We start from the raw sequence: 288358 nt of genomic DNA, 5'->3' as shown, positions 1-288358 counted from the left end.
ACAAACAGCTGAGAAATATTTTTTTTAATGTTCAACACTTTAGCCTCCAGGAAAACACAAATTAAAACTATTTTGAGATTTCATCTTACCCCACTCATAGGTTTAAGATTTAAAAAAAAATAATGACAACAAATTCTGGCACAGATGTGGAGAAAGGGAAACATTCATTGTTTGTGGGAGTGCAAACTGGTCCAGCCACTATCGAAATTAGTGTAGAGTTTCCTCAAAAAGCTATACATAGTTCTACCCTTTTATCCATTTATACTACCTCTGGCACATTCCCCAAGGACTCCATATTCCTACCACAGAGATATTTGTTTGTCTATGTTCATTCCTGCTCTATTCACCATTACCAGGAATTAGATGGCCTTGACTAGAAAATGAAAATATGGTACATATACACAATGGAACATTATTCAGCTGTAAAGAAAAATGAAATAATACAGGTAAATGGATTGAGGTGAAATAATCATTCTGAATGAGGCAGCTTGGAACCATAAGGCAGGAAACTACTAAGATGTCATGGGTGGGGAACTTAGAGGAAAGAGGGCTAGAATACAGGTGGTATGAAGGGAGAAAGGGCAAAACTGGAACAGGGGTGATGTGGGGGATGGGAGAGCAGAGTAGAGAAGAGAGCATGTGGAAGGAAAACTAATGTCACAAAGACCTCTGAAAATACCATGTAGAGCTGGGCTCCGGTGGCACAAGCCTTTAATGCCAGCGCTCAGGAAGCAGGGCCAGGTGGATCTCCGTGAGTTCGAGGCCAGCATGGTCTACAGAGCGAGATCCAGGATAGGCACCAAAACTACACAGAGAAACCCTGTCTTGAAAAACCAAAAAAGAAAATACCATGTAGAAACCTACTACTGTAGAAGCTTCCTAAAATGTACACACATATAAAATGAATTTAAATTTTGTTACCATATAAGAAGGGGATATCCTTCAGACACCATAGACTATCAAATAAAAAGCCCAATACCAAGTATAGGTTATCACTTTTTGAATTCTTGATCCATATGGTCTCATAGACCTCCCTCCTTAAATATAGCATAGGCTATTGTAATTGCTCTTGGTTATCCTTCAGAACTTGAAGGTAAGATCCCATCACTGAAGACAACATGTACTTGAGTTATAGGAAGGACATGGAGAAATCAAGCTGGTACCAACCAGGAAGCTTCATCCCTACTGGATAGCTTTTATAGTGCTATAAGGTTCTATGCACACTATTGGGGGGATAAAAGTAATAATAGGCTTATCCAGTATGAACTCTAAACTATAGTATGTAACTGTAATAACTGGCCTGGTTAGATATGCCTTATTGGAATAAATGTTATGGGAGTAACCAACCACTTTCTGAGTGGATTTAATGTCTATTTCACAAGACAAAACTCATGCCTGGTATCATTAACTTGGCCAAAACCCCATGATTGGTTATGCCAAGGGCCCTGGGGGGAACCCAATTTGATTATTCTGCTAAATGGACATAGTAATAAAGTACCCCCTAAGCTCTATTTTTAAGTCCATAGATTAGTTCATCTCTCAGTCTTCATCAGAGAAGCTTCTTTTTGCCGTAGATGGCAGTGAATACTGAGACCCGTGACTAGTCAACATGCAGAGAATAAAAGACTTTCGGATGACCAACTACAAATAGGACATCTACATCACATCCTTCCTCCAAGGGCTCAGCACTCACCCTGGAAGGGGAGGCAGAAAGATTGTAAGAGCCAGAGGATGTGGGTGTCTTCAACAAAATGGAGTCATTGCACACATGAACTCAAAGTGACTGTGACACCATGTGCAAGACTTGCGCAAGATGAGGTCAGCCAGAATCCCACATGGACAGGAAAGGACTCATGAAGTCCTATTTTTATTAATTAATTAATTAATTAATTAATTGTAGCTAGAGTTTTCCTGCCTTGCCCACAGTCAGGACAAATCTTTGTCACCCGCCAGTCCCACAGCTTCTCAGACCCAACCAAGTAAACACAGAGACTTATATTGTTTAAACTGTTTGGCCATGACAGGCTTCATGCTAACTGTTCTTATATCTTAAGTTAATCCATTTCTATAAATCTATACTTTGCCACGTGGCTTGTGGCTTACCGGCATCCTCACATGCTGTTTGTCATGGTGGCGGCTGGCATTGATTCCCTCTGCCTTCCTGTTCTTTCTTTTCTCCTCTCTGTTAGTCCCGCCTATACTTCCTGCCTAGCCACTGGCCAATCAGTGTTTTATTTATTAACCAATCAGAGTAATTTGACATACAGACCATCCCACAGCAATTTATCTATCTATCTATCTATCTATCTATCTATCTATCTATCTATCTATCTATCTATCTATCTATCTATCTATCTATCTATCTTTTTGTTTTTCGAGACAGGGTTTCTCCGTATAGCTTTGGTGCCTGTCCTGCATCTTATTCTGTAGCCCAGGCTGGCCTCAAACTCACAGAGATCCTCCCGGCTCTGCCTCCCAAGTGCTGGGATTAAAGGCGTGCACCACCACCACCCAGCGTTGTGAAGTCCTATTTATAGCTGAGGAGCTATTGGCAATTAATGGCTATTCCGAGAGGGAAAGTCAGTTTTCTTCAAAAATGTGGCCCCTGCGAGGCTGTTCATGCCCAGTAGATCGTCCTATTTCACTGCATGTACAGGCAGTACTAAGTAGACTCAGTGGCTTTGAAAAAAAGCACACAAAGTTTGCAATGAAAAGTGATGGTAGTATATAGAGGGATTTGAGGGGAGAGAATAGGAGGTGGATTTCATCAAAACATTATATGTGTGTATGAAATTCTCCAACAACAATTTTTTTATTCTTTATTTTCTTGAGACAGACCTCATTATGTAGCCCCACCTGTCCTGAAATCTACTATGTAGACCAGGCAGGCCTTGAACTCACAGAGACTCACCTATCTTCCCCCTAACCCCCAACCCCGTGTGCCACTATGCCCAGCTTCAAAAATTAAAAAAAATTTACCAACAGTTAAAAGTGTCTGTAGAACACTTTTATTTTAAATTATTAAAATGAGAATTTGAAGATATTTAGCTGATGAAAACCCTTTTAAGACCATCTTGTCATTGTCTTAATTAGGAGTTTTATTGCTGTGAAGAGTCACCATAACCACAGCAACTCTTATATTAAAGAAAATATTTCATTGGGGTGGCTTGCTTACAGTTTTAGAGGTTCAGTTCATTATCATCATGGTGGGGAGCATGGCAGCATGCAGGCAGACATGATACTGGAGAGGAAGCTGAGAGTCCTACACCTTGCAGACAATAGGAAGTTGACTGAGACACTGGGTGATAGCCTGAGCACAGGAAATCTAAAAACCTGCCCTCACAGTGACACACTTCCTCCAACAAAGCCATACCCACTCCAATAAAGCACACGACCTAATAGTGCCACTCCCTATCAGATTATGGGGGCCAATTACATTCAAACTATCTATTTATTTCAGGGTAGTAATAGTCATCTATTTCAGGGTAACTTCAAACTCATTGTGTAGCTGAGGATAACCTTAAATTTAGATCCTCTTTTCTCTACCATCCAAGTACTATGTTTACAGATGTGAGTTGGAAGGCTTTTGTTAATCAATGAGCCAGCTTTACACCTGGCTGAGATCCTGTTACCCAATGACTTGTAGCTTGGCTACCTAGGATGTTGCCCACAAACCAGGACCACTGGATCCTCTTGGAGCCTATTAGAAATGCAAAATTTCCTTTTGTCTCCTAGCACCTAGAAGAATGCTTCTCTGATAGCAGGTGTTCATTAAACACTCAATGAACTAAAGAATTAACATGTTCCAGAAATCAGTACTTCTGCCAGCCAATCTCTCAATACCCCCATGTCTACTCCTGTAGCAGTCTGATGAAAATCCATTTACAGGTAGACATAAGGACAACTGTTATCTCCTAAGATGTCTCTCTCCTTTCTCTGTTCTAGTAATGTCCCAACAATGCCCTTATTTGCTAGTCTTCCCTTCCTTTTCCCTTGTTTGCTTGCCTATGTGTGTACCAGGAAATGAGTCATCTTTCCTAATGAAATCAAATCTCTACTCTTTGGGGTTGGCAGTGGGATAACGGAAACCATCATTGAGATAGGAAGAAAAGTACCCTCCTAAAGTTCCAAGTATGAGATTGAAGTAACCTGTCTTCAGTCTACAGCTCCTCACAAAGCATCCTGTACTGGACAAAGCCATACCCTCCCCATTAAACATAGTTTCTGGAACTCTTCAGTCAAAAGAAAAGTTATCAGCTTTCCAGTTTCTGCTTCTATTTCTGTACAAAAATCACTCACATGATCATGCCCAGATGATTGATGCTGGAAGTTATGTTCCTTTCCTCATATTTTTGTTTCTGTACATGCCATTACATGATTTCACTCTCTAGCTCAACAAGATGGCTTGATCAGAAACTTGCACAACGTTTTAGTTCTATTACTCACAGCTGTGACATAACAGGCAAATGTAACTAAAAGAAGGAAGGCTTTATTTTGGATCACAGTTTGAGATGGGTTAGTGCATCGTGTTGAGGACAGTGTGATAGTGAAAGGCTCTCCAGCTGTGGTGGCTGGAGCATGAGAACGCTGCTCATATTACATCTGAGCCAGGGAGCAGAAAGATGAACTGGGCCAATCAGCTCATGCATCTTTCATTTCCTTCAGTCCAGGATCCCAGCCCACAATCAGTTCTTCCCTCTGCAGCTAAACCTCTTTAGCGGCTATCCTCACAGACATCCCCAGAAACATGTCTTTCAGATGAGTCTAAATCCTGTCAAGTTGGCCATGGAGATCAAACATCACACATAATACATGAAACGTCTTCTTTTCTATATCCAACCTAGATAGGTAGCTCTTCCCAAACACAAGAATGTATTCATGTTTGTAACCCAGTTTTAGGTTCAGTGTCTGATACATAAGTTGATACTTAGCGGGTGATTTTTTTTTTAAACATTCATGACTCATCCCACAAAAATATAAGGTCCTAAAACAGCCATAAGTTTGACCTAAATTTGCAAAGGATAATGAGTATATACTTTCACTTTTCCGTCCTGAGGATTCATCTTTTGTTTTCAGTCCCCAGGCTTCAATCCTGCAAGTCAAGTGCTCTATCAGCTGAGCTCTGTCCCCAGCCCTCAGCGCACTCTTGAGAGTGCTAGAATGTAAACTTAGAACACTGGGGCAACCTATGTGCTGGGTCTGCCTTGGGCCAATTGGAATGTAGGTTATTCTAGGCATAAAAATCTAGGTGTATCGGTCTCTAATACAAAACTCCCACTGAGATGATAAGCAAAGGTGCAGAGGGGTCCCTTGGGCTGACTTAAGTGCTTCTTGATGGGGTCTTGCTAACCCCCTCTCCCTTGTTTGTCTCCTATTCATTGAGCCATTGGTAATCCCAAACTATCTTTTGTTTAAAAGTCCAGATATTAGCCGGTTGTGGTAGCACACGCCTTTAATCCCAGCACTCTGGAGGCAGGAGCAGGAGGATCTCTATGAGTTGGAGGCCAGCCTGGTCTACAGAATGAGTTTTAGGACAGCCAGAGTACACAGAGAAACCCTATCTTGAAAAACAAAACAAAACAATCAAACAAAATCCAACTATTGTGTGGATTCCAGTCAACCTCTTGGTTCTCTAATTACTGGCTCTTCTATCTTAGGCTAAACCATCTTACCTTTATCAGCACTTCCCGCTACTCTGTTTGTTTGCTTGAAGACAGGGTCTCACTATTCAGCAGTGGCTAGCCTGTAGCTCACTATGTAGACTAGGCTAGGCTCCACTCACTAGTGCTTGGATTAAAGGTGTGCATCTCAATGCCTGGCCTCATTGTAAACTTTAATTAATAAAACCCACATCACCCTCTATCATTCTTCATTTCTTCCTTTTCCCTTCTGTCTTATTTAGTCTGTTTGGTCTTTGGCTCTTTGTGTATCTCTCCTCTTCTGGGAAACTATGAGTTCAAAGCTGTTAGTTATCTACTGTTCTGTTTCTCCTTGTTGAATACGTCACCCTTTATGAATTAAACTTGACAAAGTCCCTTGATTAACAAAGGAAATGCACATGTCACAGTAAAACATGACACATAGCACAGATACGACTGGGGACATGTCTGCTCATTGTTCTGCTTTTATGAAAGGCTCACAAGAAATGCAGCAGGACTGGAAGTGTTGACTTCCTATACAGAACAAGGGCAAACATCTCTCACGAGAAACACAGGTCATTAAGTGACATTTCTGAGGATTGACATTGTCGACTCTAGATCCAGGCAATCCTCAGAGAATTCTCGATAGAATGAGAATGATTGCAGATGTCAGAAGAAGCTAGAGTTGTTTGGTTACAAAGGGAAGAGTGCCTAGACCAACGGTCTCCTAGGGTTGAGGGAACTTATTTCTCCCTAACTACTCCAGAAAAATGTATGCATTATGTAGGTTAGAGTAGCAGGCTCATTCAGGAAAAACTATGAGAAAAAGTATTAAAATTGAGCTTCTTGAAGTTGTTTCATTGTTTAATTTGATACAATAGACTAAAACATCTACAAGATAATCATAAATGATAGCAAATTAAGAGAGAGAAAACGGTCTAACAGTTTAAATCTGATCTAACTTTTCTCTTTATATTGAACCATTTAGGAGTCAAGATAACATTCTGAAGTTTGGGGTAGGGAAGCTATACAAGACATCATCTCCCATTTGGGGAAAATGAAAAGCAGTTAAGAATGTGGTTATTTTAATGCTTAATATTCAGGCATGGATGCATTTCCTGTTAAAGGAGACGAAATGGAAGTGTTGGAAATATCAGTACCACCCTTCCTAGAAATGTTCCTCTGTGTTTTCCAGAGGTGAGAAAATTGTTCTTATTGTGAAAATCCTGAAGGAGTTTGAGTTCAGCAAAGCAAACAGGAAATAAAGTTCTGTTTGTGGAAAGCTCAGGAAACAAAAGCAAATCCCTAAAAAATGTGCCTCATGTTCAAGATTCTCAGATAATGGGAATGTGGTGTGCCAGTGCACTGACCAAATTTCTAGATGTAAAATATTTTCCCCCACAAGTTCTACAGGCTTTCATGCTCTGTAAAATAGATCCAGAATCTAGTGCATGGAAATTTCTAGAAGCTGCATCTCTGGATTCTTTTAGAGCATAGGGCAACTTCTCTGTGGAGCTGACTTATAACCCAAGTTATGATGGCAATGTGTGTGTGCTTTTACCCAAAGAAAAGTCCTCAAGCTGAGATCTGGATATTCTGGCAAAGCACTGGGTTCACGGTGTCACACTTTCCTTGCCATTCCTGAACGAAACACTTTGGAGGGTACTACAAAGCAACGACACACTTATTCCTCTCCAAGCTCATTCTCTGGTCAGGAGCAGGTCTTTACCAACTCTGCAGCCCACAGCACATGTTAGCTATTGCATGTGTATTAGCTACTTGGGTAAGCGCCATGGCACAATGTCAGAAGCATCTTCAGAGGACGCTTTGGTTCATGCTTTAGGATGGAATAATTCATCATCACAGTGAATGTAGAGTGAGTTCATGCTGGTGGGGTATGTGGTGAGGATTCCTTATATCTTACAGATTAGGAAGCAGAGTGAAGAATGCTGGCACTAACCCAGCTTTTCTCTCTCTCTCTCTCTCTTTTCTCCTTTAATTCACTCTGGGACCACAATGCATGAGGTAGTGCCACCCACATTCAAGGTGAGTGCTCCCTTCTTGATTAATTCTCTCACGAAACATCCTCACAGACATGCCCAGAGGAGTGTTTCCCGGGGGAGTCCAAATCCACTTGACAGTGAAGATTAATACTGACAGCATGGGGCATGGGAAAGTCGTGGTTCCTGGTGAGCACAGAGACAGCCTCCAGTGCTCGGTTTCCAAATCCCAGACAAAAGGCCCGTTTAAGATAGAAGGTCTGGGCTCTGGAATGGTGGAAGAAATGACAAATTGACAGAACACATGTGGGACAGATAGTGTAGAAACATATTCATGAGATGTGCTCTTCTGTACTTTTAGCAACCCACAAGACCAAGTTTCTAAAAACGAAGAATGGGGCGGTAAGTAACGAGTGGGGGTGGATCAGAGTGGATGTGTGACAGGATTCGTCCTAGAGCTTAGATTTCCCTTCAAATTCTGGACAAGAGTGAGCAGGACTTCCTATCCAACTGGGAAAGCATGGCAGCTAAACATTACAAGAAGTCTCAGAGGGAGAGGGGCCAAAAGGACTTCTCAGCAGTTAGGAGTGCTTGCTGCTTGCAGATTTAACCAACCGTCTTATTAAATATGAAACACAGAACCAATGTAAAAGAGAAAGCCAAGAGGTCAGAGCTCAGAGCTAAAATCTCACCCTTCCTCCTGTGGTGGTCCTAGCTCTCCAAAAGAGACCTATTTCCTGTGTGTATGTCTTTTCATAGTCTTTTTGTTCTGCCTTCTCATTGGTTGTAAACCCAAACACATGACTGCCTTGTCACTGCCTGTATGTACAGCCCCCCAGGTCTTAAAGGCATATGTCTCCAATGCTGGCTGTATCCCTGAACACACAGAGATCTACCTAGCTCTTCTACCAAGTGCTGGGATTAAAAGCATGCGCCACCACTGCCCGGCTCTTGCTATGGCTCTAATAGCTCTGAATAGCTCTAATAGCTCTAAACAATGTCTAGTCCATTTGTATTTGACAAATCAGAGAAAAAAATTCCATTATCTATCCTATTTTGGTAATTCCAAAATGTATCTAATTCATTTTCTATCCTAGTTAATCTTCAACTATAACTAACTAATCTTCAACTCTCTCAGAGACCCAAGAAGGAAATAATATTAGCTAACAAAAATAAAAACAGGAAGTACATGCAAGCAACTTCCAAAAAATTTGTGAGTTGACAGAAACAGCCAGCTGCCTGGACAGTCACCTGAGGTTTCTCTGCAGTGTTGGGGCATCATCTTCAGCCTATAGGCTTAGCGTATCTAACAGACTCATTTGTGAAGTAGGATGTACACAAGGTCAACAGTTCAACCTCACATTGGGTGAGAGCAGTCCATGTACCAGAAACACCTGAATTCCACTAGTGTCATGTCATGATTCAGGATTTTAAATTCTGGAAATTGTTGATGGTTTTTTAATTCAGCTGTCCATTCTTCTTGGCTGTGTATATATGGCTTCATCTCAGCATCCCCTTCTTCTCCACATCCCTCTATTAAATGCCAGTCTACTATTGAGAAGCGTGAGCTTTCAGCTGCTGTTCCATTGCACAACAGAAGCCATTGGCCTACTGCCTGTTCAGCTGCCTTCGAAGAAAAGGGCACTGTACCTTTTCCGGATTGCGAAGGCCACTTCAGGGATGGTGCCATATTGTCCTGGCCTCAGAAGATGCCTTTTGATAAAGCCATAACCACACTTGTTTTGGCAACAATCAGCAGTCCTTTGTTTCGTGTCCTACCTGAGTTGGGTTCCCAGCACCCATGTAGGGCCATTCATAACTGCTTGTAACTCCAGCTCCAGGGTATCTGATGTCTTCTTTTGGACTCCCACTCCATGGGTACTACACTCACATGTGTAACACACACACACACACACACACACACACACACACAAACTTAAACAATACAAATAAAATCTAAAAATAAGTTCTTAAGGAGTTTTTTACTCATACACAGGAAGTGTAATTGGTCCATGATACCTAACATTCACTTACTTTTACAGGGCCACTATCACAAGCCCTGTTTGACTGATAGGGAAATGTGTTTTTAGGCATATGTGTGTGTGTGTGTGTGTGTGTGTGTGTGTGTGTGTGTGTGTGTTCAATTAACAGCCACTGACTGTACATATTAGTGGGCTTTTATGTGCTATGGAAAATTGATATTGGAGTATAAAACTCACTGCTTGAACATATATGCCTTCTTAAATGATTAAACAATTTATTCCATAAATCTTTCTAGGCATCATTCTCTTGGACTAGATTTATAATCAAACTTCCTACCTCAAATCTCCTTTGTAGCCAGCTGTCATGGGCAAATGCATCTCCCTTGAGTTGTTAGCCCAGAATAATCTTTAATGATTGTATTTAGTATCTAGTTCCCAGTATAGAATTTCATTTCTGTTATCATCTACTTTTGGTGGGTTCTCTTTCCAAGGTCTGACATTATGTCTTGAGCATCTGCTGCTTCTAGAAAGGCCTCATAGAAGATCCTCTCACCAAGAGTTTAATTTACCTGCATAATTGAGGTACTTATTTGCCTCAAAAACTTTTTTCAAAATTTTTTTTCTGAGATAGAGTTTCTCTGTGTAGTTTTGGTGCCTATCCTGGATCTCACTCTGTAGACCAGGCTGGGCTCGAACTCAGAGATCCACCTGGCTCTGCCTCCCGAGTGCTGGGATTAAAGGTGTGCACCACCACCACTGCCTGGCCCTTTCTTTTTTGAGGAGCTTACAGAGCAGAATCTGAAGTTGTTCTTCCCTTTTTGTCCTCCAACCAAGGTCCCAGAGTCTCATACTTGGCTTACAGGGGTGAGAGTCAACTTTCAGTACTGTTCCTTCTATTGCCATCCTTACATTTGTTGTTGTTGTTCAAGTTCCGGGGATGGAACATAATAGGGTCCCCTGCATGCTAGCAAGTGCTCTACCACCACGCTGCATCCCCAGCCACTTTCACATACTGTATTGGATTCTTGTGTGTTCATCTTAATGTAAATTCAGCTGTCCAGCATGCTAATGCTTTACACAATGCAAATCAATAAAAACGTCTTCCTAGTTACATAGGCCTTCAACCAAACACTTACATCCAGTATTACTCAGGGATGAAGTAGTCCTTAATAATCTAGCCAGGCACTTCATGTGAACAAGGAACTAACAAAGTCTGCAGAGAGATTCACAAGCTTGGTAGGAAATGGGAACATTCCCTGGGGAACACCTTTATGGAATGTTAGAGATGGTAGAAAGGTCAACTGAATGAAGGTGGAGAAAGAACTTTCATACAAAGTGATTCAAGAGCTCATCAATTTCTCAGGCAAACTTGCTGTTTTACATGGAAAACACAAGGCTGCTACTTTACTTGGCTTATTATTTTAATAAGCAGAACCATACAAACAACATAATTATAGAAAAAATAATAATAAAAAAGAAATTAAACAGTCATAAGTTCTGGGTTATTCTGTTTATTCCATTAGACCACCCAGTGCATATTAACTGGGGTATTTAAAAGTCATTTCAATCAGGAACCTCTTGAGACCTTCATCAATTATTTCAAGTGTTTTAGTCTCAAATACATCCCTTTCTTCTACAAACTTCTGGAAGAGATGAACACCACCACCAACACCAAAATAATGTGCTTTGCTGGCCAGAAGCACCCGGCCATTCCTACTCAACAGACTGAGGAACGTTTCATGCAAAGTGCCGTAATAATCTGGATTATAAATGGTTTCTGAAGTGAGAATGAGGTCATATTTCACAAACAGTTTTTCACTTAATACAAGCTTACAAAACTCAGCCCACTCCCCAGAGAAAAACCGACATTTACTTATTGCTTGGGCTACTTTTGACTCTCTTTGTCTTTTCCTATCTGGCTCATTTACATCATTACCCTCATCTTGCAAAGGGAAGTTAGCAACTACATTAGGTAAGGTCACTTCATCCATCACCAAACTGTTATAATCTTGAAAATGAACTTCTCTAGCTCCTCCTTTGGATGCAGCTATTCCAAGTAATCCTGATCCACAGCCAAGATCCAGAACTTTTTGCCCCGCAAATTTCACTTTGGCCTTTGTGAAATACGTCAAGAGATCAAAAGTACATTCCCAGATTTTTAAGCCTCCTTCATAAACACCTGGAATCAGATCAGAATGAGAAGAAAAGCTTTTTGAAACTATGTTTTCTCCAGGGAATTTTTCTTTCAACAAGATGGTTTTCACTACTGCTATGTTAACATGCTGGGTACTTGGCAACATTTCCATAACTTTATTTTCTAAGACCTGATTTAAATCTTTAGGTATAGCATGTTCTTTAGCAACTCTCAAGAAGGGCTGTTTTTCACATGCTTCCGGGTCACCTGACCAGTCAGCTGCACCAAGTGGGTGGTCAGTGTCTTCAGAGGCAGCTGTATTTTCCACACCATCTGGAAGCAACTCTGACAGTTCCGCAGAACGCTTTTTGTCCTGGTTTCCTTTTTGACTTTTTGAGATTGATGGTTCCTTTGATGAATCCAGGGTCAAAGTTCCATCTCCAAGGGGTGTTAATTTATTTTCCAGATCTTCTTCTATACTGAAGTTGAATTGAAAGGCCATCCTCTTATTATATGCACACAATCTTTACCAAAGGATGATGCTTCAACTACGAAATGGGATTTAATAGCTTAACTGATTCACACAATTAGTTCTGTTGGGATCAATGTCCATTAGCTGCTTATCCACCACTGGATATATTTAGAGAGGCTTCCAAAGACTGTTCAGAGGCCTTTGTTCCTTGTTCCTCTTTCAATTCAGCCCTGCAAGTGGGGGAAAAGGAGAGATAGAGAGATAGAGATAGAGATAGAGATAGATAGATAGATAGATAGATAGATAGAGAGAAAATGATATTATTAAAAAAAAAAAAAAAGAAAAAAGAAAAAGCTCTGAGGCCTGGCAGTGGTGGCGCACGCCTTTAATCCCAGCACTCAGGAGGCAGAGCCAGGCGGATCTCTGTGAGTTCAAGGCCAGCCTGGGCTACCAAGTAAGTTCCAGGAAAGGCGCAAAGCTACACAAAGAAACCCTGTCTCGAAAAACCAATAAATAAATAAATTAATTAATTAAAAAATAAAAATAAAAATAAAAAAGCTCTCTCTCTCTCTCTCTCTCTCTGTGTGTGTGTAGGGGGTGTTTTAGGAAAATACAGACTCCTTAAGCATTCATAAGTAGAAGATAAAATATAAAAACAAACAAAAGACAGCTATAAGAGCGACTACTTTACCAAAACAAAATATAAAGCCCAAGATTTTTAGACAGGTCAGACTAGCTAGCTACTCGGGATGTCTTTCAGCTGCCTTGTGCCCCCTAAATTTCCAATACATCTTCATCTCTGTCTGTTAATCTGCCTCCAAAAACAGTTTAAGGTCTTACTTGGGTAAGTAAGGAGGACACCTATTTTCAAACACGTACAGGTGTGATCTGGTGTTTGTAAATTCATCCAAACGGTTGGATATTTAATCCAGATCCGTAATTTTAAACGGCAACGTGACAGGAGGAATGAATAAAGGCTAGGACTGTAGGAAGTAAAATCAGTTGTATAGGAACATTTTCAGCAACGCGCGAGACTTTTATAACACCTGTTTTCATGTGCACATTTCAGGAAGGTAGGCTCTTGGTTCACTGGGCAGGAGCTGGAGAGACAGAAGTGGCACCGCTAAAATCATTCCTACTTCCCACCCCTCTGCACTGCGGGGCGGAGAGTCATCCCCGGTTACAGGTCCAGCTCACCCTTGACCCCACGCGCAGAGTCTCAAAGCCCCGGGCACTGAGGGCAACACACCTGAGGACTTCTGGTCTCAGCACTCCAATGACGGATGCCAGGGTGAATGAAGTACGCGGGGGTCCGAAACTCGTGGCGAAGCTCGGCATCAGCGCACCGTGCACACCAGCGAGACGAGTCCTCCGGCGGCTAGAGAAGACTCCGGCGCGCGGGGGCGAGGGGCCTCCTCTCTATGGTTTGGGGTGGGCGGAGCGCTCCCAAAGCCTGCCGGGACGGCGTCACCTCCGTTCTAACTTGTGGCGGGAGTTGGACTCACGGCTCCGCGGCTGACGCCGAAAGAATGTCCCAGGACGACGATGCAGAGGCGAACCGGGTCGTGCTGGAGACATTCAGCAGCTGGTCTCGGGAGGACTGCCGCCGGGAACTGCCTTCGGCGCTGCCCCGGCTCCTCATATCCTTGGAGGACGCTGCGGGGCGGGGGGCGGGCCGCGGCAAGCCTTCCCCTGCCTTCCCCAGGCGGGCGGCGTGTGGCCGGGCTCGAACCCTATTCCTTTACGGGGTGGCGGTGGAGGGAGCGAGGCCAACAGTGGGTGCAGGCCCGAGGTCCGTCTGGGATGGTCGGACGATTGCGACCGGAACCTCTGAAGATGACTGGCGTTCTTCATGCCTTAGTTTGTTTGTCCCTTCGTTTTCCCATGGGCCGTGCTGGCTGCCGAGTAGGGGAGGATGCCAGGCCTGAGCTCCACGGCCCCGCGCTGGCGCTCGGTAGTCTGAAGTGTGAGAAGTGAAGGGTGTAGTTGTAGTTAGTCTGTGGGGCCGTATCTTTAAAGGATGTTCTGTAAGACAAACATGCTTTCCCCTTTCCAACCCCTGTTTCCTTTTTTTAGTGAGAAAGCGTTGCCTCAGGTTTTGGCTTTCATCGCGATGGAATTGCGTGCTGTCAGGAGCAAATGATAATTAGGGTCATGCTTTGTGTTTGTAATTGTAACTGGAAATCGACCCCCTTCATGTTAAACGGTGATTTTATTATTATGTCTTTGATTCCACCTTATATATAAAAGTACAACCCCCTCCTCTCACACACACACCCCTCCAAAACCAAAAGACCATCACTTTCTCTAGAGTGCAAACCCTGCACTAATGGTGTTTCACAATCAATATAACTTAAGTATGCCTAGCACGTTGCAGTCATTCATTAGAGCTTAGGAAAAATCCAGTGTGGTACCAGTGTCTGTTTTTTTATACTCCTTGTGCAGATACGGAGTTATTTTGCTTTTTAGGTAAGGTCTTGCTATGTAGCCCTGGCTAGTCTGGTACTAGCTATCTATACAAAACAGGTTTGTCTTGAGTTTGCAATGATCCTGTGTCTGCTGCGTTGGAATTATGTGTGTGCCAGCCTGGAAGGAATTTGGAATTTCCTCCTGGAAACGGTTGTTTTCCTACTCAAAGACATTTATTTATGTAATGTGTGTCTGGTATAATGCTAGGCTTAGAGTGAATGATGATACAGTGTTTTTCTCCCCTCAATCTTATAGGCACCTTCACTCAATTCAAAGCACCATTTCTACCTTACCTTGCTACCTACTAAGAACTCAGATCTCATTTCCAGGTTTTCTTCTGTAAGTAAACCTTGAATACTACTTTGTAACCAGCAAATTGTTGTTTCTGATTCTAAATTACTTCTTGAATCCACCTGTCTCCATTGCTACCACTGTGATTCCAATCTTTACAATCTGGACTAGTGATATTCTCCTTGTTTCTACACAGCTCTTCTATAATCCATTCTTACAGTTTAGAGTGAAAAACAATTCACTTTATTTCTTCTTCATCATACCTATGTGGCTTAATTTTAAGAATACAGTCAGAACTTGTCTTCAAGGTTCCCCATAATTTGAGCCTGGTCCTTCCTTCATACCTAGCCAGCTACACTTAGTCCACAAGGTGACTTGCTTGAGAATCTTTGTTCTCAGCCTAATTTGTTTTCTAGCCTTTTCAACATCTCATTCTGGCCTTCCTCAGAGTTACTTCCTTAGAGGAGCCTTTTCACAGTCCTCAATCTTATGTAGCTCCCTGAAACCTGTCTTAGGGTTTCAATTGCTGTGGTAAAATACCATGACCAAAATCATTTTGGTGGAGAAAAGGGTTTATTTCATCTTGCAGCTCCATATCACAGCTCATCATCAAAGGAAGTCAAGACAGGAACTCAAGCAGAGCAGGGACCTAGGGAGGAGAGTTGTTTACTGGCTTGCTCCTTGTGGCTTGTTCAGTGCACTTTCTTATAGCACCCAAGACCACCAGCCCGGGGAAGTACTGGCCAAAGTGAGCTGGGCTTTTCTACATCAATCATCAGTTAAGAAAATGCACTACAAATCAATTGAGCAAAGCTCGTATGAACTCACAGACTGAAACAGCAAGCACAAGGCCTGCATGGGTCTGTGTCAGATTCTCTGCATATATGTTAGAGCTTTTCTTTTAGCTTAGTATCTTTATGGGACTCCTGAATGTGTGAATGAATGGGTCTCATTCTTGTGCTTTCTCTTGGGGTTTTTTCCCTTCTGTTGGTTTGTCTTATCCAACTCTGATGTGATGGTTTTTGTTTTATCTGTTATAATTTATTTTGTTATTTCTTAGAAGCCTGTTCTTTTCAAATGAGAGACAGAGTGGATCCTGAGGGGAGAGGAGGGAAGGAGGAACTTGAAGGAGTAGAGGGAGGGGGAACTAATCAAGATATATCATATGAGAAATGAATCTATTTCCAATAAAGTGGCGGGGTGGGGTGGGTGTACTACTATAGGTCTACAGGCAACTCTTGTGGAGGCATTTTCTCAATCTAGAGTCCCTTCCAAATGACTCTAGCTTGTGTCAGTTTGACATAAAGCTAGCCACACCACCTTGTTACATTTATGGTGTTGTTTATGGTTTTCTGGAGACCATTTGATCCTTAACTTCTTTGCACCTTCCTCATTTTTTTCCCTAACTGCATTGTCAAGTATAGAGGCAGACATTTGGTTTTGCTCATTGTTTTAGCCTCACCACTGAGAATAGTGACTGGCACATATGTGTCCAATAAAAATGCCTAGATGTCTCAAGTAGTTTTTCAAATGTTGGTATTTTACTTTCTTCCTGTACAACAAATGGAAGAAAAGTGCAGTAGATCACAATCTTATCACCTACTAAAACTAGCTTCATATTTTTTACTTTGTTTATTGTCCAGTCATTATCTGAATATTTGCCTACTCATAACTTAATATTATGGAGTAGCAGGCTTTTTGAATTTAAACTGGAATTGTTCCAGTTGGCAGATTCTGCCCTCCTGAACTGAAAAGTTTTAGGTTACCTCATTTTAATTGCAGTTATAAAATATTCAAAGTTAAAGTTCAGAAGAGGGATTTTTGTGATAGTAGTGGGTAACTTTTTTTTTGACATTGTACAAGGATTCTTATTGCTTTTACAATAAAATATTAGTACTTATTCTTAGTGATGTACAAGTATAGTTTATACCGTGTTTATTGTTAACTCATATTATAATTAAGTTGCAACAATTTGCAAACTCCTGCTACCAGCAGAAGATTTTCAGTCTAGTAAGATAGGTAGGTAAGTAACGTGCAAAATTAAGCCAGATACAAAGGGCAGAAGTGCTAAGGAGAGTTTCTGTCCTATCATAGAAGCAGGAATTCAGGATTACTGCAATACTGTCTTCTATCAGTCATAAGTATCTCATGACTGCACTTAGTTTGAAAGTTTCTTAGCCCTAAGTAGTTTTGAAACTTAAAATTTTCATAAAACGTTTGTTTATTTGATAAATGTTAAGTTTTGAAAGGCAAAAGAAATCAGGGATTTGGGTATAATTTTAGTCTCTGAGGGATTATTGGTAAATTTTAAGGGTCCCTTTTGAATTTATTCCTTAATTATTTTATATTTACTCTATGTATCAGCATTCTGAGAGTTGGATTGAACATATACGTAAGTAAAATTTTTTTGTGTGTATGTGTATACGAATGTCATTAGATAAGATTTTAATCTTTATTGTAGCTTTGGTAACTTCCTGTTATATAAAAAGGAGATAATTCCTTCCAATCATAGTGTTTTTAAGTTTTAAATTCCATTTTTGATGATGTATTAGCACATTGAAATTTTTATGCTCTGATAGGACCAAGATAAAACACCATTTCAGTCTGTTATAACTTTCAGCCTCTTAACATATTTAGTGTCATTTAGAAAATACTCTGAGTTAGAAAAAGCTTACTGTGTAGACTCTAGATGATGACAAATTTGTCATTTGGAAAATTTTTAGTCTCCATCTGTTTTTATGACTTTTTATAAGAAATCTGTTTTCTGATGTCCATGCATGCTATGGCATGTGTGTACATGAACGTACACATGCAAACATGTATACAGAATTTACTTTTAGAGAAAAGATTATGATGGGGACTGTGTCATCTCATTCCTTACATTTCTGTCAGCCCAGCTATGTACCTGTTTATATAATTGTTAAAATTTGAATTTTCACCATTTTGGAAACACATCTTTCAAAAATGTATTTTAATGGTAGTAGATCCTGTTGAGTACAGGTATCCATACCCATTTAACTTATTTTTGCTTTATAGGAATTTTGAAAATCATTACTGATAAGTTTTTGCCTCATGTGAATCACCTGACACTGGAACAGAGTGTCTTTTCCCAAATTTTACCAAAGGTACAGTTTTATTAATTTACATACTATAGAAGTTACTAAAATTTGGTCTTAACTTTGTATAATCTGTTCCTAATTTTCTTAATTCTCTTATTTTTCTAATATATCAAACATTTGAGTGCAAATAAGTAGTAAAAATAGTTCACCATTTGTAGTAATTCGAGATAGCCCTCATAGACTAGGGGTATAATACAACTAAGCTTTTTGTGTATAAAGCTGCTCTGTAGTGTAACATTTCATGGGGACTAGATAACTGTTCACGTAGCTGCATAAATCTAGTTGCATGATGTTTCTATTTGTGAGTTTATTACTGTTAAGTGATTTTTATATTTAAAAAGGTGAACTAGTCAAAATACAATGCCTGGCGGGATGGTGCATACCTTTGATCCTAGCATTTGGGCAGTAGAGGCAGGCAAATTTCTGAATCGAGACTAGCCTGGTCTACACAGAGTTCGAGGACAGCCAGGGCTATATAGAGAGACCCTGTCTCACAAAACAAAAACAAAATATATAAATGGGTTCTAAATATAAGACTTCAGTATGAATTCATAACCAATATCAAGAAATGCCCTTGTAAAGCTCCAGGAGTTTTGTTTGATTAAGGTCATTGTCTTTTATTGTATAGAGTAGTATTGCGCTTGTCAGACGCCCAAATGAACTTTGAATGAGTTCTTTTTCAATTACTAAATACATTGACACCACAGAAATGAAAAGCAAAGCAAGCCTGAAGCTTTGTTTAGCGGCTCTCTAATAAAGGTCCTTTTAAATTAGGAACAGTGGTTAACTGTGAAGTGCGTAGATGTTACTAGTGAATAATCAGACCATTTTGTTGTCTTCATTTTTCCTTCAAAGATAGGTCTTTTTTTCTAGTGATTTCTATTCCTGTTTATAAGTTGATTTGTTTTCACAGACTATAAGATTGTTTGATGGAATGATATATGAATTAACCACTCAAGCCACAGAACTCTCAAGCCAAAATTTAGAAATCCAGATCACCCTAAGAAATATTTTACAAGTAAGTGTATTAGAAAGAGAACCGAGCTGGGTGTCATGACATACCTAAGGCAGGAGATGACTGACTTTAAGGGCAGATGGGGTTATATAGTGAGATCCTGTCTCAAAAAAAAAAAAAGTTTTTTGTAGCAGGGGTGGTGCCTCATGCCTCCCTGTTGTATTAGGGAGGTTGAAATCAGAAGATTACTGAGTTGAGGCCAGTCAGGGTTAGAGAGTGAAATCTCGTCTTCAATTAAAAAAAAAAAAAAAAAAAAAAGGACAAACCATTTATTCTTTATGAAATGGCATGATTCTAGAATTAAATTTATGGACTTAAATAAGTATTGAAAAACAATTTCTGAATTTTTATATGATGTTATGTTAAGTATCTTAGAAGACAGATCAAGATAGCACCTTGAATTCGTTCATGATTCTAAGTGGTGTGAAGGTCACTGAAAAGAGAGAGACAGAATGTTTTGTCACTGCTATAGGTCCAACACTCAGAATGCTGCCTAATTTCTTTGTCACTTACATAAAAGTATATCTTGAACCAACCTTTCCTTATTTCCAGACAATGGCGCAGATCTTAGGAGGCCTTACAGGATTTGTTCATCATGTATGTACCACACAGGAATCCGTCATTCTAGAATATATTCATAGTCTTCCCTCATCCATCCTGCATATAATTAAAAAGACATTTGTACATTGTAAGGTAAGTAATGGGTCTGTGTAGAGTTTAAATAGCCTGGAGCAGAAGTACTGAATAAGTGTTTATGCATAAGATTTTACATTTTAGTTGATATTACTGGGATAGCCTTTTCTGAGGAGCGAAGATAGACACAGTTGTTTCACAAGTGAATAAAAAGTGGTTTTGGAATTGAATTTTTATATAGAGAGACCCTTCCTAAAGAAAAATGGTTATGTTTAACCACAGGAATCTTGGGAAATTGTTAGATTTGGACAAAGGGGCTTACTTAACTCATCTTAACATTACTGAAGCAGCTTTAAAGCACAAAAGATGGCTTAGAATTTGTAGGGCACAGTCAGTTTCATTATGGATGTTTTGCTGGGTAAATGACAAATTGCTCATTAACTAGACTTGTACATGGTGATGGAGTGCTAAAATGCACCATTTAAATTTTTTTTTTTTAATTTTATGTCCATTAGTGTCTTGTTTACATGTATGTCTGTGTGAGGGTATGGGGTCCCCTGGAACTGGAGTTAACAGACAGTTGTGAGGTGCCATGTGGGTGCTGGGTATTGAACCCTGGTCCTCTGGAAGAGCAGTGAGTTCTATTAACTGCTGAGCCATCTCTCCAGCCCTAAAATGCATTTTTTACATTCTTGGATATATCAAAGTAGATTTAATAAAGTGTGATTCTGTCAGAACATTACATTTATGATCTCAGTCTCTGATCGTATGGGCTAAGATAAATTTGAATTTTGAGCTGTTTGTGATCTGTTTCTCTCCTTTTTTATATTTTGTGATTAGAATAGTGAGTCTCTGTATTCTGGGCGCTTACACCTACTGTCAGACCTTCTCCAGGGTCTTTTCAGGGAGGCCTATTCTCTCCAGAAGAAGCTGATGGAACTGCTGGACATGGCCTGCATGGGCCCTTCAGTAGATGAAAATAACATTTTGTTGATGGTGGAAGGTGAGCAAAGAATCATTGATTAGAATAGGGTAAAAATGGCTATAGTTTACTAATCAACTAAGTTATCAGACTAGTGTTTCTGTTGATGCATGCTCTCTTGGTTATGTATAAAAAATAATCTAAATCTTCCTAGATAAATTTTTCGTCTTTTACATCTGTAAATTTAGTTTTTATACTTTATTATAGTCTTGAATATCGAGGTAAAATATATAGTAGCTAATTTCCACACAAAAGATTTAACAAATAAGGATGTATCTAACTTTTTACCCTTTAAGCTACTCTACATTCTGAGAAAGCAGCCTTTAGAGTTTCTTTTCTCCTTAACTCGTAACAAAAAGGGAAGAGGGGAGGGAGTTGAAATTCTTTTCTGGAATTCTGTGGGGGTGGGCGTGGGGGGTAGGGGGCTTATGAATATATAAGATACTTTTATTATAATGAAAATAATATTCATTTTACATTTATTACTTTATTATTTCTTTGTTTTTCTTTGCTGGGAATTAAGCCCAAGGCCTTGTACGTACTATTTCATTCTACAGACTTGCTAATTATCAGCCAGGTGTGATGGCACAGGCCTGCACAGCACTTGGGAAGATGAAGCAGGAGGGCTTAGAAGTTCTAGGGTAAGCCCGAGCCACATAGTAAAGCCCTGTCTCACGAACACAGCACAAAACAGAGTTGCTGATTGAAATCTGTGTCATTGATTTTATCACTCATTAATGTGTTATGATCTAGAGTTTAAAAATAATACACTAATATAGGAAAGCAAAGGTTATATTCCTAACTTTAGTGTTAAGAGAATAGGTTGATTTGGGGACACTTACTAGGTACCTTTTGCCCTCTAAGTAATCAGCCTGAAAATCTGTTGTTTAAAATGTTTTATTCACAATTCCATGTGCCTGCAACTTAGACTGGCATTATCTGCAGTAATTTTCTGTGCAGCTGGCTCATCTGTGCATTTACAGCTAAGAACTTCACTCACCTCTGGCTGTTTGCTGAGGCAGAAGTGGTGAGAAAGTCATGTACATTTTAACACAGGCTCAATCATCATTGTGGCTTGGGTTTCCAAGAATAGCAAGGAAGGACAAGTCCCAGCACACCAGATCTTGGTTTGCTTTGCTTTGATTATTGTTCCTTTTATCAAACCAAGTTATTGATCTATGCCCGAAGATAGTATTTTGGCTTCAGGAGGGCCAGTTGGGGCCAGTTATCTAGCACAACCAGAATAAAACACTTTCATGAATGTAATTTAGTGTAAATTAGTTGTTCTTGTTAAGTTTTCTCAGCAGTGTCGTTTTTTTTTTTTTTTTTAATTAGAATTGTATCTATAGAATATTTCAACTACAATAGGAAATAACTTTTATTCCACTGAACGTTTTTGGTTTTAATTGTCATTTGGTAGCTATAAACTGCAAAATCAATATTTCTTTAGTTTTGAAACCTTAAAAATATAACATTTATTTTCAGTAATTATTTGACCTGGTTCTTTTCTTTTTCTTTTTTCTTTTTTTTTAATTTTTCAAGACAGGGTTTCTCTGTGTAGCTCTGGCTGTCCTGGATCTCACTTGTAGACCAGGCTGACCTGGAACTCACAGAGATCCTCCTGCTTCTGCCTTCCAAGTGCTGGGATTAAAGGTGTGCACCACTGCTGCCCAGCTGACCTTGTTATTTTCAAACTAGTACATACTTTAATTCAGTCAAGTATGAAGGTGTCCACTTGATCCATTTAAATATGAAAGAATATCATCCCATATAACATTTGATTATCCTGAGAGGCTTGTTATCTTTCTTTTTAGTTATTCATTCCTTATTGGATGTCTGCTCTGTTATCTCCGGTATGGACCAAGCATTTCATGCCAATACATGGAAGTTTATAATTAAGTAAGTTTGTTAGATTTCCTTTTCTATACTGTAATTTCTATATCTCAAATTCTAAATAGTTCATGGTTTTTAGATTACATTTGAAAAATTTTATGTGGTTGTATGAATACTCATTGGCTCTGCTGCATAATAATTCAGATATTGTACAGGTAGCTTCTAAACCAAACTGAACTCCTCTATACTGCTATCTTAAAAAAATAAAAATAAAAAAAATAAAAAAACCCTACAGTTGTAGTTAGTTAGCTGGTAGCTCTGAAATAATGGACTATGAGTCAAAGTATGCCTGAATCATGTGCTTGCTACTACCATTGTTAGGTAATTATCAATATCAAATATGGCATGTGTAAGTCAGAAATTAGTAACTATATTTGGAGTTGACAGTAATCTTTACTATATACAGTTGACTTGTTCAACCCTAATTCTACTTTTCAATATACAGTTGACTTGTTCAACCCTAATTCTACTTTTCAAAGACTTTGAACTTAAACTGAAGCCTTATAAGGGCTAATAGGGAGAGTACCTATAGTAGTTATTAGATGCTGAGGGGTGAGAAGAGGCATCCTCTACTGCAGGAATAATTAAGCTACTTTGTTATTCATGGATAATGTATGAAAAGTTGGTGTAACTCCTTTTAGGTACCTTTCTTGTTCCCTCAGAATGTTAACTTGCAAAAAAGTGATAGGAGTGTCACTTGTTCGCCATAATATGTGTACCTGAGTCCTTTTGAGTTTTTGGACAATTTGGTTAGTTTTTCTGAACCTTAGTTTGTTCATCTTAAAATAGGATAATGATAGCACTGCTTTGATAGCATTGCATTGAACATTGAGTTCACCATTGTGAATCGCTGAAACTTCATCCGACACCCTGTGAATGCTCAGTGAATTAACCACATGACTGTCCTCACCCCACCAAGTCAGCATTGCTGTCATCTGTCCTTCATTCTTGCTCCTTTCCAGTGCTCTGTTTTCAGAGTCATATATTTAAAACTTAAATTGGATCATATCACCCAGCTTGTTAAAGTCTCCCACCATACAGAGCAACAGCTTAAGCTTTTCTGGACACTTTTCCTTTACCAGCCCCTCTGCTGCTGCCTGCTCTCTGCTGTCAGTTCTTCAGATGCAGGAAGTTCCCCTGTCCCAGGCCTTCCACAGCTTGCCCTCTGCAGAGGCTGTTCCTCTCTCCTGCTCTGTACTGTAAGCTTCTGCTTTTCTTTAGTTCCCTGGTGCAGCGTTAACATTCTAGTCATTGTTTCATAGCACATAGGGCTTTCTCAGCTTAGCATTTACCACAACTAATTATTCTGTTCTCACGTTTATTTAACATTCTTATATTAGGCCATATTATTCCATATAGATAGGGCAAAAATGATGTCCATTTGATTTATTTCTAATCCTCAAGACCCAGCAGATTGCTTAACAAATAGAAATTCAATTAATATTTTACAAGGACAAAAATTTAGCCACTAGCTTCGAAGGTAAAGCTGCCACATCTTAAATGTACCGTGTTTAATATATAATACATTGTGTTGATGAAAATACTCTATAAAGTAGGTGTTCTTTGGGTCTGAGTTGATTGATGTGATCACATGTCACTTCTCGTGATTTTATTCTTCTCTTTTTATCCATTTAGGCAGAGCCTTAAACATCAGTCGGTTATAAAGAGCCAGTTGAAACACAAGGAAATTATTTCTAGCTTGTGTGAAGACATTGTTTTCTCCTTCCATTCCTGTTTACAGTTAGCTGAGCAGATGGTACAGCCGGTTGCACAGGTAAAATGTAATCTAACAACACTACAAAGGGGAGTTAGTATTTGGGCAGTTACTAAATCTTATTTGAACACAGAGTATGGTCTAGGGTTTTAATTATTTTCTCTTAAAGAATCTGTAGAATTATTTACAACTCATAATTACTTTTTACCTAGAACATTGTATTACATTCACTTCTTTCATTTCCTATAGCATTTATCTGCCCATCGTTTATACATACTTGGTTGGTCAGAACTTTTCTCTGTTTACATTTATTTAAGGTCTTCCCAATGTAGAGATTGTCAACCTTTCTGTCACTAATACATTACAACCTTTAACAGTATATGTGTGTGTGTGTGTGTGTGTGTGTGTGTGTGTGTGTGTGTGTGTGTGTGTTTATTCTTCTTTCAAAATTGATAGATACATTTCTTTTGATTTCAGGAAGTTACAGTGTTGAATTGGCATTACCTCTATGAAATAAGACTGTTCTAAGCATGTGGAATAGGGTTGTTGGAGATTACAGTTCATCTTCATATAAGTATTATAGAAGCACAGTAACTTTTGATTTAGACTAATTATAAGTTTTTTAAACATCCCTTGATTTACAGAATTGATGGACCCAGGAACTAATAAGTAGTTTTTATGGGAAGATGACTGTTTCTTCCCCAAATGGCAGTAATATGGCTCCTCTTGTAGACCTACAGCTGATAGAAGGTTCCTTTGTGTATGTGTTCTTCCCTACCAAACAGCCTTGGGGATCGAAGGGTAGAAGTTTTATCAAAGTTCCCAGACTGGTGGCAGCTACTGCTGCACCAGGGATAATCTGGAAGGACAGAACCCAAAGGAACATAGGAATCTGGAAAGGAGTTCTGAAACATACAGAAGTGAAGGATTGTTGTAGGAAGAGGTTTGCATTTTTTTTCCTTGTTCATCTTTTTTTTTCCTTTCTCTTTTCAGATGCATTCATTCCCCCTTTTTGTTTTCTCAGTTCCTGGTTCCCTTTCTGGTTCTCAAGACCTTGCTGATAGGAGAACTTACTTTTGTATCTTGTCAATGTTAGAAAACTTGTCCCCCTTTTCACCTGATATAGACCAGAAGTTCAGAACCTGTGGGCGGTCAAATGACCCTTTCACTGGGGTCGCCTAAGACCATTGGAAAACACAGATATTTACATTATGATTCATAACAGTGGCAAAATTACAGCTATGAAATTGCAATGAAAATAATTTTATAGTTGGGGGTCACCACAACATGGGGAACTGTATTAAGGGGTTGAAGCATTAGGAAGGTTGAGAACCACTGATACAGACCTATCTTCAGTCTCAGCCTTCTTTTCAGTTTCCTTTTTGCTTGATGCTGCAGACTCACCAATTAGTAGTTCTTAGCCAGGAGATAGGGAAAACCCAAAAAATAGTATAGCCTGTAGTGGCAAGCTGAAAGAAAGTCTGGGAGGTTCCTAGATTAGATTAGATCAGAGTGGCTAATTATGTAAATATATATTATCTTAAATAAATTGGCTATATGAAAACAGAATTAAATTGAAACTTTCTCAACCAGATTATCATTTTTTGACTTAGTTGTGCAAATTTTGGCCTGATAAATGTGACCAACTCCATTCACGGACTGAAAGGGAGTTCTGGGGTAGCTTATATGTCTCTAGCCTTTTCACTCACTATAGTTTTAGTATGCTGTTCACTGTTGATATTAAGGATGTCTTCCCAAGCAGTAATCATCTATAGTAGTCTATTGTTCCTTTAACAACAGAATACCTAAAATGAAGTCATTTGGAGACAGCAGCAATCTAGTTCTATAGTTCTAAAGTCAGGGAAGGCCTAGGTCAAGTCACAAGCAGAGATAAGGTGAGGACATGCTCTCAGCTCAGTCTGTAGAACCCATCTTTATGGAAGATGTCACATGTACTTTACAAAGAGTTTCAGTGTGGTCATTTTGGCTCTTTCTTAAGCTTACTTTGTTCCTCAAGGAGACTTGTGTATACTTATTGTGTACATGGGATTGAGTTAAATATCACCAGGAACATTTTTGCCAAATTGTGCTTTGCTTCAATATACCTAAGATAAACTACTCAGGGTCAGACTACCAAAATTTGAATCAACACTAGCTACTTAATTGTGTTGATCCAAACTGTCCTTTTGCCTCCCACAGTTGCAGAGACTCTCACAGGAGAGAACTGGGTGAGAGTGTGTTCTATTTCACTCTTCTTGACAGTGTCAAGTTGCTAAGAGAGTCTGTGCTGATACAAGTTAACATTAGAGTGGATTCATCTTTAATCTCTGTTCTTAAAAAAAATTACTTAGGGGAGTGGGGCATGCTTCATGCTGTGTGTGTGTGTACTTGGAAAGCACTGTATAATAGAGTTCATGTCGATCATATAAAAGAAATGTGAATTTCTGTTCATACAGTTTTTACTGCAGAAAACCATTTCTAATTATTTGTAATGAAAGTCAGATGTAAGTAGATTATTCCATTAATGGATAACTCAGATTTTGATTAGATTAAATTAGGATTTTGCCATAATGGGAAAAGAACTAAACATAGTTAACATTAATGTTAAGATAGATTATTTTCATGTGAAATAATTCTCAAAGTTAAAGATAATTCATTTGATTTAACTTTATGGTGCTAATTTAAAACTCTTTTATCCGTGCTTGAGATTTTTGTGTCATGACAGTATGTTTGCCCTGTTCTTCATACTATATGGGATTATCGTAGATGAGTATGTCTAGTATTTTTAATCACTCTGTGTGATGGATGCTTGGCTCCCTTCAGTTCAAAAACATTGCATTACATACTTGGTGCAGTATTTTCGTACTGTGTAGATCCAGAAACAAAGTTGCTAGTCAAAGAATTTTAACAGCTTAACTCCTGATATAAGTGAACAGTATTCTTTTATGCTTCCACTAGCAATTAGAGAAAGTCCTTATTAACCTCCTTTCTCCCCAGCTCACGAATACCATGTATCATGTCTTTTTTAGCTTTGCTAGTCAAATAGTCTTCAGTTCTTCTTTTTCCCAAAAGATACATAATTAGGTTGAAATTTTTTCAGTATTACTCATCGGCTGTTTGTATTCTCTTTTCTCCCCATTGCCTTTTCTTTTACCTTTTACATATCATTCACCTCCTTTTGATTAATTTGATCCCCATTTAGCAAATAAATTATTTAAATTTCACTTTCAAATCAGTAAGATAAGTTACAAGTTCATTTTTAGTAATGCAGAATTCATAAAGTATCCTATTAACTGGTGGGAATAAAATAATACAGAGAATAATTGCATTTTCATGAAAATTTCTATAATCACTTTGTTTGCTAAGTCACTCTAGAAAATTTTTTCTCATTTACAGGTTTAGCTAATTTTATGTTATTATACTTATTTCCTTATGGAACAGGATAATGCTGACTACAGAATATTTCAGAAAACACTCAAGTTGTGTCGTTTCTTTGCTAATTCCCTTTTGCACTACACTAAGGTAAGGTTTATTTTTATAATACATAACTGTAAAACAAACAGAAATTTTAAATTGTCCTTTTGTGTATGGCAGGGTAGGCTTGCATGAGTGTACACATGTGGAGGGCAGCAGTCGACATGGAGTGTGTCTTGTGTTCCTCTCCACCTTGTTTTATGAGGCAAGGTCTCTCCCTGAACCTATACCTTTTGTGTAGACTTGGTAGTGAGCTCCGGGAGTTTGTCTAGTTCTGTCTCCCAATGAGGGGTTATAGAATGCTGTGCCATGACTGGCTTTGATAAGTCCTTTTGCTTTCCTGGCATGTATTCTTGCCTAGTGAACCATCTCCCTACTCCTCAGCTGGCCCAAACCAGTCTTTTGAGTGTATTTTTGAAGTTAATTTTGAAGATCTTATGGTTTAATACTATTTATTATTAAATATTGAGCATCTATAATATTACATATTGTTAGCATCATCATTGATATTTTTATTTAATTTTCTGAAAATTAATTCGTAAGTTAATCATTTTCTATAGGCATAAATCAGTTTGAAGCAAATGACATAGTTTATATTTAAATACTATTTATAAAGCCTGTCGATGGTGGCTCAGAGGCCTTTAATCCCAGCACTCAGAAGGCAGAGGCAGGTGGATCTCTGAGTTCAAAGCCAGTCTGGTCTACAGAGTTTCAGGACAGCCAGGGCTGTTAAATTGAAAAACCCTGGCTCGTAAAACCAAAAAGGGGGAAAAAAAAGAATAAATAAGTTCTCCAAGAGTGTGTGGAAGAAAAATTTAATTTTGTTTTAGTTCTTTGATGGTTGTTTCATACACATATATAATGCATTTTGGTCATTTTCACTCGCCATTAATTTTTCTCATCCTCCTCTCCTGCAGAACTTCTTCCCAAATCCCCTCCTACTTTGATGTCTTTTTTTTTTTTTTTTTTTTTTTTTAAGGTTTTTGAAAATTTTTTTGTTTTTTTTCTCCTCTGGCATCTCCTCCCAGATACCCCCTACCTCCATGCCACCCAACTTTATATTCTTTCTCTTTCTTTAAAAAAATAAAATAAAATAAAAAATAACAACCCCCCTCCAACAAAATTTAAAAAAACAAGCAAAAGGAAAAACAAACAAAACAAGAAATGCCAAAACTGAACAGCAGAGATGGTCCTCAGTAAGTGAGAGCTGCTAATTGTGGTTGACGGTGGCTCTAGCCGCCAAGGAGTTTGGGTGCTTAGCCTCATCCATGCTCCATTTTCATGTAAGCTTTTTTTTGTATTTGAATGTGGCATCTCCAAGTTTTTATTCTGTATGTTATGGGGGAGGATATGAGTTAGAAAGTCATGTGATATACAAAGAATGAATAGAATTTTTTTATTTTAGGAATTTCTTCCTTTACTGTCTGATTCTTGCTGTATTTTGCACCAGCTTTATCTTCAGATATACAGGTAAAAAGGTGTGCTTTAAGGTTACTAAAGTGTAACAGTGCTACTCGTTTCATGTAAACATACATACTTACCTAACTAAAACATTAGAATGATTTTTCTTAATGTTTCAGTAAAGTTTTACCTACTTGCATAAAATACTGGGAGGTAGAAGCGTTTGAAGGATACAGTCCATGTGATAAATACCAAAGCATTTATATATGCTTGTATTTTTTATATATTATATATATGTATATGTGTATGTATGTACACATATATACATGCACACATACAGATACTAACACATACACTCATGTATATATACAGATTATCATATATAATGTATATTCACATTTTATACCAGCATAGTTCTGTTTTGGTAGATCTGGAAATTCACTGAGGATTATAACGTTAAGTTAGAGGGTTTAGCAGCAAATGGAGCACAGTAGACAGGAGGAGTGGCAAAGGCTGAACAGGTTATTAAGGGCCTGTATGAGAATGTGAAATAGCCTGACACGCATATCTGTAGATTCAGAAGAAGAGACGATGGATGTTTTTAGAAAATGGACATAATGCCTAATGTTTTATAACTTAAAAAGGTTTTTTTTATTTGTTTGTTTTGTTTTGTATAGGTTAATGCCATGAAGTGACATTTTTTTATTTGTGGAGTTTATCTTAGCAATGAGTAAGACTCATGTGTAAGATGTGGTATTTTAAACTTGATCCACTAGTGTCTTATTAGGAACATTGCTGAGGAAGGAATGCAAAAGCAGAGAGGGTGCTGAGAGTCAGGAAGGTTATTAGAAGGGCATGAGATAGTGGGAGACCCTTTCCTCGGGATGTTTAAGTTCATTTTATGTGCTTGTATGGCTTTGGACCCAGGTGCAGGGGCCTTCATCCACTAAGCCACCTTGCCTTCCATAAAGTTTCGTTTACCTTCAGTATGAAACTAAGCATAGTTCTGTATAAATTGAAGAACATCTTCAGCTGTCAGTTTTCTCATCTGGAAATTGAGGTAATAATAGTTCCTACTTCAGGGGTTTTGTTTTGATTATGGTAATTTGTATGAAGTGTCTGATGTGTGTGGTACAGTCAGTTTCTTGCCTCATTGCCAGTGTTGGAACCTAGAAGAATTGCCTGTATGAAGGCACCGAGAAGCCATATCCACACAAGTTCCTTATTTTTCATTCAGCTAGTTTTAGGAAGCTAGAACATTCAAGGAGTAAGAGTACTAGTCAGCCTTTCATATTGTCCAAGTATGTTGTCATAATTTTGTCTTTACTAGTTTTTATTATACTTTTATGGGGTTTAAATTAGGTTTGTAAACCATCTCAAAAGGTCTTCTTTAGTTAGGGGTTAATCACATTGGCAGTTATCTTTTTTTTTTTTTTTTAAAGATTTATTTATTTATTATGTATGACTGCAGGCCAGAAGAGGGCACCAGATCTCATTACGGATGGTAGTGAGCTACCATGTGGTTGCTGGGAATTGAACTCAGGACCTCTTTCTTAACCTCTGAGCCATCTCTCTAGCCTGGTAGTTATCTTAGTAGAGCTCAAATTTAATATTGAAACCTGACATCTGTCATTTCATTTGTCTAAAAGTCCTGAACTTCTATCCCCAACATTTTTTGTTCCTCGATGTTAATTAATAGTTAATTCTTTTTATCACTGAGAATAATGGAAGCAATCAGAAGAGAGCTTATATATACTCTCTCCTTGTACCTGTATTTAGGCCTGTACAGTAATTCCCTCACTGCCCTGAATTAATTCTACATGTGCCTAAGGCTAACCTCTTTGTATTCTGGATGTAATTCTCTTATATGCTCAGGCAATTCCTACAGGTAGCTCTTTTCTCTTTTGTAACACCAACCTGCCCTCTCTACTGGATCATTTTCATGAGTATTTCCCCCATTTCAGTATAAAACAATCCCTCAATTGTATATCCTTTTCCAGATCTGCTCTCATTTTCACTACATTTCAGTCCTCAAATGACTTCCTCATAGACCTTCCTGTTCATTTTCCTTGATTTTTTTTTTCTGTATAACAATTAATATCTGGTATTATAGTAGGCCCACAATTCATGAAGAATATATTTAAAAAAATCTACTGTTGTTGCCTGAAAGGCAAATGGTACTGAATTCTTTGTTATGCTTTCTCATGCATATGTAAATACATATCTATAATAGCATTTATCTGTAATAAGAGAACCAGTATAGTAATAGTGTATTGTAAGAATTATGTGAATTGGTCTGTCTCTCCAAAAATATTTAGCTTTACACTAGTGACTTTTTGCTGTGAGATGATTGAATGTCTCATGGATCAGTGAAGTGAGGTGAATGACACAGTTAATGTGACATGGCATTAGGGCAACTCTGTAAAAGTTACTTGAAAACGAGTATGCCATACCTCAGCAGTGGAGCTGATGAACAAGAAGCTGCCTAGTGAACCATGGTGGCTAATGTATACAGCAAAGCTGTACCGTAAAGGGATGATTCACATCACAGGTGGGATAGAGCAGGATGGTGTGAAATTTCAGCATGCCACTAAGAACAGCACACAACTAAAAACATGTTTTTCTGCATTTTTTCAATTAGTATTTTTCAGACATTACTTCAAGAAACAAGTCATAGATGAGAGGAGACTGTTATAAAAGTTTACCTTTTTACTTAACTGTCTCCTCTCATTAAAATATAAACCATGTAGAGGGAAGTGTTTTCTTTATTCTTTTTAGCACTACAATAGAACCTCCTCCTCGAACAATGCATCCTGCTACATATACATTTCGACATTTATGAATCAGTGTACAAATACATATTTGAAAAATAAAGTATTTAGATGTTTAGTGGTTGTCTCCGGAATTTCATTACTTGTATTTTATTTTATTCATTATTTATTTATTTTATTTTTCTTAACAATTAAACATCTTGTTAACTGTGTCACAGAGGAAGGAATACAGAATTAAGGAGGTCAGATAAGTGAACAAAGTGATGTAGGTAATTGACTATATGTGAAGTAGTGCTTTTTTTTTTGTCACACTTCGAAAGACTTCAAGTATTTGTTAGGTGCATCCTTTTAAATGTTAGATTACACATTAGACAGTTTGCTTATAATTGTCACACTTACCATAATTAAATATCAAGTAACTGAAAAATATTGAGTACATATCTCATTTCATAAAGGTTTTAATTGAAGCTTAAATCCATTACTGAGACATTTCTCTGAAAATCTTTTTAATCCCCTGTAGTGTTTTTATATTATTTCTTAAAAAGCTTAGCTTTTAAGAAACAAAATTTATAGTAAATTCAGCATTGACCCTTTTGTTTGTTTGTTTTGTTTTGTTTTTCTCTGTGTAACAGTCCTGGCTGTCCTGTAACTCAATTTTTAGACCAAACTGGCCTCAATCCACCTGCCTCTGCCTCTCCAAGTGCTGGGATTAAAGGCGTGCACCACTACTGCCCAGCGAATTTACCTATCTTAAAACAACTATTTTATCTTATTTTTAGTTTAACTTATTTATTTTTGTTTGTTTGAGATAGGGTCTGAACTCTGGCCTCAAACCCAGTGTAGTCTTCCTGTCTTGGCCTCCTGAATATTGAAGTTACAGATAAGCTATTTAACAACTTTCAATAGAAGTAACTAAGCCAGAATATATCAGACCTATCTTTTTACATAGATTTTACTAGTTGATTTAATATTTGTCTTTACTTTTTTTAAGGACACTGTCATCAAATGGTATTACAATGCCTCAAAATAGTACTGGATTTCTCCAGAAAATGTTTTCTTTATAGAATTAAAGCTATGTTATTTAGTTTCTAGGTCTTCATAGCTTTCTGCTACCAATTCAGTATTTTGAGCTTTTTTCCTATAAAATGTGTACTTTTTTTGCTTTTTCACTACTGGGACATGAGCTTGTAATACATTTGTTTAAATCCAGAAGCTAGCTATTAAATGCATGAGGTTTTTCATTGCAGCAAGTTTCCCCCAAACCTATGTGCTGCCAGGATTTCCAAAGCACAGCAGGAGGAAATAGCAGGCACTTTCCTTGTGGTACTGGACCCACTCATCAGTCAGCTGCTCACATTCCAGCCTTTTGTGCAGGCAGTTTTGGATAGTAAACTAGGTAAGCTTCAAAACAGATTTAAATCATTGCCTTAATAATGGCATGTCAGATATAGTTGTTTCCCTTTAAGCAGTTACTATTTTGAAATTTTAAAATTTCATTTAAAATTTATTGTACTTTTATTGAAATATTTCCTATTAAGTCATACTTCTATTTTCTTTGTATTAAACTATTAAATTTCTGCTGAAAATATTTTAGAAATGTTTACCAATTTGTTCTAATATATGACTTTATTTCTGAAAAGACCTGCCCTGTGAACTGCAGCTCCCACAAGTCCTACTCCTGATTGTTGTTGCGGATAAACTGCCCTCTCGGCCTAAGGATGTACAGACCCTGTGGTGTACAGAAGCTATGGCGAGGTAACATTTTGTTTATATGTAATCATGTTACCAGTGGCTTAGGGGGCCCTATTTGAAATGGCCTTGAATTTTGTTTAAGCCAGACATGGTGTGGGATGATATGTTATTTGTGCACCCCAATAAAGCTGATCTGGGGATTAGAGGAAAAAGCCAGCCACTATATTAAATAAGGCAGTGATAGCACAGGCCTTTAATCCAACCATAGAGGTCTGGAGGTCTGGACAGACAAACAGGAAGTGATGGAGCTGGGCAGAAAGAGGAAGTAATGAAGCTGGGCGGAGAAAGGAAGGAAGATGGCAGAGCACAGAAAGGTACATAGGCGTGAGTATACAGGAAATAGCTGTCTCTTGGGATGAGGATTTCCTAGCGGTAAGAACTTGTGGCTTGGCTTGTTCTATTCCTCTGATCTCTCAGTTTTCACTCCAGTATCTGCCTCCGGGTTTTTTATTAATAAGACCTGTAGCTAGAGTTTCTCCAGTTCTGCCTGGCCCACGGTCAGGACAAATCTCTCTCACCTGCTAGTTCCACAGCCACTCAGACCCAACCGAGTAACACAGAGACTTATATTGCTTATAAACTGTATGTCCGTGGCAGGCTTCTCGCTGTCTAGTTCTTACATCTTAAATTAACCCATTTCTATATATCTATACCTTGCCACATGGCTCGTGGCTTACCATTACCTTACATGTTGGTACTCATGGTGGCGGCTGGCAGTGTCTTCTGACTCAGCCTTCCTGTTCCCAGAATTCTCTTCTCTGCTTGTCCTGCCTATATTTCTTGCCTGGCTACTGGCCAATCAGCATTTTATTTATATAGAGTGATATCCACAGGAAAGACCATTTGGCAATTCATGTTATAATGGTGTGTTTTTATAATCCCTCCTCTGCAGGATACTGAGACAGAGAAGCACTTGAACCTAGCATTTTGAAATCAGTTTGTCATAGTCTGCTTAATAGCTATTATGTAGAAAAACTGCCATGTCAAAGATATAAAATATTTATAACAGATGCTAAAAATATTTTAATTTTATTCACTGATTATTACCCATTGGTTGGCAGTAAAAACATTGACTATAATGGAGATAGATGCAAATAATAGCCTGTAAAAATGAGCTAAAATAGAAGCTAGAGAGGTGGCATATCTTTTAAGAGAGCTTGCTGCTCAGTCATGAGGACCAAAGTTTGGATCCTAATGCCTGTGTCTAGTAGCTTACAAATAACCTGTGACTCAAGCCTCAGGGAATCTGACACCTTTGAGTTTCCTTGGTTGCACATGTACACACAGGCATATGCATAAATAAAACTAAACCTTTTTTTTTTAAAAAAAGCTGTGATACTGTACAGTGTCTCCCAGGAAACGTCACTTGTCTTCACCGTCTTTAACACTACTGTAGTCCAGGTGCTAGTTTGTTACCAACTGGATTATTGCTATGCTCCTAATTTTTTCATTCCACAGTCTGAGATTCAAACTGGTATGCTCTAAAGTGAAGTAATGTTTTAACTTTGAAATTTCGCAACTCGTTCTGTTATTGTTGACTTTAATACCTGATTCCTTCATATAAAATATATATAAAATATTTTTATTATTTGAGAATTTCATACATGCATGCAATGTATTTTGATCATATTCACCCACTCATTTCACCCTAAAATTTCCCTGACTTCCCATTCATTCCCAATTTTGTGTCCTCATGTGTTTCCATATACCCATGGGTCTGTGACTATTAAGTGGACTGTGGTTGACCAACCAGGGGCCATACCCTTGAACGGACTGTCAGAAGCCATCTACTGTCAGGAGCAGGGACTGTTGAAACACTTGTCTCCTCCATCCCCATGTGAGGATGTTGATTAACTTGATCTTGTACAGGTCTTGTGTAGGCAACCACAGCTTCAGTGAGTTTACAAGTGCACAATCCTGTTCTTTCCAGAAGGCACTGTTAGATCCCTTTTCTCCCATGCTCCGGCTTTTATTTTTAACTCCTCTTTTATTTTTAACATAGCATGAACTCAATCATATCAGATTAATTTGTCTCTTACAGGCTTTCATATTTTGTTTATTTTTAATTTGTTACTTGAAACCTTCATGAAAATTTCAACTATTTCTATCTTAAAATGATCCTTCCATGTATGTTTAAAAATAATAATTTAGCTCAGCTCCTTAAAAAACTTTGAGTTTGATTTTATGTAACTTGGCATTATTGTAAATGATGGGGCTGTTTTTATTTATTTATTTTATTGGGTTTGTTTGTTTATCTGTTTAAGATGGGGTCTTGCTGTGTAGCCCTGGCTGTCTTGGGACTCTTGGCAGTCCTCCTGTCTCTTTTTTCCTAAGATTACATGCCCATTTTGAAAAGGTTTGTTCAGGAAAATTCTTTAAAGACTTTTTTTTCTGGCAGTAAATTTATTTTTTTATGTGTCTATATTTATATGCATTTTCAATTACTATTGATTTTTTTAATCACCTGATGTTTTGATACTCTGAAGTAGCCCTGTATATGACATTATTTTACTTGGTATTTGTTAACTTCTAATAATGCTTGGCTCAATGTTCTTAATTTTCCTGCAGGGTGTCCCTAATCAAAGCCATTTTCTACAGTTTTGAGCGGTGTTCTGGTGAACTCTCTCTGACTGCTCCTTTACAGGGAGTAAAGGATAACGGGCAAGCTGAGGTGTCGGTCACTTTGTATCAGCACGCTTGTGTTCATCTGTGTGCATTTGTGGCTTCTTTTCATCCCTCACTGTTTCCGGAGCTGGTAAGTGTACTACACACTTGAGAAGTGGAGCTCACACTTTGCTTTCTTTTCATTGAAGTTGTATTTGATTTGTAGAAGAATAAAATGAGAATTAATGACTATAGTAAACCTCAGTCACCTCATCTTGCACATTTTGTCCTTTGGTTCATTTGTGTCCTAAGAAATGGCAGTCCTTGCTCTCCTTGCTCATACAATACTAGATGGCTAAAACACTTGATAAAACATTTTGTGTTTTGTGTGGGGAGGTATAAGAAAATCCCATGAGAAGTGGAAAACATAAGAAGGGGATGTCACCTAATGTACTAGTCATGTTTCTGTTGCTATGATAAAAAGCAACTTAAAAAAGGAAGAGTTTGTTTTGGTTTAAAGTTCCATAAAACAAGTTCACTTAATGCCTGGGGATGCATGGCATTTGGTGGCCAGAGCAGGAAGCTGAGAAATGATATCTCAACCACACACAGGAAATAAAGCTCTTTGGAAGTGGAGCAAGTCTATAAACTCTCAATGTTTGCCCTCAGTGATGTACTTTCCCAGCAAGGATGGGGACCAAATGTTCAAATACCTGAGCCTCTGGGGGATATTTTTCATTCAAATCACTGTACTCTTTCATAAAACGTAAATAGTAATATGTAATACTTGGTCAATTATAGATGATTTTAGTTTTAATAAATTAGATTGTTAAAAAGGTTGAAAATATTTTAGAAAAAACTGTCATATTGCTTGGAAGTTTTCAGAGAATGGTCTTTGTGGCTCACAAGGGCTGAGTTAGCACACTTAAGATTGGCTTCTGTTCCCCCTCAGCTCAACACAATGAGGAACATATAGTAGTTCCTCAACAGATAAAGGAATGGCAGTAGAATTCTTTTAGATACTAACATGCAGAGATATCCCACTGAGGAGCTCTATTTTGATTCTGATGTTGCTTTCTGATTTAGTGTGAGAAATGTAATATTAATATTTCATGAGCATCTGCCTAGTAATAAATTGACATTTCTGTTTTTTCATAGGATGCTGCTCTGTTGAATGCTGTGCTTAGTACTAATATGACCACCTCATTGTTAGCGATGGATGTGTGGTGTTTCCTTGCTCGGTAAAAAATGCCATTTCTGTGTTTGGATGGAGTCCTAGTAGTGACCAGCAGTAAATGGTTTAAAGTTAATAGAGAAGCTCTGCTTCTGTAATCTTTTCATGGTTAGATTTCATGTCACTATACTAAGTTTGGAAACAGGTGTCTGTTTTGGTTTTTTAATGTTTAAGCTAGTAGGTGAATGTTTAGGCAAATCTATATATTTTGATGTTCCTTGGTGATGGGCATCTAGTTTGAACATGCCTAATTTGAAATCCAAAATGTCTAAAATCCCAAACTTTGAGCACTGATGATACCAACAGTGAAAAGTTACATTCGTTGAAACAGTTTAATGCTCAAGATTACCAGAAATAGTAAATAAAAATTAAGTTATGTATATAGCCATTTATGAAAGGTAAATGAGTTTAATGTTTAGATTTGGATTCATCCCCAAATCTCATTACATATATGTAAATATTCTGAAATCTGATAAAATCTAAAATCTGAAACACTTCTGGTATAAGACATTTTAGATAAAGGGTGTTCAGCTTGTAATAGATCACATGTCCTCACAAGGGTCTGGCTTCTTGCTCTTCTAACTGGAAACTCAGTGACTCTTTTAATGTCATAGATATGGAACAGCTGAACTTTGTATGCATCATGTCACCTTAATGGCTCATCTGGTAAGTAGAATGAAACAGTCTAAAACACCCACTTTCTATGTTTTCTTTGGAGGTAAGATTTTTTGTTTGTTTGTTTTGAGACAGGGTTTCTCTGTGTAATAGCCCAGGCTAGCCTAGAACTTGCTTTGTAGACCAGATTGGCCTGGAACTCACAGAGATCTGCCTGCCTCTGCCTCCCAAGTGCTAGAAAGAGATATGATATTTTTTGGATGTTAATAAAAATGGGAGCAATAATAGCTAAAAAAATTTTTTTTAAAGATTTACAGAGGGCGCCGGATCTCATTACAGATGGTTGGGAGCCTCCATGTGGTTGCTGGGAATTGAACTCAGGACCTCTTAAAGAGTAGCCAGTACCCTTAACCACTGAGCCATGTCTCTAGCCCCAATAATAGCTAAATTTAATGCTAATTGTTTTTAATTGCTAATTTAATGCTAATGCTACTACAAAAAAATGTAGTTAAAAAACCCACCATATAAAGTGGAGAATTTTGTCATTTTCAGAATTTTAGAATTCAGTGGAATTTTAGAGTTTGTTGTGGGGGTGGGGAAGTCTCGGTCAGTTGACAATGTCTTTAAAATTGAATGTAAAGTGAAAGTGAAATTGTGACATTGGCTAAGTGCCCATCTCCTCTTTAATATAACTTGAGGTCTCCTATGATTTTGTGTATTTTAGTCAGGATGGTGTGCAAGGGATTCTGTGATTGTGATCATTGTTCTTAGGAAAAAAAGTCGGTTTGTTACTGAGTACCAGCATAAATGGCCTTAATGGTTTCTTTATCTTTAATGGTGATTTTTAATTATGAGATGTGTTCCATATGAAGTGCTTATGACCTTTTTGTTGCTATTTTTATCCATAGCCTTTGATAATGATAATGTCTGAACCTGTCTGCCCTTTGCTTCTTAGCAGTTACTGTGTCATGTATTTCTGTCATTTAGTGACTGTACGTTCCAGTGATGAGGAGCATAACCTGAACAGCTGATGTTTATACCTCTGTAGCTCACAGCAGGGTACTTACTAGTGGAAGGCTTGGCACACACATGCTGCACAAGAGAGAGTGATTCCTTACATTCTTACAGCTTCAGTCTTTGCTATTCACTTTTTAAAATAAAAACATTATTTTCTTAGATTATGTGTGCCTCTGTATGTAAATGCATGTTTCCACAGAGGCCAGAGGTGTCAGATCTCTGGGAGCTGGAGTTACAAGGTGGTTTGTAAGTGGCCTAATCTGGATGCTGGGACCAAGTTTGGGTCCTCTGCAGGTTCTTAATGCTGTGCCATCTCCAGTCTCTCTTAATTTTTTTTTTTTTTTTTTTTTAAGTCTAGGCTGGCCTGAACTCATGTGTCCTTGCCTCAGCCTCCTAGGGCTAGGATTACCTTATAAATGCTAACTCAGCTTCACTGAACATTAGTGTGCTTAGATCTTTAAAATTACATAAATTATCTTGCATAGCAACATTAACATACCAAGTTATTGTCAAAGTGGTAACTATTGTGTTTTTAAATACAACGTAAGAGTTCCTTTTTCATTATTAAAGCAACCAAATTTCTTTGAAGCAAAGAAATTAACAGCCCTAAATTAAAAATTAAAATTAGCTATAGTCTTATCACTCAGAAAGAGTCATTAGTATTTTGGCATGTAATGTGTCTTAGAAATTGACTCTTGACTCTTGGGCTGGAGCGATGGCTCAGAGGTTAAGAGCTCTTCCAGAGGTCCTGAGTTCAATTCCTAGCACCCACATGGTGGCTCACAACCATCTGTAATGAGATCTGGCACCCTCTTCTGTATACATAATAAATAAATAAATCTTTAAAAGAAAGAAAGAAGCCGGGCGGTGGTGGCGCACGCCTTTAATCCCAGCACTCGGGAGGCAGAGCCAGGCGGATCTCTGTGAGTTCGAGGCCGGCCTGGGCTACCAAGTGAGCTCCAGGAAAGGCGCAAAGCTACACAGAGAAACCCTGTCTCGAAAAACCAAAAAAAAAAAAAGAAAAGAAAAAAAAAAGAAAGAGAGAGAGAGAGAAGAAAGAAAGAAAGAAAGAAAGAAAGAAAGAAAGAAAGAAAGAAAGAAAGAAAGAAAGAAAGAAAGAAAGAGAAAAAGAAAAAGACTCTCTGGTTTTAACTCATTCTCTTCTTTCTTTCCTGACTTTCCAGATAAAATCTTGCCCTGGAGAGTGTATTCAGCTTACCAACCTGACATTACTGTTGAGGCGTCTCTTTTTCTTCATGACCCAACCCCATCAGGCAAGAATATTGTCTGTGTCAGTGTCTTCAATCACTTGTGACAATGGAGTTCAGATCCCTCCCCGTTTAAATGTAGTGTGACTGGAACATAAATTAACATTGATGCTTTGGTAATTGATTTTAGGTCTATGGAGATTTTGATGTCCCTGTTTCAGCTTAACAGATAAAATCTGATTCAGTTTTCCTGTAATACCTCTTTTTCCTTTTTTTGTTTCCCTATGTCTTTAAGATATTTGTGGGCAATGAGATAGCTCTGTACCTTTATTCCATTTATTAATTCTATTATGCCTTATTGATGCATCTTAGTTTTAAGGAAAAGTTACAAGTATGATAAGCTTCAGTTGCTTGCTGTTGTGAAGTCAACAAGATTTGCCACGATTGAGGACATTCCTGTCTCCGGGGCTTGAGTAGCCTTGTGCAGCCTGGTAGATGGATACCATTGGAACTCCCATAGCAGGGTTTTTGTTTGTGTTTCAAAACAAGTGTCTGGACTCTGACCTATAAATGCAGTGGTGGGTGTGAATACGGCTCAGCAATTTGCTTTTGTTGTTAAGCACTTAACGTGATTCTGACAAGGAGTTGAGCTTGGGATCCACTAGATACACAAAAGAAATTTTCCCATAAAGCCTTTGGCTTTGGCTTGAATCCTGAGTTATATCAGTGATGCAGCATTAACACACATCAGAATGGAGATGTTTTACTAAAAGCTGACACATGCTAAGATGTGTTTCTGTTTCCATGGGAATAACAGTTGAATATGTATTATAACTCAGTACTCTTATTTTAGTTGTTACCTGATTGAAGGAAAAGAAATGTACCTTATTTAAACATACTAATAATTGTGTGTAATAGTTTCACTTCTGTTGCTGTGATAAAACACTGACAGAAAGCAACTTTAAGGAAGAGAGTGTTGATTTGGCTGAAATTCCAGGTAAATTCCTCCCTCGTTGCAGGGAGGTCAAGGCAGGAAGAACAAAGAGAAACGAATGCATCCATGCTCTCTTGCTCGTGCCTAGCGTAGTTTCTCCACTCTTCTCACAGTTCAGGACTCCCTGCTTAGGGAATGGTGCCTTTCACAGTAGGCTGGGTCTTCCCATATCAGTAACTTAATTACGACAACTTCCACAGGCAAACCCAATGTAAACAATTCCATATTGAGACTCTCTGCCTAGCTAATTCTAGATTGTGTTAAGTTGCAATTAAAGGTAACCATCACATTGTGCTACTATTTTTATATAAGGTAAAAATTACTACATTTTCATTTTAAGCCCACAGGTATATTTCCCTTCTTAGTGGAATCTATATTTTCTACAGTTTCCTTACACTCCACTCTTCTCAAACTGTCAGCCCTTTAAATCTTTAAATCTTTTAGTTTTGAATCTTTAAAGTGATGTTTTAACCTCAGGATAGAGTCTGGAACTCTGAAGTGATCAGTTTTGGTAACACCTTTTTAAAAAAAAATTTTTACTGCATAGGACATTATTATATGTTATTTATTTTTTGAAAGGGGACCCATTTGTTGATTTATTCAACCTTATTATAAGGAAGAATGGTTTCTCCAGTCAACCAAATCATGGCTTTCTTGATGCACTTTAGTTTTCAGCTGAAGTTGCTTATTATAATTGACACTAAGCTCTTGAAGAATCCTTTTTCTTGTGGGCTCTGTCACAGCAGATGACCACAGTCTCTCGCTTGTTTTGTCAGCTACATTTACAAATAGATAATAGGAAGGTCTGGCACTATCAAGTGTCATGTTGTATTGCTTTGGGCTTAGAAGGGATTTTTGTTTAGCTTTTGATGTATGACAATTTTTCCTATATTTAGTGAAGTTTAAGTATTACAAATTGAGTTGTCTCATTTGTTTAAAAATATACTAGTATTCTTAGGTTCTACAAATTTAGCAATTAAATACACTATTATTTTTCTAATCTAACATTTGAGAACTAGTGTTTGAAATTTTAGTTCCTATTTTTGAGTCTTCTTGACATCTGCATTTTAACAGAACAGTATTGTGTTTCTGTTAATGCAATAAGCATTTTTGTGTTCCCCAAAATACTGTGCATTCTAATAAATTTATCTGGGGTCAGAGGACAGAACAACCAGTAGATAGACATAAAGACCAGAAAATGGTGGCACACACGCCTTTAATCCTATCACTTGGGAGGCAGTGATCCATGTGGATCTCTGTGAGTTTAAAGCCACACTGGAAACAGCCAGGCATGGTGACTCACGCCTTTAATTCCAGGAAGTGAGCCTTTAATCCCAGGGAGTGATGGCAGAAAGCAGAAAGGTATATAAGGCTGAGGACCAGGAACTAGAGCTGGTTAAGCTTTTAGGTTTTTGAGCAGCACAGTTCAGCTGAGAGGCATCCAATCTGAGGAAACAGGATCAGCTGAGGAATTGGTAAGGTGAGGTGGCTGTGGCTTGTTCTGTCTCTCTGATCATTCAGTGTTCACCCCAATACCTGGCTCTGAGTTTGTTTTTATTAATAAGACTCTTTAAGATTCATGCTACACTTTGGATTATATTTCAGGGAAGAATGGATTTAACAATCATATCATTGTTTTGTTTCGTTCTGTAGCTTCCTTTTGGAAGACTAATTTAGTATGTCCTCTAAGGCAGAGCAGAGCCAGCTAATCATTTGAAAACTGGACCTATGATCTTGGCTTCATGTTCTCAAATGCAGTAAGCTAAGCTAACAGCCGGGAGAGTGGTGAATTAACCTTGCCGTATCTGGACTATTGGTTTGACTTAACTGTATAAGGTGATGAGTACTTGGAAGATAGCAGATCTACTGGATAGAAAGAAGATAAAATATCTGATGTGAATAATAATGGAATACATTATTTAACACTCCTTAGTGCATTTTGTATCATGCTTCATTTAAGCATGGTTTTTCATTTTGGAGACAAATACAGTAGCAACAAAAATAATCATGTTCATTTATGTTATGTTGGTCTGGTACCCAGTACTGTGCATTTATGAAGCAGATTTTAAAAATTTTTGTTGGTTGAAATAAGATCTCAGTATGTGACCCTGGCTGCCCTGGGTCACTATGTAGACTCGGGTGACCTCAAACTTGTAGAGATACTTATACCTCTGTCTCCTGAATGTTGGAGTTGTATAGACCACTACACCTGGCATAAGTGTTGAAGTTAATACTCATTTCTTGTATATCCAGTCATCCATTAGTCTGAAGTTGCTCATTTCATTCTCAACTTATTTCAGGTGGAATTTATCCAGAGATTTTCTCCAAAAGAAGCTGACAACTTGCCTCTGTGGCAGTGTATTTCCTTCCAGTCATTGTCTGCTGATCTTAGGAAAGAAGCTGCGTGTGAAGTGATCAAAGTATGCACAGCACAGTGCATAAAATGGTTGAGCAGCAGTCATACTTTGGCAGAACTTGACTATCTGGTGAGATAGTTTTGATTAATTCAGCAGTTTACTTAGCACTGTTTCAGCTGATAGCTACAGTCTCTGAGATGTGCTCTTTCAAAACATAGCAATATGTACATTATAAAAGGACCTTTGAGAAAATTTTAATCGATTAATTAAACAAAGCAGGAAGGTTTCCTCTTGGGTAAGACCCATTTGGAAAACATGACAGCACTTCATTTACTATTTCTGTTAGCGCCTATCTGGATGAAGCAGATATGATTCACTTCCTCCCCCTTAGATAGGATCTTATTACTGCATAGACCAGGATAGCTTTGAACTCAGGATCTTAGCTTCCTTAGTGCTAGATGACAGGTGTGTACCATTATGGCCAGCTTAGACATGATTCTTTTATTTGACAAAATACAACAGGCATTTTATAGAAAACTGCTCTGAGCCTTTATGTAGCGTTCTATTTAATTGTTTCCTCATAAAACAGACAGAAAGTTCATCTGTAAGTAGAAGATACATGATTTTTAAAGATGGACTAGATACAGTACCTGCAGTTGAATTTTCCACTTCAGTCTTCATTTGCTTGTTCATTTACTCACCAAATAAACTTTGAGTGTTCTTATGTAATACGTTTTGTTTTAGTCATTGGGGTATAGATATAACAAGAAGCAAAATTAAGAAACCTCCTAGTCTTAATAGATGTATATTCTAGCTAAACAGTACACAGTATAATAAATACCTCTATGGTAAGTATATAAAAACTTAGCAGGGATAAAGTATACGTTCAAGCACTTGGAAGCTTTCTTTTAATTTTTGATTAGAAGTTGCTCAAGGCATATGTTTCCATACTAAGTTGTTCTTCTGTACTCTTATAAAGTGGCAGTTGACCATAATTATTAAGGTAGTTTAAAACATTTATATAAAATCAAAGAAGGCTTTTGTGGCTTTATTTTATTTATTATAGCTAATCATGGATGGGTTAAGTTTGTCATTTGTATTTAATATGTACTAGTTTCTAATTGTTCAGCAATTTAGTAGACTTCTCAATATGCATTACACTTTTTATAATGAAAATATTTTGGGTGTATTAGGTAGAAGCACTAATTTTCTAAAATTAACTCCTTAAGCTATGTGCAAAAGTTGCTGAATGTATTTATTTGTAAAGGGAAGTAGATTAATTTTGAAAGAGATGGTGTAAGGCAATTCCAACATGGCTGTAGATATTGAAGTATAGGATTCAAGTCAGTGTTACTGATCATTAGATTCTAGTATGGCCTTCTTTCTATACACACCACCCCCAGATTTTAGTACAAGCCAGAAAAAGATCTGAGTTTTTGTATGTAAAATCGAGAATGAATCCAGAAAAGGTTGTTTTCTGTTTCAAATTCTAGATGGTATATTTCTTAAATACTTTGTGTATAAAATGTAATGTTTTCTGTAGCATCTCATGGTAAAACACCAAAAATAATTAAAAATCTAGTAAACTATGCAGATTGCTGTGTGTACAGATGAAAAAAAATACAGCTTTCTTTTGATAAATATTTTAAATTAGGCCAACTTTGCTTACCATGTGTTAGGTTTTTATTGTTGTGACAAACACAGTGACCATAAGCAACTTGGGGAAGAAAGGGTTTATTTCAGCTTAGAGTCCATTATGAAGGGGCATCAGGGGAGGAACTCAAGGCAGGAACTGAAGTAGAAGCTATGGGGAGCACCACTTACTGGCTTGCTCCTCATCACTTACTCAGCCTGTTCTCATCCACAGTCAGGATCACCTGTTCATGGGGTGTCATAAAACCCCAGTTGGCTGAGCCCTCCCACACCAGTAACCAATCAAGAAAATGCCCTACACACTTGCTTACAGGTAATCTGATGGAGGCATTCTCTTAATTGAGGTTCCTCTTCCCAGATAATTCTAGCTTTTGTCAAGCTGACCAAAACAGAAAAAAAAGAGAAAAACAGGACAAAAGCCTAGTAAAAGTCAATGCTGTTGCTATTTTAAATGAAAAATTCAATCTAAAAGGAGAACATGCTTTTATGTGCAAGGAAAACTGATCTTAATAATCGTATTAAAATTTTCATATATATTTGTTTTAAAAAGCTGAAAAAGATGGCTTTATCTCTTAGTCATATGGATTGTTATGAACAGTTGTAACTCATGCATTGTTTACAATTGGGCCCCTGGTCCTTTAGATTTGTAAACTGAAACTTTCTCTTTTTCCCCCTTTAGAACACAGCACTCTCTGCTTTGCTTACTGTATGTAATTCTGCTGGTGATGCTTTGGATATTAGACAGCAAACTACAGTTACTGAAGTTGTGAGTCAGCTTTGGGCTTTTATAAACATTCAACAAGTAAGGAAGCTACTCATCATTTCTTTGAAAACTATAGCATATTGATGAGAGAATATTGCAATCTCCCTATAGATTAAAATTTCTAATTTCTTGAGGCGTTAGATCAAAGCTGTGATTAGAATTCACCTAATTGTGTTCTCTCTCAGACATTTGTTATATATGTGTGTGGGGATAAAGGAGTGTATGCATTTTTTTGGGTGTGTGTGCGTGTGTATCTACGTCTGCTACCCCTTTCCTCCCAAAGTGCTATGGTTACAGATGAGCCCTGCCACTCATTTTTTGTGTGGCTCCTGGGGCTTAGGTCCTCATGCTGGCACATCAGGCATTTTACTGACTGAGCAATGTCCTTAGGCCCTTTCCGGCAGATTTTTTGTGTTGTTGTTTGCTTTGTTTTTCTCTAGTGTGTGATATTAATCTTAGACCCTTCCATAGTGGCAACCACAGTTTTTTTAAATAATTGAGGTAACAAGATAGTCAGTTGACTTTAAAGTGAAAGGGACTAGTGAGAGGATGTAGCCAATTTGTGTTCCTCTTCCCCAGCAAAGCCAGGAAATCAAGTGGTTATTAGGCTAAAATTAGAACAAATCCCCTACATATAGTTGTAAACTTAAGTTTCTTAAAGATTTAAATATTTCAAGTACAATGTTTGTTTTCTCTAACTGAGATGTGACCTCTGGCAACCAGTGGAAGCTGAGAGAAAAACACAAACTCTGGGGAAGTAATAGAAATTATTTTGCAGATAGTGGCTCTTAGACATTCAGGTTTCCTGGAAGTCAAACCCCAGGGCTTCTTCCTGTGTGCTCTACCACTGAGCTACATCCTAGCCCTGGAGAAAGACTAGGTTTCATGATCCATTTTTATGGTCAGGTTTTCAAGAGGCTGCCACTGATGTTTACATGGCACTTAGTGCCATTCAGCATCCCTGTCCTGGGATGTGCCTCATATCAGTATGACGTAAACACTATGAAGAGGTAGAATTTGACCAACACCAATGGATATACAAGTTTTTCAGTGGCCAACAGTGGTAATTAGACCCTTTAAATCATCTTTTTGAATGATGCTCCTTTGTTCCTAGCCATGTGATCTTGAGCAAATAACTTTCTTCACCCTGTTCTGTTATTATTACAATGGACACCAAAAAACAAAAATAAAATGGGTATGGTATTATCTACCACTTCGTTGTTATAAAGCTTATAGGTGAGGTAGTAATTATAAATCACAGATTGACTGGTATATAATAAATGCCTAGTAAAATACTATTGTAGCTCTTCTCATGTATCTTAGTTAGGCTTGCTGTTGTGATAAAACACCATGACCAAAGCAACTTGAGGAGAATAGGGTTTATTTTATCTTACATCCAGGAGAGTCAGGGTCAAGAACTAATGTAGACCCCATGGAGGAGTGTTGTTTACTGATGTGCTCCTATGGCTTGCTCAGCCTGTTTTCTTAGAACACCCAGAACCACCTGCCCAGGGGTGGCACTGCCCACATGGAGCTGGGCCCTCGCATATCAATAATTAATCAAGAAAATGCCCTACAGTTTGTCTACAGGCAGTTTGATAGAGGTGTTTTTTAAATTGAGGTTCTTCCCAAATAACTCTAGCTTGTGTCATGCTGATGAAAAACTAACTCTTAACATCACATAATTGAAAATTCTTACCAAAATTACTTTGTTTCTTTTCAAGGTAATCAGTCAACCCTATGTTCAACAGGCATTTAGCCTTTTACTTCAACTACTGGCATTTTTCATCCAAACTGTAGATCCACAGCTGATAAGTCAGGTAATAACAGCGACCAAGTTGGTTCTTTGCTTGTTTGTGAATCTGCAGTGATTTATTTGGCTTACTTGTAACTCCTTTAATCCTTTGTCCCTCTTCCTTCCTTCTGCCCGTCTGTCCTCCTTTCCTTCCGTCTGTCTTATGGAGCCCAGACTGGCCTCCGACTCATTATGTAGCAGAGGATGCCCTTCAACTTCTTGTCCTTTATCTTTAGAAGCATGTGGTACCACACCAAGTTTGGATGCAGTGCCAGGAATTGAATCTAGGGCTTTGTGCATGCCTGGCGTGCACTCTATCAACTGAGCTCCATCTCCAGCCTTTGTAATCCTTTCCTTGCCAACTGAATGTGTCAGCTTGTGTTCATCAAAGTTGTCACCTAGTGTCTTTCTGGCTTCTGTTAGTGTTCTTGTTGTTGATTCAGCCTCCATCTGTTCTCTGTCACCTTTAGGCTTTATGCCTTGCTACTACGTAGTCAGAATTTTGTGTGGCACAACCCAGGAAATAACCAAATTAGGAGTCCTGGTGTTGTGCTGAACTCTGCATTTATTGCACTTGCAAAGGTACTGTCAACAGCTAGCTTCGAGATTATGCAACATTGCCATGTCTTTGTTTCCTTTAAAGAGTTAAATTGTTTCCAAAAAACTGGTTCTGCTGTATTTCTTCTTTGCCCCCCCCCCCCCCCCCCCCCCCCGCCCCAACCCCCACCCCTTACCTGGCTGGGCATAGGCAGCTTTACTGTCTGGAGTGTCTCTAAGGTGGTACTTCTGAGGCAACAAAACATGGGAGTGCCTTCCTTTTATCTGAAGTGGCTGAGAGCTTTGGAATGAGTCCATATTGGACAGGGTCAGGAAGCAGAAAAAAACAAAAAAACAAAAAACAGTAGAAATAACTTCTTATTTAGGGTATGAAAGAGGTAGAATCTGTCATCATATATGATGGACTGGAACAAAATAAACTAAAAGTAGTGGTAAAGCTTGGTTTCAGGCAACTCTTGTTAACTGTATATATAAAGAAATTAGCTTAGCAAGCAAATACTAATTATGTGTAATGTGGACTATTGTAAAGAAAGAATGTGGTAAAACAAATACTGAATGCAGTAATGCTTGAATTTGCTGACTGAAATTTCTAAGGTTCTTGTTGAAAAATTAAATAGAATAATTTTAAGAAGTGCTTAATTTTTAAAAGCTTTAAGCAACTAAAGTCTACACTTGGAATATAACTGTTCAAATAGGGCTTGTGTCCTTTGTAGGTTTCACTTTTGTCCCTTTCCATTATCAGGAACTGACTAAGCTCTCCTGATTTAATTCACTTTACTATTTTTACCTAAGAGCAATGAATAACTTTTTACATTTTTAAAGATTGTTAAATATATGTTAGTTTTATATGGTATTTGTCATATGTAATATCCATAACTATATTTATATGCAACACACAATGTGTTGTCTATAAAGCCTAAATTTACTGTTTGGATTTTTTATAGAACAAGTTTGCAAATCATTGCTTTAAATAATGAACTTCTTTCAGTAGAATTGAAAATGCAAAATGCTTAGTTGGCACACATTTTTGGTACACAGATGGTAATATAAATTTGTCTTTATGCTCAGTCAGATAAGCTGGGGTCCAAAGAAGGAATTCAGCAGTACCAGTCTTTGAAAACAGTCTTATTTTTTTCAAGGAAACAGAGGATCACCCTTAAGTTCATGGTGGCAGTGTTCTGTAACCTCATTGCTAGCTGCTGACAGTGCCTTTTAAAGTACTGTATGAATGCAGAAGTTCAGCACACCACCAGGACTCCTAACTTTGGCTATTTCCTGGGCAGTTAACCAACACACAAAATTCTGATTGCTTATTAGCGAAGCACATGAGTTGGAGGTAAGAGACTATGGTGAGAAGAAATACTAACTCTTTTACCTGATGTTCTTCCTCAGCTTCCACAGTTGAGGCTTTGTAGACAGGCTGTTTGAATTTTGTCTTCTTTCCCTTCCCCACACAACTACACCTTGCTAGCAGCTCTTCTTACAACTGCTCTCTGTTTTTTACCTCATCAGGTAGTAACTTTACTGACCTCATTACTTAAATTAGAGCCTCCCGACCATGTCTCTCTGGCAGCGCTGGATTTCATATCTTCTCTGGGCAGAGTTTTTATACCTCAGGCTATCCAGGTAATACACTCTTTGTATTTAACAAAAATACAAAATCTAAAAGCGATCTCTATTAACTAGGGAAATTTTAAGCTTTTGATTTTTGTTTGGTTGTTTTTGAGACAGAGTCTCACACTCTAGCCTAGCCTGGCATAGACCTGAGGCAGGTTCCTTGCTTCAGCCTCCTTAAGTGCTGGAACTGTGGTGTGAACCACACTGAGTATAGGTTTTTGATTTCTAAAATCTTGTGCATTTACTAACAAAGTTGTGGAAAAGAAATACTTGCTGATAAGGAAGGGTCGTTGTCAAAATAGAGTACATTTTAAGTCATTTTCTTTAAAAAAAAAAATATGAGTTGGCATTTAAATAATTTATTAAGTTGCCTACTGTGTTCTGAGATAGTCTGTTGTGTCCCAGTATCTGAAGGAAGAAAGCATTCATGTCTTATAGGCAATAGTGTCCAGTGAGGAAATTGGTAATTAGTTATTATGCAGGTAGATTCATGAAACAGCATTGATTTTTTAGAGACAGTATTTTAACAATATTGTAAAATATGTGTAGCTGACAAGTGCGTATTTTGCTTCCAGAATTATATTCTGGTGGCCTGGGGAAAGACTACTACCAAATTTTAAGACCTTCTGACAAAATTAGATTCTCTTAAACTAGGAGCTTTGTCTTACTATTGTAATAAAATCCCAGTGTTTCTAGATTCTTGGCTTTGTTTTACCTTCAAAGAGATTATAAAATGCTCTCTGGTGAGAACCTTTTCAAGGTGCAAGATGGACTGTATTTCAGTACATATTGATAAAAATCCTTGAAACAAAGTTGAATTCCACAAATTTTCTTTTACTTCTTCACAAGAAAATGACACAAATTCATCTGTTTCCATCATGTAAACTTGTGTTTCATGAGATAAATATAGATGGTAGCAGCTTTTCTCTTTTTTGACAGAAATACCAACTTACATTTGAGCTGTCATCCTTTTTTTGGAAATGGCCTCAATATGTAGGCCAGGGTAGTTTCAAATTTGCAATCCTGTTTTAGCCTCCAGAATGCTGAGATTACAGACATGTACTCTTTATTATAAAATAAGTTTATTCTAGAGTGCTGTTTTGGTCCTGCAGGTCTAGGTGCTGCTTGGCTGCAGAACCCATACATCAAATGCTTTGTTGTCAGCATAGCAGTACTTTATAGACCTGGCCGGGTAAGGGCAGGTCCTGAAGAGATGGGAGATTCATGAACATATGCAGCACTCATAGCTGTAAGACAGGTTCAAATAAGTACGTGCTGGGGGTATAATAACTTAACCGCAGTCTCAGTTCGCTGAAGCAGTTAACAAAGTCGTGATATATGTAGTGTAGTAAGTGGTGGTGAGTGCTATGGGAGAAAGTAAAGCAGAAAGGTGGGGGGGGGCACAATATGAGGGGTAGTTCTGAATGGGGACAAGAAAAGTACGCCCTTACTAGGGTGACAGGTAAGTATAAATCTGAAAGGGAAGGAGAAAGCTATGTTGTTTCTCTGGAAGACTTCTGAGCAGGGTATAGAGAACAAGTGCAAAGCCTCATAGACAGGAACATGTCTGATTACTCAGGGCGTCTAGTATAGCATTGGGTGGTGATGCTTTGCTGATCTTGTAAACATCTGGTTTTATGCTGGAGGAAATTGGAAGTTATTAGAAGGATTTGAGCAAGGAATAGAGAACGTAATGTGTCCCAGAAGTTGACAGTAGCCTGTATTGAAGATGTTTTTTCTCCAACAAGGTTTGTTTCTTTTTGTAGGACAAAGTGCTGCCCAACCTGTCTTGTATTTTTGCTTTACTGCTAGCCAACAAGAATTGGCTGCTAGAGCAACATACGTTGGAGGCATTTACTCAGTTTGCTGAGGTAAGCCCAGTTTATCATATTGATCTCTGTGCATTTTAATATTTCTAATATTCTAAAACATTTAAAAAATATTGAGCTAGTTATGTATCTCAGTTGTAAAATTTTCTGCTGAGGAGATATTAATCATATGTTTACAAAGCCTCATTATAAGGTCTAAAGAAATGAGGTGCCTTTTCCCAAGGTTCTCTGATTAGCAAGGATTAAGCATTTGGAGTCTGTAGCAGGATTCTTGAAAGTTCTTATTAATAAAATCAAACCCGAGGCCAGTTATTGGGGTCAATGCTGGTAGATCAGAGAGACAGAACAAGCCACAGCTATCTCACCTCGCCGGATCCTCAGCTGGTCTTGTCTCCTCAGACTCGAGGCCTCTTAGTCCTCATCCGGAATGGGTCTCAGCTGAATTACTGCTCAAAAGCCTGAATGCTTAACCAGCCAAAATCTTCTAGTTTCTGGTCCTCACGCCTTATATATCTTTCTGCCTTCTACCACCACTCCCTGGGATTAAAGGCTGGCTTTCTGGGATTAAAGGCGTGTGTCACCATGCTTGGCTTTTTCCAATGTGGCCTTGAACTCACAGAGATCCAGAGGGATTTCTATCTCTGGAATGCTAGGATTAAAGGTGTGTGTGCGCCACCATTTTCTAGCCTTTATATCTAGTGGCTGTCTGTTCTCTGACCCCAGATAAATTTATTAGAGTACACAATATTTTGGGGAACACAATACCACCTCAGGAGTCAACTGCCTGCCTAAGACACTGCCTTCAGCAGTACTGGGGGAACTTCTCCTTTGGAAGTGCTTCTGCTCTGACCCATTTCTGTACAGTCATGCCTTTGGTTCAAGAGTGACTCAAGTAATTAAACCTTGCAGCACCCTGTGTAGAGAAGCCACAATTACATAAGGCTCTGCAGAACTCTGAGAACCTTGGGTACTACTTTCTTTTAAAATGAGTTTTCAGTTAAGGTAGTTTAAAAACTCCTTGGCTCCACAGGTAGCTGAACTATAAGTGATCTGTCTTGTTTACTGATATTTTAATAGGGAACAAATCACGAGGAGATAGTGCCACAGTGTCTCAATTCTGAAGAAATCAAGAACAAAGTTGTAGCCTTTTTGGAGAAGGTATTTATTACTTATGTATCAAGTCCATGTTTTATTCTTTATCATATATTTTTGAATTGTCTACTTATATTATACTTATTACCTTATACTTATTATACTTATTACCTTAGCTTCAATATTTTCTTCTTAGTACTGGGGTTTGAACCAGGGCCTTGCATGTGCTAGACAAGTGCTTTACTCTGCTGAGCTACAACCCCAGCCTTAAACTATTTAGTGTTCTGCACAGTGCTAATACAAATAGGGTAAGTAAGCATACCTAATCCAGAGTACTCCAAAATCTGAAACTTTTTGAGCCACCAACATGAGGAAAAAAACAGAAAATACCTTGCAGTGAATCCTTATTTCATGCATAAAATTACCAGAAATATTATATAAAATTACCTCAGGGATGGTATATGATCATACTTGGTGCCTGTCCCCACAGTATCTGATTGTTTATGAAAGAAATCTGAAGCATTTTTGTATAAATTTAAAGGGAACCAACCACAATTTGTATGAATCAGTTAAGAGTGTATATCAGAGAAGTAAATGACTTTAAGTCACTGTACCCATAAGATATAATAGCATAAATAACATTGGCAACAAGATGAAAAAGTATGGATCTCTAACATTGCTGATTATAATTGAATACACATGATTACAAGTCCTAGCATTATGGTTTTTACCATGTTTTAGTATGATTTCAGAATTGTTTCTAATATACAGAGACAGACTTTATTTTTGTACATAGGATCTCACTGTGTAGCCCTGGCTGGCTTTGATCTCAGAGATCCTCCTGCCTCTGCCTCCTGAGTGCTAGAATTAAGGGTATGTAAAGTGGTGTTTCTACAGTTGAGTACAGTCAAAAGCTTTTAAGTATAGGGATCCAATATATACTCTGGTATTATGATGTAAGGGGGTAATTGATATACTAATAAGCATACCTGTCAAACCAGAGACTCAGAATACTAGGAAATGTAAATTATACTCAAGCACATATTTAACTGGGTTCTGTATTTTATAAATTACTTACTTGAGTTGTTACTAAACATTATAAATATGTATATGTGTTACAATTAGTACATGCGTAAAAGTAACTCTTTTACTAGCATCACAGCCTATATATTAAGTTGAATGTTAGCATACTTTAGTTGGAGAGACAACTCCCAATTCTTCTGTAGTGAAGAACCTTCTAAGGCACTCTAACAACACTCTGGTTCTTAACCTGTGGGTCAAAACCCTCCCAACACAGGGTTATGTATCATATATCCTGCATATCAGATATTTACATTGTGATTCATAACAGTAGCAAAATTATAGTTAATGAAGTAGCAATGAAATAATTTTATGGTTGGGGGGGGTCACCACAACATGAGGCACTGTATTAAAGTTGGCAGCATTAGGAAGGGTGGGAACATTGTTCTAAGGGGACTGTGTTCAGGTTATACTAAAAGTTAAGTCTACCTAACCTAGAATTTGCCTGGTCACAGGTTTAGCCAGAATGAACACTCAGCACTTATAGACATGTACATAAAGTAGTCAGTTTCTTCTTCTAAATCTCACTAGATACCAAGTGGTATGAGAATGCTAATGTGTCAGTGGTTTTTGATGATCTTTGACAGACAGGACTTGTAGATGAAACTGAAGCTGCCATAGTGGACCGTGTGAAACAGGAGAAAGGCACTTTCGGGGAACCCGCTGCTAAGGTGACTGTAGGAGAAGCAAATGGGTTGGCTCTACAGGTATGGGCTGCTTTTCAGTGTGGTTAGTGGTCAAACAATGCAACGTCTGCCTCATTACTGTTTGATTCTTGTCTTCATGCTGAATATCAAGGACAATCTAGACACATAAAATTCCCATTTGTATGGTAGTTGCACATCAAAAACAAAACCATACATTTTTCCTCAAGTGTTACCAACACAGGCAAGAACTACAAAAAAAATAGTTGTAAACATTATACCAAATATATTCTTTATTATTGGAAGTTACATATTGTACCAATGATGACATAAATGCATTTTCTGACTCACAGATATCAATCAGCACGTTTAGTTCATCTCTTGTCTCCTCATCAAGCCAGCCTCATAATTACCTTTCTCTATTATTACATGTATCTATTGAATGGTAGAAATTTGACACTACTACATAATTCAAAATTGTGTTTTTAACACAAGTATAATATAATTTGGAATTTCAGGCAATAGTAATTTGGTTTTTTGTTTGTTTGTTTGTTTTTTCTTTTAAGATGTAGCTGTAAGCCTGAAATATTTAAAGTTCAATATAAATCAGTTATGTTCATAAGCCCTGTGAATTTAAATTGTGACACTCCTTTGGAAAACTGATTATTAGATATGTCTGGGTCTCAGTCCCTCTTGCTCCTCCCTGTGCAAGATGTCTTGAGCCTTAGTTTTCCTCAGCTGGCCCCAAAAGCATGTTGAAAACTAGTTCTCATCATTTACAAACTTAATATTAGAAAATTCACATTTTATTTCTCTTAATGGTGTTTTTAAAGAATACTCATTGATAGTTGTTGGGCAAGACAGCATTTGTCACTGGGGACCTAGCATAGGAGAGTTCTCCTGGACTGCCACACACAATTAGGATTAGGTATTACGATGGGGAGGGCACCCTTTGTGATGCCAGGATTACAATTTCTCTTGAATTATTTCTAGAATGAGTATTATGGCATTACTGGTTTCATGCTTTCCTTATTTTCCAGCCTTGTACAAAAAGAGCCCGGCAGGAGTTGCCCTTCGAAGAAGAGTATAGGTTAGCATTTCAGGCAGCAGCAGGGGCTTTGGAGACAACGGAGATGTTACTCCAGCAGGCCCCCGCTCCAGACTGGCTGGTAGTGGAACTGGAGGCACTGCAAGAAAAGATTGAGAAGCTAAAATGCTGTGTACCTGAGGGTATATGAACGGACTCTCTTAGTCGACAGAACTGGGTTTGACTGAGTCTTCATCAGCTGCCTTGCCTGGCTGTTTTGTAAATGAAATTACGAATGTAAATTATGTTTGTACATTTTCATTGCACATATAAAACTTTTATAAATGTGAAAATAATCTTTATTTGACATAGAGAACAAGATGGGGGGTATTTCTCATTGAGAACTTTGGTACAGTGTAATACAGGTAAAACAGTAACTGCCCAGGTCCAAAGGAGGGACCTTCTTTTACTCAGATGATCAACTGTAAACAAATAAATAAGCTGCTTAAAGAACCTTAGCAGTTTGAAGTTATAATTTACAGCTAGAATCTTTTTTCAGTAAGTTATTATTTCACAATAGAGCTTTTTACTCTTTTACTTTTAAAGAAATGGCACAAAATTAAGCTCACCAGCTTGAATTTTTTATTTTCTTTACTTCCAGAACTGTCCTGGAAAAAGCACTTCTTAGCTACTTTGCATGGGAACTGGCCTCGGTCAAGTGCACACAGGCTCTTCTTCCTAGAATCCGGCACTGAGCTTTCTGCCACCTAGGGCTTAGTCAGCAACTGGAGGTTGGTCTCAGCTTGAGTTGGCACAGACTGCAAAAAGAGCTTCTGGTACGGGGAACACAAGCTGCTTTGGGGTTTACATCCATGCAGCTTGCTCTGAGGTATTACTTCTTTTCTTTAGAATTATTCCTGAAGTTTAAGCTCTTCCTCATAGTCACCAGTTGTTATCTTCCCAGCTCAGCTCTTCTCCTTCTTCCCAGCCTTTTGCCTCTCCCTGCAACAGAACACACCAGCTAGCTGAGGCAAATTATATACACCAAGTATTCAAAAATAACCCATTTGTTTATAATGTCAGAAGAGACTGCTTCACAATAAGATAAAACCAAAGTTAAAGCGAGATTGCGTTGGTTGTAATGTTACACCCCATATCCAGTGGAAAGTAACTGCAGTCCAGTAAAATCGGTCAGATTCTTTTCCCAAGTCAAGGAGTTACTCATGCGCAGGCCAGGCATGGCCAAGGACAGCCATACACAAGGCACAACACAAAAGATTTAAAATGAGATTTCTTTTAAAGATTTATTTTTATTTGATGTGTATGTATTTCTATGCACCACTTGTGTGCCTGGTGCCTGTAGAGGTCAGAGAGTGAACCTCCTGAAACAGGAGTGGCAGACAGTTATGAAGCATCATGAGGGTGCTGGGAATCAAACCTGGGTACTCTAGAAGAATAGCCAGTACTGTTAACCACAGAGTCATCTCTCCAACCCCAAGATTTTAGTTTGGTAATTTGATTTTTTGAATAGTTTTGAACTAGGAACTTTGTAGATGACAATACTGTGTCATGTCAATAGGTTGGACATGCCTGAGGGCTTAGTCCTGTTTGTTCTTTTTTTTTTTTTTTTTAGCACCATGAAAATAAACCATTTCTAGGAACTGGCATTGTTGATTCTAGGTTTAATTTGATCATTTTAACCAGCTGTGTATAATACCTTCATGAGAAAACTACTTGTTTATTGTTAACTAGGACATGCAAGGAAACCCTGACTAGCACATTTGGTACAAAGAATAAACTCACCTCAGTCATTTCTGTTGCAGCAAATTTTGAGGAAAACTGCATCACTGGTGAGATGTTATCCTTGTCGGGGACCATCACTTCTGTCCTCAGTTCAGGGAAAATAAGCAAAGTACCCGAAGGCTTAATTTCTGGGATCATATCTGCAAACCAGTCCAACTCAGGATCTTGTACTGGCTTCTTTTTGACTTGTATGGTAAACTCTTCTCCTAAACCAAGTTCTGACCGAACCTTAAGTGGTCGTTCTTGGGCTCCATCTAGTGGTTTGACTTCCCCACGCTGTATATGACTGGTCTTTGAGGAAGGACTAGATTTCAAAGGCTTAGACTCCTGAGTGAGAGGAAGCAAAGCTGCAGTAGGCTTCTGCTCCCCTGAGGTAACAGACATGGCAGCAGAGGTTCCAGCCACTGTGTTTACTTCAGTACCAAAGCTAGACTCACAGTCGTCCCAGGACTCCTCTGTGTTCAGATTCGTGTGCCGGGACTCTGCTACATCACAAGGTTCTTGGGGCCGTATCTGAATAGTGGCAGTTTGGTGCTCAGGCTCCTCAGGCTCACTCCAGTCAGGCCACTCCTCGGGCTTACTACTAGAACCTGCTGGGAAGTTTCCATTGTCCTCTGAAGTGTTTTTCACATCTGAGATTCCATTCATAGGGAGTTTAATAGAATGAGAAAACTGATCACCTATGGGCATATGCAAGAATTAGTCTCATAAAATGTTAAGAGCAAGCAAATAAATAGAGGTCTAATTATTTAGAAATATCCATGCACACTAGCAAAAGTTAGGCAAACAAAGATGCCATATAAAATCTCCAAATACATGTAACTTGAAACGTAGCATGTCACAAATAACTAATCGTTAGACCTTTGACTAAATATCCAAACACTCATTGGCATAAGTCTCTGTAAATAAGTACAGATGCAGTCTTACCCTTGAAGTTGTAATTACATTTAAAAATGTGTGCTCAAGTAAGTTTTAAAAAATTATTCACTGTGGGGGTCGGTCCCCCCCACACACACACACTCTGGGTGCATGAATGCCATAGTGCAGGTATGGAGGCAAAGGACAATCATGCATTTGGTTCTACTTCATGTGGGTTCCTGAAATTGAACTTGATTATTAGCTTTTCACAAGTGCTTTTACTTCCTGAGCCATCTTCCCAGCCCATTTTATTTTTTTCAAAGATTCATTGTTAAATATGTGTTTGTCTGTGTGGGGGTATACTCTGAGTGCAGTGCCCACAGAGGCCAGAAGCATTGGATGTCCTGGAGCTGGAGTTAGAGGCCAGTGTTGGGAACCAAACTTGTGTCTCTTGCAAGAGTAATTTGTCCTTTGAACTGCTGAGCCATCTTTCCGGCCCCCAAATAAGTCTGAAACAGATTTTCTCAAATGTCATCAAAGTGCTAAGAAATCTAGGCTTACTCTGCTAACACTTCCCCAAACTTATTTACACAACATTTTTCACTATATCTTCAGAACTCATTTTTGGTACATTATGATGCAGAAGACATAAAAATACCGAAGTATCTGATAAAAAATGAATTCAAGTAATGTTAACTCATGTGGAAAGGTTAGGTATATAACCAATAGTTTGGAGAGGTAAAAAGAGAAGCATACAGGAACTCCAAATTGCACTTGATTTTCAAAATTTAAGCTTAATATTCTCAGGAACAGATCGGAGCAACGGGAAACTCAGTTAAAATTCTTACCTGTTTGTAAAAGAGTACTGTAACACTCTTCCTGTATGTGCTTCTTGCTGTTGATGGGCATGTTGCCAGAAAACAGCCATTTAGGGAATGCGTTAGAAGAGGGGTTCTCCAAGACTTGTGAGATCTGACTCTGCTGGCTGCACACAACATGCATGGGAGAACCTGAAGAAAGGGAAGGAAGCCGATAAGCTTACTGATCTAGCACTTGATTGGTGAACAGCAGTCAAGGGAAATGGGTCTCTGTAGCACTGATAAAAGAACATCAAATATTTGACCAAAACCTATTATTAAATGGGTGGCCTGTCTCTGAAGGTTTAAGACAGGTTGTATTGAGAGCCACTGGTAGCAAAAGGCCGTGGGAGTATACAGCAGATGACAACTAATGTTCAGAAGGTCAACCTATCAGAACCAAGGGAAACCACCCAGGGCATTTTGGAGTTACTGCCTTTTGAATGAATTGGCTGTTTCTTGTTGTAAACTTCTTGTGCAATAATAGCTTCCCATTACCCATGCATTTCACAAAATGTATATGTGTAATCTCATAATTACATCTCTGTCATATGGGCACATATATCTGTGGATGATCAGGAAGATGGCTTTTCATTTAGCTGTCTAATTTTGATATATGGAAAATACACTAGGATATGCTTCATAGCCAGATCCATTGTCCCATGAAACTGTAGACCCTTAAAGCTTGCTTTGTTCCTTCTGCTCGGACTAACACAGAAAATAATAATTGCTCTGCAGTCTAACACAAACTGCATGCATTTAGCTCATTTTTACATCAGAGCAAGTTCAAACTATACTAAAGGCCTTTGTAAATACATCATAAGTTTAAAACTTTACAAGGTCAGAGTTGCAGGTGTCTCACCAAGGATACTAACAAAAACACCCTAAGAAAAGCCTGCCAATTCTTCACTTGCCAAGTCTGCTGATAAAAAGCTATGTCTCAGAGTTTGTTGCATTGGGCATTGCGCCCCCTCCTGAGACCTTGGAACCTTGCATTACCATGGTAATGGCTCTGCTCCTCATCTATTCTAGGAATGTGCTATGACCTTGAGGGTTTTGAAACTTCTCAGGATTGCAAGGAGTCTCCTGTTAGGGAAGGGAAGGATGAGAGGGGAAAAGACACTGTAGACTTAGACAACAAAGAGAGAACAGCAAAGAGATCAGAGAATTAACTTAGAACAATAAAGTGAATGGACTGAAAGAGCGTGGTGTATGCAGATTCATTTGATATCCTTCAGATTAGAATCCCCGCTGCTTTTAAGCATCTTCCCGACTCTAGGAGAAATCTCCTCAGGGCAGGTACCCAGGGGGCATTTGATAAGACTGGGTCCACTGAATTTGTGGTGATAGGACAGAACTATGAAGCATTACATAGATAAAATCTTTAGGAAACCTTGGTAAGTTACAGTCCTTAAAATCTAAGACCTAGATTCTAACTTCCTTTTAAGAATAAAAGACTAGTAAGAGTACAAGTCGAACAAACAATATTAATGACTTAATACCACAAAACTACATATTGAAAATAATTAAAATAACTTATGCTATGGATATTTGACCTTGAGTGAGGAAAGTAGCTGTCTTTAACAGTTTACCAGAAAGCTTATATTCAAGACTGGATATTGATCAGAAAGATTTAGTAAAATTACAGCTGAATATTTCCCCTACCTTAAAGCTAGGGTAAGGGGAGTCAACTGTCATTATAAGGCTTCAGCTCTCTATAGCACCTCTCTCTTCTTCACCCTCAGCCCTCAGGGCCTAGCACTACAAGCCAAAGAACTGCATGAGAGAGACCAGAATTTTGTAATGAAATCATGGTCATATTCAAGGTCATACAAAGTAGCAAAAAGGCAATGACATTGTTGATACAAAATTCTCGTTCTACCTCCCACATAGAGTACAGTGGGAACAAACCAAAATCAGAGATTTCCTGAAGTACGCAAAAACAGCTTTTACCCAAAGTCCAACAAAGTCAAAAGAACTTAAGTATTAAAAAGAACAACAGGGCTGGAGGGATGGCTCAGAAGTTAAGAGCACTGGCTGCTCTCCCAGAGGTCCTGAGTTCAATTCCTAGCAACCACATGGTGGCTCACAACCATCTGTAGTGAGATCTGGTGCCCTCTTCTGGCCTGCAGCGATACATGCAGGCAGAGCACTGTACATAATAAATAAATTTAAAAAGAACAACAGTCTTTAATAGTCCCGACTAAAATTCAAATATACCCTCTGACCCACATAGTCTCCTGAGACTATCTTATAGCAGTGGAACCCCACATAAGAAAGATGCATGTGTAAGGGTATTTATGGTACTACAGTTTATACACTGGTCAAAAATCTAGCAGTGGATACAACAGCTATGACTATAAATAATTGAATTGGATTCAGGGAAATATTAGGTGTAAAAGTGAGGTAGGTTTTTATGTATTGGCCTGGAAACACATCTTTAATATGCAATACATGAAAATAAGCTTTAGACTTGTGCACAGCATCATTAAATATAATCTTATAAAAAACACATATGTTAAGTATGTAAAAAAAAATCTGTGTCCCTTTGTGGGCTTACAAAAAAAGGATTCTTACTGAACCATTAAAGGTCACTTTGTACCCACTATGAGGAATTTGAAAAGGGAAACATAACTTTCCTCGTGTTTCTTGACCTCAACATAAAACCTGTATCATCATCATAAAAACCTAATAAAATAATGTTTAATCTTACCTTCAGGGGAAAGGTCACTAGTTTTGGTAAAACTTGGAGCAGTGCGCTTAAAGATCTTGGTTCTTTCTCCTCCCACAACCACTTCTGGTCCAAGCAGAGATACCAGCACCGCCAGGCTACGAAGAGTAATTGCCACAATGGAATTGCTGGTATCACGAAGGCCCAGTAATACCTAGGAGCAGAACTGGTGATGAGTATAGAGAACCACTATCTTTCTTTCCTGGAAAGGAGCAACTGGTCTGCAGCCATAATACTTCTTTAAATGAATGATATTTTCCAGAACATTTCTAAGTCAGCAGTTTTCCAACTAACTATGGGAAAGAAATAATACTTTGCCCTCCCAATATATCATGGCTTGCCACCCCTACCTCCCGACTTCTAAATAGCCAAATTATGAACCAGCCCCAGAGCAAAGGCTCCATGAAAATGGGTGTGGACTGCCTGAAACAGCTGCCCAACAACATACACTGAGTACTGCTTCTGGGAGTTTCAAGGCTTGTATGCAGGCCCTTGGAAGCAGCTGCACCTAGACTTCACACTTTAGGTCTCCAGAGCTCCTGATAAATTTTTGTTATTTTGATCCATGCCACTGTGATAATTTCTTTTGAGATGGTTTCTCTGTGTAACAGCCATAGCTGTCCTGGAACTTGGTCTGTACACTAGGCTAGCCTTGAACTCTGAGATCTGCATGCCACTGCCTCCTGAGTGCTGGGATTAAAGGTGTGCACTACCACACCCAGCTCTGATAATTTATGGCATAAAAAATGATTACAAACCTTGGTTGAGCAAATCCTAACATTTCCTATGGTGGGTAAACAGGTTGAAAATCACTGATAACAATCTCATGTTCTCTCCTTGGCGATTACCATAATGTAATTTTCATTCCACAAACGCTAGTGAAGGGCCATGGGTCTGCTTAGGCTTGTTTTTTGTCTTGTCATTCATCTATCTCCAAGATGAGTAAACAGGATCATAGTTGCTCACAGATTAAGACTAAACATCTATGTTAGTTAATTTGCCAAGAAGACTGGAGTGAAAATACAATTTCACCCCTTTATATTCTAGCAACTTTGAAACTCAGCTGCTGTCTCAAAGCTTTGTGAGCGTTATCTGAAAACCTTGTCCCTCCTTCATTCCCTGAAGTGGCAGTACTCTGTGCACTCTCATCCTCCCACTGCCAGCTTGGTCCTGACCTGTGGCAAGATGACTTTCTTCAGCTGTTCCTGGGTGAAGTGCTCCACGTAGGCTTCGATGTGGGACAGTAACACCATCCTCACATGCTCCTCATGGACCTCGAACAGCTGGAGAAGCACAGGGATCACCCGTGACTGGAACAGTGCTGGCGAGAGCAAGCAAGGAGTCTCTCCTGCATTCTCTACCCCAAATCAGAGGGCACAGACAACAGTCATTCAGTGAAAAGGGTGAAGAACATAATTTGTCAGCTGAGTCCAGATTTTTACACACATCTTATGGATTTGTCTACAATTGTAAGCCCCGAGCTAAAGAAATGTGGATTCAAAATGACTTGAAGGCTTTACTGTCTCAAGTGCTCTCTGCATCCTGTCTGTCCCTGGTTAGTGGGTCAAGTATGATCTTTAAAGAGCACTGAGGTGATTCATGGGTTCTCCCTCAAATCCACAGTGAGGATGGAAAACTATAAGGGAAACTTCAAAACTAAAGTAAATATATTCAATCCAGAGATAAAGTGCAAGTCTAAACTGAAATAACTACCCATAGTATCCGTTAGAATGGCACCATTTAAGAAAATGAACTCTGGGGGCGGGTAGAAGAGATGGCTCTTTGGTTAAGAACAATGGCGATTGCAGAGGACCCAGGTTCAGGTCCCAGGACTCATGGTGGCTTATCAACCATTCCTAACTGCAGTTTCAGGGGATCCAGTGCCCTCTTGTGTCTTCCATGGGGACCAGGCATGCATGTAAGGCACATGCATACATGTATGTAAAACACTCATACACATAAAACTAAATTTAAAAAAATTAATTAAGAAAATGAATTCTTGGGGCTGGAGAGATGGCTCAGCGGTTAAGAGCACTGGCTGTTGTTCTGCCAGAGGTCCTGAGTTCAATTCCCAGCAACCACATGGTGGCTCACAACCATCTGTAATGAGATCTGGTGCCCTCTTCTGGCCTGTAAGCATGCATGTAGGCAGAACACTGTAGACATAATAAATAAATAAATAAATCTTTAAAAAAGAAAATGAATTCTTAAAGCAGGACCCAGCCTAACTCTAAATTCTTTAGTATATTAAAAATACATTCTCTAATCTGATGTGTTACCATCTAAAGACTATCATCTTATAAATCTTATAATGTTTCAAAAACCCACAGTTCCAAGAAATAAAGTGACCTTGGAGATTTTTAACCTTTTTACTAAAAATACAACATGGGTTGCTTTCAGTAACTTAGGAAGCACAGGCCTAAGGATCACTGAAAAGATAACCTGAAAACCTATGCCTTAACCCATTAAAAGTTCATATATGCACCACACTGCATTTGTGTGTGTGTGTGTGTGTGTGTGTGTGTGCAGTAAATATGACTCCAGGAAGATGTAAAATGTTCCATATTTACCCATGGGCTTTAGTACCTGAGTTGGAATTCAAGCTGTCATATTAGGGAGGAGTAGCTGTTCTGTGCCAACATTAACTTTAGAATACTGCAATGTTACCCCACTCAAAAAATGGACTAATAATTGCCAAACTCCTTAATAACAAATAACACTAGAAAAAATTCACCTTTTTTAGGGCCAAGGAGATAGGGAAGGAAACTCTTAACCGCCACTGGCTCAGCAAACACCAACTGGTTAAGCAAGAGAGGCACCAATCTTGAAGCTATTAATTCTTCTGACAAGCAGCTCACTCTGTCCAGCAGAAATCTGAGGACAGACGAAGAAGAGATGCTGTTGGCCTCCAATCTGGTGACGTGTCCTCTGTTCTCTGCTAGATGTGCTAATCACCTGACTTGATGGTGTTCTGCTAGCCATCTGCTGCTTCTGTCTAACTGCTACCAGCGGTTTGCTCTTTGACTTTTGCCTGTTACATGCTTAGTGTTAATACATGGCCTTCCGTGGCCACTGCTCTACCATCCTCCTCCTCCTCTCCCACCCACTTGCTCAGTCTCCAGCTTTCCTGCAATTGTAAGTGCTCCCTCCACTCCCTACAGGTTCTTTCCTCAGCCTATAAACCTCCCAGCTTTATCTTTTATATCTTTCTTATCTCGGTGTCTCCTTCACTGGTCTATCAATGCTCTTACATCACCTTCTTACCTGTTGACGAACCACTATATACTAACCAACACAAGCCTCATGTGACCTAAGTCTGCCTCCAAACAGAATGATCAGTAAAGAGAGCTCTAGCTATCCCATGGTTAGGTTACCTTCACTCCCTCCGTGGCTTCAAGGCAAGAAGTCCACTACCTACAATACTCTGCCTTGCTATTTGAGGGCCACCTCTTACCTGTCCTTGTTTTGGAGTCTGCCCTCCAGCAAGATTCCAGTGCTTGCCACTTGCTACACCAATCACAGCGGGTCTTACCTTTGTGTGTTCACTCCTGCTGTTTCTCTAACGACCTCCCTCCCAGCAAAGCAAGATTCCCACCCATCTTTACATTTCAGTTACCAGTCTAGCTATGGCTGCATTACCAGTTCAGTCCATCCCAGGCACAGTGGAAAATATGACATGTAGGAAAGTTTAATAACCACTGTGAAGTCAGAAGTCTGTCATCCCTGGATCACTGACATGCTCACATAGGTTTAATTCAAGTTAGTGAAGTTTTTTTTCTGAACTTACTTGAAAAATTCAGTTTTTTCATCTTCACTCTTTAATGTCAAGCTTCTCAAGAAATTCACAACTTCTAGAAAATCATTTCTAAATGCAATGCAATAAAATAAAATGGCAGGACAATAGATTAAAGGCATGTTAAGTACTGAAGCCATTATCTCAGACCATAGCACCATTTTCAATGAAGAAATGTTCTCTGTGTCATACGCCACACTCAAAGTAGCTTATGAGATAAATACAATGGGACAAACCTATAAGAGCCTAATATCTTAATAATTCCGAAAACACCTGCCAGAGGATATAAATGGAAATGCACATGCTAGTGTACTTTAGGCTTCAATAGTGACCATACTTTTCCAAATTTTTCACTTAACAGGACACTGGTAAATGGATTATCCTGGAAGAAACAGGGTAGCCATTTCAAAGAAGCTGCTGATTCCCAAGTCTCTCCCTTGGTGAAGTGAAAACACCTAGGAAATGGAATTTCTGTAGGAGTCATAGGTATTTTCTTATTTTTCTGAGTTTTGCACTCAGGCAAGGTCAGTTTCTGAGGAGTCCACAGACAGTCCCAAACCTGTAAACTGTTCTGTTCCAAGAGAGCATGGCTCACATCCTACCATGTGGAAGGTACTGCATGGCAGTTAAGCACACAAGCTTGGCAGCCTTCATGGCATGCACAGGTACCACTCTATTCCTATGTTAATACCTCCATGTGACCCTTGGACAACTCATTAGGGCACTGACTTCCATGACATCCTCTGTATAAAAATCCACGTGACTATTAACTGCGCCAAAATTTAATTTCCATTAGCCTTGTGTTGACCAATAGCTTTAATGAAAACTATCTGTTAACACAAACTTTTCCATGGTGCATGAAGTAAAACACAGTGGAAAATACACAAGAAACTCAAAAAAACCACTTTGTACTACATAAGCTATTTTTCTGCTTTTTTAGAATGTTTTGTATCACATGCTGTTTCAGGATGGTACCCAATGCTATAGCATACCAGCAAGATGTGCTCCAATGAGTTTTTCTGCAATTATGGTATAATACTACATCTTTACATCTGTTTACATTCACTGCATGAATGATAGCATATATGGTCTATAAATGTATGAGTATGTGTTCATAAACTTTAACTTCTTATAAGGGACTTGTGTACTTGTCATGGACCCAAATGATAAATAGAGTATCTACATTTATATGTTCATCACACGTGTTTCTTCCTTTGATATTTCTAGGCTATGAAATTTGTCTGTTTCAGTTTTCTAAACCTTAAAGATCCATGTCAAATCTGAGTGGATCTGTGCCCTCCAACCCCATGTCATTCAGGAGTCAGCAGTCTCTTTCCACTCCTCTGCTACAGAGCACAGGGACAAGTGTCTTGCATCGAATGGAACTGCCTCAGCTGCCTCAGTGATGGATGCTGGCCTGCTTCATCCTGTTGCCACTGGCACATTTACTCCTCATGCCACAGTGTGATGTGTGAGTGTGGGTTGGAGTACTCTTTGATTTTTTTTCTTCCCTCTATACTATTTCACATTTCTTAAAGAACTTGTATTACACACAGCGGTAACAATTTACTACAATGAATTATCTTTGTAGAGATTTTTATATCATGAGAAATATAGTATTTCTAAGCATCATCTACAAACACAAGAAAATACATGTTTATAATAATAATTGTAAGATTTGTAAATGTAAATGTATACAATTATATTTTCAATTTAAGAAATAAATGGAGGGTGAACTGCTACACTGGAAAAGTTCAAAATATTTTCTCAGAAACATAAATGGCAACTCTACTCCTGAGAACTATAGGCAGGCACAAATTCAATGTCAACCCCAACATGGGCCTCTCCAGAGGTGGCTTGTCGTGTGGAGCACAACCATCCTTTGCTGGGCTTCCCTCCAAGCTCTCGAAGTACAAACACAGAAAGATAGTTTGTCTACGAAACATCAGGTGAGCTCTGCTAATGAAGTTCACAAACATGGAACTACCGTGGGCACAAGGTGTGTGGTCACAGAAATGAAGGACATAGAATTAAAATTAACCTTGAAGGTTTAATACCATCTGTGAACCCAGGGAAGTATTTCCACTGTGCCCTGCCTTCCTTCTAACTGACCTCTCCATGTTCTGGAACAGAGGAAAGTCTACTGCCAGAAGTAACACAAATGTGCCCCTTCCCAACACACACCACTAATGCAGTGACAGCACACGGGGAGGCCATGTTTATCTACAACTGGAAACTACTTCACACAGATTCATTTCTTTAGAATCAAAATCCCTATGAATCTGGATGTAATTCCTTCATGACAACTAAGAATTCCTAAAACTTTCTGTGATAGGAACCTGAGAGGCAACCAATTTTTCTCTCTCCAGCACGTCACATGATGCCCTCACCTGAAGAAATCATGGGACAGTAAGGTACTGAGCGCTGGCCGACACTTTGGCATGGGATTCAGCAGAGCTGAGTGCAAGGTCTGTAGGAAGCTGGAGAGAACATCCGCTGAAACTGAAATCCAGAGCTACAGTTAGTTCCAGTGCCTTCTCCCTCTTTCCGGGCCTCTCTAGCTGGAGTCTGATGAGAGCAAAAACCAACCTGTAAAAGCCCAAGCACACAAAGCCCCGGCTGTTGCTACATGACTTCTGTCGTGTAGGCCAGACTCCTGGGCAGGTATACAGCAGCACTGTCCTGCCGGCAGGGTCAACACTGCCTCAGGTGCCTCCCTTCTACTGCCTCCCGTTTCCTGAATCCACCTCTGATCCAAAGAGATGTTTCAAAAGGGTTTGGAGGTCTTTCCTGGGTAGGTCCTTCTCAACAGAGCCGACCGAATGCCTATATTTTCAATTCTTCTACACACCTGCCACCATTATAGGCGCATGGGAGAGTAGTTAGTTCAAAACAGACCAACAATGCCGTAGAACCTTCGGCTTTAATTCTCTAACATTTGGGATCCTGGTAGAAGCTACACTGGCACTGCTGAAGTGTCAGCAGAGTAAGACAGGCCACTGAAGGATCTAATGTGGCACACACCTCAGTAACCTTCACGGGTGCAGAACTAATGTCCCAGAGTCCATCCCAGAAGAGTGACACAGGCTGCCAAGCATGCAATTAGAGAACACAGAAGGGAGCAGAGAGCTGTCTTTACATAGCCTGGGCTTTAAGAGGGTATGCAAGAAAAATACTAAGTAAATAAATTATAGTAGGAAAAAAAGTAATGACGTTGGAAGAATAAAGAAAGTTTAAGCCTAGTTTTGGAATGAATTTAACAGCAACACTGGAGTCTTACTCTACTATTCAGGCTATTACATCTCAGTTACTAAGGGCATTTATTTCCACAAGCTAACTCAATAATGAACTCAGAAGAGAATCACACATGACGGGGACAGCCACTGTTCAAAGTGCTTCCTACTTCAAATTCCTTTTTATTAACCCCAAGCTTTCCCTCTTCCTGCTGCTCCTATTTGTCCTATGTAAACTGTGCTAAGCAGCAGGTTCCCCACCATACTAAAGGTAGTCCTTGGATTTCCACAGAGCGGGTGGGGATGCCTTTCCTACTTAATCTGTGCATGCGGCAGTACAGCTCCAACTCACCCTGCTCATTCAAGATGGGGAGCAAGCTGTCCACCAAAGTTCCGAAGGAATAGGCATCCCGGGCATGTCCATGGGACTCTGGAAGGGCTTCAAATTCTGGAGACTAAATGCAGTAAGACTATTAGAATGAGAGGATCTACTTTCTAAGCTGTCTCCAATGCTCTCCCATGTTTGCATTTATTATACTCAAATCTAACTTCATGGTACCATACTCCACAGGCTTTAAGTATGTGACAAATTGTCAAATACTTAAATTAAGTATGTGACAAATTGGTACAACTGTATGTCAATTAAAAAGGTAGATCTCTCTCAAAAATGGAAAAATTCTGAACTATTATGAAATAATAGGTCTCTCTCAAATATGGAAAAACTTTGAAATATTAGTTGATGGAACTTATCAAAGATTTAAAAATATCATATATGAACAAAAAGAAAATGCTTATCTCTGGCTTTCTGAAATGTGTCTGACTATAACCCAGAGTAAAAAATACTAAATATAATCCAATAGGTATACACATACAATGAAAACAAAAGTTCATAAAACAGTCTTGTTTTCTTATAATCTGGCATGCCCAGTGATATTTTCAACTTTTTCAAAATGCTGATCAACTGACTTAAAATCCATAAATCATCAGTTTTAAAGACCCCTAGTCTACGCATATAAAACAGATTTGGCTAACTCTAAGATTGCAAATTTAGGTCTCTTAAGCTTACAGTCAGGCTTTGCATTTCCCTTAGAACCCATTAACAATGTCTCTGGAGGTTAGTGCTTAATTTAGGGCTTGTAAAAAATTGTGTAAGGAGCTCATCTTTCTAGATTTACTAGTAAATGGCCCTTTCCTTCCCATGATCTTAACTATCACTCTTCTACATGCCTAGCTAGTGACTAGCTAGGAAAGGATGAAATCACTGCTTCCTCCATAATCAAAGTATCCAGCAAAGGACAGTGACTTAATGAAATAAATACGATGCTCTTGCCACACTGGGGTATTTCCATCTTTATACAAACAAAAACCATAAGCTGTGATATTCCTAACTGATAGTAAAATTAAGCTCGGGCATTTTCAAGGTCAGAAGCATCGTGAGGCATCCATAGTTTAGTGAAGACAGGGCAGAGGAAATGGCAGGGGTTTGTTTTATGCTCTGTTGCACAGCAGAGTCTGAGTTCGAGTCGCACAAAGGGGCCTTTACTCACCATCTCCTCAGGAGGAATAGATGCTGGGTCTCTTACTGCCTGGATACTTCGGAGAAACTAGACAGAAACCAAGAAAAAGAACTCATAACGTATTTGGTAAATTAATCTTAGTTCAACCTAAAAAAGAAATAAGCAGTGGAAGCAGGAGCCATGAAACCTTTAAATCAATGCCACACATCCGATACACAGACTTAAAACCTTCCTGATTCAATGTGAATATGGCCCCAGCACAGCATGAGGCTTAGGAAGAATAAACGCCAGCTGCTCTTCTGGTGTCAGAAGCGCCTGGAACTACCTATTTCCCGCAGACAGAGTAACTGAAAGGTGTTTTGGTGAGATGTGGCTCAAGCCTGTAGTGCCTACTAGTAAGGAAGCTGAAGCAGGAAGGTTACTTCAGCCTGTAAGTTCAAGACCTGCCTGGATGACATAGATAGAGGCTGTTAAAAAAAAAAAAAAAAAAAAAAAAAAAAAAGAGCAAGCAAGCTACCATCAGCACATGACAAAAATTTACCACATATCACTAATAATGGGACTCTTAAGTTTTGCTGTCACAAGACATAAAAGCTGAGGCTCCTATGGGCTGTACAGATAAAAACAACACCCACCGAATAGGCATACCTATTCACCTATTCAAAGATTATTTATGAAAAGTTTACATATCCAAAATGCCATTTAAGGCATAAGGACTATGAAATGACGCAATAGATCTCCTGTCTCAAACCAGTGCTTACAGCCTGGAGAGAAGCTAACAGCTCTAACAGCTGAGTGCCATGAAGCCCACAGGAGCGATTAATTCTCTCGAGAGGGAAGGCTTCAGAGATGGACTTAGGTTCGACCTGAAGTGTTTCCATTTTCCAGGAGGCCAATGAGAAGGCAGAAGGTGGTCCAGCAGCAGAACCACAGCGGAGAAGACAGGGAAGCAGCAGGCCTGCTCGTGTAAGCAGCAGCTCAGGAGCAGGGACTGTGGGTGCTAACGGAGCTGAGAAAGGGTGGACAGGTATTGTGAAGAGCTGTGTATGCCATGGCAAGGAATTTATGCTGTGGACTGCACAGAAGAAAGTATGCAACAGAGACAGAAATAATGAGAGAATATTTACAGAACTGGCAGCATCAGAACAGAGTACCATTCATGAAGGTCTAAGTGTAGAAACAGCCCAAGAAGACAGACAGAACCAACTCATCAAAGAGAGAGCAGTTAAGGGTGCTTCCCTGATCTTCCAGGGGACCTGAGGCCAGTTCCCAGCACTCATTAAGTGACTCACAACTGCTATAATTTCAGGTACAGGGGATCTGACAGCCTCTTCTGGCCTTCCTGGGCTTGTGCACAGATGTAGAACGAACACAAATACACATGCACACGCACGCACACACCCTACCTTGAAAAAAAAGCCAATACGCCGGGCATTGGTGGCACATGCCTTTAATCCCAGCACTCGGGAGGCAGAACCAGGCGGATCTCTGTGAGTTGGAAGCCAGCCTGGACCACAGAGTGAGTTCCAGGGAAGGCGCAAAGCTACACAGAGAAACCCTGTCTCAAGAAAAAAAAAAAAGGCCAATACTTCAACAGAGACATTATGACATTATTTTCGAAAAAGTGAGTCAGAAACAACATGCAAAAGGTGAAAAGAAACCAAACAGTGAGAAGAGCAGTTTGTCAAACAGGAGGGAAATGTACAGGAAGTTCCACAGCAGCAACAACTCGGCCCACAATTCCAGACAATCCAGTGTTCTGACACTGGGCAACTGAGACAATGTGCAGTGAGGACTTCTGGCCTCCTAACAACAGACAGGTGCTATTCCAGGAGACAGAAAGAGTACGTCACTCAACTGCTGGGATAGAAGAGACATATGAAGCTGACCTCAGCATTGAGCATAAGTCTAAGGAAGCGCAAAGTACTTATAGGGAACGGAGAGGCGGGCAACTGGCTTCAATGTTGAATAAACCGTTTACCTCCATCTCAGGCTCCTTACCTACTGAATGAGAAGGGACTACATGAACCTCAGAACTTCTTTGAGGAATAAACACTACAATTTTCTGAACATGAGCATTAACAGAAAGTTCAAGTCTTCAAATCTAGACTCCTAACAGTGAAGGAGAGTGCCCAGGTAATATAATCCCATCTCACGCCACCATTATATCCTCTGTGAGGAAGAGGGCTGCCAGTTCGCTCACCTCTGGTGTGGCCTGAGCAACTTTGCACACTGTTTCCATGCCTCCAAGCTTCCAGTGCCCATCTTCACTCACAAAAACAGATGATAAGCAGACATTGTTGTGTGTCAGATGTCCCTGGGAAAGAGACAAACGGAACAGGAAGAAGACTGACACCCCAAACCTGAAGGTTTTAAACAATTAAATACTAGTCACCACATGCAGGTCAATGGGGTCTTTGGCACCTGCAGCCTAACGAATGGAGCTGGGCTTAAATGAACAAACCAGATGCAGCTGGAGGGAAGGCCCCGGCTAGCTCCCTGGCCGGCAGGAAGGTCAGGAAGACAGGAAAGACAGCGCACAGACAGCGCACAGACAGCAGTACTCCCATTCTTGGGAGTCAGGAGCCTCACGTGTCCTTAAACACACACAAGTCTCCACGGCCTGGATCACTTGCTTCCAATTCCTTAAACAAAGAGCGATGGCCCCTGCAGGTTCTGTCACTTCCCCCCAAAGTCTTTCTTGCTTATCGTCTGTCAGGAACCCAGACTGCTTCACCTGGAAGCTGGGCAGTCAGTACATTAACAAAATTCCTCCAGAAGAGGAGGAAATGGAAAGACAAGGACGACCAGAAAAATTCCCAATCACAGAAGAATCAAGTTTAAAACTATATATATATATATATATATATATATATATATATATATATATATATATAAAATAGTATAACTTCAATAAAAATGAGGAAGGGAGAAAATGAGAACAGGGCTTGAGTAGTTAAATTTCTTTTCCAAACCAGGAATCATTCATTCCAGGACACAAAAAATACACTAAATATTCCAATCACATGATCCAATGTGTATGCATTTTATACAGAAGACTCATATATAGTAAAGGAAGATTTTTAACAGAATGTATGATATGCTTCCATTGGGGGGAAATAAGAGAATAAACATAGAATATATGCTTGATACACACACAAAATTTCTCTAGAATAAAGCACTGAGCACCACAGCTGCCTCTGGAGGACGATTAGATCCGAAGATGAGACAGAGGTTTAACTTGCCCTCTCATCCTGTTGCTTTCCTATTACTGATAAATTTTCTTCAACAAAAAAGACTCCTCCCCAATGAAGCAGTAAGAATTCTTGCTGCCATGTGAACCTCAACAGCCTTTGAAATTCTAAGAAATTCTAAACTGCACATGGCATTGGAAAGCCTGTCTCCCCCTGACAGCAAGAGCTTTAGACACTAAGATGAGCCTGGTGCTGAGTGTAGCTTGTGTTGCTGCTGTCCCATCTCTGCAGACTGCCAAAGACCTACGCTTCAGAATGTAAACACCACAAACAGCAGCTCAGAGCAGTGACAACAGACAGACATAAGGAGGCGCAGAACCAACATCCCAACCAGACATCACCAAAGGCAAGCTTACTGGCTACAACACCTTCTTTACAGGGCTGTCTCTTTATTGGATTCACCCACCCAAATGGAAACACCATTTCTTCCTAAGAAGCGGTTCTTTCTTTCTCTGAAATCTAAAGTGGAGTAGAACTTCTGGAAACCAACAGGAGCCTTGGTCTACAGCAACACTACTGGCAGACCTTTCTCTTACCCAATGCTGACTGCAGCTCTATTTAGATAAAGACTTACCTAAAACAAGAGGAAGACAGCCAACTGAAAGGAAACTGTATAAACAACTGCTGAGGGACAGAGAACCAGTGGCTGATCCCACAAACTCTCTGTAGGATCTCTTGTTCCTTCCACTTTCTGTCTCAGTTTCTCTCTGACCCGGTCTCTAAGGACCACCACTCAGGGGGTCACTTCAGTCCCCCTCAATCCTGTGAGGGAGACTCTCAAACCACTTACTCTGTCATGAAGGAAGATAAGAGCCAGCAATATGTCATAGATTCCAGCACAGACTTCTGCAGGAGACAGGGTTTCCAACGCCACTTCCAAAGGCTGCACTCTCTCAGTGACGAGATGAATGCCATCTGCTTCCACAGTACAAGATAAAAACCTTAGCAAGCAAGGGTGACGAAGGGTCTTTAAGTGCTTTAAAATACAAATAGAAGAGTTGATGAAGTTAATGACTCGAACTAGATTAATTAGTTTCACACACACTGTAATAAAAGGCATGCTTTTATTGACAGTTCCTTCTACCTCCCCATGTTCCCCCAAAATTCAAGGACAAAAAAAGGATCTATAACCTGTTCTACCTTATCAACTTACCAATATTTAAGTAACTACAGAGACTTCCTATTCCCTTTTAAGTCTCCCGAGCTCTCACGCCTTCCAACTATCATTGCCATGAATTTGGAATGAAAGCCAGAAGCGACCCAAGAACTCTGCAGGCATCAGATTAGGGAGCAGTGAAAGCAACACCGAGGATGAAGCGGTCCCTCTTCTTAGGACGAACTACACATCAACAGCAGGCCTCAGCTGGGAAGCAGTGGAGTAAGGGTACCAAAACTTCACCCCAAATCTTGTAATCTTTCAGGCTAGAATCGGAAAGGAGCCTAGGAAGGGCAGAGTATGAGGACGCTGTCCCAGAGGGTAGCGAGCTGGGGAAGGAAAGGCCTAATTTTCTGTGAAGCCACAAATCCTCAAACTCTAGAATCAGTAAGCAGGCATAGCGAAAGACCTAAGCAGGAGGTCAAAGGTTCAAGGAGGAAAGGAAGTTTGAACTGCTATTCCTGGGAATTTGAGGTCTGAACCTAAGGAAGATTAACTGCCTCCGAAATCGAGCCTGAAGAGAGCTTTGTTAGAGAGCTGGTGGCAGAATTGATGATCTCTGCCACACAACATTAAAATATCCAAAAGGGAATCCAAAATCTATTCAGCCTGAGAATGTGTCCAATTTTAATGGGAAATTACTGGAAATTAAAAACTCAAAGTATGGATTCATTAACTGTATGAATATGATGTGAAGCTATTAACCAATTCAAGGAATAGAACGTTTGTTTGTTTTAATGATCAGCACCAGAGGAACCTGTGAAATGATAACAAAAGGTCCAATGCAGGTAATGAAGTTCCCCAAAAGGGGAAATAGGGGCATAAAGAAAGCATAATTACTAAAAATACAAACTGGGCCCAAATCTCCAAAACACAAATTTAAGAACTTTAGTTAACACAGAATGGGATCAACATTTTAGGTTTAAAGGACATATGGCTTCTGGGGCCAGATTTTAAAAGTCCCTTTAAATACATAAAACATTCTTAGCTTATCCTGGCCTGAACATTTGCTGACCCTGTCACTGGGATATATCTTCTTATTAAACATTTTCTTTTCTTAACTTTTTACCTATTTATCAAATATCAAATCCTTTTAAAATATTTCAACATTTTAAAAACTTTTATTATCTGAAAAGTGATTGCCATGCTTTTTTTCAGTTACATGTTTCAACAACAAAAATGCCTATAGTTATATGTGCACCTACATTTAACACATATCAAGTATAGAAAACAACATCCAGGCATGGTGGCACATGCCTTTAATCAGCACTCGGGAGGCCACCTGGTCTACATAGTGAATCACAGGGCAGCCAGGGTTACACACTAAACACCAAAATATTAAAAGATAAGAATGAGTTTAAGTAGCCAGTCCCACTTTTCCCGCTTAAACAAAATGAATTATGATGGAGAAGCCTCTGGTTTCATGTTTAGAAACCCCCAATATAAAATATCCCCCTTCGCCCTCATTGTCCTTAGCAACAGACAATATACATGAATGGATGACAAGTATAAGTCCATTTTGCTTGAATTTGTTAAAATTACAGTGGTTCTTCCCTTTTTGGTTTTGAAAAACGAACTGAGATTGGAACTAGCACTCAGAGGCAGACGAGAGGAAAGCAACTGGAAACTTGAGTCCAAATAAGGAGGATGACTGCTTGCTAACTGAGTGTTATGACAACCACTACCGCTGGGTCTGTTCTAGCCGTATTAGCTCTGGATTTTCTATTCCTAGTACATGCTTCATATGATGGAAAGTTTAACTTGACTCTGCTGGCTGAGTATGGTGGTACACTATAACCCAGCACTGTGGAGGCAGACAGACAGACAGGGTCAGTGTATGGTGGTACACTATAACCCAGCACTGTGGAGACAGACAGACAGACAGGGTCAGTGTATGGTGGTACACTATAACCCAGCACTGTGGGTTGTTGTTGTTTGTTTGTTTGTTTTTTGAGACAGGGTTTCTCTGTGTAGCTTTGTGCCTTTCCTGGAAATCACTTGGTAGCCCAGGCTGGCCTTGAACTCACAGAGATTCTCCTGGCTCTGCCTCTCGAGTGCTGGGATTAAAGGCGCGTGCCACCACCACCCGGCTAAAGTTAACATGTTATATGCCATATATTTCTTAAGTACCATGACCAGTTCTTCAGACTCCAAGACTCCCTGATAATTCCAACTCCTTAGCCTTTTGTTGTCGTCTCAACTTCTTACTGTGGGGCTGAAGAAACAAGTGAGGACTACCTGCAAGGTCTCAGCCAGGGGATCTGAAGGTTGGGAAAACTCTTTATCTAAGCTTTAAAATTCTTAACAACACAAAAATCTTCATCACCAAGAGAAGATCTTTGATATTTTTTCTTATAAAAAATTTATGAGCTGTGTTATTTTTACTTCGGGGTCCATATGCTACAAAAGGTAGGAATTAAAAACTCTTAATAGTCTCAAGAACAGGAGGAACTAGAAAGATTATAAGCGTAGTGCCTCACTGGTTATAGTCACTCTAAGTTATAAAACACAACACACACACAGTCTAACAGATGAAAGTAAATGAAAACGTTAAATGCATGTAAGAGTAAAGTATGATGTCCCATCTTTTGCAAAATCACAATAGGAATTATTAACAATATCTAGATGGGGCGGAAAAGAGACAAAAATACGATTTTTACCCAGCATGTACCACTCCCAGAGCACAAGTTTGAGTGCGCGCGCACACTCACGCACTCACGCGCACGCGCGCACGCACATACACACATACACACACACACACACACACTAAAAAATGTACTGAGTAGATTGTTTCACATGTCCTTTTCCTTAGGAACCATTTAAGTGTCAATTTTGTGTTTAATCAAAGATATGACATCAAGTAACTAATTAGTGTGAGCAATGAAATATCAATATTACTAACATAATCTTTTATAGCCATTAAAGAAATAAACCATTTAAAGAGCTTGTGAAATGTTCTACACCTATTGACTTTTGAAAAGGAATTCTTAGTGATACAGACTATGATTCAAACAAAACAGCTATCAGTTCAAACTTAAAACTTCCCATTTCCACTACAGAAACACTGAAGAGTTAGTTCATGAACACAACTGTAGTATTCTCTCTAGAAACTCCTTGAAGATGCTCTGAATTAAAAAAATATGCAAAAGTTAGTTATCCATAGAACTACCAGCACACGGTGCTGCTTTTCTTTAAGAAAAGTGGTTATTTTACTGAATACTGTTCCAAGATGGGATCATTCTTTCTTTTTCTGTGGTATTTTTCCTTTTCTCTTTTACTATTTATTTATTTATTTATTTATTTATTTATTTATTTATTTATTTATTTATTTATTTTTGGTGTGTGTGTGTGTGTGTGTGTGCTGAGGCTAGATCCATATGCTAACCATGTCATGGAAGTACTACATGACTGAGCTATACCACCAGCCTGAGCATCATTTCTTATGTCAGTGTCCCCTGACACTGAGTCAATAGCAAACTGACTGCAATGATGCTCTCAACCAAGGGTGGCAGTGACCAGGGGCCAAAAGGGACTTTCTTACTGGGGCAAAAATGGACGCCTCCAGAAGTCTACGACCCTGTAAGGTCTCTCACCAAGAACCAAAGGCAGGATAAACATTCTTTCTGTGGCATCCGATCTAACACACAAATTAAAAATGTTGGGACAAGGGCTGGAGAGATGGCTAGCGGTTATGAGCACTTGGCTGCTCTTGCAGAGGACTCAGGTGTGATTCCCAGACCTCACCTGACACCTAGCCCTAACCCTAACAGTTCCAAGGGATCTGATGCCCTCTTCTGACCTCCCTGGCTACCCAGTGAATGCACATGGCCCATAGACATACATGCAGACAAATCGTTCATATACAAAAAATAAAAATAAAATATTTTGTAAAATGCTGTGACAGTACAGTGTTTCAGGGCAAGAAAGATAATATAAAATTCCTAAAGTGCTTTATTTTCAAGCACATCAGCACACTAATTAAAATACCAATGATCAGCATTTTTGTTAAACTAGATGAATCCCATCTCTTTGATCGGCCATATGAAATCACCTGCCTACCTTTCTCATTAAAAGCATTGTGATAGAAACCATCACAATGAGTTTGGTGAAGCTCTTTGGCTGTAGGGACGGTATGTTAGAAACAGAACAACTGTTTTTATGAAACACTGAGTAATAAAGTACCACCGCTTGGGACCGTATCTCCCTGGACCTTTATGAAGTTCATCTGAGAGGAGGAAACCGGGACTTAGAAAGCCCTGTGAAGACAACCCATCACAGTACCTTGGCGGCTTTGTTAACCTTGTCTTCGTTCTCTCTCTTATATACGAACACTGAGGCGCATTTTCCATCTTGCAGTATGGCGGGATAAACAGCAAGTCCAGAGGGCAAGGTAAATGGCGATTCTCTCAGTGTATAGCTCTTTAAAGCACTGTTCTCTGATCCCATCCCTCTTGCAGTGAATCAGTACTGAAGTTCCTCCTCAAATCAAACAGATCTAAAACAAGCAGAAAACAAGTTAAAACATCCCACATCTATCTGCAATATAAGCAGGCTGGCTATCCGCTTAGCCCCAAGTGTCCATTCAAACTTACTCATTCCTGCAGTGCTAACAACTGCATCTGATGACACAAACGGTCAATGAAAAGCAAGTTATCAGGAGTGCTTGTTAATTAACAACTAACAACGCCAGAGAAAATGTGTGCTGCCAAATAGTCACACGTACTTCCTTCCCGAACCCAATCACACACAAATTTCTATAAAGGCTTGTAAAACTTTTTATTAAAAATAAGTAGGCTTAGACAGTGGTGGTGGCTCACACCTTTAATCTCAATATTGAGAGGCAGAGTCATGTGGGTATCTGAGTTCAAGGCCAGCCTGGTCTACAAAGTCAGTTCTAGGACAGCCAGGGCTACACAGAGAGAGAGACCCTGTCTCGAACCTCCCACCCCCCAAAAAGTAGTGTTTATATAAATATAAACCTAATAATCATGACACAAATCTCTCAAATTTTCCTTCCATGTGGATGAAGAGCCACAGAATAATTTTGTTATTCTATGTAACGATGCTTAAAATACAAGCTTATTATAGAATTTAAAATGTGTACAGATGCACACAAAATGTACTAGCACAAAAAGCTACAGAAAATTAGCTTTTCAGAATCTCAGAATGTCTGCAGGTAAGAACTAATTTTGCTCTTCAGCTCTTAAGATGCACTGAGCTCTTTCATACATACTTTATCTTTCTTAGGCCCAGGGATTATTGAGGAAGAGAGGGTTTGTAAAAGCCAGAGGAACAGGAAGTTTGCTGTGAGATTGTATCTCCTAGAAAGTCAAAGAGACGATTCCATCCAGTCTCCTTAACATGGCTGCCTAAGTAAGAACCAAACAATGAGGACACCAATGGACATACTAACACGGAAGAGTGAAAGCTCACACAACCTCAATGCTAGCCAAAGATCTACAGGCAACTGGGGAATGCTGAGAACCAGAGACTCGTTCTTCCAAAGGGAAGGGTTCCCAACTGGTTATCCAATACCACCTGGTCAACCTGAGATCATATATATACAGGTAACATTGTACAGACTGAGCAGGTTGTAGTTACGTACTTATTTATTTATTACAATGTGTACACACTGTAACAAATAAAGAGACCATGAATTTGAGAGAACAATGGGGACTGGAATGATTGGGAAGGGTTGGAGGGAGGAAAGGGAAAGAGGAGAATGATATAATTAAGGTATAATTTCAAAATATAAAAATAAAAATAGAACAGAAGTGACACTAAAAACAATACTAAAATATCCAACAGCCTCAATTATAAGAAACACCCACTTTTTTTGGTTTTTCGAGACAGGGTTTCTCTGTAGTTTTGGTGCCTGTCCTGGATCTCACTCTGTAGCCCAGGCTGGCCTCAAACTCACAGAAATCCGCCTGGCTCTGCCTTCCGAGTGCTGGGATTAAAGGTGTGCTCCACCACTGCCTGACTAAGAAGCACCCACTTTTTACTGGGACAACAGATGAAAACAATTCATTCGGGGAAATGGAGAAATGCAGCTCTACTCATCGGGGATGCAGTAGTGCCTGCTCAGAGAGAGAGCCTTCCTCCTGCTTCCTGGCCAGTTAATGGCTTGTTTCAGGTCAAAGAGCAGTCAACTCACAGACTACCTTCAGTATCCGGAACCGGCACGGGGGCAGACCACTGTCTCCTCCATGAATTTGAACTAGGCAAGGCTTTTCTCTATCACTAGTAGCACATCTGAAGCGGGGCATCAGGAGGTGGAACTGGGACACCAGGAGGTGGAGCTGGTGCTATGGTAAGGCCACTGGGAGCAAAAACTTGGTGGGCACCAGAAGTCAGCGGTCAGTGGGATAACAAGCTCAGGTTGGGGAATGGCTTTTTTATGGGAGCATACCAGCATCCCCACCTCAGACCTGTCTCAGGCCTGGAGGATGGACAGCTAGTTTCCAATGCAGCTTTTTCACTGACTAACCCTCTGAGAGTGTGCAGCTTTCCTGACTGGCTCGAATGGGACCACGTTCTTTGAAACCAACTGACATTTCTCCTCTAAGCCCTGCTTAAAACAGCGGGGAGACCATAGGCATCAGTTAAGGAAGGGTTACTATGAAAAGCATGTGAAGCTGGCCTGCATTCTTGGTTCACTACAAAATAAAACTTTTCAGTATCAACAAACAATAAAGGAAAAACAGAACAATGAACGACAAGCAGATGAGTATCTTCCTGCCAGGAAACTACTGAGTTTCACCGTTAGTCCTGAAGGGATACTATGCTCACCAAGATTCATGAGCTGTGCTATTGGAGGCAAGGACAATAGACATTTACTCATTTCCAATAGTAAAACAGGTCCTTGTTGGAATACTGGGCCTCAGAATATCTATTAACCTTTAATTCAATATTATAAATACAAACAGATGATAACTAATAACTTCAGATTTACAAAAATATTAGATACTAAAACTGGTCATTTCTCATAGCAGTATACTGCCTAGGACCCTAAGAAAAATCACTTTTAAAAAGGGATGACTCAATTTCTATTGAAGAGAATGGAATGCCTTGTACTTCTGTTGTTTTGAAAGATTGGTGATGCTGAGATATGTCTGCTGACACCATCGAATGTGAGACTGATCAAAGAGCAGAGTTTATGCCCAATGCAGCAGGGAAGAGGTACTGATGATTGGGTCTGAGAACACTCTAAAGTGGTCATTGATTCTTCCCACAACTGTATGTAAGAGGCAGGACGCTACTGACATAAAACAGTGTTTTTAAAACTGAGAACCGAACTGAAAGGAACTTACTGAAATGCAAGACGTAAATAACACTCCGAGCTCCAAATACTCTTCCTTGTTTGAGGAGTAAGGAGGGAAATGTGAAACAGTGCCAGGTAGATTTGAAATGGAAAGTCACACGAAGATAGAAAAGGATAGATATTCCAATATAGCACAAACATGTTAAAGAATACACTTCTACTTTCCACAATGAAAAGCTGAGTTGACAGTCTCCTCCGATGTGAATATACACCATAGCTGTCTTAAAAAATAAAATAAAAAATATTTACCTATTTTCCTCCAACCCTTTTTCAGGTGAAGCTTCAGAAGAGGCCACCTGTAGTTAGGAAGCACCCTTGCCTAGATCACTGGACAACTTCTTGACTCAACCATAAAACCTGTGTCCTCGAGAGAAATATGTCCCTGTTGGTTCTTCTCCCAACAATTAGTAGAGATTTTCTTGGCTCCAGCTCCCTTAACTTCAAAGTGCCAAAGCTTATGACTTGCCCCAAGAGTCCTAAGGATATACCTTTTGGGCTGACACTTAGCTACTGGGTGATAAACGTTACCAGCAGCCCAGGGGTTTGATGTGTTTCAGCCATGTGTATTCCCGGTCAAGAACTCAACGCCACAGTGCTAACTGACAAGCAAAACATCATGTCGTCTCCATGGATTAAAAGTAGTCCGTCTGACCTCAGCTCAGGATACACACCAATACCTCAAACCAGCGGTCACTGTGATCCCAAAAGTCAGCAAAAAACGACTTTGGGAGATCATGTGTTATCTTTATTCCACGCATGAAGCCGCTGGGGGCCTGGCGCTGTCTGGGACCCTGCACCGCGCGACCTTCCTGCTAGACTCCAGGCCTCGGCCGTGACGGCGGGGGTCCCCCGAGAAGCCCGAGAGAGAGGGGGGCACCCCGATCAAACCCGAGCAGCGCTCCACGGGCCGCCCCAGCTCTCCCCGCCAGCGGCGACCCCGCTCCCGCCCTGCCCCGCCGCCCCGGCCGCTCGGCTCCCGGTTACCTGCGGGCGGCGGGAGCAGGCTGGCGGCTGGCTCCGACACGCAGGCCTAGGCCCCTCCACCCACAGTCTCCCGAGGACCGGGCTCAGACCGCACGAGAAGGGCCCGGAAACGGGTCAACAGACCGGTCTTCAGTTCCTCCGACGCCACCACCGAGGTGCGCGAACCCGGAACCGAGCTAGAGCGGCCGCCCAGGTGATGCTGCGGTCCGGGGCATCTTTAGGTGTGGGCGCCAGGGAAGCCCGTGCCTCACGCCTGCTCCCAGCAGCCTACTCTGGCTGCAAAGAAACCTGTCTGCGTGTGTTTTTAGCTCGACCGCACCGGTGTCCTAGTTTTAATGTTTGGGTTTTTAGCCGGTCGGTTGTGAGTTCATTTCCGCCCGAATCCAAAATGGCCACCTCTGGCTTCAGACAAGTACGATAATAAAGGGGCGGGCAAAAGGAGAGGAGTTTGGGACCGAGCCAGAACTTTTCCGGTAGTGACTCTCCGCATCTTGTCCACCTTGATTGGCCGCGCTACCTGGGGAGATTTTTATTTTTATTTTTTAATTTATTTATGTTCCTTTTAATTGGAACTACTAAAGTTGTCAAAATCATGGTGATTCAGGCTTAAGACTTAAGGTTTCAGATGGAAAGCCTGGAATCAATCCAGCAGAAAAGCAAAATTAGAAGGAATATTACTCCTCCAGACGGAAGAAGAGGGAAGGGAGGGGAGGAAAGAAGAGGGGAAGGGATAAGAGGAGGGGAGAGGAGAGGAGGAAGAGGAGGAAAAGGCAACAATACACACTGTAGTGTTACTACCTCCGACATCCACTGATGTTCACGATCTCCTTGCTTGTTCAACCTTCAGTATAATAGCCTCAGACCAAATGACCACCCCAAACTGCATGTCGTACGTTCTGGCCAATGAGACATAGCAGAACTGTGTAGATGCTAAAGGCGGAAGGTCAGTGCATAGAAAGCCTCTGCCTCCCTGGTAAAGAATGTGGACAGGAATGAAGTAATAGCAGGTACCAAGGGCTGTAAAGCAAGTCACAAGTCAGCATGCTGAGACTGCTGAGTTGAAAGACAGAACAGGATTCTCTTGATCAATTTGTTTTGTTCCTTTTTCCTGAAGGAGTAGAATTGAGTCACTTCACCCAGCACGTGAAATCTGCCATCAACACAGTCACTTTCCTGACTCACCCTCTATGCAGCAGCCTTAGCCCCGAGTCCCTGCTGGCATTCTCATTCATTCTTTGATCATTAATTCAAGTCCAGTTGTGGATGGCATCTTGGATAGCCTGTATCCTGTTTTCCCAAACACGACAGGCACCTACTCCTCCAAAATTAACAATAAAAGAAAATTTCCTGCTGAATGAATACGCGGACTGGAAGAGACACATTCAATACTTTCCATCCCCACTAGTTATCTACTCACTTAACTATTCCTGATGTCACTCAGGTCTCTAAATAAATTACCTCTTAAATCTTTGGAATAAGATTCCAGATGTTTTGAGGCCACAGGTTAACTTATACATTTCCCCCTAATAGGAACGCTGATCATTCTGTTCGGTGGACATTTGACTCTGTAGGGAAAGAGAACAGTATTGTACGGGTACACACAGATTCAGCTATCCGAACTGGACTTGGGTGACAAAGTTTTGTTAGTGTGTGGATGACAGAGGACAGCTTCAGGTGATATTCCTCAGTAGGACCTTGGACATGTTCTGGAGACAGGCTCTTTCACTGGCTTGCAACTCACTGATTAAGCTAAGCTCTCTGTCTAGGGAACCCAGGGATCCACCTGTCTTTGCCTCCCTAGTGCTGGGATTACAGGCTCCTACCAACATTCTGCAGTTTTAAACATAGGTTCTAGGGATCAGACTCAGGTTCCAAGGACTTTACTGATTGTACTATCTTCCTAGTGCCCCTGCTTCCTACAAAATTATAGAGTATCTGCATATGAATGTAGGTTGAAATTTTAAAACTGCCTGTAGATTTTGGGCTCATAGGGTTCTTATACTCTAAAGGAAGGCTGATGGCTGGCAACCTTTCAGCCTATCTGACCTATCTTGAAGTTACTCATTATGGCAATGAAAATTCACTTTTTAACATTCTTTTTATCTTTTTTTTTTTTTTTTTTGTTTTTCGAGACAGAGTTTCTCTGTTGCTGGAGGGCTTCTCTCCAGGTTCCCCAAGCCCCGCAGTCCCATAATCCACGTATAAAATAATCACTCAGACGCTTATATCACTTATAAACTGTATGGCTGTGGCAGGCTTCTTGCTAACTGTTCTTTTATCTTAAATTAACCCATTTCTATAAATCTATACCTTGCCATGTGGCTGGTGGCTTCCCGGCATCTTCACATGCTGCTGGTCATGGCGGTGGCTGCAGTGTCTCTCCTCAGCCTCCCGCTTCCCAGAATTCACTTCTCTCCTTGTCCCACCTACTTCCTGCCTCGTCACTGGCCACCAGTGTTTTATTTATATAGAACAATATCCACAGCACTTGCCCTTTTTTCTTTTTTTTTTTTTTTAAAAAAGGAAGGTTTTAACTTTAACATGGTAAAATTATATATAACAAAACAATTACCGAGGAAGAATTATAGTTACAATATTAAAGAAGATGTCCTATCTATCTTATATTTGTGAGTTTAAGGTTTTATATCTAACTTATCTTTTATCATAACTGAGGAAATTACAACTATCTAGTTTTCAACCACATCAAAGACCTGAGAAGGAACATAATGGTACCTGAGAAATGGTAGATGGATGCAAGCAACTTTCGGGAATCTTGTAAGAGTAGACCAAGACAGCTGGCAGCCTGGACAGTCACCTAATGTTTCTCAGCATTGTTGGTGCATTCAGATTGGCTACAGGCCTAGAATATCTGACAGACCATTTTCAGAAGCAGGAATTTTGAGAGACCATCTTACCCTGTCTTGGCAGAGTACAGTGGTCACTTTTCTTGTGTCCCGCTTGTCCAGAAAGGACAGCATTGCATTTGTACTGTCAGCCATCAAGGCAAGGGCAGTTCTTTGCCCAGTAGGCCATTTTGTGCCAAAAAGACAAACTTCCAAATGGAAATGTCTTAGAAGCCCAACATTCTCTCGGGATCAATTGGTGCAGCCAGGAGCAATTGTGTCTCACATCAACAGAATTTTAAGTTATTTAAATGCCATATTCTCTAGGTCTATGAAGTGTTTGAAGATTACCTATCTATCTGAAATATATCTATGTATACCTAGAAAACTTAACTAACATGGCTACAGATATGATTATCATAGATGACTAATTATTAATCTATTTTTAATTATCCATTAAAATTTTAAATGAGTTACATAAACATAATACCTCAAACAAGAATAGAAATATATATATACAGTATAACAAAATTAACTTCAAGTTTGTATCAATAAACTAAAATTTATACCAATGTAAAACATTTTAAACATAAACTAAAATCTATACCAATGTAAAACATTTTAAACAAGTTTTTCTTTAAAAGTAGATTCATTAATCTACCCTTTTATCTTATCATGTCCATATCCTCCTATATATCTAATCACATCCCCTTTTTCTTTTTTAGAAAGAGATCACATTTATAATCAACCTGTTTTAAATAAAAATATTGGTTTTTCTCTGTCCCACACCAGAGGGCTCTTCTGATTTGGGACACAAGAATCTCTTAACCATTTTTTTTTAAGCAATATGTCTGGGTTTAGAGGGGGAGTGAGCCAATTCCACCTCTAAAGCCAGCTTGGTATATTTGGGAATTTGGGCGTAGCATCTCTTACTGCTTCCTGCTGGAGGGGGGCGCTGTATCTTATGGGGATGCAAAGAAAATTTTAGACCTATGGGGTAGTCCGTGAGGCTGTATTGTTTGAACCAGTTGCCTTGAAACCACTCTGGATGCCGGATCATCTGGGCCATGGTGTCATCGGAGACCTTTCAGGGGGTCTTGGCTGGTGAAACCTGATGTATCTTAATCTGGAACAAATCCATAGCCTCTGGCTTTCTGTGGAAACAAAAGCAGAACCTCTTTTCCAAAGCAACATATCCTTAAATCCAAATTTTGAAGTCAAGTTACCTTTAAAATATACATATTGGTTTAATTCAACATCTTTTTTGATCAAATGTTTTTTTGTAGTTAAAAATCCCAAAGACAACACAATCCAGATTGTCTGTGTAATATTCATCTTTACGTGGCTTTTTACATTAATTTTTTGTCTCTTTCAAGCCTATGTATATTTTACACACATTGTAAACGATGTTATCTGAATCAGTCTTTTTGTGAGCCTATTGCTTTAAACTGCATCCTTCTAAGCCTGAAACAGCGCTGTGGCTGCTGGCTCCGCCCACTTTAGCTTCCCAACATGGCAGTGGTACGATTTCCGCCAGCTCTGGGAGTCATCAAGTCTCAGAAATAGTGGGTCTAAGCTTTTATCAAAGCAGCGTGTAGCCCAGAAACCTTTTTTTTTTTTTTTGGTTTTTCGAGACAGGGTTTCTCTGTGTAGCTTTGCGCCTTCCCTGGAGCTCACTTGGTAGCCCAGGCTGGCCTCGAACTCACAGAGATTCACCTGGCTCTGCCTCCCGAGTGCTGGGATTAAAGGCGTGCGCCACCAACGCCCGGCTTTTTTTTTTTTTTTTTTTTTTTTTTTTTTTTTTTTTTTTTTTTAAATACTAGTAAAGACTAAATCTACCACACATTGTAATGTGCCACTGGCAGACTCCTCATTTTCGTCATACTGCGGGTCACACGCACACGCCAGGAACCCGCCAGTGTTCAAACCTGCGTTTTGCGCTGTCTAGCTGCCCGTATGAGACAAAAAGCAGGAACCTGTTTTTGGCTCTGTTTAGAATTGGTCATTAAATATTCTCAGGTTTAAGGTGGAAAATCGAGCCGTTGGGCGCCATTTGTTGCTGGAGGGCTTCTCTCCAGGTTCCCCAAGCCCCGCAGTCCCACAATCCACTTATAAAATAATCACTCAGACGCTTATATCACTTATAAACTGTATGGCTGTGGCAGGCTTCTTGCTAACTGTTCTTTTATCTTAAATTAACCCATTTTTATAAATCTATACCTTGCCACATGGCTGGTGGCTTCCCGGCATCTTCACATGCTGCTGGTCATGGCGGTGGCTGCAGTGTCTCTCCTCAGCCTCCCGCTTCCCAGAATTCTCTTCTCTCCTTGTCCCACCTACTTCCTGCCTCGTCACTGGCCACCAGTGTTTTATTTATATAGAACAATATCCACAGCATTTCTCTGTGTAGCTTTGCACCTTTCCTGGAACTCACTCTGTAGCCCAGGCTGGCCTTGAACTCGCAGAGATCTGCCTGCCTCTGCCTCCCAAGTGCTGGGATTAAAGGCGTGCGCCACCACTGCCTGGCAACTTTTTAACATTCTTACAAGTCTTATTAGTCTGCCTTAGGTATGAGAAGGGCATTTTTTTTTCATATATCTCATCTCTGAAGTATAGATTTCTAATTGAAATCTTTCCGATGCCAACCCCTCAAGTGTGAAATGCTTCTTAGCTTCCACACAAATTATTTCAGACTCTTGTTTCAGTAAAGAGACAAATTGGGGGGAATAATAGCTGTGTTGAGTTGACTAATCTCCTTTGAGGAGAGTATTTCATATGCTGATTTAGATTTGTTCCCTATGGATGGTTTTAGTGCTTTATCTGGAAGCATGTTAAATATGCAAAATCTGGGGCCTATGAAGCTGGAGACATGGCTTAGTGGTTAAGAGCACTTGTGGATTTTACACAGGATCTATGTTCATTCCTCAGCATCTATTATCAGGTAGCTCACCTGTAACTCCAGTCCCAGAGGATCTGATGTCCTCTTCTGGCCTTCAAGAGTAACAGCATGTGTGTGATCTGGCATTTCCCTCTTGACTTCATCTCCTTGTAGCCTTTCAACTCACTCAACCTGTCTACTCACACTAGCCTCCTTGATATCCTTCCAACTCAGATGGACATTTATTTGCCTTAGGACTTTTGTTCTGGCTCTTTCTTCAGTCGGTTATCCCCCCCAACCTTTGATACTCACATAACCAAGTCTCCCATGTCCTCCTACTGCATCTCTGTTCAAATTACTCTGCTTAGTGGAGTGCTGTGGATATCGCTCTATATAAATAAAACACTGATGGCCAGTGACCAGGCAGGAAGTATAGGCGGGACAAAGAGAGAGGAGAATTGGGGAAACAGGAAGAAGGAGAGAGAGACACTGCAGCCACCGCCAGGACAAGCAGCATGTAAAGATTCTGGTAAACCACCAGCCACATGGCAAGGTATAGATTTATAAAAATGGGTTAATTTAAGATAAAAGAACAGTTAGCAAGAAGCCTGCCACAGCCATACAGTTTATAAGTGATATAAGCGTCTGAGTGATTATTTTATACGTGGATTATGGGACTGCGGGGCTTGGGGAACCTGGAGAGAAGCCCTCCAGCAACAAATGGCGCCCAACGGCTCGAGTTTCCACCTTAAACCTGAGAATATTTAATAACCAATTCTAAACAGAGCCAAAAACAGGTTCCTGCTTCTTGTCTCATACGGGCAGCTAGACGCTGCAAAACGCAGGTTTGAACACTGGCGGGTTCCTGGCGTGTGCGTTTGACCAGCAGTATGGTGGGAATGAGGCGTCTGCCAGCAGCACATTATGCTGTTTGGTAGATTTATTCTTTACTAGTATTAAAAAAAAAAAAAAAAAGGTTTCTGGGCTACACGCTGCTTTGATAAAAGCGTAGACCTACTATTTCTGAGACTTGATGATTCCCAGAGCTGGCGGAAAACGTACCACCGCCATGTTGGGAAGCTGAAGTGGGTGGAGCCAGCAGTCACAGCGCCGTTTCAGTCTTAGAATGGTACAGTTTAAATCAATAGGCTAAGGTAATATAAAAAATAAGCCACGTAAAGATGGCTACCACACAGAGAATCTGGATTATGTTCTCTTTGATATTCGTAACTGAAGAAAAACATTTGATTGCAAAAGCTGTTGAGTTATGCCAAAATGTATATTTTAAAGGTACCTTGACTTCAAAATTTGGATTTAAGGATATATTGCTTTGGAAAAGAGGTTCTGCTTTTGTTTCCACAGAAAGCCAGAGGCTGTGGATTTGTTCCAGATTAAGATACATCAGGTTTCACCAGCCAAGACCCCCTGAAAGGTCTCCGATGACACCATGGCCCAGATGATGCAACATCCAGAGCGGTTTCAAGGCAACTGGTTCACACAATACAGCCTCACAGACTACCCCATAGGCCTAAAGTTTTCTTTGCGCCCCCATAAGATACAGCGCCCCCCTCCAGCAGGAAGTAGTAAGAGATGCTACGCCCAAATTCCCAAATATACCAAGCTGGCTTTAGAGGTGGAATTGGCTCACTCCCCCTCTAAACCCAGACATATTGCTTTAAAAAAAAATGGTTAAGAGATTCTTGTGTCCCAAATCAGAAGAGCCCTCTGGTGTGGGACAGAGAAAAACCAATATTTTTATTTAAAACAGGTTGATTATAAATGTGACCTCTTTCTAAAAAAGAAAAGGGGATATGATATACATATATAGGAGGATATAGAGATGATAAGATAAAAGGATAGATTAATCAACCTATTTTTAAAGAACAACTTGTTTAAAATGTTTTACATTGGTATAGATTTTAGTTTATGTTTAAAATGTTTTACATTGGTATAAATTTTAGTTTATTGATACAAACTTGAAGTTAATTTTGTTATACTGTGTATATATATTTCTATTCTTGTTTGAGGTATTATGTTTATGTAACTCATTTAAAATTGTAATGGATAATTAAAAATAGGTTAATAATTAGTCATTTATGATAATCATATTTGTAACCATGTTAGTTAAGTCTTCTAGGTATACATAGATATATTTCAGATAGATAGGTAATCTTCAAACACTTCATAGACCTAGAGAATATGGCATTTAAATAACTTAGAATTCTGTTGACATGAGACACAATTGTTCCTGGCTGCACCAATTTGATCCCAAGAGAATGTTGGGCTTCTAAGACATTTCCATTTGGAAGTTTGTCTTTTTGGCACAAAATGGCCTACTGGGCAAAGAACTGCTCTTGCCTTGACGGCTGACAGTACAAATGCAATGCTGTCCTTCCTGGACAAGCGGGACACAAGGAAAGCGACCACTGTACTCTGCCAAGACAGGGTAAGATGGTCTTTCAGAATTCCTGCTTCTGAAAATGGTCTGTCAGATACTCTAGGCCTGTAGCCAATTTGAATGCACCAATAATGCTGAGAAACATTAGGTGACTGTCCAGGCTGCCAGCTGTCTTGGTCTACTCTTGCAAGATTCCCGAAAGTTGCTTGCATCCATCTACCATTTCTCAGGTACCATTATCTTCCTTCTCAGGTCTTTGATGTGGTTAAAGACTAGATAGTTATAATTTCCTCAGTTATGATAAAAGATAAGTTAGGTATAAAACCTTAAACTCACAAATATAAGATAGATAGGACATCTTCTTTAATATTGTAACTGTAATTCTTGCTTGATAATTGTTTTGTTATATGTAATTTTACTATGTTAAAGTTAAAACCTTCCTTTTTTTTTTTTTTTTTTTTTTTTTTTTTGGTTTTTCGAGACAGGGTTTCTCTGTGTAGCTTTGCGCCTTTCCTGGAGCTCACTTGGTAGCCCAGGCTGGCCTCGAACTCACAGAGATCCGCCTGGCTCTGCCTCCCAAGTGCTGGGATTAAAGGCGTGCACCACCAACGCCCGGCAAAACCTTCCTTTTTAAAAAAAGAAGAAAAGGGGAAGTGCTGTGGATATTACTCTATGTAAATAAAACACTGATGGCCAGTGACCAGGCAGGAAGTATAGGCGGGACAAAGAGAGAGGAGAATTGGGGAAACAGGAAGAAGGAGAGAGAGACACTGCAGCCACCGCCAGGACAAGCAGCATGTAAAGATTCTGGTAAACCACCAGCCACATGGCAAGGTATAGATTTATAAAAATGGGTTAATTTAAGATAAAACAACAGTTAGCATGAAGCCTGCCACGGCCATACAGTTTATAAGTGATATAAGCGTCTGAGTGATTATTTTATACGTGGATTATGGGACTGCGGGGCTTGGGGAACCTGGAGAGAAGCCCTCCAGCAACAAGTGACCAGACAGGAAGTATAGGCAGAACAAGGAGAGAGGAGAATTGGGGAAACAGGAAGAAGGAGGGGGAGACATTGCAGCCACCGCCAGGACAAGCAACATGTAAAGATGCCGGTGAGCCACGAACCATGTGGCAAAGTATAGGTTTATAGAAATGGGTTAATTTAAGATATATGAACAGTTAGCAAGAAGTCTGCCACGGCCATACAGTTTATAAGTAATATAAGTGTCTGAGTGATTATATTATACGTGGATTGTGGGACTGTGGGGCTTGGTGGAACCTGGAGAGAAGCCCTCCAGCAACAGTGGAGTGCACCTTGACCTATGCTAATATCACAGTCTTTCCCCTTTGAGGACTCCATTGCCAAAGCTTCTCATCCTGTTTACTTCTGCATTTTTCTATCATCTCAGAATTCTAACATCTATCTTTTTTTTTAAAAAAAAATTTATTTATTTAGTGTACATTGGGGTTTTGCCTGTATGTATGTCTGTGTAAAGGTGTCAGATCCCCTGAAATCAGAGTTTCAGGCAGTTATGAGCTGCCATATGGGGCCTGGAGAGATGGCTCAGTGGTTGAGAGTACTGGCTGCTCTTCCAAAGGACCAGGGTTCAATTCCTAACATCTATCTTTTATGAAGTGTAAAAATTACAGATTTTTTTAATGTTCCTAGAATTTGGAAGCATTTTAACCATAAACAACATCTCATAATTTAAATGTAAACATTTTTCTTAGTGCCGTCAATTGTACTGACGGCCCTTATGTGTGATGGTATCATAGATTGATCAAGCACAGAAATTTCCACCTATTATGTTTCATGTTCATTTCTAGGGGCAGAGGTCAATTTGGGGTTTTTATTCAACAGAGATGCAAATAAGAGCCGGGCACAGCCAATAACTTTAATGGATATTGCTACCCTGACCTGCAGGACACTGACCCAGCAATGGTCAGCAGACATGTGAAAACAAGGAAATTAATTCCAAAGATTTTAGAGTTTTATTAGACTTTGCCCTCATTTTTGGCAGTAAAGTTTATTTTTAACTATTTTCTTCAAAGATTTTTAAAATTCTTCCACATCTTCCCTCCACTTTTGCTATTTTCTCCCCCTGTATGGTACAAAGGCCATTATGTCATGAATTCACTAATCACAATGGTGTGTATAGCCAAATGATAAGAGATGCCTGTATGAGAAAAACAAAACACAGAGCATGATGATGGCTGCTTCTTGTATTCGGGTCAGAAAGAAAGGGAGGAGGAGGAGAAGGAAGAAGAAAAGGAGGAGGAGGAGGAGGAGGAAGAGGAGGAGGAGGAGGAGAAAGAAGAAGAAGAAGAAGAAGAAGAAGAAGAAGAAGAAGAAGAAGAAGAAGAAGAAGAAGAAGAAGAAGAAGAAGAAGCAGCAGCCCTTGTTTGCCTTTCTTGTCTTCAGAAAAATAAGAAACTTATACAGGAATCCAGTGGGAATGTGCTCAAACCAAAGTACACAAACAAGGCATTTAGCAATAGGAAATCAGACCAAAATAGGTAAGGTTGAGAAAATTCAGGAACTTTAATAAAACAAATATAAGTAAGTGCTATATGGTTGGTGGAATGTGATTATAGTTCTGGTGCTCAAAGAGTGAGGCACAGGGATCACAGCCTGGATGACATGGTGAGGTGAGACCCTGTCTCAAAACCAATAAAACACAAAAATAAACATAAAAGAGAGTTGAGAGGTTTGGAAAGAAGGGTTCTTAAATAAATGCCTGATAGAAACTATCAAAAATGTCTGCCATTACAAGCTTTCCCAGAGGCCACTGAAATTCTATATAAGAAATGTCTACAAGGACATCTGCCTGGCAATTGACCCTTCAACCTTGGTATACGTTTCTTATCATTGTGGCCAAGGATTATTGTTCCTAAGCATATGTAATGATTCTCATGTTTGTCTTTGAAAATGTTTCCTTGTTCCATCACATTTACTATGCCCACAGTTTACTCTGACATGCATATTCCTTTTGCAATGTTTTGCTATTTCCAAGTAAATAATATTCTATTGTCTTTTATTTAGGTCAAAAATATACAGTGGCACCCACTTCTCTGGGTAGATAAGGACATTTGGACCCAGGTTGGCTTGCAGCCTGAAGGCTGAAATACTTTGTGTGATGTCTTATTTTTGAGGAATTTTATGGCTGCCTAAAAAGTGGATAGACTTATGAGAAAAATGTGGTACATACATACAATAGAATATTTCTCCACTATAGGAATAGATGTCTTCATAGTCTGCAAAAGAGATGAGCTATGAGAACAATAAATTACACATCCCCTTCTGTGTAACTTAACATAATTATGTTATGTGCACATTTAAGAATGGCTTGCTCTCTCCTCTGAAAGTCTGATGTCATTAAAGCATTAGATTCTGGAGAGTAGTGCACGATCTCATCATCAACGTCTTATCCAGGCAATGGTGAGGCTGCTTTGGCAGGGTCTCTTCTAGTGTGGCTCCTCTTGGTTCAAACACCCAACTGATTCAAGAAATGATCTGTTCTGGCTTCTCACCCCTATTTTACATACACTGGTGGCACCTAGACCAGATATCCACAAAGGACACTCCTGTTCACAAGAGCTACCAAACACATCTAACTAGTTCGCTTCACTCTGATGTCAAGCTGTGTTCCCTAATCAGAGCCCATTTTAATTCCCTGGAAGAGAATGGTTTCCTATCCCATTTCCAGCTGCTAGCTAAGCTGGCCTATAGCAACTTCAAAACAAACAAACAAACAACAACAACAACAACAAAAAAAAAACAACCCAGTTCATTGTGGACTTCACCAGTTTCCAAGGTGTCCAAGAGCTGATCCTATAATAAACTTCCCATACTGTATATACAGTGGGTCTGATTTAATTCAATTCTGATACAAGAGTGATTGAAAACAGCTAAGCCCATTACCACAGAACTTTTTTTTTAAAGGTTTTTATTTATTTATTACATATACAGTGTTCTGCCTGCATGTACACCTGCAGGCCAGAAGAGGGCACCAGATCTCATTACAGATGGTTGTAAGCCACCATGTGGTTGCTGGGAATTGAACTCAGGACCTCTGGAAGAGCAGTCAGTGCTCTTAACCACTGAGCCATCTCTCCAGACCCCCCCACAGAACTTTTTTAAACGTCATGTTTCATTGGAGTTTGGCTCTTACAATTGTGGTGATCCCTGTCAGGTAAGGAGAGGTGCAGCAGCCAGCTATGGGATTTTGATGTAAGGAATTCCAGGGAGGCATAGACAAGTTTCTAATCTTAGACAAGCCACCCATTTCTATCTGCTTGGCCTCTCTAACTTGGAAAGTCTCAGAGGTGTGCCTGTTATCACAGCAATGAACCTCCTGATGTCCATGGGAACAGAAGAAACTTTGAACAGTCCAGAGGACAGCCAGGTGCTGATGCAATTAAAACAGCAGCTGTGTTCTAAGGAAAGAGCCACACTATTAGACTCACTGTGACACAGCAAAACAAGCACGGCTTCTCCAGGACTCCAAGAGGTGGCTTCCTCAACTCAGATCAAAGGGAAGTTGTCCCCCGCTAAAGGGAACAACCGTGATGTGACATAAAGTGGGGACACAAAGACTACTTGTGGGTCAGCAGTATCAGTGACAGCAATACCTGAAAATGAGGTTATAAGGTTTCATGCCTTCTACCCCATAATCATTTAGAGAAGGAACAAAGCTAAGTGACACAATGTGCTTGGCTCTGGATGTCACTGAAGAGAGTACAAGAAGCCAAGTGAATGGTGGGTGGTGACACATTTACTGATGATGCTATGGTCAAGGCAGATGGAAACAAAATGGTGAGAAAATGAACTAGTTTGTCAGGCTGATGAGTGATTAGATGGATGCTCGAACTTGAACCATAAAGCCAGGATGACAGGATTCCTGTCCAGCACAGAATCCGCTGTTCAAGTGTTAAGGGAGCTGTGCAATACCTTCAGAGCGGAGCATGCTGCATTTGTAACTGATATGTCTGTTCAGTTTTACCATGTCAGAAAATGTTTTTTAATCTTCATATTGCAAAGATATTTTTTTCAGAGATGTCCCAAGAAACCCAACCAACAGTATATGCATTGCTCTCTAAGGGAACTTACTATGGGGATCAGCTTAGGACACTATGTAGATCATGAAGTCCCATAATATTCTTTTTGAAAGATGCATAACCAGGAAAGCTGGTGATGTAATTCAGTTGGGGTCCAAACTTCTCTGAAGCAGAGGAGTGAGTGGTGTAGCCCTAGTTTGAGTTGAAAGGCCAGAGACTTGGTGGAGGGTGGGGGATGGAAGCCACTGGCGTAACTCCCAGTGTTCAGTGGCTCGGCAGTCAGAAGCAGCAGGGCTCTACCTGCAGAAAAGAGAGATAAACCATGTTCTTCCACTTGTTCATGTGAGCGATCAGCACAGCTGAAGATGGTGCCCACATCGGTGGTCCTTCTCCATTTAGTCTCTGATTTGCTGCTGCCTGGGGACCAGCCTTCAGGCAGCACCAGGGGATGCAAAAAGAAAAAAAAAATCCATGAATGCACCGAGGGCTACATTTTTTCCAATTGAGGGATATTAGGAGAAAGTACACACATTCTGATGGTAACTTTTTTATTACTGCATCTTGAAAAAATCTGTCTCCATATGGCCACATATCTCTTCTACACAGCCACACATCTTTACACAGCTACACATCTCTATCCACAGTTACATCTCTTTTCTACATAGCTACACACTTCTCTCTACACACCTCTCGTCTACACACATCACTCTTCTATGCACATCTCTCTTCTACACACATCTCTCTTCTACATATCTCTTCCTACACACATCTTCACACCCTTACTGCTCCATCTCTCTACACAGTTCTCTCTTCTACATAGCTACTCATCTATTCTACTTTCTCTCTCTCTCTCTCTCTCTCTCTCTCTCTCTCTCTCTCTCCTCTCTCTCTCTCCACATCTCTCTGCACACTTCTCAACAGCAAAACTCTGGATAAATATGAGTTACATTTTCAGGGTCACAAAGCATTTCTTGAGTAAACAATAAGAGACAGAGCCATTCTGATATATGTGAGGATTTGCACAGTTTCTCTCCGGCTTGGAATGTCACACTGACTGGCCAGTGAATAAGCCAGCACGTAGCTCTTAAGTGGTCAGCATTCCCCTACAGAGAGTGACATTGAAATTCAGGACGTAAACAATCAAGTTAGTTGGCTCTTGAGTCTTGTATCATAAACTAAGATTAGGAGTATGTTCAGAAAGTCAATTGCTGCAGGGAGTTATGTCTTAATGTTATCAGCCTGACTTTGGTTTAACAGACACTTGGAAATTTGTCCCTGTGCATATTTTGCAGTGGCAACTAGTCTATTTTGGATTTGTTCTGAAACCTCAAGTTAGAAAAATGTGTAAAAAGCTGTCTTTGTAGCTGAGAATACTCTAACTTTCCTATGTCAGAGTTATGAAAAATATCCTAGTATTTCTACTCATCAAAATTATACAGCTTAAGAAGAAATCATCTTTCTGACCATCCACAGGTATATATGTGTGCCCCCAAAGTCTAAAACACACCACCAGTGGCCTGTGGAAAGAACCCCACAGTTGTTCTTTTTAGGGAGGAATTCTGGCAGCACATGAGGAAAATCACAGACAGAAGTAACAGGTGTCCACAGCCAGTGACCCCACAGTCTTTGCCTAGTGGGGCTCCCCATCAGAGTTATTCATCAGTGGGTCAGTCTGTACTATTAATTGGAATCTGTTGTATTTAAGTCATGGCCTGTTGTGGTGGTATTCTAATTGTACTGAAATGTGATTTTGATTGTATGTTAATAAATAAAGTTGCCTGGGGGTCAGAGCTATTAGAGCCATAGACAGAGTGTGGCGGTGGTGGCACACGCCTTTAATCCCATAGATCTCTGTGTGTTCAGGGATACAGCCAGCATTGGAGACATATGCCTTTAAGACCTAGGGGGCTGTACATTCAGACAGTGACGAGGCAGTCACGTGTTTGGGTTTACAACCAATGAGAAGGCAGAACAATAATACTATAAAAAAGGCGTACAGACAGGAAGTAGCCCTCTTTCGGGAAGCTGGGACACCGCAGGCGGAAGGGTGAGATTTTAGCTCTGAGCTCTGACCTCTCGGCTTTCTCTTTTACATTGTTTCTGTGTTTCTTATTTAATAAGATGGTTAGTTACATCTACAGCCTGTGACACTGGTTCAAATGCCAATCTCTTTCAGAAACATTCCCCATAGACTCTCCCAGAAAAAAAATACTATTTTATCAGATATATGTGCATTTCTTAGCCCAGTCCAACAGAATCATGGAAAAACCATGACACTAGGTATAGAATTCTAGGCTGAAGAGTTTATTCTTTTTCACATTGTTTCTGATGAGAAACTGTCTTTTTTATTTTCTCCTCTGTGTATAATGTCTTTTAAAAAGCTTTTTGGTTCTTTGAGCATTTCACACAATGTGTTTTGATCATGTTCATCATCCCTCCTCCAACCAGATCCACCTTCCTTCCTCATCCATCCAGCTTTTTCCTTTTACGTCTCTTGGAAACCCATAAAAATTTTTGCACTATTCCACTAGTATCTTGGAGTCCTTGGAATAGTAAGGATTTGTATGAATGGTTAAGTAAACTTATCTCCATACTGCACACATACATATTGTTATAGACTGAATTATGTCTCCCAAATATATGTTGAAATCTTAAATCCTAGTACCTCCAAAGGTGACCTTATTCAGGAAATCTTGACAAAGGCAATCAAGTTAATGAGGTCATTAGAGTAGGCCTAATCCAGTGATGGCTGACCTGGTGAATGGGGCAATTGGACATAGAGACATGCAGAGAGAAGAGGATGTAAAGACACAAAAGCAAAAGATAGCCATGCTATGAGAGTGCTACATCTATAAAACAAGGGGTGCCAGTGACTGTCAGCAAACACCAGAAGCTAGGACACTTAAGGATTTCAGAGGAAACAATGACCCTGTCAGCACTACGGTTTTGGACTGTTCATTTCCACTGCTGTGGAACAATCTGTTTCTAAAGTCTGATCCCACCCAGGGTTTTAGTGCATAGTTACAGCAGCCCTAGGAAACCAACATGTTTCATACATGTGGCTGAACTGGAGCATGTATGATCCTCACTTACTCTACCCTATGCTTGGAACAAACCTGTTTCAAGAATCCATCAAGGCCAGGCTCACACTTGTATCACAGCACTCGAGAAGTTAAGGCAGGGGGATCTCTACGTAAGAAAAGCCTGTTATTAATATATTCCAGGTCAGCCTGGATTACAGAGTGAGTTCTTCTTTCAATATAAGAGTGATGATGATGATGATGATGATGATGATGATTTCTTGTTTCAATATAATAGTAGTGATGATGATGATGATAGAACTCCACACCTGGAGCACAGGATTTCAGGCCTAGGGCCCTCTTGGCCTCTGGCACTGTGTCTGGTCCAACTGGTAGCATGCTAGAGGAACCAATGGAAAATGATGGCTGCTGCCATGGTGAGTTTTTAACACAAAAAGACCAGTTCCCAAAGCCAGAGAATCAGCAAATTGGGCCAAATAGAAGCCACCCAATTGTGAGAATGGTCATTGCTATAAGTCACTGTTTAAAAGTTTATTATATAAAATATGACACATAAAAGTTGACAGACCAGCCTATAATGGTTTTGCTGTTTTTATATTAAAATATTAAATCCTTTTTCTAAAAAAAAACAAAAACAAAAACAAAAACAAAAACAAAAGCCTGGGATAACTTTGGTCTCTAGGCAATTATAGTTTGGTTGGCAGTTATTTCCTATCAATTCACTGAATGCATTCTATTGGCTATTTAATTGTTGAGATAGGTAATCTGCCTAATATCTTAAAGTCTGTTTTTCTGGTCATTGCTTTCCAATACACTGCGGTCTCCTGCTTTTGTATCCTAGTATTGTGTGCTGTGTGTTTCTGTATCAAACATTTCCTTCCCTTGTAGATATGCTCCTCTTTTGTTAGCCTGGAGATTTCTCTACGCTCCCCTCCTTCCCCCACTCTCCCAGCTTTGAAAGCCAGGTTTAATTCTCATTCATATCAGTTCCACCACACTACGGTGAGATTATTCGCATTCCCAACTTCTTTAAAATTAAAGTGGCTAACCAAAACCTGGCCTAAACTAAGGGACATTAACAGATTTATCATGCCGACTATAGAAAGGCACACAGCTTGCCTCTCAACCTGTCTTCAGCAAAGCTCTTTTGCTTGCAGTGGCTATTACCATGGCCTGGAAGAGTTGGGTTCTCTGTGGTGGAGACAGCTGTGAAGCACCGTGCAAGGCTTTGTGAAGTCCTTTTCCCTGGGAGTACCTGACTAGAAGCATCTTAGGTGCAGAATCGCTACTGAGTGAGCAATGAGCATCAATGTCATGGCCAGTGGTTCTCAGCCTTTCTAATGCTGTGACACTTTGATATAGTCTTTCATGTTGTAGTGACCCCCAACCATAAAACTATTTTTGTTACTATCTTATAACTATATTTTTTTACTGTTATGAAATCATAATGTAACTATCTGATATGTAGGAGATCTGATATGCGAACCCTATGAAAGGGTTGTTTGACCCCCAAAGGGGTCATGACTCACAGGTTGAGAACCACTGGTCTAGTTCTTTGCTTTGTCCAATGAGCCTTGTTCCAACCTCTTTTTCAGCTGGGCAGAGGAGTGCAGAGGGAGTCTCAAGTCCATTATTTTGCATCACATCAATGTGGCTAGCTTGAGCTGGAGCAGCAAGGCTTTCTCTTCTGCACTGGCCAGAGCATGGACAACCACCAAGGGCCAGGACCTCTCAATACTTTGTGCCTATGACAATAAGAAGCATCCAAGTCCCAGGCAAGGTCACCCCACCAGTGAAAACAATACATAGTCTAAGTGCTTATAATTTTAATTTTTAATCTCTCTGATGTATTATGGTTAGTTGTTAAAACTATAGTGTCAAAATAAGCAGTTCTCAAAAGATGAAATACAAATGGCTAGTAAACATTAAAAATGTAGAACTGTACCCATCATCAGATAAATGAAATTAAAACTATACTGATGTGGAAGAGAGGATGTAAAGATGAAAGGAAGGGGTGGAGTGTTGTGGTACACTGCCTTCCAGGTATGACATGCCTGTTGTACTCATGAACTTACAGTAGCTGTGAATATCTGTACAAGACCCACATCCACAGAGACTAAACAATTCAGTCATGGAAAGAGTGTCTCAGGAGGCTCGCTTCCCCTGAGGATCTATAGGCAGTTAATGATTGGTGGTGGAGGACGAGACATTTTCTTTAGTGTTTTGTAAGTTGTCTATGGTCAAGTAAATAACCCCTTACCAAGTTGCTATAAGCAAACCTAATCAAATGTGAGTCACACACATGCACATTCAACAAGAATGTAGAGTAGAAAGGGCAGTTGGGAGGAAGAAGGAAGTCAGGAGGAGTGAGGAGGAGACAAGAGAGGGTAATGCAAAGTGAATCTGATCAAAGTATATTATCGACATCAGAAGTTCTCAATCTGTGGGTCACAAACCCTTTGGGGGGTCACATATCCGATACCTTCATATCATATATTTGTTATATATTCTATATATATAATTCATGACAATAGCAAAATTACAGTTATGTAGTAGCAATGAAATAATGTTAGGGCAGGGGGTGTCAGCACAACATAAGGAACTGTATAAAAGCATCACAGCGTTAGGAAGGTTGAGAACCACTGGTCTACATGCTAGAAAATATCATAATGGAATCTGTTATTACATGTAATTAATAAGGGAACCCTTATACACTGCTGCAGGAATGTAGAACTAATGCAGTTACCAAGGAGTTTCCTTAATACACTCCACAGATCTAGCATTTGCCCCAGCTATGGTACTCCTGGGTGCTTACTTGAGGGTCTAAGTCAATCCATCAGAGGTCAGAGGTACCCCATATACACGCTTACTGCCTCCCTCCTCACAACAGCTGAGCTGTGGAATCAACCCAGGTGTCCAACTTCAGAGGAAGGGTTAAATAGTGTGGTGTAGATGCACACAGTCCTAAATAAGAAGAAGGTTCTGTTATTTGCAGGAAAATGGGTACAACTGAAGATAATCATATTAAATGAATTAAGCTGGTCTCAGACAAAAAACATTATTTTTATCTCATTTGTGGTTCTTAGATTTTTGTATGGATACATAAAACTATGTAATATGTCACAAAAGGAAAAGTGAAGTGATCTGGGCAACAAAGGGGATTGACAGGAGGAAGAGGGGGAGGTAAAAAAGATGAGGAGGAGGTGTGAGAGAAATACACTTCATGTCCAGTATATACTTGTCTAAACATTGAGACAAATAACTCAGAAAGCCTAGTGTAATTTGTTCATCTGTCAAATCTGGTTCTCGTCAACACATTTTGAATCTAAACATTTAGTTTTACATGCCTGACCTTTGTCATATTTCTTGCACATGTTTTGATTCTGTATTTGTTTCTTATACTATTTGAGATAGGTTTGTTTTAGAGTCTGTATACGGTGGAGGCTTTAAAATGCTCCCCCTTGTGACTAATTTTTCCACGGAAGCCTGTGCTTAGGTAGCCTGTTCTGAGAGAATGCTGAAACGTGGGTTGAAAGAACCTTCCCGTAGAAGGGGCTTGTGTTTGCTCCTTCCTGCCAGGCGCTCCAGAGCAGACAGCTCTAGGGACAGTGCACTTCTGAACTCTAAATTCAAAGAGATTTAGATGGAAGGTGAACGAATATTCAGTGTTGCATCCGACTTCTCAAGGGACGCATCTCCATTTTTATTAAAAGACCAGGTTGGATGGATGCCTCTAACAGGTCACAAAATTCTTATCCCTTCAATTACTTCTTGAGTTGCCAAAACTATGTCAGTCATCATTAGTTTCTTATGCATATATTTTTAGGAATAATCATTTTAATTTTGTTTTGTAGTTAATATTTATACCTGCCAACCAGCTTTCAAAGCCCATCAAATCACTTTGTGGGTTCTTCTTCCTGAAGCTAACTTTTCATTATGTAAAAAACAACACTTTTGTTATGGAAAGTAAATGGGGTCTACTTCCCACAATCCTTTTTTGTTGTTGTTATTTTTCAAGACAGGGTTTCTCTGTGTAGCCTTGGCTGTCCTGGAACTCACTTTGTAGAACAGGCTGGCCTTGAACTCAGATCTGCCTGCCTCTGCCGAGTGCCTAGCCTCCCTCAATCATTTTTAAGAATATCTACCTGCCTACCACTTGGGATACAAGTCAGTAGTAATGAGCTTGCCTACTATGTGCAAGGAACCCAGGTTAAATTCTTAGTATGGCAGAAGAAAAAATTAGGAGAAATAGATGAGATGAAGAAAAACTATTTTCTTCACAAAACACTAAAAAATTTATTCAAGTGAAGTGTTTTTGAGTTCTGAATCTGTCCACCCCTCAATAAAAACAAGCAAGTCTACAGTTCAGACTCTGCTCGCTTTAGTCACTCAACAGCTAAAGCCTGAAGACAGTTTGTTCTTTGAAGCATTTTATGTTTTCCTTTCCAAGCCATTTTAAAATTTAATTCAATTATTTGAGGACACAAGTCAGGTGGCATACATGCTAAGCCGATCTTAAACCACTCAGCTATATCCCCAGTTCATCTTTCTAAGATTCTTGTGGAAATTTTAATTTTTATCCCATAAGAAAATTTCTAGTATGTCACTAAACTAAGTATGACATTAATTAAAAAACAAAAACCAGCCAGGCGTTGGTGGCGCACGCCTTTAATCCCAGCACTCGGGAGGCAGAGCCAGGCAGATCTCTGTGAGTTCGAGGCCAGCCTGGGCTACCAAGTGAGTCCTAGGAAAGGCACAAAGCTACACAGAGAAACCCTGTCTCGAAAAACCAAAAACCAAAAACAACCTAGTGAGGCCAGGATATGACTTACTGTATGAATGGTATTTCTACAAGGGCCAAGTGCTGACCCTTTTTGTTCTCTGATAGACATAATAATTTAGATATTCTTTATTACTGATCTCATTGGCAAACTTTGATAAACAAGGGAATGCTAAACTAGCCAATGCCTGAGTGGAAAGATTATAATTTCTAAATCTGTGAAATCTTAAAACAATAAAAATATGTAAGAAAATTTGTGCATAGCATTCGAAACGTTATACATTTGGAATATTCTTCTAAGTGTATAAATATCACTTTAGTTTTGTGTACTTACACTGTGTATGTGATAAACAACAGGAAAGCATTTGTACAAGGGCTGCTATGTTGAAGACAAAGAGCCAGGTGTTATCACTGACTAAACACAGAAACAGGGTAAGTCATTTAATATCTCACTAATTTGAAACGGGTATGTATTTTACACTTCTTTATTTCATGTCTGACTTTGTGTAAGGGGTGCATATATACCATGGTGTATAGGTGAAGGTCAGCAGACGAATGTGCAGGAATTGGCTCTCTCCTCCAACCACGTGGGTCCTAGGACTTGAACTCAGGTCTTCTTGCTTGGTGGCAAGTGACTTTACTCATCCGGCCATCTCACTGGCTCTCACCTCAGATTGTTTGGTTTTAATTGTAAAAATGAGAGTTGGACAGTACTGATTCAAAATTTTCTGACATTAATATTTATTTTGTGGGGAAAAGGGAGACAAAGACAATAACTGCATGCTTCCAGAAAGATCAATTAGGTTGTGAGTTCACAAACATAACATCCAGATCATATACTAAAACAACATCCCAGGTCATATACTAAAACAACATCCAGATCATATACTACCTTAGAAGTAGCAGGTAAGAATACACCTGTTGGCTATCTTTACATTTTTAAGTGTTTGGTTTCTCAAGCACATGGACTGAATTGTTCCCAACGACCTTTCCAGCTCTAGTACTTTGTGCTAAATGTGTAAATTAAGGTAAAAGTATAGTTAGATCAGTGGGTCTTAAATTTAAAGGCAGAAAGCTTACCTTTGATTTGTGTTGTTTGGAAGCCTTGTGTTTCCTCGGTAGGAGGCAATCAAGAAACAAACTATGCTTACAATTAGCTCACTTGCTTGGTTTTTCAAGTAAATTTTCAACATTTTAAAATCAATGAATTACTTTCAAAAATCATTATTAATCACCATGACCCTCTCTACTTCCCATTACCCACTTCTAAAGTTAACAAAGAGAGAAAGAATCCTTTCCTTAATTTTCTTAGGTAAGGCAAAATAAATTAGCTTGTTCCCACCTTATATTGTACATTTCAGGAAAAAACAAAGCTTAGAAGCCCAGTGGTGCTCCTGCTACGTTCAGGGAGGTTGCCTAGTATTCTGCCATAGTTAAAGGGTCATGAATCCGGATCACTTAGGATTATAACAAATCACTTAAGGTTCAACACCACTTACAACATGTGTTCACCATTAGTTAAAAACTCATATTGTTAATAACCTTGGGAAAGAAGCTTCCAGACACAGCATGAAACAAAAGGCAGAATGAGGTTCATTTAAAATAAAATGTAAAGGTAGCACAGCTCATACAAAACACTAAGTTTATAAGTAGAAAGAGAAAGCAAAAAAAAAGTATTATATTCCATGTATATGAGTGGTTCCTATGAAACACAGAACATGAACACATGACTCTGGCTCATTCCTTTGCACGAATGCCATTTTTTAATAGAAATTAGTCACTTAATGTACATAATGTAGTATCTCTTTTTTCAGGCTAGTAGTTTCGCAACAGTCTCATGGGAAATGTTATTCTCCTCAAGATGTGTCTGGATGAGTGAATGCTGCAGCATCAATTGTATTTAACAGAAGATGTGAGGGTCAGAGTTAACTTGCAGCTAACAACATGGAGAAATAAGAAACACAGCCCCGCAGGAGTACCAACATGCATTATTAAGTCAAGATTCAAAGTTAACCCACACCATACAGATCTCTCCTAAGCTGAGGGTACACATGAAAAGGGGTGACTTTATCGAGACCCAAAGCCGTAGTAGTAAGGTTCATCAGGGCGGAATCCATAGGCGGTGGCAGGACGTCCAAGAATTCCCACTGGTTGGCCAAAGCCATCCATTCCGAGGCTGGAAAGAAAAGACAGGCAATAAGGTATTCTGTTTTTTAACCACACACATAAAGTGCAGGTCATCATCAGGGCCTCTGAATGTCACACTTCCAGGATTCCCCAACTGCCACAGTGATTTTTCAGAAATATTAATCTTTCTATTCCCATAGAAATGTAAATACTCAAATATCTACCTCTGATGATCTATATTCAAATATTAGAAACCTGTCAGGAGGGTCTGTTCCAAATAAAGTCGAAGACTCGATTGAAATAGTTTGAATTCACAAATTATCTATATATATGGCTCTTATGAAACAATATGAAAAATTCACATTCTGGCAGTGACCAGCACTACTCTGCTGGGAAATGATAACAGTGGCAAAGAGCTTTCTGACTGTTACAAGGTCTGTTTGTCTTGTGGAGATGGAGACTAACCCCTGTGAACAGGATATGCAGTCAGAGCATTAGCAGTGAACTCCCAAGGGATCTAAGTCATTTGAGCCTGCAGGACAAGATTGAGAGCTTCCCATAGCCTGCAAATCAGCCAGAGCTGACCTGGAAACCCTGAATGCTAAAGTATGTGTCTTTTCTCTTTAGTAAAAACAAGGCTATTGTAAGTGCCAGTTTATTCTATGCAAGAAAAGCCAAGGAGTTGCAAATACAGCCTGAAACACAGACACAGTTTACGCTTAATTTACAATATTCGTTTGCCTATGAATAAACTATTAAAGAAAATCTGTTCTACAAAGCATTTTAGCAAAGAGTTAATCAGCACTGCAGAGAAGGACAAAATGTGAACGTGCCAGGCAAATTTGGCAGCTTCAACATGCTCATGCACAGCTCATGCAGTGAATGCTGGTGAGCTCCATTTAAAGCTGAAGGAAATCATTTATAAGGTGGAAATGTAAGCTTTGAAAACAAAAAGCACACTTAAATGACAAGATTATTTGAGATTCTACTAAGCAGAATAATTTTCACCAACAAATGCCAATCTGATTAGAATACATATTCACATTTATATTAACTTCCTCTCACAAGGTAAGAAAGATTATATTGAACCACAATAGTAAGTATTAAAATGCTAACAGCACGTATGTTCAAGTGTTTGTACGTGTATCAGACCATATCTAGAGAGTAAGCGCTATGATGTAAGATGCATAAGAGTTACATATAAGACATGTGCTTCAAGTGAATCTACCTCTTGGCAAAGTAGAATTTGTATACCTTTCAGGTTAAGATTTATACTGAGTGATCCTGGACAAATAAAACTTCATGAAAAAGATGTATTTATAATTTATCAAAGCTAATTGCAAATTTTAAGTCTGTATTTTATTTTGCTCCATGGAGGAAATTAATCTTTGAGGTGAAGAGAAAATATTATTCTAGAGTTATCTTTACAGAGGGTAGGGGTTGAGAGTAATCAGAATGTATTATATACATGTATGAAACTGTTAAAGAATCCATTTAATTATTAAAAATGTTGTTTCAGAAATTAGTGGATTCAAAAAACTTCACAAGGTTCCCCTATTCACAGTTAGGAGAACGGTTGGCTGACGACCCTAAACACTAAGATAGCATATTCACGCATTTAGACAACTCTCCAACATGTAAGGGGAGATTACATAGCATTCCGTCCCCGTCTTTCGACTTGTCACTACACTTGGACACTCCTCAGAACCTCTTAAAAGGCCACGCTAATTCTGTGGTCATTTCTCAGTCTCCAATCTTTTCTGAGGTCTGGGAATCAGAGGCTTGCAGTAGACCACTGAACACTCAGAAAGCACTCCTGAAATGGACGCTCTCCAGACGGCTTCTAGAAATTCTACATAGAGGATGGCGATTGGCAGGGAGTTTCTCACTACCATGTGGGCAGCAGAAGCTGCCACAGTTCCTTTGCTGTCACTGGCCTGGACCAACACTAGGAACATCTCACCTTGTGGGCCAGTGGTCCCCACTAAGAGAGGGGACTTAGCGGATTCTCAGAAACCGAGACTTGTACATTCAAGTTGAATGACTGCTTTTCTGTATTTCTATGACGGATCAAACTCCTCATCGCTGCTTTCCTATGCGGTTTGTCAAGTGAATAAAGAAGATATTCAGACATGCCCATATGCTACACTTTTCACTATAAATGAAAAATTCCCATTTTCCCCTTTCTTTTCTGAATACACCAATTACACTGTCAATAAGACTCTATATCCCCAGGTAAGGGAAGGTAAGACTCGCCCTTAAGTGTGGAGCTTTTCAATCGCCCAGTGTTTAGGCCACTGTAGCGGGTTCCGTGCCTGCAGACAACAGTTCAGGGTACCTTGAGTGTATGGTACAATGTATAGGGCAGCATTTGGGCTTTTCAAGACCCCCTTTCCCCCAACCCAGGAAGAAAACTTGGAACTAAGTCTTAAAACTGGCTCTTTGTGACTTATCCTTCATATATCATAGATTAAGTATTTAAAGGACATTTAAACTATTCTAACCAGCTTGGAAAGTATTGTGATACTGTAGACCCTTGTGTAGTTATGGCCATCTTTTAAATTCAAGTAGTTGTGGAGCTACGGTTTTCTTCTTTAATCTCTTATTTGGGTTGTTCTAAAGCCGGGGGGAACAGAGCTTTCCATGATGCTAAAACTTAGAAACGTACTCTTTTGGAACACACGGACACTAATTCTACTTTCTTTCTTGATATAAGAATGTAGCATTATTAATGTGGACTGTGTCTCAGAACTAGGAGAGTCTAACACTAAGTATTTAAATGGAAATAGAGATATTTGGAGGTAAATATTTGGGATAAGTTCTGGAAGGGACAGAAATCATAAATACAGAGGGGCAGTGACGCAGTAAAACTTGTACCATTCTGACTCAGGAAGACTTGACACGGCATTAACAGGGACCTAGGAGCCCATGGAAACCAAGCTGTGACATTGACATCTGCTCTCACTGTGCCTGGCCACTGCTTTAGACAGCAGTTTGTAACATGGGGCTGCATATATGGGAATGGAACTGTGTCCTGCTTAGTGTGTCTCTGTGTGTACAAATTCTCTCTCTGCTACCCTGCTACCCTGAACCTATGGTAAACTTGTAAATCCTCCTATATTAGCATATAAAGCCCACAATACTACTTTTTCTTCACATGGCTATTTAGTGATACTTAATTTTTTTCCTTTAGTGTTAAGATAAAACATTTTCAGTCATTGAATTACCCAAACTCAGTATATTTTCTTGATAATATATAATTCTAGTCCAAAGAAAAAAGCTCTCTCTGATAATAAGATAACAAGGGATAGCAATGTCAACCAATCAACTTCTATAAAGTTATATACCCAAACAATGACTTTGGGGTACCTGGAGACGAAAATGGAAACAAATCTTTTAAAGTGAAAATTATACTTATAATTCAACAATAGTATAATATTAACCACTTAGAATTTGTTTCTATAAATCTACAGAGTTAACTGACACAGAGAAAGCTTGACGTCCGTCAATATCTATAGGACTTGAAACAAGTCCTCAAGCAGCATTCACTAAGATTCTAAACTTGTGATGATTCAGAGGGAAAACAAAATCTGAAAATGACATGTGACACTTTACATGCAGCACATTCCAAAGAAATGGCAGCCAGTAGGAATCCTTGGCACACTCAGGATTCTGCGCCACAGTCGACATTCCTGGAGAAAGGAGAGAAAGGCACCTACCTCAGGCTGTTTGTGAGGCTTAATTAGTGCATATTTGTAAAGCACTTTGAAATCCTTGGATGAAAAGTGCTGCATGAGTGAAAAGCATCATCATTATTTTACTCTAATTAGATCAAAGCAACACATGCTGTTTTCTTTGAAATTCCTAAGTCAGCAATGCAAGTACAAGCATGTAATAAATTTATTAGTGGACGTTACCATAGAAACACTTTGGATCCATTTTTCTTCTTTCATAAGCTCATAGGATCGAGGCTCTGAATTTTTTTGAAACAATCTTGTTTGCACTTCAATTCACAACACTCTTGATAGAGCTCACCTGGATCTTGTCTGGACTAGAAGTGGCGGTGCTTGGGACTCTGAGAAGGCAGTTCCCATGGGTGTGTAAGACTGCTAGAAAGTTCTTTATTACAGTCCTCCGAAACCCTATCCAAGTAGCCTTAGCATTACTCTCCACAACCATACATAAAGTCTAATTCTTTATGCACATCTCACCACTCTATTTATTCAACCATCAGGATACAATCTCCAATCTCTGCTGTTCATTTTTGTTTTCTAACTTTGATTTTCATGATTTACCTTAAAATAAAGAATATGAAGCTCTTACGATATTTATGATGTGGTTTGAAATTGCTAGAGCAGTGGAAAGCCATACTATCCTGAATGTACTCAATCTCATCTGAACCAAGTACAGCACACAGTGCAAACCTATCTCTGACTTTATTACTGTAACTAAACACCACTGACCTTAAAAAAATGTAAGGAGCTATTATGACAAAGTGGTGTATAAAAGACTGAGTATATAAGTGTATGTATAACTGTGCATATAGACAGACACACATCGAATTTTCACCTGCCACTACATTGGATATCATTTTTTATAGTCTGGGACTGTCTTTAGGGATTCTACAGTTTATTACATAGAATCTTTGGTATCAATATACTTATAAGTAGGGAATACTGACTTTTGGAATCACTCAGTTTTTGTAATTCACAGATAAAATTAAAGACAGGAGTTAATTTGGGATTGCCAAGTAAAAGAATTTAACAGAAAGTAGCTCTCATTGAAGGAGACATTTCCTGATTCCAGCGAACTGTATGGCATAGTCTGTTAACATTCTAGATGATTTCATTTTTATCAACTAAGCAGTGACCCAGTTCACTTCCTGTTGCCTGTTGATCAAGATGTAGGACTCTCAGCTTCTTTTCCAGCACCATGCCTTCCCACATGCTGCCATATCCCACCACGATAATAATAATAGACTAAACCTCTGAAAATGTAAGTCACCCCAATTAAATGTTTTCCTTTATAAGAGTTGCCATGGTCATGATGTCTCTTCACAGCAATAGAAACCTTCACTAAGACAGAAGTTGGTACCAGGAGTGAGGTATTGCTGTGGAAGGCCTGACCATGCTTGTGTTTGAAGGAGTATGAGCCAAGGGACTGTAGACTGGAAAAACAGTTGAACGAGACAGTGGGGCTGAGTGTGATCTGATGAACTGTGGGGCCTGGCTCAACAAGTTTCAGAGGAGAAGAATTTTAGTAGTGGCAGAGATCATTCTTGTGGTATTTTGGTGATGACTGTGGCTGCCCTTTGCCCTTGTCTGGAGAGTCTGCCTGAGGCTAAAGTGAAGAGAGTTGAATTATTTCTGTTGACAAATTTCAAAACAGTCTAGTATAGACTCTGTCATGTGGTTATTAGTGGTTACTCTAATGAAGATTTATAATGAAAAGGAGCAAGCTGAGCAAAAAAAAATAATAATAAAATAAAAAAATAAACAAATTGAGGAGAAAAGGAGCACCAGGATGTGGAATGGAGCTAAGTCCTGTGTTCAAGGAGATAAACAGATTAAGAAAAAGAAATAAAGGAGTGGTGACCTCAGGGCAAACAAGATCCTACTCAGTTAAGTTCCCAATTTGAGAAAAGGAATTAAGGAAGAGTTTAGAGCTGGGTGTGGTGGTGCACATCTTTAATCTCAGCAATCAGAAGGCAGAGGCTGGTGGGTCTCTGAGTTTGAAGCCAGCCTGGTCTACAGAGCAAGTTCCAGGACAGCCACGCTAAGGCAGTGAAGGAAGCCATGAAAAACAGAAAGCGGGTGAAGATGTAATTGAATATGAGGGCCATGTCCCAGCCCCAGTAAACAGCAGAACTTGGCAGCTTTGGCCATGTAGTTCTGTCTTTAGTCAAGGAGTGACTAAGGAAAGCTTCTAAGGCCAGGCATATGTCAGGGGTATCCCGGAATGGAGGCCTAGAGAGGCCATTGCATAAAGCTGTAAAGGTGAAGCCTGGATTGCCTTGGAAACCCCAAAATGCTGGAGCTGCCAGAGTCATGGAATACCTGCCAAGGAAAGGGGGTGGAGGCAGCCCAAGAGAAAGAAGTATGTTGCAGTCAACAAAGCTGAAAGGAGTTGGAGATGAGGAGAGCATTTTGACATCAGACATGGAGATGCAGGGTTTGTAGCTTGCCCATCTAGTTTTTGTTCTTGTTTCAGCCCAGTATTTCCTCACTATGCTTCCTTCCCTATGTTTTGGAACAGTAATGTGTATCCTGTGGCATTATATGTTGGAAGTATGTGATCTGTTTTTTTTATTTTGAATTTGTAGATTACAGTTAAGAGACTGCATGAATCTCAGAAGAGACTTTAACTTTGGACTTTAATATATTGTTGAGACTGAAGGGGCTTTGAAGTTGGACAAAATGCAACTATGATATTATTACAAGTTTATGGGGGCCAGGAGTGGAGTGTGGTAGTTTGAATGTAATTGTCCCCCATAAGCTCATAGGGAGTGGCACTATTAGGAGGTGTGGCCTTGTTGGAGGAAGTGTGTCACTGTGGAGGTGTGCTTTGAGGTCTCATATTGCTCAAGCCACTTCCAGTGATCCAGTTCACTTTTTGTTGCCTGCTGATCAAGATGAAGGACTCTCAGCTCCTTCTCCAGCACCATGTCTTCCTACATACTGTCATGTCCCACCATGAGGATAATGGACTAAACCTCTGAAATTGTGAATCACTCAATTAAATGTTTTCCTTTGTAAGAGTTGCCATGGTCATGGTGTCTCTTCACAGCAACAGCAACCCTAACTAAAAGAGTAGGACATTAAGTATTTAATATACCGGGAGTACATCTGTAATGCATGGCACTGTACTGCTCTAATGCCTGTACAGTAGGATTCTAAGTAATACAATGTGAGTGTGCCAGAGATACAGTACAGTTTCTTTGTGCCAGAGATACAGTACAGCAAATCTTTGAGGCTAGAAGGTCTTTACCCAAAACAGTCAAACTTTAAGGCATTTGCCGTTATATTTCTGTCATTTTATATTTTGGTTTTTGCTTCTTATATTAGAATGTCCATGGAGGGCTAAGGTTGTAATATTCTTTGACGTACATAAAGCATCTAGCATCGTATCTGACATGAACTGGACAAAGAGTATCAATGTATGAATGGATGAGTCTGGAGAGACAGGTAGGATTACACAGGTTAAGAGAGAGGTGGGGATGGCGTAGAGGCCTGAGCAAGACACTGCAGCAGCTAAAGAGTAGCAGTGTGTTCTGGTCAAATTCTTTAGTGTGTGATATGAGAAGCAGCAGGACTGCAGTGCAGGTCTAAAGTGTGAGTAGGACGAGATAGTACAACTCCACATGCCATACTAAGAACTGCATGGATTTTGAGAACTCTCAATAGTTGTAAAGAACAATAGTCTAATTCTGTTTTGGAACGTTATCTGTGGTAGGAAAGGGAGTTGGGGTGAACTCAAATGCACAGAAAACATTTAGGAGGTAATATAGCTGCCCAATTTGAAGAAGAAAGAGGCGTTATGCCAGCAGCCTCGTAAACAACAGTGAGAAAATTGTTACAATTGACAACAAAGGTTAACGTGTGTGTGAGAGAGAGTGAACACTCATTTGTAGAGGTCATAGGACTACTCATGGGAATGGTTCAGCTCTCTCCTACCTGTGGTCCTGGAAGCTAAACTTAGGTTGTTAGGTTTGGAAGCAAATGTCTTTAGCTGCAGAGGCATCTTGTTGGCCTATCTTTCCTCTTTTGAAAGGAGATTTTCACAAAACTTTACTAGATTAGATCTGAGAGCTAAGGGGGAGAATGTAAAAACTAGCTGACAGTTTAAAGACTACAGAAGAGCAGAATGAAAGAACTTTGCCCCACAGGTATAGGGAATGCTTAATGAAATAGCTGAAAGGCTGCTGTATTCCATGGGATGAAGTCAGACAGCCTGAGGGGCCAGTTATGCCATGTTTTTAAAATTACTGCTGCAGGAAGAGAAATGCAGGACCTAACACTTAACAAGGTGGTGTCTTACCAGGACCCCAATGTAATTTTTAGACAAGCCACTAGATGGCAAGCTTGTCTTGCCACTGTAAATGCACCACTAGTTTTAAAGCATAGCTTACGAATTCAAAGCGTATTTAACACTGATGGAGTGCAGTTTGTTTTGCATCCTCAGATAATAATGAATATCTTCATTTTATAAGTGAAACAGTCTAGTTCATAAAAACAACAAACACCCATTGTTGAATGTAAAATCTGTAACTGTGGGGGCCTAAAAATAAGTTGAAATAAAGGATGTCAATTGTCTTTGGCACTGAAAATTTAACTTGCATACTAAAGTACTATTTTTACAGCATAGTTTGAAAAACATCATGGAACCAACATCAGGAACATAGTGTTTTATAAGTTTACCTATAACACACATATGTTTTAGATTTCTCTAAGGTATTAGTGTTTTGGGTTTTTTACCCCCACCCCCAGACAGGGTTTTTCTGGTCCTGGAACTCACTTTGGAGACCAGGGTGACCTCAAACTAACAGAGATCCAACTACCTCTGCCTTTTGAGTGTTGAGATTAATAGTTATTGTTTTGAAATGGAATCATTGTGTCATTCAGGAAATAAAATCCAAGATCATAATTATGTAGTCTTTTGATGAGTCTGACATATGTATACACATACACAAAGATTACCTGTAATTTTACATTTACTTTTGTGTGCTGTATATACACATTTTTCTTTTATTACTAATAAAATAAAGCTTTATAGTTAATACTTGTTTTTTTTTCTTTTCTTTTTTTTATGTTTATTTCTATGTATGCCATGTGTACGTTCAGAGACCAGAAGAGGGTGTTGTATCTCGGGAGCTAGAGTTAAAGGCAGCTGTGACCTGACATGGGTGCTGGGGAACTGAACTCAGGCTGGAAGAGCAGCAATTGCTCTTCATTCACTCAGCCAGTCTGCAGTCCCATAAGGAATATTTTTTAATGAACACAAAGTAATTATTTGTTCTTAAAGGGCAAATTACATGAGTATTAGGAAGCTGGATTTAAATCACTTCTTTGGGATTCATTAAAATTTTTTGTTAATGACATCTGTCAGTTGTAAGGGGAAAATACTGTAGGGACAGATTCCTTCAGTTTAGTGCCTATGCTGATGCTTCAGATAAAAACTAATTTGTGCTAATGATGGGCATGTGCAAAACAGTCTCTAATTTATTCCAATTGGCCATGAAATTTCACTTCACTGACTCTCCTCTAATCTCAATTAATACTTGTCTTCATACACATGTAAAGCTACTGTTTCCTTCTGCAATATCTTGACCAGATTCATCAGGCAGATAAAGAATACCTCAAACTACCAAAGAGTAACAGACTGACTCCTGGGAGTCCTGACAAGCACACTGCCCAGCATGGAAGGCAGATGAAGGGACTTAGAGACTTGTCTCTTTACCATCACTGATGGTTTGATTTCACTAGCCCAGAGGAATGGCTAAAACTTGTCTGGGTAAGAGTGGATAGTCAACTATGCAGAAAATCACAAGCATTTCCATGTATGCAAGGGGTTTCTGAATTTCTATTTATTTGTCTATCTATATAGGAGGAACCCTTCCTTGTTGATCAAGCTTGCCATCTTACTGGAAATTTTTTTCTTCTTCTTTTATCTCTCTTTTGCATATTCAAGGAAAACATTTATAAATCTTGTATTGCTGTGACTTAACACTGGCTTTCTGCAGAGAACAACAGCTTGAAAGAAAGACTTGCATCTATTAAATGGCACTTCACTTTTCCTTATTTGTAGCGCAGGTACCTAAGCCTATAATGGTCTCTGGCCTTCTAGAGCAGTCTTTCAGTTAGGGTATACCATCTAGCTGTCTTTAACTACATGTCTTCAATTAAACAGGAGAAGTTCTTGAAACTGGCGGGTTCTATAATATCAAGCGATGCCTTGATTCCCAGCACTTAGCAAGTGGTTTAAATAACCTCTGTGCCAATAACCTGAGCCATTAGCACCTCTTAGATGTCACCGTTTGTCTGTTGCTGATTCTACATTTATATAATCTGTCATAACGCCTTTGTTCTCTTTAAGGTACAAAAATTACCGTTATAGGTTTCCAATAGAGAATATCATCTCAGTAGCAATGTTTTCTCAGTGATAGATTAACCATGCTGTCTGGTACTGAGTGAGTTAAATGTGAACACAACACTAATTACTATGTAATGCTAACCTTAGTTGCTGGTTCATTGTGAGACTCTTTAAAATATGAACTGTGTATTTTACCCCTATGCACTCTCTTAATGATTTGTTTTTTTAGACTGAAATCACTTCCAGCCATCAGTTATACTCTTGGTCTCTACATATGCACTTTTCCAAGCACAAATATTTCTTTTTCCTATTGCTCTGCCAGCCCTGTCAGAGCAAATTTCACTTTAAACTAAATGCTATGATACTTAAAACCTCTTGGATTACTTGGGCTGCTAGTGTGATCTATGACCTTCCAAGAATGACAGCTGAACTTTCCAATTTGCTTATACTGCTTGGGGAGCTAGAAAGCACATGCCAAAAAGGAAAATGTTTCTGATGTTGAACAGAGAGGAGAGTTCTTGTCGGAGGTGGGGGCAGGAGACTATTAAGTAATGAAAAATACTAATAAGAAATGAAAAGAAACTAAACATGCTGTAAAGTCGAATACCTCAAACATAATTCCAAAGTTAACACTAGCATTAAAATTCTCTAGCTGGACTAACTGGTTAAAATGTAAATAGTCATCTTTAGTTACTGTAATTTAAGCACCATGTAGAATCCTAGTTACGCTGCACTATTGGAGTAAGTCCTAGAAATGGAAAAGAATCTAAAATTATCCTGATTATTATCAAATAACCAGGCTATATCAATTTCCACTTTTCTTTATAAAATAGAAATTTGACATCTGAGAAAAATCCGAGGCACTCCAGCCATATAATATGCATGCATTCCCTGCTGACATACTACTCTCTTCAATAAGAAATTACTGTTAACTTCCTGTGAAAACTCACGGATCAACAATCCTGAAATAAGCAATACAGTTTGGGAACGTTTTCAGTATAGTTTTGAAACTTTTCTCTTTATACATCACATAAGACACAGAAGAATTCGTATCTTTAAAAAACTGCTCTACAATGTCATAAGATGTTTAACATACAGTTTCCAACTTATCTGAGAATATTCACCCTTTTCTTTCCTTTATTTTGCTAAGTAACAGACAAATCATGTCTGTTGATAAAAATCATAGCGGTTTGTAAGTAAAGACTTTTTGTAAATTTTAATTGTAAATATACAAAAAAAGCACTTTTGCCTTGTTAGGCTATTTTTTAACATGTATGTTGGGGGTATGACTGCTACTCTGCAGCTGCGAATTCAGCCATTTCAGCAGCAAGTACAGGTAAGCAAGAGAAACGCTTCGGAGTAGGCCTGCGAAGCAGCATCAAGCAGTTCTCTGCATTTCCTTTACAGGCTTCCTTAGCCCGCAACACCACACGGGGTTACAGCAGTGGTCTGTCCAAGGAGCTCAATCCATTTCTACTTAGGTTTAGATTAACTCCGAATGTTTGCTTACAAGTCTTCTGATAATAAAAGAGGACACTGCTCCACTGTCTTGGTTTAGAGTTAACTCCGAATGAATGTTTGGTTACAAGTCTTCTGATAATAAAAGAGGACACTGCTCCACTGTCTTCAAAGTACAGAGTTAAGCAAGCACTGTCCTTATGCCCCCCAAATGTGGTGTAGACAAGAATGACTGACACCCCATGACCATACCTTAAGTTATTCTCAAAGGCATATGGAGACACTGAAGACCCTTTTCTGTAGCAGTGATGCACATGACATTTTTCTTTTAGTTAAAAGGCTGGTAACTGAATTTATTGAATTCAGCAAAACTGAGAGATGAATTTGTTGACAATTCTTGAGCTTTATTAAAGTTAGTGAGGTACAGTGACTTCAAAACAAGAGTGTCTGGGTAAAAATTCTGCCTTTACCAATAAAATTAGTTTCAGTCTCTTTCTGTAACTTCCTAATTTCTTTCTTTGAAGAATAATGACTTTTACACTTTTATTTAGAGCACCACACTTTCAGGTCTCTTCCAACTCTAATCCATTCTTAAGTATATATTTGGTACTGTTTATATTTGGATTATAACTGCCATGTTATCTGAAAGGATGACAATGCATGTAAAAATGCTTGGGAAATTCTGGCTCCTACATACAATGTAGTAACAGTGAAGAGATACTCCACCACACGTGGCATGCCTCTTGCACATGCTTCCTGTTTGCCTTTACAAGGCTTCTACATAAGTCATGGAGATTTATGCCTATGCAGAGGCATGTTAATTATTGTTGCAGTAAAATAATGTCATGGCCAATAAGACTTTCCTTTTCCCATAGCAAGAGTAGACTGCTTGTATAAACTGGGTAATTCAATCAAACACTCAGATTCTACGTCATGATAAATGCAAATGTAGAACACCTTTAGGAAAACTGTGGGCAATATCTTACTCTACATCCCCTGGGCTCACATTAAAGGAGTAAATCAAGGGGGAATTTTTAGCTATTTCATGCAAATCCCTTCCCACACTGTACATCGACTTGTGCCCAGGCAACTGCTAGAGGTAGTTTCTTTAATCAGGAGTACAGAACATGAAAACACTTAGGGTGTAGTATTTTATTCCGTGGTATTTGCTGTCTGAGGTTGTAGAGAAGCCTGACAACCTGGGACTCACATGTAAGTTGGGCAAAGATGGGAATTGTTCAGGGGGATGGGAATGTGCTTCTCAGGTAACGGTCAGTTGTCCAAATGTACATGTAAGTATACCTAGATTAGTTGTTCCAAGCCTACAGGGCCAGGAACAGTGAGTGATTCTGGTAAAAATAACTCTGGTCCCTACTTGCTGATGATAAACAGCACCTCTTTTTCTCAGATGTTGGGGGAAAAAAAAGGTAAAAAGTGATAGTTTCTTTTTCTCCATGCAAAGAATGAGGTAAATGTACAATTAATTGTATACTACTTATAAAAGCCCTGAAAAAAATACATTTATTTCCTTCCCCGGTTACTCTTGTGGTACCTGGCACCATTTTTTTTTTTAAATTAGTTTCTCAATCATCATCTGGAAAGAAAACATTCTGAGCAACATCATTAAAAACAGCTCTGATAAAGCACAGTCACTACTATGTATCATAAAGCAGGTACAAGCTATTTTACATTCACAGAGGTATGATACAGTGCTGTCCTACACCTATAATACTAGAGGATACAATTGAAAAGGCATCATTTGAGACTTGATTCTACTTTTCCAGCAGCGCATAGCAAGACATAGGGCCAGAAACCTTTCTTTTTTTTTTTTTTTTTTTTTTTTTTTTTTTGGTTTTTTGAGACAGGGTTTCTCTGTGTAGCTTTGCACCTTTCCTGGAACTCACCTGGTAGCCTAGGCTCACAGAGATCCGCCTGCCTCTGCCTCCCGAGTGCTGGGATTAAAGGCATGCGCCACCACCGCCCGGCTCAGAAACCTTTCTTAAACAAACTTTTTTTTGAGACAGGGTCTCAGTATGTGGTCTTGGCCGGCCTCAAACTCACTGAGACCTGACTGCCTCTGCCTTTCATACTGATTTAACAGTGCTATTTCTTTGATGCTGAGGCCACCATCCAGGAGTTCATATATGTTACCACTGAACTACATTCCCAGACCTTGAAAAGATACCAATTTTAATTTACAGTTGCAGTTGGAATTTTACCTGCCTAGGCTCACAGAAGCCCCCTCTGTCCTTTCACAGCTGAGGGCTCTAAATCAGGCACTTGCCCCACAACCAACTCTGTCTTAAGGAAGCTTTGCCTTTACATCTGACAGTATGGTGGTTCTGGTTATAGATTGAAACCAAGCAAACCCTGAAAAGAAAAGAACTCCCCAAAAGGTGGGATGACCAATTTTAGATACAATTTCTTCCAAAGCTAAATAAGAATTTACAGGCTTGTGTATGATTATCCTTCATTATTTGAGACAGAATGTTGACTACACTCACAAAATTATTGATATGCTCCTATTTAAGGGTATTGAAAACAAACTACTTAAGATCTTTAACTTAGACGGCACAAGAAAGCATTTGTTAAGTCCCTGCAGTCTGAAACTAAACCATATATATATATAAACTTTGATTGAGAACCCAACATAGAAATTGTATATATACACATAGATATATAGGTATATATTTATAATTAGCTTGAATGGAAGCATAACATTTAGAAATTTACTATTTTAAAGTTACTTTCCTCAAGCAAAAATACAATGCAGCATTTGAAATACTTTCTATTCCAGCATGCCCAACTTGTCCCTCTGAAGCAGGTCTAAATTCTTATTCTTGGAGGCTCTGAGCAGCTGGGAGACAACAAATGTTTCGTGCTATACTTTGGAAACCCTGCATGCTACCTGATGCTCCTGTACTGGTAGACTATACAGGAACACAGTCCTCAGTTTATCCTTCTAACTACAGACATCTTCATTTTTAAATAACCACCATATTAGTGTATTTGCTTCTTTTTAAAAACCGAGAAACCTGACACATTCTAACAATTCTTTTGTAATATAAAATTCTTTAAATGAAACGTTTCAAGAATTCTTTAGTAACTAGGATGTTCAACTTTCTAAGCAGGCATGGTGACTCAGGCCTGAAGTCCCTGGAAGCAAGAGGAGGCAGACAAGGACTGTACACACATGATATCAGCTGTCTGTTGAGTTCCTTCCCAGCCATCCAGCATTATACTGTGAGACGCTGTCTCTAAACAAACAAATTCCGCTGTTTTTGTCATTTCTTCCCTTGGGAGAACGAGAGAGAGAGAGAGAGAGAGAGAGAGAGAGAGAGAGAGAGAGAGAGAGAGGAGGGAGGGAGGGAGGGAGGGAGGGAGGGAGGGAGGGAGGGAGGGAGGGAGGGGGGGGGGGAGGGAGGGAGGGAGGGAGGGAGGGAGGGAGGGAGGGAGAGAGAGAGAATCTATCTAAAGTGAAAAGTCTTTCTGAGTAAACCATTCCCTCATGAGATGGGAGGCATTAAAATCAACTTTTATATCAGTTTCCTTGATACTTTAATGCAACAGGCACCCCAAACCTCAGACTTTTCCAAATGACACAGCATAAGACATTGATGTGTTCTTAAAGAGGCATGTCTCTATTATAGAACCTCAAGCTGCAGTACGGTCAACTCTTTTTTTTGTTGTTGTTGTAAGAAACCATCTAAAAACTCTAGTGAATTATTGGAATATATAAGTACAAGATTTGCTTAAGCCTATAAAATTTAGGTTAGATTTGAGAAAGAATGTGATTCTTAGTCAAATAATGCACTTCTTATTTGCCACATTTGGTAACTGATTATTTTTCCCATGAGAAAATACTAAAGGCCTTTAATTCAGTAATAGCAGTTTAAAAAAAACAACAACAACTTGCATGCTCTTCAAAAACCAGGGGAAGGGTTTCAAGATTTTTCAGATGACCTAGCCCTCCTTTCTAAAGATAACTAATTCTATTTTCTATAAAATATGGTAAAATTTAAAAGCATTCAAAGTGTTTATTCTACTGGATATGTGCACACATACAGACTCTACTCAAGGATGAGAATAAGAGCGGGCAGGAAAAGGTAAAATTAATATCCAAATCCACATTCTTTTTTTTTTTTTTTTTTTTTGTGATATATATTTTTTTATTTTACAATACCATTCAGTTCTACATATCAGCCATGGGTTCCCCTATTCTCCCCCCTCCCACGCCCTCCCCTTACCCCCAGCCCACCCTCCATTCCCATCTCCTCCAGGACAAGTCCTCCCCCGAGGACTGTGATCCACTAGGTAGACTCAGTCCAGGGAGGTCCAGTCCCTTCCTCCCAGACTGAGCCAAGTGTCCCTGCATAAGTTCCTGGTTTCAAACAGCCAACTCATGGAATGAGCACAGGACTTGGTCCCACTGCCTAAATGCCTCCCAAACTGATCAAGCCAATCAACTGTCTCACCTATTCAGAGGGCCTGATCCAGCTGGGAGCCCCTCAGTCTTTGGTTCATAGTTCATGTGTTTCCATTCACCAAATCCACATTCTTAATACTGATTCCTTTTCTAGGCCTGATAACACCACTACCCTTTAAAAATGAACACAGTAGCTGGGTGGTGGTGGCACATGCCTTTAATCCCAGCACTTGAGAGGCAGAGCCAGGCGGATCTCTGTAAGTTTGAGGCCAGCCTAGTCTACAGAACGAGATCCAGGACAGGCACTTAAACCACACAGAGAAACCCTGTCTCGAAAAACCAACCAACCAAACAAACAAACAAAAAAACCCAAAAAACTAAACAAAACAAAACAAAACAAACAAACAAACAAACAAAAAACACAGTAAGAAAGTTAAAGAATAATCAACAGGGTCCTCAAACACATTATAAGTTATGCATTATACTAATATCTGCCCTTCTAAATCGTATCCAAATGCTTACCAATTAAACAGACCACAGATAAAAATTTAAATGATAAAACATTAAATGCATATCTTCACCTTAATTGTGTCTTATGTTGTATTCTTTTAGCTTTGAACACCATTACAGAAACGAAGTTAAAAGCACCTTAGAAATCACAGAAACAGCAACAACAGGACTCTGTAGGCACACGTGAGTTTCTAATGTACTAAACTTCTCCTTAACAGGAAAGAATAGATGAAGGGAAATGGGGTAGAATTTGTTTTTGTAGAATGTCTGCTATTTGACACCAGAGCTAATATATGCTTGCATAATATCCTTGATTATACCATCATTTCTGAGAAATACAACTTTAAAATACATGCTGCTGTTTCACCATGGATTCATAATACCTTGAACAGATATTCAGGGCAAGTAACCCCAAGATTTGACTACTTATGAAATTTATGTGATGCCTAAACACATTGTATTTCTCTTTCTGCATGAAAAACTATCTTCAAATAAATGGTATCTCCAGAAAAAATATGTATATATTTCAGACAGTGTCTCATGTAGCTTAGGCTGTCCTCCAATTTACTATGTAGTCCAGAATGACCTTGAACTTCCGTCTTTCTGCTTCTACCTCCAAAGTGCAGGGAGTACTGGAGATCAAACCCAGGGCATCCTGCCAGCACTCTACCTGCCGAGCTACAACCCTGGCACTTCCTCTGTAATTCTAAAAATTGGTTATAATTAACAAGACTGTTTCTTTCTAATGCTAATACTGTTTCTTTCATGGTCATGGGAAGCTATGTTTCTTTAGGATAGATGAAATCATATGGATTACTGATGTGATTTTATACACTCTAATTGTAATTCTGAAGCATTGTGACTTCTTTTGGAAACAGAAATGTTATAAGATATTATGCTGAACACAGGACTGGCCGATGGACTGATCATTGGAGAAGGACTAGTGGGGGAAGGGAAAAATCAAGGAAGAGCCCACAATTCACGAGTTGACTACTCGGTGGATGCTTATAACATCTGTTAAGATAGGACGATATTCACATAGATGCAACAGTTTATAATCTTAGAAGCATTTAACTAGCTATGCCAAATAGGAAGAGAGAAAAGTATGGTATTTGGGGTTGGGATTTAGCTCAGTGGTAGAGCGCTTGCCTAGCAAGCACAAGGCCCTGGGTTCGGTCCTCAGCTCTAGAAAAAAGAAAAAAAAGGATGGTGTTCAAATAAGTCTCTGATAAAAAATAAGATGACAGATACTATTCAAGACCAGTAGGATCTGCTTTCAATCCTGTAAGCAGTGAGAATGAAAAGATACTCTCATAAGGGCCTGGCTGAAGCATCCAACGCTTACTGGTGGGGAGGAGAAGGGCTACAAACCAAGGACCCTGGAAAGGAATGGAGAAGGGCTGATGAGAAAGATCGAAAACTGGTATGATCTGAATTGAAGTACAGGATCTTTAAATGAGCGGGGCTTAGACAACCGTGTTAAGCACAGATGAGACTTAAAAATGAGAAAAGTCGATTGCCTCAGTAATATAAAACCTATTGACAAGAAAACTGGAGAAGTTCGAAATAGAAATGAAAGATTATTTTATTTTTAAATTTCTCCTTTCTCCTCTCTCTCTCCTCTCTCTCTCTCTCTCTCTCTCTCTCTCTCTCTCTCTCTCTCTCTCTCTCTCTCTCTCTCTCGTCACTGTGTACTTGAGTGCATGCGTGTGTGCGCGAGTGTGTGTGTGTGTGTGTGTGGTCTGAATGTATGTATGCACCAAGTTTGGTCAGAAGAGGGTGTCAACCTCCTGGAACCGCAGGTACAGATGGCTATGACCCAGCATGTGGGTGCTGGGTTAAGAACAAGTGCTCTTCACTGCTGGTCCATCTCTAGCCCCACGACTGAAGGTTTTTGGAGAAGTTTTGAGTGTGAGAAAGTGAGCAGTGGTTGGGATGTAATGTGAGACCAAGTGGAGTTTCCATGGTGACAGGATGAGCCAGTAGAGGAGAAGGGTGTGACATAAAAGTCGTCTTCAGGAAGACAGAGGATAGGGCCCAGGGGGTTAGGTGAACTGTTTGAACCAAGGTCACTTCCATCATTCTAACAAGATGGAAGAAAGAAAGATGGATTAAAAACATGAGTTTCTGGATTGTCTTGGGTAACCAGCTTTCTTCTGCATGCTTTATAAAAACAGAATGTCTGCTTTTAATTGTGAACATTAAATTAATAAGGGCAGTAACCAGTAGAAATTAGCATACTCTTTCCTAAGCCTTCGGCATGTTAGTAAATGCTAACTGTCACTATTAATGAACATGTCAGGTAACAGATTGGAAAACATTAATGGAATAACCTTTCAAACACTCCAGTTTGAACAGGATTACACTGGCTTGGCGTCAACACCAGCGTTGTTTCTACTGTTTCACAGTAACACCATTTGAACCTGTACTGCACTGTTCAAGTTACATAAAGATGAGCTCTTTTGAGCAATTTCATTTGTTTAAGATGCAGCTTTGCTTTTCTTCTCCTCCTCCTTTTTTTTTTTTTTTTTTTTGAGACAGGGTTTCTTTGTGTAGTTTTAGTGCCTGTCTTGGATCTCACTCTGTAGCCCAGGCTGGCCTCAAATTCACAGAGATCTGCCTGGCTCTGTCTCTCGAGTGCTGGGATTAAAGGCGTGTGCTACCACTGCCTAGAGCAGCTTTTCTTTTTTAAAGAGCTATAAAAATGTAAAAAAAAAAATGTTTATTTTGTATAGAAATGTTCTGTAGATTTTCAAAACCAAAATTTTGGGTGGAGCTAAAGTTGCAAAAAGACAACACAATTCTAGAACAGCTTAAGAAGACCTAGGGCATGTTTGAAATTAATCTAAGTACATAAGCCATAGCTTCACAGTTCAGCATTTCTATATCACACCTAGCACCTAGGCCAAGGACAGTAAGCACTATACTTCTTCCTTAAAATTTCAATCACTCTTCTTTCATAGCCGCTTTTCTTTAAAAAAAAAAAAAAAGTGTGTGTGTATGTGCACACACATTTCTGTATGTGTATGAGTGGACATATACCATGGCATGCATTTGGAGGTCAGGTCAGAGATCCAATTTAGGTTATCAGGCTTGGTGGCAACTGCCTTTAACTATTGGGTCATTTTACTGGCCATCTATTTTCTTTTTTACATGGAGCAACCAACAATTAGCATTTTTTAAAAAATGGATCCTCTGTGTTCAAGAGATTTGATTGCATACTCTCTAATTCAGAAATATTCTCCTCAGTTCTCAATCTGCTCTTAATCATTGTCTTCATGACTAGCCAAATCAGTGAATGGGCGTTATGCACTACTGATTCATTCCAACATTCTGATTTTTATGGGAAATGATTTATTCTATGGAATGATTATTATAACAGGAACTGTGGATTCAGTGGTGAGAAATGACAAAACTGATTTAAGTTTTTTATTTTACTTAGTAATATTCATATATATTGTCCATATGAGCAAATGACAAAATATATTTATTTTGGCTATCATTCAAAATTGCCATCTGGGGGTAAACTTCATGATACAGACAAGTTGCTAAATACCAACTGCCAATCATAACATGGCAACAGAAAAGGTAACAGTGAACAATAAATTTAATAAAGAGTAATATACAATAATTGAGTTTATCATAAAAGGAAATGTTTATATTTCACTATGAAGATGCAGGCTTTGTTTGTTTGTTTGTTTTGGTTTCTTTGTGTAATAGCTCTGGCTGTCCTGGAATTCACTCTGTAGACCAGGCTGGCTTTGAACTCAAGAGTGCTGGGATTAAAGGATTAAAGGTACCACTGCCCAGCGAAGATGCCTTTCTTAATATAGGAAGTTCAGTTACTCAGAGGGGATTTTGAAAGTCTATAGGTTTACTGAATAATTGTAATATTTATTCTCTGTGTACAGAGATAAAATTTTATTACTTGATAAAATGGCTGAGTGATTTTAATAATGTTATTTTTGTTCTAAGAGTAGTTCTTAAAATAAGAAATAAAGATTTCTCAAAGTCTTAGAATTCCCTTGGTACAATGTGATCATTTCTGTACCTGAAGTAAAAAGTAATGTTCTTATTCATTAAACTAATTAACTATAAGTTTATGTTTACACTGAAGAGACAGTTTAACCAAGGGAGACAGAAAGGTTCTGGTTGTTTAAAAGCCTTCTAGTGCACAATTTTAATCTTCATGGTAACAAATCAACCCAGCTCTCTACCCTAGCCCATGAACAACTCTTAGGACTATTCACTTCCTAAAATTTCCTTTCAGTTTGGGTCTTGCAACCATGTGACTTGATAGAAAGTAGGTCACTTGAAAAGGAAGAAAGCCAATAAACTGAATTACAAAGACAACAAGATTAAACCAATCGCGCTGTTTTCATGCGCCCTCGCTGAAACTGTGCAAACAGGCAGTTGGCTGTGGTTTGGCATTTAGCAGCTTGTGATCAGTGAGGAGGAGGAAATTTTATTCTCATTAACTGTTGCAGATTTACTGCAGTGAAAAAGGGCTATGTAACCTGAGATGTGACAGTACAGAAAGATCAAAGCCTCAGACTGGAAACTAAATAAACCCTCTGGCTACTTCCTGCAAGGAAAATTCACTTTGGCAATGTAAAACAGAGCCTAGTTAAAAACTACTCTCTGCTTTATGAGCTGTCATAGCAGCTCAAGTGGTTTGGGCTGGCTGAGTTTAGAACATTATATTTCCTTGTTTTTGTCTTAGATACTTCTATAAGAAGGTTTATAGACTAACTCCCCACCCCAACACAACAACAAGAAACTTCTTGGAGTTGAAACAGCACAGCCACTAAGCATATTAAAGCAGGTCTTTGTAAATTCCTTCCTTATTCATTACAATTTAGGATTTTACTCTGAGACTTGGGAATATGAATCTACTTTTTAATGTCTCCTCTACAACCTGGACAATTCCTATTCAAACTAAACGCAAATCAGCTAGATAGCCCACAAGGCTTTAGCTGATTAGCAAGCTATTGTACAGCGTATCTAGAGTGACTCTGGGCAGCACGGGGGATGGGGCAATTAATTAACAATACACTGGAAGGCCTGCAACCAGCATTGAGTTCCAGCTGTTCCCTCACAAATCTGAAGAAAAAAGTGTTCTGTTTAATGTTTTAGTACAAGAAAAACTTAAAACTGTTCATAACAGGTCACATCAAAACACACAAGGCTAGAATGAATAACTCTGCCTTGAATTACACAACTCCCCAGTTAGGAGTAAGCTTGACACACTGACTCCAGACTCACGGCATAAATGACTGCTCCACTGCTCTCATCTTAAATGGCCACAGTGCTTATGCAACTGTTATTTAGAATATGAATAAAGAAGCATTTGAAATGGTCATTTGCGTTACAATACTTCTTCTTCTTTTTTTTTTTTTAATGAGAGCACCACCTACGCCCAAACATTTCCTGTGAGCACTCACCTATGCTTAAAGACTTTAGGCTTCCTTTCCATTTATATTTGCAATTGTTTTATTTAGAAACATGGTCTCACAATCACCCAGGTTGGCCTGCCTTTAGATCCTCCTGCCTCAGCTTCCTGAATTCTGGGCTTACAGATATATATGAACAGACCTGATTAAATTTACTCTTAATTGTTTTATCTGTAGAGTCCACAAAAGTGTAACTAATACACTTGAACATACATGAACGTTAACACTAGATAATCACTCTTGAATGGTGGTTATGCGTTCAGTTTCCCAGTCATGCCGGGCTAACACCCATGTCATGTCTTTGAATACAAGGAAGGCTATACACAGATGATGTGTTAACATTTTTATAGGAACATATAACAATTTTATATATTCAGTCCTATTATTTTACTTATAGATTCAGTTATACCAAATTTTTAATGCTAAATGAAAGTCTTAATGAAAGACAATAAATGTGCTGTTGTTGTTGTTGTTGTTGTTGTTTTCTGCAGCAGGGTGTCACTGGGTTCTGTAGTTGTGTAGCCCTGGCTGTCCTGGATCTCGCTCTGTAGAACAGGCTGGCCTCGAACTCACAGAGATCCACCTGTCTCTGCTTCTCGAGTGCTGGGATTAAAGGCATGCGCCACCACCGCCCAGTTTATAATTTTTTTTTTTAAATACACAGCTAATGTGCATGCCTCCAAAAAATTTGCTGGGACTACCAGATGGAAAATGGCCCTACGTGGATGAGAGCAGTTCTACTGCCAAATTCTCTTGCTTCTAAATCTGTAAAGGAAAGTAATAACTGAAAATACCTTTCCAAGTAAGCACTACAGCCTTTCTAGGGTAAGACATCTTCCCAAGTTTCCAGTCATTTTTGGCTTGTACTCTATTTTTCAGTAAAGTTTACAGTTTGCTAATGTTGATGTGTGATAATCTAATAAAATCTAGCCTTAAAGGTTATAGGCCCAATTTACTAATAAAATCTAATTCAATTTTCCATGGGAAATGCAAATAATTAGTGTCCAAGTAGTAGAAGGAGGCCTTTCTCTGCTAGAAAGAAGTTGTCTCTGTACACAGTCTAAATAACTATGACAAGAAAGACAAATACAGCAAATTCACAAGGATGTATTTACCAGGCAAAACCGGAGGCACCATGTAGAGAAGTTTACATGGGCTAGTTAGCTGAATAAATGATTTGCACAAGGCATTTATCCTTCAACACTGAGATAATATCATTCATTTCACTCTCACTTTAATACAACTGGATTTAATTTTTAGAGAGAATTTGAGGTAATGAACTAATTACTTAATGTGTTAATAAACTCCCAGCAGCTTGCCTCCAAGCAAATGTGAAATACCAATTTGCAAGAAAACATGTCAAATGTATTAAAGCAAAATAGGTTTATGATTTGTCCTACTGTGAAATGAATGCCACATCTCCCTTTTAAAAACACTCAACTTCCCCAAATAGGTCACCGGTGATTAATGTATCTCCTTGTCATCTGGATGTAGTAACCGTGGAGACGGAGGCTGCTGCTTAAGGGCTTCAGTATTTATCACCACCCAGTTCCAGTCTGGTTCCCTAAAAAATCCCTGGACCTTAACTTCCATTTTCATTCTTTGCCCTCTCTGCCTCACATACATTATTTTGATCAAATGTGATACATGAAATTACAAAGATTAAAGAAATGCATGGTATTTGCTTGGGTGTACTTAGATTTAGATTTTTAAGAAAGTCTTCAACAGTTTATTCTTTGAAAAACTTAAAGGCTCCTAGGAATATTTTTTCTTGAAAAATGCAACTAGTAATATCCAGGAAGAAAAATAAAATTTCACATCAGGATTATCTTCCGTCTTGAGTCTCACAATGTACAAAGTCTGTCTTTGCACTGGTTTTTCGTTTACATGTAACATGTAATTTACTGTCATGTCATGTAGGTACTGTCACTCATGCTCGGCAGGTTTACATCCCACAAATTGGAAAGTAGAATGACCACATCACTACCTTAGGCATGACTTCCTCTGTCATACAGCTTATGAATGGCTTTATTAATTTCCAGAAATTCTGTGGCATATTTCTACCCCCTTAATATAAAACTAGAAAGATCTTACAATTATTTCTCTGAGTTAGGCCTGGACAGCTTTTATTACTGGGCTTGAGACAGATTTTTACATATGTTAAAAATGTTCTTTGGATAAATGAATACCTATTCATAGTTAATTTATAATATCTTATGAAAGTTTGCATAGATCTGGATATTTTCAGGTAGAAACATTTTTCATGTCTAAAACAGAGCAATTTTTAAAGTAAATGGGATAATATCCTACTACTCAGTCTTGCTGTTATATTCTTAAAATACATACATAAAAAAGAGATTGCTTTTTAAAAAACTATTCTCTAATTTGTATGTATGGGTGTTTTACCTGGGTTTGTGCACCATGTGTGTGCCTGGTGCTACAGGGCCAGAAAAGGGCACCAAGTCCCTTGGAATTGGAGGTACAGATGGTTTTGAGGCAACATGTGGGTGCTGGAATTGAATCTCCGGTCCTCTGAAAGATCAGGCGGTGCTCTTAACTGCTAAGCCATCTATCCAGCCCTTCTTTTATATTTCTTTTAATCAAGACTTAAAAGCTCTATTTAAACCTAGAAGCAATTCTTAGTAAACATGCCTGCAGATATCTAGAACTAAGAACGAGTTAGTAGGGACTAAAGTATACATCCATATCAAGAACTCAGTGTACAGTGTACGTAAGAGGTTTAACAGTGCATTAAATATACAGGATATTGAAGGGCTTTTTTTTTTTTAAAAAAAAAAAAGATTATATATTGTTTGATAATGGCCTTGCCTCAAACCTAATAAACTAGGTTTTAATGGAGAATAAAGGTTGCCTTATAGTGAAAGACATAAATCTAATTTGAATAATAGAATCCTAGTCTTAGGGAAAATGATGCATGAAAAATGAGGGGGCTGGTAAGATGGTTCAGTGTAGCAGGACGCTACCTGGCAAGGCTGACAGCCTGAGCCTGACACCTGGAGTCCGTGATGAAGAGAGAACTGATTCCTGCCAGTTGTCCTCTGATCTTCACATGCATGCTGTGGCATGTACTTCTATTCAATAAATATGTACGTGCAAAGCATACTTAAAATTACTATAAAATACTGTATCTTTTATTTAGAGAAATAATTTGTTACTCCTATTCATTATGATCTTGCAACTACGATTTCAGCTGTTATTTAATGGTTCACAAAACAAAGAGACTACAGTGAAAGTCATACGTGTATCCACATGTTTATCCACAAAACAAGTAACAGTAAACTACACCAGGAAAGGAGACAAAAAGGTGGTAACTAACACACAGAGAAAATGAAGGCACATGAGGCAGAGAGCAGGTCATGTGCAAGTCCAGCTCCCTCTGACCTCAGTGAGATGGTCAGCAACTGACATCACTCTTCCAACCACAAAGAATGTCAGCCTCTCTGAAAAATATTTTTCAAAGCCCCAAGGAAACTTAAGCAGACTCTGCAGTTTTTTTCCAGTTTATGAAAATTGGATTCCTATAAAAGGAAAATGGACCATTTTTACTGCAACAAAAGCTGATTTGTAAAAGCTGGAAGCAGTTTAAGAATACTCTCAACACGAGGTTCTTGTTAGTCCCGAAAAGTAAGAGTTATAAGAAAAAAAGCTCCAAAAATATGGCATGAATACGTAGTACATAACAGGGAAGAAAAAAAAAAAAACCCACCTCGCCTTGCTCCCATTATTTTTAATTAGCTTCAATCCCAAGTCCCACTTTACCCCCAACACCAGTTCAGACTTGGGAGATTTGCATTTGACACTGTGATTGGCAACCCCACAGCTAATGCCTGGAGCCCTAATGCATTTTGCATTAGCTCTAAATGTCGGGAAATCCTGGCGCCAAGAGGTTCAAACCAATAGTGACACATGTCTAAAGCCAAGGATTTGCTGTCCAGCTGCCAGTATCTATTTTATCAAACGTCCGGTCTCTCTTGTAGAATGAGATAGATGAGTTTAACAGCTTTCACTGTTTCCAATTAAACTGCCTCACCAGATTACCAAGAGGCCGGCACTCAGACTATGAAGCACCTTTGACTTGGACTTTAGGAAAAACAACAATATAGATTAGGTTTTAACACTTCTTTCAATTTGGCTTAGTTTCTCAGATTTTAATACATATATATTTACTTACTAAACATTATTTGAGGAAGAAAAGAAACATTTTTCTTTGAACAATCAAAATAATATATGTCATACAAATTGGTAATTTATTCTTTACCTAGTAGTCACTTGGGATCAACTACTTTACAGGAATCTACTCAAAAGACCTGTTCTGATTAACAAAGCCTGAAAGCCACGGAAGGTGACTGGCAGGTGGCACTTCTCCCTGCTGTAATCTGTCTCATGCACCGTCCTACATACCATTGGCAATCATTACAAACAACGCTGGTGATACAGTTTTACCTCTTAGACAGTCATCTTTTAGTATTCTTTCCCGGAGAGCTTTGCTAGGCCTATTTATGAAAACAGTGATAAAGAAGCAGGGAAGAACTGTGAGTCCTCTGGGTATTTCCCTGACTAGGGGGAGCTTCACAGAGGCAACACTTGCCCCTTTGAAAGGTTTCTAGAGGCTCAGGGTTATCAGGGTTTAAATCCAATGAGGACAATATTTGTTCACAGCCAAAGTTCTTTTCAGTTCCAGGAGAGTTGAAAGTAAGAATTTCTGACAATTTCAGTTTAGTGAATGGGACATTTATTGTAATATATTCTTATTTAAAATCAGTTAATAAAATGGAAATTTTCATAATCAGCATTTTGAGCTGATGCTCTTTAATGAGTTTTAAAGTTTACCCACTGGGTATCAGAGACTGAAAGCTAGGCAGTAGCTCAAGATTTCAATCAGGAACATTACACAGCAAGATCACCAGAGCAAAATACATGAATAATTATATAGCAATTTAATATGACTAAATATTTCCAGAACTAATATAAATATAACTAACTGAAGACCCATGGTTTGCTATTATCAAAGGAGAACATAGTGATATTCAAAAGAGAATCCTATCCGTAGGAGTTGTAGGGAGGAAGAGTGTGGTGAATACAGTCAAAACACAATTCATGTATCTATGGAATTTTCAAAGAATGAATAATTATTACTAAAAAAATCTTAAATAGGTAAAAATATTTGAATAAGTGAAAAAAGTAAATTATTCCAGAATAAAACTTATTTAACTAAGAATTATTTCAGAATAACTCCAACAGAATGTGTGAAAGATCCAGGACAAGGCCTCTGCTCTCCTGGACACTGTCTCTCCACTGATAAAATGAGCAGCCCTTTCATTTGATTTACTAGCTACAAGAAACCCAAAGAAGTCAACAGTAAATTATTTCTTCTGCAAATAAAAAAGTGATATGCTTATAGGATTTGAAGCTTGTAAAGTTATAAAAGATGATACAAAAGACAACTTTTCTTAGGGAAAGTTCTTTTTTAAAGGATAAACAATTCTGAAATCAAGATAATTACAGTAAGTATATCACTCTTTTGATTATAAGGAGCCTTCAGTTCCTTTTAAAGGGTAAAGCATTTAAGCATCTTTTTTAAGTCATAAAATAATGTATCACAGTAATTTTCAGTAAAGAAATCCTATATGGATATTCCTAGTCATTAAAATTTAAAAGAAATAAAAAGCAAAATACTGAAATCTCTAAATATTAAACTTTATCATTAAGTATCTCTCAAAACAGCTATGTTCTTTTATAAAACTATCATTAAAAAGATAGACTTTGTTGAATTGATCTCAAGATTTATTGACTTGTATATTCAATTATTTTCATATTGGAATTTTTGAGGCAAGGTCTCTCCATATGACCCCAACTGGCCTAGGAGCTTTTTGCCTTATGTCTCTAAGAGCTGAGGTCATAAGGAATGTCCCATACTCCTGACTATATATTCAATATTAATCAAAATGTTTAATTTATTTAAAGTCATAAAATTACATAAAAAGGAAAACAAGTCTTATTTAAGGAACTAAGGCAAAATTAGTAGCAGTTTGCTTTATTTAGATTGGCACCATATATAGGATGATATTTACCATGAAACGCAAATGGCAGAACAATTAGGTTTATAAATGACATAAGCAATTTCTTGCTATAAATATTGAGATCATATGCCCAAATCATCTTCATTTTTGATTTTATGGAAAACATTTGCACCATGAAATTGTTACATGATAGAGTTATAATTAAACAGTCTGTATTTAAATACTTATAACTGGAATGTCAGACACCTCAGAAATAATCAAAAGTCAAATGTTTGTTTTAGTATTTAGCCATGGTTAGCTTTTATGTCTTGAGGCAAGGGATTTCTCATTATGTCGATCCAGTACACTGACAAAATTATTTCACATGTTGTCACTGAGAAGCCACTACAGAACACCAAACCACATTTCATGAATATGTCACTTAAATAAGAGGCAGTAAGTGTAAATATAATTTAAAGAAAGCTTTGCTTGCATTTATGTAGAAAGGCAGTATTTCCATGCAGGGTAGCCATGCATATTGGGTCACCTTACTGGTTACTTCAATTAGCTATGGTTTCTTTATCTATAAAATGGACATAATTCTTGCTTTAAAAATTGAGAGTGCAACTCAAAAATCTAAAGTTAGATATTTGTAAACTAGATTATATACAACAGATGATCAATAATATTTATATCAACTATTATAATTATAGTTGTATTAAAAAGTTCATTTCAACAGGTCACTGAGAGTTACAACACATTGTTCAGGGGAGGAGAGATGAATGTATCACTTAAATAGATATGGCCTTTGCTATTGGCTACCCTCCCCAACTTCAAAGTAAGACAGTGTTACTGAAATACCACTTTCTTATGTCATTGAACACGGAGAAATTGAACCATTGCCCAACTAGACACTTCACTCCTATTGATTCCTATAGTGTTTATGGTGTTGGTAGGTACTCTGCAGGCTACTGGGGTGGGGAGGGGAAGTAATCCTCAATACTACCTAGCTACTAACACTGCAACCTACAATAGCAACCTTTCTGCAAATCATACTGTTATAATAGAGGCACAAGTGTTATGGGAATAACTGCCACTTTTGATTAGATTTGAAGAGGATTCATGAGATGGAACCCAATACCTGACACCGATAAAGTGGCCAAGAACCTGAGAACATATTATTCACAGGCCCTAGGAGAAAACCTACTATTATTATGCTAAGGAAATATAGTGATAAAATGACTCCTAATGATATAGATTAGTACATCATTCAACCCTTTCAGAGAAACTCCTTCTTTCAACAGATGGTAATTAACACAGAAACTCATAAATGGGTAGTGTACAGAGCATTTCACCCTAAATGGAAAGTATTTTTCAACCTCCCCCTCTTAAGGCTCAGGGATCTTCTTGGAAGAAGAGGCAGAAAGATTCGAAGAGCCATAGATGGTGGACGACTCCAAGGAAGCAAGCATCTTATAGCTACAACAGGGCTGACGCACATATGAGCTCACAGAGACTGGGGCAGCACGCACAAGACCTGCACAGGTTCACAGCAGGCAAAGCCCAGCACTGAAAGGGGAAAGGGACTCCAGTCTCACCTTCAATCAAGAAGTTACTTTCAGTTAACACCTGCTGGGGAAAGGGGAGTTTCAGTTGACTCAGTGAGAAATGTCTACAGTCACTGGACTTAGTCTACACTAAGCTGAATGAAGGCTTAGTGATGGCATAAGGAGGAAAAGGTTGTCTACACACTCGGCAACAGTTTAAAAATCTGTAAAATCATTAGTAATGAAGCTGGACGTCTGCTGTAGAGAACATTACAACTGTAAACAATGCTGGCTTATGAGATACTGCTTTCCTTATGTATTTTACGTACTGCTAATCCTGTGGTTATAAGTCTTCTACTGTGGTGGTGGTGGTGGCGCACGCCTTTAATCCCAGCACCCAGGTGGCAGAGGCAGGTGGATCTCTATCAGTTAAAGGCCAACCTGGTCTATAAGTTATAGGACAGCCAGGGAACAGAGAAACCCTGTCTTGATAAGCAAAAAAAAAAAAAAAAAGTCTTCTACTAATCAAAACAGAACTTCCATCAGACTGGTCTATGAATGTTAAACTATATGCTGTGTGCTCTCATATTTTGTTTTGGACACACCAGGAAACATCTGTGTTTGTTAGTTTGCAAACTATTATCTATTACAAAGGATAGTGTATATTTTCCAAAGCAACGAAGCATTATTTTTAATAAATTATCATTCTCCTGGAGAGATGGAAGGTTTTTACCCTCCTAATGACAAATTGAAGCTTTTCAAAACAAGGGAGATGCCACACCTGAGTTCTCTCTTGGAACATTGCTTACCTGGCAGGAAATGAGTGCTGCCCAACCACATCTCCATTCTGGAGGTGAAAATCATTGAAGAAATCTGGACTTATGGCTCCTTCAGCGGCAATCAGTCCATCTAGAAAGAGTCAAAGCAGTAACTAGTGAAACACATTCACAGGGAATAACATAGAAATTACCTTACTGAGCAACACATTAGAACCCTATTTGTTTGGTCTGGAAAGAAACTGTCAGAATGACATGTGGTGCCCCTGGAGTATGCACAGAAGGTAATACATACATAAGTGGTCATAACATTTTATCATAATAATACAGCAGTCACTGAGTCCCTACTGTGTGCTAGGAAATGCCAGTGCAGACAGGAATGAGGCAGACTGCCCTCAAGGGACTTACAGTATTGCGGGTAAGAAAAGACAGAAAAAGGCATTAGGTGTGGTAGTCAGGGGGTCCAGGCTTAGGAAAGGTCAGGAATAAAGGTAGAGGAGGCATGGAACACCACAATACTTCAGCATGTTTCTCATTTTATATCCAGATAGCTTCATTTATATAGCACAATTTGGGAATACATCAAAAATAATTTGTGGATAAAAAATATTTGACAATTTAAATGGCAAACATTGAAACACACATACAAACGTATTAAATTTTTAAATAAAAATGATTTTCACATCCTGTGCTTTTAAGTGGGTAAGCTATATAAAATGTAAATACTTTTTGATGACTTGGTCTTTATTAGGTATTAATTATTATATATCAGATTATCAGACATAATTGATCCCCTAAAGAGCTCTACAACTGCTATTTTTTTGAGAGCTCTGTTTTTGCTTATAAACATTTATTTTTTTAAATCTAAGCCTGTTAGTATTTTGAAAAAATAATTAAGAGTTGTATTACTTTCTCAGTTGCCCTAGGACTCTAAATAATCTGCTATTTGTAGGATTATGTAGAGGAATAACAATCATCTAGGAATAGGAGATCTGTGTTATGGTTTTAGGCTGCCCTAAGCCTAGAATAAACCCTTAGTATAAGCCTTGGGATTAACTATTTGCAAGGCTCTGAGGACTTGGTGAGTCTCCTATGCAAGATTATTGAATGTAGAAATATCGGCCAGGTCATTGGCCAGACTAATGAAAAATATGGCAAACAACTGGCATATTATTTAGTTACCAAATGATCATTCCTATATAACAGTTGAATAATGTGTCATGGAGTATTAACACAATAAAATATAGGAATTACTGTTATAGGGGATAGAGTATCTTACTTGGGGATATCTTACTTTAGGAAGAACTAAAGATGTAACGGATTTGAGTCTTCAAGTATCAGTAGGACTTAAATGACAACATTTGTTTGAGGCGACAGCAATATGGCTCAATGGGTAAAGGCACTTGCTGCAAGGCTGATGACCCGAGTTAGACCTGAGTAATGCACATGGTGAAAGAGAACCAACTCTGGAAAGTTGTTCTTTGGCTTCTATACACACGCCATGACATAAAATAAATAAGTGTACAAAAGTTGTTTGACATGAAGGTGTATTCAAGGGAGATCCAACATATCACTCTGCAGCCATTTTATTTATTTGCATATTGTCTATCTCCCCACCCTTCCTAGAATGCTAGCTCTAGAAGGGCAAAGACCCTGCCTTGTTCACTGACACATCATTAGCACCTAGTAACTCCATTATTAGCCTCTCAAAGTATTTGATTGAGAACAATGTCTCACTTCTTATTCTTTGTGCTGCCAAGATGTCAACAGCTCTCCTATACCATGTCCTCCCCACCATGAAAGACCTCTGAAACTGTGAGCCAAAATAACCTCTTCTTCCACTGGAAACAAAACAAAATAAGTATATTCAAAATTGCTCAAATGGTAAATTTAATTAATACAGTTAGCAAAAAAGCAAGCATAGTGTTTTGTATTTTTATTCAATTTTCCACACTAGTAACTTGGCATAAATCATATATTAATGGCTTTATTATTTAATTGTTGAATTGTTAGTGTCTAAACATGAAATATTACTTTATACTGTGTGAATATATGTTCCTGTGGTTGGTTTAATAAAGAAGCTGACTGGCTAATAGCTGGACAGGTGGAGGTTAGGCAGGATTTGCAGATAAAAAGAGAGAGTGAAGAAGAGAAGGAGTTCAGTGTTGTAAGCCAGACATGGAAAAAGCAACATGGGAAGTTCATAGATGATATAAACGAGCCTCAGGGAAGCACACAGATTAATAGAAATGAGTTCATTTAAGCTGTAAGACCTGGCTGGAGATAAGCCTAAGCTATTGGCTGAGCATTTATAATTAATAAGTCTCTGTGTGGTTATTTGGGGAGCAGCTGGCAGGACAGAGTCGATCAGCAGTCTAGATACAAAACTCTGCCTACATATATAACAGGTATTAATCTTACACTGTAGACCAGGCTGGCCTCAAACTCAGAGATCTGCCTGTCTTTGCCTCCTGAGTTCTGGGATTTGTGCACCACCACTGCCTGGTTAGACTATTATCTTGAGAGTATTAGCAGGGTTTAGAAGGGAAAGCTCTAAATCGTCTCAATAACCATCAAATATAATCCAACAGTTTAGAATTAAAACAAAACCATGGTAACATCAAACTGCTTAGATTAAATGAGAAAACAGAATAAAATAATAAGTTATATATATGTGTATATATATATATATATATATATACACACACACACATATATAATAAATATAGAACACAAAACAATGAGTGTCACATTGTTAAGTAGAAGTCAAAAATCCTGAAGATGTTTAACTTACACATCCTAGAAAGTAGGAAACTTCTAATAGTCGTCGTTAACTATTCTGGCTACACATACTTTGAATGGAGATCACACTAAAAACTAACTTGGAAAAAACTGTTATTAGTTTTGTTTGGTATGTGTAGTCAATATTACCTGAAATTATTAAAGACTGCTTATGTACTAAAAGTGTGCTTATAAAGTTTGGGAGCACTCTTGACTGCCAGACAAAAGTTCCTTTTTCTAGTACACAAATGAAGCATGTGTTTTTGCTTTGGTTATCACCTTACCTGAGCTGTAGAAAAGGTCAGGCCTTTCAAGAATGTCCCCTTCATGGATATAAGGCTCAATTCGGTCATCACCATACAAGTACTGCTCACTCTCATCCATCTGACGACTCTCTACCATCTCCAACCACTGTGAGTTATGCCAGCGAAACTTCTCACTCTGAATTTTCTTTGCCCATTCTTCATCATATTCCTATTACACACAAATAGCAAGTGTTATTATATAAGTTTACTTGCTTGCTGCTCAGAAATATTTTGCCATGACAAAAGAATCTTGAGGACCTTCATTTGGGTCAGAGAGCATTAAAAATACCTGTTCAGAACTGTGTTTCACCATAAAGAACAACTACCTTTCTGCCAAACAGGTCGCTTGACATGTTACCAATCACGAGTGGAAAGGACAAAGGCTACGAGTCTAAATTTCGCAAATTCTGATGTAAGTGTTTGCTAACTGTGGCCAGAACTTAGGTGAAAAAGCTAACTGTATTTCCAGTGGGGTCTGTGGCCATGATCATTCATGGCAAGCATGACAGGTGACCAGCATGACCTCAGTCAGATAACACCAAGGGGAGGAAAACACCACTAAAACACTGCTTTTAACTGATGACAAGGTTTACTCTAGAAAATAAACACCACAGTTGAACTTAATTTCATTCTAACCATAAAATTAGTTATATTTCTTTAATGTTCATCTTGTTTTGATCATGAATTTCTGAGAAATTAGTATGGTCTATTCACTGGCAGATATCTATAATGCTTGATGCAGAGAAAATTCCTGGAGAATAGATAGGAAAGACAAACAGGCAAATGGTCAGAGGTTATGGAAGAACTTTATATCTATGTTTGTCTCATATGTTGCAGCTTTTTCATTTTAAATTAATTTTTTTAACTGAGATATGCATTTCTGGGGGTGGTATTGGTATTGTGATACAGTCATGTATTCTATAAATCTTAGATAAGGTTACACATATTTATCTCTTCAAACACTTCTTTTTACTTTTATTTTTTGGTTCTGGGTCCTGGGGTATACTATGTAGATCAAATTATCCTTGAACTTGTGGGAATTCTCCTGTACACACATCCTGGGTTTTAGGGTTACAGGTATAACACACACAACATGTGTGACTCACTTATCACTTCTTTATGGCAAAAAGTATTTGCCTACCTTTCTTCTAGCTTTTTTAACTATACAGTACATTGTAGTTATGTGGTCATTCTATCATGCAGTAACACACCAGAATCTCCTGTTGTATACTAACTCAATACCCAGTGTTCCCACCTTTTCTGAACTTTCTAAACCCTATATTCCATTCTACTTTCAAGTTCTATGAGGTAAAATTTTAAATTGCACATGGCATGGGTGAGATCAAGTTGTTCTGTGCCTCTTAACTCATGTTATCACAGGACTATCCAGGTTTTTCCAGTTTCCTTTTCAATATGTCTGAATAGCATGCTGTGTTTGTACTATGCTTTTTGTCTACTCATTAGCTGATGGGCAGTTCAGATGTTTCCATTAGTTGGTTATTATCTTGACCATGCCTTACAGTACTAACTTCAATTCTTTGGATCTTACTTGCTAGTGAGATTGTAAGATAACATGATAAATCTATTTTAAGTGGTTTGAAGCTATGTATTAAAAATGGTCAGGAGAAATAAGAACCAAGATGGTGCTCAAAAAAAGGCTTGAAGCATTTCTCATCTTATCCCCATAGCTTCTGCCTTCCTCTACCTTAGTTTCCAATACATTTGGATAAAACTCATTACATAGCTTGGGGTGTCCTGCAATGGCGTTGTCATACTGGCCATGAGAAGTAAGAGGTGAACCAAGGAGACACTAGATCAAAGGCACTGCAATTTTCAGCCCAAGGTGAAGTACAAAATCGCCATCACAGAATATAAGAAGAAATCTGAAAATTTAGAGTAAATATAATACCATAATTTTCTGATTAAAGTTGACTTATTCAATTTTGAGTTTCATATGGTCAGTTAATCTCTTGGAAGTGTCAGATGTCAGATTGGGTATTTTATACTGTACATTTGGAAAATATATAATATTTGCTTTCTACTGAGGGTGGTGAAGATTAATTTTGACTTCAGTACTGCTAATGGCAAATTTATTATCAAATTATTAGGCTTTCTTTGTTTCTTTTTAAAAGTTTTAGACCTAATTTTTATGTAGGTGAGTGGCTTGCCTGCATGTATGTATGTATACCACATGTAAGCTTTGGAGGTCAAAAAATGGCATCAGATCCCTTGGAACTGGAGTTATAATAGGTTGTGAGCCATTATGTGGGTGTTGGGAATCAAACCCTGGTCCTGGGCAAGAGCAGCCAGTGCTCTTAACCACTGAGCCATCTCTTCCAGCCCCTTTCCTCCTTTTCTAACAGATATCTATTAACAATTCTAATAGTGTCAATTTGTTTCCTAATGTAATTTATGTAACATTTAGAGTTATTGATAAACATTATATTTTATTTTTAAAATAATAAACATTTATTATTCAACTGATAGAACTTCAATATTGTCTGAAAGTGATCTTTACCCCCTGTTTTTTTTTTTTTTTTTTTTTTTTTTTTTTTTTTTGGTTTTTCGAGACAGGGTTTCTCTGTGTAGCTTTGCGCCTCTCCTGGAACTCACTTGGTAGCCCAGGCTGGCCTCGAACTCACAAAGATCCGCCTGCCTCTGCCTCCCGAGTGCTGGGATTAAAGGCGTGCGCCACCACCGCCCGGCAACCCCCTGTTATATCTACAATGAAACCTGTACTTAGATATCAACAATAAGCTATGATTCTGTTGGTATTAACAATATGGTCACAATGACTAGAAATTATAGCAATTTATGTACTCATCTAGTCATTGATTACCTAGATTGTCTTGATAAGTGAAAGGATACATGAAATATAGAAATCTTAAATTTAGAATGATTGGTACATGTCAGACCCTACTGTTAAGTGACTCAAGTGACAGCATCTTGAAATAGGTACTATAATTATCTCTGTTTTACACATGCAAAAGACAAGACCCAGAATACTGTGGTAATATGCTTTGTTTTATAGCTGGTGAGGGCTATTGCAGAACTGCAGCCTTCTTGGAGTGTAGAGAAGTACTTAATAAGGGTACATAGACATTTGTCAAGGCTGCTGTGCAGTGAAGTCAATTTTGAAGAAAATATAGTAAATGCCAAGATTTTGTGAATGAGTTGAATTGTTAACTAAGTAATGTTAAGTCTGGTAAGTACATTATATCATATTGTATTCTTAATTATGCTCTTTCTGATACAGCGATACTTGAGAGAATATTGGGGAGGCAACTTAAAGATAAAATGCACAGAGAAGTTTTACTGGCTTCAGATTTGGAGACCAAGTTTAACTTATTCTCCAAAAATTCAACGAAGAACTCAGAAATGGCTAGTTATATAGCACAGGTACTATGGACAGACTCTATGTCATTTAGCCAAAGCACCAATGGCCTTGAATGTGTTTAAAATGTATACGATATCAAGAGGAAACTGTTTAGTTCTATCAGGCTTTCTGTTCTGTGCTGAGCTAAACTTATTTGCAAAAAGATAATATATTAGAGGGGACAGATCATTTGCAAAGTTCTAATTACATATCACGAGAGAAAGGGTGACTTGGCTTTTCTTTTTTTTCCTAAAAAAAGCATTAGTCACAAGTCACCCACAATCCAAGAATACATCTTATAATACCAGAAATACTATTAATTCCACATGAAATGCCAGAACTAAGTGTTACTGATTTTTTTAAAATAAATAAATGGCATCCTTAAAAAAATAATAGTTGATTAGTAACTTATTTCATTTGGCAAAAAAACTAAAACTAACCTTTAGTTTTGTTTAAAAAAACTAAAAAATTTGTTTGCATTATTTGAACAAAGAGATATTCAAAGGAAACATACAATCTGATTGTTTTATTAGAATTTAAGTTTCAAGCGCATGAGTTGAGTTGTTGGTGTAAAAATAGTAATTGAAATTCAGTCATGACTCAGGGCATATGAAGCATGGGCTGAGCTATACCACGAAGAGCAAAACTGAGCCGGGCGGTGGTGGCGCACACCTTTAATCCCAGCACTCGGGAGGCAGAGGCAGGCAGATCTCTGTGAGTTCGAGGCCAGCCTGGGCTACCAAGTGAGTTCCAGGAAAAAGCACAAAGATACACAGAGAAACCTTGTCTTGAAAAACCAAAAAAAAAAAAAAAGAAAAGCAGAACTGGCCTAATAGCACTTGTGAAATGCGCAGACCTAGGTAAAAGGTACACCCCTAATACAGCCATAATGTGTATTTACCCTAGTTACACTCTGAATAAGTAAAAAACATATTCAGTTATTATCTCATACCATTTTATAATATTTTATTATCCTAACTCAATAAAAAATACCTCTGGGCTGGCAAGCCGGCTCAAAAGGTGAAGGCACTGGCATCAATGCCTGATGACCCAAGTACAATCACCAGAACCCACACAGTGGGTGGAGAGAAACGACTGCTGTAAGTTATCTGCTGACTTCTGTGTGCACTGTGATGCATGTACACACACACACACGCACACACACACACACACACACACACACACACCACATGCACACTAAATATTCAAAGTTAAAAATTAAAAATATATCTAATAATTGTATAGGCAGATGGCTCATCACAATGGGCCCCAAACCTTCAGCTTCCTCTTTACCCTATGTACTCTTTTTGTTTTTCGATACAGGGTTTTTCTGTGTAGTTTTGGTGCCTGTCTTGGATCTTGCTTTGTAGACCAGGCTGGCCTCAAACTCAGAGATCCACCTGGTTCTTCCTCCTGAGTGCTGGGATTAAAGGCGTGTGCCACCACCACCCGGCACTACCCTATGTGCTCTTAATGGTATAAGTGTGTATGTGTTTTTTTCTGTCTGTCTTCATGTTCACATGTATGGGTGCATGTGTGTGTATGTGCATATGAAGGGTCAGCCTGAGTGTTGTTCCTCATGTATCTACCTTGTTTTTGGAGACATGGTCACTCACTGGCCTAGAACTCAATGAGTAGTCTAGGCTGGCTCACCAGTGAGCCGCAGGGACCCTCCTGTCCCTGCCTACCCAGTGGTGGGATTATAGGTGCCACTGCCCTGCTTTTTAAAGAGTGGATGTTAGAGATTTGAAATCATGTCTCCATGCCACCTGAGTCATCTCCCCATCCTTCCTCCTCAACAGTTTAACAATTAATGAACTTGAACCTTTTTTTTTTTTTGAGTAGTTAAAAAGAAGAGTGACAAGATTACAAACACAGAAACCATCTGAGTATTGATGGCTGACTTGAAATTCTTCTAGTAAAATAATTTTTTTAATGCAGTGAGCATAGAATCTAGCACCAAATATGACAAGGTCATGCCATGCATTCCTTTAAAATCTTCCCTCTTCTTTTTTTTTTTAAAGATCAGTTTATAACTGAATTGTCTTCTAGGCCGGATGCATGACAACACTAAAAGGCTAATATATATGGCAGCCATGGCAGAACATACTGTTATTTTTATTAAAAATAAGCGTCTTTGGGCTGGTGAGATGGCTCAGTGAGCAAAAGGTGCTTGCAGTTCAGCCTGCCGACCTGAGTTTGATCTCTGGGGTCTACAGAGCGGGAGAAAACTGACCCCAGCAAGCTGTCCTCTGACCTCTGCATGTGCACAAGTGCGTGCTCCACACATACATACAAAATCAACCTGAATCCAGCTGTTCTGACTTCGAGTGCACACTTACAGAAATGAAATGTTTCTGACTTCGAGTGCACACTTACAGAAATGAAATGTTTCTGACTTCGAGTGCACACTTACAGAAATGAAATGTTTTTGACTTCGAGTGCACACTTACAGAAATGAAATGTTTCTGACTTCAAGTGCACACTTACAGAAATGAAATGTTTTTGACTTCGAGTGCACACTTACAGAAATGAAATGTTTTTGACTTCGAGTGCACACTTACAGAAATGAAATGTTTTTGACTTCAAGTGCACACTTACAGAAATGAAATGTTTCTGACTTCGAGTGCACACTTACAGAAATGAAATGGCCTTGAGCCTCAGTCCTGCGCTCCAAAGCGGTCTAATGTCTAGACTAGTGTGATGACTGACATGTGTGTTACTGCCCAAAGCGTCACAACAAAAACACTTGGGGAAAGAGGCAAAATGAAAAGGTAAGAGGAGGGAAATTAATCAACATTAAACTGCTATCACTTAGGAAATAGAAAATTACACCTTACAAAAGCTTCAGCAATATTTACACACTGCCATATTCAGCACAGCCAGCATAAGAGGTGGCCTTGAGATTTAGTAGATACGTATACTTCTCTGTTATAACAACATGTCATTAATTCAAAGGACAAGAAATCTTGATCAAGGTGATCAAGTTCTTAAAGGTTCTCTTTTTAAAATCAGCCAGGTGGTGGTGGTGGTGGCGGTGGCGGCGGCGCACGCCTTTAATCCCAGAACTCGGGAGGCAGAGCCAGGCGGATCTCTGTGAGTTTGAGGCTAGCCTGGTCTATAGAGCAAGATCCAGGATAGGCACCAAAACTACACAGAGAAACCCTGTCTCGAAAAACCAAAAAAAAAAAAAAAAAAAAAAAAAAAAAAAAAAAATTTAAAATCTAAATGAGTTAGAATATCACTTTTTGAAAATATTTTGATCTCATAATTATAAAAGTATTTTTTGTTGAAACCTGAACATTACTAAAAACTACTCACAATATCTTTATGTAGATAAAGTTGCCTTAAATCATAGTGTGTGGTTTTTAATGGTTCTCTACATTTTAAGTTTATTCCCTTACTTATTCACTGTGGGCACACACTGCATGAGTGCCATGCACTCATGGGGTCAGAGGACAACTCTGCTTCTGGCTCTCCTTCCATCATGTGGGGCCCGTGGATAAAATTCAGGTCATCAAGCTTGGTCTTTATGTGTAAGTCATTTACCACACGTAGCTAATGTTGAACATTATTGTCTTCTTAATTTAAAGGCTAAGTATGACACATTTTACAGACACTGAACTTGTGTTATAGTTTCTTCTAATGAGTGATGGCCTAACTTGTGTTTTCTAATATGTACAAAATAAAGTGTCTTAGAACTAAATGCCTATTTTGTAACATATTATTCATTTAAATACTTTAAATTTATTCCTCGGTAATAAATATTAGCTAGAAAAAGATGAGACAGGGTTGTTTTGCTACAGATTCTGACGAACGACTTCTGTTTCTGAAAAGCTTTATCAGAGTTGCTGAAAATCTAAGAGTTATCTTATTAAATGAAACAAATTAAATGAAACTTAAATCTCTGTGGAGAGGGTACTTAGCAAGCTAAGGAGTGGCCCTGGGTTTTTATTGCAGGAGTGTTCAAAAGCACATTTTTGGATAACGAAATTAGAAGTAAAGCAATTGCCATCCATTATTGTTGTTTTATAGGACTAAAAATGTGAGAATTTTAGACATAGGAAACTTTACAGCCCAGTTCCCTGTCCCCACAAACACACAACTTTCCCCTTCTTTATATATTCTGTCTTCTGTTTCACTGAAAATCAATGAAACGCCTTATATTTCGACAGATTATCATTCTGTGATCCTAGCCAGTCTTCCACTGGCATTTCAGGAATCTTGAGGAATAAACTTTACTAGCCATAGTAAAATCATGCTTTCTCTGTATCTAGAGTCTGAGTTAACAAACATTAATAATGTGATATGGTATGATACAAAAGACACTCAGGTAGCAGTCAAGAGACCTAGATCCCAATCAGACTCCTGCAGCAAGTGAAGTATACGTCTCGCTAAAAGATATTTTAATTAGTTTTAGTCTCAGGTTTTTCACTTGTGAAAAATACAAATTTAGGAGTTACTTAAGTGCTAACACTCTGTAAATAAAACCCTATGATAAATACCTTTTACTTCATAAAGGTATTAAAAGATTATTATCCCGAATAACTAAGAGTGCTGGCAGTACACCACCGCCTGGTAAGTTCACATGAGTAGAGTGAAAATTAATAAACTCAGCCTACTAACAGCAATTCCCCATGACATCCCTCTGTGATTCCTAATGCTTTTACATGCCCACTCTCCATCCCGCCCCAGGAAACAGCTAGGAGAACTGAAGCAGTTCGGTCACAGTGAGAACATCTCATCCAGCTCCATCAGCCTTTGGGGGAGTGTTCCAGGAGACTTCTCCTCACTGCTGAAATGTACTTTTCATGGGGAGTGTATCACTGGGTTCTTCTTTATGTTTTGATTTTACCCTGAATTTAAAGGAAAACATGCTTTGCCTTTTATTTTCTTCTCTTCTCAGTCTCTGACTTTAGGATCTTAGGCTCTCAGGTTCCATAAACTCAAATGTGTCACGAAAGACTTATGGTTTGATTTTACATGGAATGTACCATCCTTTTTGAAGTTCTACATCATGTTGTTTACTGCTTAACCACTGAACCATTCTGAAGGCTTACCCAGCCTATTATCAGAGTCTGGGCACTATCAGGGAAACTCTTGTCACTGGCTTCCGTCACACCTTGTATCTGATTAACACACTCTAGGATAACACAGAGCTACACAGATCTGCTTTGTGTCCTGGTGCAATTGATAGGAAACAGATTTTTTCCTTCTTTAATCTGGCAGCCCCTAATTGAGACTGTAATATAGTTTATTTAATAAAAATTTTCATACTAAATTAAAACAAGTCTAGGATAGTCCAGTTTTTTGTTAAGGCTAAGTAGCTCCAAAAAAGAGGCTTCTTAAAACTTAAAAATATTTTTGCAACAACACACACATATATTTATAGTAAATATACATTTAATAAAATTGTTGGGTTTTATGTGTATATTGCCTCTTTCTAAACATGACTGTCTCCAGTATGGACCTTTACGTAGTCTGGACTGAGGCAAATTTTAAAGCAGACCTTGAGGTACAATTATCTCCTCAGACAAACTTTTTTTAAAGTACTGAGAAGACTAACCTGTACAATAGCATTTCAAATGTGCCACTTTAAACCTCAAAGTAAAATACATAGCTAAATGAAATTTAATTAGGAAATCGTGATTTTTCTCTATTATGCTTTGTTTGGGTTTCAAGACCAACTGTGGTCAATCAAATTGAAAAAAAAAAATTAAAGATATGTAAGAATCAGGGAAGGAATATACAAACATTTATGCATATGTATTTTCTTTTGTTTAATTTCTAACAAGCAGGAAAAATATCCTAAATTTCTGCTTTTGCTTATGTGATACAATAATGAACTACAAAAGAGGGCCAGCCAAATATTTGGCATTATGTATAATTTCCTTGCATAGAATTAGGAAAATTTTTAAAAAATGTGCTTACACTGATAAATAAAAATTATCATGTCTGTAACCAATCAAGAACCAGATCTAGCTGTTTGGCAAGATAATTCTACAAGTTCTATCAACAATTCATCAAACAGTCCCTGTTCTGTGTCTACAAATTACATGCCAATGAAAAGTGCGGGGAAGGCTTGGGAGATGCCTCAGGGGTGAAAGGCACACTCCTCAGTTGTGAGAGCCCAATTTCAGATTCCCAGAACCAACATAAAGCTGAGCCACTGCATGCCTCTGCTAACCCAGTGCTTCCACAGCAAGATGGGAGGCAGACTCGGGACAAGAACCAGAAGTCCCTAGGCTAGCTAGTGAAGCATGCAATGCAATGCACAACAGATACCCTGTTCTCAGAGAAGGCAGGAAGTGAGGGCCAGGAATAAGGTTATCCTAACCAACCCAGGTAACTCCACTTACACACACACACACACACACACACACACACACACACACACACACACACACACAGACACACACGGGGTGGGGGAAGTAAAGGGAGAGAGGATTAGTTTGACTTATCATCTACCCATTTTGTTCAATTATTAAGCATTCTGTGCTTTTTGAATGCCTGATTTTTAATCCTAACCCAATAATTTTTTTCTCTGTAACTTTAAGTATTGTCAGAAACATTTTTAGTGTTCTCATTGGTAGCAAGATTATTAAACAAACCAGCTTCTCTGTCTGATAGGCTTTCTTGGAAATCTTTGTGAGGAATATTAACTATATATAGAGACTGCATGTATACCTTTATTAGTTTATCTCATTTATTTATTTATTTTGATGTACTATAGTTTATCTCATTTAAGTAGGTCTGCCCTATTCAATATAAATTTTTCTGTACTTATAATAATACCTTACTTTTCTAAGTTAAAATACTAGAGCTGGGTATTAATTTGATTATTAAAACACATTCATTCTGTCCATGATCATAATTAGTTACAGAAAAAGAAAAAACTACCATACGAAATCTCAGTGGCCCAAGCATGTTAGTATGAAAGCACATGCCAGGACACTGGTGGTTAGAAAGACAGAGACACTAGTGTTGTAGCAGAGGACATAATTATACCTTTGTTGTATACTATGAAACAGATACAGGACATGTATTGAAGGGCCATGTCACACTATTGTTCTGGGATGACTAGCTACCATGTTCAGATAACGGATCTCAGTGCTCTCCGGGGTCTAGACTGTAAACTTCAATACTTAAGGGCTATGCACTGCTGAGTTCTATATGACAGTATACCTTAGTATCTGGTACATACTATGTACACAGTAAACATGCCTTAAAAGTACAACAACCCAGCCATGTCTGAAGAGGGATTTGTTTGCCAGTTTGAGAGAATTTTTTTTTCTTTTTTTCGAGACAGGGTTTCTTTGTGTAGTTTTGGTTCCTGTCCTGGATCTTGCTCTGTAGACCAACCAGGCTGGCCTTGAACTCACAGAGATCCGACTGGCTCTGCCTCCTGAGTGCTGGGATTAAAGGCGTGCGCCGCTACCACCCAGCTTGAGAGGAATTTTTAAGGTTCTCAAATACTTCACATGAAGCTGAAGGACACAAGTGTAACTGAGTTTTAGAAGCCCTGTAGACAGATGTGTAGATTCTCTTCTTTTATGATTCCCAAGGCCCAGAGCCTTAAGATATTAGAAGTCCAAGTACCTACGTTCTCTCATATGGCTTCTCTGCTCATTCCTGCAGTGGCACCATCCAAGCCTCTCTAAGCTACAAGCAACCTCAGCCACACAGCGACAACTTACTGCTACCACCAGAGAGATTGCAGTATGCAGTATGTAACCCTCTTCAGTTCACAAAGAACCATCACACATCTGTTTCAATTCATGAGTCCAGGCCTCCAGCCCAACTACATTAAATAAATCATCACTATAACAGTATTTGCAAAATATTGCAAAATTTGGGGATCAAATACTTTACTGAAGATGGCATTTTTACCTAAGGCATTCAGTGTTTAATTTTTGTTACTGTTATTCCCTGTTATCTATCTTGAGTGGTAAAGAAGTTTTTTCTTTAAATATAAATAGCCTTCAGCTATAAACAGATCCACATATTGTTATTTTTAAATTATGATGTAATAGTTACTGTAGGAAAAGGAAATCTAGCAGTGAAAGCATCTTAAAAGGCCATCCACTGTTGTCACAGGCGGGGTTCTTCGTTAAGTCCTCATAGAATAAATCATTTAGCCATTATTACTTAGTACTTCCAGAGATCTGACACTGTCTCTTTAGTGCCTCACAACCTTTGCTGTTCCCAATCAACGTTTCTCTTGCTTCAAATGATGCCATGTTCCTGTTCCTTCATTTCTGAAATAGATTTAGCATGGACAATTTGCATCCTCTATTGTGATCAGTAATAGTGCCAGGCCTCAGAAGACCAAAGCCTGGCAGCTTTTGTGCAGGTGGAACAACACATTAAGATGGCTTGTGCAGATCACTGTGGATGAGGGGCAGGAGGACTGTAAGAGCCAGAGATGGCGATGGCTACAAGGACACAATAGCACAGCTGTGCATATGTGCTCAAAGGCTGTGACAGCATGCATGGACCTGTAAGAGTTCAGGTCAGTCAAAATGCCAGCATGGGGAGGGGAACAAAATCCCATCGCTAACTGAGAAGCTATTGGTTAAGGGTAGCAGGGGCACATTTGGTCAACTAAGGGTGTGGCCTTGGGAGGTCTAACACACTTAGTGGATGGCCCCAAACCTTAGAGTAAATAGGCAGCACGAATGAGACTTGATGGGTTTTAAGAAAGTGAATGAGGAGACAAAGTTAGGTTGGTATAAAGTAGGGGGTAGATCTGGGAGGAGATGGAAAAGTCAGTCAAATGGGAATATGATCAAAACATAATGCATACAATTCTCAAATAATAAAAATTAAAAGAAGATGCTTTGCTCCTCAAATTTCTCCCAAATAAGGATGCTCAGAAAACTGGGAGTGTAATTTTGATCTGAGATTAACTTGAAAATTAAAATAAAATAAAATCAGAACATGAATCATCTAACAAGGTATTTCCACAGTAGAAAAAATTGGTCTGAGATTAACTTGAAAATTAAAATAAAATAAAATCAGAACATGAATCATCTAACAAGGTATTTCCACAGTAGAAAAAGCAATTTCCTTTATGATTTAAAGGTCCTAAAAAAAGGTTTTCAGTTAATTGTTCTATTTTGTTAATTACCATAGCATAAGACTTTAAAACAATTGCAAATTCATCCATTCTGTGGGATAAGTTCAAGTATAAACTATGAACACTAATATATCTGTCCAAAGTACATACTCAGAAAACTTTGGATTAATTAAAGAAAACAGGTTATCTTCTTATGACACTTAAAAATCAAAATGAAAGCAAGTAACATAGTTATTAGTTGTCCTAAGGAAGGGAAATATTGATCCCAATAATTTACATATAAATTCCTCAACTAGGTTTGAGTGTTGGTTCAGACTAATCATAACACACCAGATCACCATGTGCTAAGTGTATATGAGCATCTTCTCTAGTCCTCATAGCAAGTCTATGAGGGATCAGAGATGTCATTGCAAACCGAGTGGTTACAATCCTAAGTGGTTCACTGAGATTATCATATCTGTTAAAAAAAATCAGATGAATTATAGATATAGCAGATCGAGTTTCCACTTTCTGAAAGTCAAACACTGAATTATGATCCGCACACCTCCCTAAGTGAGGAGAAGCATGGTTTTAGAGTCTGCTGTAAGTCTCTACTGTCGAGCTAAAGCTCCACTGTATAGTCCAATGGCAGAAAGGTAAAACAGATTTGTTTTCAGGAGAACAAGGCTTGCTTCCATACCGCCGTGCCTTTCCATTGGCTCTGCTGGGTTTCACTTTTAAGAAACACAACCGGCATAAGAGCCAGTTGAACAGCAGAGTAGGGCTTCCAATTACACAATCATCCACACATGAGTGTTATCTTAAAGAGTTTAGTCTATTTAAAAAGTAAGTTATTCAAATGAAAGTTCTCTAATGTGAATAGACAGCCACCATATGACATCATATCAAATACTGATACATCCAGTGCAGAGAGATATACAGAGATCAAGTAAACTAAATCTTTCAATACTTGTTTGGATTTTCTTTTTATACTAACTTGAAAGTGATCTGATGGCATTGTAGGGAGCCATATAAACATGGCAAGCTGTTATATCACAGCTTAATTTTACTGATTCTTCTTTGAAGTTTTCAAGACAAGAAAGATCTTTACAATAATTATCTAACAGTCCTTTTCTTTGTTGCTTTAAATTTTAATGCTGACTAGAATTTGTAAGTCTCTCCGGGGAGGAAGGGATCACTAATAAAATGAAGGCTGAACATGCTCACTGGACTTAGAAAAAATGAATGCCTTTTTAAAAAAAATGAGTATTTCAATACAGTAGTGGAAGCAGAAGTCAAGATAAACATAAATTTAATAGAAGAAGTGAGGGAATAAAGTAACACATAGACCTTAAGAAAACACCAACACAAAACCTCTGGCTACAGAAAAGAAGGGAGGCGTCAGTGTCTAGGAAGGAGGAGGAGGCACCTCCAAGTATAAGACGAGGAAGTCAACTCATTGTATATTTAACAGCAATAAAATACTTTACCCTATAACACATTCATATTTGTGCCAAATATTTTTACATTAAGCCAGGTTATCACCAGGTGGTGCTGGCACAGGCCTTTAATCCCAGCACTCGGAAGGCAGAGGCTGGTGGATCTCTGTGAGTTTGAGGTCAGTCTGATCTACAGAGTGAGTTTCAGGTCAGTCAGGGCTGTTACACAGAGAAACCCTGTCTCAAAAAAAAGACTGAGGTTATCTTTAGAACTACCACTCTTTTACATTCTAAAGCAAAATGCCTAATATGCCAGTCTAAACATATCTTCCATTTCTCAACAGGGGGAAGCTGGAGTACATGAAAGTAATGCCCAGTACTGACAGCTCACTGTTGTCCTCACTGTTTTAACAGAATCACATGTGGAACTTTATGATGCTTCTTATTCTTATCGTACATGTTATATATATATACACGACATTGTGATATATTTGAAAATGGTATATATACCTTAAATTGTTCCCTAAGAGTATTAAATATTTTGAGATATGATATATTGGTAAAGATTTCTCTCTCTCTCTCTCTCTCTCTCTCTCTCTCTCTCTCTCTCTCTCTCTCTCTTTCTCTCTCTCTTTCTCTCTCTCTTTCTCTCTCTCTCTCTGTATATATATATATATTCACATATAATATATATACTCACACATATATGAGAAATCAATCAATTTATCTATCTATCTATCTATCTATCTATCTATCTATCTATCTATCTATCATCTACCTATCGTTTCTATATTCTGACTTAGATCAAAGCTAAAACACCATATCAATTTAATTCAAAACCACTGTGAGGTAGTCTAATCTGAAAAGAAGCTGGCATCAAATAATTTCCAAAATAAAAACTTGTAAATTAACAAGAAAGTTCCTGGTGTTAATTGTCTACTTCACAATGAAATCACTAACAGAAATGTTAACTCAGTTTATTTTCAATGAACTAGTTAATTGATTTTTTAAAAAAAAGTTTAATTGATTTGTTTAAAGAGGTTGCTAGGCTCCCTGAAGTACTGAATAGGCTACAAACAAGAAACTTTTAAAACATGGCAGAACTGCAGTCCAGGAGTCCAATTGGCGAGAAAGAGGAGGGTCTGTATGAACGAGAATTGTTGAGACCAAGACTGGAAAAAGCACAGGGACAAATAGCCAAAGAATGGAAACACATGAACTATGAACCAATAGCTGAGGAGCCCCCAACTGGATCAGGCCCTCTGGATAAGTGAGACAGTTGATTAGCTTGGTCTGTTTGGCAGGTATCCAGGCAGTGGGACCGGGTCCTGTCCTCAGTGCATGAGCTGGCTGTTCGGAACCTGGGGCTTATACAGGGACACTTGGCTCAGCCCGGGAGGAGGGGACTGGACCTGCCTGGACTGAGTCTACCAGGTTGAACTCAATCCTCAGGGGAGTCTTTGCCCTGGAGGAGATGGGAATGGGGGGTGGACTCGGGGGAAAGCTGGGGAGGGTGGGAGGGGGGAGGACAGGGGAATCTGTGGTTGATATGCAGAATTAAATTATATTGTAAAATAAAGTAAAAAAAAAAAGGAAACTTTTAAAACATGGCAGAACTGCAGTTCTAAGAAGGTGGCAAGTGGGCTCTATCAGTGGTATAGAGCGGAGGTTAAAAAGCTTCAAGCCCATGGCCCACCCTAGCTTAAGGCTCAGGTCCCAGAAGAACTCTATAGCAGCATCCTAAGTTTTGGAGAAAAATCTTTAGGATCAGCCAGTTTCCAACCTAAGACACAGATCATCTGTCTACTCAGGTATACTTTAAAATACCCCAGGACCAACAATAACTAACATGAAGACATTTGTATTTTCTCATTCTTAAGTACCTTACAAAATGAGTCTATGTATATAATAAAAATGATCAAATAACTAAAAAATCATTTACATGAAATTTGGTTCATTTTACAGACACTGACATCAATTTCCCTTCTATACTTTTCCAAAAGTAAAGTGATTCTGGAATGGCACAGAGATTAGCCTGTGTTCTGTGATTATGTACAAACCTCTCTAAAGAGCCTACGGTAAAGAGTTGACGGTCAAAAGACCTACACAGAATTTTCTAGCTCTTAACAGGATACAAAGTTGTGTTAGCACTCAATAGTTGAAATTAGGTTCACAATGTCTTCTCTTTCACAAAATCAAATGGTTTTTGTAGAGAGAATACTTACTGCGATAATATCTAACGTGTTATCACAGACTTTCCGGATTTCATTATTCTTATCATGCATCAGGTCTATGAGATATGCTGGAGCTTCTGAATAAAAGTGGTTAAAGAAAATGAATTGAGACTGTAGCTCTTCAGTTATATAAAAATTATACACACCATATGGCAGCATTCACACTCATGCATACACACACACACACACACACACACACACACACACACACACACACACACACACACACACACCTCTGCCAGAAAGAGCTATAACTGCTTTCTTGATCTGTCACGTCCATGATATTCGGGGAAACTTGTTTCCTATGAAAGTGAATAAGAGCAAATAATGAATCAGTCAAATCTCATAAAGTTACTATAGTAAGAAGAAAAAAACTGGAGACAAGTCATTTTAAATAAGATAAGGTATTTTAAAATAGAAGAATTTAAGGAAATAGCAAAATATGTATGGCATATATAAATCAGAATTAGAAAACCCCCCAAAAACAAAAAGTTTAATAAAGAACATGAAATAGAAAATGAACATAAAAATAAACACAACAGACTCCTAAGAGAAGTACAAGGCAGTGAGAAAGACAACTTACATATAAAAACTAAATGGATAAAAGGTTAGAAAATTAAAACACAATAAGGATAGGCAAGGCGTTAGGAAGAGAGCTCACAGTAGAGTGTTAGTCTTGCAAACGTGAGAAACTAAACTCATTTCCTAGAAACTACATTTAAAAAGTGGGCGTGAAGGTGTGAGCTTGTAATCTCAGTGCTGAGAAGGAGGTAGGTGAAGCCTGGGAATCACTGGCCGGCCAGTCTAGTCTACTTGCTGAGTTCCAGGCTAATGAGAGGCCCTGTATGAAAACAGTAAGGGAGATGGTTCCTGAGGAATGACAGCTGAGGTCGTCCCCTGGCTCCACACACAGGTGCACATTCCCTTGCAGACACATGTACCTGCACACACAGGAACATGCACACATAATACACACAATAAATACAAGATCGATACGGAACTGTAAATTTAAATCCCTGAGAAGAAATCCAAAGCAATAGATACAATAAATAATAAAAACTATAGTTCAAGAGAACTTTCCTGGGGGGGGGCATAGAAGGGGCGACTTTATATGTGAAAATCCACAGTAAAATTTGACTGAGGATTCTAAATCTAATTCTAGTAAAACAACTCGATGCTGAAGAAAGTAAACATCCTTTTAGTTATCTAACCAAAACACTAAGTCACTTCTAGGACAAAGGAAATTAAATAGTTCTCAGAATTAGGATAGAAAATACTCTACGGAGCTCTCCTTGGAAGCAATTCTAGATGGATGACAAATACCTTCAAATTGCTGAATGAAATAACTGTCAACCTGGAATTCTATATTATGCTAAATTATTATTAAAATGACAAGTTAGTTATTTTCAGATAATCCTATTTTATTGTTTATATATAATTTTACTACATACAAAACTCCTCATTGTAAGTGGGAGTCAATTCAAAAGAATAGCAAAATAAAATACAAGCAAAGATAGGAACCAAGAAAACAGAACAATATATAAATTTTAGGTAAGCACTGGTTTTTAAAAGGCAATAATTCAAATGTTAAGTTGTATAGAAATCTATTATTTTGTAACACACACATATGCACACACGCACTTGCACACGAATTTGAAGGGAGAGTCTCTGGACATCTACACCGTGCGCTTCTAGAGGCAGTGAGTTACTAAATAAAATCCCCAGGGCCAGGGGTGGGCTACCTCCTGTCTGTTATTGGTCAGGGAGAGAGACCATGGAGGCCTCCAAAACAATGCATGCTCTTCTCATTACTGTTGGTTTTCCACAAACCTGACGATGAGACCTTACTGCATGAGACAAAACACAACTTGAGTTAATAGAGAAGTGGCAATTGAGCTGGGAAGCATCTCCTTGCTGGCCGGCCTTCCAAGTGCCAGAGGTGACATGATAGCTGCCAGGAGAGAAGAGCTATCAATGGGCTCACCTCTGTCTAAACCCTATGAACTACCAAATCAACTTGCCAGGCAAGATGTGCCCATCTGTGCAATAGTGCCCTGACTGCTATGGGGGTAACCAGAGTGTCTTCTTGGATTTGAGGCCTGCTCCATAGGAGGGAGTCCAGACATTGTAAACTCAGTAAAAAAAATCCATGCCTTGGAGGATATAGGCCCTAGGGAAAACTGACTACTGCTGTTTAGGCTACAACTCACTACCAAACTTTAAGAATGTTTTATATTTTGTCTGTGTCCCAAAAATTTGAGTGAGGGTGAATTCAAAATTAATGGACTAATTAATTTTGTGGAGGAGATTTCAAGACAGCATAGTATTCAGGCTCGGAAATCTTCTTGCTGGCACCTCTTAGCTGGGTTTTTGAAGCACAAAGCAAAGATGTGAAAAACATGCAGATTGACCATTAAAGGAATAGGAGTGTAATTAAAGCTTAAGGCAAATAGGCTGTAGGTTTTTTTTTTTTTTTTTTTTTTGGTTTTTCGAGACAGGGTTTCTCTGTGTAGCTTTGCGCCTTTCCTGGAGCTCACTTGGTAGCCCAGGCTGGCCTCGAACTCACAGAGATCCGCCTGGCTCTGCCTCCCGAGTGCTGGGATTAAAGGCGTGCGCCACCACCGCCCGGCAAGGCTGTAGGTTTTAAAGAGATTAATATTACTAAGAAAAAGTAAAGTAATTTTCAGTCAGACAACAGAACGATAGGAAAGGCGCTTTGAAGACATTTCCACGGACTCCATCTATTACAGGATCTATAGTGCAAAACTTCAAAGACTTTCCTCCGGAAACAGCAAGCTCCAGGGCACCTTCCTGAAGAAAAAAAGCTACCCGGGCACACGGAGACTGCTGCACCACCAGTGCACTAAAGCAGGTTGTGTACCCCGGTACTGTCCACATGGACTGGTTTTGCAAATATGCTGAATGAGGATTTATGGGCTTATGGAGGATTGTACCAAGGTTCCAGAGAAAGTCCTTGAAGGCAAGCATTGTGGAGATACGTTAGATTTCCCACAGGAAGCCCCTATGAGGCTTATGCATGAAGCTATGAGAGTAAAGTTGAAATGGAGACCCTCAGGGTATTAGAGATAGCAAGAATGCTACAGGCACGAACGTGTCAGGTACCTCTCGTATACAGTCTAACCATCATTTTCTAGGCTGTTCTCAGTGTACTTAATTTGTTCTGTGGTCTGTTAGGTGAAGTGGAGTTTCACACTGGTGGTGTGCTGGCATTCGCAAAGGGTCTGATTCTGGAGTACCGCAGGTTTCAGATGTTCTTTTAATTCCATACTACGTTCAGCTAAACAATTCCCACAGAGAAGAGATTCCATCTAAATTCATTTCAAAGTCTGCTGTTTTATACAGTATTTCAACATTTGAAAGAAAACACCAAAAATGAATGTTTCTACAATTATAAATTATTGCTATACATTTTAAACCTTGAAAGGATACGTGTTTCCTTGATTATGACATCTCTTGTGGCCTGATGGAAAACCATCTGGTAGAAGACATAAATTATCTGACACACAAATTCATCATCCTCTTGCTGAGCTGAAAGGAAACAGAAGCTTCCATGACAGAATTCTCTTTCCACACTGATCTCAAACATTTTGGAAACAGAGCGATGGTCACAGGCAGACAAATTAACAGCACTTGAGTTAACTGCCCCCACCCCCACCCCATATTGACTTCACATAGGAAGAACATTTAAAAGTGACACCTTCTAAAGTATAAGTCCTTATTAGAATTGGACTCTTGGGGTAGAATGTGGCTCAGTGGAAGAGCACTTGCCTAGTATTTGTGACAACCTGGGTTTGATCACCAGAAACACAGGAAAAGAAAAAGAAAATGGACTATTATAAAAAGATGTTTTTTAAAAATATCCACAAAGTAAAACGTTACATATATTGGCATAAAAGAGGTATTTTTGTTTCAATCCAATTATTATAATAAAATGCTACCATAAGGGCTAATTATAAATATTTATATTTTATGCTAATAGTGTTAACTAATAAATGTTTAGTATTAAAAACTTGTAATTTAATATAATTACTTATAGAAATCCACTGAAATGTGATTTATTGATAGAGTATTGCTATCAACTCCTGGCAGCAGTTCAATGACATGTTAGAAACATATTTCCTGGTAACCACAGTGTCTACTTAGCCATGCGAACTAAACTGTGGGCCTCTTCAGGTCTAATCTGCCTCAGATGATTCGCATCACTAATTTCCTAAATAAACCATTCCTATGAACCACTCCCTTTCCAGATAGGGTCTGCTCTAGGAGGTTGTCAACACTGAAAATGTACATAACTCCCTTTTCCCTATATAGAGCTTAAAATCACACATATCTCTCGCTGTGGTAAGCTCATATTAGAGACTATCTAAACACAGTTAAACTCTGAGCTGCTGTCAACTCACTTTGAATATCTCAGCACTCTCAGTTAAATTACAGCAGAACATTCTAAGACATGGGTCATTTTCTAACTTTTGCAGATTCACAAGCTCTTCATCTTTTGTCCATTAATTTTTACTCCCCAACTATCTAGTTTCTTTTAATTAACTCTAATTTATAAACTTCCGGCTGTGAGAAGGGTATGTGAAAATAAATACATATACACTATACTTTTGAAATGGAATACTTTACAATATGACTATATCATTAGATGGCCTTTTAAATATTAAAATTACAAAGTAAATTTAAAAAACTCAAAAAAGAAAATGTACAAAAGACTTACATAGTTAACTCATTTTATTGGCCATGCCTAACCTAAACGGACAATAAACACAAACTAGAGGTCAATGGCATGAATTATCAGGGAACTTGAAATTCACACCACGAGGAGATAGAGCAGGAAGGCTGCAGCTAACGGACTGACAATGCCTACAGTGGGGTGACAAAGAGCACCTTTAACTGTCTTGCCCTGGTAACTGGACTGAAAACTGGCACCATTTACTGAAAGCTAAACAGAATGCCAACTCTTTGACTCAGCAAGTCTACTCTTAGGTACACACCTAATAGAAATGAGCACATACGCTAACAGCTAAAGGAAACATTATTTCAACAGTTACTATCCCGAATGCCCCATACCAAAAAACCCATCAATGGAACAAAAGATAAGAATATATTTATAATATAATACTATATACAGCAATGAAAAAGAGCAAAACTATACGTAACATAGATGGATGGGTCTCATGAATATATACAGGATAAAATCAGCACAATTTCACTTACATAGTTAAAACCCAAGCAAAGCCAACCTATCAGTGATATAACTCAAGACCAGAACGACGAGTAGTTTTCCTCTGATGTGGACCCTAGGTTTAACCCTTTTGTGTTTTACCATGCAGCACAGGAAGAAGCCAGGGAACTAGAAAAGGGTCCTGTGGGGACAGGTAAAGGGAGCGGAAGTAATAGATTACAGGTAAAACCCAAGGTGACGATTGGAGTGGAAAGGCTTAAGCAGGGATGCTGTGGGATGGTCTGTATGTCAAATCTGTTGCTCTAATTGGTCAATAAATAAAACACTAATTGGCCAGTGGCCAGGCAGGAGGAAGTATAGGTGGGACAAGGAGGAGAAGAATTCTGGGAAGTGGAAGGCTGAGTCAGAGAAACTACCAGCCACCACCATGACAAGCCGCATGTGAAGATGCTGGTAAGCCACAAGCCACGTGGCAAGGTATAGATTTATGGAAATGTGGAAATGGATTAATTTAAGCTATAAGAACAGTTAGCAAGAAGACTGCCATGGCCATACAGTTTGTAAGCAATATGAGTCTCTGTGTTTACTTGGTTGGGTCTGAGCAGCTGTGGGACTGGCGGGTGACAGAGATTTGTCCTGACTGTGGGCAAGGCAGGAAAACTCTAGCTACACAGGCAGGAGCATGGGGCATGGGGGAGCCATGGAGTAAAGGGGAGGCTAACGCAAAGGAAAGAGACATGAAAAGCCACATGGAGCCTACTGTCTCACCACACGGCAGACTGGGAGGAGGGCAGCATATGTGCCGTGGGGGGAGGGGGCTGAGTGCTGCGGGCTAGAGGAGGAAGTGGGGACAGGGGTGGGGGGTGGGGGGGCATGGCAGAGGGAAGCAGCTTAACCACAAGTAAGGGTGTGTGAAAGGGCTCTACGGAAACTCTCCAGTTAGTTAGCTAACTTCAAATACAACGAAAAAACAAAAAAGAGGACAAATCACCCCACAGGTGTGACAGTCCTGTTCCTAGAAGACAGGTCAGTAAGTACAAACTGCACGTCCAAGGCACAGGATACCTCCCTGTGGGTTACTGGCTGTGGCCACTGCCCTGTGTTAGCCACCATAACTACATGGTAAGACTCTACTGCTGAAGACAGTGTACACTTTGGCTTCAGGACACTAACTATTAATCTCAAACTGACTGCGAAACTTCCTTCCTGCTGTCTAGCTTGCACAGTGCCAAAAAGTGCAGAAGGCTACTAGTCGAGAAAAGACATCAATGATCTAACCAAACACCAGACCACCCTGCATACTACACCACCAGTCTGCCAGAAAAGATGTGTCTACTGGTCCATAGTGGCAAAAATGTTATGGGATAACTAACCACCTTCTTATTGGACTTGAGGCCTGTTCCATAAGAAGGAATTTCATGCCTGGTACTGTAATCCTGGTCAAAGCTTACAGTTAGGGAGGTCATAGACACTCTGCTAAACGGACATGCTGTCAAACAGCCTTCTAAATAATTATGCTTATGCTCCCAGAACCGGGTTGTTTCAGCCTTGGTCAGAGAAGCTCATTCCTGCCATGAACAGTAGTCAACAGAGAGATGCAGAACTGGCCGAAGTCTGAGAAAAAGAGACTATGTGCTTAGCCCTGACGGGACATCTTTACTCACCGGACTGCTGACACGGCTCAGGGAGCACTGCGGAAGAGGAGGTGGAAAGAGTGCTCAGAGCCGAATGACGGGAGGAGTGCTGTGCAAAGTGTCTTCTGGACACCACATGCCTAGTGCAATGATGCACACACCGCAGCTATGGTTGCCTGCGGAAGACCCACGCATATCCGGCCAGCTCACCCCTTACTGAGGAGCTACTGGCAGTGAACAGCTGCTGAGGAGGGAGCATGACTCTTCCTGAGGAAGCAGCCACTGCATGCTATCCTAGGCTCCAGTGGACCAATCACACCTATGCACATAGGGGCACCACTGACTGAACTGAGTGGGTTATAAAAAAATGAAGTTGGAAAGAGTGTGTCTTGAGGGGGCCATAGGAAAATCCAGAAAGGGAAAATGGGATGGACATGATCGTATTTCATTATGTGTGTGTGTGTGTGTGTGTGTGTGTGTGTGTGTGTGTGTATTATATATATTTAATATATAATATATATGAAATTCTCAAAAAGGATGCTTAAAAGATAGAAATCACTCAACAGGAAGCATTAATGATTGGGAAAACAGCAGCCATACTTCTAGAATGCCAGTAATATTTATTTCCCTACATGGGTAATGCAGTATGGCTGTATTTACTTTGATGGTTCACCTATAGTTCGTGGATTTTTCTCATGTAGAGTATACTTCCAAACTGTCTACAAAAATTAGTAAAGAGTGTAACTATCTTATAAATGGCACTGGAAGGACTGAGAGGAAGAACTGTGCTTTCTTTAGATGTCTCACACTAAGTTTAATTTTATATAATTAGCTACTTTTAATCTATAAGATGGAGTAGAAAATCACCCCCAATGAAATCATGTCAATTTCAGATAAATTTTATCTGAAATAGGGACAATAATGAGCCCTGGCCCCTCAAGAGCAATACAAAGTAAGGGCAAGACTCTAGGTCCCACTAATACTGTACCCTCACACTACTGTGGCTAATTAAATTGAAATTCAGGTTCTCAGTCATGACAACCACATTTCAAGTGTTCAATGGTCACATGTGTTGGGCAGGGCAGATAAGATACAGGACATTTATTTTCCTGGCAAGTTCAGAGGGAAACATCCTGTGGATCTAGAAGAGACTATGATGTTTAGAATCAGCTTCCAAGTTAATGTTCCTACCAAGAAGTTAAGATATAAAAAGGAAGGGCTGCATAATAGAGAAGAGCAAACTCAAAACAAGATAAAGTTAGATAGAAAGAAGTGATTCAGTGGAACGTGTTGACTCCTGCAAAGGAGGGAAATGTCCATAAAATCAGTGCAGAATTACTCCATAGTAACATGCTTAGCAGCAACCTCAAGTCCTTTCATATTATTCTACCCAATCCCAGTTAGTAGCTTGTTTAGTTCATTTTTCTTAACTACATAATTGAGTTAATTCTATGATTAATGAAAGAATATGCATATTATATGATGTTGCAGACTGTATTTTATATTTTCAAATTTAAAATAATGTCCCTTATGCACTGGCATGAAAGTGAGAATTACCATTCAGCAGTTCAATGAGTGCTGGGATTATCCCAGATTTCGCTAGCAGTGCAGCACACGAGTCATCCATAGACACAGTTCCAATCATTATAACCACTTCTAAAACAAGGTCGTCCTCCGCAGCACCTGGAAAATCAAGGCAGGGAAGGGTCTCACTGAGTGTCCCGAGCAAATCCATTTGTTGTGCCAATGTGAGCGCACAGAAAAGATACTGAAAGATGTTAAATCCATCCCTAAGAATATTCAACATGCTTATAAAGTTGTCTTTTTATTTCAGATTTTTCATGTTTATCCATGACAGCCTGAGGAACTGGTAAGACAATAGGATGGTATAAATATATTTTTGAAAATACAACTGAAAGATAATTTAAGCAAATGATTAAAAGACTCTTTAATGTTTCAAAAAACTGCATGTGTGCTTCCACATCTGTATGTATACATGGGGGGTGGGCACTTGTTAATAAAAAGACAGTAAAAATCTAAAACCAAAAATAAATAGGGAAAATAAATTAATGTTAAGAAATCATTCTTAGGACAAATGAGGACTTACGGAAAACAGGGGACTTGGTAATCGTTTCCAAAAACAATGCTGTTGGAAGAGTATGCTGTCTAGAACAATGGACTCACACAATGCTGTGTGAGCAGCCCTATCCAAAGCCTAGAGCTTAAGCAAAGCTATAAGATGGACACAGACCTGGCTTCAGCTTATCTTTGAGGAATGGAACCAGCTTGTACTCCTTCAGAACCAGCTCCCAGTCTAGGTCTGGGATGGTCAGATTTGCCAGAGTTCCCAAACACTCAATTACAAACTCCTCCTCTTCATCACTGGATATCTGGGCTGCAAGGTCCCCAACATAATCCTGAAGACAGCAGATTGTAACAGAATTAAAATCTAGGAGAGGATACAACCTAATACCTGAACCCACTGGTAGAAAAAAAGGCAAAACAAAACGTAATTATCATTTTAATTGAGTTAACTTTCTAAGGGTTTGATGATAAGCTCCAGAGAGGTAGATTGATTGGACAGTTATAACATTACAATGCAGTGCGGGACTCCTTTTTTTTTTTTTTTTCAGTATGTTGAAATAAGTGATTGTGGTAATTGTGTACAAAAGTAAATAGATAAGGGAAGAAGGGCTGTTTTCTCCCCTGTGGTCAAAGCCTGCAGATCCTGGATTCAGAAGACTTAATCTCAACTCACAGATCCATCATTTACTGGCTGTGAACCTTAAGCATACTTTAATTTCTGAAAACATGATGATGCCTTTTAAGACTATAACATTGGAACTATCATCTATACAGTAACCACTTTATATATATCAAAGTTATTATCATCATTACTTCAAAACAAATCTTAAAATCTTATGGGCTGGAAGTCAGGTTTCAAGTTAGAATTTATTTAACAACTGTGGTGATAATTTATCTGTGTCCTCCAATAAAATTTATCTGAGGATCAGAGGATAAAGGTCAGCCACTATTAGTAAAAACATAAGTCATACAATGTTAGCACACACCCTTAATCCATCTGGATCTCTGTGTGTTCGAGGCCATACTAGGGAACAGAGCCAAGCCAGGTGACACACACCTTCATTCCCAGTACCAACCATAGAGACCTGGAGGTCTGTACAAACAGGCAGTGGCAAGGAAGTGAGGTAGCTGGGCTAAGATAGCCAATGAGAGGGCAGAACAGCAAGGCAATAAAGGCGCAGGTAGACAGGAAGTAGCTCACACTTCGGAAGCTGCGGCATGGTGAGGTAAGGTTAGCTGATGGCTGTTCCGATTCCTCTGATCTCTGTCAGATGTTCACCACTATTTCTGGCTCCGTGTTTTTTTTATTTAATAAGACCACTTAGAAATTCATCTATAATCTTATGGGCTGGAAGTCAGGTTTCAAGTTAGAGAGAATTTATTTAATAACAAGCCTATGACTAATATACTCAACAAATATTAAGTACCTGTTAAATGTTAATAATAGTGTTATTGTGGCAGAAATGTTGGGGAAAATATAAAGCCTGTTCTCATAGTGCCTTCAATCAGTCATTAAAAGCATTCTGAGGCTCTTTATGGTTATGTGGCAAGCATAAGTCAAAATGGTCAAGTTTTCAACTTTTGTAACTAGATAAATTAGACACTTTTGAAAAGATGGAAGAAAGAACATTTAGATAAGTAATTTGCTTCTAATGGAAGTACCAAGCTGATCCAACATCTTTAAGATTTTATAACCTACTATTATAGAGTACAGGGGTGTGTTATCTGACAAGTTGTGGTAGGTAATGGAGAAGAATTCTGGATTAAGCAGGTACAGGTGAATAAGAAGGTCTGACCATAAGCCTGGGTCATGGAAATGTGGATATATTGTTTATGTTCTCTCTGTTGAAGATAGAGATTTCTAACATGTTAGTTGGTATTCACTGATGCCCAGATGTCAGTATAGATACATTTTCAGAGAAAGAAACAGATAATAAAAGGACCCTCACTCTGGGAAGCAGCACTTAAGCAATAGTTGGCATAACTGTCTAAAAATGGGAAGGAAAGTGGCTTGGACTGGAGCAGCCAGGAGGCAGTAGAGATAGGAACAATCCCCTGAAGACTGACTTCTCTGCCCCTGTTCCTGACACACACAGTGCTGGCCCTGCATTCACCTGAAGCAGTGGTGCATTTCCTGGCTGGCCAAGCAACCCCTGTGGGGCTTTCGGAAGTAGAGTGCTCAGGCGTTGCACACCCATGTGAAGGGAGTTAAAGTTCACTGATACAGACCAGTAGCAGACTAGTTCGTCCGAGTGAGACACAACACAGCTGGACACAGGCCTTCCTGGTTCTCTTCCATCTGGGTTATTGGACCTTACATGACCTCAGGAACCCTGAATCTCATAATTTCACATTACAGTAGGGATAACTGATCAGTAGCCATCCTGCCAATTTTAGCAGGATGCCAAGTATGCAGTAACTTCTTACTGTAGTTTAAACTATATCTTTCTGAGAAAACCTGAGTCCAAAGTCCCTATGTTGGGCTATTTCATGATCAGAGAATTTAAGCACTAGGGTCATCTGAATTACCTCCTCTGTCTTCTCTTTTTTGTCTGTTTCATCTTTCTGAAGCATTTACAAATTGATGATGTGTGCCCTATAACAGGCGGGCACATGAATAAAGCTTTAACTCTGGAATGGATTTTAAGTGGAACAATCATGACAGCTCATTTGTCTCAGCACTCACTTGGTATCAGGAGTTTCTCACCACTTCATTATTATTATGACTCTTTGAGAATGGGGCTCTTTCTGTAGTCCACAGGTGAGACGGTGAGACGCAAAGAGGTTCAATGACTTACCCAAGCATCTGTGTCAGAGCTCGGGTTCTTTACCATCCTGCTCTTTTGCTTTCTCTTTCAGAACTCTGGGGAACAAACAGTGACGAAGTAACAGGAAGCACACCCTTGGCAATGCACATGTGCCTGCCATGCCGGGCCCTTGCTCTGTGCTCCCTCCCATCAAAGCAGAGGAGAGCACACCAGGTGCTCCAACTACTTTCTGAAACTGTAAAGAGTTTTTGTTCCATGCTTTTATTTTGTTTATTGTTTACATTTGTGTGTGTGGTGGAGCACATATGGAAGTTGTGGACAACTTGAAGGAGAAAATGTACCAAACTAATGCAAAATATTAACATGAAACTGGGTATGTATGGGTATGTGTACAGATGCCTGCATATGCACAGAGGTCAGAGACCCACTTAAGGAGTCAGTTCTCTCCACTGTATGGGTCTTGGGATTGAACTCAGGTTCTCAAAGGGTAATTTAATTATGTTGAATCACTGATATTAATTGTCGGCATTAATGGGCTTTGTTATAACACTGTTATGCACATACATAAAAATTCTGACTATATTCACACATCATTACCTTAGCCTGACTCCTTCCTTTTCCTAATAGCCTCTCCCAAGGGTTCTTTTTTTCTTGAAAATACTGTAGACTGAGGGAAGCCAGACTCAGAAAGACAGATGCCACATGTTCTCTTCTGTGGATCCTGGCTCTGAATCTTTTCCTTCATTTAATCTTTTGAGAATTTTACTCATCAGTGCTGTTGAGTTAAGCTCATAAAGGTTCTCAGAAGCGCAGAGGCAGCTTGAGTCTTGAGTAAACATTTGAAGAGAACCCAGGAAGAGCTGTCGTCCCCAAATGCAGCAACTTAAGGCTATGGTCTCAAGGTTTTAACAGACAGAAAGCTAGAAGCTACTCACGATGAACAGATTCTTAGTGGGTCCATCATGCTGGGAGATGTTTCTGATCATCTTCATCAGCAGCGGGTCCTTGAGCTTCAGGGCTCTTTTCATGAGCATCTTCAGCCCGTTACCTAAAACAGAAAAATGGAAATTTCTGCATAACACTGAGGTTACATTAAGCTTAAATAGCTTTTTGTTTGGGGTGCATCTAGTACAATACAGAATCCTTAAGTGTACAATTTGAATTAGACAAATGTATGCACTGTGCAACCCAAACCACACACCATAAGAACTATGCATAGAATATTCCTGTTCATTCCTCTTGTGGCCTGCCTTTCAATTTTCTTCCCCCACACAACTATTTTTCCTTCATCCTTTCTTTTTCTACTTCTCCAATTTATCTTTTCAAACATAGTTGATCTTTATGATCTACAGCTTCATCAAAATAGGCTCATACAACATATGCATTCTTGGGTTTGGGTCATGCTCCACAAATAAAAAAACACTTTTGAAAAAAATTATATTTCTAGGAATTCTAAAAATACAAAACTGGAAATTTTATAGAGAAAGGATAATTACTACAGCACTGTTTATGCTTGAAAAGTGCAATGAGTTAACTATGCAAAAGAGTTGAATAGACCATGACAAAATCATAGCTCAATTATGCTTTCATTTTTAAATAAACCTATTTTAAAGATGCTTGCTATTATTATTATTTTTGTGTATATGTGCACATGATGTTTGTGTGTTTGTGTGAGCTATGACATGCATGTGGAGGTCAGAGGACAACTTTGAGTACGCAGATATCTCCCTTTATTTGGGTTCTGGGAATTGAACTCAGGTCACAAGGCTTGTGTGGTAAGCTCTTTAATCCACCAAGCCCTCTCACTAGCCTACTTTTATAAAAGTATTTTATTATATGGAATAATACTAAAACATTATTTTGGAAGACCATTTTATAAGGTACAGAGAGATAACTCACATTTCCATTCAAAATTTTATAGAAGCATTATACAAAAATTGACTGTATTTATTTCTGAGTGGTTAGAATAAAGATTTAAGGTTTTTTTTTGCTTGCTCATTTGTATTTTTTTTTATAATGAACATGTACTCTTCAAATAAATAAAAACTGTCCAGTAGACACTGAAACACCTAAGTAAGATAAGTAATTCATCAGGATACAATAGAAACAATAACCTAGTATTCCTTTTTTTTTTTTTTTTTTTTTTTTTTTTTGGTTTTTCGAGACAGGGATTCTCTGTGTAGTTTTGATGCCTGTCCTGGATCTCGCTCTATAGAACATGCTGACCCTGAACTCACAGAGATCTGCCTGGCTCTGCCTCCTGAGTGCTGGGATTAAAGGCGTGTGCCACCACTACCTGGCTTAAACCTGGTATTCTTATATTTCATTACCTTTCAAATAAATGCAAATAAATATGTGTATAAAATATTACCAAGGATATCTTATGAGACCCATAAGAATTATAAGCATACAGAAGAAACTATTTAAGAGAATTTATGTTTGCATTGTATTCTTTCTTCCTTTTATTATATATTTCTCATTATATGCAAATTACCGTATGCTAAAGAGGCTACCCGTGAAGCCCTGTGCACTGACCTTCACAGATGAGCTGGACATTTCTCTTGTTAGCAGCAAGATTAATACAGAAAGAAATCAACTCCAAGTCAATTCGTTCATCTGAACATTCGAAGAGCATCTTCATTAACTAGCAAGAGACACAGTCGTAATTTACTCAAAACATCAAAACAAAGCCCAGAAGTAGAATGTATGAAGTATTCCCTTAAATTACATGTCAGAAATAAGGTAATCTGCATTTTATTACAAACTGGAAAGCTGTAACTGTTAAGTAGAGAAAATGAGTAAATACATAATGAATAACTAAATGACAAGTGTTAAATACAAATTTCAAATAGAGAAGAGAATGCTAGAAAATATCAAATAACACCTCAGCACGTCAAGGAACTGAAAATATTGCCTGGAAGCCATGCAGTCCGAATAAAGAAAATAAGTTCATACAAAAGTGACAAGGAGGCAAAGGATGCAATTGTGCTGAAGACCTGAAGGACGCCAGGCATGGCTGATGAAAAGAAGGAAGAAAGAGTCAGATCCTGCAGCTCCTGTAACACGCTAAGGATATACCAAAATTACTAAACATTTCTGGGGAGGAAAAGTCTCAGGAAAAGAAAGGTATGAATAGGACAAACAATGTTTGTAACATACAGAGATTAGAATCACATTTTATTTAAAATGACACAGGATTACACAAAAGCAAACAAATGAGAAAACGATATATGCAGAGAGAAAGCTCCAACTGAAATGATAGCTACCTGTGCTGGCTATGTTGTGCAATTGGGACAGAAATAAGAGGAATGATTAGAGACACATTTAGAGAAGAGAATCAGAGTGGTGCTTAATAACTGACTAGACATTGGGACTAATGGAGAAAAGGAATCAAAGATGAGTTTGGCGATCCTGCATTGAGAATGCCAGGGATAATGTTGCCAACATCTAGTAAAAAGGTTGGAAGCTAAAAGGGGAAAATAGTACTTTTGGTTTGACACTGGTGGAGTTCAAGCTGCCAATGACATCTAAGTACAGCTATTCAGTAGGAGGCTATAACAGAAGCCTAAGCTTATATCTTCATTGGAGGTATAATGTTAGAAATTGCCACATACGGCTGATTTCTAAACCTGCAGACTGGATACTGGAACTTGTGCATGGACATAAAATGAGAAAAGAAATTCAGATAGAGATGAAGAGAGGGTCTGAGAAGTAAAAACAGAAGTCAGGAAAGAAAAGAAAGCTATGCATGCCAATAGTGATTTATTTATTACATATATATGCATGTGTTTCTGTGGGTGGGTGTGCACGTGTGTGCAGGTCATTGACAAGCTTCTGTGGTGAGTGTGTACATGTGTGCAGGTCATTGACAAGCTTCTGTGATGGGTGTGTATGTGTGTGCAGGTCATTGACAAGCTTCTATGATGGGTGTGCATGTGTGTGCAGGTCATTGACAAGCTTCTGTGGTGGGTGGGCACATGTGTGCAGGTCATTGACAAGCTTGAGGGCCCTTCTCCAGGCGCTGCCCATCTTGTGTCAGGAACATGGTCTCTTACTAGAACTCGCCAAGCAGCCTAGGCTGGCTGGCCCTGCATCCCCACAGCCTCCCTTGTGCTTGCACCATCACCCCAGGCTCCCTCTTTTTTAAAATATGGGTTCTGGGAATCAAGGTCAGGACTTCATGATTGTGTGGCGCACATTTTACTGACTGAGCTATCTCCCCAGCTCTGTACCAGTAAGCTGTAAGTGAGCAGATTTACACGATTCAGAAAATACTCTTCTATTATGGGGAAGCCAACAAGTTAAATTAGTACATATTGAGTAAAGATATTTTTGGTAAGTCAAAGTTGCTTATAAGAGATAAAGATATAAATATATAAGCTTTATAAGACAGATCTAATAAAGACATAATATATAAAACAGTTTAAGACATATATTTCCATGTTGCATTTTAGGATAATACCTTACACAACCATATACTTTCACTAATAAGGTCTATTATTATTATTATATTTTTATTTATTGAGACTCTAATTGCACTAATTTCCACCATTTTTCCTGCCTCCAATTCCTTCCATGTCCTTTTCCTCCACCCCAACACTCTCTCAAATTCATGGCCTCCTTTTCTTTAGTTCTTATTTTGCATACAGTAAAGTGAGTAAATTTTTATTTTAGAATCTGATCTGCAAACTATGGTTTTAACTACTTTCTGTGTTCACTCCAGATAGCTACAAAAAGGACACAGTCAACACAGTCAAAATCAGTAATTTTTGTTGTTAGCAACAAACAGCTTGAAAACAGAGTTAATTAAAAACACTATTCCATTCCAATTATGATGAACAATTATAGTAATGCGGTATAATATCCATGCAGAAACTACATAACACTTTAAGAATTGAACCACTGGCATGTATCATGTCCTCCCCAGAGGGCAGGTCACAAACCACAAATGAGTCACTAATGAATCTCTGAGTAAAAGATCATTAACACGTAGTAATGTTGTACTATAAAAAGACTCTAAGCCAAAAATAAAACCATCTTAATTTACTGGATAAATATTTAACAGATTTGCTATCAGCCAATTAAAAAATAAACAAATTAGCAAAAACTGTGGATGACTATCCACTAATAAATGTAACTATGTTTTCATATTATAATTCAAAATCTTTTACTGCTATCTTCCTTCAGAACTTTTAGTAATTTGAAACTTTTTATAATGAAAATCTATTACACTGAAGCAATGCTTTAAGAAGGTAAAATATTATAATAAATATTTACTTCAAATTAGCCTTTGAAGTGTAAAGTTACCCTTGAAAAATGAGGTTGCAGATAACATATTTAGAAGGTATGGGTTAAAAAATAATTTCCCTGCTAAATATCTTGTAGAAACAATCAGATATGCTTTTTTAAAAAAGGTATGGCTTGAAAACTTGATTATCCCATCCATAAAACTGAGAAAGAATTTAAGTATGAGTCAAATGTATCCTAATAGAAAAATCACTGTTTCATCCTAATAAGAACACTTCCATTTTAAAGCACTCAAATTTCAAACCAGCTTAATTCAAACTCCAAGAGCCACAGTGCAGTTGTCTTTAATTTGATTGCTACCCATGGCACTTCAAACCCAAGGGTAATTACTGACAACTAGGAAATATTAAAACTAGATTTGTTCTGTTTTAACTGTCTGTTTTCATCTTTTGCTAATCTAACAGGAAAGCACTAAAAGGTCTTCAGCCTGTGCAATGAAGAAGCAATAGCGTTCAATCAGACAAGTCCCATATTGAGTATCAGATACCAAAGACCCAAGACTGAAATCACTGTGTCTAGACTCTCTGGCACCTGACTTCACTTATTTACCAGTGACCAGAGGCCAACCCCCACAGCTCTCTGTATTCTCATACACCTCTACCACCCCACCCCCCCAGCCAAACATCTTTGAATGATTATGCCAGAACTGTGCATGCCGCAGGAATCTCTTCTGACTGGCTACTCCCTAGCTCTCCTGTTTGAAGTGATGTTCTGGTTTCTGAACTCAGCAGATAATGGCAGCAAGAGCAAAGAGGGCTGTCAGAAAGGACGTTTACCAGCATTCAGCTAAAAAGAAGCATGCAGATCAAAGTGGGGCCAAACAGGACAACTGCGGTGGAAAACATGTGGATCCCTCTGATGACTCCTGCATGCTGTTCTAGGGCAAAATATTCAATAACACTATGACATCACTACCTAACCATGTACTTTGATTGGCCATTCTATTACCAATAAATACTTTTATAAGCATCTGGATGGCATTTGCACCTATTTAAACAAAACATGCAGCTCAGAGGTCTAAATAACAATGAACTGTTAATGTGTACTTTTAACTATTATTAGACTACAACCATTAACTCCTGGTTATCCAAATATGCTTACGTGAAACAATCTACCCACTGAGCCCATTAAGATCATACATTAAAAAAAAGATGACCTGAACTCAAATTTTGAGGAATAATGATAAATAGGGGAAAGAAAATGAGAACACATTGAATAATTTCAGGCAATAAAGTACAAAGAAAGCAAAGCAATGCAATATTGAATGAGGTTATGAGGAACACTACATGCATAATCACCTTCTCTGAACATTTGATATTTTCAGAATGTGAACTCTAACCTAATTACAAGTTTATCCTGTAAACACATAGAAGATACTGCACTATGAATGAGTCAGAAATGATGAAAAAGACTCACATTTTACTACAAGTCATACTTTATTTATAGTCTAGATAGCACATACATATGCCATCTTATGTAATTAAGAATATAATCACATTAAACATTCCCTCTGATCACTAAAATAGATATGAATCATTGCTGAGCCAATGCATTTCTGCCTTCAGAGTTATTATTGTCTTCTCTGAAAAATTCAGGTGTAATACTTGAAGACGTTTTTTTTAATCTTTAAAGAAAAATTACTGTCAATAATTAGAAAAGAACAAAGTTGACATTGATCTGCGGACGCCGCCATGGTGACAGGGCTTTCTCTAATACATAGGTCGATTGGTATGCTGCCCTCAGTAACTTGAAAGCTGACCGGAAGCACAAATGCTGCCCCTGACAGGAGTCCATTTTTAATTTCTAAAGGAAGTATTCTATTTTTATTTAACTTTTAATTTGCTTCCTATTATTCTTTTATTTTACAACAAACAATGGATGGCAACAAAACCACGCTAACTTTTATTTAAGTATGTCAAAATTGGACAGTACACAAAGTTACACATTTTAAATGGTACTTAAGGAATAAATATATTTTAGACTATCACTTGGTTTTATTAAAATATTATCTTAATACTAAAACGTTTCAAGACATTTACAATATAATTCGGTACACTTAATCTCACTATTCCTCCAACAGTCAACATTTCAGAAAGATAAAAGAGAGAACAAATAAAAACCCTCAAATTGTCAAAACTTGAATGGTTTTTGGAAAATTTGGCTCATGAAATACAGATGACAAATGTTTTAAAAATTTCTTCATCAACATGTGTGATATTAGAATGCCCTTTGTCAAGTATATATGGAGGAAGACTGTTTTTGAAAGGATGGGGGAACTGTTGTATACACCAAGTTTTAAGCTGCACTTACAACCATGTCTAAAAATTACTCTAAACAGGCTCTTTTTGAGTAATTTAAAGCTTCATATTTTACATTTGAGATTATACAATATACAAGAATAGGAGAACTCCAAATTCAATCTTCAATGTAACAAGTTTTCCACCTCTTCCTGGTTTGTGTTTATTTCTCTTTTTAAAGTTATTTTTAAAAATCTAAATCTGGATAAAAAGTCATTCTTTGAGAGATTTTTTTTTGGATGCTTTCCAACTAATATCCTGTAGTCAATGAAGGTCAGACATTGAAGGAGACTGGAGAAGGAACACCCTTTGAAACTACAAAGCAGAAACCTCTGGAAGCCTTGGAGCCAGGCTGCAGTGAATCACCTGTAATCTCCCCTGGACAGGGCTACTCTGTTACTGTAAACATGCTGGACAGCTTGATCACACTGCACGGCTATCAGCTGACACAGGTCACCACTGTGAGGACATGTCCTGTTGATAAGATGTGCTGTGCTGTCTTTGAAGGACGTCTATTTGCTACAAACACTCGCTTTCCCCACCAATGCAAGAGGAACAAGCCTTTGAAATGGCACCATTTTTTAAATGCATGGAAGGAAAATGTTGAAATTCTTAAAAAGCAAATTTTTAAATTCTGACTCACTAATTTAAGAGTGAGTAGAGTGCAGTCAGAGTTGACAACAAGAGAAATCCGAGCCAATTTTATTAGGACAACAAGGAACTGTGTAGCAGGAGTGAAGAATGACTTGATTAAGTGTGCTCCACTCTTGTTCTCAAGTGTGTTCACAGCCTCTTTTTTATGTTATCTACACACCTTCTGAATTTTCTTTTGCTATTTAAAAAAAACTTTTCCATAAAAATACAGTAAAAAGGTCAGTCAGTGTTGCAAGAATCCAGGATTCACATTACTGGAGCTTCATTACTGGTGCCTAATGGATACAAGAGTGAGTCCATGAATGTACAGTCCCTGAGAGTGTAATAGATTAAAAAACAAGTCTACATTTTTGAGACCTTCAGACCTAACGTATAAAATGTATCACACAGATGAATAATAGAAAACCATCCTTGAGAACATCACTGTAACAACTAAAGAACCTGGATAAGGAATTTGGCCACCACAGAATGCCAAGTACTTAAAACTGTCAACTATAAACAAAATTAAAAAGCAGGGAACAAATGTGGGAAATATTTGTAACATGGCAGTTAAAACACTACAAAATCAACCTTCTTAATCAATAATATTAATACACCACTAGAAAACTGTATGAAAACTATACTAGCATATAGTTGCTAAAAAGATGAAATATGTTCACCTGCACCAACGTTCTAGAAATGCAAATACATCAAAATTTTGAAGCACCACATTTTTAGAGAAATAATGATAATCATTATTGTTAAGGGTGAAATGGTGACTGGAAATACAAACATCATTTTTAGAAGGTAACTGGGTCAATATACAGAGACTCAGAGCTCATTCCTTTTGACCTAGGTATCGTATCCATCTGCTATAAACTGCAGCTAAAGAAAACTTAAAGTGCATAAGCACACATGACGGCAAAGATGTGGACAAGCATTCAGGATGAATTTTATCATGTACTTATGTATGTTGATGCTTTTGTGCAATGACCTGGGAAAATCTGAGTATATAATTTAATTGTGGTCATTAAGCACAATATATGACCTTTAGAGACAGTTTATGAAGAATATTTAGCTATATGGTATACTTATGATCTATTCATAAATAGCTCCACATATGGAAAAGTTATATGTGATATAACCCAATATATTACTACTTTCATAATATACAAGGAGGCTGGAGCGATGGCTCCGAGGTTAGGAGCACAGGCTGTTCTTCGAGAGGACATGTGTTTGATTCCTAGCACCTACATGATGGTTCACAACTGTTTGTAACTCCAGTTCCAAGGGACTGGACACCCTCTTCTGGCCTCTGTGGGTACTGTGTACATGTGGTGCACAGACAAATATGCAGGCAAAACTTACACACATAAAAAATAAATGGAACCTCAAGGAAATGCAGGAGAATGCGTACAATGGAGTTATTTATCATTGGGATAATCGGTCTGTACTTGTTGCTGTGACAGGCATCAAGCACTCTAGACAAGGGTGCTGCCACTAAACTATATGCCCAGCGCTAATTCTGTACTTCCAAAATTTTTAATAAAAACTGTACTATTAATGTTAAGAAGCATTTTAAGAAATAGGAGATCTAAGAGACAAGAGTGAAAGTCCTGATAGTTTATTTTTTAAAAAGATTTAGTATTTTTTTTTTAATTAGGTCTTTGAGGATTTTGCACAATGTGTTTTAATCATATTCACCCACTTCCCCCAACTCCTCTCAGGCCCACACCCCATTCCCTATGAGCATAGTTCTTAAATGCTGTCCTCACTTAAGCCTCTTACCTGTGGTATGCAGTCAGTATATGCAAACATTGATTTAAAGCGGTCATCCATGCTTATATGGTAAAGCACACACATTGCTATTTGTTTGTAGTTTTCATTGCCTGGGATTAAAAAAAAATCATAGTTACAATGATAGAAGCCATATATGTATACATACCATACTCAAGTTAGTGAAGTTATATATTCAAAACCTTTAAACTGCTAAATCAAATATTCATGTAACTTGATCAGGAAAACATTTTGAGATCCTTATTTCAAATCTGAATTCTGAATCACACTTATATTAATTGTGAGTATCAAGACAGATGTCCATTTTACATGATATATTTTTGGGGAAACTAATTTAGTTTCTAGAAATTTATTGTTCCCAGTAGCCTAGTATAAAGTAGATTATGTCATTGGTTTCCCCATCCTTACAAATAAATACAAATACAAGATTAAAACAGTTGATTTGCAGTCATTATGTATAAGATATCATAAACAAGTATATTTGAGTTGGAGGTAATGAAATCTGTAGAATAGCATCAGTAACATAAAATATAAAGTTTTATCAGAAACTGCTAAAAGCCACAAATTCTTTACAGTCTGGGAATGTCCCAGAGTTCTGAGGTGATAACATTCTGGGCTAGGGATTTCATTCAGTGTAGAAGGCTTGCCTAGCATATATAAGTGACTCAGTTTGATTTCAAGGTTAGTATGTATAACAAGGTAATTAATAACAACAGTGACTAATAATAATCACATATTAAACATTTACCATGCAAAAGGGCCATATTTTAGACAGACAGCACAGCACTGAATCTTCAGAATAGTCTTCAATAGATCTTATTATCCTTCACATGAGGAAACTCAAGCTTAGAGAAAGTAGGTACTTATCACATAGCATTGGAAAAGTTGGGCAGAGATTTAAACACAGGTCTGTCTGCTCTCAAAATCTCATTCCAGTTATAATAGTCTTAAACATTTTTATATCATACTGAGGAACATTTTGCCACATAAGGTATTAATATCAGGTGCCAAGAACTTTAAACATTATTACATGATAAAATATAGTTATCTTTCAAGTAGAATTATTTTAAATTGAGAAAACATATCTTGTAGAATCGATTTTAGCAATTATGACAAGGGTCATGTATAATCCCAGCTATTCCAGGAAGGCATGGCAGGAAGATCACAGATTCAATACCTGGCCTACATAGTGAGCTCAAGGCCAGCCTGGTAATTTAATAAGACCCTGTCCCAACATAAACAAACAAAAAACAGGACTGAAGTGTAGCTCCTTGGTAGGGTGCTTGCTTACCCTGTGTGCAAGCCCTAGTCCAACTTCCAGTTCTGCCAAAATAAATTATTTATACCAGCAATGAAAATAATTCCTCTGGATTAAAAAACAGATTAATATGATTATATGCTTTACATATGAAGACAAGTAAATATTTTTACCTTAAAACTATGAATTAACAATTCAACTGCTTAGAACAGAATATATGTGGGAAAGGTATTTTGTATTAAAATATTAAATTTTTCTTTATAAAATTATAACAAGTTTAAATCTGACTGTAGAAGAGAGTATGATTTGTATTGTTGTTTTCAGATAGGGTTTCTCTATTTGGCCATGGATGCCCAGGCTGGCCTAGAACTAACAGAGATCCACCTGCCTCTGCCTCCCAGTACTGGGATTAAAAGCATGTACCACTATACCCAGCCAGTTTGGATTATTTTAAGGTAAATTTCAGATCTCTTATTTGAAAACGAGAAAAGCTGAAGAAGACCTTGAAAAATGAGTAGTATGAACAAAGACCATCACCTTAAATGTAAAGTTAAGAAACAGTAATGGAGGAGAAAGTAATATTTAAAATCTTAAGATGGAGGCCAGTAATCCAATGGCTGTACAAAACATAGTATTTATAACTATTATTTGAGGGCATGAATTTTATTTGGAGAAAAATATGGTATAAAATTTGTGACACTCTTCCAAATAATATGAAAGCAGACATTCCCGATGTCAACAATTTGATATCAAAGCAATCTATAATTCATAGATTTCAATAATCATATTTTATATTTTGACTTTTAATTATGCTTACCTGCCACAGAAAATCATGTTTACATAGGTTTTTATGACATATATGTGCAAAGGAAAAACGTTTTCTCAGAAGGCAGTATCTCTTAGGTTTGGCCAGACCATCCTTCCCCGTTTTCAGCTCCCACCCTAAGAGACTGAGCTACTACATCTTCTAAATTCGAGCCCAGGAGAAGTCTCCCACTCCAAAGGCCACCATCTCTTCTCTTCCAGTTATTTTCTGCAGGAAACATGGGCCGGGTGGTGTGATTTTCTCATGAGGATTCCTGAGCTGTAAACTCCACCTAACCCACTACAGCCCTTCTATACACATGGCGGGTCTTCCAAAGGGGCACTCCTTTAAGAGCTACTTAAAGCAATTCTCCCTAATGGCATCCAAGCAAAAACAGGCTGCCAACCATTGGAACACTGGTGTGGCACTCAGGGCTCTGCAAATTTTGAGCAGAGTGGTGCACAGATGGAATATTTTGAGAAGTTGGTCTTAATAACTGGATGTGAATTAGTCAAATCTGTTCAAGTAATAAGGGTAGGTTTGAAAAAATAGCCCAGTTATTATGATTCCTTTGGTATTTATAGCTATAAACATGAATCATGATGAGCTCACTGGCTATTAAGTGTAGAGGGTATAAGCACTTTGATAGGATTTCCTCAGGAATTCACTGTTAACTAGCTGGATCATTATTAGAATGTGTTATTGAATTATCTTAGCATTTGAGCAGCCATTCTCCCCAAATTGGTCACTCCCAGCTGAAGAGTGTTAATACCTTAACAAACTGGTCGTTAACTCTAGTAACTGATTTTGTGGGGATTGTTGTACTTACAAAGTACATGCAAGAGTTTATAAGAAGTACTGCCACCCCATACCCCCCGATTCTTTTTAAAGAAATTTACAGCTGTAGTTCAGCTGGAGCAGCTGAAGTGGGAAGAAAATCAGTTTTCTGGGCCACTCTTACAATCGATTTTTCTGCCAACTAAAGGGCAAAACACATGCCGGTCAGTTTTGAGTTTTAAATGTCTCCATTTGTTCATCTCTGAAGTGATCAGTAGAAACCCCACTCAGTCACTAATTTTGGAGATTTCCCATTCACAGATCACTCAAGCAGAAAGGTGAGTTTTGAACATTAGAATACCAACCTAAATTTCTGCTCTTATTACAGACCCTGTTCGACACCGCAGAACAGAGTGAGAACACACATTATGAAGCCACATTCTTAGCCAGACTCTCATTCCCTTCTATACCCCATGTCAACTTTGATCAAAGTAGAACACTTTGAAAAGAAAGGAAAAATAGGAACAGAAGCACTCCTATATTTAGAATAGCGCAGCATTAGGTGATATTTTACCCTGAAAACACTCTTATGAATACAGCATGCTGCAAATGTCAAGTCCAAGATTAAGTAAAGCATCAGAGCTCTTAATGTCTATTTACAATATAGTATACAGAAAACGCCACAGGCTATCCCAACCTCTCAGAAATTATCTGCAGCAATTATCTTCTACAAAATACACTAAAATGCACTTAAGATTATTATTGAAAATTATTTTTCTGGTATTGGGGATTGAATCTAGGACCTCAGGTATGCTGGATAAGCATTTCACCAATGAGCCACACCTTCAGTCTTAGGACATCTTTATATTTCCATATAATTTTATGCTTAATTTATTATAGTAAATATACACAAATTACAATTAAATAGATTTGGTTTAAATTAGAATTTGGACAAACTAATTTTTAAGACTGCAATTCCACTGGATGGTCCTTTATTTTATAATAGACTTATTGATAGCAGATATATGAGCACTTGAACAGATACACAACAATTCTAAAGCAAGAATTAAGTGGGAAAACAAAGCATCTATATGGTTCAATGCTCAGTATGAGAGTTCAGCAAGAGTTCTGTGGTGAAACTGCTGTGTTCAGCTACTTATCACAATCAGAAGCAAAACTGAAAATCTACCATCAAGCTAAACATTAATTTAAGCTAATTATATATTAATGACTATTTCAAGTACTCTAATATTCAAAACTGATAAATTTTCATTCTTTTAAATATGTTCAACTAGTTATTTTCAACATGTCTTCAATTAGTTTATTACCTTGTTTATAGATTTTTATTATGCCCCGAGAATACTATAGCAACTTGATTGTAATAAACCTTACAATATGGCCAACTTTAGATAAAAATGATGAAGGCCAAAATAAGGCCCTTAACAAGGACTGCTTTCTAGCTCAGAGTGCACACTACCCACTTAATGTGCTTTAGCCAAATTTCACCATGTAGGATGGAGACACCCCAGGCAATATTCACACACACAGTATTGGAACCAGCTGGTGATAGAAGAATCTTAGGAAAAAAGGCTCCCTGATTTAATTGGGAAAACAGGGGAAGCATAAATTGTCCTGCCATTCTTAACTTCAAGCCTCTTGATATGGTTCTACTCCAGCCTGAAGGAGACATGTGCTTTTTGTTAAAGTGCTTGCCACATCTGACCCCTATTGGCTGCTCACTTGATCAGGTAAGAAAATGTAGGTTTATTTACAGGATAAATGAGGCCTATTAAAATTGAACAATGCAGTAGTCTATGAGGAGCTGCACTCTGAAACAGATGTGTGAAATTCCCTAACAGTTTGGTAATAATCAGGCAAAACCAAGTTACTCTTTTTTTTTTTTTAAATTGACTTTAATTTTCTTAAAAAAAAAACTATCATAAAAGCAAACTAGTCTCAAATAACTAGATTGGAAAACATTAATTTGACCATTTCCAGTTTTTAATAAACAAGTAAGTCTAAAAAGGCTACTCCCAAAGCACTGTTGCTCTTTCACAAAATAGACAAGTTTTATTCATTCATTTATGATGTTATTGGTAAATTAAAAATTAAACACACACACACACACACACACACACACACATGAATTTAACTTGGTGGGAGAATTTCAAAGATGGTTAGAACATGACTTTGACAGCTTTCTTTAAGGCAGTACGACAGATGGTTGTAAGAAATAACATTTGATGTCTATGTGGTCAGCGTTTACAGCCCAACAGTACCTTCTGTTGATCTCCAACAATAAGGGGAATAAGGTTTGTCTAAACTGGAAAAGTCAAGCATCTATCATTTAACTCCTGACCTGGATTGACTCCCTACACGCTGATGAACTCTTTCTACATGCAGTAAAGTGCTCTGAATCCCAGAACACTAAACACAATCCAGGAACAGCAAACCAGGCGGTGTCACCTCAAAGCCGGCTCTGCGTCTCCTCATTGAGGGAGACCCACTGACCTAGTTAGGAGCCCTGGAAATAGAGTCTGCCAAGGAAGGCTACATTCTGACACCACTCTTACTGAAACTGCAACAGGCTCAACATGAGCCTTGGAACCTAGGGATCCCAATGAAGTTAGTCATGCACAAACCAACCAGTAAACGACTGCCTAGGTACAGATTTTAAACTTTAAAAACCAAGGTTTGTGCAGACAGAAATTTGATTTAAGATTTAAATTATGAAGAAAAAGAGAGGGGCAAAATCAGTCACTTTTCTGGGTGCAATGGAATATCCTGTGATCCAACTTAACGAGCTCTGTGGCAGAAGATCAAGCCAAGCCTAGGGGGAAAGCAAGACCTTGTCCTGAGAGAGAGAGAGAGAGAGAGAGAGAGAGAGAGAGAGAGAGAGAGAGAGAGAGAGAGAGAGAGAGAGAGAGAGACTTATATCTGTGTGAGTGCCACAGCTGGAGCAGAGGTGGTGTGACCCTGATGTTTAAAGGAGAATATGTCTGAGTTAATTTTTTTGAGTTAACTTACTTATAGGTTCATAAACAAGTGAAAATGCTTAGTAGATACTAGTCTCAAATTATATGAAATATGAATCTTATTCTCCATTTTTAAGAGAAACATTCTAATTTTTGCTTATAAATGAGTTAAGGGTATCCTGGGGCATTAGTTAAGCACTGTAACTTGTAAATGTTTCTTTCTGATTTTTAGCTATGTGTATCTGTGTCTATGTGGGGTAATATGAACAAGAGGGCAGGTGCCCAGGGCCAGAGGCACAGATACCGTGGAGCTGGTGTTACGGGCGTGTGGGAGCTGCCTGATGTGGGTACTAGGAATGGAACTTGGGTTCTTCTCAAGTGTGTGCTCTTAACCACTGAGCCATCTCTCCAGCCCCACTTTTGAACACTTTTAAAGAACATGTGCTAGCCAGGCAGTGGTGACACATGCCTTAGTCCTACACTGGGGAGGCAGAGGCATGTAAGTTCTGTAAGTTTGAGGCCAGCCTGGTCTGCAGAGCAAGTTCCAGGACAACCAAGAGGGGGAGAGGGCGGGGGCACAAGCCTGGAATAAACCTCTTATTTTATGTATTTGAACAGTGCTACCTGTGGGGAGGGGGCCATGCTTTTATTTTTCTCCCACTGTGTTATGGACCAATATTTTAGTAAAGTATAATAAAAAAGAAAAATTTAGCCGGGTGGTGGTGGCGCACGCCTTTAATCCCAGCACTCGGGAGGCAGAGGCAGGCGGATCTCTGTGAGTTCGAGGCCAGCCTGGGCTACCAAGTGAGTTCCAGGAAAAGGCGCAAAGCTACACAGAGAAACCCTGTCTCGAAAAACCAAAAAAAAAAAAAAAAAAAAAAAAAAAAGAAAAATTTAAAAAGATAACACAAAATAAATGTAAAATATTGTTACTACATTCAGGACATGATATTTTACTGAATCAAACTGCTGTATATGTACTTTTAATTCCTGGGCTTACTCATTAAAGCCCAGTTATTGATTAAATCAAGCATTGTCCAGTGGCCCACACTTGGAATAGAACTCCTGTCCTTGGTTACACAATCATTAATGGCAGTTATGTGAGTGAGACGAAGGTACTGTCCTAATGCCGAGGAGGGCAGAGACGGGATGAAAATGGGTTCGGTTCCACCGTACCTCACCGTGTTACCATCACCCTCCCTTCTCTGTCCTCGTCTTTATCACAATGAACATTTGTGGGCCTTTCCAGTTACAGAATTAATATATAGCAATTCGCACATCGGATACTCTGAGCAATCTTTGAGGATAGGTCTTACTTTGTTTCCCGTTTTCTAAAGAAGACAAAAAGCTGAGTGAAGATCACCTGACTTACCCAATGTCACTCAGTCACTAAAGGGCAAAGGGGAGGGAAAGCATATCTCTTGATGTGTGATTCTTTCATCCATTTACCTATCTAACCCATACCAAATACTGACAACATCCTATAATGTGCCTGGCCTTCTTCTAGGCCCTGGGGACACAGAAGTGAGGAACAGTGGTAAAACTTTATTTTCATGAAGCTGACAATATTTGAGCCCTGAAGGGTAGTGGTGGTGGTAATCAGAGTTGATTGTGCAGCAAGAAAAAAACAAGATAATTATATAGAACATATGACAAGAAGTAGAGAGAAAAATAAAGCAAGAGCAAAGTGACATCAGGATTCAAGGTTTAAAAATGTCATTAAAATTAACCAGACACTGAAGCATTCAGAAGACAAAACAACAGGCTACACAAAAATAGTAGGAATTCACACTTCCGGCAAAAGGAACAAGAACCAGTCAAAGAGGAGTGCTTCCTGTTGGGTTCAAGGAACAACCGAGGAAGCCAATGTGGCGTCAGCCGAAGGGAGGGAGAAAACACCAGGGCACGCAACAGAAGAAGTGAGGATGCAGTGCATGACACAAGCATCCTTGACGACAGTTAATGGCTCTGACTCCGAGATGTGTAAAGTTACCGGAGGTTTGCATTCTTTTTTTAGATTTTTATGTGTGTGAGTGTTCTGCCTGCTTTTATGTATGTGCACCATGTGTGTCTGGTACTTCTGGAGGTCAGAAAAGTGTGTTGGATTACCTGGTACTGGAGTCACAAACAGCTGTAAACCGCTATGAGGGTGCAGAGAACCAAACCTCAGTCCTTTGCAAGAACAACAGGTCTTATGAACTGTGCCCCTCTCCAGCCCCCAGTGGAGGGTTTTGGGTAAAGAGGAATTTAACCTGGTCAACTGGATTGCTCTGCATGCTGTGTTAACAGCCTGTAGGACAAGAGGGGGAAATCAATGACCAGTGAGAATGCTACTGCTATGTTAAATCAGGAGAGAGGCTTGTAGCTGGGACCAAGGTCGTAGTGGTTCTATGTTGTAAAGAGAGCAGACAATTTGGATGTAGGGTGGGAGAAAATAAAGGAGTCAAGGACAAATGTCCCGGTTTGGGCATATTTAACTAGGAAGATGGAGTAACATTTGCTGAAATGAAAAAAGACTGAAAGTACTGAGTTTGCTGAAATGAAAAAAGATTGGAAATACTGAGTTTTATTCACAGGTTGGGTAGAGAATAGGAGCTCAATTCTGAACTCAGTAAGCCTTCAGTGCTAACAAAGCTTATAAATTTTGACATCCACAGTAGGGGCATCAGAGAGCGGTCTGGTACCACGTATTATTTTACTTAGATTCAGGGTCATCCTTACAGGCAGAGTATTTAGATGGAATGGACAAGTTACCAGAGGAATAGTACAGCTAGAAGATAAAGTCCCAGGTAAGAACTGAGCTGCATTCTGATGTGTGCAGACTGGCAGATGAGGTGGAAGATGGAGGCTGAACGTGGCTGGGAACTTAGAGAGCAGGAAAAGTCTGAAAGTGGCAGATCCTGGAAAACAATGACAACAGTTCAAGGAGGAGGCCACTGCAGAAATGCTGTCCAATAGTTGAGGAGTGTGATGATGGGTGTGGGAGGGAGAGTGGGGGAGGAGTGAAAGGGGGAGGGGCAGGAGAAGTGAGGTACAATGTCCTTATCTTCATTCTCACTCATTGCCTTCTGTTTTCCTGCAAACGTGCAAACAGTTCAAAATAAAACCAGCTTCTACAGCTGCCCTCCGCAGCTGCATTGGCCCTTCTCCAATCTTATGGAGGCACCAGCCCTCTTCTCTAGGCCAGTGTGCCCCTGCTCGGTTGTCCGGTCCCTTCTCCAGGTACTGCTCAGGACAGATCACTGATGACAGAGTGGAGGAGGAGAACTGTCATCTAGCAGTCTGTTAGTCATCCAGAATTCACTGCATGATGGGACCCAGTGCTTGGGACCTCCTGTCTCCTTCCTCATGATGCCATGCCTCTTTCAATTTCATACACACTTATGTGTAAACTAGAAAAACACTTATGGACAAGGAACAAGGCAGGTGATCAAACAGGTTTCTAAATGTAAAATGTCTGGGGCAAATGAGAGGGTTTGTGACCTTATCTATACAAATATAAAATTATTAGTAAGAACATGGATGGGGATATAAAAGAATGAATAAATAAATAAATGTAAAAACAAAGCCCTTAAAATCTAAGAAAACCCACATACACAAAAACCAAGAAAATATATTCTTACAAAAATAAAAAATGTGTTCTTAGTTCAGATTTGAACTGCTAATTTGAAACTAGTGTATTACTACTAAGGATCAGGTGTGTGAAATGGGAGGTAACAGCTTTAAAGCAATGCTCTGATGCATTAGTTTTCAAAGTGTGGTCATAACACTCAGTAAGGGGGCCCCCAAATCACATCATTTTAACAAAACCTCTAATGCGGTACTTTCCTACTTCATTAAAATTATTTTCCAGTTTTTATATTCTCATTTTCTTATAGTTTTAAAGCTGATTTATATAATATATGATACCAGAGAAGACTTTTGAGGGAGATATTAGAGTCAGCTATGTGTAGTGAGGCTGACTGAATCTAAAGAGATGTGCAAAATGCAAATCAGGGCCACTCTTCTCACTGGTTGGTGTGTGTGTGAAAATAAAATTATGTCAACAGGTGGCAGTTTTATTTCTTTTTACAACTGCAAAGATTCACATGTTTAAGATGAGACTTGTATATTTGTATAAATTTTTTTTTACTTGATTTAACTTCCTTTGAAAATGAAGCTAACATTTTAGAAGCTGATGTTAGGAGTCAAAACAATGCTCAATTTAAAATGTATGCCAAAGCACCCCAAAAAAGTCACAACTTCAGAAAACAGTATACTGGTAACTCTGTCAAGGTCTAGTTATTGCTGTTATCATGAAATGTTCACTTCTTAAAACACAGTTGATGCTGTATCAGGAGGGGCCCCTGCTTTCTCCCAAGAACCAGTGTCATGATCAACTAGCCTCTTCAAATGATGTAATTTTAGTGAAGAATCTGGGCTTGATTCTGTGCTAATGTTTGTTTCTGACACAGCAGCCTTTAATTTATAAAACGTCTATGCAAAAGTCACAGAGAATCTCAACAAACATTTTCCCAGTACATTGGTAGAACCTTAAACATATTTTTAAAAACGATATCATACATTCCCTAGAGCACTGATGAATGGAATAGACTGTGACAAGGCATTTCCATGTCATCCCCGAAACTTGAATACTCTGACATAAGGAAGCACTCTTGAGACACATCAATGATAACTGTCTTAAGGAGTTTTGACAGATTCTTACATGAGCCAAAAAAAAAAAAAAGAAAAAGAAAAAGAAAAAAGAAAAACAAAACTTTAAATACTTTTAGAAAGTTAATACTATTGAAAGCTTGAAAACATAAAAGTAAAGGTAAGCTTTCCAAGTCTAGTTCAGGGCTAGAGAGATGGCTCAGTGGTTAAGAGCACTGGCTGGTCTTCCAGAGGACCTGGGTTCAATTCCCAGCACCCACATGGCAGCTCACAACTGTCTGTTCCAGTTCCAGGGGATCTGACACTCATAGCAAAACACCAATGCACATAAAATTTAAAAAATAAACTAATAAATGATAGAAAAAACCCCAAGTCTAACTCAGTTCACATGCACTCACACTCCCTGACAGAGCAGCATGTGATCCACCTCCTGGACAGTCAGGGAAGCAGAGCCAGCACTCTGGAGACAGTGCAGAGGACAGGAGACCGGCTGCTAACTGACGTGGCTGATCAGAAATAAGCAAAGGGACCTTACACCAGGGAAGTGACAGAAGAAAAAGAACTCAGTAAATCTGATAGCAGTCAAGAAAAGGAAGACAAAGGAATATTTATACACAAGGTTTTCTATAGAACCAAACAAAATTTTGTGACCATTTAAGAAATAATGCCTTCTTCTCTCCATGATTAGGAATAGGACAAAACTATTCAAACAAACCAATTTCAGTAAAGACAGAAAAAAAATTTAATGATTTTTAACATTCCTTATCAATTCCTTTGTATGTCGATGGTATTAAAAAGGAAAAGCAAAAAAAAAGAAAGAAAATAAAGAAAGAAAAAGTTAACTTTAAAATTCCTACACAAAATACTTTGTGATAAAATAATATTAAATAACTTTTTATTCTATTTAATTTTTTACTCCCTCAGAGACACACATGCTAAAAGAGCTAAAGTCGAACACAATTTCTCCTTTGCCTTTATAATTATTCACACTATATAACATTCTTAGGTGTTTGCGCTCTTTCAGTTCATTTCTCATCTACACTGACAAGTGTGCAGCCTTTAAGGTCAATCTCAGAACAGCAGGGGTCAAAGTGCACTAGTCACACTCGGAAGAAACAGGCATGAGCAGGCTCTCAGATCCATCAGGCATCGCACTTTAGTTACATCATCTGCTGCTAACACCATGAAGAAGTTTAAACTATGGAGCCCTCAAATAATAACAAGGAAAATGTACTTAACATTTGTAATACTTCTACTGGAACAGCATAAAAATCACTTCTGGAAACTTCCACTATAAGAATGGCCCTGTGAAAGTGTCAAAAACAAGGTTTTTCCATTTTTCTTTCAATTTCTATTTCATGGAAATCACTCTTAGGACATGCCAAAACATAACCTAAAATAACTTAGTTTATAAAAAGCTCAACACATTAAAATCATTTGAAACTCAAGAGAAACTCAGGAAAAACTCAGAAACAGTGATATTTCTGAAGTCTGGAGGAAAAGAAGTCTAACTGCTCCCTCTAGTTAAACATGCTTTGGGACTGAATATTAAATCAATCAGAGGACATAAAGTCAATGAGTATAAAATAATTATTATGTAAAAAAGTAAGAAAAATATACACTTAAGAAAAATATACTCTGCACATAGAAAAGTAAATATTGCATTTGTAAACATGTTAAATTACATACACTAAATGAAATATATATCATATATACATGCAGATATATACAAATGCTTATATACATTATCACATTCATTTGAGTACTAGGTTGCAACAATGTTCAGTACATTTTACTCTGAGTCTAAAGTACCTTTTCAAATCCACAGCCTTTGTAATGCTTTCTTTCTTTTTCTTTCTTCTTTCTTTCTTTCTTTTTTTTTTTTAGTTTAGTTTATTGAGATAGTGTTTCTCTGTGTATCCTTGGCTGTCGTGGAACTCACTCTGTAGACCAGGCTGGCCTCTAACTCACAGAGCTCTGCCTGCCTCTGCCTCCTGAGTGCTGGGATTAAAGGCATGTACCACCACTGCCCAGCTAACACTTTACTATACTTTTTTTTGTTTTCTCTGTGTAGCTTTGGTGCCTTTCCTTGAACTCACTCTGTAGCCCAGGCTGGCCTCAATCTCACAGAGATCCGCCTGCCTCTGAGTGCTGGGATTAAAGGCATGTGCCACCACTGCCCAGCTCTTACTATACTTTTTACATAAGCTTCATAGCCAAACATCAAACATGTTAAATATATCACTAAAGACTCCACTGAGAAGGTTACCTTATTGTGTTAGGAACTGAAGATTCAATTTTCTACACACAAAACCAATATGCTAATGAATGTAATATCAGAAAATCAAGTATACATGAAATGCAATCTCTCTGAACAAAACAGAGGAAGGACGATAAGGGAATAAAGTTTGTTCATTCAAATTGTTACCAAGTTCTATGCAGAAAGCCTCAGAACATTATTATCAGGATGCAAACCCTTGAGAAATTAATTGGGAATTCATTTAAAAAATATACAATTCAAATAAACTCAGTTGTCAGTTTCCAAAATCTCAGGAGATTAGAAATACCACATCATTATATTGAGGGGGAAATTGCTGATATCTACATGATCCTGGTACAAAAGAAATGAGACATGATGGCCAAGAAGAGGTGTAAGAAAACTCTATTAAATGAAAATACACAACATCTTGAAGACATTCAGAAAGTGAAAATTCTTGAGCATACTAATAATATTTATAGTCTTGTACTATAAATTATCTTCAGAATTGTAAACTTGAATAAAAGACAATGATAGCTATGCATACACAGCATAGTCAGCACTAAGAAACTGCTTTTGCTAAAACATACTAACTCCTAACTCAGCCCACAGGGTAACTAAAAGCTAGGTAAAAAGCCTGGCATTTAGTCACTGTCCTAAAGACAAAGTTACCTGGGACTATAGGAACAAGAGGGATCAGTCAGTAAGCACCTTTATGATAGGATAAGAACCCCAAAGCACCCCTGAATAACTGGAAGCCAACAGACTACCATTCAAATGAGAAGTTCTTTATGATAGTGCAAAATTACACCTCCACCAGCCAGAGCAGAAGAAATCACCCTGTGGGAACCATGCTACTCCCATGAGGACTTTCTCAATCATTTCACAGGACCAGAAATGAGACAGTGATCAACACGACCACACCTTGCCCAAGACTGCTTATTTATGTCTATGTCTTCCCTTCCCTAATCCTTTCTCTCTTTCCAAACATGTAATTGGCGTCACTGAATTCCTTTATCTTGGTCTTCCCGACATGCTGCAGTGATTACATCTCCACTCATTGATTGTACCACTTATCCTCAGATCAGTCAGGTCAATTTTGAAGAGCCAGGGCTCTTGCCCTAAAACTCCAGGAATATCTCTTGATAACAGTCACCCCAGTTCATGCTTTTAATCACATCATTACCACTTTAACAGTACACAAAAAATATTTTAGAAAATACAGCTGTAATTGATTTTAAGAGACTTGTTACAAATTGAAAGGCTATATCCCCTCAAAAACTACACATTGAAACCTCTTGGGAGGTGAAAATATAATTAGGTGAGAGTGCTATCTAGGATGAAAGAGAACAAGAATGTAGAGCAAAATGTGGGTAAAGACTCCAATAGCAGTCTTCCCACCCATACACCAGTCAGGCACACATTCATGAGAACTGACCTCTCCAGAGTGAAGGACACCAGGTGAGAGACCCCAGCACCAGAGTAATCACAAAGATACACTGAAGAAAGCATGAAGGAAAGCTTCCTGTGGCTCAGTTTCCCCAGACACAAGCAACACAGCATCCAAGGAAATACCTTCCACTTGCGGAAGAAAGGGAATTCCCTCTAGGCCCTAAAACAAGAACCTACACCATGTGAACCCACAGTGAAACGCAGCACTGAACAGACTTCCATGGCTGCTGCCCCCAGCCCAGTGGCCTTAAATAGATCGCCTGGACTATTTATGCCTTGGCAGTCGGCAGATTGCTTCCACTGTCCTTTCCTTGGTTTTGTGCAGTAGAACAGAGAAAGGTTCTACTGTCTGGAGGGCAGAGGAGAAAAGGAAACTCAGATCAGTGTCAAGTGAGTGAAATCCAGCATCCCTGGAGCCACATAGTCCTTGGTCCCAGGCTAATGTCTACAGATAGAGCCTCTAGACTCACCTGTTGGCATTTTGAGGCCCAAGACTGCAATGAGACAGAATTGTATTCTAGTTATCATCATCTGTAGCTGGCTACAGAAGTCTCAGGTTGGGTCTTGATCACACAATGACCCCAATAGGCCCAGGGTTCCATGTGTAAGCTAGCAATATGGCGTGGGTGATCAGGAGACTGCCAGCTTCATACCGTCTCTAAACCTAGGCATCATAACAGAAAGAATTAAGGTCTACTTGGGAGGAGAAGAAGAAGCAAGTAGATACCACTCTTACTTCTGAGTTTAGAACTGATCCTTCCATGTTAAGTATCAAGTAAAATTCTGCTGAGCCTGAACACAGGAAATGAAGAAAAATGAACCTTTGTGTCTGCCTTGGCTCCAATAGAGGCTGAAGTGGTAAATTATCCTTCTAAGGCACTCATGCACTCCATCTTTACAACTTATCAAGCTGGCACTTAAGACAAACTCGGCTTTGGGTTTGGTTTCTACAGCAGAAACACCAGGGAGGGCACACTGCAAACTTGTCCTTCGGGCGCCATCTCGTGGTGACACAGCAATAGTGACCACAAGCTCCGAGAAAATAAGCACTCTGATTTAAAGTCCTGGAAGGAATGAACAGACGACTGAGAATCGTATCTAATCGTTAAAAGCATAGGCGTTCATGCTATTCCAACAAACATCAGTAAATTTCAGAGACATATTTTCTCACCACATGCATATAATAATGTGCCAGAAATTGAGTGATTGATGTTTATGAACTCACAGAAAACTTAAAATTGCTATTCTCTGAGAACTCAAATTCAAGTAAACATACAGAAAGAAATCAGTAAGAACTTGTCAGGCAAATGAGCAGATGGAATAAAGTAACAAAAACCAAGCAAATCCTTGAGCTGGAAAGCATGCTAAATGACATGAAAAATGTTACAGAAGGCATCAATAGCAAACCAGATAAAGTCCAAAGCTAGGCTGCATGAAAACAGTCACAGGAGTGAACAAAGGGTGAGAGGAACTTGAGACAGCTCAAAAGAGCAACTGGTGGGCTTACCAGACTAAAATGGACCTTAAAAGCCAAAGCTGTAGACAGTTCATTCAAAGACAGTAACAGAAAACCCCTAAACCTAGACAAACTCAAATAGCTAACTACAGAAAGGTCAAACTCACATCAACTAAATATAACATAAAATGTAAGCAAGTTTACAGACGCCAGATAAAAGAAACAAACAATACTCAAAGGTATCCCATGTTATCTGACAGCAGGCTTACAGCAGGGCTCACACAGACAAAGCAGGAGAGAACAGCACGAGATTTCTATGGTACTGGAGGAAAGAAAACCTAATAAAATAATAACTATGTTAGCATGCCAAGAGAGAGGAAATATTAAAACAAGATAAAATAGGATATCAAAACATTCAAAATGCAGGGAGGGCTGGAATACAAGTATATTGTTTTATTTGAAAATAAGACAGGAATTACAAAGGAAAAAAAAAAACAAATAAAAAAAAATCCCAAAACAAGTTATATAATAGCTATAGGAAATCCTGACATGAATAATGACATTAAATTTAAACCAATTAAATTCTCCAAGTAAAACACAGAGCAATAATGGAATTTATTTTTTATGTGTATGAGTGTCTTATTTGCATGTGTGTATATGCGCCTACATATGTGCCTGGTACCTACAGAGGTCAGAAAAGAGCATTAGATCCCCTGGGACTGGAGTTTCAGATGGTTGTGAGCCACTATGTGGGTGCCGGGAATTGAACTGGGTTCTTTGTAAGAGCAAGAAATGCTCTAAACTGCTGGGCCAACTCTCCAACACGACAATTGAGTTTTTTAAAAAGGTCCAATAAGGCTTGCAAGATGGCTCAGCAGGTAAAGACGCTGTCACTGAGCCTGACAGCCTGAGTTCAATCCTTGGGTCTACTTGGTGGAAGGAGAGAACCAACACCTGCAAGTTGTCTTCTGATCACCATATGCACAATGTGGAATGCACATGTGCATCCTACCACACATGCACATGTATGTATACATATATATGCTAAAATACATGCAATAAAAATGGAAAGGTTCAAGTACATGATGATTACTTCCAAGGATACACATATACTAAAAGCTGGGGGAAGAATGGATATATCACACAAATGGATTCTAAAAAGGAGTTAGCACCTATATTTATATCAGAAGAGGTAATTTTAATCAAAAGCAGTAAAACGAAACATGGAAAGTCATTCTATAATGATAAGGGAATCAACTGTACACAGAGGAAACCAATCAGAAACACACGTGCATCCAACACTAAAAGGACTAAACACGTGAAGCAGTCATACAGCAGCTTACCACTCACACAGACAAAAAGGCCAACACAGAGTCACAAGAGTTAACCTCTGCCTGACAGTCAATGGGCCTAAAAGACATCTATAGGACATTTCATCCAAGAGCTGTAGAATAGATGTATTTTTCAGTGACACCTGGAACACTCCAGAACTGTTCATATGGTAGGCCACAAAACAAACCATAAAAATTAAAGTAATTAAGATCATATCAGTATCTTATTTAATCACAATGTAATAAAGCTAGAAATCAATAACAATAGAAACCATACAAACACATAGAAATTTAACATAAACATACAAACAACTAATGAGTCAAGGAAGAAATTAAGAGGGGAAATTTAAAATGATTTTCAACACACAAATGCAGCAGAACATGGAAGAAGCCCTGAGTATGTGAAGAAGTCCTGAGTGGATGTGTGTTGTTGATATGAGCCAGCCATGTCAAGGAGGACCAAAGCCTTAGACACATGAGAAATTGGCAAAACTTTCTCCCCAGGTGAGTGAGACTCGGAAGAAGGCCAAAGTCTTCATCTGGTCCAAGTGTGAATGTTGACAGTGTGTTCAGACAGTGTCCACCGAGGCTCCCAGTCTTTTCTCCCAGCCCGCCCAGAGACTGTACGGACTTCCTGATCCCAGCTTGTCTGAGTGTGTGACTGTCTCTTTCCATCCCCTTGCTGCCCGCCTTGTAAGATGCAGCCACACACCAAAACCCAAGGTGTATGGTAAAGCAGTTGCAAGAGGGAATTTTACAGCAATCAGCATTTCTATCAAAAATATCAGAAAATCTCAAACAACTTATCATTGCATCTCAGGAAACTAAACAAACAAACAAGAACAAATCAAACCAATATTAAAAGAGACCACTGCAGCAGAAATAAATGAAATAAGAGTTTAAAAAATATAAAGAATCAACGCAATTAGAAATTGGCTTCATGAAAAGAAAAAATTTCCACACTATAGCTAGATGAGAAAAAAATGGAGAAAAGATTTAAATAGAATTAAAGGCAGAAGAGGAGCTACTGTAACTACAGCACAGGAATACAAAGAATTGTTATATTTTTATGAACTGTATGTCAACAAATTTGATAATGCAAAAGAAATGGAAAAAATCCTGGAAATGTATGCCTTATCAAAATTAAATCATAAAGACAGACTATCTGAACAGACTAGTGATAATTAGAATCAATCAGTAATAAAGAATGTTCTGCCATTAAAAAAGCCCAGGACCATATGGCTTCACTGCTGAACACTACAAAACATTTAGAGAACTAATACCAATTCCTTTCAAACTATTTAAAAAAGAAACTAAAAAGGAAATCCAGTGTTACCCTGAGTCAAAAACTTGATAAATGCCCAACACTAAAAACAACCCCCACCAAGGCGCCACCAGCTGAGGGAGCTGACCCTCCCCTTTACCAGCTGCAACACTGGAGGAAAGTGGGCCCTGCACCTCATCTGGGCAGCACAACATAGATGAAGCTGCTGATGGGGGGCGGGGTGGAATGGGTGAGAGGGTCAGCCCTTGAGAATGTGAGCATGAGAGATCCAGCCCTGACCCTCATCTGCTATATGGTGGCATGGGTGAGTGAAGAGATCCTCCCCCTCAACCTTGCCCAGTGTCCGAGGCTGGTGGGAGAGCTGGCCCTGAGGTCACAAGAGCTGGAGAGCTGCTCCAGCCCCTCACCAGCTGCAGCACTGGGCAACACAGTAGAGCTGGCTCTGATGGTGTAGTGTGGGAGAGCTGACACTGAGGGCTTGAAAGCCGGAGAACGGGCCCTGCCCCTTGCTCATCCTTGCAAGGGGTGAGCTAGCCAGGGCAATGCTGGAGAGCTGGTGGGCTGACCAACCCTGCTACTACCAGACCTAGAACCAGGTTTATGAGGTGGCCCACCCCAACATTCACCCCATCTATGATCTACTGGAGCATGTGAAGGGGCAAGTCCAGCAGACCCAAAGCTGCAGGATCTCCACGACATGGGTCAACAACAGGATATTCAAGAGGAGTCCAGTGAGAGTCTAGCATTGATAGTGTAGCAGAAACCAGGGGCCTTGAACCTGACCAATGACTCTTTGTAATGAATACTTGCAAGTAAAGATATATGGATAAAAGGGTTTACTGCATGACTCGTGAGTCACACTATAGCTTCCACGATGAGATTGAGAGTTTTTTTTTTTTTCTTTTACATTTTATTTTAGGGAAGTTGCAAGGGCAGAGGGCAGATATGAAGGGATTGGGAAATGAATGGGATTGAGATACAGATGTGAAAGACATAAGGAATAAATAAAAAGAAAGTTAAAACAAATAACAACAAATCATGGGTAGTAATCTAATGAACACAGACGAAAAAATACTTCCTATCAAAATATTAATTCACTAGCACATAAAAAATTCACCACCATCAAGTGATATTCATGTCAGAAATGTAAGGATGCTTTAATGCACACAAATCTATAAACATGATATACCACACAAACAGAATGAAAAATCTAATTATCTCACTAGAAAGAAAAATACCAAAGCAAACCAAAACATTTAACAGAATAAAATATCCCTTCATGAAAGAAAACTCTGAGTCAATTATGTATCAGGGCATTATATCTAAATATAATGAAAGCTACATACAACAAGCCCATAGATAATATACTAAATGGACAACAGCTAGATTTCCTTCAAAATTGCAATCATTTGCAAATCATATGAGCTCATATGCACAAATCTTCAAACATTCTACCCTACTTAACTTAAAAAATTCAACAAAATTCCAATATACAAAATGAACATATACAAGTTAGTAGGACTCTTCTGTAACAAATAGTAAATTACAAAAAATAAATATGAATGATGCAATCTTATTTTAAAAAGGTAAAAAGATGCCTGGTAATGAAGTTTAACCAAAATAAAAGGACTCCATAATATCTATAAAATACTGATGAACAACACTGAAGGATACACACACACACACAGGATTTTACATTATGTATTCATGAAATGAAAAAAATTAAATACTGCTAAATATCCATATTATCTGAAGCAGTAGTTAGTAAAATAATCCAATTAAAAGTGTGCAACTAACCTAAACAGATACTTCTTTAACATGGCAGGGCAGCGAGATCAGGACAGCTGGTCATACATTGGCAGTCAGGAAGCAGAGAGTGAGTGGGAAGTGGAGCTGTGCTAGAAACGCCTCAAGACCTTGCTATCCTCAAGACCTGCCCCAGTGACCACTTCCTCCAGCAAGCCTCAAATCCTAAAGGATCTACAACCTCCCAAACAGCATCATGGCACCAAATGTTCAGACACATGAGTCTATGAGGGACATTTCACATTCAAACCATACAATGAAGTAAAAGTCATATGGTTTAAATTTCTTACTCCAGTTCATTCTACAACTAGAAAATCCTGGGACAGGTTATATTTTATCAATCTGCTTATTTTTTAACTCTTCAATTTGTTGTTGAAGAATATGTATGAGGGATAACTTTTGCTCAGAAATCTTTTCTACACAAAGTTCAACTTCCCAACAATCCTGGAAATGTCAAGAAACACATCATCAATGGTTAAAGCATACCCAGGAGTGCAGTGAGCTTTGGGAGAAGTCCCACTTGTACCATCTTGTTCCTCAGGCCCGTGTCAAAGGAGAGATTTAATAAAAGCCGGAGAGTGATATTCAGGAGATCTTCATGCTCACAGGGTATCATTTTTACCAGTTTTTCAACAATATCCATCTCCACCTATAGTAAAAAATAAAACACACTTACATTAGATTGTAAAATAAGATATAAAAGGTTACAAGTCTGTTTTTATTTGAACGAATAACTATTTCATAAGTATGTATTAGCGTATATTCTCATTTCAACCTATAAATCAAACTTTTTTTAGCCTAAAATCAAACTTTTCAGGAGGCAACACAGACTCCTACATCATCCATTTCCTTCCCTCATTTATCTGTCATCAACAGGAAAACAAACTGCATTTGATCCTTGAAAACACTGCACAACTGAGTTCATGAAGTTGGGAAGAAGCAAAGTGGGGCGTGGTGGAGAACAGGGAAGAAATTGAAGGGGAGGGAACGTGGATTTGATTTGATCAAAATACATTATATAAAGATAAGAAATTCTCAACTAAATCCTTAGTCCTGCTTAAAAACAACAAGAAAATAACGGGATTAGGGGTACACACCTGTAATCCCAGCACTTGAGAGTTGAAGGCAAAAGATCAGTAGTTCAAGACCAACCTTGCTACTTAAGTTTGAGGATAACCTGGGCTAAATGACACCTGTCTCAAAAGACCCCCAAACCAACCAACCAATCAACCAAACAAACAATAAAACCCAACAAGCTAAACAACAACAAAGTCAAGATTACATTGTCCCCCAGAGGAGGCAAAGAAATCTATGAAGCTGACTCTACAGTCATGTTAGTGTCTGTGATCCTTCGCTGTCTCAGGGTAAAATCAGGTGCTAGAGTGACTACATGTAGTCATGCACGTAAGGTCTAGTTGAGTTCTAAAATACTAATTCCATAAGAGGCTGTCACATGTAAGAGCATTTCTCCCACATAAAACCGAAACATGTTTGTCTAAAGTAAAAATCTGAATTATATTATTAAACACATCATAACTGTGGATGAGAAATTAACTTTGCTGAACCTCATTCTTTTCTTCCTGAATAAAAATGATGTTTGATAAAATGTGTTGTTTTCTACTTTCCAATTTCTGATGGGTTAACCATTTCAGGATGATCATACTTAAATATAAGCATTTGAGCTAAACTAAATACACAAAAATCAGAAATGTAAAAGGTAAAATAGTTTAAGCAACATCAAATGAGCCTCCAGTTTAAGCTATTATTTTTAAGGTATCATGCATATCTAATCCATGGCATATTAGAAAATACTTTTACCTAGAAAGCTTCAACTATCTAGAATAGTAATGATATCGGCTATATTTCCTACTGAAGCTGTTACCGTTATAAAATATTCACAATTACCTTAGTAGGGGTAGAATGTTTATGCTTTATCAGAATATGCTAACTTAAAAACAGCTAACAGAGATCATCTGGAGGAGCTCTGTACGTTACCATGTCGTTTTTATTCTCCATGAAAATACTGAGTTTCTTTAAGAAGGACACGACGAGAATGAGCAGCTCGAAGTTGTCCCGATCAAGAGCCTTCACCAGCATGTGGACGATGTTCTTGTTCCTCATCTTCAGTTCTGTCCGGGTGTCCTCGGCAAGATTCAAAAGCAGATAGAGCGCAACTGGAAAAGAACACACATGAGAGCCGAGGGACTGCATCTTCAAGCAACAATTTCAAAAATCAGTTCTGCTTACAAAGGTCAGGGAGACAGTTCTAAAAAGGTTCTATATTATTTTAAATTTTTTAACATAATTAAATCATTCAAGCTTTATGGGTATTATCTAATAGAATTTCCTTTAATTGCTCTCTTTTATTACAGTTTTAGTTAGCACACAATATATCAAATTTAACTGTGCATTTTCAGATGTCTCTTGTTTTTGTTACTCCTCATCCCTCTTCGGCACACCTAACCCCTGGCACACCTAACCCCCGGGGTGCCTTTCCTTCCCCCAATAGCCTCATTTCTGCTTCCATGTCACATGTGTGCTATGAGCATTATATTCCTCAGAAGCTGAGACCATAAAAATAAATCAATAGTTCACACTTTCCAGGAGCTTACAGTTTAATAGTAATTATGGCAATTAAAGATTTGTAAATCAGCAAATAATAAACAAGGGAAATAACTTAATGCATACAAAAATAAGGAAACAAATCATTACAAAAAACTTCTATCTCCGAAGGCTACTGTGAAACTTGCCATCCCTAGGGATACATTTGACAGGTTTGATGATACAAAAGTATCTATTTCTCACATTCAAACCCATTTTCTGCAAGTCACTACAAGAGTCAAGAAGTACAACTGTTAGGTCAGATGGAGCTAAGGGCAAGCCTTACTAGTTCTCAACAAAATTTCCTTTAGATGCCTGTAATAAAGATGTCAGTTCCCTAAAGAAACTTGTGGTGATATTTTGTTTGTAATCTAACAAATTACAGCTTGTCTAAAGATCAGAGTGTAGATTAGCCATAGAGGCCAGGCACTGGTGGTGCACACCTTTAATTCCAGCACTTGGGAGGCAGAGGCAGGTGCATCTCTGAGTTTGTCTAAAAGAGAAACAGAGCCAGGAGGTGGTGGCTTATGCCTTTAATTCCAGTATTTGGGAGTTACACACCTTTAATCACAGCAGTAGGGAGGTAGAGACAGGAAGTTATATGGCTGGGTGGAGAGAGGAATATAAATAAGGCTGGAGGAGACAGGAGCTCATTGCATTTAGTCTGAGGATTTGCAGAGACTTGCCCCTTTCAGGCTGAGGATTCTGTAGAGTTAAGAAGTCTCTCTACTGGCTGGCTCCTTTATTGATCTTTCAGCACTTACCCCAATATCTAGCTCAGGTTATTTATTTATTTATTTATTTATTTATTTATTTATTTATTTATTTATTTAGGTTTTTTGAGACAGGGTTTCTCCATGTAGTTTTGGAGCCTGTCCTGATCTCACTCTGTAGACCAGGCTGGCCTCAAACTCATGAGATTCGTCTGGCTCTGCTTCCCAAGTGCTGGGATTAAAGGCATGTGCCACCGCTGCTCGCTAGTTTTTTTATTCTTAAGACTAATTAGAATTTGTGCTACAGAAACTCAAGACTCTTCCTTTCTGAAAGTGAGAATTGTTTGACAGGTCGATAGGTAGTAGTTCTCATTTTGCCTTGATCAGAAGTTTCACAGTGTTATTTAAAAGATTCTTTTCTGTCAAAATTTTGTAGGTTATTGATGAATATAATCCTTTTGCCTTCTCTTTAAAGTCTGAATGTCGTTCATCATTCTAACATTGCATCTAATGATTCTGTCTGTTTAGAAAGAAGTTCACCGTTAGCCCAGGCTGATGTGATCTTCCTATCTAAGCTTCCCCAGTGCTAGAGACACTGGCATGTATCACCTTCCCCAGCCCTCTTTAACACAGTCTTATCATCCACCGTGAAACCTTAATGTAAAGGAGATGGAAATATATGCATGTGCTTAAATATATTAATGTAAGTTGATAAATATCTATTTAGAAATATCTGTGATAGAAAGGCAAATTATACTTGCCTGTATGACAGCTATTATGCTACTCGACAAAAATAAGTAACTCAGTTTAATTCTAAAACATCTATGAGCAAAATAGCATAAACAGCTTATAGATGGGAAAACTAGATGTACATAAACTTAAGCAACTTTCCCTGTCTACATAGGTAAGAGACAGCAGAACTAAATGAAAACACATACCAGCAGAATCTCAAGCTCATTTATACTGCTGCATTATGCCAAGCTTCCATGTAAGATAATGCAAGATTTTATAATTGTGCTGAAAGCATACAGAAGCCATTTGTGGGTAGCCAAAGTAGACATAGCAAGTTGAACAGTGCCTACTTAAATTTAATAGGACCTTAGCATTGGGCTGTATTTGGAAATATAAACTTGCAACTATAGTAGATAAAATGATGCAATAATGAATTAGGTGAGACTCTTAATGCAGTAGCTGAAGCCCTAGTTGAAGATGGAAGAAGACACCAGAGTGATTAGCAACAAGCCAGAAGTACCAGACAGTTGAGAGATGTCAAAATGACAAAGAGGTAATGAGCAATACTTCTCTAGAACTAACAGAAGAAACATGGTCCTAAGATTACTTTGATTTTGGCCTTCTGGCCTTCAGAACTGTGAGAATAATTTCCTTGGTTTAAGAGAGCCACTTTGAACTACTTCGTTACAGCAGGCATTGGTTTTATATGGTCATAGAAACAACAAAAGATTGAAATACACAAACTAAATTTTCACAATACTAGACATCAAACAATGAAGTACAGTAATCTGAGAGGCAGAAAACAAAGGGAATAGCCATATGACTGTCTAGAATACTGTCTAGGGGAAGTTCCTATATCACCACACAAGGAAGAAGCCGGGCAGAACCTGACCAACCTCTGAGCAAAGTAGATGGACTTAAGGGTCTGATGGAAGCCAAGAGTTCACAGAAGAGGGCCCTGGGAATCAAACCTGCATTCTCTAGAAAAACAGCCAGTGTTCCACAAAGCCAACTCTCTAGCTCTAAGAGGGTAAATTTTCAACCCAGAATTCCAATATCATCAGACTACAGGGAAATGTTTTTCCCTAGAATTCCAAACCCCATGAAAATATTTTTTAAAAAGAAGGAAAAAGGCATTTACGAATATCAAAGATTAAAAAAAAGGCATCTTTACCAATGAACCTTGATTTATAAATATTAAAGGAAATCTCACAGATAGAAATTAAGAGCAACAAGGAATAATATCTGTCCAGAAATTAATAAAATCAATGGAAGTGATCACTATACATATCAATGCTTAAACTAATTTCTGTATTACAAAATGTCAGAAATCAAATTTTAATATAAAAATAAATATAGGATTTATAATGTAACAGATTTTACAGTTTTTTTGTTTGCTTCCTTTTATGTTCTGAGACAGAGCCTTGCTAAGCAGTCCAGGTTGACCTTAAATCTGTAATCTTCCTGCAGTACCTTCCTAAGGGGTAGGATTACAAATTCCTGACACCACATGCAGTCAGAAAAAAACAGCTTTATCACTACATATAAAATGAGATATCACTTGACAGAAAATGTAATGTGAGACAAGTTAACGATGAATACTTGAACACAGATGACTTAAAACTACAACAAATGGTCAATTTCTCACTGGCATTTATAGGAAACCCCACTGAATGCAGCAGGCTGCATATTCAGGTGTACATAAGATCTTCACTGAGAAAGACTACATTCCAGATCATAAAATAAGCCTCAGAGGAATGAATGCATACAAAGCATTTTCTCCGATGATAGTGAAATTAAATATCAATGACACTAAGATCTCTGGAAAATCCCCACTTATCTGGACAAAATGACTGCTGTGTAAATAACCTATGGGCTAAAAACAAACAAAGAAATGGAAATTAATCTTAACTAAATAAAATTATAAATGAATACAAAACATATGAATATAGGTGGGTTGCTGTCAGAGGGAACATTTGTGTTTCAGAACCACACTCTTAAACAAATGGCCTCAGTTTCCATATTAAAACATAACAAAATAGAGCAAATTAAGCCCCAAATAAGCTAAAGAAATCATCATCTTGTGCTGCAGATGACTGCTTTGAAAGCAACTCTTTTAAATTAATTTTAGTACATCTGATGCCCTACACATCTGACTAGAAACATGTAGTTGTGTATGCAAACTTTGCATATTATGCTAAATTGACAAAGTTAAAAAGCACGTAAAGTCATCCATGCAAAGCAGCCAAGAGCCACTGCTCAGCACAATATATCTGCTAAAGGAGAGAGAGCAACAGTGGCTTCAGCCAGCCAGAAGCCACCCTGAGTAATGGCACAGCAGGCCAGAACATGCCCTGCTTCCCTCTGGCCATGGGCCAGGGTAAAGAGCCTGAGCTAACTCTGAGGAGAAAAAGATTCCAGAAGCCACAACACCTGTATGAGAAAGTGAGAGAACACATGCATAAAAACTACGTAAGCCTTTTAAAGAATGAGAGGTGTTAGACATCTGTAAGTCTGTACCCAATTACTCATTTTTCAAAATAGTTTTTTATCTGTATTGCTGTGGTTTTTGTAAGGCCTTCCAGCTAACCACTGTGTATTACTTGATAGCTGTGTTCTATAAAGTCTTACAAGTAAGTTGTTAACATTCTACAGAAGGACAGCTTCTGACAAGGGAACCTAAACATTTTTGAAATGCTACAATATTTCCCACAGGAAAAGCAGAATGGACTTTAGGTAAACCTGGCCTAAGAGCCATATCGTCTATATTCCATTGCTTAAATTGAGCCTAAGGGGCTTATTGGCCCAAGTTATCCTTGACATCTGTCACTTATCTTCTTCTCCCAGTATAGGTCCAAATCAGACCAACCAGGACCAGTCTTTCCCTAGCACTGTGGAACAATAGAGAACAAACCCCCAGAGGGTTAATCAACAATGTCTTCAGAAAGTTTTGAGAGTCCATGGGGGAGACCGTCAGAACTGAAACAATCATGGTAGGCATGCAATCCCACCATTAGGAAAGCTGAAACAAGAGGAACATCATTTTGAGGCCAGCCTAGGCTTTAAAATGAGACCCTTTCTCAAACCAACAAGATGGAATTGCTTATGCCAACCCTTTCAAAAGTAACTAAATGCCAAGAGGTTGTGAAAAATGGTTCTTATGCATGGCTACCTGGCACTAATTAAATATGTTCTAACCTAGGTCACTAGTTGTATTTTATATATTTGTTTCATGAAAATGTTCCCCCTCAAGATTAAGGAGCTAAAACATGAAGTGGAGAAATGTTAGACGTCTGGCAGGAATGATGACATTTTAAAGAGATAGAAGCAGATTACTGGACAATGGACCCCAAAGAAATGGAAATTTCCTCAGGAATCTCATGCTGAGAGAAGGAAAAGGCAACAGCCAGAGGGGGAGCTTGTTTCTGAGAAGGAGACTTCATACAGTTCTAGGGAGAGACTGAAGCCCAGACAAGGCTGGGTCAATAGTGGGCTGGACCACACCTTGACCAGGACTGCTTGGATGTGCAAATCCATGACCCCCTATTTAAACTCTGATTTCTTCAAAACAATACACACACATACTTGAGGGGTTCTCCATATCTCTTTGCTCTTCTTCCCCATGTGACCACATTGAACAAGTCTCTCTCTTTTTTTTTTTTTGCTTTATACTTAAAACAAAATGCTATAAAAACTTTCTATAATCAGAATGCTGTGCTACCAGCAATAAACCACACAAAAGTGATAGACAGGAGAGGACAGGGTGCCAAGCAGCCATGCAATATATGGACAAGAGACTTTTTGGCAAAGACAGAACCAACTCAGTCTGTGAAACAAATTCAGTATTTGAAATAAGTGGTGCATGAATAACCACACATTCATATGCGAAACAAATAAGGAGCTGCCTCATTCAAATGCATTCCAAATGCATCACTGACTTAAGTGCAAACCCCGCAATGACAGAACTTCTAGAACAAAACACAGCAGACAACCACTGTACACTCCAGTTAGGAAGATGGTTGAGATGCAATGCCAAAAACCAGGATCCATGAAAGACTAAATAAACTGCAATTCATAAAAATTAGAAATTCTCATCTTCAAAAGACATTAGTGAGTGAAAAGATATAACCACAAACTGAAAGTCTTTGCCCATCTTGAATTTTGTAAAGGTTTGTATAAAACAGATCATATGAACACACACATACATATAATACATACACACACACACATATGCACAGAGAACAATCCCACTAAGGAATAAACAAAAGACATCAAAGGAGGGTTCAACAAAAGATATGCAGATCAATATATGAAAAGACTCTTGACCTAACTAGTGGGCAGGTAAAATCAAATCAAAATTGTAATATATTATAAATTAACTAAAATTAGTAAGATTGATCATATCGGCCCTTTTCTTTATTTCTTCCTTCTTTTCCTTTTCTTTGTTGTTTATTTATTTATTTTTTTTTTTTCGAGACAGGGTTTCTCTATGTAGTTTTGCGCCTTTCCTGGAGCTCACTTGGTAGCCCAGGCTGGCCTCGAACTCACAGAGATCCGCCTGCCTCTGCCTCCGGAGTGCTGGGATTAAAGGCGTGCGCCACCACCGCCCGGCAATTTGTTTGTTTTTTTAACACAGGGTTTCTCTGTTTTTCTGGCCAACCTGGAATTTGCTCTGTAGACCAGGCTGGCCTCAATCTCAAAAGATCTACCTGGTCCTGCCCCTGCCTACCAAGTGCTGGGATTAAAGGTGTGTGTTGCCACCACCCAGCTCATATCAGTCTTTTTCAATAAAATAATTTGAGACTTTTATACACTAATGGTTGAAGCCCTGGGTTGACGGACTTCAGGGAGACCACTTCTCTGTAATGCTGGTCTTCTATGAAGCTGAACATTGCTTGCTTACTATGCCATCTCTAGGGATATAAACAGAGGAAATGGTATCTGACCATATAAGGCCTTACACATGATTACTCAAAGGAGCATAGCAATTGCCAAAACTGGAAAGATCCCAAATGATCCCAAACAAGAGAATACAGAGAATTACAATGAATAATTAAAAGGAAACATTACTGATAAATCCAACAATATGGACATATCCTTATTCTGACCAAACATGATATTATATAATTCCATTTATTTCTCTAAATTACTAGAGAAAGGGGGTGATGGACATGTCTACCTTGAATATGGTCTCAGTTCTGTAATTATTTGCATACATTAAAATTTACCAAATTGTGAATTTTAATAGTACACAATTTACTACCTATCAATTTTCTCTCAATAAAATTGCTTAAACAGAACATAAAATATTTGCATATAGTATTTTGATTTGGAATAGAGCTCACTATTTTACATGTTAAAAAAATTAGCTCAGTGTTTTAAAATTCTAATAAGACATTATTTTTTGGAGATCTACTGTATTGTGACTGATATGCTAACCCAGGTGTAAGTTACTATGTTCTAGTCTTTAAACATTTTATACTGAAAAGGTGGCTTTTTCTACAATAGGCTGAACTTGACCACTCAACCTTAAATCTTTAAAACAGGCCGGGGAGACACGGTTCAGTAGCAGGATGCCTGTTTAACAGTGCAGTCCTTGGTTTGGTTCCTAGCTCTGCCACACAAAACAGAACAGCAGCAAAACTTGAAAAAATTTACTGTAGTTAGATAAGCTAAGAACTATCAGGGAATACAAACTTATCCATGTATTAATATTCCCATGTACAAAGTTCATCAAATAAACAATGAAATAAACAAAAATCCACAGTTACTATAAGTCAGGACTTGAATGCTCAAAGGATCCATATCATTCTAACTAAATCTTAAAACTTTTCATCTTAAGTGACAGCAAAACCATATAATATTAAAGTCTCTTGCCGGGCGTTGGTGGCGCACGCCTTTAATCCCAGCACTCGGGAGGCAGAGCCAGGCGGATCTCTGTGAGTTCGAGGCCAGCCTGGGCTACCAAGTGAGCTCCAGGAAAGGCGCAAAGCTACACAGAGAAACCCTGTCTCGGAAAAAAAAAAAAAAAAAAAAAAAAAAAAAAAAGTCTCTTATTAGTCAACCAGTCTTAGAAACAGGGCTTATTCCTTATTAAATGAAATGTTTTAAAACTCTGCACCAGTCTCCTAGTGTCAGGTCTCAGGGAATGTTCCGGAGCTCATACCTCTCAATAGCTGTTCTTGTTTCACCACAAGTCCCTGGTACTTTTTAAAGGTTTTGTCATAATCCTTTCTCAACGTCTGATTTTCAAGGTCTTCATCGAGTAAAACTCAAGTTAAGGATCACAGGCATGAACTGAAGTGAAGAAAATCTACTGGGCTACTTTGACAATAGTGCTATTATTTTTTATATGCAAATTATTAGTATTTATTAAGACAGGGTTTCATTATGTAACTCTGGCAGACCTGGAACTTACTATGTAGACTAAGCTGGCCCCAAACAAATAGAGATCCAGCTAACTCTGCCTCTGGAGTGCTGGTGTTGAAGACATGGGTGCTATCAAGCCTGGCTGTAACATGATTCCCTATCCAACAGTTCAACTAGAATCTTAACTGCAGGGCTATGCATAACAGGACATGCTAGCCAAAGATCCCATCATTTCCTTGGAGTCCTAGAATGATGAATTGTTTGAACTTCACCAAATACTTGGATTTGCAGTAATTACATGCAAATATCTTATTAAAGTTGCCAAGTCTATAACTTCCAGCAAACTTTATAAGTGGGTCCATTAAAAAGATTACTTTCTTTACAGAAATTGATGTAGTTGCTAAGAATAAAAGACTCTACTTGAGGCAGACACCCAAAATATTCAAATATGCAGATTAAATCTAAAGGTTTTGAGCACCTTGCTCAGGTTAGAGACTCCAAGAGAAAGATATTTAAACCAGGAGGTGGTAGCCCACACCTTTAATCCCAGCATTTGAGGAAGAGCCAGGCACATCTCTGTAAGTTCAAGACTAGCTTGGTCTTGGAGTGAATTACAGGACAGCCAGGTCTATACAAAGAAACTCTGTCTTGAAAAACCACGTGTGAAAGAGGGAGAGAGATTTGATTTAAAGAGTTCCAAAATAGGAGATTTAATGAATGTACCACTCTGGCCAGACAGGACTTACTGGATAATAGCTTCAGGTCATGAGGAATTGAGTCAGGTTAATGGGCAATAGCCCCTAGCCATAAAGAATGGCTTAGCCCCAGCCCGACTTCAGCTCCGCCTGTAGAAACAATATTGCCCAGGTATGGAAAACAACCCACTCTGGTCCCATTCAATAGCTGTAACTTCCTAGTAGCTACCTATGTATATATACTTGTCCCCCAGCCCCTCTAAATGCACTCAACTTCCATCTTGTGGAAAGGCTGGCCCCTCGCTGTTTCAATAAAGCAGTCTAAATTTGCTATGATTATATCTGTCTGCCTCTCTGCCTCATTTTCTTACAGGAATGATGCTTTCATTTCCAAAAAATACAAATAAATGTTGTATTCAAAACAATGCTAGTGCCTACAATGGCTCACTGAGCTGTAAAAGATGTCATGTTACGACAGGTATGAACAGTCAAAGACCTTTGAGCTAGAATTGAACTGTAAAAACAATATGGTAAGTATCTTCTAATGAGATTACTGTAATGTTGAAGACAACATCCTTATGCTATATCAGTATGAAAAACTAAAATCAAGAGATAGAAGTTATGAGAATGTAGACTATAGCTCAAAAAGCAAAGAAACACTAAAGTAAATGGAATTCCAACCCCCAAATGCTTTAAGCCAATGGACAATAACACTTAAAGGAAAGTGTTTGAAGGCATTTGTGAAGGAACCTAAAGAAAAGAATTTCCAAGGTTCCACTGGTTCTAGCATTCTATGGCTCTCTCAAATCTGCATTAATATTTTTTCACTTAACTAGAAAAACTGAACTTCATAGAAAAGTAGAACTGCAGTTTCCTTGAAAAACTAGGCTCACTGAGAAATGTAATCCATCCCCATCCAAGTTACTTGGAAGTATACATGCAGCAGTGGTGAGCCAGGCTTTACCAAACACACGGGCCATGGCGGACACAAAGTGCTGTCACTTAAAGACTCAATTATCCAGCATGCTGCTGGCTTCATTCTTCTACCTCATTCGGTGGTTAAATGTGAACAGACAAATGTCTGTCAAACTGTGTTTATTCTGATAATTCCAATCTCGGTCTTTTCATCTGACACATTCTTACATGATTTTAAAATAATGTGACAGGAATTAAAAACAGAAAGAACAAACCCACCCTGTCCATGCAAAGCATCTGAGCACAGGCAGCAGGTCAAAATGGCACCTAAAGGATATCAGCTTTCTTCTTCTTAGAAAGTTCTTCTTGCCAAAGCTCATGTCTTTTTAACTCATGATCAATGATATTCATACACAGTGCTCCAATTTTATAATGAGTGATGAGTCCATGAAAATGAGAAAAGCTTCAAAGAAGAAATTTTAATAGACATTAAAAAGAAAACATTTTGTTAATATAGGAGATTTGGTTTTGGCCCAAACTGCCATAAACCATACAAAACTTAAGTCTGACACACATTTCAATGAATGAATATACCACAGTTATAGTAAGAAAATCTGAAATTGAGATTATCTTAAATATGTGTTAATATTCTACTCTTAACTTAAATATAATTAACTATTAAGCAAGTTTTCATGATTAATCACAGTATTAACTACTAAGATAGTTTCAGAATACATTTGGAATATTGTCTAACAAAACTAATATTATGATAATGCTAGGTTTTCATTTAACTTGTTATATAAAATTGATGACAGTGAATAAATTGGTAACATACTAGTAATCAGATTTTATATATATTTACTAAATAATTTATTCAAGTACTTATTCAGGAAAATTTCTTTGCTAATGTTGGTTTATTATTAAAATCTAATTGGCTAGAAATTTTTCATAAAATCTCAATAACACCTTTACTAAGAACATATACATGTAAATAGAACATATTTAACTATTAAAACAATAAAATTTCACAGTTTTTTTAGATATTTGAATGGAACTGGAGGGCATTATATTAAAATAAGTCAAATAAAGAAAGGTAATGACATATGTCTTTGTTTAGATATGTGGAAGGAAAGAGTTGATTCATGTAAAGAGAGTAGACTAGAGACTTCTAGAGATTAGGAAGGGTTAAAACTAGGAAGGAGTGCCGGGCGTTGGTGGCGCACGCCTTTAATCCCAGCACTCGGGAGGCAGAGCCAGGCGGATCTCTGTGAGTTCGAGGCCAGCCAGGGCTACCAAGTGAGTTCCAGGAAAGGCGCAAAGCTACACAGAGAAACCCTGTCTCGAAAAACCAAAAAAAAAAAAAAAAAAAAAAAAACTAGGAAGGATAGAGGGGAGCTGGAAAATGGGTACCAAAACCAGCATACAGTCACATGGGAGGAATATGTTCTAATTTTACAGCACAGTAGGGTGACTACAGTTCTCATCAATTTATAATATATTTTAGAAAGAACTGAAAGAGAGGGGTTCAAACATGCCCAATACAAAGAAATGGTAAGTGTTCATAGAATTGGAAATGCCAACCACCCTGATTTAATCAATTACATATTGTCACATGTAATCAAACTATCAAACTGTGTCCCCTAAGTGTGCCTAAATTGATAAAAATTGAAATACAGAAGTATGTGTATAATAAATGTATGTATTTGAATGTTCATAAGTATATATAAGTCCAATAGCACTTACTCTGGACCAGGCTTTTAACCTAACTGTTTTAATTCTGAATCATTTAATTTTAAAAACTACCAGGAAAGAATGTGGCTATTACTATGAAAATTTTACACAGGAACTGAGGCCAAGGGAGATTAAATAAAAGAACTAAGAGAACACAGTGAGCAAACAATAGACACTGCATTCAAACTGAGATCATTTCTTCCAGAGCCATAATCACACTCCAAACTAGTATGCCAAATGGAGTGTATACGAATGTGTGTGTGCATGTGTGTGCATGTGCGAATGTGTGTGTGTGTGCACAGGTTCAGGGAAGTGTACACATAATGAAAGAATAACAGAGTAAAAAGCTAGCAATAAGGGGCAGAGCATGGACAGATACACAAAGACTGAGAACCAATGGGCCACACGCTGGTACAGGTGGACCACAGCAGAGCTCAATTAGTCCTTTTAGAATCGTTATACTTACCTAGAAAAGCAAAAGAAGATATAAATGATGTTTGTAGCTAACTCAACACTTTGTTTCCAATCTTCTCTCAGGACTCTCGCTAGCGCACCCAGGGCAGTTTCTAAAGAAGAGGAGACATACGGATGTGATCATTTACCTTGCCTTTGATATAAAGGGAGGTTGGTTTTAAATGTCTACTTATGAATAAGTAACAAAGCCAAGATGGAACTGGGACAAACAAGTAGGATGTTTCTTTCCAATACAGAAAGCTAATTTAGAAGTATAATATAACTTTTACTCAAAACACCTGACATACAAGTGTATGCAGTAAAGAAATCAACTCTGACTCAGAGAAATATGACAGTAAGATCACCAAAGGCTGTCCATTTCCTGACATGTTTCTGCTTGGAATCTTACTATTGTACTACCTTCGTTTTTTTTCTTTAATATCTGATTTACTTTGCTAAACTGCTCATTTATATTCTAGTTATATTAGCCAACTTAGCTCCATTAAGGTAAAAAAAGTAAATTTATGTGAGGAAACATAATATTTACATATCACATATCAACAGAAAAACAAAATAGAAGTTTTAGAAAATAACTCCTTGGAAGTATATAAATATTTCTGCTAGAAGAAGGCATAATTAATTGATTAATGAATATTTGGAGGCATTGAATAAATAGGAGGTCAGTTTTAAGTGAGTTATTGCAAGGCTTTTTTTTTTTTTTTGCAAAAGTATGTATTTGTGGTACCTGTATGTTTACCCATGTGTGAGCACACATACACAGAGGCCAGAGACTGACACTAGGAGTCTTCCTCAATTGTTTGCCACCTTATTCATTGAGGCATAGTCTCTCAGCTAAAACCAGAGCTTCCCAGATGGTTACTCTAGCTAGCTAGCTTCCTGTAGGAATTGCATGTCTGCATTAGAATTATAAGTGGGATGCCACTCCCACAAAGTATTCATGTGAAAGCTGGCCCTTGGGTGCTGAGAACCACACAGGTCTTCACACCTGCATGGAAACCACCTTGTCCACTCAACTATCTCCCAGTAGTCCCACTCAATTTTTAAAAATGTTAACACATAGAAATCATAATTCCACTGTCATTAATGAAAATTCAAGATCTACTGTACTCAACAGACTACATTAACAACATTTATTATAGATAAAAAATGTTCAGCTTATTTCATCTTTCTGGTTATTCAGATTATGAAATAAGAATTATCTGTATTAGTATTAATCAATTTAGTAATGAACCTTTTTTAAGCAATTTTAAAAATATTTGTCAATAATATTTCACAATCACAGTAGGTCTTTGGACTAATGCAAGCTTTGGTCAAAGTTATTAAAAAAACACATAAGCAGATGGGCAGTCCACACTCAAATGTTCAAAAAGTTCTACTTAGTAGGAAATCTGGCTTCACTTTTTCTATCAAATCTATCAATCAAATGATCAAACTGGATCATTTATCTTACAAATGAATTAGCACACTAGAAAGTGAAGCTAGAGGATCAAGAATTAAAGGCTAGCCTTAGCCACATGTGCATTCAAGACCAACCTGTGCTATATGAGACTCTGTCTCAAGATAACAACAAAAATCCACCTCCCACTCCCAACTCCTAACCCCTCAAAAAAAAAAAAAAAGAAAGAAAGAAAGAAAAGAAGAAGAAAGAAGACCACCTAAACTAAAGAGATCTAATAAATGAAACCAGCCTGAGGAAATAGCTCTAGTGACAGTCTGCCCTTACCATGTACAAGGCCTTGGGTTCAATTTCATGCACCACAAGTAAAAATACAGAAAAATAACCAACAGTATTGTATTGGTATGGGTCTCATCTGTGTGGAACAATCTTTTTGTACACTGTGAAGATGTGTTGCTCTCATTGGTTTAATAAATAGCTAGGAATAAATAAATAGGCAGGAAGAGGTTAGGTGGGACTTGTGGACAGGGAGAGAACTTGCTGGGATGAAGAAGGGTGGAGTCACCAGGAAATGTGGGGAGAAGCAAGATGAACATGCTGTGTTGAAAAAAGGTACTGAGCTATATGGTAGACAATAAGTAAGAAATATGGGTTAATTTAAGTTGTAAGAGCTACTTAGTAACAAGACTAAGCTATCGGCTGATCATTTATAATTAATAAGTCTCTGTGTGGTTGTTTTGGAGTTGGCTGGCAAGAGAAAATTCCGCCTACACTCATCAACTAGACCAATGGAACAGAAAGAAGATATAGCATGCTCATCACCATGTAGGAGGTGTACCTGGCCAGGAGTAAGTCTCTGGAAGAAACAGCATCTGTTCCATGAAGGAATAGCAGGCACACAGGAACAATAACAAAAGGAATTTGGATACCTGGGTTAGGTCATGTTCTGATCACTAACTCAAAGGGAATGAAGGACTGCACAACATGAAGAAACTTCAGTTTACATCTGTATATCCATCACTTTAACACAAATGAATTCTGGGCCAAGTAACCAGTAGGACAGCAGACTAAAAACCCCAAACAATCCACTCTTCCATACAAGAATTAGCAAACTGGTAAAAACTGTCAAAATTGCTATATGCCAAATTGCTATTTATACTATATTGCACATGCCATTAACCTGCTGGCAGTCTGAGGCATGAAGACATGAAACTGAAGCCAGCCTGAGCTATGTAGTGAAACACTATCTCAAAAGTAAATTGCAAAATCAAAAAATTGTATTTAAAAACGGAGAATTCCCTTTAGGTAATTTATGCTTACCATTAGTCCCAAAGTATTTATTGAAGAAAAATGGCTAAACTTTGATAAGAACAGAGAGCACTGTGACCAGTAAACTTATCTTAATCCTTTTCTTCCTTGCTTCACTGTGGTGGATTGGTAAGAGCTGAGGTGGGCAGAGTCTGGAACTTCCCTCAAACCCCACACCAGAAGAAGCTAGTGAAAAGCTGGGTTCACGGGGTGCAGAGAATATTTAGTTGTCATTTATTTGAGTTGGAGCTTGCTGTGTGCAAACAGCCTTACACTTAGGGTATTTGGAGAAAAGGACTGTAGTAGCATCATAATGCCTGAGATAGGCTTAACAGTTTGTAAGCAGGATTAACAAAAGGCTATTAAAATATTTTAAAGAAAAGCTAAAAACCAGATATTTTCAGGAGCTTCAAAGGTGTCAAACATATTCTTGTTAAACCTAAAAAGCCACAGAGAGACAAGTACACAGTTGTAGGCCTACCACAGAAAGCCCTAGAAAGCCCTTAATCTATTAATTCTGGCTGAATTTGAAACTATAACAAGGAAAGCAGTTTTATATGTAAAGTGCTTCAACACTTAGGACACATCCTACCATACACAGCAAGGGTGAGGAGACATTATTATCAGGCATTTAATGAGATATTAGCACAATCATTGCCCAATAAACTACCTGAGCAGAAACTTCAGTGACTCAAAAGGGATACCAACTTGGCAGAATCAATCCACAAAGCTCAGCAAACAAACAAATAGCATCAAAAAAAGCCCAGGGGTAGCAGGAATATGATTTCCAGAGTTGTCACATATTGTTTCAACAAAAACAACTCCCTAAGGAAGTTGGAAGTAAGGAAGGAAGAAATATGACCCATGCTCAGGTAATAAAGTTATCAATGAGGACTGTCCATGAAAAGGCACAGACACTGAGCTTGTGAGACAAAGACTTTAAATCAGCTACTAGACACTCAGAGCATTGGAGGCGGAGCTGGAGAGATGTGCAGTTAGGAGTACTTGCTGTGCGATCGTGAGGACTGTGTTCAGATCTCAGCACCCAGGCAAGCCACAGGCATCCCTAACACTTTCACTACGGCGGCTCCCAGAAGGTGAAAGAAAGCAGGAGCACCACTGAGGTCTGCTGCACTCCAGCCCAGTGGTGTCCTAGATGTAGGTGGAGACTTTGCCTCAAAGAATAGGTCGAAAACGATAGAGGCATACACCTGATGTCCTCTTCTGGTCTCCAAACACACACCTGCACACATGTACACACTTTCAAATACACAGACACATGATCACAAATGAAATCTAAAAATTTAAGTAAACCATTTCTATAGATTTAAAGGCAGGTACATGAGAGGACAGGAATGACATTTTACCAAGGAGACACGAATTATAAAAAAAAAAAAAAAAAGACAAAAACAAGAAATATGTACCTGAGGAGTACAAAAGCTAAAGTTAAAATTTACGGGGCATCTAAGCAGCAGACATGACACAGAAAAAGTTAATGTAAGTATTTTAGATTAGTCAGTCTGAAGAAAAAAAGAGAGAAGGAAGTCAAAATGAACAGACCCTCAAAGATATATGGAGGAGAACAAAACACAGAAACATACATGATGGAGGTCCAGAAGCATATAAAGGTGCAAAATGAACATTTAATGAGATAATAGCTAAAAACCTCCTGTTTGCTGAAGACCAAAAAGGTAAACACTCCAAATATACCACACTGAATGAGAGCAACACTTAACACGCCATGGTCAGGGTCAGCCTTGCAAAAACAAAGGCTAAGAGAACCAAAGCATGAAGAAAAAAGCAACTTGTGTGTACATGGGGTCATCAATAAGATGGTTAACAGGTCTGCCTCAGAAAGCGTGGAGGCATGCAGATGAGAACGGCCCATGAAGGTGCAAGAGAATTCCTGTCATCACCTGTTGGGGGCTCAGAGCTCCTTGTGCCCACAGAGCACCACAGAACCAGTAACACTAAACATGCAGGGCCTCTGCTCAAAGGAGAAATTGCCTGTTTTCCACCCAGAAGGCTGGGAGTGGAGACTGCTAATGACCTGGTGACCTTTTTGCTATTTGAGAGGCAGACCTCACCCAGAATGTTTACCCCAGGCTCTTCCCTCCCCTAGACCACTATCTTTAGCTCCCAGTTAATGGAACCCATTCTCATGGGAGATGTCACATGGACTGCTGACCTCTATGCTATCTAGGCCAGAGACCACACTAAATTCTAGACCTTTTAGCTACAGAAACTACCCTTATGGTCACATGTACTTTGTAAAGGAATTTCTATGTAGTCACATCTTAAGCTTTATGTGCACTTGGAATGGGAATAATTGTTGCCTAGGAACTTTTGCCCAAATGGTACTGTGTTTTAAATATGCCGACAATGAACCACCTGGCATCAGACTCCCCAGGTGTGATCCAGCTTTTTGAAGCCAAGCTGAACTGAGTTATCATTCTCACCTCTTCGCAGATCACTGCTGAACTGACACCTACAGCCCCTCTGCTACCTGCCTGTGACTCCAGGGCTTGGAAGGCAGATCACTGGGGCAAGCTAACTAGCTAGACTAGTCATAACCTCAAGCTCTAGGTTCAACTGAGAGACAAATAATAAGGCAGACAGTAAGTGAGCAAGACTCTTGATATCAGCCCTGGGCCTCTACACACACGAGAGTGTATACTTCTACAAACAAGTGTGTCATGCACTTGTGAACATGCATGCAGAAATGCACACACCCCACACATACATATGCAAGAAATGCATCACCATTAGTATTATTACAGAACAAAGGAGTGAGGGGGAAAGAGAAAAAGGGTATATTGGAACAAGTTTCTCTAGACTTAAAATATAATTTGAACAAGATTGTTCGAAACTGTCAATTGTAATGTCAGGGCATCACTAAGATAGTAACTCAGGAAAACAATTATAGAAAATTAGCTTAAAATGGCAAACTAGAAACATCTAGTGTAAAAGAAAACAATAATAGAAGAAAACAATAGAAGAGTAAAAAAGGTCAAGAAGCATGATAAAATTTTTCATAATTTAAAAATATATAAACATGCTAAAAGTTTGGTCATTCATAGCAAATACAAAATGTCAAAACCTACCTAATGAGCATTACATCAATGTTAAATAGACTAAACACACCAATAAACAGAAATGGATTACAGAATGTATGGTGATCTAGTCATATGCTAATTCCAACAAACTCTTGAGATTCAAAAACACAAGCAGGGTGAAAATAAAAAGAGTGGAAAAATAGTCCTACCATGGAAAGAGAGAAGGAGAGGAAGGTAAGCAATAGATTGAAAATATTCCTAATACATAGAAGAAAAAAGAAAATTCAGAATATAAATATTTAAGACATGAAAAATGTATATGTTTATTTGTATACATAAAATATTGAAGACTGGAGTACAAACTTCAATGGTAGGTTTGTTTTACATAATTCTTCAATTTTTAATATTTAGAAAGAGAAATCACCATTTAGTAGTAGTTCTTCCAAGTTATCAGGATTTCGAGCCAGTTGTAGGATCAAGGCAGAACCCCGCACCTTGTCTGGAATATCTTCATAGAGCAGCTCAATATACTCATCCATGTCATTAATGTTGGCTACTTCGTCAATCTGAAACACAGGCGGGAAGCACTCAGCAGCTCTGACAGACAGAATGATGTTTTGTGATCAATATATTACTTATAGTTCCCAAAGAATGGATAATAGCCATCTTTTTGCGGATGGAAATTTTAGGCCTCTGTGTACTAGAATGCTAATATTAAACTATAAACACAATAAAATAGAACATACATAAACTCTACAATTTGTCTCTCAATGTATTTTAAGAGTAATACAAAGTTATTTGTACCTACTATAAAAGATTAAATATTTTAAAACTTATTTCAAAATGTTCAGAATATGTTTGCTAATTATTTTAATATAATTAAAATTATGTGTTAAAAAGCACTACCAACATTTTTGGTTGTATCATTTAAGCATTGATTTTTCTGCCTTTTTAAATTATCTCTAAACTGAACCATTTAAAATTCCACATCTGAAAATGGCCTTATGCATTACTGAAAGTAAAAGTGATGTCTGCAGTGTTTTGTTTAATAGATCAGAATTTATATGGTCTTACCTCCATTCCTTCAAAAGGAGGTGGATCTTTAGGCTTGCTTGATTTTTCTTTTTTTTCTGTAAAAAAGATTAAAAAAAAAAAAAAACCTGAGAATTAGGTTTTAAGGGTTTGGGAATAATTAGTAGTTGAGATTAATGCTTCCTAAGCTGGGGGTATAAAACTAAATATTTGATGAAATTTTTTTCATTGCATATAATATTTCCATGTAAAAATCAGTTATTTGTTCTAATGATGCTGTCAAGGAGAACATAAACTAATAGATCTATGACAAAATTTATATTTCATTTAAGATGGGAATAGGTAAATCAATAAACAAAGAAAATGGTACAAATAATATAAAAATGAATAATATGAAAACTAAAGTTAACACATGAAGAGTAAAAAATAATAGCTAAATTGTAAGCTGAAATAAACAAGAGTGAATAATTTTTGTCTCAAAAGTGAAAAGTGAAGTGAAGGACATAAACTAAAGATGAATATTTGATATTTTCATCCACTTAATCCTCATTTATTCCCAAAGAGGCATTCAAAAGTACTGAACACAACTTCGGGCCATTTATCATACTATCCATTTAAAAGTATATTTTCATATTTTAAACAGAAACAATGCATACATTAAAGTAAGTAAATTAGAAAAAATCAAAAGAATGTATAGTTAGCAATAAACATAGACACAACAGACTTGACCCTTACTGGGAACTACTTTGAAAGAAGGGGATTAATATGGGGTTATGAAAGGATGTTAGAAGTAAATATGAGCACCACATTCATGTATCAAGTTGTTATAATGAAAACCATGGTTTTATACAATTAACACATGCTAATAAAAAAGAAATAATGCTAAGAAGTATGAATGATGGGAAACAATGAGAATCATGGTGTTGACAGTAAAACTGTCAGAAAGGACCATTCTTCCACAGAGACATAAATAAATACTTAATTTAAAAGGAATTAACCATTTTCACTTTCAGAGGCAGCATCCATGAGAGATAAGGGCATATCATCAACAGCTAAATGCTGTCTCAAACAGATAATTTATTATAATAGCAGTTTTGATTAGCAAAGAAAAAGATATCACTTAAGCAATGAATCACAGTGTCCCAACTGACTACAGTCCTCTTTCCATTTCATTAGGGTGAGGTTTCTGGTTCTAAGTTATCAAAGTCTAAAAAGTTATAAAAACTGAATCATTAGACAAGTATGGTTTCAATATACATAAAAACATATTATATACCTTCAACTATTAATGTGCAGAAAGAGAATAATATTGACTTGAATTATTTTGTCCATGTATAATGAACATTTTTCACAGTTCTTTTTTTCATACAGTATATTCTAATCACTAAGCATCAATAATCCACTTGGTTATCTGTGTTTTCATTTGTATTTGAAAATGTCTTTTGAGCTCTAAAACATTAAGGTACAGTTCATTCATGAAGAAATTGAGGACAGGAAATGACAACAATAAAGACAAGAATGAAAGAAATGGGATACTTTTCTAAGAAAAATTCATGAGAGCAATATCCCAGGGTCATCTAAAGCATGTGACATGTACCATATGCATATTAAAACTTGAAATAAATAAATCACTCAAGTTATAAATTATGAATTAGGAAATTTAGAAAATATAAAGCTAATTAGAACAGAGACGATAACCTATGCCCTAAATGTGCCTTTTATTAGTCTACCATCATTATGAAAGACTTATCGCCTTATTTCACAAATGTGTACATGTGCACATACAGTGTAACAGTCTGATGACTGTGTGTAGAAGCATAGAACCTCCAATGTGGGAGCCAAATCCATTTGTTGATCCTAATACTGGTAAGAACTCACAACCAAAATGAATATAGTTTTCTTAACTATGTATTTTATACTATACTATATTACACATACATTTACTAAGTAACTTTAATGTTTTTGAAGACTACAACCACACACCTTTGGTTAAGCATTTAAAATCCCAGACTCCTTCCTCTTACCTTTACCTGACAATGAATCACGGCGGTTCTGGAGATAGTACAACAGCTGTTCTACCTCATTTAGCTTTGAGGGATGAATGAGTTTACATTCTTCAACCACTTTCCGGGCCAGAGAGGTTATATCTGTGTTAGCATTGAGACTCTTCAGACGAATGCTGTAAGCACATCCAAATTTCCAATTCAGATATTACAGAAAGTACATGATAAATTCAAAAACACTACTTTAAGATAACTTATAGATTATAAATTATATATAGAGAGAAAGTATATACCTATCTGGACATACAATCTTATTAAGATAAAGATTTAGATATAATTAGGCTTATATAAATTCAAGGCAATCATTTTCTGTGAACTGTACAAAAAGATACTAAAAGCAACATAAATCTTTTAAGAGTTTCTGGACAAGATATCCAGAAGTCCTGTTTTGAAGCAGAACTTCTGATGTGATAACAATCTTTATTTATTACTGAATATGAAATACACATTGCCAGAAATGATATCACTTACACTTAAATATGAACATTTTTCCAGTTTTTCTTTACTTGCCATGCTGGACTTAGAACCCAGGACCTAGCACTTGCTGGGAGAGTACTAGATATTCTGAGGTACTCTGGCATTCTTTCCTCTTAAATTGAGCTTAGGAAAGTCACGAGGAATCTAAGAAGAAAGGATGGTGCAGAGGAGCACACTGGCCAGTTTATTGGATTCATGGCATGAGTGAGAACTATGAAAACATAAAAACAGGACTGTCAAGTAAATACTCCTATGCAAGACTTACATTTAGAAGGAGAAAACGACCAGGTAACCACTGTATAGAATTAGTTCTTTGTGAAGAGGGCTAATTTTTGTAGGAAGATAGCAGTCTACTACAGGGATAAGTAAATAAGAATCCAGAGAAATATTCTGAACACGCATTTGTGAAGCCAGCATGTAGACACAGATGACTTCTGAATCCAGTCTTAGTATGACTTAAATATCCTTCCCAGCTTAAATTTGCTATAATGACATCATTTATCTTATTCTGTCTTAAATCTATTCATTTTTGTTTTTTGATAACTTTTAAGTGTTTAAAATCATTGATTTTATTTTGGACAGTTTTAGTTGAACATCGTAAGGCAGATATAAAGGATGGTCCACAGAAATAATCACAAAGACATTTCTATATTTAATTTTAACAAAGAGCTCAGAAAATTTGTTTGTCAATAAATCTGATTGAGAAGAGGCACAGGAGAAACTACATCAATAGCTCGGCATGATGGGAAAACTCAATTCCAGCACTTGGAAGGAAAACTGAAGACGAAGAACCATGAGCTCAAGGTCAGCCTGGGTTATACAATGGGACACCATCCCGAAAAAAAACAAAATGAAACTCAATAAATATATCTCTAAATTTGTATTAGGCTTTTAGAGTAGATTCATTTTCTAGAAAAAGTGTTCACAAGTACAGAAATTACAAACTTACCTCTCTCCCAGTTTCCTCTGTGTGCTTCTTCTATGATTAGCATCTTGCCTCCTGTGGCATATTTATTATCTTTCTCAAAACTCATAGAACACAGAGTGAACCATAATATAAGCTAGGAACTAATGCTGATACATCTAATTATTAACTGAGGGCCATAGCTTGTATCAGCATTCATTCTGTGTTCTATAAATTTTTATAAATTATGTGTCAATCATTGTAGTGTCATACATACAAGTTTTATTGCTCTAAAAATGCCCTATCTTTTGTCCATGGTAATTTCTAACTTTTTTATTATACTTATAGTTTTGTCTCCTCCATAATGTCAGATATTGATTAGTATATAGATTTTCCAGACTGACTTCTTTTGCATACCAATACACATGTAGGGTTCCTCCATGTCTTTTTTGTGCATGATAATTCATTTCTTTTCATTCTGGATAATGCTTTATGATATGGAGGTACCAAAGTTGATCCACTCACTATTAAGTAATATTTTGGTTGCTTTCAATTGTTGGCTATTTTGGATAAAGTTTCCATAAATGTACATGTAGACTTTTATTTAAACCTAAGTTTTTAACACATTTGAGTAAGTATCTAAAAACATGATTACTGGATATTATGTGAGCCTGTGTTTAGATAATATAAAATAGATGCCATTTTAACTGGACAGCATACATTTCCACATTATCACAAGATGTGACCGAGAATTCCTGTCACCACATTCTTGCCAGCATCTGCCATTGCCAGTGTTATGGGCCTTAGGCATTATAAGGGGTGTGAAGTGATTCATGTCTGTTTTAATACACACAGAAATTTAAATCTCCTCTAGGTCTACTTTCTAGCACCATATATATTAGCAATCCAGTTCAGCCTGTATTACCTAAAACTATTGTGTTATAGTGTGTAGTCTCCTAAACTTATATTGATAAAAAAGAAATTGGAGAAAAGGGAGAATTTCTTCCCTTTTTTGAAAATGACAGTTGTGATTACTCAACTGTTTTTAACCAGCATATGTACTTTTTGTTAGGCACCCAACGTCTATTAAAAACTAACAAAATACCATCTGTATAATTCCTAGGCCATAACTATCAGTTTCTCAAAATGAAATCTTCAGAAAGTTGAACTCTGTTGAGAATGGTGTATATCATTCCCCTGAGTGCTGTCAAGAGGCTGAAATACCAGGCTTGGGGATCTGGGCCATCACTGACTCCTCTAATTTAATACAGTTCACGTTACACCTGTCTGAATCTATATAGATTTTCTCTTCTTCACCATTAACAAAACCTCCTGAATTAACAAAACATTTTCCTTTTGGTAGTGTCCTTTGGTACACGCCTTTTGTTAGTGAATGTGATACACCTTTTATGTGAGTATCCTTTAGAGCTAAAATTTAATTTCCTCTCCTGAAGTGCAGGTTATGAAATTATAAAGTTAAAGACAGCTTTTCTTTAGGAAATCCAATAACAAAACCTCAAGAGATTTTTATGAGTGCTCAAGTCATATAATCGCAGGTCAGCAATGACAGAAGAAAATAGAGCAAAAGGATAAAAGTGTGAGCTGACTGCAGTGTGAGTTTGCACACATAGTTTTCTTCAGTATCTTGTACAGTCTAGAGAATCCATCTGTCTTTAATGAGTCATTAGTGTCCATCTCCTGATCCCAACAGAAAACTAGAGAAGACAGGAAGATGAGATACTAAGCAGTTTCTCTTTGTAGTGTCAACAAGCCAGGGTTTCTCAAATATAGTATTACTGAAATTCAGACTTAGTAAGCCTTTCTTGTAGGAGGCGATCATGTGCACAGTATTTGAATTCCACCTCTTAGATGCCAAGGTGACCGCCTTATAATGACAACCTAAAATATCTCATGGGAAACAATTTTTTTTTTTTTTTTTTTTTTGTGGGAAGAAACCATCCCCAGAATGTGTGAGGACTTGGAGTCAATAATTATTCTTAATGCAGCACTACCACGTGTGTTCTGACAGCCCGAGTACACTCAATTCCAATTGCTGTGGGATGTTCTGTATGGCAAATGTGTTGCTCTGATTGGTTAGCAAATAAAACACTGATTGGCCAGTAGTCAGGCAGGAGGAAGTATAGGCGGGACAAGGAGGAGAAGAATTCTGGGAAGTGGAAGGCTGAGTCAGAGACACTGCCAGCCGCCACCATGACAAGCCGCATGTGAAGATGCCGGTAAGCCACGAGCCAGTGGCAAGGTATAGATTTATAGAAATGGGTTAATTTAAGATATAAGAACAGTTAGCAAGAAGCCTGCCACGGCCATACAGTTTGTAAGCAATATAAGTCTATGTGTTTACTTGGTTGGGTCTGAGCAGCTGTGGGACTGGCGGGTGACAGAGATTTGTCCTGACTGTGGGCCAGGCAGGAAAACTCTAGCTACATCCAATGGCATAAATAGAAATGGTTTCTAACTAGTTACCAGGTCAACACCATGTAGCTGGGACAGGGTTTAGGAAGAACACTAAGCGATACCAAATCTTCTCTACTACCATAAAACTACAGGGGAAGGTAAGGTAATTATCAGGAAAACTGCAGAATGATGAAAAAAAGGACAGTTCCTGAGGGACTCCCTTAAAACAAAGAACGAAAAGTAGGACACAAGGAGATCTAGAGAAATCTAAGAAAGAGTTTGTCTTATTATTAACGTTTTTTCAGAGAACGAGATTGCTTTCAAGGGCTAATTCAAGACCTGGGCCCCGTTTGGGAACATCTGAACATCATACCATTCCCAGCAATTCTAGGGAAGAAAGAATACAGGATTTTCTAATGCTCAAATTTTCCAAATTAGGCAAAAAGGCCCATATAAACATATCTTTTGTGATTAATTTCACTTAACATTTCAAAAATTTTACTTTCTCTAGAATATATTCCACATTTATATAGTTTAATCCTTGATTAAGATGAAGTATGTCTAGAAGGATGCCATAACTATATTATCCATGAAGATTAAAATAATATCAGATTTGTATAAAGTTTACATAAACTTTATTTATTTAAAGTCCCCTATTTTCAAAATATACACAAATGAAGAAAACTTACATTTTTTGGCATTCTTTTCGTTCGCCCAGCATGGGGTCCCCCATTTCTCCAAGAATGGTAGCTTCCACTTCATACTGAACAATGAGAGCTTTTTCTGATGGATGGACATCAATATTCCCCCCTTTAACTTTCCTACAAAAACATAGAAAATAGATTAAAACCTCACAGAACATCCATTTTTTTCCACACAGTTTCTATGTCTAAAACATGAGGGCTGGACTAATACATGCTGTTTAATCACTTTCTGGGACAATCTGAGTCTGGGACAAGTGTATTTTTTCCTGGCCCAGCAGAAAGTATCTTCATGAATAGTGTTACCTTGAAAAAACATGTATTCACCCAAAGAACCATGTATAAAAGCAAGTGAAACATTTATAATTAGAATGTCTTTGCAGAGGATGACTCCAACTAAAACGAACTCTTTATTACAGTCTTGACTTGCATTTACCTAGTTGTAGGGGATAATAAACACTTTTTGGGGGGATATTTCTTAGTCATTTTTATTTCTTCTTCTAAAATCTCTGTGTTCAAATCCACAGCCCATTTTTTAATGAGTCATTTTTTTCCTCTTAAATTTTTATTTCTCTCTATATTCTGATACTAATCATAGTTACCATATGGATAACTAGCAAAGATCCTCTCCCATTCTGTGAGCTTCCCCTGCATTCAACTGTTTTAGTTGTGAAGCCCCACCTGTAAATTGTAGGGTAATCAATACTGGATAAGTGGAATCATATTCAGAAAGTCCTTTCCTACACTCATATTCTATATATAAATTTATATATGTTTATGTTTTATTCCAGCATTTTCAGTGTACCAGGTTTCATATTTAGGCCTCTGATCCATTTGAAATGAGTTTTTGTTCAAGGTGATAGATATGGGTCTAATTCATTCTTATACATGTGGACATCCAGTTTTCTTAGCATCATTTATTGAAGATTCTATTTTTCTCCAGTGTTGTGGGGCGTTTACCCACCACCCCCACAGCTTCCCAGAGTTTTCTTGAGTGCGAGCAGCAGGAAATATTAGATAGAAGGATTTATAGCGGAGAATCTTGCGGAGATAAACAGATAGCAAATAAAGGATAGCCTCGAGAGGGCCTGGAACCTATTCCAACGGGCCCTGACTGTCTCTGGCCCAGGGTTTTTATAGAGACGCCAAGGGGTGGAGCAAAAGACCTCCTCCCCCAGCACAGCCAAGTGCAGACCATCTCAGACACCTGCACTCAGGCCCGTGGTCCTGATCATCCTCTATTCGGACCTGCTGGGTAAAGCCACGAGGAACCCCAGAACGGGCTCCCACACAGTGTGTGATTTTGGCATTTGTCAAATATGAGACATTTATAGTTACAGTGTACTCATGTTTGGGTCTTCTATTTTGTTCCATTGATCTACATGTCTGTTTTTGTGCTGGTACCATGTAGTTTTTATTAGATGGCTCTGCAATATATCTTGAAATCTCTAATAGTAATCCCTTAAGCACTGTATGTACTTTTTGCTAAATTTTGCTTTGGTTATCCAGGGTTTTTTAATGTTTGAAATGAATTTTAGTATAGTTTTTGTTTTTCTATTTTTATAAAGAATGATATGGGATTTTGATTGGGATTGCACTGACTCTGTAAATAGCTTTGGGTATAGTAGTTATTTTCACAATACTAACTGCACCAATCCATGAGCACGGGATATCCTTTCATTTTAGATTCAAAGTTTTCATTGTAAAGTCCTTCACCTCATTGGTTATGTTCATTCCTAGATATTTTCTTTTCTCTAGGGCTACTGTGAATGGGAGTGTGTCCATGATTTCTTTCTTTGTATTTTTGTTGTTGGTGTATAGAAGAGCTATTGATTTTCTGATAAATGATTTCTTTACCGTTTATTAACAAACAAAATCCATGAACAAATATTAAAGAACAAATGGGGAACCTGAGTCACAAGCCACTGCTTACATCTATCTACCTTTGCTCAATCCTCCCTTGAAAAGACTGCCTCTTAAACCAAACAATCCCCCTCAATAGCCTAGCGGACCGGTGACAGAATTTCCCTAAGAATATTTGCAAGCAGATTCTTTATCCTGCCACTTTGCTGAGATTGTTAACTGTTTCTAGAATATTTCTGGTGAAATTTCTGGGGTCTCTTATGTATAATATTGTAACATCAGCAAATAATGATCATTTGACTCCTTTTTTCCTACTTGTATCCTTTCCTTTTCTTTCACTGGGCAGTGTATTGAATAGAGATGGGGATAGTGGGCAGTCCTGTCTCCTTCCTGATTTCAGTTGGGCTGCTTCAAGTTTTTCTCTGTTACGGATGCTGCTGGCTGTAGGTTTCTCAGACATAGTTTTTGTTACCCTGAGGTATGCTCTCTCTAGTCCTTTCTCTAAGTCTTTTATCAAAAAGCCATGCCAGATTTCATTGAAAGCCTTTTCTTCATCTATTGAGATAAACATGTGATACTTAGGTTCATTTATATAATTTATTACATCAATTCATGTTGAACCATACCTGCTTCTCTGGGATAAAGCCATCTTGGTCATGGTATATAATCTTTTGGCTATATGCCCATATTAAATTTATAAGTTTTTTAATGAGGATTTTGAATCTATGCTCACTGGGGAGGTTGGCCTATAGTTGTCTTTTTATTGTTGTTGCTGTGCCTTTAACTAGTGTGGTTATTACAGTAGTACTAGCTTCGCAGAAGGCAGTAGGGAGTGTGCTTTCTGGTTTTTGTTTTTGTTTTTAGTAATTTAAGAAGGATTGATTGTAAATCCTCTTTGAAAAGGTTAAATTCTGCTGTGACTTCATGTGAGCCTGGGCTTCTTTTTTTGTCAGAAGGCATTTTACTTATATTTTGTGTGTATGGGTGTTTGTACGTGTCTATGTATGTGTCTAAAACCTATGGTGAGTAGAAGAGAATATCAGGTCCCCTCTAATGGGAATTATGGTTGGTTCTGAGCTACTATGTGGGTGCTGAGAACTCAGCTGGAGCCCTCTGCAAGAACATTAAGAACTCTTAACTGCTGAGCCAAATCTAGCCCCTAAAACTGTTTTTACAATGGATGCACCTCAAGAAAATTTCTATTTATACTTTATAAGATGAATTATTTTATCTTAAATGCTAAACTTTCAAATAGGATTGAACACAGCATTTACAATGATGTGAGAAATGTCTAACTACTGAGATAATTATCTCTCAAATGCTTTACCTGCATTCTTAATTTGATAAAATTATTGGAATTTTTTTATTTGCAACATCTTAGTATTAAATTGGTATATTTTAACTACCTGAAAATGCCTATTAATATTGTCTTCTTAGTAACACCACTGCTTTGCTTTGTTTGTATATATGTATAGAAAACTGTACCCAAAGACGCTAAATTATCTAGAAATATATTTTCTATTTATTACAATAGAAGCCACAGAGAAATATTTATTAGAGTCCTTTAGCTGGAAATGAAATAGACAGTAAACTGAATCCAAATGAGGAGTAAAGAAAATTGATAAAGGTTACCATGTAGCTAAACAAAAAAAGCCACTGTGTACCTTTAGCCTGGAATGCTTCTTCAAGCAAATGTAAGTCCTTCATTATAAATAACTGCTTTATAAATTAAGTTCTCAGCTAAAAGGCGATGGCTTCTAGAATGGATAATTAAGAAATGAAGCATATACATACATGTATGTATGGTGTAGACATGGTAGACACTTTAGATCCAAAGACATGAGCAGGTTCAAAGTTAAGGGATGGGAAAAGAAGACACAAACAATACAAAAAAAGAGTGGAGTAATTATACAAAACTAGCTTTAAATTACAGGCTGGTACAAAGTGTAACAACTACTGTGGTGAGAAAAGGATCAATACATCCACAAGATCTAACTGTTACAAATATGAACTTGACACTAGAGACCTACACCATATAAAGCAAAAAGTGAAGAAATGAAAGGACAAACAGCTCTGTAACAATAGGGGCAGACTTCAATATCACTTGGAATAATAGGTATGCCTCTATAGATTATTATGAATACAGGAATTGAACACGATAAGCCAATTAGACCTAATACATATGAAGGAGATGCCCTTCCCCTAAAAAGGTGTAAATGGGATATTCTAACATTAGATCTTATGTTATGCACCTAGACAAGTCATCAATTTGAAAACACTAACATTACATAGTGTATTCTCTAATCACACATGAATAAAACTAGGAATCAGTACAGAAAGAAAACATTCATAAAAATATGGAAAATTAAATAAATCTATATCCACATAACTACTAAACAAAGAATAACTCATAAGAGAAATTATAAATGAAAACAACAGATATACCCATGATGGCTATAACTTCTAGCAAATGCATGATTACAGAATCAGCTTTTTCAGAACTCAAAGCAGTTGCCCATTGAAATCCTAAATAAGTATATTTCAATTTTCCAAATTCTGCAAAGTGAAATACATCCATCTGCCAGATTTCATTCCTCTGAGTACCCTTTGGGTTACATCCTGCTGTTAATGGAGTCTGATTATAAAAGGAACAAATAGGACATTTCCTTCCGATTTCCTTGGCTTCTTGCCAGGTTATGGAAAAATCTTTTTTTAAACCTTTACTATTGACATGATGTTTTTTTTCTTATGAAATTCTGAGACCTCCAGCACATTTCCTATCAATAATTTATCAATCTCATCATTACCTTGTGCTAAAGGGCCTGGCAGACTCATATGGGATTGGATGTGAGTTATATAAAAGTGACCCCCAAAACTCTACCAGAAAACTCCTACAGCTGATAAACACTTTTAGTCAAGTGGCTGGTGATGGGGGAATGTCTTTCTGTAGCTGTGCTTCCTTTCTCATTAGCACTGAAAAAATTCAAAGTTAATAGAGCATTATGTAATCTATTCTGGATGTCAGCATGTAGAAGAACACAAATAGATCCGTATTTATCAGCCTGCACAAAACTCAAGTCCAAGTGGATCAAAGACCTCAAATAAATCCAGATACACTGAACCTGATAGAAGAAAAAGTGGGAAATAATCTTGAATGCACTGGCACAGGAGACAACTTCCTGAACAGAACACTAGTAGCACAGACACTAAGACTAACAATTAATAAATGGGACCTCATAAAACTGAAAAGTTTCTCTAAGGCAATGAACACCGTCAATAGGACAAAATGGCAGTCTAGAGGATGGGAAAAGATCTTCACCAATCCAATATCTGATAGAGGGCTGATTTTCAATATATATAAATAAATCAAGAAATTAGGTATCAACACACCAAATAATCCTATTAAAAATGAGGTACAGATCTAACTAGAATTCTCAAGAGAAGAATCCCAAATGGCTAAGAAACACTCAAGAAGATGTTCAACATCCTTAGCCACCAGAGAAATACAAATCAAAATGACTCTGAGATTCCATCCTACATTTGTCAGAATGGCTAAGATGAAAAACACAAGTGACAGTTCATGCTGGAGAGGATGTGGAGCAAAGAGAACACTTCTCCATTGCTGGTGGGAATGTAAACTTGTATAGCCACTTTGGAAGTCAGTGTGGTGGTTTCTCGGAAATCTACCTTAAGCATATACTCAAAGGATGATCAATTCATACCACAAGTTCACCTATCTTCATAGAAGCTTTATTTGTAATAGTCAGAACCTGGAAACAACCTAGATGTCCCTCAACCAAGGAATAGATAAAGAAAATGTGGTACATTTACACAATGGAGTATCACTCAGCTGCTAAGGTCACCAGGAAATTTGAAAGCAAATGGATGGAAATAGAAACAAATCATCCTGAGTGCGGTAACTCAGATCAAGAAAGACAAACATGGCATGTACTCACTCTTAAGTGGATATTAGATGTAAAACAAAGGATAACTATGCTACAATTCACAGACCCAGAGATACTAGGTAACAAGGAGGGCTCATAGGGGGATGCCCAGATCTCCCTGGAAAGGGGAAATAGAAGAGATTTTTGTGAGTGTACTGAGGGTGGGTGGGGATGGGAACATGAGTGATCAGGCTAGGGGAGGGAGAATGGAAGGGAGGTTACTAAAAGAGACTAGTGGAAAGGGGGGCGCATTTCAGGGTCAGGTAAAAACCTGGCCCAAGGGAATCTCTCAGGATGACTCCCGCTAAGACTCCTAGCAATAGTGGATACATAGTCTAAACTGGCTATCTCCTGTGACCAGATTGGTGCCTAGCCAAACTGTCATCAGAGAGGCTTCATCCAGCAACTTATGGAAACAGATGTAGATCCACAACCAAACATTAGGCAGAGTTCAAGGAATTCTGCAGAATAAGGGGAGAAAGGATTGTAGGACCCAGAGGGGACAAGGACATCACAAGAAAACTCACAGAATCAACTAACTTGAGTTCATAGAGGCTCACAGACTTAACTGACAACAAAGGAGCCTGTATGGGACTGACCTAGGCACTCTGCATATATATTACAGTTGTGTAGCTTGGTCTTCTTGTGGGACTCCTAACAGTGGGAACAGTAGCTGCTCCTACTCTTACTGGCTTTTGGGACCCTATTTTTCATACTGGGTCACCTTGCCCAGTCTTAATACATGGGAAGGTACTTAGTCTGTTTTACTGCAACTTGATATGCCATGTTTTGCTGATACTCATGGGAGACCTGTCCTTTCCTAAACAGAAATGGAGGAGGAGTGGATTGGGGGGTGGGGTGGGAACAGAGGCGTGGGGTGGGAAGAGGGAGTGGAAGAAGAGGAGGGAGGGGATATAAAAATAAATTTATTTAAAAAAGGATGTAACTCAATTTTACACCTCAAGTAGCTAGAAAAGACTGAGAAAAAAAACTAGGCTATGCACTACTAATGGAGACTCGAGTTTGTAGAAACAGAAAATGAAGGTGAGATAAATGTTGATTGTTTAAAAGATCAAAAAGCCCGGCATGGTGGTTCATAACTTTATTCTGGTACTCAGGATACAGAGGGCTGGCAAACCTCTGAGTTCAAAGCCAGCCTGGTCTACATAGAGTTCCTATCCAGGGAGGGTCACAGTGAGACCCCATCTTACTGCCTAAACAATACCTAAGCAAGGATTATTACATCAATAAACATGCTATATAGAAGGGGAAGTCTCATGGGATCCAGCCCTAGACAAAGAACTCTAGGCAACTGAGGAATGCTGGGAGCTGGAGAGAGAGTTTTCCAGGAGGAGCCCTAATTGGTTACCCAATACTAAGTCAGGCCTGAAACCATATATCAGCATCAAAGAAGGAGAGGCCTTCTCATGAGGTAGATGAGAAGGTACCTGGAAGGGATTGGAAAGATGCACAGGATGGGGGAAATGATATATTTAATTTCAAAAAATAAAAAACACGTTTAAAAAGTTCAAAAAATCATCAAAATGTTGTTAGATTGACTAAGAAAGAAGACTCTAATTACTAGAATCAGAAAATAGGACATTATTACTAATATCATAAAATTAAAAAAATAAAATAATAAATAAAAAGAATAGCTATATAACTCACTAGCACTATGAGATATTGTGACAAAAACCTCTAACAAAGAAAAGTCTAGGACCAAATGGGTTTACTTGTAAATTAGACCAAGCATTTAAAGAAAAATAAACACCAATCCTTAGCAAGCTCCTCCAAAAAATAGAGGGGGAGAGAAAATACTTTACAATTTGTTATATTCCAAAGTTGGGCAAAGACACTACAAAAGCCTGTAGACTAATATTCTTGAGGAATACATTCGGAAATATCCACAGAGTGCTAGCTAACAGAACCTAGCAGCACATTAAAAGACTACACACTCCACATAATATTATCCAAGGAATTCAGCATATTAATAAAATGAAGAAAAATAGTAAATGATTATCTCAACTGATACAGGAAACCCATTTTATAAAAACTAACTCTTCATTCATAAATTGTTAAGGAATAAAGGAAAACCTCCAAATGATACAAGGCACGGATGAAAATTCTACAGTTAAAGTCATACTTGATGAGAAACAACTATTTTTCTCGCAAACAAGACAATGTCCAATTTCACCATCACTATTCCATATAGTCCCACAGACTTGAACCTGAGCAAAGAAGTAAAAAGGCATCCAGATTTGAAAGTAAGAAATAAATTATGTCCATCTGTAATGACACTTTTATTTTTTTATATTCTAAAAACTGAACAAAAATTTTAAGTTAATAAATATACTCAGCAAAATTGTATGTTTAAAAGTAAATTGTATTTTCATTGCTAGTAATTAAAAATTTAAAGGCTAAATTTAAAAAATTATATTTCCCATGACATCAAATAGAATAAATCACTCACAAATAAATGGAGGAAGGCTTAACAATTAAAGCACTTAAAAATTGCAGGAATTATTTAAGAAATAAAAAAAGGAAAGCCATCCTATGTTTAAGGACTGGATAGCATTATTTAGATAGTAGTATTTCCCTTGGATGATTCATGGGATCAATAGAACCCCTACTAAGGTCCTGACAGCCATTTTTTCAGAGAAGGAAAAGACAACACTAAATTTCATAGGGAAATAAAAGACCCTAAATATTAACATAATCATGACAAAGAGCAACAAAGTTGTAGGACTCACACTTCTCAATGTATTAGCTCCCTAATTTAAGCAATAAGTTCCTAGCACAAGGAGACATACATATTAGGATATCCGTTGATTAGGACTGACAGTGCAGCAGGAATAAACACCTACATTTACAACATTTACAATCAATTCTTTTTTTTTTTTTTTTTTTTTTTTTTTTTTTTTTTTTTTTGGTTTTTCGAGACAGGGTTTCTCTGTGTAGCTTTGCGCTACAATCAATTCTTAAAAAGGATGCTCAAGATATCAATGGAGAGAAAGAATAATCTCTTTGACAAATGATGCTAAGATTGATATTCTTAAGTACAATATACAATAATCAACTCAAGTGCATAAAAGCATAAAAGACAAACATATAAGAGCCAAAACTATAAAACATAAGGGAAAGCTTCATGGTCTTGAATTTAGCAATGGTTTCTAAATACGTTTGCAAAAGCAACAGTAACTATTAATAAATTAGACTTCCACAAATTAAAATTGTTGACACTACTGACATATTCAACACAGTAAAAAGACAACCAAGGCTGGAACAAATGTTTGTAAACTGTGTATTTAATAAGGCTAGTATTGAGACTATAGTTCAGTAACAACTTTTTCCTAAAAGAGAAAGACAGATGACCAAGGAGCAGATGAAAGAAGCTCAACTTTCTTAGTAGTTAGGGAAATGCAAATCAAAATCAGAGTAAGACACCACTTTACACCCCCTAGAATAGCTACAGTTATAGAACACACACTCAAACAATACAGAAAGAGAAGATATCAGGCATTGGTAAAGTGTGGAAAAATTGAAGTCTACATACATAAGAGGGAACATAAGAGGTATAGACACTGAGGGAAAGCTATTTAATGGCTCTTCAGTGAGTCCAACATAGAATTCCTCCATGTTCCTGCAATCCCAAGCTTATGAATATACCAAATGACTGAAGAGAAGTGTTCAAACAAAATCTTGTCATGATGATAGCAACTTAATTCCTAATAGGCAATAGGCAAAAACCACCTAAAAATATATCCACACTTCAGTCATGAATAATCAGATTATAATATATCCATGCAATGAAACGTTATTTCATTACTAAAAGGGAATATATGTTAATGCACAGTATAAGTGGAACGTAATTATACAATATGAAAAAAACTGAAAAAAGCATACTCATATCCATCAAGTTTCTGCCTTTTCTATTAGATCTGTATATCATTTATATATAATAATCATCTCTCTCATATATACGTGTGTGTACATGGACAAAATCTGAATGTAATGCAAAGTTTATTTTGTCAAAATTAGATAAAACCAAACAATGTACTTTCAACCTTTTTCCAGATTCTGACTCTAAAACATCACAGTGACTAGACCAGTTATATGTATTGTTTTCTAAGTGATGTGGCTTGAAAACAGCGTCCACACTAGTACAATGACCCTGAGTGAAACCACACCTGACACAACACATTATATGAAACCCAGCAAATGGTACAACAGCAGCACTTTCTCTAACATAACCTCAGGTTTCAAGTTGAAATTAGAAGATTCAATGTATTTGACCAAAATTTTGTGTGTATATGCATTGAGGTGTGTGGGTAAATGTACATGTGTGCATGTTGTTAGCCAAATTATGTGGGTAAAGAAGTACTGACTCAGTGAGATTTGTTAGGGTTACATATTCCTTTTACAAATCTCTACTCAAAGTCTTTTCATTTGCTATTTTCAATAAGCGAATAAAATGAAAAAGACAAATGACTATGTTCCCCTGTCTTGCAAAGGCAGTATAGTTGATTTATCTTATAATTGTTTGACTATGTTTAAGAGTCCGCTAATGTGTAAGATATTTCTGTGACAGCTAGAACCCTACCAAGCAAGGGAAAAATATACCCATCAAAAAGTATATTAGGACTTAAGCTAACTTAAAACATCTAACATTCATGTTTTCTCTTTCAAAAGTATTTCATATTTTGTCCTTGTGTTTCTCAGGAAGTACTGTCTCTCATTGTCAGATGAATTATGTCCAAAAAAAAAAAAATGGGCTTTTTGTAGTGAATCAGCAACAAAGCTTTAACAAAAATATAGGCTCCATCCAAATCAGCATTTTCTTTAATTTGTTCACTGCTTGCTCACTCTTGGTCCAGTGAGAGGTGTTATTTTTAACCATGGGTGCCCGTACTTTGGCAGAAGTTAAGGAATCTCAACAAATTTTCATTTTTCTTTGGAGTAGCTGATATCACACATACTTAAGATAGAAAATGGTAAGCTCTTTCTTGCCAAGGTCTTAATAACAATGCACTTCTTACAGAAATTATTTTGTGAATATGAGAATCAAGTGGGTGAAATGGACCAAGAACATCTGGCTGAACATTTCAATCCAGTCTTGCATGAAGTAAAAACCACCACGTCCACTTTTATTCAAAACCCCCATGATTTGTGAATCTCAAACTCAACATAAATTGGTGATGTGACAGAATTCATCTCCAAGTCCCCATAGGATTTATCTATTGAGGAAAACAGCACAGTAGGGCAGAAAAAAAAAAATGAAATATGGGTTACCTCGTCCAACCTGCCAATCACTGCGAATATAAATTAATGTAGCAAGGAAACCATCTGATGCTGTCAGCACCCCGCCCCCGCCCAGCCAAGGTGGATTAAGGACCTCGCGCCCCCGCAGGGCCCCGTCCTTTATTCCACCCATCACTTTCCCCCTCTTTCTTTCCTTCCCTGCATCCCACCCTTCCACCTAGCTTTGCCCAGTGACAACCCAGGGTCAGCAGGGAAACACCTGAGGACCAGTTCAGGGCGGGGCCCGGGTCGTCACCTTTTGAGGTATCTGGCGTCCTCGCCTTGCATGGCGGCGGCGGTAGCGGCGTGGGGAGGATGGGGGTGTCTGAGAGTCTGGGGGGGCTACTTCCGGGGACCCGGCCAAAGTACCCTCACAGCCAAGGCGGTGACAGTCCCGAGGCCTGCAAGGCGGGGCGGCGGCGGCGCTGCGGTTACCACGGTGAGGCCGCCGGCTCCTCCCACAGCTCCTGGGCCCCAAAACACTGGAGCAGCCCGGACCCGCCCAGAGCCGTCAGGGCCCGGCTCTCCGCAAGGCGCATGCGCCCACGGGACAGCTGCAGTATGCGCAGGCTCAGTTTGAGCCCTTGACTCCCGCGACTAATCTGACGCTCCCAGGAAGAAGCTCAGGAAGGGTTTGGTGCTGATCGGGGAGCTTGTGGTTAGGAGTGATATTCCTGGTCACTGCCCCCTGGAGGATGGGAAAGGAAAAGGCATAGCAATCTGCAAAATTGGGATTTCAAGTCCTTAGCGTGGAACAAGACAAGGGTAACCAGTTAACTTTTTTTTTAGCTAACTGATAGACATCAGGCTAACAACCTCTACAGCGGGGCTTCTGCTTTGGAACATGTAAAAGATTCTGCATTGATTGCGCTGAGTTCTAGCTGGTGGAAATGGTCTGCAGTATGGAATGGATAGAATTAGACTCAACTTTGGAATGGATAGAATTAGACTCAACTTTGAAAGTGGCATTTTAAATCATAAACGTAGAAAATACTCCCCTCCATCAAAACAAGCCAACTTCTGAACTTCTAAATCGTTCACTGATTAACCTTAACTCAAAGTTCATGAGTAAATGTTTCTTCTAAGGCAGGTAGTTGCTGACAATTTGCAACAAAAAGAGCTGTTTTTTAGCAGTAGCAAGACACTTGCTAGGCTTTGAGTTAGCCTCTGCTTTAACCTGTTCCTCATTTACTATCTTATTATTATTAGCCACCCCTCTTCCAATGAGTTCATAGAATATTGACTGACATTTATGTGTAAAATGTCATGTTGATGCTCTATATGGAATATATACTGCACAGAGACATTGCAAAGATGTTTTATGGCCCTACCCACTCACACCAACTATACTATTTCTGTTAAAGTTATAACTATTTTTTCAATCTATCAAGAAAGGAATTTGGAGCAAACTTTAAGTACTTCCTGTTTATCAATTTTCCTTATTGAACTGTCACAAAATTCACAGGATAGTCCTGCTATTCAGCTTTTCTTCCCATTCACAGTCTGCCCATTAGTCTAAGCAGTTCACCTGTGAAGTCCTTCCTAATTGGACTTTATATTTTCTGTGTTTTCTCAAACACTGATTCTTCAAACCAATGCAAAAAATGTACAAATTATCATCCACAACACCTTTAACAGTAATAAAAACAGGGCACATTACTTTAAAGCAGTGGTTCTCAACCAGTGGGGCGCAATGCAAACTCTGGGATTGAATGACCCTTTCACAGGGGTCACCTAAAATAATCGGGAAAACAGATATTTACATATGATTCATAACAGTAGCAGAATTACAGTTATGTACTGTCAACGAAAACGATTTTTATTGTTGGTGGTCACCACAACATGAAGAACCGTATTAAAGGGTCGCAGCATAAAGAAGATTGACAAGCATTGCTTTAAAGTTTTTATATAGGCTGGCATGATGGCTCATTGGGTAACAGTGCCTGCCTCCACACCTAATAATATGAGTTCTATCCTTGGGCCCCACACCATGAGAGGATAGGAATCTACTTCTGCAAGTTGTCCTCTGACTTACACGTGTCCTGTGACACACGAACACATCCATAATGAAATAAAAAATTTTTAATGTAAAGCCTCCATATACCTGAAGTTAGAAGATCAAAAGATATATTAAGATGAACAGCTAGTAAAGATTCACGCAGTGTAGGGTTTCGACCCAACTAACCTGTTTTGCTCACTCCTCCTACCCATATTTGCCACTGAACTAATATTTGGAATTGAAAATATGAATCAGAGTTTGAAAAGGAAAACAAAAACCAGAGCAATGAAGAGATAAACAGAAATGGGATAAACTAGTAAAGCTCAACTGTTAGTTTGGGCCAGGAAATGTAAAATATGAAACTGATAATTTTTATGTATGAAAGTATGGAGACACACAAAGATAAACGAGGCTCTGAAATAAGGGCAGTGGCCAATTTGAAATAATTTGATTATCAGGAGGACTAATAACTGAGGTTATTTTTAACATTAAATAAGTCAAAATTAGAGTCCATCATAATTCTTAGCAGATAAAACCAAGAGAAAAACCACTTTTGTTGAAACCAGTAACTATATCAAGGTCTTAATGAAATTCTGAAAGTGGTTAGACCTCTTATCCATATATTTTGTAAGGATAGTTCACCTCCTTTGGACAAGAGAAAAACTTGTTTACAGGAAATTCTGACTAGTAATAGGGACTAATGATAGTTACTATTTGTAAATCCCAACATAAGCAGATTCAACTAACTCTCAGTGATTTATTCTGAAGTTTAAGCTTGCAAAGTTTCATCACAGAGAGCATGTGTGTACAATGAAGACTGTTCAAGATTGATCAGAAGTGTTGTGCACTGTAGAAAACAATTTAAAAACTGGATCTGAATTACTTTTGCAGGATATTGGATGAACATAGAAAAACATTTAAACAATGAAAAAAGTTAATTATCCGGGAATATCCTTACAATAAAGATAAGTATTAGGAACACTATATTGAAGAGAAAAAGAAAATTGAAAATTACATACATATTTTTAAAATTTCAGGTAATTTACTGATAATAAAATGTATTCCTCTTGGTCTCTAGTTCTATGATATTTGGCAAATTAATAAGTCATATAATTGTCAGGATTATAAAAATAGATAGTTACTATCCTTCCAAATTCCCATGTATTCCTTTGGCAACATATTATACTAACAGTTCAGAAAAATGTGGATCTGTATTCTGTTCTCATAATTGTACCATTTCAAAAATGTCATCTAACCAGATGTGGTACAGTGTTTTGAGTCTGATTTTGGGTGTGAACAATATTCTGGGTTCTCTTCCTTTGATACCCTTGAGGGCAGATGTGCCTCATTATTGCCTCCCATATGGTCTCCAATATAACACTGTGGAAGGTCTTGTGACCACCGAATGGTTGGACAATTCTGGTGGGAAGATTGGTTTGCTACAGTTGGAGGGTGGAGATCTAAGATCCTTGCTTGGATCTTGTTCATGGTGTTGGGAGTGAATTCATACTAATATATACTATATATATTTATATACTAGTATATGTTTTATTTCTTTTATAAGAAGTTCTTAAGTAGAAAAACTGACTTATTGTGATTGAAAATAAGACAAGCAGTTTGACTTGGGACACATGTTAAGAGTAGTTAGACTGCACATGGTCTAGAGGAAGCTTTGGGGTAGAGGTTACTCATTCGAACGCATTTGTCAAAATGCACCAAACTGTGTAGTAAGCCATTGTAACCATATTGTATATGTTATTCCTTAACTGATTGATTTAAAATAGTGAGCCAAAACAGATGGATCAAATAGTATGTTCTACACACTTGAGGAAATCTTTGAATAAAAGAATTAGTGGAGTGAGAGTGGGTAGTTCAGTCAGCCAAGTGCCTGCCATGTAAGCATGAGGACCTGAGTTTGGATCCAGTGTCCATGTTATAATCAAACATACATACACTTGGGAATGGGTAGGCTTTCATATATATATACATGTATATGTATGCACTGCACATGCATAGGAAGGCACATATTCATATAGCCACATGAGAAGATACATACACCAAGTACACATAAACAAAATATTAACATTTAATATCATGCAGAGTAAAGTGAGAAAACTAATTTTTTTTAAGATTAAGATAGGAATACTATTGCAACTATGAGCTCATAACAGTTGTGGTTGCCCTGCTCAGGACTAGGCCCATGGGGGAGTCATGAGCTTTTATCAGTTTTGGGGAACTATTGTCTGTTGATGGATGCTGGAGGTTGAATTGTGTACTACTGTTAACCCACTAGCCTCAAATGGATAATTCCACACCCACAGTCATACACCCTGACTAACCTCAAAGGGTCACAAAACAAAACAAAAAGACGTATTTGTGGGTTAGGAACTTTCAGGGAGGAGTTAGGGGTATGAGAGGTGTAAGAAGGAAATGCAGGGTGGATGTATGAGAGTATGCAGCATGCATCATATACATGTGAAGTTTTCAATTTTATTAATAAAAAAGTAGGAACAGCATATAAGAATCTATAAGTGTTTTATGTGACTTTTAGAATAAAATAAAAGTCAAGTCAGAAATCCCAGTTAAAGTAAAGAAAGAAAACAATAAACATGGAGGTGAAAGAATGCTACAGATAAGAAGAGCTACCTTGATTCCTTGGGAATTGTACATATTTATTAATTTTATTGCATTTATGTATTTATTGTGTGTGCTCTAGTGTGTATGGAAATTAGAGGACAATTTGCAGGAGTTGATTCTTTCCCTTCCATTTTGTGGGTCCTTGGGTTTGAACTCATATCATCAGGCTTGGCTGCAAGTGCTTTTACCCAATCAGCTATCTGCTGGTCTTATATGTATTAGTTTTGCATTTCCCTCTTATTACCATCCCCTAGAGCAACTGTTCTTAACCTGTAGGTCGCGACCCCTTTGGGAATCAAATGACCCTTTCACAGGGGTTGCATATCAGAGATCTTGCGTATCAGATATTTATATTATGATTCATAATAGTAGCAAAATTATAGTTATGAAGAAGCAGCATAATAATTTTATGGTTGGTGGTCACCACAACCTGAGGAACTGTATTAAAGGGTCACAGCATTAGGAAGTTTGAGAACCACTGCCCTAAAGTATTACAAATTGCTTAGGGGGAAGAGATGAAACATTTTCACGATTTAGAAAACATTCACGTTGTGTAATGGTTAAGAGACTGACTTCTGAAATCAGAATTGGGTTTAAAGTGCCTGAAGAATTTCTCAAAGGATGAAAACAACAAACAAACAAACAAATGTTTAATAGAACATATAACAGGGATGTCCCAGGAAAGGCAAGAGTACAGGGAGGGACAAAAGGATGAGATCCACATTGTGTTTAGCTAACGAGAAGTAGCTTGAGATAGAGAATTAGGTCTGAGTGAAAGAGCCAATGAAAAATTAATTCAGAAAAGCCAGCAGGGTCATCACCATGGGAAACCTGGGCCAGAGGATTGGGGTATTTGGATATGTCCTACAGGCATGAGGTGCCATGAATTTTAATATGAGAATGTGGTATGCTGAGATTTATTACTTATAGTAGCATTCATTGATCTGCACTTACGTAAATAGCGACTGAAAGCAGAGGTGTAATAATTACATTTGAAAATAATTCAAGTAAACTATTTGATTCATCCTGATTTTCTTTAGTAATCTTTATACGGTATTTCTTACCTTGTGACTGCTTTTGGGACATCATCAAATGGCCACTGTGGTCCAAAGAGTCCACATCCACTGGATATTAGTGCAGTCATCTTTTCACTTTTCAAATTAATTTGAGCTCATGATACACATCTTAACACAAAGGAGATTTCAGTTAAAAGGAGCCTTTACAATACATCTTATTCTTGATGGTGGCAACCTCTATTGACAACCAGTATGACATAGCAAACAATTATGACATCACTGGGTGGCTCCAAGAGTCAGAATAGGGAGGGAAATGACCCATAAGGGTAATGAATCTTGAATATATTTTTCTCTTACAGTGTGATTAACAGTTTAATAGCTGTGTGCTGTGCCAACCTGATGATGCTTGAAAATACACAGTCAAACAAATGTATTATCTTATATACACAGTTGATATGTGTTTAGTCACACACATCTGTCTTTTCAATTTTATATATGTGGATTATATGTCCAAGGAGAAGTTATAAGACAGTATAGCCACTGCTACTCTCATGTGTATTCTTTTGGGGAAATGTACTTGGGATGATGAAGAGAGGATCTGAACTTAATCTGTTATCAGCTGACTTATTAATTTTCCCAAAATTTATAAGCAGGTGTTTCTTTAGACTTGGGTATACAAATATGGATAGGTATAGTTTCAGGGAGTACATTTAATTGCAGCGTAAGTACAAAGAAAGGAAATGGATAAAATTAATAGCAATACATTCTACATTGGACTAAAATGTACTTCTGTGAAACCTAAGGAGGAAGTGGCTCAAGAATCGTTAATCAAGCTTTTAGTGCATGTTGAATGTGTAGGACACTCTCCAAAGAATTGAAGCCATGAGAACAAGAGAGAGACCTCAGCAATCAGAGGACAAGTACTCAGTATTTCTGCTATCTAAGCCATATTTTCCACACATCTATATCTTGATTTTATGTGTTGTTTTTCCCTTGACCATTCTACTGATTATTTTTAACCTATTAACCAAATTCTCATGAAAGATAGCACACCATCTCTTTCTGTCACTTTGTGGCTTCGAATTCCATAATCTCACACAAATGTCTTTTGAGTTAGATATTCAGTGAATCCAATCTTATCACATACTTGTTAGTGCATATTACATATTCCAGAGACACTTCAGAGTTAAAGTAATAGGTAAAGTAGTAGTCAAAATCATCTGACCACTTGGGGAAAATTCAAACTACGGCCATATTAGCATCTAGGGTTTTCTTTTGAAGCTTTAGTAGCAGTATTAGAAAGAGTTTATTGCTGAAAATGTATGACAACTGCCGCATAGCTCTCGTGGAATGACTTGAAAAGGGTGTGGTTACCAAAGAGGCCCCCTCATCACCTCTGTAAGAAAAGTTATTGCTGTAACATGAATGTTTGTGACATAACCTCTGGACCATTAAGAACAGAATAAGAACTGCCAACTCATTCCAGTTAGCATATATTTCCAGGATTAACATACATTATTTTCCATTGAGTAACATAATCACAGTTTACCATGGAGCCAAAATCTTGTCATCTTTAATTTGACTTAAAGATTTTTATTTTATTTTATTTCCCCCTCTCATTTCTATTTTCTCTTTTCCTCCCTTCTTTTCTCTCTCTCTCTCTCTCTCTCTCTCTCTCTCTCTCTCTCTCTCTCTCTCTCTCTCTCTCTCCTCCTTAATTACTCCCCTTCCTCCTGTGATAGACAGAATACATGTTATAGAAATAACTACGAACTTCAGAAAGATTGTTTCCAATTTGTAAACTTTGTCTATCTTCACTAATTGTCATTTTCCTTTAAATTATTTTCACCAGCCAGGTGGTGGTGGCACACACCTTTAATCACAGCACTTGGGAGGCAGAGGCAGGTGGATCTCTGTGAGTTTGAGGCCAGCCTGGTCTACAGAGCAAGAACCAGGACAGGCTCCAAAACTACACAGACAAACCCTGTCTCAAAAAAACAACAAAAAAAATTCTTTTCACATTTTTCTTCATTTATGTGATTTTTTGTCTTTCTATTTTAATACATCATTTTTGTATTTAGTCATGCTTGTGTATTAGAATAGATTTTTTTAAGTTTCCTTCTTAGTTTTGACATTTGTACTTTTATGGTATTCAGTAGTGTGATTCAATACACACATACAATGTATAATGATTAAATCCTCAGATACTCTCATTTCTATGTAAGGGGAACTTTCAAACACTTCCCTTCTGGTTATTTTTAAATGTGTAATTGGCTGTCTTAGGCAATAGTTAGCGTGTGGTGCTATAAAGGATTACAACTCATTCCATTCTAACTCTGTTATCCACTGTCTACCCTCTCATTAAGCTTCCCTCGTCCTGCTCCCCCTAGCTCTAGTGAATTTTAGTCTACTCTCAGAACCTATGAAGTTGTCCCCACTCCCGGCTTCCATGAATGAGGGAGGCATTTGTTTCCCTGTTCCTTATTTCCCTTAACATGAAGTCCTCCAATTTGATCCATGTTGTTACAAATCATAGGATTAGTGAGCCAGTAACATTCTATCCTGTATGCTTATTTTATATAGTCCACAGATTAATCTTTGACATCCATATCTCCAGGTTTGAATCAGTTTATCAAGTGTATAGTAAGCAAAAGTAAAAGAATGAATAGCAAGGAGCAAGGTGTAGAAATAGCACATAGATATCAGAACATCATCAGTTCAATGCTCACACTATCCACAGAGACAGCTGGAGTAGCTTGATTGGGGAACTAAGCAAAGGTGACATCATCAAACCAGGAGCTTGCAAACATCCAGCAGAAATTGATGGGGGAAGCTGAGCAGTCAGCTGGTGTTCTTGATAAATAAAGTCTCAGGTACATTGTCTTTCCCTCAATGAGATTTTCTTAGTTTTAAAAATTTTATTTGAATGTGAGCTTTAAATAGTTTTTTCTATTTTTGTGTGTGAAGTCTTTAGGTTTTTCTATATATAAGATCATATCATCTGTAATCAAGAATACTTTGATGAGCCTGGCAGTGGTGGCGCACGCCTTTAATCCCAGTGCTCCAGAGGCAGGCAGATCTCTGAAACCATCCTGGTCTGTAGATCAAATTCTAGAATAGCCAGGGCTACCCAGAGAAACCCTGACTCAGGGAAAAATAAACTTTGATGATCTATTTGACATCTTTTGTGACTGGATACTGTTTAATTATTTTTCTTACCTAATTGCTCTGGATAAGTTGTGTAATATTATCTTGAATAGGAATGATGAAAGTGGACATCCTTGTTGTTTCCCCAGAAATCCTTTTAGAATTTCCTCACTTACTAGGATATTGTCTGTGGGTTCATCATATAGTTATGTTTGTCTTTTAATATGCTGATGTGTGTGTGTGTGTGTGTGTGTGTGTGTGTGTATGCAGATTCCCAAGATCTCATAGATAGTGCCAAAAGACAAATGTGAGTGGATGCACCTGGCCATGCCTGATCCAGATTGTTATGGAATATTAGTTAAAGATGTGTTATATTCTTTTATGCTGTGGAATATTTGTTTTAATGATGCAAAGATGTGTTGCATTCTTTTATGTTTCATGTGTTTAACTCTGTGAAGCTTCATTACTTTGCCTGCCTAACACACCTGATGGGTCTAATAAAGAGCTGAACAGCCAATAACTAGGCAGGAGAGGGGTAGGCAGGGCTGCCAGGCAGAGAGAATAAATAGAAGGAGAAAAAAAAAGGAGGGGAGAATGCCAGGGGTCAACCACCAAGCCAAACAGCCAGACATGTAATAAGATGGAAAGAAAAGACATAACAAAAATAAAAGGTACAAGTCCAGAGGCAAAAGGTAGACAGGATAATTTAAGAAAAGCTGGCTTGAAATAAAGACAACCTCAGGCCGGGCATTTATAAGTAATAATAAGTCTCTGTGTGATTATTTGGGAGCTGGTTGTGGGCTCCCCAAAGAGCAAAGAGTAAAAGAAACAACTACATCAGATAAAAGCAGTTAAGCATGCTCTTTCCTTCTCCTTCTTTTCTTGCTTTTCTTCTTTTCCTTTTCTCTTCCAATTCTTCCTTTCCCCAGAGCTCATGTATACATTAGTTATTTCTGATTTCAAAGCCTCTACAAGCACGTTATTGTTGTATTCTATTCCATAATGTGAAATCACCAAAATATTTAATTAAAGAAAAACATTTAACCAAAATTAATTTCACTATGATTTAAACTAGCCCTGCTGTAAGAACATTCTTTTTTGTTTTGTTTTGTTTTTGAGTACATATGGTTTTCAAACAAAAGCTGCCAATGTCCGATTCTTTGACACCTTCCTCACCAAAATATTGCCCGTTAAAATTAAATTGATGCCTTATTTAATGAAGCTACATAGGCATTTTATATAGCTCTTTAAGTATTTTCTTTTACACCTTTCAGTACCTCGCAGAAAACCACACGGGATAAAAAGTAAACAAAGTGTGAGGGCTGGCGAGACAGCTTCACAGGTAGAGGGGCTTGATGCCAAGCCTGTCAACCTGAGTTTGAACCCCCAGAAACCACAGGATGGGAGGGGAGAACAAATTCCTACAAGTATCATCTGACCACCACGTGTGTGCCATGGCACAAGCACCCAGACATACCCATTCACATGCACATAAGATAAATAAAATGTAAAATAAATAAGAAAGAATTGTAAACCTGAACATTTTTGTTCTGATTTACAGATTTATAACTTCAGAATTTAAAGATATTTTAAACTTGGTCAAAGTCAAATGACCTGATTTTGAAACATTTTTTAAGATTAGGAATTAGGAGTCAGCTAGTCTCTGAGATACACGTTCCTAAAATCCTAAGCTGCATTAGTTAAAATTCCTGGCTCCTGGTCATGATGAACTGACCTGGAGTCATTAATAAACAACAACAACAAAAAAATTTACCATTAAAAACTCCCAATGAGTTTATAGTCTTATGCTCTGTAATGTAACAAATATGATTTACATTTCCATACTATTCTACAGATGGCTTATTAGTAATTCTATTTTGGAGAGCAGAGTTTTGCCAAGCGATAAAGTCACTACAAGGCCTCAGAATTTCTATTTCAAGGCGGTCCCTTTATAAAATCTGTCCCAGGTTTGCTCTGTAATGGATTTCCCAGGTTGGTGATATGCCACCCAGAAAATGCCATTTCCTCTTTTCTCCTCTTTCACTTCCTGCTCATACTGTGAAGGCTTAGTTTATACTACTCGAGCTTACTTATTGCGGTTTGCATAAAATTATCCTTCACTCATCCACACATTGTAGATGATGGTTATTTGCCTATAAACCTAACAGGTACTGAGCCTTATTTACCCTCCTGCTCTGTGGACACTTTGGGAACAAACGGGCAGTTGTTTTTAAACACTTGCCCTTTTTTAATGACATTTGGAACTCCTTTGCCTTGTTGCTTGTGTGCTTCTTAACAACCCGAGTCTCCTTCTTTCATGGTGTTGACTCTGGAGCTGGTGTGAACAGAGGCTCTTGGAAATGCTGGAGTGTTAATATCCTGGCATGTGTCTTGCTATATGCAAAAGACGGCTTCTCCAGGCTGCTGGGGGCCGAGGGGCTGCAGGCCTTTCATATCCCGTCCAGGCACACCTAGCCGTGAACGATCACATACCCGTGGTACCCTCCTGTGCTCTCTGTTCTCATTTGCCCACAACCATGCCAGGAAACCCGACCCCACGTTGACTGGAGTGTTGCTGTGCATCCGTTTCTAGAATGCATGGTGCTGCACATATGTTTCCAGTTAATGCTCATGTTTGAACGTTTTAGGTAACTTTTTTAAAAATTAAATAATCTTGTATAAAAAAATTGTCAGTTTGTGTTAAAGAAGCACAATTATGTGCCTTTGGGGGATTAGAGAGAGAGGGGGAGAAAAAAAGGAAGAAAAAGTTGAAATGCTTCAGCCCCCTTACATATATTGCCATAAATGACAGTGACGTTGAAACATAGTTGTACATTTGAGGTTCAAGGGGTTTTAAATAGCTTTTGAACAAATCAAGCACAAAGTAGTATTACTTATATTAAGAAACTTATTTAAAACAGAGCCCATTAATGAAATGTGATTTAAAACCATGTCTGTTTTAAATATATGTTCAGAATTAAGTTACTAGGCCAGAAACTGAAAGTCAGAAAACCGATACCTGAATATAATAACTCCAGCTTTTGAGGCAGATTTATTATTTCAATACATGGGGAAAGCATGATTTGGTAAATTACCATATCCAGTGTAATATAATTAGACTTAGAAAACTTCATAAATTTCTGAAAGTGTAGTATTTTGGACTACATTTCACTCAATAATGTAACAGCTATCCCAAAATGGCCTGGTGGTGCTGTGGCCTCTTTAATGTAAAAGGGGAAAGCTGGTTAGAGGGAGTGCAAAAACCTTAGTAACTTTATCTGTACCATTTATATTTACATAGACGTTATATGTGAAGACACATATAAGCTATATAAACACACACATACATCTAATATATGTGTTTAAATCTGAACAGCTTAATCAGATGTTTCAAGACCAAATATCAGATTGATATTACTGCCTGATTCTTATTTAGTCTCTCATGATACCCATTTTTAGATAGCACTTGGTATGGTAATTAAACTTTTTTTTCCATGTGTTTTATGATCTTTGGGATCTTGGGGATCAGGAGGAACTTCCACCCCCACAATTAGTTGATGACTAGATGTAGCAAACAACTGGCCTGGAAACATGCCATTAATCACATGCCAACTGCTCCAGGCTCATACCCTGATCAGTACCCTGGTCAAACTGACTGTACACCAACCAGGCACCAGATAACTATGGACTAGGCTATGTTCACAAAAGTGTAGAAATTATTTAAACCATCCAACCCAAAACTTGCACAGTGTACCGCCTCACTCATTTATTCCTTCCTGTGAAAACCACTACAGTCTTTGGTCTTTCTGCTCCCTTCTTCTAGGTATATCCTCATTTGGAGCTGTATAGTATAGTCTACCTGCCTCCTTCTGAGACCCATGAATAATGTTACATTTTCATGGGATCCTTTCTTCTATATATGTCCTCATCCTGTCTCATCAAAATAAATCCAAAGTACATTCTAGTATATTTTGCCATCCTTTGTTTGCCAACCATTTACTCCTGGCCTCTCCACAATCTCTTTAGTTTTTGTTTTTGATTTTGTTTGTTTGATTTCTGAGACAGTGTTTCTCTGTGTAGTTTTGGTGTCTGTCCTGAACTTGCTCTGTAGACCAGGCTGGCCTTGAACTCACAGAGATCTGCCTGCCTCTGCCTCTCAAGTGCTGGGATTAAAGGTGTGCACCATTACCACCCGGCTCCACAGTCTTTTGCATTTCCTATTCTTTTTTATTAATTAATCAGTTAATTAATTTTTCTCAGTCCGATCAGTTTTCCCTCCCTCCCTCCCTCCTCTCCTTCCAGTTCCTCCTCCCAATCTCCCCCTCCCCCTAGGCATGCCCTCTCCTTTCTCTTCAGAAAAACGCAGGTCAGAGTCCAGAGTGCTAACCATTTTCTTACTGTAACTGAAGACAGTAAGAATGGTTTAGATTGGTGTGTAATATCAACTTGAACACATCAGTGGATTGTTTTACAAGATCAAAAGTTAATTTTCGGAGTGATTCCACGTTGTTATAAATTATTACATATAAAATATCTAAGTATGGATTATGAAGATAATGTCTTATTAAGAAATTTTATTATTCATTTTACATACCATTCACAGATACCCCTCTTCCCTCCTCCCACCCCTCCAGCCTGCCCCCCTTAAACTCCCATTCCCTCCTACAAGAAGGTGAGGCCTCCCATGGGGAGTCAGCAGAGCCTGGTGCATTCAGTAGATGCAGATCCAAGCTTTTTCCCCTACATCAAAGCTGTGCAAAGTGCTCCACCATGGGTAGTGGGCTCCAAAAAGGCAGCTCATGGACCAGGGATGTTTTCTGAACCTACTGCCATGGGGCCCCTTAAGCAGATCAAGCTACCCAACTGTCTCGATTATGTAGAGGTCCTAGTCCAGTCCCATGCAGTCTCCACAGCATTTGGTCTAAGGTTTATGAGTTGCCACTAGTTTGGTTTGGTTGTCTCTGTAGGGTTCCCCATCATCATCTTGATGTCCCTTGCTCATAGAATCCCTCTTATCTCTCTTCGACTGTACTCCTGGAGCTTGGCCTGGTGTTTGGCTGTGGATCTCCACAAAATTTTTGAACAGACATATTTGTGTTGCAGAAGCTTATTAAATACATTCACTTTGAAAAAAAAAGTAAGAAAGAAAAGTGCAGGTCTTCCATGTTCATCAGCCAGCCATGGGATATCTAGTTGCAGTATGACTAGGTACCTTCTCTCTTATTAGGACTGGATGAAGCAACCCAGAGGGAGGAAAGAGTCCCAGTAGCAGGCAATAGAGTCAGAGACAACCTCCACTCCCTCTGCCAGGAGTCCCACAAGCAGACTAAGTCACACAACTGCAAGCCATGTGCAGAGGGCCCAGGTCAGTCCCATGCAAGCTCTCCAGTTGGCGGTTCAGACTCTGTGAGCCTCCATGAGCCGAGGCCATTTAACTCTGTATGTGTTTTCCTGTGGTGTCCTCTCAGGAGGAGTGTGTGGGATTAACAGGAGGGACAGAGAGGGGAGTGATGGATGAGTGTGGTAGAAGTGCCTTATGATACTTGATATAGTCGGATGCAAACCTCTTTATGAGGCCCACAACTTTTTCAATGGATATACCACTAACAAGAGCTGCACAGTGGCTACTAGGAAAGTTTTACATTATTGCTTCTGATTTTTTTCTGTGGCCACCATGTCTAGCAGGAAAATTCTTATAGCACTAAATATTCTTTCTCTCTAGAAGAAATCATTAGGTCTTTCCAAAGGAATCATGTTAGTCATTATATATGCAACTTAGCTTGCAGTTCTGTATGAGACCTGCAGAGCTATAACTGTAGGCATTGTAGGCAACTTATGTATTGTAAACAAGCACTCTCCCAACTAAGCTATATCCTCAATTATAAAAATAATTTTCAATGATCAATCACATGACATTTTTGGCATATATGCTAATATACTTGAACAAGTATATACATATGTTGTCATAAACTTTCATTTATATACTATAATAATTATTTCTCATTGCCTAGACCTATATAAAAAAGTAATTTTATAGAATTTGTTTTATCCTCTATAACTGTAGCACTAAACTACTAATCTATAAATATATTCATAAAGCCTTATATTATTAAAATGAATTTCCAATTAATGACTATGTCACCTGTATTTGTGTATACCATTCACTATATCTTGCTGTTTTCCTTCTCCTAAGCTTGCCACTTCCAATATTTTTTTGAATTCTAGCTCATCTGTCATCTTGTCTGACATCACCCAGACCCCTTCTGCATATACAAGTTAACTTTCTACTGTTTTCTTTATACTCACTTTGCAAATGACAAACTTCTGTCAAGTAAAGAGGCAAGATCTCCCTTGCCTGTGACTAATCATCATAAACCTAATGTGTTATGGTTTACTGTGAAGTAGCTGAGACATAAGGGACTTGGATTAAGTTGTTTGCATAAGACTACCTTATGCAGATGAAGGATGAGCTAAAATTTTAATCCAGAAATACCTGGCCCCGATTCTGGGCTTCTAACCTACTCTCCCTCATTATCTTTTCCCAGAAGTCTTTTTACAACATTTAATAAAGGTGAGTAGATTATAAAGCCTGCCAAATTCCAAGGAGCTTGTAATGAGAGCAATTGGTCATGAGACCACTATTAATTAGCCTTATAGTCACAGATCACTGGATTTGCAGGAAGGTAAGCCCCCATTTAACTTGGAGTCTGTCCTATAACTTCACAGCTTCAGTTAAATCAGTTAATCTTCTTTGATTTGTAATTTCCTTAGCTGAACGTCAAAACTCGACAAAGCAACAACTTGCAATCTTTCTTCTCTGGGGATCATTTTAGATGAGAAAAATTCTAACATATTTGAGCTGAGCTTCAGTACTCGAGTCTCTTCCAATGAGAAAGGGCTTTACTGAATTACCTGTTCATTTCCAGGGTTGAGTTCATTGTGGTGATAATAGAACTCTCTTAGGAAGACTGAGAGAACAGTACAAAATGTGCTGATATTTTAAAAGGGTTGGTGATAGTATGTGTTAGACGCAATTTAATCTACAGAATAGTTTTTAAAATAATAATGCCTCTTGACTGTCTGCTGGAAAACTACTTGGAGTACTTGAATATGTATTCCAAACTTAGAAAAACATTGCTTATTTTATGTTCCTGATATAAACCAGTAATGATTGGTTTATGCTTTAATGGTACTGATGAGAAATTTTATATACATACATACATACATACATATATATATGTTTCACTTTCTAAAAACTTATATATGTATGTTTTCAGAGCTTACCATTTAACACAGGATAACAAATCAGTATGCTCATCTATTATTAACCTTGCAAACATATATATAAATAACATTATATGGCCCTAGAAGGCTATACTTAGGCTATATATATACATGCATTTGAAGAAGAGCAGGAAGGGGTATATGGGAGCCTTTGGAAAAAGGAAATGGAAGAGGAAATTTTAATTATTTCATAATCTCAAAAATGAAATGTTAGAAAAAAAATTCCAATAAAATTTCATTTTATTAAAAATTTATTTCCTGGAGCCAGCAAGATAGCTCAACTGGTAGCCATCAGCTACTACCAAGCCTGATGACCCGAGTTTGAATCCCAGAAACCACACAGTGAAAAGAGAGAACCATCAGCTTTCATAGATTGTCTTCCAGCCTCCATATGCACAACATGGCACATGTTTACACATGCATGTGCACGTGTGCATGCACACACATGCACATGCACACACATGCATACACATGTACACACACATGCACACACATTAATAAATACATTGAAATTATTTTTCAAATCTGGAAGGTTAGGTATTTTTACTTCTTAATTTTGGAATGCTCAGGATACCTGAATATTTTCTATAAAGTCAGTCCTTTAATTTCATCATCTCTTGGGTCATTAAATTCATTTAATATGCTGACAACTTCTAAATTTTCACTCAAAATCTTCTTTTGAACTCCAGGATTATGAAGCGAACCAGGTGACTCCCCAGTCTCTCTCGTGTATCTGATACCTTGGTTTCCCAAGTTTGTGTGAAATCCTGCTCTGCCCACAGCTCTTCCTGTAGGCTGAGGGAAACCCTATCCCCCCAGTAGCTTGACTCCCAAGCTTTTCTCCCACCTATATCCCACATCCACCCTGTCAAGAAATCCTATGAATTTTTCCATCCAATTACACCTAGAGATGGATGCCTTCCCCTTCCCTCACTGCTGACGTCTAGTCTCATTTTCTACCTCTCTCATGTGAATTAATGCAGTGGTTTCCTTATTGGGGCCTCTGAAGCTGCATTTGTCACCTCAAGTTTGTGTTCCAGCCATAGCCAGAGTCACCGGGTAATTCACGTTGCATGGTGCTCTTTCCTTGTAATCCTGCAGGGCTTCATTCTGTACAGCAACCCGACTAGCCCACTGTGCCCAGAGAGTTGGCAAAAATATATTCTGAACGTTTCTATCAAGGTACTATTAGATGAGAGTAACACTTTAATTGATGCACTCTGAATAAAACATACTGATCTCCATAATGTGGGTAGACCTACAAAAAACAATAGAAGACCTAATTAGAGCAAATTCAGGAGTTCTATCCCAGCAGCGGGGACTTCTGCCAGTCTTCAGGCTGGACTATCTAGATCCTATCTAGACTGTCGGATTCTCTGTCTGTCCATCTGTCTATGTATGTAAGCAGTTTACATGTGGTATGCATGTTTTATGTATGTACATAGTACATATACTTGTATATTGAGGATATATTTACATATGCATACTCTATATATCTGAGAATTTCATATATGTATTATAGATACATAGAGGGGGAGAGAGTGATTCTCTATTGGTTCTACTTTTCCATAGATTACTAGCATTTTTGCTTTTATTTTTATTTATTAAATTTTTTTTGAGATAAGTTCTCTCTACCTGTCCCTGACTGTGCTGGTACTCACCATGTAGAGCACAGGGGCCTCAAACTCATAGACACCAACTTGCCTCTGCGGGCTGCCTCTCTAGGTGCATGGATTAAAGGTGTGTGCCCCTACACCTGGCTTTGTATGTTTTTAATTTTTATTAGCTCTTTGAAAATTTTGTACAATGTGTTTTGATTATTTTTACTCCTCCAAAAACTCTTTCCAGATCCACTCCCCCTTGATATACCCAACTTTATGTCATTTTTTTTCCCTTCTCATTAAGACCGATTTGTGCTGCCCAGATATTTTTAGATGCAGGGCCTTCTCTGGAGCCTACTCAGCTTACCAGGAGCTATACTCATAGAGGAAACTGACTATTCCTCTCTCAGCCTTTAAAAATTGCCAGTCGCTCATGGCTAAGGGTGGTGTTCCATGCCCAACTCCCCTCTCCATCTGGCGTCGGCTTGCACAGGTCTTGGGTATACTGTCACAACCATTGTGAGTTTGCGTGTGCAACTGCCCTGAGGTGTCCAGAAGACACTATCTCCTTATATTTATTCACTATGTCTGGCTCTTCCAGAGACTAGGATCCCTATCATTTTACCATCTACTCATTTATACAGTAGGATAAGGAAGAGATATATTAAATGAATATTTAGAGTTTCATTTCCTAGTGATGTTTGTTTACATAACTTTTGGAAACTATTGATATAAAATATGAATTTTAATTTCCTATTGCCCCTGAAGTTCTTCCTCATCTTTTATTTGTGGTAATCTATGTATGATTCTCTGTGTACTTACTAGCTGTTAGGTTGCAGGTTATTTGTCTTTTTCCCTATTTGATAATATTAGCTTCTGGGTTTATCTATATTTCCCCACTATTCATAGATGGTTTATCTCATTATTTTTCAGCCTTTTAACTAACATTACCAATTAGAATTATTCATTGCATAGTCCAAAATCTATCTAGCATCCAAGATTGTTGTCAAACATTGTTTTGGATTTTAGAATATATATGTTACTTATACTCTACATTATAAAAACCTGAAGTAGAGTCTGTGTGCTTTTAAATTAAGATAATAAAAAGGATGTACTTCTTGTGTTTTGATATATATATTTTTTTGGTTTTTCGAGATAGGGTTCCTCTGTGTAGCTTTGAGCCTTTCCTGGAACTCACTCTGTAGCCCAGGCTGGCCTCGAACTCACAGAGATCCACCTGTCTCTGCCTCCTGAGTGCTAGGATTAAAGGCATGTGCCACCACCGCCTGGTGTGTTTTGATATTTTTAGGCAGAAAATGTGAAAGTTATCCATGCTATTACATATATTATTATTATGTATTTATGTATTATGAATAATATTAGTTTATATATTATTATTGTTATTATGTATTATGAATAGTATGTTGAACATGCCATAGCTATTTTATGTCTACTAGTGATAGAATTATTAGTAAGAATTTTTATAGCCACACACATTCATTTTCCTTGGTTAAACATCAAAGAATAAAATTGAGATGTTACATGATAGTCACATTTTTAACATTTAAGAAACTACCAAGCAGATTACCAAGAAATTTTGCATTCCAAACAACAATGTACTAGACATCCAGGTGGTATCTTTCTTTCTAGTACTTGATGTTTATGTTGTTTTTCTGTTTTGAAAAACTTCCCTCATATGAGACCCATTATATCATTGTGATTTTCATGTTTCCCTAATCACTGCCAGTGTTACCAAGCTGCTTATGTATAGCTGTTTGTTAACTGCTTGTTCCTTATGTGTGGACATGTTTTGTTTTTATCATTGAGTTGTATGTGGCTTTTTGTACATTCTCTGTGTAATTCTATTGAAGATATATATATATATATATATGCACACTCATATATATTATATTATTATTTGTATTTGTTGACTGGAATTTTGTTTGCTTAATAACTTTCTTGAGCAGAAGGTTTTGTGAATTTGATGAATTCTGGCATACTCATTTTTCTTCTTTATGACCCTTTCCCCCCACTCTAAGCACTATTTTCCAACAAACATCAGAAAGACACTCCCCTATATTTTCTTCTTAAACCTTTACAGTCTTTGCTTTTTCATCTGGTCTATAATCTGTATTTCATTAATTTTCCATGTGTGTGATGGAGGAGTCAAGGTTCATTTTTTGTCATATGGATATTCAGCCATTCCAAACCAAATGCTGAAGAGACTTCTCATTTCAAATAGAATAATTTTAGTGATGAAGATCATTTTAGTGTGTGTGTGTGTGTGTGTGTGTGTGTGTGTGTGTGTGTGTGTTTTGTTCTGTTTGTTTGTCTATATTCTGTTCCATTTTCTATCTAGTCACTGATAACATACTGTCATGATTACTGTAGCTGGAGGGATAGTGAGTCCTCCCACAATGTCGATTGTTTTCTTAAGATTCACATATTTTAGGTCTTTTGATTTTCATAGATATGGCATAGTTACTTTATTGGTATATGGAAGCCCTGATGTAACTTTTATGTGTGTCTCTGTGGAGTATGTGTGTGCATAGACATGTTTGCAAGTGTATGGGCACATGTGTTTATGTGAGTACATGTACACATGTGCACATGTATGTGGAACTCAAAGCTGAAGTTCGAAATCTGCCTCAAGCATTCCGTTTTATTTCAGACTCCCCAGCCACCGCCTTGCCCACTCTGCATTTGCATTGATTTTGAATATCTGAACTCATCTTTGTGGTCTGCATGCTTGCACTTTACCCACTAAGATATCTCGGGAGCACTCTTGCTGCAAATTTGGTTGTGATGATTGGGACAAGATCAACATGACAGGGTGGGGTAAAAGGACAATGTTTTGTATAGCTTCATTTCTCAAGGTATGTTTTCTTTCCATAATGTTTTCTATTTTGTAGTGAGGAAGGTTTACAGATCATTTGTTAGGTTTAAATGTAAGAAATTTGTGTTTCTGGATGCTGTTGTAAATAGCATACTTTAACATTTAAAAAAAAATTAGTTGCTACTGCATAGAGATACAATTGAGTTTTATATATTGACTTTATATTACACACAATTGTGAAATATCACCTATCTATTATGGTGGTCCTTTCAGATAATCCGGGAATTTTTACAAGTATAATAATTTTTTTCAATTTCTATGATTATTTTTTTTTTTGGTCTGGTTGCACAATCTAGGAACTTCAGCATATATTTTCAATAAGAGTGTCTAGGATGGTCATCTTTGTTCTGTTCTCAGTGTAAGGAAAGTATAACTGAATTAAATAGTGTTAAGTTTTTTGTTTCAATTTTTTTTCTAGTATTTGCTGAAAAAAAAAAACCCACCAGAATTCTGTCAATGGATTTTTTCCAGGCAATGGAATTTTCATAGGAATTTTTCTTTAGTAAAATAATGTGACAAGTTACTCTGAATATTTATATGTTAAATAAATGTTATATTCTGGTGCCAAACTCAATTCATCATGGTGTGCTATGCTTTTTACATATTGCTGGATTTAATTTGCTAATATTTCATTAAGGGTAACAGTCACCTGGACTGTTGCTCTGAAGGGAAACCTGTGAACCTCCAGATGGTTGTCATTAGATTACCTTGTGAAGTCAAATTTAGTTTTTACTTTTCTAATTTGTACTTATCATTTAAATTTCAGCCAAATCATCATTTCCCGGGGGTTCTGTTGAATTTATAAATCATGAAATGTGTTTGTCTTTTCTGTCCACAGGTTTTTGCTCTCCTGTCATATTCATAATAGTCATTCTACCTACACTTGTAAAACGTCCAAAGTTTCCAAAAGGTAAAGTTTAGGCCTGTCTCAGTTCACTCTTTCAGCTCCTAAGCCCAGCAGATCACTTTAATTAGTGCTCAAGGAAATGTTAGTAGAATTCTACAGGAATTCTTACTTGATAACTTCAGAGATAGTTTAGGTTCCCTACTGAGTGATAAAATGGAGATCACTTCAGTTTGGATTTTAATTGTATAAACCAAATCTTGGTAGTTCCTGCAGAGTTGAGAAAACTATCATCTCCTTCCATTTAGGGTATTTCTGAAAAGGCAAAAATATGTCTATGAATATGGGGCCATGATTTCTGACACTACATTTTTTTTCTTTCTTGTCAACTAGTAGCTGACTGGCCAGGGACAGATTATATAATTTCAGAATTTCACATTCTTTATTCACTAAATAGGGTTAGTAAGACCCATATCAGTTGGTATAGTCACTAATTGAATTAATATATTCAGAGACTTAGCACCTAGTACTCACTTAGTTCTCAAAAGGATTTCCATTTATTTTGTTCTTTTCCCTCTTGTTTTCCAAGAAGGGATGAGAAAGACTAAGACAACAGGCAACTAGTCATGTCCCCTTTCCCTGCAGAAAGAATGTTTTTAAATTGTCTTTTTACCTTTTCTCCTCTTGATCCCATTCTACTAAATAACCCCCAAGGTCAAATATGGGTGTGTTGATATCAATGTAATGAGATTTATGCAAGAGTATCCCATTCATTTCATTGTGCTGTTATTTAAAGGGATTGCAAACAACCCAGAGGTTTGAATTCATTTTTAAAATGTGACCATTTATTTAGGCTTACAGGTTCTGTGTGAGTTCTGGGAGTTAGGCTTTCTTGCTTCATGACCTCTGGAGATTTCACCCAAGAGCTTGTGTTTACAATGCCAGGCATTTCCTAACCATTTTTGTTGGACAATTTTCCTTCTCTGACCTTGGAGTACAGGCAAAGAGGGGCTCTGTATCAGCTGCTTGACTTGTTGCTGTGACAGACTGTATTGCAAAAACAGCCTAAGGAAAGTCCAGTTTATGTTTACTCACTGTTTCTGAGGATGCAGGGGTAGTATGGGGGCAGATACAAGAGGCAGCTGGTCACAGTGAATCCTTAGTAAGGCTGTAGAGAGGGAACAGGGAATAGGGCTCGGATCTAAGGCCATAAAGCCTGCCAGCAGTGACCTTCCTTTCTTTCTTTCTTTCTTTCTTTCTTTCTTTCTTTCTTTCTTTCTTTCTTTCTTTCTTTCTTTCTTTCTTTCTTTCTTTCTTTCCTTCCTTCCTTCTCTCTCTCTCTCTCTCTCTCTCTCTCTCTCTCTCTCTCTCTCTCTCTCCTTCCTTCTCTCTCTCTCTCTCTCTCTCTCTCTCTCTCTCTCTCTTTTTCTTTCTTTCTTTCTTGCTGTGGGATGGTCTGTATGCCAAATTGCTCTGATTGGTCAATAAATAAAACACTGATTGGTCAGTGGCTAGGCAGGAAGTATAGGTGGAACTAACAGAGAGGAGAAAAGAAAGAACAGGAAGGTGGAAGGAGTCACTGCCAGCCACCACCATGACAAGAAGCATGTGAAGATGCCAGTAAACCACGAGCCACGTGGCAAGGTATAGATTTATGGAAATGGATTAATTTAAGCTGTAAGAACATTTAGCAAGAAGCCTGCCATGGCCATACAGTTTGTAAGCAATATAAGTCTCTGTGTTTACTTGGTTGGGTCTGAGCGGCTGTGGGACTGGTGGCTGACAAAGATTTGTCTTGACTGTGGGCAAGGCAGGAAACTCTAGTTATTCTTTCTTTCTTTCTTTCTTTCTTTCTTTCTTTCTTTCTTTCTTTCTTTCTTTCTCTCTCTCTCTCTCTCTCTCTCTCTCTCTCTCTCTCTCTCTCTCTCTCTCTCTCCCTCTCCTTCTTTCTTTTTTTTTGTATGATACATCCCACTTTTATTTTGGAGAATTCCAGCCCCAGGTTAAAATTAGATAAAACATAAGATAAATGAGAATGTCATTTCTGTTCAAAAGGTAAAGCCTTCTTGTAGCTCTCCAAGGTAGGTTTCCAAGGTTTATTTTCACACATCTGACTATACAACTTTGATTGCAATAGTTTTGACTTAAGGCACATATTAAACCATTAATAACAACAAAAAAGTTGTTCAAGGTATAAAATCTTTTTTTCTTTTTCTTTTTTTGTTAAGAAATTTTCTACTCACCCTACATAATATCCACAGATCCTACCTCTTCTCTCCTCCCACCCCCTAGCCCTCCCTCCCAAACCACCCCCCATCCCCACATCCTCCAAATCAAGGTCTCCCATGGGGAGTCAGCAGAGCCCGGCACACTGAGCCGAGGCAGGCAGTGACCTACTTCTTGAGCAATGCTCCAACTGCTAAAGGTTCTACAACCTCACAAAGGGTGCCTGCCAGCACTGGAGACCACGTGTTCAAGCACAGGAGCCTCTGGGGGACATTCCACATAGTAACCACAGTAAGCTCTGTCTGAACCTAAGGATGTCTATCTGTGAAGTTCTTATTCTAGATTCAACTTTAATTTCTTTATCATCATTATGAGCACCTGATTTTACTTGTCCAGCCTTAGTTGACCCAAAGAGACATATGTAGTTAGTCTCTTTTAAACAATAGTGGTGGTAGTAGTACTTACAGGAGAAGTTTGGATTATGTGGCTGTACTAATAGAAACAGCATCATGTATGGCAAACAAAAATCCTCCATGAACTAGGGTGACCACAGGCCCAGCCTGTGTTGGCATGCTGGCCTAAGATAAACAAGTTAGCCTTGGGAGGTAACAACTGCAACACATTGGAAGGAAGCCAAAAATTCAGAGCATCAGATCAGGTTTCCAGGCCAAAGTTAGGAATATTAATGATAAGAGTCAAGTCACAAAGGCAAGGCGACAACCACAGAAAATCAGAACATGGGAAAACAGCAGAGGCGACTTGTTCAGGAACTCCTTAGATCAACATCAAGGACAATGGAAAAATAATTGATTTAGGTTTCCAGATCTGCAGAGCTTCAAAGAGGTGAATCTCTAGTAAGAAGAGCAAAGCGTCAAGGCCTTCAACATGTGCTTATTCTTGGAAATAGTATCAGCATCCATCCCTTCTCTTTCCTTCTCTCTAATTCACCCTTTCCCTTAAGCTTCCTGGGAAGGAGAACAGAAGAACATTAAGAGTCTGTCTGCCCAATTTTAATAACTTCCACCTCAATTCTAAGTAGCCTTCTATATTGATGAACTACGTGGCTGCCTCTAGGAAGCCTTTCTATTAATTCCAGCATCTTTGTACTGAAGGTAGCTACATCCCAGTAGAAGAGAAAATAGTGACCAAAGGCCCATTGGTCCCCATTTTGTTAACCCACTTCATTTCTCTTATTTGCCCTTCATAGCCAATTATTTTTAATTCTTAAAATGTATCCTTTGACAATTTCATGCATGTATATGATGTGTTTTAATTATATTCATTCCCATTACCCTCTCTTATTCTCCTTCTGCTCTCTATGAGCCCCCCTTTCCCCTAACTGATTCTTTTCTTACATTCATATCTTTTTTTTTAATGATCTAGCAAATTTATTTAGAGTTGTTTGTATGGGCATGGACATGAGATTATTAATATGAGCTGAAACTTAGTTTCAGTTGCTATACTGAAGAAGAATGACTCTCCATCCCACCAGCAATTATTAATGGCCAGTAGATCCTCAGGGAAGGGCAGGGCTTTATAAGCCTCACTCCTGTCCAAGATAGAATCTTTTTGGGACTCATATTATGCAGGTCTTGTAGAGGTAAGCAGATCTCTAGTGAGTTTATGAGTGTAGCAGCAGTGACATGTACAGAAGACATTTACAGTAGTCCTCTCATTTTCTGGCTGTTACGTTCTTTCAGCCCCCTGTTCTACAATGTTCCTGAGCCTCAGAGGGGCATGATTTACAAGTCCCCTTAGAGGTGAATATTTGACAGTCATGTATTTGCAGCATTTTGAACAGTTATGAGTCTTTGCATTAACTGCTGCGGACAGCACGCTGCAAAAAGAAACTTATTTCCCAAGGCTGAGGGTATCCTTAAGCTATGTGTATGAACATAAATATTTAGAAAGCAGTCTGACACATGTCCTTAGCAAAAAAACAAACAAACCAAAACATCAGGCTAGGAGCCTGTGTTTACAGTGCCAGGCATGAATTCCCTCCTATGGCACTTAGTGTCTACTGCTGGTTAAGACTGATGGTCACTTGTCTTCCCTAGAGGGCTGCATAGCACCTTCTGGCACTATGAAAGCTAGTCTAGGAAACTCTTTTAATTAATTTGTCTGCATTTGCCTGCTTATTTATAAAAATCGGCCTCTGTCACTATTCCTGGTTTCTTCGCAGTTTGAGATTCTATTAATATCCTTGTGTTAGTAAGAGAAGACAGTTTATTTACATCCTACCTTCTATTCCCACCTCTGTTTTCTCTTACATTGTTTTTTAGTTAAGTTCATATTTGATATTTATTACATGGTGATTATTTAAGCAATGCTAATGTCTGAACTATGTAGTTATAAAGATAGCATTTAAAATTCTCTTAAAACAGTTTTCTCTGGAATCAATATATACTTCCTATGGTGTAGTTTGGATGAGAACGGCCCCCATAGGCTCATATACTTGGATATTTGGTTCCCAGATGGTGGAACTGTTTGGGAGGGATTAGGAGATATGTCCTTGTTGGGGGTGTGTCATGGGTAGTGGGATTTGAGGTTTCAAAAGCTCACCCCAGCCCCAGTCTCACTTGCTCTCTGCCTGCTGCTTGTGGATCAGATGTAAGCTCTCAGCTTTTGCCCCAGTAGCCTGCCTAGCTACCTGCTGCCATGCTTCCGACTGTGAAGGTGATAGACTTCTTCTGAAACTGAAAGCAAGCCTCCAGTTAAGACACCTCCCTTTAAGTTTCATAATTTCTCATGTATCTATCACAAATTTATCTCTACATCGCATCATTCTATTCTCACTACATATTTGATGGAATTAATCCATGTTATTCCTCTTGTGGGACCCCTGACCCCTTTGCACCAAATCGAAGTGTTAATTTTCTAGAAATTTTGCATGCCTGCCATGAGGAGGTTCCTGGCCCCATGAAAATACTTTCTTCATTTCTTCTGCAGGTCTTCATTTCTTGTTTGATGATAGGCCTCTGTTTTACTGGATCCTGAAAATTAGAACGCCATGTGTCCCACAGTTTATTTTAGAGCAATCACATTCTGTCTTTAATTTCCATAACACAAGCTTTGGCTTACAATGATCTGCTAATTGTTTTTTGTTTTTTTTTTTCTTCTCAGTGCTGACTAATGGAATTCCATTTCTTTGCCTTAAATACTTTTGGCTTTCCTAACAGCTGGGGAAAGAAATCTAAGGAAAATAAAAAAGGAAAAGTGTTCTCTCATTCATCACAGTTGCCTAAAGTAGATACTTTTCTACATTGTGAAACTTACTCTGATTAAACGATGATTGCAGAAAGTTTACAACAGCACAATTTTACCCTCCTCTGGAGGACTGAGAATTGTATAAAAATATAATTGCCCACCATGATTTTTGTTTAAAACAGCACATACAAAGGAATTTAAATGCCCAGACATGAAAATATGTTGTGAACCCCATGGGCTATTATGAATTACTTCTAAAGTCTACAAATATCACTGATTGTCTTGCAAATTTATTTTCCAGGCAATAATATAATATTCAAATGGGCACAGCATTTTGTGAAGTTATAAATATTTCAAGATGTATTTGTTGCTTTGGGAAAAGGTTATGAATGAAAAAAGTTTTTGTGTTTCTTTTTCCTTCTAACACATAAGATTTTTATCTTACTGAGGATTTACTCTCTGCCTTTACTCTGGATTTATTCTTTTTTTTTTTTTTTTTTTTTTGGCATTGCATGATCATAAGGTTCCTCTGAAGTGGCGCACAGGAATTATTTCTGGCGCTGCTTCATGCCTTCATGCCAAGAAGTCTTTCTTCTTATACCTCACAATGGATCCTTTGCCTAAGTGGTCATATGTGCAATTTTATCTGAGAATTTTAAAAACCTTCTTCCAATTGCCTGCCAGCTACCAGAGTTGATTTTATCTTAATTTCATAAGAGATAAAATTAAATGATTTTTAAAGAAGCTAAATGCTAACAAAATCTTTTTTGAAGTTGAATTTAATGTTTTCCAAAATAATTCCTTATTTTAATCTGAAAGCTTTAACTTAGAAAGTTTTAATGTCATAGAAATAAAATGTTTATTTTCACTCAACCTAGAGAAATTCCAACATGCTCAAGATTAGGCCTATCATGTGATATGTGGAAATGTTTGTATGTATTGAAAATCAGCAAATATAAGTTGTCCTTATGAAATTGACTGCTTGGTCCAGAACCTAGAATGATCCGGGAAGCAGAAATTACCTTTTCAGATTACTTTATTAAAAATGTTTGGAAGTTTGTAAATAACCTTATACCTTCATGGAGACTATCTATGACATATATCCATTCATGTTTGGGTTCATAGTTTTTAGTCCTTCATATTAGTTATTATGGAGAGCTTTTTACTTATTTATTTTATTTTTAAATTATAATATAATTACATCATTTTCTCCTTTTTCTTCCTCTCTCCAAACTCTCCCATATAACCCTCCTTTCTCTCTTTCAAATTCATAGCCTCATTTCATTAATTATTGTCACATGCATACACACACACACATATATATATGTGTGTGTGTGTATATATTTATATATATATATATATATATATATATATATATATATATATATATATATATATCTTCCTAAATACATAAATATAACCTGCTCAGTCTGTGTAATACTACTTGTATTTTTGTTTTCAGGGCTGACCGTTTGGTACTTGTATAACCATTGCTGTGCTCTTTCCTGAAGAACACTATTTCTCCTGCTCTCAGTATTCCTTAGTTACCTGAAGTTCCCAAAGAAAATCTTAAGATATAGCAGTATAGGAGGCATTGGAAAGAGAAGTTGAGAGAATGTCACTCATTTTAAGTAGAACAATCAAAGCAGCCCTATTTGAAAAAGCATGTTTTAAGCAAAAACTTGAAGGAAGAGAAAGGTCTTCTTTGCTGAGTTCTGGTGGAAAGCTGCTAGCTGAGGAACAGTTAGGGCGAAGTCTCTAAGGTGTTGGGAAATCTGTTATGTTTAAGGAACAGTGTGGGGTCGGTGTGTCTGGACACAGCAAACACAAGGGGGGACTGGAGAGGTAGGCCCAGAGAACTCACAGGGCCCATAGCATGCAGGGCCTTGTAAGACCTGAGTGGTACTAAGGCTGAGTGAGGAGTCACTGTTAAGGTTTGAGTAGATGTGTGACATAGTTTTACTCCTTGTTGAAAGGATCACCTGACTGTTGTGTTGAAAACAAGTTATAGTTAGGCAAGAATGGGAAAAAGAGACTAGTTAGGATGCCCTACTAGAATGCAGGGAAGAGACAAAGAAGACCAGACTGTCAGCCATTGAACTTTTGAATGGTAGCCGTGGTAGCTTGTAAACAGTAGGCAAAAGCTGCAAATTTCTGAGACAAAATGATGTCAATTTTGTGACTAGCATAGCTCCAGGACCTAGAATACTTCAGCGCATTTTCTGTGCAATGTGACAGAGAGTATTTTAGAAATATTTCTATTAGAGAAATTACGTAATAAAACCTTTCATCATTTTACTGCCTCCATCTGTTCTCCACGTTATAGATAATCTTCCCAAATGTAAACGTGGTGATGTCAGCTCTTCCCTCCTCCTCCTCCTCTCTACTTAAGAAAACCCAACTGGCTATGTTTTTGCAATTAAGACAGAATTCTTTGACATGGTCTATAAAGCTTTTTGTGGATTACTTTTTGCCTAAGTCATAGGGTCTTTGCATAAGCATGTCTCCTCTTCTGTTTCTTCTTCTGTTTCTTCTGTTTCGTCTTCTGTTTCTTCTTCTGTTTCTTCTTCTTCTTCTTCTTCTTCTTCTTCTTCTTCTTCTTCTTCTTCTTCTTCTTCTTCTTCTTCTTCTCCTTTCTCTTCTTCCTCTTCCTCTTCTTATCTTCTTCCTCTTCTTTTGGCAAGGCTCTCCTTTTCTTTCTTGTTTAATTAATTGCAGGTGCAAAGCCACATTCTAAGGGTTTGTGAAGGGTATGGAAGAAAGACCTGGAAAGAGAACCAGGGAGAATCAGTTTTAAAATGGCTATGCCTGTCCACAGACCTTTCTCTATTATCTTTTCATCCTACTCTTAAAAATTACCAGAATTAATTAACTGAATTACCTCTAAAATTCCTGAAACTATTAGAAAATTGCTTTGATAAGGAGTAGCCTCCTTTCTGTGCAGCATGTAGTTTACTCTTGTGTATTTCTCATGTTTGAACTCTGAAGTCAGTATCTCAGGGCAGGCTTTCTTAGGTAGATCCTCAACAATTTGATGGGTTATCTTTGCCTTGTTTACCTCTTCTTCTTAGCATTACTTACAGAGACATGATTGTGTGATCTGCTTAATTTTGTTACCCTCACTGGGGATTAAGGCTAGGTTTCTTCTCTACTACTACTACTACTTCCTAGTACAATAGTCAGTTCATAGGAGGTAATCATGAAGGCACTGTTGTAAAATAGATTGACTAAGCATCATATTTCATTACATATTAATATTAATCCATGTACAAACATTGCTGGTTCCTGCTAACTGCTAATGTTTTATGCTTGAGGGCTTGCTCTTTCTTCTTGAGTTGATAGGTACTATAAAATTTTAGCTGAATGGCATACACATCTGCCATAAGTCTTTTTCATGTTCTTGATAATTTCTGGTGTAGCTCTTCAAATCTGAATTTTTTTATTTCAATCATCATATTAAAATAGTTATGTTATTTTGATATCATCTTAGTTAAAGTTGATGTTAAATGTGGTATCAGAGTCACTTACCCCCGCAAACCACTTCTTATCACTGTTTTCTGAAATGTTGTGTCCTGAACTTTTATTAAGTTTGACAAAACTTTTCTGAGTACATGCAGAACTTTCATACTACTCAAAAACTAAACAACAACAACAGCAAATCTTCAGAGTCCAGGTAAACGAGTGGGAGATGATGACAGGAATGGAGGTGAGTGATGTCAAAACAACAAGGCAGCAACAGGCTTTAGAAGCAAATGACAGCCAGGACGTTTTACTCACCAGATCTGTAACCTTTATTCTATAAAATACACAAAAGCAGAAAAACAATGAGCATTTTATGATATTTGGCTTATGACATTTGGTGTCAGGACTCATTTGCTTTGAAATGGATATTTCTCTGTATTATGTTCATCCTTCCAGCTTAGTCAGTAAACCCAGTCCTTTTCGCAGCAGAGGGGACAGGTCTGCTGTGAATCAGCTTCAGTCCTGATACTGGCAAGCATTGTATATCTATTAGAGAGATATTAGGAACCCAGCTGATGGTTATGAAGAGGAAAAAAAGTTACTAGATTTCATTTGGCTCAAGTGTAAATCGGCTATGCCTATTTTCCAGGAACCCTGGGTGTGTGCACACGCTCTAGTAGAGAAATGCATTACTTTAAATTATGACTCCCAACCCAGCCAGTGTTCATAACTACACAAAACACATATGCCGGCCAAAGTACTAATAAAATCATCCTGGAAAGTGACTCCAGGGAGTCAAGGAGTTTACGACTTTGGCTGTCATTGGATATTTAATTCATCTAAAGTACACTTTATAACTAGAATGATAGGAGATTGCACAGTAATCTCAGAGATCTTGGTGGATGCAGTTTGAATAAACTAGGGGCAGCTTTTCAGCCTTGCTCTGTCATTGTATGGCTCTCAGAGAGCCAGTGATTGAGAATGATCAATTGAGTCTGTGCCAAGAAGGACTAAACAATAAAATCTCAGGGTTACTCTGGACAGAGGATCGCATGTCCTAGGAATATGTCTGCTGTGTGTGCAGTTTAATTGTTGGTGACATCAGTCACAAGAATCTACATAATAATTCTTTTGGACATGGTGGAACTGAAAACATAAAAACACACTAGAACAAATATGCTCTCACTTCCAGATAATCTAAAAACAACTGCAGTTAAAACCAAAAAGAAACATGAAACACACTTAGTGTAGCAAGTTACTCCGTGTGAAGAAGAGAGAACGTTCAAGATGTATAAATCATGGTGACTTCCCTCTGCAGTAACCACTTTCTCCACCCTCAGAATTATCATTTTATAATGAGAAAAGCCCTAGAGTTTAAAGTACGCCGAGTACAAATGTCACTTCCAAGCACCAGTGCTAATCCAGAGGAAATATTATCCAAGTGGTCTCCGAGGCCCAATGTCTAGGTGTTGGCTACATGATAAACTTACGTGGAGCTTTCTCAGTGAGATATAGTCCTCCAGAGGATTGAATTTTTCAAGGCTTAGTACAGCCCAAACCTTTAAAATAAGATTTAAGCTTCCCTTGTCAAGTTCTTTTAAGAGCTTTTTAAATTTTTTTTTTATTTGCTGCCCTGATCAGGTTTTAATCCTCGGTCCCCAGTGACAGCTTCTGACCATCTCAGGCACTTCGTGTCTGCTTTCTCAGGGCATGGAGCAATTTGCACAATGAAAGGTGTTTTTCTGTCCCCCACAGAAGAACCTCAGGGAAATAACTTGAGACAGAAAATGAAACATTTAGTGTGGACGATGCTGTTGTTGGCTAAGAGAAGATGATTTTTGCTACTATGCTAATAATATCACAGACCTTTAATTCTTTTATGTGTCTTATAGACAACTATCTGAATAGGCTGAGTAATGATTGAAGAGCAGGTACTGGAAACATCGCATGATCTGCCAAGTTGGACATTTCAAGGAGTGACTAAAATATAATTTTACTGAGCACATATGAATGGCATCCAAGGGTTTCCAAGAAGTCTAGCAAGGAATTGTAGGTAATTATCCAGATGGTCATGTATTCAAAGAAATCAGACCTGTGTGCTTAGTAGCTCAGCAAATCACATTCATCCACGAAAATGATATGCAATTGAACTAAACTGCCCTCAAATTGCTTATAATTGAGAAAATAATGACACAGTGATTCATGTTTTAACTGGCAGAAGTCCTTTTCTGTTCCCCTAGGATACTGAATGACTCTGTGCAGTAAGAGCAGGAAGTGGGCTTTCTTAAAATATCAGGTGCTTACTCTGTGGTGCTGGAATTAGTTGATATATCTCTGATTCTTCTTCAGAAAAGGACTCAGATCAGAGTCCTGGGCCAGTACTATTTAAGCAAACTGTCCTTAGGGAAGGAGATGGTCTATCTCGTCCACAACAGAAACCACTAGCCAAGAGACTGTCAAGCACTTGACAGGTGGCTAGTGTGATTGTGAACGTGAGTTTAACACTTTATTTAGCTTTAGCTAATTTAATTTTAAAATATTTGATACACAAAGTGAGTTGGAAACAAGAACTCTGTGTTTATGTTTTGAATATTTCCCAGACAAGCTGCCTGTTCCTTCTGGAGAAGCCAGTTTCTTCTTTACACTGCCACAGCCCATCTTTATGCCACGGCCACTTCTTCACCCAGGTCCAACATTTGGGGCCGCTGACTGTCTATTGGAGCCCCACCCTTCTATTATTTAGTCCCCTTTCCTTCTAAGCTTTTCTGAGGAAGATGGGTATAGAGTAGGGTCTCTCTTCAAATGCTGGAACCAACTGCGTCTCATTATAGCCACATTGGTTTTTGCTTTTAAGGACGAGGATGTAAGAGCATGAGATTTAAACTTCAAGTGTGAGTCTGAGCTGACTTATGATACTTGCTCAAACTGTGCTTCAACAAGACAAATGGAAACTCACGGTCAGACTTACAGTACGAAAGGGCTTGGAGGAGCCTAGCAAAGTTTGGTCAAGAAGGTCATCTTTCTATTGTCACAAAACTATTTTTCTTAATATCCTAAACTCAAACTGAAATATGGTTAAAACCATGCTGCCTATTGCAAATAATAGCTAAATATGAATAAAAAACACTTTCGTGTGCTATCATGTGTATTTAGAAAACAAATGCACTTTGGTTAACTCTATAACTTAAGCACTGGACATCTCATCTACTTTAAGTGTATAGTGGAATTTATTAAATTTATCAAGTTTAGGATTGTGCTACCATAATCTTTAGTGAGTAATCTTTAAATGCTTGTAATATAAACTCAGATTCACCTGATTGGGGTCCTTGGGGCTTTTTGTCATATGCATAGCTACAGTTTGGATTCTTCCCTAATACAAACACCCTTTATAGTTCTCTTATATTTGTGTGATGGATTCAGGTGTCAGGTTAAACACACTAACCTTCTCAAGCATTTGTTTATTGTTTTTATTTCTTAAAGTTTTGTACATACACATACTGCATGTTGTGTGTAAGACTCCTACCTCTTCACTCTCCCTTTTCTCTCCCCTCCTACATTTATCATTGCATTTGTTTATTTTTATTTTATGTGTATGAGTGCTTGCCTGCATGCTTGTGTGTGCACTGGCTTCCAAGACACAGTCCCTCACTAGCTTTTATGCCTTGCTCTTACTTTGTTCTTGAACAAAGCCAGTCTCACTCTGTCACCTGAAGGGATGGTGGGAACACCCAGGCACCTGTCTATTGAGGTTCCAGGAGGTCAGTCCGATAGACTGTCCTGGCAACGAAGGCTGGTGGGGATTTTTCTAGCACTGGTTTCCATGGTATTACCATGGGCACTGGGTTTGAAGTCTGAATCCTAACTTTTGTTTTTCTTCCCCCTGGGAAGGTTATAAAAAGGGTCTGGGCTGCTTAGAACTGGGGGAGGAGTGATGCTAACTATACTTTGCTCTCTGCATTCTTCAATATGTTTGTTTGTTTTGTTGTATGGGAAACAAATACTATACTCCCTCATCTGATTTCCTTACTCTTTTGGAGGTAGTCTGGAATGTGTACAGTTGTTTAATTAGCAACTTACCTTTCATCCAGAAAGGGCCACAGCATGCTACAGGACTCAGACGAGCTACAACCCTAATCCATGAGTGTGTGGAGCCTGCAGATGTTCCAATACGGAGTAATTCAGCCATTCCCAATAGCAGTTACTAGTTTTCATAACAATGCTTTGGTTTGATATTCTATAAATATGTTATTTGTTATTTTAATGCTATTCCATATCTGGGTTGCTATAGAGTTTTGTTTGTTCATTTATTTGATATTCTAAACACAGCCATACCAAATGCTCTTAAAATTTTTAAATTACATTATTTATTAGTGTATGTGTATGTGTGCGTAGCGCATACATGCATATGTGCATGTCTGGGTGCATGTGTGTATGTTTGTGTGTGTGAACGGACATGTGTACCATGACATGTGTGTGGAGGTCAGAAGGAGCCAGTTCTCCCCACCATGTGTGAGTATTAAACTCAGTTTATCAGGCTTAGTGGCAAGTGCCTTTATCTTCTGGGCCATCTTGTCAACCCCACACCAAACATTCTTGTACATATTTCCTGGTGCAGACATGTAGGGCTGTTTTAGGAACTGTACTCAGCCATGGTACTATTTGGTCTAGGACACAACCATCATTACATTTATAAAAGATGGTCCTGAGTTGTTTGTACAAATTCTCACTGACCCACAGTTTTTAACAGTGATTTCAGCTGCTCTATATCCTTGCTTCACTGGGCATTTGGAGTCTCCATTTTTGAAAACCTCACGCTACATCTTGTTATGATCCAAATCTGTATATTTCAACCAATTGATAAATCAAACATTTTTATATGTTTAATCAGCATTATATTTATTTTCTTGAAAGGTTATATAAGGATCTTTTCTCCTTTTCTATAGAGTTTGTGTTATTATTGTGTATTTGTAGGAGTTATTTATACTTTTTATGCTTCAGGCCACAGAAATATGAAATAGGAATTCAGCTGACTAGAACAAAGCCATACCTGGAAGAAGCCAAGGCTTAAGGAGTCTTAGTGATATTAGCTTTTGAATATTAGCCGTTTCCTGCAACAAATTTCATGTGTGCTATTGTAGCTTTTCCATTCCTAGGACAGTGTGTTTGATCATTCATTGGGCACAACTTCTCCTATACAATTAAAGTATTTGGATATACATCTCCCAACTGTGCTAAAAGCAGTCACACAACCAGACCCCTAACTTCAGGCCTTTCTGTAATTATCATCATTAGCAACATCCAGCCGGGACCTTCTCTGGACCAAAGTGTCTTATCCGAGATACTTCCCAGACTTTCTAAGAACAGACTGCAGCATCCAAACTATCTGCTAGTTCCTGAGAGAAGATAAAAATCTACAATGAGTCTAGTTTAAATACACATATAACCCACAGTTCTCTGGCTCCACCGCTTTCTGATTGAGTGGGGCAAGTCTGCTCTGTAGCTAGGCAACCTGTGTCCCAGCTAGATACACCTGGTAAGTAAAAGTCCTTTAGTTCTGGGTTAATTGTTGTTAAAGGGAGATCTAGAACTGAGATAGCACTTGGAAAAAAGAAGGTTAAGCTTAATTAGCACATTTGCCAGGCCTGGGCAGTTGTCTCATATTATATAACTTATCAACTTATAATATATTGTATGTGGGCTCTGTCTTCTGTTTTAATAGTTTTTTTAAAAAAAACTATTTCCCTGTTAACAATATATTCTCTTAATTTCACTTTTTTTCTGAAGTGGATTTTTTTAAAAGTCATTCTTCCCATGAACATCTATTAGTGACACATTGTCTCTTTGGCTGAAAGTACTGTTATTTCATCCATTATCTTGAATTTAAATTAACATTATGGAATTTTAATTTGGTAGGAATTCTATATGGAACCAATTTCTCAAATATTAAGCTTCTTATATTGCAGAGCAAATATATTTCTTATTTGGCTTTTCTTCTATGCCTCCCTTTCTTCTGAACCTCTGCGTGATCATCTAGTCTTTTCAGCTCTAGATGCCCATCACACCCCTCACAGAGATCCTCATGAAAGAAAATCAAATGGACAAATTCACTTTCCTCCTTTACTTGTTGGAGTCATATTTCTCTCTTCATTGTTTTTCTTCCCTGCCTGGAAATTGGATGCCTGTGGTTGACCTGAGGTGTATATCATAACTTCACTCACTAGGTGTAAATGTAGCCAAGAATGGTGTGGGGTGGCAACAAATAGAGCGTTTCAGCTGTAAGAGAAAAATGATCACCATAAGGAAGCAAATGCAACGAGCTGGAAACTAGGAGAAATAGTCACAAAATCTAATGTAACCCACAGAAACAAACTAAGTTGACAAAGGTGTTTTGTATGAACTAATCAATCAGTCTTTCATCCCACTCAGAAATTATAGGTCTGGAATATAAAGATCTTAGAATGTTTAATAATTCTTGTCCAGATACAGAAAGTTTATAATTCATAATAGATAATTAGTTCTCTAAACACTAAAAAACTGGCCCATATTAATAGTCAGATAGGCAGTGTGAGTAGTTGGAGACAGTTAGTTCTCTCCTAAGACCAACATCTTACCGAGGGTTAAGAATTGGCATCCTGTTGGAGATGCTAATACAAGTGACAAAGGAGAATAGTATGTGCACTCCCTGGCCCTGTGAACACAATGCACATTGACATTGTGATATGACTTGTCATTTCGAAAGTTCATACTTAAGAACCACACAAATGAGTTACAAAAAATCGACATGTGCAATGTCAATGTGTGTGTGTTCACATCTACACAAGTGCACACATTCTAGTAGGCAGCCTCTTTAAGATGGCCTTCTTAATCTTCTGTCAGTGTGTGTCTGTATGTGTGTGTGTGTGTGTGTGTTCACATCCACATCAGTGCACACATTCTAGTAGTCAGCCTCTCTAAGATGTGTGTGTGTGTGTGTGTGTGTGTGTGTGTGTGTGTGTGTTCACATCCACACCAGTGCACACATTCTAGTAGGCAACCTCTCTAAAATGGCCTTCTTAATCTTCTGCTTAGTTTGCCAAAAACAGAAAAATCCGAAGGACACATGAATAAACTCCCATAGTCCATTTCATTTGGATTTTGCTTCAATTTTTAACTTCATCGACTATAACTCATCTTCTCAGTATGTATGCAGTGAATTTCTTGAATAAAACCTAAGAATAGGCAGATAAGATGTTTTGGCCATCTGAAACTCATTATTGGCTTTCTACCAACGATGATGGTTAGCAGTTATTGAAGATGTGTGTTCAGCACTCTCATGTTGTAGACGGAGTGCTCCTTTAGTACTCACATCATACATAGCACATACCATTATCGTCATCTTTGTATTACAGAAGAGGAAAGTGAGGCTCAGAGTGACTAAGAAATCAATTTGTCAAAGTTACCCTATATACATGTCGGGGGATGAATTTTCAACTTAGCCATATCTGTTTGGTCCCAGAAAATAGACTTTCTCGGGGTTTGATAAATGGCCCAGCAGTTAAGAACACATGCTGTTCTTGAAGAAGACTGGCGTTCAGATCCCAGCACCTATATCAAGTGGCTCAAAACTGTAACTCTAATTCCAGGAGATTCAATACCCTTTCCTAGAATCTGGGCATCTGTATTTATATACCCACATACCTACACGTAGATGCACGGATGTGCGTGCATGCACACACACAAAATTAAAAATAAAAATACATCTTTCATTATGCATTATGAAATAATCCCCTTTGAAGTTCCCTTGTTCTGATTTGGAATCAGAACATCGTCTACCAAGCATGTTCAGCCGGTGACCCACATGTAGCTGAGGATAGCTGTGAGTTTGGACCAATACAAAATTGTAAGTCTGCTGGAAACTTTATGAGATATTTTTTGATTTCTTATAACTCCACTGTGCAACTCTTAAGTGCAAACTTTGTAGATGTCAATATTCTGTTGCAATAAAAAAGTTAGACATGCTTGCATTCTTATGAAAATTTACTGAGTAAAAATTATTTTCAATTGTGTTTTCACTAGACAAGATTTCATTTGCTAGCACAGAAAACCGTAGATGGCATGAACGATAACAGATAACATGACTGTATCCTTACGAAAAATACAGTCAAGGGAATGCCATCTCTCAAATAAGGCCCAGGCCTGAGAGAAGTTCCTGCTCATGAACTGAAACTGTGGAGGAGGAAAAGTGGTAACAAACTATGTTCTCAGCAAGTCCTAAAGCCAGAGGTGGAGACAATGTAACCAAAATTTAACCGCTGTGCCTTCTGTTACGGAGAATGGGAAAAGGGAGTCTAGGGGCATTGGAAGGTGAGGGAAAATACGTAAGAACCAAGCAAATGAATCCTTTCCTTTTCCAGTAAAAGATGAGCATACAAAGCAAACTTTGAGAGATTATGGTTCAATTTTCAACATTATAAGGGTGATGGGTAAATTATTCTAGGGTATATTGTAACAGAATTCCCCAAAGTTGAGCTACTTAAAGAAAAACAATGTATTACTGTGGATTAATAAAACTGGAGTGGCTTAACCCCGTTGAGGTCTCCCATCAGGTTATAACCGAACTTCTGATTGGGAAATGCTTTCTCTTCAGGCTCACTTAGGGATTCGGTTCCTCCTGACTGTGTGGGGTCTTTATTTCTTTGCTACATGGTCCTCAACGTGGGAAAGCTCATAGCAGGCTGGTGGCTTGAAGTCAGGGAAAATAATCCAGAGAGGGAAATGAGATGCTCACGACAGTCATTTTATGACCTCATCTTAAATGTGCCATATTGGGGAAATTATTAAGGCCACTCCACGTAGTTAAAAGGAAGATTTATTTAGTGGGTGACTTACAAATGAAGGAATAGGTAGATTGCGGGGGTCTGGGGAAGGTGTATCACAGTCCAGCGGTGTTCTCTGGAGCTCTGCTCAGTCAACCTCCACCGACTCGGGTCCAGGAACAGAGAGAGCGCTCGCCCATCCAGGTCTCGGGTCTTCTGACGCCTCCCTTGGCCCCGCCTCGTAGGTGTGACATTTGCCAGAGTCTCAGTGGGGGTTGGAACTTCCAGATCCAAGCTGGAATGGCTACCCACTACATCGCCATCCCATAACTTCTGGCACGTGTTTTTCTTTAGAGTTGAGCCAGCCAGTTCAGTCTACACTCAAGGAAAATGGTGGCCAGAAAGGCATGAATTCGCGTGTAGAGAAAAAGGTGAAGGTGAGATTACAGATGACACGTTTGTGTCCCCGCAAGGTGAAAGGGTTGAGAGACGATGTACAGAGAAGATCATGGGGAGCAAAAGTGGGGCCCTTCTGAATGAGATTAGTATCCTGTCAAGATGTGAGCTAAGGCTTCATCACAGGCTCTGCTCTCTGACATGTAAGCATATAATAAGAAGAGAACCAACTGGAAACTGAGAACAGGTCTCTCAGTAAATGCAGTGTGTGCCAGCACTTTGATCTTGGTTGTCCTTGCTTCCAGAACTATGAGAAATAAATGTTTATTGTTTAAGCCACCCACTCTATGTAATGTTATAGCAGTCTGAACTAAGACAGAAGTCATCTCAGAAGCTGTCTGCTTTGATATGTCCACTGTATATAAGGTTAGTGGGAGCACATGGTATAGGGCCAATAGTGCATGGGGTTCGTGTGTGTGTGTGTGTGTGTGTGTGTGTGTGTGTGTGTAGTTTCCTGTTAGGAAATATGAAGAGTAAAACAGTAGTCATGATCCCTGCAGAGAACAGGTGCCTGTCACCGGCTGGACTCTGAGCTGAGTTTGAAAGAGTCTACTTATAAAAATATAGGCAAAATTGCAAGGAGTACTGCTTGCAATAACCCTCGCTCACCACTATCCCTAGGTCTCAGGCAGTAAAGCAAAGGAGAAATGATGAGGACTAGGAGAGGTAGTTAAATGAAAAGACTTTTTTTGTTAAAGCAAATAGTGACCCTGGGGTATCTCCAGGGAAATGCTAGTGCCAGAGGATTGAATAAATACCTTGACTTCATTATTACCATCTTCTATGGCACTATCTACTGGCTGAATCAGAGGGTAATGGAGTCTGCTGATCTCATCAGCATAAGTTGGCCTCTAGAACACGTAGTGTCTTGCAAAAGGCAGAGAAATGAGTTGGAGAGACAATCAGAAGATAGTACATAACACAAATGTACTTTAAAGGAAAATCATATTCACGGTAGACAGAAAGAAACAACAAGCTTGCATGAATAGGCATTGCTCAGAACAAGTGAAGTGGAGGAGTTTGCTGATAGAGCAGGGTATTTAATTTCAAAACGGGCTTTCAAATAATTGCCTCTTTGGAAGATCCTTAACCATTGGAAACACATATCCACCTCTATAAAATGATTTGGGAAAAAAATTGTACTGATGAAAGGAATGTGAGTGGCTAAGATGACTTTGAAGGGCCCTTGTAATTTGAGGATTCAGTGTTCTAGGAGCCATGGAAATCAGGGAATAGGATCTCCTGCAAAATATTCACAACTCTTTGAAATGGAAATTAGGCTATTCCAATTTCAGAGTCAAATTAAAGCAAGTATTCAGGGTGTTAGCAGGCAGTGCCTGAGCCCGTTTGAAGCGCCTATAAAGGAGGGAAGCGTGCTTTTCCCTGGGTGAAGCAGGATCTCACTGGGTCTGTTTCCATCTTTACTTTTAGCACCTGCTGGCTTGGAGTGGTGTCGCGCAAGCAATCAGACGGTGGGTGGATGTGCCAAGAGCCTGACCTCCCCTGTCTGCTGTCCCTCCCCCTACAGCCCATGACAGCCTGTCCTGATATAGATGGACCTGGGACTGGTTTAAAATGACAGTCTCAAGTTCTTTGAGGAAGAGAAGACTAATTCAAAGGAACAGCCAGACAAGCGTCCTTTCGCTGCAGGAATAATTATTATCCCCCTTCACCATGGCCCACCTGGGAGCCCATTTTGCCTTTAGATCCCGCTGGCAGAAGACCGATGATGAACTCTGTCGACATAGCATGTCCTTTATCCTTCACAAAGCCATCCGCAATGACTTCTTTCAGAGCTATCTCTACTTGCTGGAAAAAATTCCCCTGGGTAAGTGAGTCTGAGCTGTTAGATGAGGGACAAGAAGGGACTGGATGGGTTGTATGAGGTTATTGGGTGCCTAGGAGAGAGGTTAGGACAAGGGTCCTTTTCAGCTAAGGAGAATCCAGACCGGTGTCAGTGGGTGAAACTCTTTCAATGACATTCTTTTATGGAGAGGGGAGATCAAGTGCTGCCCGGCAAGGCTGAACTCTATTTTAGGGTTTCCATGCCCCCTCGGGCATAGTGACTTGCTGCTCTAGGCGTCAGCTGGGTGGCTGTCAGGCTTAGAGAAACTCAATTCTTGAGTTGTCAATGGTGTGTTTTCTAATTGCTCAAGTTGGAAAATTAGGTAGCTCGCAGTTAAGAATATTCATGTAATGGTATGCGAAGCAAAAATTGAAAATGGAGATTACATGATAAGGGGTCAAAGTGTGCTTGGGACATGCATGCATGCATCTCTCTCTCTCTCTCTCTCTCTCTCTCTCTCTCTCTCTCTCTCTCTCTCTCTCTCTCTCTCTCTCTGTGTGTGTGTGTGTGTGTGTGTGTGTGTGTGTGTGTGTGTGTGTGTGTGTGCTATCTGCTCTGGCCTCCCCAAGTCACAGGTATCATAAGAGAACTTCTGATTTCAAGGGGTGATAGTCTGCCTTCCGTTTTGCTTTTCCCCTAGTTTCAGGGAAATGGGACAAGAGGGCAATAGAAAGCTTGTCAGGTGTGTCTGCAGCATTCTCTTAACCAGTGGAAAGGTAACAGACTTCAGAACACGCTCACCAGCACGAAAGAGGAAACGACTTCTGATTAAAGAGTGAAGTACCCCCTTCCTGCCTCTTTGATTTATGTTTTCTCCCAGCGAAAACAAGGACGCTGTTTCTCAGCCTTGGTCTGTTTGCTTAAGGTTGTCTGAAAGCCCCATTGTGCGCTTGATTTGGCCTCGGATTCCTGCTGTGGAAAGAACTACATAGTTCTTAGTGTTGCATTCAAGAACCTGGATGTTAGCAGCTATCAAAGTCTCATTTTATAAATTTACTTCTGAGGTTTCTTTAATTCTATACCTACAGATACTTCCACCTTATATTTAGATAGCTTTCATATAAAAATGTTTCTCATCCAAAATTTTGATTCTTACAGCTACACTATGGGTAAATATCACCATTTTCCCTTCCACTTTCCGACCTCTTCCCTACAATTTTAGTTTTTAAGTGAAAAAGGAAAATTCAGAGGTGTGTTATCTAATTTAGAGAGAATTACACCAAAGCCAGTTGAAGGCTTCTTCCAGTAAACCTATGCATCTCCTTTACCCTAAGAGAAAAACTGGGTGATCTTTTGGAAGGGTATAATGCCCTGGTGGCTCCAGACATTGGCAAATCACTGACTTCTGGGGGACAGCCTTTAGGCTACAGCTTAGTAAGAATCTTCAGCAACACTGTGTGGTTTAGACTGGAGAAATCCATCAATTGTAGTAACTGAGAGGAATGTAACTAGTGGACAGATGACCGACAGACAGCCTTTAAAATGGTTACCAGACAGAAAAGGGACACATTTATGAATGTAGCTGGAAACCAGTTAAGGATAAAACAATCTTTGCTCAAAATTAGATGAAAGTTTGTTTGAAACACGTGACCTTCAGTTATACTTGGTCTTTTCTTAATCTGATATAATCATTCTGATTTTACTTGTTTTTATTTTATCCATCTTTTCCTTTTTGATTGTGTGAATGGTTGATTAATCATTTGCAAAAACTGATGTGTTTAGCAAAATAGTCCATGGAAACCCAAAGTAAGATGAAGGGAAAAGTGTAACTAACTTTTCTACTTAGGTTTAGAGTGAAGGTCCTTTTCTCAGTCTGTTTTTGCCTCACCAATGGCTTCTGAAAGACTGGGGGTTCTCTCTAGGGAGTAAAACCAGAACAAAACCACTCTGTTCAAAGTTGGATTTATCATTACTTAACTTTCCATGAATAACATTCCTTCTTTTTTCTGTTCTGAGAATCCAGCCTGGGCATTAGTTTTCCCTGACAATCACTAAGATAGTTGCATCCACAAACTTGTGTGACAACAGTAGCTGAGAATAATATTAGCTGGTATGGGCTAGGCTCTGCTGCAGCAACAAATGAATTCTGAGATATCATTGGTTGAACCCATGCATCTACTCTTTTTTATCATTTTTGACATGTATTATTTATTGTGATGAGGACAGCTATATTCTTTATAGGCATATAGGGATCCAGGATGATACAGTCTCCATCAGTCAGATAACACTATTCATCAAGGCAAAGGAAAAAAATGTTGCTAAAGGCCTGTCTGGTAGCTTTAAATACATAAGCCCAAAATGACATATATCAAATGGTTTTAGAGTTCATTGACCATAAATATAAGATTACAGGTGATGTGAGTGGTACATATAGTCATAGGGTGCTTCTGCTATGAAAAAAATTGCTGTTTAGAGATGATTATATCATATACTCATTTTCTGATCAAGCTGGTCATATCCTATGAAAGAAACAGTTATGGAATTACATTTGAATAATTATTATGGTCTTATATTACACAAACTAGATAAGTGATCTTCTTGCAAGTTACTAATGTCTATGAGCATCAGTTTCCTCAAAACTCTAACAAGGTTACTAGAAGAATTACATGCAGTATACATGTAAAAAACCATCAGTTTTCAGTAGGTGTTAGGTTTTCCTCTACTTCCTCTGTGCCTGGCCTCTTCTAAAGTCACCATTTAACTTTTTTTAGAGCAGGAATTACCAAAGACGATAAACTTAATATGTGGGAGTTTTCAGGCTGTAGCGGATATTATGCCTTTTAGGTTGGAAATAAAACAGCCAGCAGAGACGCTGCCTCCCCAGCCCCACAGAAGTGTTTTAGTGTTTGACTTCCCTTGTTCTTGATGACTTTAAGACTTCATAAAAATGAAAATAAAGTCTCTCTTTTTAAAATGTTAGCGAACCCTGCCTGTAGGGTCTGCACAGAGGGCTAGTTGTTTAGGGGTAATTATGGAGCTCACCAGGGTTAGCCAGTCTTTGATTCCCCCTTTCCTTTCCCTATCCCTCCAACCATCTGTGTAAGGCAGTCAGTCTTATTCCTGCTCACTCTGTGGTAAGATCCATCATGGAGAACTTCCCTCAAGCATCTCTGACTGGCTTCGGAGATGTATGTTGAGACACAGAGGACTGAAGTGTGCCATCGAAGATGAAGCCCTGCTGTTTTCCTTAGGAGATTTTTCAGGAAAAACAGAAACAAGTTTTAGTGTTTTCCATTTTTAAAAACTTCAGTTCATTGTCACAGCATCCTATTGGACATGTTCTTATTTCCCATAACTTATATTTGTGAAACTAGGCACAGAGGAATGGGAAGGTTTTCCAATGGTTTTGCAGTGGTGTGTGACAGGGCAGGATTAAAGTCCAGGCATCTGTATCCCAGGCTACTTTAAAACTGTTACATATCCTACTTACCAATGTGAATGGACACTCAGCTAAAGTAGGCAGTGATGTATGTTTTTCCACACATAACTTTCAGTTTGACAGCAATAGAAAGCATGACTTATGAAGAAAATTGATTCTGGGTGGGGATCCAGATGGGTGGGCCACTGAATAGGTTCATATAATTCGGTGACATCATCCATTTGGAGATTTGGCTTGAAAAGTTTTCTAAAGGTGGCTATTTATGAACAAGCAGGAGCTAGCACAGGAAAAGATGTTGTGTAAGTCTTTAGTTTGTCAATTCTTAAAGGGACTTGTATATAGCCCAGTTGGAGATGTTCACGTAAGTTAACCATCAGTTATATTCTAGCATGACCACATTTTTCAATACCTGGAGATCAGTGACTGTCAGTTGTTTCACTTGGAGTGTAATAGCTCCTGGACGTTATTTAACAATGGTTTGGGGTGACTTAGCAGAAGGACAAAAGCTTTGGTCAAATGGGCTTGTTTTGTGACCTGCTCTGATATGTCTTTTGCTAAGAGAAACTATACTAAGTCCTGTTCTCCCAGCACTCACCTGAGAAGTGATCACTCTAACTCTGGTCTTCTAAAATATTAACAACCAGACTTGCAGGATTAAAAGAAATACTATGAAATGCCTAGGACAATTCCAGGTACATAAGAAGCACTTAATAGATACTATTCCTCTTTTTGATCACTTCTAGAAGAATTAGTCTTTGGGGAGGAAGTTAAGAGCAGTGGCTACCTACTCATAGCCACAGTTAAAAGTGAGAGTTACTAAAAACATTTTCACCAAAACACTTAGAATTCCCCAAATGAAGTCACCATACATCTCCCAACTGCCGTATGACTGGCATTGCCACACACTTCATTGCATAATTTTTAAAAAATCGAATGCAGTGTATGAAATTCTTGAAGAATTAATAAAAATGTTGTGTCCAAAATTTTCAAACACTTGTTATTTTTGTAGTGCAAATGCTACAAGGGCATTTTTCTCTTTAAAGAAATGAAAAAACCTTTCTTTCTTTCTTCCTTTCTTCCTTTCTTTCTTTCTTTCTTTCTTTCTTTCTTTCTTTCTTTCTTTCTTTCTTTCTTTCTTTCTTTCTTTCTTTCTTTCTTTCTTTCTTTCCTTCGTTTCAGGTCAAACTGTAAGATGAAGAAGCAGTGGGTGTCGGATTCGCACAGAACTGGGACCGAATCTCAGCTGTGTCACTTGATCTGGACACTTTAACACTTACTTCCTTGCTTCTTCTTTCATCTAAAGAAGGATACATAACATTTATCTTACCTCACCAATAAGACAGGTTCCTTACATGTATATAGATTTGATCAATTACAGGTAATATGGGTCAAGAAATAAATGCCATTTTTGTCCTATTCTCTGTTGCAAACAATCTCAAAATTTACAGAGACATTACAATTCTGTGACAAAACACCACTACATGAATTTCCACTCTAAAAAGATGTGGGCTAGTGGCTAGTTGCCTTATTTAAGTCACCATGAACTATGCAGGAGCCATCGGGGGCAGAATCTGGGATTGGTCATGACACCTCATATATCTTTCTTAGAGAAATACATCTGTCAGTTAGGTGAAAATGAGAACTAAACCCCTAATCATAAAAGCCCACCTAGTGAAGCTGAAACCTGCTGAGCTCTGTATGGACCTGAAACCAAAATGTTGCTGATGTAATGAACCATGCCCGTTTCTAGATTAAGACTTTTAATGTACACTACCCACTTGGTGACTTAAGCAGGTGATGATGAATGTGGCTAATTTGCTGCTTTACCTGGATCAGAATCATCGAGGGGGTCAGTGAGATGGCTAGGCAGTAGTTGCCAAACCAATGACCTGTGTTTGATTTCTGGGATCCATGTGTTGGAGGGAGAGGACTGACTCCTGCACGTTGTCCTCTGATCCCCAAACATGTACTCTAGCACAGTTTCTCCTTAACAACAAGCTGGGGGAGAGAGACAGATTGAGCCACGGAGCCATGGTTTATCCACAATCCCAGAATAGCATTGAATCCTAAGAAAACTCGGTGATTTTCTAACTTGATGTTTTGAGGACTGCAGAAGAATTTGGAACCATGATAATTCTGGGATGGTGATGCCTACATTTTCCATCTCTGTTGAATTTATAAAGATTTGTTGGTTCACTTGGCTTTTGTATAAGACTTTACTTAGGCAAGTGCGGGAAGGGAAGAGGTAGAGGTCAGCTACCTATTGCTTTGGAGCATGAGGTCTCTGCTTTCCGTTTTATCTCATACAGTTGTGCATAAATTGACAAAAAGATGCTATACATCAGCAGCTTTAAAAGATTTGTACTTTAAAACTAACATACGTGTGTAATAGTTAATATACGTTGAGGAGACTATGTACCATACATACTATATTGGTCTCCAGAAAATAATCTATTTAGAAACTGACTCCTGTAACCCTTTCAGAAAACCCATGGTCATTTGTGACCCAAACATTAGTTCCAGTATCTTCAAGCTGGAAAATCTTGACATAACTCCATAATGGGAGCACAGTTCTAGTCACATGCTATCTACTGCGTTTTTAACTTTTAGAATAAAAATTTGGGAGTATGTAGTTATTAACTTTAGAATCAAGCAGCACCCTGCTTTAATGTCACAGTCTTTGGAGTTACCTAAAGAAAAGTAAACATTCCTAGTTAAGGCTAAATGCTATTTTTCCTTTGACTCCTTCTACTTAAAATTATGCCATATTTTGGTTTTCATCTCATGATAAGAGTAAGTTTGAGCCATTGTATATTTTACCTAGAGCTTTTAACCATATTTTATTTCTAGTTACTGTGAACCAAAACATGTCTTTTTTGGAATTTTACCAATGTACCCTAGATTCTTGGCTACTTTGTCTATTGGCTGAATTCCAGCCTATAATTTCTCTTGCAGTACGAACAGTTTTATTCCAGATCTGATAAGTAGTTGTCATTTGCAGATTTCTTTTTACTGGGTTCCCATGTTAGTGACATCATCTTTCTGTCTACACAATCTCTTGATTTTAACCCTTGCTGGTTTGAAATACAGCTTCAGAAAACTTCTGTAAAATGAATCTATAGGAACTAAATACTCTCACAGTTAAATGAGTGTTAAATTTAGCTTCAAAATAAAATTTCCTCACAATACTAATTCCACTAAACCATTGCTTTCAATTGTTTCTGACGAAATTTGTTATAGCTGCTTAACTTCAGCTCTTCATTTTGTAAAAGATGCCAGTTATGCTGACTCTGACATTACCAACAAATATTTTTGTTTCTAGGTGTGTCTCATGTGGAGTGCAGTATTTTAGGCATACTTATTCTAATAAATTATTATTTATCTAAAATTCAAATAATTTTAAGTCCTGTATTTTTATTTTCTAAACCTAGCAATTCAATTTAAATGTCAATCATTTTTTCCTTCTAAATGGCATTAGGGTCCTTTTCTTATTCTTTCTGTTTTGAAGATTTTAAACATATCTGTAAATTAGCATTTTCAGTAGTCCATCTTTCCTATCCCTGGTTAGATCTTACAGTCTCTTTCAGCTCTGGAATTTTTCTTCTATTGTTTCTTTACTAGTTTTCTTCCTATACCTGTAGAACTTTAGAATATATTAGCTTTCTAATTGGTTTGTTGGGTGGGGGAGCTTATGGATTAAGCTATATTTAAATTTTAATTTTAAAAATGTTTCAGAATTTTGTACATGTGTACTGTATTTAACATAGAGACATACTTGTAAATATATTGCTTTCAAGGAAGTAAAAAGTAGGGATTAACAACAAGAATTAATGAGAACATTTCCATAAAGCACTGAGCTAAGAGACATTATTTAGAATGATGTGATGAGGTTATTTTTCTACTGTACAAAATACTGTAAGACTGTCTGACAAGATGTTTATTAAACTAGCTGCTCAATTATGAAAATGTCAAGTAATTGTGATTTATAGATAAGATTCTTGAAGATCTAGGGTTTAAATAGTTTTCTCAATGTTATATAGCGTGCAAGCCTCTGGGCTGGAACTCAAGCCCAGGTTTTCTGATTTAAAACCCTTGTCCATGCTGGGCATGGCAGCACAGGCCTTTAATCCCAGCACTCAGGAGGCAGAGGCAGGTAGATCTCTGTGAGTTGGAGCCCAGCCTGGTCTACAGAGCGAGTTCTAGGATAGCCATAACTACATAGTGAGACCTTGTCTAAGAAAATCAAATCAAATCAGTGCCTTTTCCGCTATAGCACAAATTCATGGAGTTTTGAGAAAGCCATTATGCTGTTAAAAAATTAGCTTGTTATGTCCTATACATTTTAATAACTTTTGATAATATTTTCTTTGCAGTAAAATTGTATGCTTTAACAAGCCAAGTCATTGATGGTGAGATGCAGTTCTATGCCAGAGCCAAACTTTTCTACCAAGAGGTCCCAGCCACAGAAGAAGGCATGATGGGAAATTTTATTGAACTCTCCAACCCAGATATCCAGGCCTCTCGTGAATTTCTTAGGAAATTTGTTGGGGTGAGTTTTCTAACTGATGCTTGATGAGAGGGCAAAGTCCTTGCAAACTGAGCTCACATGTTTCTGTGTTGTCAGAGCCACGTGACTCAGCTGAGTGGTCAGGCGGAAAGTCTGTTTTAAGATGTTCAGAGAGATGGAGTTCAGCAAACCCTCGGATTATCCTACTTGGCACTTGAGCACTGTAGCACCAGCTAACCTTGCATGCTTTGGGGGAAGGTGAACTAATAGTATAGACACCACTGTCCTACATTACAGAGACATCTTCTTCAGAGAATCAGAGGTAAACAGCTGACACCCAGAAAGAAGACCGCTAAGAATTCATGTGCCACAGAATTTCAGATTGATAAATGAAGTCTCTAAAATACAAATGAAATATGCTAGGAAATGCATGCTTACATTCAGTTTGAAAACAAGGATGATAGAATCCCTTTATGATTTTTATACATAGTTCAGCTTGTGAACTGAACAAATGAGATTCTTTTGTTACTCTGGATTTGGTTAAACCTCTTCCTTCTTTGTGGAAGAAATTTCCAGGTCATACAGAGACAAGATAGTAGAATGTAGGAGCCCAAATTCTAAGCTTTTTAATGCATCATGGTTCCTCTACCTAATGTATAAACACCTCTGAGCGTGTTCTTTCCATGCATTTAGCTACAGTCTTTTCATTCATGGCTAGGGAGTAACAACCAAATCTGTTGGTGAAAAAAACCAAAGATCAAAGAAGACCAGCAATGTTGGGCTCTTGCTTTAGTGAACAAAATGAGCATAAAATAAATAATACATAGCTATTACTAATAATACCATGATGTCTTATCATATGTTCATCACAGATCATGCAACTTTATTTAGTTTTCAGGCTATCTTAACCCACACAATAAAGTTGCCGCTGATCTTATTGAAGACAAAACTCCTAATTGCAAGCAAAATTTGTTGTAGTTCAATACAATGTCATTTGATTTAAATGTGGGTAGTATTTTATTTTGCATAAAGGAAATGTTTCAATATTGAGCTTTAGGGTTAAGCTGTCAACCTACTCAGAAGAATAGCATGAAGATCATATTGGTGCTGAAGTGAAGTTTTATTCATTCTAAGCTCCCCCTGAAGCACCCAGTATCTAAGTCACAAGTCTGGCAGCAGACACTTGGGGCCAGGATGAGATGTCTATCTGATGTAAGTAGCAGCCACAGAGGGTTGAAAAGTGTAGGGTTTATGGCCATGGATGTTCACATGAGTAATCTTTAATACTTGTAAACTAATGTCAATAGCTGATGTCATGACGTGCTTGCTCTAAGTAGGTCAGTTACTTGGCCAAGCCTTTTAGGAACACTGTCTGTTTACTCTTTAGAATCCTTAAAGGTAAGAGCTGTTGTCAGTTCTTTTTTCTTTTTGTAATTGTGGAAACTGAGGCTTAAAGGGATGAAATAAATCCTTACGATCACACACACACTTGAGACTTCAGTCCAGGCAGGTTAGTCTTACACCAAATTCCTTGCTCTCGATCATGCCGTATTTTTTTTTCCATTTGTTTCATGAAGCAGAAAAATCCCTATTTTTTTTCCTCACAAACTATAGACCTCAACTCTTCTCTTTTCTGAACTAAGCAGTCCCTCCTGCTTGCCTCATGGTGAGGCCGACTTTGATCCCAAGGCATTTCAGAAGCTTAGCTAGTAATCCAGCTGTCTTGTCACTCCACGAGGAATGCCAAGCTGACCACAGGGATTCTGGTCAGACAGAGCCCAGAGGCACACCCACGGACCTGGGAAAGGAAACACTGTATGCTCGCATATTTATGTTGGAAAAGAGGCAGACTGTTCCTTTCAAACAAACACAAGAGTCCTTCTTAGTAGACAAGGCTCATTGTAAAGCTGTGACCTTGAACGAAGAACAAACAGTCTGTTTAAAGGAATGATATTTTAGTGTTTTGACCTCAATAATCTGCTAAATTAGTATCTAGGTCAAGAAACAAGGACTTAGGGGATATGAGTATCTGACATGATTTATTCTTGTGTCAACTGGGAAAAGGCAGACTGTTTAATTTAAAGCTTTGCTTTCCTTTCAACACTCTGTGACAGGGGACAGTGGGAAAAGCTGTTTAATCTAGTTGCAAATGTATTTGCTTTAGACAATCCACAAGTGGCACCAACATGATGCCAGCTTAGCTGATAATGAATAGGGCAAGGTTGTAGTCCACAAGAAGGATTTTTGCATTTGATCCATTTGCTTCTTGGATATTTGTCAGAGATTGGATGACTAAAATGGTAAGATTTGATTTGTATTTCATGGCATTCATACAGGGCCATGAAGCACTTAGATTTTAGTTTTCAACTTGACTGAATGGGTTGAAGCTAATGCTTTGCAAAAATAAAACAATTAGGCACAATAACACCGCAAACAGCATAATTACGAGTGTTTTTATTATTTTGTATGAATCCATAGACATGAAGATAACACAGTGAGTGAAAATGAAAATAAAAACCATCTTGTTTTGAAATCACACATTGTGTGAGGCTGTGTTCACATTTGTCAAGGGCATCCGATTTCAATCCAGTCACAGCTTCTCCAGCCATCGGGTCCAAGAGGTGAGAGCAGATTCTGAGAGCAGCCTTT

At 38.4% G+C, this 288358-nt stretch overlaps 5 protein-coding genes across 19 annotated transcripts in view; 2 read left to right on the top strand and 3 right to left on the bottom strand.

Annotated features, from left to right (window-relative positions):
- Window positions 1-11024: 11024 nt before the first annotated feature.
- On the bottom strand, window positions 11025-13611 carry Mettl18 (methyltransferase 18, RPL3 N3(tau)-histidine). The gene is made up of 2 exons (XM_006974759.4): window positions 13477-13611; window positions 11025-12457 (listed from the first exon to the last, which is right to left on the bottom strand). The coding sequence occupies exon 2, from the start codon at window positions 12255-12257 to the stop codon at window positions 11160-11162; it is 1098 nt and encodes a 365-aa protein (XP_006974821.3). The 5' UTR covers window positions 12258-12457; window positions 13477-13611; the 3' UTR covers window positions 11025-11159.
- Window positions 13594-56341, top strand: Firrm (FIGNL1 interacting regulator of recombination and mitosis). 4 transcript variants are annotated; one of them, XM_006974757.4, is made up of 24 exons: window positions 13594-13867; window positions 17340-17379; window positions 18024-18112; window positions 19020-19124; window positions 19674-19814; window positions 20595-20757; window positions 22551-22635; window positions 24265-24403; window positions 27785-27865; window positions 29223-29287; window positions 33237-33385; window positions 33630-33744; window positions 36310-36496; window positions 37504-37586; window positions 38194-38245; window positions 40396-40485; window positions 43714-43899; window positions 46103-46225; window positions 47911-48006; window positions 50052-50165; window positions 51923-52027; window positions 53063-53143; window positions 54745-54864; window positions 55842-56341. In XM_006974757.4, exons 1-24 carry the CDS (start codon window positions 13649-13651, stop codon window positions 56037-56039), a joined length of 2826 nt encoding a protein of 941 aa, XP_006974819.3. In that variant the 5' UTR covers window positions 13594-13648; the 3' UTR covers window positions 56040-56341. The 4 variants fall into 4 exon arrangements, 2 of the variants coding, with proteins under 2 accessions (XP_006974819.3, XP_015849098.2); XM_015993612.3 differs by having other exon boundaries at window positions 13651-13867; window positions 54745-54828; XR_006062079.2 differs by lacking the exons at window positions 46103-46225; window positions 47911-48006; window positions 50052-50165; ... (2 more) ...; window positions 54745-54864; window positions 55842-56341 and adding an exon at window positions 30146-30278 and having other exon boundaries at window positions 13648-13867.
- Window positions 56165-83479, bottom strand: Scyl3 (SCY1 like pseudokinase 3). Of its 4 annotated transcripts, none has more exons than XM_006974758.4 (14): window positions 83339-83479; window positions 79312-79525; window positions 74665-74850; window positions 72824-72937; window positions 70651-70707; window positions 69456-69558; window positions 68261-68372; window positions 65865-65942; window positions 64812-64951; window positions 63253-63434; window positions 62060-62231; window positions 59338-59499; window positions 57632-58311; window positions 56165-56830 (listed from the first exon to the last, which is right to left on the bottom strand). In XM_006974758.4, exons 2-14 carry the CDS (start codon window positions 79474-79476, stop codon window positions 56771-56773), a joined length of 2211 nt encoding a protein of 736 aa, XP_006974820.1. In that variant the 5' UTR covers window positions 79477-79525; window positions 83339-83479; the 3' UTR covers window positions 56165-56770. The 4 variants fall into 4 exon arrangements, with proteins under 4 accessions (XP_006974820.1, XP_076403993.1, XP_076403992.1 ...); XM_076547878.1 differs by having other exon boundaries at window positions 74665-74789; XM_076547877.1 differs by lacking the exon at window positions 83339-83479 and adding an exon at window positions 82883-82990.
- Window positions 83480-106079: 22600 nt separating this feature from the next.
- Kifap3 (kinesin associated protein 3) lies at window positions 106080-242321 on the bottom strand. 9 transcript variants are annotated; one of them, XM_042258453.2, is made up of 21 exons: window positions 242108-242304; window positions 225291-225422; window positions 220767-220921; window positions 218785-218840; window positions 218135-218276; window positions 211943-212042; window positions 210084-210208; window positions 207933-208031; window positions 199716-199894; window positions 198207-198369; window positions 177657-177757; window positions 170167-170275; window positions 168567-168679; window positions 165030-165195; window positions 164336-164461; window positions 159389-159487; window positions 155930-156015; window positions 139811-140000; window positions 136779-136878; window positions 110186-110254; window positions 106080-106515 (listed from the first exon to the last, which is right to left on the bottom strand). In XM_042258453.2, the coding sequence occupies exons 1-20, from the start codon at window positions 242185-242187 to the stop codon at window positions 110209-110211; spliced, it is 2367 nt and encodes a 788-aa protein (XP_042114387.1). In that variant the 5' UTR covers window positions 242188-242304; the 3' UTR covers window positions 106080-106515; window positions 110186-110208. The 9 variants fall into 9 exon arrangements, with proteins under 9 accessions (XP_042114387.1, XP_076403988.1, XP_076403987.1 ...); XM_076547873.1 differs by lacking the exon at window positions 242108-242304 and adding an exon at window positions 236664-237011 and having other exon boundaries at window positions 220773-220921; XM_076547872.1 differs by lacking the exon at window positions 242108-242304 and adding an exon at window positions 236664-237000.
- A 35152-nt stretch (window positions 242322-277473) lies between these two features.
- Ntmt2 (N-terminal Xaa-Pro-Lys N-methyltransferase 2) overlaps window positions 277474-288358 on the top strand; it is an 18802-nt gene continuing 7917 nt past the window's right edge. The window contains exons 1-2 of the mRNA XM_006974756.4: window positions 277474-277805; window positions 285576-285751. Coding sequence (XP_006974818.1) covers window positions 277652-277805; window positions 285576-285751 — 330 coding nt within the window. The 5' untranslated portion in view covers window positions 277474-277651. The remainder of the gene's footprint in view (window positions 277806-285575; window positions 285752-288358) is intronic.

This window comes from Peromyscus maniculatus, chromosome 11 (genome assembly GCF_049852395.1).
Source record: "Peromyscus maniculatus bairdii isolate BWxNUB_F1_BW_parent chromosome 11, HU_Pman_BW_mat_3.1, whole genome shotgun sequence".
In the NCBI taxonomy this organism is placed as follows: domain Eukaryota; kingdom Metazoa; phylum Chordata; class Mammalia; order Rodentia; family Cricetidae; genus Peromyscus; species Peromyscus maniculatus.
Note: the sequence above shows the minus strand (reverse complement) of the source record. Positions and strands in the feature narration are given on the sequence as shown.

Bases quoted from the DNA above. Each gene is read 5' to 3' on its own strand.
- Mettl18 (XM_006974759.4), bottom strand. From the start codon at position 12,257: ATGGCCTTTCAATTCAACTTCAGTATAGAAGAAGATCTGGAAAATAAA.
- Firrm (XM_006974757.4), top strand. From the start codon at position 13,649: ATGGTTTGGGGTGGGCGGAGCGCTCCCAAAGCCTGCCGGGACGGCGTC. The intron at 36,497-37,503 runs GTAAGTGTACTA...GTTTTTTCATAG, and splicing joins CCTCACTGTTTCCGGAGCTG to GATGCTGCTCTGTTGAATGC. The intron at 54,865-55,841 runs GTATGGGCTGCT...CTTATTTTCCAG, and splicing joins CAAATGGGTTGGCTCTACAG to CCTTGTACAAAAAGAGCCCG.
- Scyl3 (XM_006974758.4), bottom strand. From the start codon at position 79,476: ATGGGATCAGAGAACAGTGCTTTAAAGAGCTATACACTGAGAGAATCG. The intron at 69,559-70,650 runs GTGAGTAAAGGC...TACTGCATTTAG, and splicing joins CTATTCCTCCTGAGGAGATG to TCTCCAGAATTTGAAGCCCT. The intron at 65,943-68,260 runs GTGAGGGCATCA...CATTGCATTTAG, and splicing joins CTGTCCCATGATTTCTTCAG to AAATGATTTTCTAGAAGTTG.
- Kifap3 (XM_042258449.2), bottom strand. From the start codon at position 242,187: ATGACTGCACTAATATCCAGTGGATGTGGACTCTTTGGACCACAGTGG. The intron at 156,016-159,388 runs GTATCCTTTCAA...ACTTTTATTCAG, and splicing joins TGTCATAATCAAGGAAACAC to AAGCTCCAGCATATCTCATA. The intron at 140,001-155,929 runs GTAAGTATTCTC...TGTGTGTAATAG, and splicing joins ACACGTTAGATATTATCGCA to GAATATGATGAAGAATGGGC.